Source organism: Sturnus vulgaris, chromosome 11 (genome assembly GCF_052056855.1).
Source record: "Sturnus vulgaris isolate bStuVul1 chromosome 11, bStuVul1.hap1, whole genome shotgun sequence".
Taxonomy (NCBI): domain Eukaryota; kingdom Metazoa; phylum Chordata; class Aves; order Passeriformes; family Sturnidae; genus Sturnus; species Sturnus vulgaris.
The window spans coordinates 10,837,105-11,047,171 of record NC_142253.1 but is presented as its reverse complement, the minus strand read 5'-3'; the positions used below and the strand labels follow the sequence as shown (position 1 = coordinate 11,047,171).

Here is a 210,067-nt window from a genome sequence, read left to right as displayed (position 1 = left end):
TGGAACATGTGGCAGGGCTCTCTCTGGACTATGAGCAGTTGCAATGAGAAAGGGTCTCAGTAATCCATTCAAAGGCAGGTGCCAAGAGGACGGTGCCAGACTTTTTTGGTGGTGCCCAGCTACAGGACGAGGAACAAAGGCCATAAACCGAAACATAAGAAATTCCACCTCAACATGAGGAAGAATTTCTTTATCTTGAGGGTAGCAGAACCCTGAAACAGCTGCCCAGGAAGGGCGGGGAGTCTCAGGAGATAGTCAAGCATCACCTGGATGTGTTCCTGTGTCACCTGCTCTGGGTGACCCTACCTTGACAGGGGGGCTGGGCTAGATGCTCTCCAGAGGTCCCTTCCAACCCTAATAATTCTGTGATTCTGTATGTGTTCCAGGTCTGGAGCAGGTGTGGGATGGTGGAGAGCTGTGTGGGACACAAGGCACAGGGCACACGGGCAGGGACTCTGCTGTGGAACAGAGGCTTGTGCTAAGGCACTCTAGCAGGAAAGGTGTCCTGGGCTGGTCCTGTGGGTACTGGAGGGATAGAGTACTCCATGGGGGAAGCCTGTTTCCACAGCCTGGGCGCCTGGCATGACTCAGGGCTTCCACAGACACCTGTGATGGGAGGATGAAGAAGTGCACTGTAGGGAAGGGGGGCCAGGCTGACAACCCCCATGCTGGCCAGCACTGCGTTACAAGATGCAGCAGATATGAATTCAGGCAGATCTAACCAAGCAAAGCCTGCACTCAGGTCAGTGTTCAGACACCCAGGAGGTGTGTTTTATTGCAAAGAAAACAAAACCACAACCCTGTTATTTCCAGGGCCAGACACAAGTGTTTCTAAGCGTTCTCCGGCAGCAATCCCGAGCAGTGGCCAGGGCTTGCAGTTTGTGTCCAGCAGGAATGAAGGTGTTGAGAACGGCTCAAAGCCTGGCTGTCAGCATAGATGAGCACATGAGGCTCTCATGAGCCAGCACAGATGAAGGTGCTTGTTATGTCCGACTGTTGGAGCTGTCCCAAACCTGCTGTGAAGGACAGATGTGCTCCTGCATGGCTGCAAAGGCAGACGGGAACAGATGCGTTACTGATGGCAGTGGCTGCAGTGAAACCCTGCTGCAATGCTCTAAGGTCATGCTGCAATAGTCCTTGGGATAATGTACTTTCATTTCACACCATATCCTCTGCCAGAGGGATCCTTAAAGTGTCTCTTGAACTGTATTCTCAAGCTGCATTACATCCTTCACAGCACAATTACTGGGTCACTCCTCATTGCTTCTTTCCACCCCACATACCCCAAGGCGGTGCAGAGGATGCAGAGTCCTAGGACATGTTAGACTCCATGTTACAGGCACAGTTCCAGATATCTGGGTGACACCTCGGAGTAATCTGCAGGGTGGCCATCCCAGATCGCATGTGGCCAGGAGCCCACACAGATGGAGAGCCACTCTGATCTTGGCTGTGCATCCAGACGATGCTCCCTCTGAAGAACCACCTCCATTTCAAGGCAGAGTCCCTGCATTCTAGCCGTGGTCCCAAGGAGCAGAGGGAGCAAGTGGCAGACAAAGCAGGAAGATGGAGCTGAGACTGTGTTGCTACCCAGGACCTCTATACTGGTGACTCCAGGGAATGTCCCATCTCACTCCTTTGCAGACAAGGACATCCTCACACAAACCACCCTTGACATGCCTGGTACAAGCCCCTCTGCTCACAGTCGAGTCCTGCAGCCCCTCGTGCATAAAGCAGATTATCCTAGGCATGTCGCAGGAAACAAACCCAAAAGTAAAGAGAAAAGTTCTCTTTTTTTTTTTTTTTTTTTTTTTTTTCGTTTCCAACTCCCAACCGCCACCAGGTGTCAGTGCGACCAAACATTTGGCAGATGGAATTATGGTGATATCCGAGTAGGTGGCAAAGTTTTCCAGGAATTGCTTTGTCTCCTGCATCTGCTCTGTTGTCTGGCACACTGCTCTGAGAAGTCCAGCTTTCACAGTTTTTATTAAAAAGAAGTTTAACTACATTAGGGTGATAGAAAAGCTTCCTGTTACAAATGCTAAGACAAAGGTTTTCTTCCTCTTTACGCCCTCCCTGTGCAGAGCTGGAAATGCAAGCACTGGACAGAGTAAAGTGGGCTACCAAAAGCCTCTCTACAGTGCTTCCCAGCCTGCAGGTCCCCGGAGATGTCTCTGCAGGGCTGGCAGGAGAGGGACAACAGTGCAATTGACTTGACAAGATCAGCCTAGTGCAAAAAATTATACAGAGAAAAAACAAACTGTAAAAGGATAAAAAGTACCACCAGACTAAAGTGAAATTCTATCAACCAGTAGATTTCTGAAGCTAAACTGGGATCATACAGCCAGGTGCACCCTGCCAGAGACAGCAGAAAAGTGTCCTCAGCCTCACAACAGCCACCCTTAAAGTGTCTCTCAGATCACCTGGATGCTCCAGACAGAGAAAAGCATCTCTGGAAAATCCTCCAGGCCCCGAGAGGCCAGAAAAGCAAATTAGAATTTGCTTGCTAGCAACTTGCTAGCTGATTATTAAGCCCACATAGCCCCCTTGGTTTCTTTAAAGTTTGAAGACTTTACACGAGATTGGGAGGTGCTAAGCCCAGCCAAAAGCATTGCTTTGTCAGTGCCTTGTTGTTTCTCTGAATTAGGATAGTGGAAAGAAAACAAGGCAGCAAAGCAGCTCTTAGCAGGGATATGCACCAAGGAAGCGATTTGTGGGTGAAATGATTCACATCTGATTGGTGGCATTATCTTTTTAACAGCCGTTGGGCATTAAAAACATATTTGATGAGGATTATTGGACTTGGAAAGATTTACACGGTGCAGCTGCCTAAAGGGCACGGACATACTAGGCCCCATTATGCTAAGTGCTATAAAAACTCAAATTTTAACTCCATGCTTTAATTTACTCACCATAACAACAATTTGCATTTAATCCTGTGAGCCCCAAAGTGCCTTCAACACAGCCAATGGACCTGAGCAGTTTTACTGCACAGATCCATCAGACTCAGGAGGAGCCATCAGTGAGGGGTGGTCAGAGAGGGCCATGTATGTACATGGACTGTCCCCCACTACCAGCTGCTGGGGCACGAGAAGGAACTCTGAGCATCTCTGCAACCCTACCAAGGTACAAAAGGAGCTGATGATCACTGTCTCCTACATAACACCAGGAAAGATATGGAGGCAGGCTAAAACCACTGAAAATTGGAATCTGGATAGGAAACCAAAGGTTATCACCTTTCTTGAATCCCTAACAAACTGGTATCAGAGTGGTCCTACATCGAGGTGATCTGTGATTCAGTTTGTATGCAAAGCGCTACACAAACTGCAACAACAGACTCTTGCACCTTGACTTCAGGCACTCACCCCAGGGAGGAACATGCTACAGGTCTCTATACATACAGTGATAGATTTACAGGCTCAGCATCAGGCTGCACATCTGGGGCCTCTGTATACAAAGGTCCCCTTCAAGACCAAGTGTGAAGCTGCATCTCACAGGAAGCAAGCATGCAGATCACCGCTAGGGAGAGAAGTACTGGTGCCTCTGACAGAAGCAAGTCCCTCAATCCCTCAATGACAGAAGAAACAAATGTTCTGGGATTTCAGGCTTGGCAGTAGGCAGGGCTCAGAGAACAATTACACATATTCACGTGCCTTTAGCACACATCTTCAGGGAGCTGGAGCCTCAAAGTTGCCTGAGGCATGCCTGAGAAACATTCATGGGAGAGTTCTTACATCCGATTCTCATCTCATCAGAACTGGCTCTTACACTCTTTAAATGCAGTGATTTTAAAGATGTTACCCTGATTTACACCTGTGGGATATTAAACACTTCCACCCTTCTCTCAGGGAAGGATGCTGAAATTGAAACAAAAGGATGAGAACATTACTTGTTTCCCTATTTAAAAAGTTTCACATAGTCTTCATATTTACTGCAAAATGACCAACTGAAACCATAATATCCTGAAAAACAGAACTGGAGTGGAAAAGGCCAGCCAGTTTAAAACTTACACTTAGACAAGGGATATTTTCCTGCTGATTTCCCAGGCTATTGTGAAAGAGGCATGTAAACATCATTTTTGAGCAACGCTCCAACCTAAAGCACATTTCCATCTAAAATGCTGCACCATGGCACTGAATTCTCTGCAATCAGTCAAGCAAGGGTAAAGTGCTCAAACTTTGCAAGCTCAGCTTGGAGTTGTGGAGCTGAAAAAAGGAGTGGGGCTGTTTGTGGTACTAGGGGTGAAATGAGATGACAGTAGGGAGTGGGTGGGAGGGGTGTTTTCCCCAAATGTAAACATCAGCTCTCATACAATTAGTAGCTGAATGCTAGAGCACTAGAAAACCTGTTTTCACATGGGGAATGCAAACTCTGCCCAGGAGATTGACGGAATCGTGGCTCCCCTCCATCCAGAATGCACAGGTTTTACTGCACCTGCATGGATTGAATGTGATCTCAAGGTCAGCATCTGGAAAGCGAATTTACTCCCCAAATCTGGATTCTCAGTGGCAGGCAGCCCCACCATCTTGTTTCTCCAATCCAGACAGTCTCAGCCACTACCACAGCCACTACCACTATACAGTAAGTGCATTTAAAGGTGATGAAAGCATTGGTGCTACTGATAGGAACACACACGGAGATCTATAAACCCACCCCTCCCGCTTCCCTCTGTTCCGTGATCCTCCTGGCTCCAAGCCTCAGATGCACGCTCAGGACTTCCATATGGAAAACTTGCCCAAAGACCTGTTCAAAGGTTTTAAGAAGTTCCTGAGAAGCCACCTGATCCCATGGTCCATCAGTCAAGATAGGAGAGAAACAAGTGTGTTTAAGAGGGTGGTTCCCTCCTTCCTTTTTCTAGAGATGCGTGTCTTCCTCAAACACATCCACATCCTCGCTCGCCTGCTTGTTGATCAGGACATCCCAGCTGTCAGGGCCATTGATGGTGTTTCCACCGTTGACACTCGGCTTCTTCTCCTGCATTTCTGACTGGCTGTCACTGGCCACGTCCAAGGTGGGGTTGTCATGGCAGCCGTTCTCAACAAAGCGCAGCTCCTCGCCGTGAGACTGCCAGGGACGAGAGGACACAAACGGAGACAAAGGGGGACAGGTGTTAATGCTGCTGAGAAGCACAATCACACCAGGCTATGAGGGTCACTGAGAACTTTGTGGAGTCGGTGGGAAGAGGTAGATTTATTCCCAGCCCAACCCTCACACTGGAAATGAGCTGTCCTAAGCACATTTGCATCTCTCTTATACCTGAATGAACTCCACTGCTGCTCCAGCAGTGTATCCAGAGATACACTAGATGTCCCATAATTGGGCAGGGGAAAACAACTGCCCTCTTAACTTTCCAATCTCCTTCATCCCAAGGGCTAAGAGTCTGGCTATCTTCTCCACCCACCCAGTGCTCACCATGTTCTTCATCTTGGGCAGGCGTCTCTGCCAGCAGTTGTAGATGAGCCCCAGCACGATGATGATGGCACAGATGGAGCCGATGATCACCAGCACCACAAAGAGCTTCCCATAATCACTGCGTGTCTGGTTAGGGTGCGACTGGCAGCTTGTGGTGGTCGAGTAGTTCTGGATACCAATCTGGAAGGAAGGAAGCAGTACACTAAAAGTCCTGACCTGCAGGCACACAGAGTCCTGTTCAGACTCTCCAGGGTCCAAGTACAGGACTATGAATGTGGGTAGAGGAACTAAAAGCCAAGGTTGGTAACTATACATAACACTATTTTCCATGAAAGCTGACACATCAGCAAATGACAGTAGGCACAATTTTATTTTGCTCACCTGCACAAGGATATCACACCTTTGTGTATGGCAAGGAGGCTTTCGTGGGCAAAACTGTCCAAAATTAAGTGTTCCCAAGACAAACTATGGACCACTGATTGGTGCTGAGGCTTTGGTAACTGCTTGGCAGAGAATGTAACCCTAATAAATAGGTTTCCATTAAAGCTTAAGACCTAAGAGGGTATAGTGGTCTTTACAAGGTCTTGAAAGTGCACAGCTGCCCACTGAGCCTAAAAGCTTAGGAATAGCTGCCCTAGAAACTGGCCCCCTGTGGCTATCAGCAACCAGCCCAGTGTTGGTCCCAGTGACTTGGCAGATTTGAAACAGGTTATGTATCAATTCAATAGTAAGTGTGGCAGGTGTAAAAGAATATTCTCCCTCCTCCTTGCAATCTCATGCTTGTGCAAGGGAATCACTCTGAGCAGAGTTTCGTTACTGACAAAGCCAGAGAGTCAGAGGCAGGGGGCAAGGAGGCTCTGGTAGGACTCACATTAACATGGGGCCACAGTTGCAAAGTCAAACCTTGCATCCACATAAATCCTTCTTTCTGGACAGTTCTAAGTGCTGATACTTCAGTCACACAATTTCTACAAGGGTTGGCTTTTTGCACTTTCTCTGGTGTAAGCCAATCAATACACCACTGAGCACTTAATTTGCTTTGTCTAACTGCACAAGTTTGTTAGGTCAGGGAAAAACCTGAGAGCAGACAGCCAGCAAGGCAGTGGCCCAACCCTGCTGCTAAAATCAGCAAAATTACTCCAGTGGTTGGGGTAAAAAATTCAAGCAGAATCAGGTCCTCAGTGCCTACACACCCTGTAGGACAAACAGGAAAAGACAGAGATCATTGGACTGATTTGTCCTGATCTCTATCCTCTTCCAAGCTGCCCAGGGTTAGAAGGGAGTATGTGTGGCCTAGAGGCAGCTGGGAGAGGAGTCTGGCATTCATTGACCCAGGTCCTCTGCTGCCCTTGTGGAGGGAGTTGTTTAAGGAGTGAAATGCAGATCCTGGAATTATGGAAGGTGTGTGAATGTGTCAAGAGAAGCCCATGTATGTAAAACAGCTGCAGGGCGAGCAGGGCCAAATGTGGGGGTCTGTAGCACCCACACTGCTTTTGACAATAGTATGGAAGGGGTGACACTGAGAATCCCAAAAAAAATGAATGTGTGAAAAGCAGTCTCACAACCAAGGCAGACAAGCAGGGAGGGAATAACCCATAGTTACTCTCCTAAAAGGAGCAGACATTTGATGGCCTGGCTACTACCAGGGAGGGGAAAAGGGAGTTTGCCAAGTGTCTGACTCATCTGTTTGCCTGCTGTGGGGTCAGCACTTGGTTAGACTGAGACATGCTCCCAGTTTTCAAGTTGCTTATTTTAATTGTATAACCGGTCTTAACAAACGGATGCAGGCAGACAGGCTCTTACCTCAGCTAAGCTCCTCTTAACATCCCCCAGTGCCATGAGAACATCTTTTGTAGGGATAACGCCTGTAAAGTAGAGGAAGAGATCAGTGCTGCTCTCAGCTCAGGTTACTCAGATGTATTCACAGTCTAAAATCCCCAGCAGGATGGAGGCAGGGAAACACACATTTTTGTTCCATTGGTGTTTTATATCAGGAGGCTGAAAGAACACAGGATCACAGACAAGGGTAACTCCAAATACTCTTTAAAGGAGTAAAAAATCCAGGGATGAACTGATATCAGAGCTTAGGTACCCTCTCCACCACCAGAGAAGCTCTTGGGATCTGTGTCTGCTCTGGGAGCAAGCAGCAGCACTCAGAAAGTCATGGAGACAGGTTCAAAAAGGTCACAGAGACCATAATGTCAACATTAGACATCTCTGTCACTAAGCAGGCAGCAGGAGCAGTACAGGAAAAGGACCCCTGTACTAAAACGGGAATAAAGAGGGTAAAATGTTCCAGTCCAGCACATGTTCACTGTCAGCTTTTGTTTCTTTGGGGATGAGGGAGGGCACTTTGAACCATCCTAGTTCAGACATGACTTAAGAATTGATAGTTTAGGAAGTGAACCAAGAGCAGGCTGTCATCTCCTACCATGGAGGGGAGCACATAAGCATCAGCAGAAAGCTGACAGATGCTCAGGGAAAGGCAATCCAGGGAGGCAGCAAAGCTGAAGGCAAAGTGCAGAAGATGGAGTTTTGTGCAAGTAGTGAGGGACAACACAGAAGGCAGATGTGAAGAAAGATGTCCTCAGTCCCTCTCCATCCCTCAAGTCCAGTGAACATTGAAAACTGGTGGAATTGAAATGGACTGGAAAGCAAAAGCTCCTTCCAACATGGCTGTGTACCTCCATTTGGGAGCCCCTTAAATACACTCCCCACCACAGAAAGCTCCTTCTGCCAGCACTTACCCTGTTCCCCTGCCAGCGTCATCAGCAAGTGCTTGTCATTCTCATTGGGTTTGCTCAGAGAGATGAGCCAGCGGTCCTGCAGCCCCTCTGCCTGCCTGGAGAAGGCATCCTCCACCAGTGCCAACAGCTGGGGACCCCTCTCCAACCGAAATTCCTCCTGCCACAGGAAAGGAACCTTGGTGAGTGCATGGTAGGGACAGGGCAGCTGTAGCACTGCAGGGCTGGTACAGCTGAGACCTCACAAGAGCCAGCAGTGTTAAACCTGGCACAACCAGGCTGGACCCACAAACATCTCCTGAGGCACCAACCTTCCTCCTCAGCTCCTGTGGCTGCCATATACCCCACACCAAGCCCAGCTCTGCTGGCACCCAGAGATCCTAAAGCAAACATTATGGTGTCAGGTGAGAAGGAAGGAGCCAGGCTCTTCCCCACAGCCAGCGCTGGGTCAGCAGGTGCTGCTCAGCCTGACGTGCTCCAGCCATCCCTCAGCAGGCTCCTTTGCTGCTTTCTCACTCCTGTGTTTCTATTCTCATCTCCAGTTGCCATGCCAACCTGAAGGCCACACAGATGATTAATAAAATGGAGAGTTCTTGTTGCCATGGCAATTTGAAGCGCTCAGGGCAGGCACAGGCCTGTGCCAAAAATGGCCTAATTGGAGAAGACATCGATGACTGGAGCCTGAATCACAAGAGCCTGGCAGTGCCTCCTCTCATCAAATTATGGGTGTTGGTATGGGGAGGCAGGAGGAGCTGAGTGAGGAAGCAGCACCGTGATGCAGCACCATGATGCTCAGCTCCAGCTCCAGCTCATGGTCTCACTGCCAGCCTGAGGCTCTCTTTTGGGGAGAGGAAAGGGGAGCAGAGGTTGCAGAGCACTGATCAATTCTCCACGATGGAGAGGAGGGAGCAGTGAAGGAGCCTGAATGCACCTGAGCCAAGGTGGAGGTCACCTGCCAATGCACAGCCAGGTACCACTGCTGGGTCACAGCCTGCAGTCCTCACTTGGGCGAACTTTCCAGGCAAGCTGAGTGGGAGATTTGCCCACAGAGAAACTGAAGTGATTCTCTTGCCTGGAGCCCACTGGGAAGACAAATGAGCTTCCAGCTTAACCCAGAAATACAGACATGGTCCTTGCAGCAGGTAAAAGCCTGGTGCCATGAAGTGTGTTGAAGGCCAAAGTGCAACCCTCTGGAAGGAGCTAAGCACCCTCCTCGTGGCTCAGCTTTTCAGTGGGACTCAATACACACCAGATCATTGCACCAAATCATTGAAATATGTGAGAAATACCCATTCACACTAATTTAAACTACAGCACTTACAACACAGGTTCCCCCTCAAAGCCTCGGAAACCCAAACACCACAGAGTTCAGATACAGAAACCAAAGACAAAAGGCACAGGCAGACAGTGGGTGAGGTGCTCAAATGGAGAAAATGACCAAAGGTAGGAAACAAACTGCATCAACATCAGTGGAAAGAAGAAGAGCTTGATTCCAGCTTCGCTCATGCAAAGTGGTAATGGGAGGAAGGAACGATGAGATGCTCATGTTAAATATGTATGTCGACAAATGTCCCTCTGAATAAGGGGTAGTACAGTACAAATCACTCACTGGGAAATATGTTTTGAAACATGAAATCAAGTAGAAAAACAGTTCAGTCCTGCCTATCCCAGGGCACCATCTTCCTCCAGCAAGGCAGAAACTGAGGATTCAACATAATTTGATCAAGAGACATCTGCACATCTGCTTTTCAGTTCTTCTCCTTACAGAGGTTTAAACAACACAAATGACCACAGAAAGGAACTTAGTACATATTACAAAATTAACCAGTGTTTAAAGTCAACAGGGATGGGAGAAAGAGTGATGGGGACATGAAGAAAACAGGGCAGGAGTCTGATTTTTAAGGACTCCTTTTCTGCATTACAGCTGTGAACTGTAGCAGAGCTACTTAAAACCCTCCACACTGGTTTGCCTAAATTAGGAGGAAAAAGACTGACTTTTCATCTATTCTTAGAGCAGTCGGCATGCTTTACTGTGTATAGGAATTTCCCCATTTTCCCTGTCCCCTAAAAGGTCACCTTTAATAAAAAAGAAAAAAAAGAAAAAAAAAACCCAAGAAGTCACCAATAGTGGCAAGAGGCAGTACCACAGAGCAATCCTGCAGTAACAGAACCAGCTGGCTCTGCCCACAGCAGGAGCCCCACAAAGCAGGAGTGCAGATGCACGAGGCCAGAACACAATTCCTCAGTGAGACATTTTGGTCTCAGGTTGTCAGGCTCATAATAATTTCTTAGAATTATGAAAGGCACCTTAACCCCAGGCCTTTCACAACTGGTTTTTAAGTGCTTGATAAAAAGCCTGGCAGAAGTGAACAAGCCCTTTTATCAGGGATCCACAAAGGACTCTGGGCTCATGAATTAACTGCAGCTTTATGAGGATGGATGGACAGGCATTGGATTAGCAGAGCATGGCTGGTTAACAGACACAGATAACACAGAAGATAATAGGGTGGGGAGAAGAGACCCTTAAGGAAGATTTAGTGATAGCTGCTTGATACTTATCCATGCATAGTGCAAATGGGAGTCCCTATTCCTCTGAGCCACCAGAGGATTGTTACTATATGCTGGAAGGAATGGAAGGAAAAGGAAGAGAAGGAAGGAGAACTGCATTCAATCCTGTGAGAGGTGCAATGTTAAAAGCTCTCATGTCTCATGACAATCCAGGTACTGACTGGCACAGTCTAGCAGCCAGAAGTTAGTAAAAAATCCAATATGGAACTGACATGTGCTAGACTTGGAGCAAAATCATCTCTCTCCACCCACTCTTTTTCCCTTTTGGAGAACAGGAATATTTCTGTCCTCCTCCCCTTCTCTTCACAACCTCTATAGGTTGAGATTGTTTTTAAAATGTTTTGTGGTGAAAACAGACAGCAAGAGCTATGCCTGCCTTCACTTTCCTAAACACCACTGCCCCCGTGCCATCAAATCCCTTTGGACTGACTTACACAGTCAATGTTATCTGACATATTCAGGATGATATAGTTCTTTCCCGCAAGGTTGCTCCAGTCTTTGCAGATCACCTGGAGAGACAAGACAAAGACAGCTGAGTTCAGGTGTGAATGTAACTCTGCTACTGAAAGGACAAGGTACACAAGGGACAGGAGCAAGGCGCTGTACCATACTCCCAGAAGCACTTTTCAAAGAATGTGACTGTCCTTTAATTCACTGTTCTAAGGAGGAATCACCATTTCATTGCTAACACAGAACAGGGACAAAGTTACTTTGCCAGCTTGTCACAGCTCAGACTGACCTTCCACCTCTCTCTAGACTCAAGGAGGACACAGATTCTCAGTGGAAAGCTCTCTAGCCTGCAGCCTTATCAGCACTTAACACAAAACCTAACCAGGAGCCTCTGTGGTCCTTAAACAAACTGGTGAGACAGGGCAGCACTTTGCAGGCAAGATAGGATGCACAGAGGGACTAAGTCACTTGCTCAGGCTCTTGAGTACCATGGGCAGAAAGCAAAATTAAAAGCTTTGCTTGGTACTTTCTCAGCTCCTGCTAAATATCTTCTCTTAACCAGCTGTCAGTTCGCTGGATTCAGGAACTGCAGTTCACCCCTCCTCTCCCACAGGCTCTCCTAGACCAGCATTCTCACACATTACTCTACTCTGCTCCACCTGCTCCGCATCTGGTCCCTGCAGGCAGCAGCAGCAAAACCAACACTTTCTTCTCACTCCCCTTTCAGAAATCCTCGGGGCCATGTTTGTCCTGACACTTCCAATAATGCAGGCTGAGGAAACAAGGAGCTGTTATCTCTGCACGCCCCAGAGGAAAGGTGTTCAGCTTCTGTTTATCAGAAGCAGGCTTTTGTGCAGCTACGAAGATGTGAGGGACCAAGGCTTTCACCAAAGATGATGGAAACCCTTAAGAACTTCTGTGAATAACTCCCTGAAAATTCAGTTTTGCATGGGTGAACAGAAAAAACTACATCCAGCAGCCAGACTTAGGGACAAGGTTAAACACTCCCCAGGAGTGAAGTACCCAAATATCCCCACCGCAACCTCCCACCCCAGCCCCTGCTCCAGTGCAACCTGTGCTGAGTCCCAGGGCAGCTCAGTTGGCAGCATGGCCAGGCGGGCATCCCCAGCCTGTGGTGACGAGCTCCTCTCTGCTGCCACAGCCTCAGTGGCTGACTCGGTGTCATTCCAAACAGGATCCAGTGCAGGCTCATCAGCTCTGTCCCACGGAGACATGGAAGGGGGGTGCTGCTCACTACCAGGAAGAGTCTGGGTGCCTGGGGAGCTGCTTGCAGGAGAGGGTGTCCCCATAGGCGTTTCCCCTGTCTGCTCCATTTCAGTCAGCACCGTGGGCTCCAGCATCTCCCACCCCACCGTGGGCTCTGAGACCTCCTCCCTGGCTGAATGCTCTTCCCCATCAGCCTCCACCGTGGTCTCTGCAAGCTCTGCTCCTGTTGTAGCCACAGTCAGCTCCAAATCTGCTCCCCCAACAGCCCAAGTGTCTCCAGTTGTCACCTCAAAGAGTTCTTCCGAATCACTGGGAGATCTTGCTGCAACAGTAGTAGAAAAAGTAGAGGGCACAGGTAGAAGACCTGGCCCCATGCTGCTCCCAAGATCTAAGCCTGGAGAAATAGAGTCTTCTTCTTGCCCTCCTATGGCTGCCTCAGTTACAACACCTGGCCTGGCAGAGGCTGTGGAAAACAGAAGGGAGAAGGAATCCTCTTGGTCCACTGGTTCAGAAGATGTAACCTCTGGTCCAGAGGCCTGGAGGCTCTCCATTCCTCCTCTTGAGTGGTCTATAGGGAGCAGCCCCTCCTCTTCCTCTAGTGTGGAGAAAGGTGTGTGTAAGTCAGGCTCCACAAACTCTGCCACTGGCTGGACAGTGGCCGTTTCCCAGTTGTCTACTTGCGTCCCATTTCGTTTCAGCAACGCCTTCTGAGATGAAGCAGGAAAGGTATAATCTAAAAAGAGATCCAGAAGATTTCATGTTACATCTGAACTAAGAACTCTGAGAGGCAGAGAATATGCATTATATGTGTCCAGCCACAGGTGGGGGGGTCAAATGGCAGAGACCCTCCAAGAGCAGGTAGCCTGCCACAGCAAAGAATCATCCCATCCAGTATGTGCACTTCTCCATCTACCCATCACATCTCATCCCATCCCAGTGAACCCATATTCCCAAGGGATAATTTCCACGTTTGTTCTCTCCACATCTGTTCTGTCCATAGGCACTTTCACAGACAATAATATATAACAGTTTTGATAGCTGGCATCTCTAAGTTGAGGTTATGAGTGCTAAGAATCGGCTAGAACCCAGAGATTCATTTCAGATGGGATTAAGAAAGATGGGGTCTCAGCAGCAATCAGCTACAAGCTAAATAGGAAATACTATAGAACAAAAACTAAAGCACAGAAAACCAAATCCTCCTTCCTGGCACACCCAAGTAATACCACGAAACCCTGAATCGACCTGGGCATATTTGAAATGCAGAATTTTAGTTTGTATAGCACTTCAGAGCAGAAGAGTCATCCCACAAACATCTGCATTAGTTTAGCTTTGCTACTAGCAAAAGTACTACTAGCAGCTGAATCTAACTCCCCTCTCTCCAACTACAGCCCCTGTTGTTGTGTGGTTCTGTGTTGTTGCTAGACAAATATAAAATCTGAAGGAGATGCAGCTCACGAATGTAAGGTCAGAGCAGGCTGGGGTTTCTTCTGGAAGCTAACAAGGAGCTGGGGACCCAAGAAAAGGAAAGTATCTGTAAGATCAGATATGTTTAGCTCAGGGTGGCAGGCACAAATCCAGCAAGCATAAATCAACCTTCATCTTTCTTGAGAAACTGCTCATACCCATGGAGTTCTGTTTCAGGAGTCTGCATCCCAATTAACTCCCTTTCTCCCCAAGCCAAGCACAGCACATTCTCAGTGAGAAGGGAAGGAAGACGATCCCTTCACAGCCAGAAATCAGCCCCCTGCTCTGTCTATGGTTATTAAGTAAATGACTGTCTGAAATTCCCAAGGCTCTCGTCTCCTCTCCTGCCTGCCAGAGCAGATGCTCCACTGAGCACAGTGGGCAGCAGCTGTCTGGATGCCTTACAGAGATCTGCACAAAAAAACTCCACGCATCCCTGACTCCAATCCATCGCTCGCTGCTGCCACAGCGGGTGCAAGCTCCCAGGCAGGGAGAGCCATGTCAGCAAACACACCCATTGCCCTGGGTATTCCCTGGCAATCAGGGCAATCATGCCACTCCTGCCCCACCCTCCCGAGTGGAAAACACACTGCTCCATCCTCCCCAAGCAGGAGGTGTAAAGATCCTCCTGTTCAGCTGGCAAGTGGCTTTCCTATCCCACAGCTCATTCCCTTTATGGTGGCAGCAGCTCCTCTCACATGTTGCCCACAGGTGAGTGTTTCCCAGCTGCTGACCTCCAGAGCTGTGCTGTAGAGACTGGCTCCCAGTTCTGTCTGCAGAAAGGCCACTGGGATTCACTGCCTAGGGCAGGCAGAAGTCAAGCTGCTTTGCTGCTGTGTCTCAATGGAGACCACCCTCCAACTGACACCCCCCAAAGGTCCTGGGGATTAAATGAGTTTTGCTTCCCAACAGCCAGCTGGTAATGCTTCCCCATAGGCCAAGGAGGCTGGTAAGAGCAATCAACAGCAGCACAGACCAAAAAAAATCCATCTCTCCTCCACTGCCTGGCACTGATCTTCCCAAAGGCCCATACCAACAGGTAACATCCCAATGTCTGCAGACATGGTCACTGCCTTGCTGGATGGATGGCAGGAACAGCCACAGGCCATGGGATTGAGTGCCCACGGGTGGGCACTTTTCTATCTGTCTTCAGACAGATTGAAAAGCTTAGTGCATCTTCCAGGGCTCTGTTACTCCTGCTGCTGCAGGGATAACTCAGGGTTTGCACCAAGAACCCTCTCTGCCCTGACATGCTGTGGGTGAAAAGTGAGGGTTTTGCCCTTTAAAACAAGGCTCTGTCAGATGAGATGTTATTTTCAAGGATCAATGATCCAATCTGCCATCTCCTTTGCCTAAAAACATTCTAAGATATTCTCAACTCCTTTCCACCTTCCTCTCTCCCATGCTCGTCTTTCCACCTGGAGCAGAGCACAAACTGGCAGGCAGATGGGCACAGCAAAAAAACAAACCACGAAAAAGCAGCGTGAGGTTTGTCCCATGGGACCGGAAATGCTCCCAGCCTGTCAGCTCTCCTTTGAAGTGACACACTCAACCTTTCCTTAAAGTGCTCTATCACAGATTGGTTGGCTCCCATGGGGGAAAGCCCCGCACGGTGCAGCTGTGCCGCGTTTCCACCAACAAGATCTAAAGATCTTGGAGGAGCTGCCGCCTCTGCCATCTCTCCTGGGCAAAGAAAGTTTGGGACCTATCCCACTCTCTCCTTCTATCTTACAAGGCAGCCAAAGATTGAAACCTGAGCTGCTTCTCTAGGCCAACAAATCAACAGGGTAGAAGCAGACACAGGAATCCTCACACTTGCTACTAACTGGGTTAACATTCCCACTTGTCATCAGTTTCCCCACTACCCTGCATGTTAAGCTGGGAACATCCTTCTGTCTGGTTCATAAGACCCCACTGATTAGAAACTTAGCTCCACTCAAATCCTGAGAGGGCTATTACTCAGATTCAAGTAGGGAACAGTGAAACTTGAGGCACAGGGGTGCTGGATTGTGCTCCTTAAAACAAGGATCTCTCCATATAACCCAGTTACCAAAGGGGTAATGATGAAGGTTGGAAGAGACCCTCAAGATCTAGTCCAACCATCAACCCAGCAGCACTAAAATCATCCCTAAACCATATCCCCAAGTGCCACATCCAGATGCCAACTACGATGAGTCAATCCTTCCCTCCAGACTCTTCAGCTAGACAGTTCCCATCTGGAATCAGCTCCTCCTGTCTCACTAACAAGGGCATCTGCCAACTTCTCAAGATCAGGTGTCTTTAAGGCATTCATGTTTTCTTATAGTTTACATCCCTCTTCTATGATTTGAAGGAACTTTTGCACCCTGTCCATCTCCCTGGTGTGATCTCAGCCCCCTAAGCTGGTCACAGCATATTCTTCCCAAGCCCCCATCCAGACAAGCTGGTCTATCACTCATCTGTGCAATGCAGAGCTAACAGCTTGCCCATTTGAAGAGTCTTCTCAGCATTTCCCTTGAGTCCTGTTTTCCCTAACCCTAAGAGAACTCAAAGGGATCTCCCATTTTTAGCATCTCTCCCAGCATTCAGGTAGCAGTTCCCCTTTAGCAAGTGGTTTACAACCCCCTTGGTCCACCTGGTTGTTCCCTGCCTTCAGCAGACCTGATACAGCAGGTTCCCATGCTCTGGGCATATGGCAGTGCACCCACAGACCTTCCCACCTCCCAGTGCCACTTCCCTTCTCACCACTTCTATGGGGAGAAACAGCAACCATGGGACTGTGAGACACAGCAGCCTGTGCTCCTGCTGCAGAAATAGAACAGAGTCTTCTGCTAAAGGAGACAGGTATTATGGAGCTGGCTGCAATGCCAGATTTGCCTGGCTCATTTATCAGCTCATCTAATTTCAGGGAGGAAGCAGAGCTCTGCCAAGCCCAAGGATGCCCAAGGAGGGAGGAGGTAGTAACTGTACACACCATCAGCTCCTTCCCTGACAGGGTCTGCTGTCTCCCACCAAGATCAGCAGTAGGCTGGAGCACAAGAGGAGCCACACCCAGACATGGCATGTGCCCCTTTCCTGCCACAAACAAGAGCAGCCAAGCCACAACGGAGCCAGTCTGATCACAGGGGGGGACAGCTCAGGAGAACCAAGCACTGGTTGGCAAACAGTCTAGCAGGGATGGACCAGAGGCAGACACAGCTCCACATCATGTACCCTCCCAGAGCTTCTCAGCCACACCATCCCCGTGGGAGTCTGGTTCACCGATATGAAATTACACACCTCTATCTCACCTCTTTGCCACCACATCCTTAGCTTCACCCCTTAATGCTTTCCATCAGTGGTGATATTATGCATATTGCAGCATCCAGCTGCCTCCCACAATCCCCCAGCTTTTCCCTTCCAAGCTCTCTTACAAAAACCCTCAGGCAGTATTTTTTAAAGAAACTATCTTTCACAGCCTTTCCAAGTTTTGCCCTTTCCATCTCCCAGCAGACCCAGGTCTGGGTCACACAGATCCATTTTCTTTGCCTGGGGAGATTATTTTCCCTGGGAGAGGTGAACATGAGCTTCAAACCTCTGCAAAAGCCACCATTCAAGCGATGTCCTGCTTCCTCCAAAATCAATACCAAAACTTCCCTGACACCAGATGGGCCAAGACATGGCACTGTGCCAGATTTCCCAGCCAGACATTTAATTCATTATATTTCTGCTTCTCCGTCATTCAGAAGAGCTGGTCTCAGTTACTGCCCTACAAGGTTTCCTACCCTGTGTTTGCTGTTAACTGTTTAAAGCATCTGTGACAACTCAGGGAGAGGGTGATCCTCATTGTTTTTAGCACACATAACCTGACCATAAGGTGTTTATTGGATTAAACTGGAAGATCATGTTAACCAGTGATTGAATTACTGATAACTAAAACGTACTGTAATAAAGACAAGACCATTCCCGGGCTCTAATCACAACACATAGCATCATTCACACTAAAACATCTGCCAGTTTTGGGAATCACAAGGTGCACTCTACTGCAAATGCAGCCAGGTCTGAAGCTTTATCTGCTCTCTTTTTTGCAGTACAGAACAGTAAGGCTTACTGCAAAAAAGTCATACTCCAGCTGATTGAAACCACAGAGGGATTTCAAAGAGGCAAATACAATTACTGGTGCTGGATTTGAGCCAGTTGGGGCTAATATACTAATCTTCCAGAAGAGCTAGGAGAGGTTATTATCTACAACTCCAAGACAAGTCCACACACACAAAAGAGATCACAGCCAAAAGAGAGACCCAAAGTAGCAAAGTGATTAGGTCTCATTATGGTTAAATTTGCTTGAGGTATAGACCTGGCACCAAGGACTACTGGCTGTTCCCAAATAACCTCATACCTTACTCCATCTCAACACATAGACTGCAATAAGGCAGAATAAGCCATCCTCACCCAAACACAGTCAGTCAAGGATAACTGCACCAGAGTAACACCCTGCCCAGAGAAACACCCTGTCACAGGTCAGCCTTTGGCAGCAGTGTGTCCTGACAGAGCTGGCTTGTCCCAAGATAGATCACCCATGTCCCTGTACTCTAAACCAGGGCACAAACAAGAGGCACCCCGGGAGCTGAGCGAGGGCAGGCGGCTGCTCAGCACTAAGCTGCTTATGGACACAGCCTTTACCAGGTGCTTCATTTCATTAATGCTTGGCTTGAAGATGGTATTAAGAACTGCAGATCTGCTGTCAGTCTGGATGAAGAGGCAGTAGATTCAGTAAGGCTGAGACATACCAGGATCTCTCTGGCCAGAGGCAAGTAACTCATCACAGAAGGAAATGAATCTCACTATCAGAGAAGATGGAAGTTATTTTATTCCATTAGCTGGTCAGAAAACTTACTTTTTCTTGAATATAGTCTTTCTAACTTGTCTGTCCCACTATCTCTCATCCTAATTCTCCTGGGAATCCCTTCTGCTAATTACTATGAATAATTAAAAGATTACAATTTCCTCCCCCATCCCACAAAGCACCACATGCTGTCCTAGGAAATCACCAATCTATAAAACTAGATTTGATAGCTCCCAGTACAGTCATCCCTTGGTCTTCAACCACCTTGGAGCTAAAAGAGCAGTCCCTAGCTCTAACGAAGTGAGCTTCATGCCAGCCCACTGGAAAACGGAATGATGCACTCCAATCCCTGAGTAGTCAGCTGTTGGGCAGGGGAGGAGAGGGACTGGGTGCCCTCATGGACTAGATATTCACAAGTCTTGTGTTAATTTTCAGGAGCCCACACTTCCCAGCAATTAACAATTAGGCTGCCTCAGACTCCAGCCTTCACTGGAAGAGAGGAACATGTGGGGCAGTGCGTCCTGACTGAGCCAAAAGAGAACACTGAGACCTGCAAACAAGGAGCACTCCAGCGTGGATACACCAACATGTAACTCTTTCATCAAAAACAAAGGATTCAAAGAGACATACAACCCTATTGACTCCCATCTTCTATCCCTAAAGCTGGATGAGATGTTCTATCTGTTGACAAGGACATCTGTGTAACAGCAGAAAACACAGGGGATTGGAAGCTTCCAGGTAAAACAAGATGGAGAAATGGGAAGAAAGGAAAGGAGGGTAGGAAGGGCCAGATGCAAGACCCTGCAGGTTCCACTCTCTCTTCAGAGCTGATCAGTGGCTCACACCAATTTGCTACCAAAGGTGAAGCAAAGCAGCCAAACCCAAACTACAACCAGAAGCTTCTGGGTTCCCTGGAAGCCTGAAGGGATGCAGAAGTAACAGGTCCACAGCTCCACAGACTCGCTTTTTGGCTGCAGTACAAATCACACACTGCTTCTTTCCACAAGGATATAGCATCCAAATTCCCACCAGACCTAATCCATGTCCTCCACGTGTGGCTCCACTGGGTAGCAGCTGTGCATGGGGTGACACACATGCAAGTGCACACTTCTGTGCACCCTCAGACAGAATGAGACAAATGTCAGGGCCTTTCCAAAGGCTGGTGCTCACTGATGTCAATACAGAATCACTGTTCCATAGCATAAATCAGCTAAAGGACATTATTCAGGAGAAACAGAGCCCCAGGCTGAGCTGTGCTCTGCCACTGGGAGTTTGTTCTCACTTTCTAATGGACTAACAGGTGGCCCTAGAAATGTTTTCTGGAAATATTTTTAAAGGATGTTTTTTGTGCGTTTAACAAAAAAAAACCCAGCAGCTGTAGATTGTTATTGCTTTTTAGCTCTTGCAGCCTTGAAGTCACACAAAGGCAGGGCAGTCTGCACAAACAGAGTTGAGATGGACATAAAAAAAGGAGAGATCGAGATAACTAATACAGCTTTTGAATAGCAGGAGATCTGGCCTATCTTCAAGACTCTCACCAGTTCAGGCCCAATATCTTTATACAAAGACAAAAAGAAGCACAGGTGTCCTTTCATAGCAAGTAATTTTCTCTCTCTAGGAGTACAATAATCCTGTTCTGTGCCTTGATTGATGAAGTGTTTCCAGTGTGTGCCTGGGACAGAGTTATGAACTATGCTGGGCTGCACTTCACTGAATGAAATCTCACATAAGGAAAACCTACACCATAAACTTTTCTTCCTTAAACAGCAGCTGTTTAAAACTGTTTAATGGGTTTATACATTGAAAATAGCCTAACAGATGTCATCACACAGTTCCACAACGTATCACATGGCATCTGTCACACATGCAGCATGTAAGTTCCATTGGTTGGGTGCATCTCTCATACAGACAGGAGAAGACTGCCCAATTTAGGGATGCTATTACAATATCCTTTATTGTAAAATGACACACGGCAGGTTTCTAATTAAATTTTAAGTAGAAATGTGCTCCCAGCTCTTGAATAATTCAAACTGTTCTATTAACCAAGGTTCTGAAATGCCATTGAGACATGAGCTCTGGACACAGCAACTGTCAGGGGAAGAAACAGCACTTGGAAGCAGAGCAGTGGTTAGCTGGGCAGCGGATAGGGCAGGGTATGCATAAAGGACAGCTGAAAGAGCACATCTGCTCCTGGAGGAAAGAACTGCAGGCGAGAACGGAAGGAGAGAGCAGCGTGTTCTGCATGCAAATGGAGCCAGGCACGTGCAGGAGGCAAGGCTGGGTTCAGTAGCCAGGCATCTCGCTCTCAATGCACAAGCACACGCTGTTCTCCAAGTCACGTCCAGATCTGTGAGGACACGCAGGTGCCTGCTGGCACACCAAGAAAAGCGGCGCTGAGCTGGGCCAGCGCGTGAGAGCGCCCGAGCCAGAGCGTGTCCCGGGAATGGGGCAGGAACAGCCCCATCCCACCCACCCCCAGCACCACTGCATGGCACAGCTGCCCCACAGCCAGGCCTGCCAGTGCCCCAGGGCAGCCAGAGCACAGCCACGCAGCACTGCCAGTGAGCAAAGGGCTCTGGAGACCTAAGCTGGGATGGCCCTCGCCCCACATGGCGTGCACTGTGCCCCAGTGGACAAGCCAAACTCTGTGGCAGCTCTCAGCCCCGTGTGAGCACAGGTAGTTTTTAAGGTCACAGAAATAGGAGTGGAGATAAAACAAGACTCCTGCTTTCTAATTGCAGACTCAGATCTGCTGAGAGCGATACTGCACAAGGGAGGAGGGATAAGGCTGAAGCCTGGCCCTTGGGTAACACGTAATACATGCCCCACATGACACTTAAGAGCAGGAGCATGTGAAATAATCTCCTAAGCTACTGGAAACCCTGCAATGCATCTCCTCCTTCCTCCCATCCCTCTGCCTGAGAGCATCTCCAAGCCAGTGAGGGGCTTGGGGACAGACTACTGAGGGGACTCGGTCTCAGAAAAACACTCCACAGAGGAAAGCAAACTCAAATGCCAATGAAACCCATTTTGGTCATGACCTCTCAGGAAGTAGTGGGACAGGGTAGGCAACAGGACTGCCCAAGGGACAAAACCTGCTGTTTCCTCTTGGACCAAGTCCCCACTGAAGTCACAGAGTGAGGAATCCAGAATTTGATCCAGGGAACTCAGCTCTAACTCAAATGCTAAGATGGCCTTGATCTCAGCTGGGCTCTTGAGACCTTAAAGTTGTACTTAATAGACAGCAAGAGAAAAAAGCAAGAGAGAAGAGAGCATAAAGGCAAGAAAGTGAAAGGAGGGCGTGAGGCAATGGGAAACTAGATGGAGGCAAAGCTTTTCCCAGCTCATAGTGGCTCAGGAATAAAAGCTCAGCTTGTAACTTGGTTTCTAAAGCCTATGCTTGCTCAGGGTTCACTGGGGACACATCAGGCACTGAGGTGAGAAAATAGAGCTGACATTTAATCTCAGGCCCTCTTAGCAAGAGTTGTGTCAAAGCAAGAAGATAGATCCTTGCATCCTTCCACTTCCCCAGAGCCCTTGCAGAGTGGGAGGAAGAATGGGGTAAAAATAACTTACCTGTTGCTGGTCCCAGGTCCAGGCTGGAGTCGTTGAGCTCTCCTCCATCTTCCCAGAAGTACTGTGGGGGCTGCAAGATCTTGGACTCCTCATTCTCCTCGCTGGCAAAGCCTGAGCCTGGAGCAGCATGCAGAGAGCCAGGGGCAAGATCTGGCTCTTCAGCCTCCGGGCTGTTTTGCTCGTGGGAATTCATAGCCTCCAGGTGGGACATCATAGCAAATTCCAGCAGGGAAGTTGATGTGAGGCCATCGGCAGTCGGGTCCTCCGAGGAGGCAAGGCAGAGGCACAAGGTCCCTGTATAATGACAGGAAACACACATCAGAGAGAGGAATGACACCCACTGGGCTTATCTTCCCCTTGAAGCCTATTCCTGCCAAGCCAACCTGCCCTGGAGATGGGCTGTGCTCTCAGCTGATGAGGAAAATTAGAGTATTTTGGGAAACATCCACAAGCATGCAGAGCAGCATTTATATCCAGGAGTCAGTGCCAAGTAATCATCCAGCCTGGGGCACCTCTTTCTGGGGTGATGATTCACCCTCTCTGAGGTGTTTTAGCCTCTGTTAAAGGATGAGGAGCCTTGTTAACCATCCATCCTGGAGAGGAGGTGGAATGTCTTGTACTCCAGCCATGAGACTCTGGCCTTGTGGAAACAATGACAGTTTCTATCAGACTGTCCCGATTTCCAGCTATTATATGCACAGAGACAGATTCAAACCAATATTATTTACAACCAGTTTTAATCATTTTTTTGAAACTGTAGGGTGAAAATCTAGTTTTTGGTTTGAACTTCAATGCACTCACATTGTCGGTTTTCATAATGAAGGGCTGACCATTACAGATAACAATTATATTGTGACAACAGCAAACATCTACCTAACACTAAGCAGAGAAGCAAGCTGCATTTTGCACTTTTCTTTCAACATTATACTCTTATTATTTCCATTTTAACTATTAGAAGGCTTGACTGACGCTTCTTGATTCCTAGATGAGACTTTAATTGTGATTTGTGTCAAGGTACATTCACATGCATATTGAACTTCAATCAAAATGCAAGAAAACGGCACCTGGGACTTGGCTTTATTCAGCTGCTAAATACCATTATAAATATGGAGGCATAAGGAAAAAATAAAATTACCAAAAGCTGTTTTACATTTAAAACAGTTTTGTTAAGCAAGCGAAGTAACTAATTTGGGTGAACTGTACCATTTGCTTTGCAGCCCTCTATTATTCAGCACATCAAAACTACAAGATCTCATCCTCTCACAGCTGATTTTTATTCATAGATTAGAAGAAAAAAAGGACAAGTTTTCTTGCTTTCTCAGCTCAGATTCAGTTTGTCAATTGTTAATGAACTAGTCACTGAACTGAACTAATTGAATAAGCTGAAATGAAGACTAATTTGGTATTTTTCTTTGATAACTGATTTTTTAGACAAGAGAAATGCAGCAGCTCTAATCCATCTGGACTTCAGTCAAATATCTGATACAGTGCCTCATGCACAATTACAAGAGACATAAGAAAAGACATCTATTAGCAGGAAAACTGTAAGGCACTGGCTATACAGAAAAATGACAGAGGCTTGTGCTGGAGGGAGGCTACTAGTGGAATACCTCAAGGTTTGTCCTTGGATCTGCTGTTCTATCACATTTTCCTAAGTGACCTTGGAAAAAAATGTAGGAAGGTGATAATGAAATTAGCCAAGCACACAAAGCGAGGAGACATCCTGCTGCACAGAAAACGTAGGTACAGCTAGGTGATCTTGAGAATGGGAATAACAGAAATATTATGAAAAGAAATAACATCAAGTGATAAGCCACCCTCTTGAGAACTAGCATAAAACATTTCTGATACAAGATGGGAAAACATCCATTAGAAATGTCTTAGGAGGAGAAACTCCCGCATTAGGAACAGCTCTGAGATATCACTGGAATGCAGATATGGAAATCCTTGCAGAGTTGTGAAGTATTAGAAACAGATTTTACAAAGCACTGCTGAGACATCACCTGGGTGCTGCACACAGATCTGGATACCTGTGGCCTGAAATGATTTAAGCAGAACTGAACTGCCTTCAGGCAAGGGCACAGATGAGGCAACCTTCTGATGTTGCTACCCACCACTGTGCCCTGCAACTCCAGAGGAACAAATTCAAATCATGGCAAGTGCTAAGATGAGCTATGGGGCAATGACAGATGGGTTGGTCCTGGTGTGCTCATTGAAAACACTGGCAAGTTGGCACAGAAGTTTGGCAGTCACTGCTCCCCTGACAAACTGATTACCAAATCTGCCCTGGGAATACTAGAAGCCAGAAATGCATTTCTTAAGTCTTCTGCCTGCTCTGACCCTCCCCACCTTCCTCCACAATTCTCTGAACTCAGCAAAATCCAATATTGGTTACCCTTTCCCATACACATTTGGGCCAGGCTTCAGCATTTCTCAGTCTTGTTTATTTTGCCCTATTGATCCAAGGCAAGATCAGCTGAGGCCTGAGCCACAACAAAAAGGGAATGGCAAAGAGGCAGTGTATCAGAGGGGAAGGAAGCTACTGCAGCATCACGGAGCCAACCAACACACCTCAGGGATGTGCCAACTCCTGAGCCATGCACGAACAGTGAAGTCCACAGCTGGAACCAAGAGCTTGAACATCCCTTGTGCATGAGCACGGACCCGGGAAGATCTGGCCAGGACAGCCCTGTGCTGGTTCAGGGGTGCCCAGCAGGCTCCAATGTGAGCTTCCCCAGCTGACAGATGACACCTGCATCACTGGAAGACCAGCCCACCAGAGAGAATACTTGTCTTGAGGAGCTTACAGCTTAAGCAAACATGACAGAGAGCAGCAAGGAGGAGAAAAGAAACATTATTCTCAAAGTTATCCAGCAAAGGAGAGCAGAAGGATAGGAAGAGACCGTGGCAGGTCCAAGGCTAAATGGAATATTTGGTTTATATGTGACTGCAACCAACTGCCTGGATCCTAAGCAAGCTCTTTATGCACCCCAATGCCTCAGTTTCCCCTGACTCCCATTAGCAGAGACATGGTTGATGTGGCACCTCAGATTTCCAACACTACAAAGCACATCCTGGGTCCCCCCAGCAGCAAGGCAAAGCCTCAAAATGTACCCCTGTGCCAGAATTTACCGTGCCTCAAACCTCTTTTGAATCAGCTACACTCTGTTTGGGCTGCCTACAGAGCTCAGCCAGAGCCCATCCCACCCCTTCTGCACCACACATCCCATGGCAGGTGAACCTGGTAATCCAGAGAGCTATTTCCATCCATGTGGGAAGCTCAGATGCTGGGAGTTTGTTTACCCTCCTTTAACTCTGAAGTGTTTACCCAGTTAAAACCCCCTAAGCTGCATTATCTGGTTTACTGGGATGCTGTGCTTTCCTCAGCCCAAGATAAAACGACACCACCTCATCCCTAAGAATGAGTCATGCACAGCCTGAGCAAGACAGGTGTCTCCTGGGGTGGATGTAACCCCTCGGGCTCTGATCTACAGGCACAGGATGCAGAGACTGGTCTGGGGGAATTCTCTGTGCCAGCACCGGCCTGAAAGCCCCAGGGGCTTTAAGAACCACCACCCCAGGGTACAAATCAGTACCTCCCCAGACACCATCCTGACACCACTTCATTCATGCCCTCTGCACTGGCAGGAAAAACCCAAAGGCTCGGGGTGCCAAAAAGCAGCCCGAAGATTTGCCATCTTCCCCCTCTCTTTCAAGCCTCTCATAAAGGAGCTCCACGCAGCTGTCAACTCCAAGGCAAAGAAAGAATCAAAGCATGAGCTGAGCTGGGAGGCAGGGGAGCACAGCTGAGAGAGGAAATCTAATGCCCCAAGACCTCAGTTGCAGGCCATTTTCCTCCTAGGACGGGTAACAGGGATTAGACAAACTTCTACCAGCCATCAGTCTCCCGATTTTGTATTCTAAAACGCAGATCAAGTGATAGGAATAAAGAAACAAATGAATAAAGACCTGCAACTGTAGATGGGAGGGAGCAGGGAATGGAGCCAGGGCTCACCAGCTGCTTCAATGGGGCGTTTGTCTCTCATTTCTATTTTTGCGGCACCTCTGCGTAACCTGGAGGAGATGAGGCTCTGCATGCTAAAAAGGGCAGCCAGCCTTCGGGGAAACAGCAGGGCTTCGAGCACGGGAGGAAAAACCCTCCCAGAGCAGACAGAGGAGGGGCAAGAAAGGAGAGAAAGTGGGAGAGGTAGATTGAGAGGAGAGAGGGAACAAAGGCGGAGAGCACCAAAAGCAGGACGGGAGCTCCCGCGCTGGCTGCGCGCTGTCCTGCTGCCAGCACCCACACAGGGGACATGTGGGGGCAATGCAAAAGATGTTTCACCTCTATAAGGAGCAGAATGGGTCGATTCCAACAGCAGGGAATAATGCTGCAGTGTTATCTTTCTGAGACCACTGATAAAAAGCCAGCCAGGAGGATACAGATGAAATGAGTTTGCTAGTGCTGACCCCGCTGACCCCTCAGAAAACAGTTCTAAGTCAAAGTGGCAAAGCTTACTCTGTTCAGCTCAGCAGAGGATTCAACAGAACAGCCCCAGACAAGGAGATGAGGGAATTTCGCTCAACAACAGAAAAAAAAATTGAAGAAAGACTATCTGCCATCTTTCTCACAAAGTGCTGTGAATAAGAGCAGTTTCACAATTCTAAATAATTCTAAAAGAACCCCAAAGTGTTTTCTACATCGGCTGACCAGGAATCACTTCATCCCTTTGCCTCAAAGCAAGTCACCTCTCCATGGGACAGGGCAGCTATTTAAAAGCTCCCAACTGGCCTATTGAACAGGACTAGAAATGAAAGAGGAAATAAGTCATTTTTGTGTCCAGCTGAAATGAGAAGAGGGAATTGGGGAGATGAAATGGAATCTGGCTGTGACTATGCCAAACAGCCTTTAAAATTTTTTTGCTTTTTAATTAGTAACAAGCAAATCTCAATTTCTCTCCAAGGAAACACAATCATCCCTGAAGATGTCATCACATTGGCTTGATCTGTAGAGGGGCTGGAGTACTCTTCACTTTACCCAACAGAATGTTGGTTTTACCTCTCCTTCCTGAGTGTAGTGGCTACACCACAGTGCCATGGAGGCAGGATCAGCCTGCTGAAGAGAAGAACATTTGCCTGGGACACACTCTGACTTACCTGTCTGTCACCACCAACTAGCAGAGCGTGCACACCGCACCCAAGCACACTTGCACAACGGGTACCAGGGAGCGAGGTCAGAGCATGGTGGTATTGCCAGCGAAGCAGCCACAAGAATGTCCATCTGGCCCTGCTTCTGTTGACCTTCCTTTCAAGCCCATCCCACACCCAGGAGCTACCCAACAATTATTTCCTAGGAGAGCTGGGTCAGGAATGGGTCATTTACTGATAATCAGTTAGGACAGAAACACAATGACCAGATGAGGGAAGCATCTGCCAGGGATATTCCCTCCCCCAGACCACTGTGCCTGGAAAGGCTGGGGAGCAAGGCCCAAGGGCAGAGAGGAGAGAGGCCCCAGGGCAGAACGGTCAATGGCACAACCCGCTTCCAGAACATAACAAAATGCAGGGTAATTTAAATAACAATAAAGGATCCCCACCATGGCCAGTGGAGGTAGAGACAGAAATTTTTTTGACTGAGAGATGTCCAAGTCGCCTGGAGCCTCTGCACTCCAAACCCTCAACAGCTTGCACAGAGCAGCATATGGGATGACTGTGTATCAAACCAAGTTCTTCTGATGCTCATTCAGAGTTACAGACCATACCTGTTCTGGGACACACCATCTAAGAGAACTCTCCCACACTGCACTAGACTACTTACACATCCAGCCACGGCCCTAATCTCAGAGATCATTTCCAATTAGGGCTTCAGAAAACAAGATCAGACTGCCATCCTCCTCTGGTACTGCCAGCAACCAGGTCCCTTACTGAGTTTCCCTCTAAAACCATCCACCTTCCTGTGTCTCCAGCATATTTTAGAAAGCAATAGGAAAAGCACTTGGTCTGCAGGGAGCACATACTTACCAACCTACACCAACAAGAGTGACAAAGCACAGCGGAAGAAGCCCTTGCAATGGGACAGCTCTTTAGAGGGATGTTGTGCCAGCATCTTTAAGCTTTTACAGCTCTTTACAGCAAGCATAATGAAAGCTCCAACACCCAGCTGCAGGGAGTGCGTGTCTGCACGTACTGGGTGGGCACTGCCTCACAAAGAACTGCCAACATCTGCTCCCTTGGCATTTCAGCAGAGACCATCCCCAGCATGCAGGCCCAGGTATATCCACGGGGAACAGCAAGGCACTGCCAGGGGATGCACCTGCTTTTGCAGATAATTGCAGATGTGCCCTTTGTCAGCACTGGGGCCTGGCGTCCAGGGGTGCTGAGATCCTCATCCCAAGACGTGTCAGGTGTCCTGTCCTTAGGATCTGTAACATCTGGACTGCTCTAAACACCTCCACCCATTTGCACACAAGAGACTCCACACAAGCAGGTCACAGACACTTCGACATGCCTGCCTGTCCTCCCTGCTCTGCTCAACCATTCATGCCGGGAGTCACAATCTCACTTGGTTTCAGTCTCCCAGACTGTTTGCCTTCACTCCCTCCCCAGATCGTCTCGTAGCCTTCACACCTCCCTCCTCTGCTGCTGCAACGTCTGCTCTCCTCCACGATTCCTGCTATTGACAATGGCAGCTCCCAGCTCGGGGCCAGGGGAGATGCAGCCCCTGGGAAAACAGCATTGGGTAGACAGTTCTACATAGTAGAAGTGAATTTTCTTTCCTCAGTTATCTTTCATAGGCCTCTTCAAACAGCCCATAGGCCCCAGGGGTTAACAGACTACGGGATGAAAGCCACTGATCTAAGAGAAAAACCACAGCCTACAGACTTCTTTGCCCTCTCACCGGCCCAAAGCATCATCTGTCTCTCCAGGCCTGTGCTTCCTCTTCTCAGTCTGTCCCAGCCTGGACTATGTACCCCACAGTGCTCACTCTGATTTCCAGCACACCAAATAAAGGCTCATGCCTGCTGCAAAGCCTCCCTGCCCAGGCAGAGCAAGCAATACCTCAGGTGCCTGAAGTACTTCCCTTGAGACCTGGCCACCTGTCAAAATGCAACTGAAACTTTTTACAACCCAAAAAGTCTTTAAATCCCCCAGCACGACAATGAGCACAAAATGGTTTCACTCCACTCCAGCCCCTGCAACAGAGTAATGACAGTCACCCTGCCACACGCTGCACCCCCAAGAGGCTCCACTATCCAAATAACCTCATGTATCCTAGGCAAAAAAAAGCTCATGCAAAGGTTTGGTGGTCCCAGGGCACATGCATGGGTTCTGACTACCTTCACAACACCAGGCAGGACAAGAAGAGCCATGGTTGCAGTCAGAATATAGAGGGAGGGCTGCAAAGGTGGTTTCCCAGCACTAACCAATTGACCCCAACCAAGAATGTGCACCCAAAGCCTGGTAACCACAACAGGGCTTCACGAGGCACAGGGACAGTCAGGGACTGATCTGAGCCCTAGCAGGATGTACCTTCCTTGCCAGCATCCCTGGCCCTCTGAACAAACCAACACACGTGTTTTCTTGGCCTCAGTGCAGGCTGTGCTCGTGTGGCTGACAAATAGGCTCGCTCCATTCTTCTGGGATTACGTGTTTCAGTAGTGCCCTGGTTTCAACAAACAGCCAGCAAGAATGAGGAGCCAGTTCACCCAAGCACCAGCTGCGAGCCGTGATGCACCTTCCTCCAGCCCCTCAGCGAGGCTGTCAGTGCTGCTGCTCACCCAGGTACCCACAAAATGCCACAGCTTCTTCCCATGCAGAGTAAGTGCAAAAACTTCTGTGCACTCTGATCTGCAGCTCGTCGCTGGCAGTTTCCCCTTGAGGGCTTAATGTGGTTATTTCTACCCCTGATGCCTGTAATTAAATGAACATTTCCTTATGGTAACGAGGCGGCCAAGGAAAAACTGACTAAAGGGAATTTTCATTCATCCTGATCTATACTCCCTCATCTCTGGCTTGTTCACACAACACTAACAAGACATATTCTAAGCAGGCAGAAAGAAAGAAAAAAAAGCCCTTAAACAGCCCACATGCAGACAACCACCTGGGGAGACAAAAAGAGGAAGGAGACCAATTCCCTCCTTCTCCCTCTGCATCATTTTTCTACTTGCAAAATCAAAGGGGCCAGTTATCCCTCAGATACCCTAGAGCCTGGAGAGATGTTTCCACGCTCTGCCAACACACTAATGCGGCCCAGCAGTTTGATGGGACCCTGATGAGTGACATGTCCCATTTCAGCACATCCTGCAGATCTATGGAGGCTCCCAGCCCAGGGAAACATGTGGAGAACCACACACAGTCAATCCAGCTCTCCCTCAGGTATTAACTGCTCCTGTCCTGTGGGACTGGAGAAGTGAGGCCAGATGCACTGAATTATTTCAGACTGGAACTGATCCTGAACCACTGAGCTAAGCTACTACCCAGAACAGAGCTTGATGTACAAATTCCCAGCAATCTGCATCTCCACCTCTGACCTGCCATCTAGGTGGGAGCCCAGCTGTCTGGAGACACCTGGCCAACTGAATCCAGTCCCACAGTGCTGCCACAGCCCACCAGGATTACAAATTTCACTAGATTAGGAACTGAGCTGTCCCTGGGAGCTGCTCCTCACCTCCCACCCCGTGCCTCTCCCTGCTAGGACAGCAGAGAGGATCACAGGGAAAGCCAAGAACCCAAATCCTCCGTATCACCACCAGCTGGACAACAGTACTAGAAAGTTTCTAGCGGCCTCAGCAGAATAGGAAGCGTATCCTCCTCTCAGTACCAGTGGTGGTCCTTTTGGCTGCCACATTTTAAAACCCCCGTGAGGTCCATCTCCTTCCTGTGCAGAGCAAACACAGCTTTCAAGCTATGGGGATGGGATCAACCTTCGTTGGCAGATTGGCAGGGTGGGATTGTGGCAGCTCCCCCCTCACATCTTACACTCTTCTCTGGAGGAGGCAGAGGTTTGACTGAATTTGGGGACAGGGGTTTCCTGCGAAACGCAGCTGAAGAACCTTTGCCAGATGTGCCCGAGGCTTTCCCTTAGTATGGACAACCTGCCTGGAGGAAGCCACAGAACTGGCTCCCTCCTCAGCTCTGGAAAGACTTATTGCTTCTGTGCCACAGAGTATTGGCACAAAACACCAACAGCTTTTCAGATCCATTTTGCTCTTTAAGCTCACTATTGTTTGCAAACCTAAAAGGCTTTATCTCTTCTCTTTACGGAGCCCCAGACAAGAGAGGCTCACAGCCCATGGACAGAGTGGCTCTACAGATGACACATTACCCCACGAATATTTTCAGGAGATTGGGGTAATAAGAGAGATGTGCCAGGGGACTGGATGTCACTGTATCACAGCTTGGTCGTGCTGGAAGACAGTGACTGGTTGGTAAATCAGCCCTTCCCTCCCTGTCAGAATGACTCAAGACAAAGACTCCCCCACACTTCAAATGTCCCCGTTCACAACTCCTGTTCCACACTAACCAGATTTCTGTACAAAGGGAAGGATTAGGGAGGAAGAGGACAATCTCAGCCTCATGGATCTTTGGGGCATCCCTTTGTTGGGAAATTTCCCCAGACTATTCAAAAATAGAAGCAGAGCCTTCATAACTATTCCGAGTACAATTATTCCTGCACTTAATTGCCTTTCCCTGACACCCTACCTCTCCTCCAAATTTCAAGAGAAGGCTCCTGGAGAATCGCGGAGCAATTTGTGGTTGCCCGTTCTTTGTATCAGTTTCGCGGTAGTTCGCAAAATCACCACGGCGCCAGACGAAGCCATCGCCAGCCCAGCGGGCGGTGTAGGGGCAGCGCTGCCGCAGCCGAGGCTGCCCCGGCCGGGCCGAGCCGTGACCACCCGGCCCCGGCTGCCGGTGCCCCACGGCGTGCGGGGTCCCCGCGGGTCCCGAGCCGGCTGTTCCATCTCCGGGGCAGGAGAGCCGGGAGAGCGACCCACGTGCATCCAGCCCGCCATGCCGGCAACGCGGGGGGACCCTGACAACCCCCGGGGGTCCCGGGGCAGACACCGGCTGCCCCAGAGGGCTCTGATGCTCGGCTGGGCGGCAGTGCCCGGCACACAGGGGAGAGCTCCGGGGTGGGACACGCAAGTCCCGGTACCCGCGGTCAGTGGGGTGATGGAGACCTGCCTGCAGAGGTCCCGGCGCCCCGGGGCATTGGAGCCATGGCGCACCGCTGTTCCCCGGGATGGGGGGTGAGCAGACCCGCCTCCCGCCGGGGGTCCACGGAGGGGATGGACACCCACCCGCCGCCCAGCCCCTAAGGATGGCAGCGGCTCCCGCCGCGCCAGCCTCACTCACCGGCGGCCAGAAGCAGCAGCAACGCCGGGGCCCGGTGCAAGGGCTGCATGGCGGCGGCCGCTGCCCTGCCGCACCGCCTCTTCACGGGGAGCGGGGCCGCCCCGCCGCCCGCCGGGCTCTGCCCCTCGTCGCCGCGCCCGCCCGCCGCCCGGCCCCGCACCGCATCCCGCCGCCCGGCGCCGCCTCCTCCCGCCGCCGCCGCCGCCGCTCCGGGGGCGGGGAACCGGCAGGGGGGTCCGCACTGCCCGCCGGCTGCGCGGACCGAGCGGCGGGGCAGGGACAGGGGCGGAGCGCAGCTTTGCTTTGCTCCGAATTTCTGGCTGCGGAGCCGCAGCCCCCTCCGGGCCGGCTCCCCCCCGGCCGCAGGTCCCCGCACGCCGCCCCCGGTGCCCACAATGAGTGCCGGCTGCTTGCGCCGGGCGCGGGTGATCAGCCCCCGCCGCGGGCAGCACGGATGCTCCGGGCCCCGCCGGCGGCAGGGACAGGGCCCCCGGAGAGCAGCTTCCCGGGAGAGCAGCTCCCGGTCAGCCGCAACACCGGGACAGGCAGCGACGGCCCCCAACCCGGAGACCCTCCGCATCCGCCTGCTGACCTTCCCTTAGCTGTCCATCGCTAACGGAGCCACCGCTTCTCCCTCACTCCTCAGCTCCCACTCATCACCTGGAAAAACTTCTCCCGCTGGGCAAATTCATTTTCGCACCTCTGGAAGCTCTGGTCCAAGCCCCTGTTCAGGAGGGTCACCTACAGCCAGTTTCTTAGGACCATGACCAGATGGCTTTTGAGTATTCCCGAGGCTGGAGACCCCACACCTCTGCTCACTGCTCACCCTCACACTAAAAATGTGTTTCCTCCGGTGTTTTGGAGGTTTTGTTTTATGCCCATTGCCTCACTGGACACCATTGGAAGGAAATGTGGCGCTGGATACCATCAGTATCTTTGTGGTAAAGGCACATCACTGACTCACATTTTATTTGGTGTCGCCACGACCTCCAGGTCCTTTCCTGCCAAGCTGGTTCCCAGCTGGGTGGCCCCAGCAAATACTGGTGCATGAGATTGTTCCTCCCCAGGTGCAGCCCTTAGAAAACTTTGCTGAACTGCAGGAGGTTCCTGTCAGCCCACTTCTCCAGCCTGTCGAGGTCCCTCTGGAAGCTAGAATCTCTGGTTTACCACCTAGATAAAGACATGCAGATATGCAGCTCTTCCTAGTTTTGTGTTGGGATCCTGAACTCCACCATCTCATGGTCACTGCAGCCAAGGCTGCCTTTCATCCTCACGCCCCAACGAGCCTCTCATTGTTGCTTAGTATGGGATCCAGCAGAGCATCTCTTCTTGCTGGTTCCTTTACCACTCACTACATCCTGAGGCTTGGGGTGTTGCATCTGTTTTCTGAAGCTGGGTCAGTGTTGGAGCCTCTGCCCTAGCAGGGACAGCTGCTTCAACACCTGCTGGGAAAACCATTCCGTGCTGTGTCACCACCATATCCCAGACTATCACATTGATACTAATTTAGCTGATGTCCCCTTTCTCATGCCCTTCTGTGCAAACTGCTGTGTCTATAAAAAAAAAAAAAGAAAAAACCTGTATTGCAGCAGTTTTTGGGTTTGTAGCTCTTGGAACAGTTCTGGTAGCACAGCAAAGGAGCATGCTGAGTATCCCACCAAAAATCATTATTACAGCTACAAGACCAACTGCTCCAATTACACTAAAATTCAAATTAAACACATCTTTAGCTGCCTCAGGGCACAACTTTACAATAAATGACGTAAGCAAGGGCTTTGTCAGACAGGTGCCCAAGAAATAAGGGTCAAGAGGTCCTGTAACACCACAGCAGTTGTGAGGGAACACGTGCCAGCTCCCTGCGCTTCAACCCGTTTTGCCAGCTGGATGGGCTACAGCGTGTGGCCCCTCAGAAAAGCCTCACAGCTCTTGCTTCGAGGCTGCAAATATGATATGACTCCAAACCAAAGGGCCTGAAAGCATATTGGTCCCTTCTCACCAGGCACTCAGCTCATGTTTTCAAGTTTTACTCAGCAGTGGCCAGGAACCTTTCTCTTTGGTTTCAAAACAACTTTCTCATCACACATTCTAGGAAGGCAGAGGATGCTAAAATCCAACATGGCAAGTTCTGACTGAGGAAAGAGCTGTACTGTCACAATCTCACCAAAATGTCTTTGTGCTTGCACGGTGTGCCCAGTACTCTGCCTCTCCCACACAACATGTCACTGAGACAGCAGGACATAGGTCTGAAAGTGATCAGGATTTTAAATTCAAGCATTCTTATTCCTCAAGTAAGTGTTCATTAAAAACACTCCAGAGTCTTTATTTCCCTGTAAAATTTTTGTTGTTGTTGTTGTTTGAAGAGTGAGTCTCCTGAAGGAAAAATTGATGGTAATTCTTTTTCTGGCATGAACTTGCTGTTTTTCAACAACTAGAGGAGGGTGTCAGTGTGCCATAACCTGCTGAACTCTGTAATGAATCAAACAGCCACCTGAGGGTACTCCATATTATTGATAGTGACCTTTACAGCTCCTCCCAGGCTGGCACTGGCACATGTCCCCTGTTTGTGCAATTGCCAGCCTCTTTTTTCCATCTCTTTCTTTCCATCATCTGTTCCGGGGCTGCAACTTCCCCCAGCATGGCCAGGGCAGGTAACAGACTGGCTGCACCCCTTCCCCAGCGTGGCAAGGCAAAGCTCACAGACTTGGACCAAAGTACTTGCTTTTGGCTTCTTTTAGACCACATCCATCCAGGGCTCTGAAAGTCCTTTTTATCCCAGAATCAATGCAGCCCCCAGCCCCCACCAAGCAGGAAATGCAGCAGGAACTACCGAGCTGTCGCTTACTCATTAGATGAGATAAAAACACTTTAGTGCACTCAGATTCTAGCCCAGGCATGGCATTTAATGAATGCTCTTGTCATTTTTCACTTTGTTGCTGGTAATTTGGCTGTCTTCGCATGCAGGTGGCTTACTACAAGTGGGTAACTAAAAGCCTTTCAGATCTCCTGACCCTGCCACATCCAACTCCCCAATCTCAGAAGCTCATGGCGCTCCCTGGATTTATTTTGACATTATACATCAATCTCAGACTGAGCAACAAAGGGGGAGTATGAAAGGAGAAGATACATCTTAGGCAAGGAAATTAAATAAAATTAGTGGCAACATCGATCAGCCAGGTCAGCGCTGCCAGTGGAGCAGAAAACAGCCAGCAGAGATGGGCAGCACCAGCTCTCTTTAAAAAGCACCACCAACTTCAACCCAGCACAGCCCCTGCATCTCCATTTCATACTCTGGAATAGGTGCAGCTGGCTTGGCTCTCTTCTGAAGCACTGACAGCTTTAAAGTCAAAGGCTTGTCATTTCTCATTGGATCTCCCTGCAGCCTCCCTACCTGGTGTACATTCTCATATGATGTTCAGAGCACTGGTAAAAGAGGCTTTACAATTGCACTAAATGCTTTTTTTATAGCTGCTTCAAAGCTGTTCAGAAATTTTTCTTGGTAATACCATTATCTGTGCTTTTCTGTTCTTCCCTAAAATTGTTCAATTTCACAGTTACGTCTGTTAGGCAGAATCAGAAAGCAAGTGTGTATTTTAGGCTGGCAAAACTGAAAATCCTTCTGCTGTCTCCCCCTGTGAGTTACTGTAACAGCTTTTGCCTTCAGGAAATTCAGCCAGCTTTCACATTTCAGTGTAAGGGTCACATTTTGTTCCAAGATGCCTGCAAACAAATACTACTGAGGTAGAGGAATGAGGTGATAGCTAAGGGAAAGAATTTGGTGCCTAAGACTTGTCAATTAAAAAGAGACTAACCACAAAGTCTAATCTCAAGAGAAATTTAACTTATTTTGAAACTCCATTTAAAAAAAAAAAGCAGCAACTCATTAACTTGAAATATGCTGGTGAGATATTTTATTCTCCTAAATACAGCAAAACTGAGTTCACCTACAGAGGTGAAAGTGATCTATTGCCTGTGCTCAGCAGAGCAAGAAAGTAAACAACAAGCAAAACAAATAAACAGTCAGATGTTAAGTTCTGGCAGTATTAGAAAATGCAAGATGTCACTAGTACCAGGGAAGACGTTTAACCCTTCTTTCTTTGCCTACTGACACTTGTCAGGGCAACAAAAGGTGATCTGCACCCATTCTTAGATTAGAAGGAAAAAATGGGCTGTTCCATCACCTTGACTGCCTGTTCTTTGGGACAGAGGCTGGGTGACACAGCAGGCTTGTGGCACATCATGCAATTTAACACACTCTTCTATCAAGCTGTACAGCCTTTTGGCATCTCACCCCTCCAGAAGAGGAAAATTCTCTGCCCTGTCCAGCCCCTCCTTCCTTAGGCACAAGGAAAGATTTAACCTCTCCGTTTTTCCAGAATATGTGAATTTACTTCAGAGCCTCCGACAAGCTTTGTATAAGCTCATTTGCTGACTTAGCCTTTTTAATTCTGGGACACCATGAAACATTTTGACTGTACCAAGCAGGGGCGGGTACCACTCTATTCCTGCATAGCCCAGGCATGCAGCCATTCTCTGGGCAAAACACACAGTTCCTGCTCTCATCCAAAATCCTGCTGGGGGAGATCTGTAATAAACATTTCAAGAGGAGTGACCTGGAGCAACTAATGCCTTCCAAGGTAGGCTGTAATTAGAAGGGAAGAGATTCTGCTGTTTAGAGCTCCAGTAAGATTTTCAGTATCAGTTTTACCCTTTCTTCATCACTGCATGAGCTTATTCCTCTTAAGGAACAGCAGACTGTCCACCTGGGACACAATGCTGCTACCAGCCCTGCTTCTTTCCCATCCCCCTGTTGTGAAGTGCAGGGGAAGAACAAGCACAAGTTGTGCTTTACTTTCCCCGTTTGCACATGTCCCTGCTGCCTCCCATCCCTGCAGGTTCGTGTTTCTGTCCTCACCAAAGCAGCACTGATTGCTGCATTAACAGCCACTCTGACAGCAAAGCTCAGCAGATTCCTAGAGGGCAGAGCAAAACAGAGCTATATATTGAATTTGATTAAGGGGCCAGAATAACCTCTAACAGAGTCACCTGGGGCAAAGAGGCAGGCAGCCCTCCAGCTGAAATCTCACACAGGTTTCCTCACAGCCCAGGGGACAGGGCTCCTCACTTGAGGGGAATGGCAACCAGGTCACATTGCTCTGTCACAGCTGGCGTGCAGAGGGATGGTCACAGCCCTCCATTTACACAAGTGGTGACTTCTGAGCCTCCAGCCAGGAAGGAGAAAGGAGTACATCAGTTTGGGGCCATCCACATCATTTAATCTGGGCCTCTGTACAGCTTAGAGATCCCCTTTATCTCTTATGTTGAGCTTATCAACTCAGACAGTAAGCAAATTGCTTTCTGGAAGGGACAAAAAATCTGCAGAAGTGAAGATGTCATGAGGGCAGCAAGCCTCAGATTTTCTAAAGCTTTTGACTAGGGCAGAAGGACAAGCATGATAAAGCCCAGTAAAGCCAAGGAGTTGATGACATGGCACAGGAGGTTTAGTCTTAGTTCTGCCTGTTTTAGAGATGACCAGAGCCTGAAGAAGTTGCTGTCAAACTCTCATTGTAGCAGGTTTGAGGAGCACACATCAGGGAGCTGAGCACAACAGGACAGGCTCCAGTACCCAAGACAGATGAGCAGCTCAGAGATGAACCTCGGATTCAACCAGAAGTCCAGATCCCCAGAGAAGCTCACAGGCCAACACCAAACCAGTCAATCCCTAGGTCAGAATCAAGGTCTGCTGATGTCAGCCATCAGCCAGGAATCACTTAGCAGTTCCATACTAGTACAAGATGACCAAAATCAGGAAGGCAGTCCATGGATCACAGCTCGAAGCAATAGGTACTTTGACCAAATACAGGGAGAGATAAACCAGTATTTCCCTCCTCAAAGCACATATAGGCCCCAGACTGAGCTTAAATAGAGCCCTGGGCCATAGGTGTGGATAGAGGCCCAGGAGAGCCTGGTCAGGGCAATTAAGGCTTATTAGTACCCTCAGAGCTCAGACAATATAAACCTCTCTCTTTGAACAGTGACTTAAGAAGGTGAGGGGGAGTTCCTACCTTTTAATGGGCAAAGTATTTTCACTGGGTAGAACCCAGTGTTGGTTTATAGCTTTTCTTTCTAAATTGAAAAGGCTAATGTCATCTTCAGAAAAAACTCTTGCTATTTTAATAGCTGACTAAGCTGGAATGTAGGTATGTATTTTCAGAGTGGAGGGATCAGCCTGTACCTGAAGAGGGCTTGTAACTCTTGACTCTGAGGAGAGCCAGTCACTGACTCATAGGCTCTATTAATACTCCTACATATATTTCTATGGGATTTGGTGGGACTGAAGTTCTTCAGCATCTTTTAGACAGGATGGTTATTGGCAGATTTACCTGAGCAGTAGATCACCTAGAGAAGAAACTTAGCACTTCCTCTGGGTTCCTCCAACAGCCTTACCTCTCCTTTAGAGAGAAGTGATTTGCAAAGTGAGCAGAAAGGAGCACAAGCCCTTCCAAGGTGCTTTTGCTGTAAAAATGCAGAGCTCAGCAGCCCCTTAAGGCTGCTCACAAATGTTTAGTAGAGGCTGAGGGGCATGCTGGATGGCTGGAATCCTTGGCAGACCAGTACTTCATGATAATGGAGACATTAAATCAGTGATGGCAGCAAGAACTGCATAATAGATGCAAAACACAGCCGAAGCCTGATCCAATTTTGGCTCTGCTTTGTTAAGTAGAAAAGTATTTCAGGAGATGGAAAAATACTAGGAAGTTCAGAGTGCACCCTTGCTGCAGCACAGTAGGAGATGTAGCTGTTTGCAGTGACTCACCTGTATCCGTGGATACACATCTGCTGTAAACATATTCCCATACTGTCTTCCCATGCTGGAATTCAGGTGAGTTGAAGTCAACAAGGGCAGAGCTGTAAGCACCTGAAACAGCCCTCCTGGCTGAACTGCAGCTGGCTGGACTGCACTAGGGTGGGCAGATGCCATTATCTAACACAACTGAGCACTGTTACACTGGGAAAGTTCTTGTCAACCAGTTTCCAGATAGCTCTTTAGTAAACACAGTGGAGATGGACAGAGAAGGTTCCAGCCAAAGTCTGGCATGGGAGAAAGCAAAATACTGCTGGTCCAGAAATGCTGAATATGTTAGTTTTTCCAAGAGGCTTTGGCATTAATTTGGGGGAAAAAACCACATTACTGAATGTAGAACTTCACCTCTTCAAGGGGCATCTGCCATTTGACATGCAAACTCAGAAACAACCACTGGCACAACGAATAAGCCCATGGCTTGCAAATGTAGTGTGTTGGTTTATGATTGCAATAAAGGCATAAGATAAACTCTGCTAGTACAAATGAAAAGTCCTTTTCTGTAAGCTCTAACTCTCCCTTTTTCCCAGCTCACACATGCTGATCAATTAGCCGGTATCTGCAGGCACTTGCTCATACCCCCCAAGCAGGTGCACTGTTTGTGTGTATTGTGTGTTTTCATTCCATGCTGAGCTAAAGTCAAACAGCTTATTAGGAGATGCAGAGAGCCCTGCTGCTCTCTCAGGAGTTTGCACGCAGCATGTTCAGATTAAACTGGATCAGGATCTGGCCTATCATGCCCTTTTCAAATTCAGATGATCTTTGAAACCAGACTGACTCAGCCCTTGCCAACAACCACAGTCCCAAGGGGAAGATGACCACAAGAAGGGACACCACTTGTCTCCATAGAGCCTTGTCTCCTTTAAAAGAAGCACCTTTATTATCTTCTGTGTGAGCTCAGGCATAGTCTGCTGTGAACAGACATCAGCTCCCCGACTCCTGCCTTTGCCCCTGGCTGCCAGGGGCACTGTGCAGTTTGAATCACAGCAGTGAGAAGCCAAGTGCACAAGCTTGGCTAAACTCAAGGTTGTCAGGGGAGCAACTCCTCATTCCATGTGTGGCTTGGCTTGCTGAGCTCGAGCCCTGGAGCAAAATCCTTGCTCTGTTCAGCGGGACCATGGCTCCTGGCAAGGCAGTTCCTGCTCAGAGCAGCATGTTTGCTGCACCCCTGTCCAGACCAGACACCTGATGCTGTCAACGGCCAAAGCTTGCTCCAGGGAACCTGAAAAGCTCAGTGGCCATGAGAGGAGGAACATGCCTTCAGACTGGCATTAACACTCCAGTGAGCAGCTGATGCCAGCATTAGAGAGGGCGCAGCTGCAAGAATTCATCGCGCTGCTGGATGCTGGCAACACAATGGTGGGAGGGCACAACTGCCTTTGTGTTAAAGATTTGGGAGGCAGAGTGAGCAAAATGACAAACAAGCGACTCCAACAATGGCATCTCTCTCTTGCCACTGCTCACTGCCTCTGCCAAGTGAGGTGGGACCAGAGCACAGGAGGCAGGAGAAAGCTGTGGGACAAAAGTGAATGGTGCCTATCAACAGACCTGTCCAGCAGCAGGGCAAGGAGCTGGGAAAATCGGGAGTCCTGCCCCCTTCCTGTGTATCTCTCATGGTTTGCAGTGACATACTTGGCCACCTATTTAACTGCAGGTCACGACAAGCATAGCAGAAGCTTCACAAGGTTGAAAGGATTTAGGAAACATTTTCTATTACTCCAGTATGACACAAAGCCTCTTTCTCCTCCGGCACCCAACATTCATTGACACAAATGCACCAGTTTGCTCGACAAGTTGTTTCATCGCTTGTTATTTCTGGTTTTGCTCTCTCAGGGCCAGGACCCTTCCCCAGCAAGGTATGTGGGTTCCCACAGAGCTAGGCACAGCGTGCAAGCACTTGCAGTTGCTGTCCCCAGGGACAGTCTCTGTGACCTCTGGCATGAGGAGGCAAGGTTTCCTGAGGAACCACAATGGACCTCACCAGGCAGTTGCAGGCACTCAGCAGCTTAGTCATCCCCAACACAGACCTGATCCAAGCCTATGTTCAGGGGCAAAGGCTTGCTCAGGCAGGGAAGGAATACCAGGAAGTGTCTCAATGGGCTGCCTGCAGAAAGTCCTGGTAGACAGAGACCCAGTAGGAAGGGAAAAAACAGCCAAAACAGTTAAACAAATACACAGGAGGGAGCTGGCAGACAGAGGAGGCAACACGCAGAGCCAGTTTCAGGCTGAGAGTCATGTGCTCAGCCCCCAGCAGGGCTCAAGCACTGCTGGCTCCAGGCTGGGAGGACACAAACACACACACACATCACTGTGACAAACCCCATGGTGACAGCGTCCACAGCCAGGGACACCTCTGCTTGGCCAGCACACAAGTGCAGCAGCCAGCTCACAAATTCTCCTGAGCTCAGGCAGGAGGCTGGAGATTTCCAGCCACGAAAAAGCACATTCACTGCAGAGCTCAGCTGCGTCCTGGAGGGGTTACTGCTTCTCCCAGCCTGCAATCCAAGTGGCAGCCAGAGCAAGGCTGTCTAACCCAAGTGAGTGTAAGGAAGGGAGGGGGAAAATACTGTGATGGGACAGCCTCAATGGGATACAAACATAAACAAGGCAAGAAATCACTGCAGGCAGGTCCTTGGTGGGAAGGGCAATATTCATGGCATGGTCCAGGGCAACTGTGTCCTGCTATCAGTCCAAAGATGTCTCAGCTAGAGCTGAGAGCTGGCACTGGCCCTTCCTACTAACCTGAAGAGCAAATATGAGATGTGATTGTACCCAAACCTAACCCCACAAACTGCTGAGCAGTTCATGCAGCATCCAGGCTGCTCACTTAAGCTCTTACTTCCACTCTTGGCAGGAGTTACCAAAACAAGAATCACAGAAGTATTGAGAAACAAATGTATTTAAAACACACACGCTAAGAAAATTGCATGTGAACACTGAGCCCATCCTGTCCCCCCTGAACACATCCAGCTTAGGCCTTCTCCACTGCCATGCCCAAAACCAGCACCATGGATATTTCACCCTCAACAACTAGGTGTGAGGGTGTTTAGGTGTCAAAGGTAGCACTTGGATTCAGCTGTAAATTCACACCTGCTGACAGCTACACAGAGATAACATCCACCAAGGCAAGGGAAGCCTCTCCACTCCAGCTTCTGGATATTCCCCAGCACGTACTGAAGGAGTCTTCAGTGCCCATATAGATCATCATAGAGCAGAAAGAGTTGTGTTTTGTTTCAGTTTTTATCTTCCTCTGCCTCCCTCCTCCTCCCCTGCAGAAACCAAGCACAAGGTCAACCCATGTGGGCACCTGGGGAAATGTCAAGTGTCAGGCACAAAGGCCTAGAGCAGAGAGGCTGGCTGGTTCATGGAGAGTTGAAAGCAGTTTCAATTATCACCCATCAGGCTGTACAGTCACCAGAGATGGGAACAGAGAATCCCTGAGGGTGCTTGCAATCCAAGGGGGATGGATAATGCTTTCCAAATGCTCCCACTTGGTCCCTCCTGCAGAGGAGCCCGTGACAACTAGTGACAAACAAACAGAAAACATGCCATGTATATGGCCAGCAATTCTCTCCCTGCTGTGCTTAGCTACAAGGCAAAATAGTGAACAAAGTTGCTAAACAGACTTGACAGGGCATTTAACTACTTAATTCTGTTCTATTTACAAGGTCTTCAGCAGCTCAGCACTCCCTTAATCCATAAGGCACAAAGCAAGCAGAAGGATGTGCAGCCTAGTCCCTCTGGCTCAGGATGTCTGTAGCATTCCTGGAGGGCTGGAAGATGGAGGCATGTGGCAGACTCTGCTGCCAGCTTCAGAACTGCTGGACAATCAGCTTCCGCTTCACATCCCGGCTGAACCTGTTCATCTTGAACACCTCACTGTCATAAAAGGCTGAGAGGTTGTGGATGTTGATCTGCCGAGCCTGCAAGAAGGAAGAAGGGAGAGGTAAATGTTTATTTAATCAAAGTAAGAATCATGTGGTTTTCCATAGCAGAGACTGCATAAAATTTGACAGTCAGCAATCTCTGCTCTGCTCAGCAGGAACCAGAACTGCAGAAGCCGGGGAGACTCGGGTCAGGAGGAAGGAGCATTGGCAGTGCTGAGCTGAGCCAAGAGAGAATGCTGGCTCAGCATCTGCCTGCTCTCAGCTCGTCCTTTTACTTCCACCAGAGCTAGAATGTAACTCCTATCCGAAAGCCCCCAAAACCTCATCCAGCGGGAGTTTTGCAAGGGAGACATCTGACTGGGGGTGCTCACCCTGGCAACACCAAGCTGTGGCTTTGGAAGTAGTTACACTGCACATCTGATGTAAAGAGCAGAAAAGCACTAATCCAGGAATCAAGCACTGCTTTAGTGCCAAGCAAGGTCAATATTTTACACAGAAAGGCCAAGTCAGAAGTGCAACCAAGATTGGGATGAAGATGCATTAAGGAGGAGGCAAGTGAGCCTCAGGAGGGATTGGAAAAGTTCATACACATAGATTTTTCTGCTTTTTGCTTCTTCAAATGCAGATGCCAGGGACAAATGCAGATGCCAGGGAACTTGAGTTCTCATTCGCCTGCATAAGCACCATACTGCAGGATTTACCATTCCAACCCCAAAGTTTATGGGGGTGTATGAGAACAGAGAGGGAAGAATACTGAACTTCCAAACAAGAGGAGCAGATACAGAAGAGACAATACTGATGCTGGGTTATACTAACACCAGTCTTTTTTATGTTATCATAAAGCAGGAAGGGAAGTTAGAAGTCTCAGAACGACTCTGGTTCTGAGGCTGCAGAGAGAGCATGAACCAGTCCCAGAGGCAGCTGGTTATAAGCCCATACCTTGTCCACCAGGTCCTTCTCTGGGACTTCGATGGTGTCCTGCTGGGCTCCGTAGCGGTTTCTCTGGTACATCACCTGCTCTGCCACCAGCTGCTTCAGGATGAACAGCAGCAACTCGTTGTTGTCTCGCTTGAACGAAAGGTAGCGGGAGAACGTCTGGGAGGGAGGATGGGATGAGCCATGAGGATCAGAAGAGTGATGCACTGCAGTGCCCAACACCAACCAACCCCTCCTCCCACGGAGCACACTGGGAACCAAATGACACTGCTGTCACCTGTGCCCTTAGTGTACCTCAAGTGACTATGTCCTTGCCAAGCTGCCACCTGCACATGCACTGGCAGCCCTCTGACAGCCACAACTCCTCTGCTGACTGCTTTTATTCCCATCTGGAATCTCTGTAGGGGTGCTGGTACCTCTTGGGAGCTAGCAGCACACTGCTGTGGAGTTGTGCTGCCCACAGGGACACAGCCAGGGGAGGGCTGGCCCTGGGCAAGCCACAGAGCAGTTTGTTTCCCTTAACCCAGGCTGCCCTGTGCCTCCCCAGCAGACGCTCCTACTTGGCTGGCTGTTTGAGACCAAAGAGAGAGGCCACGAGTCGTCCAGACAGAGGGCAGGCACTCAACAGTGGATAAATGCCAGCATGTGGCCAGCCAAGAGCTGTTTGGAGCCAGCCCCTGCAACTCAGAGAAAAGGGCAGACCGCACACTAACCCACAGTGAGTGCTACCCTGTGGTTAACTGTACCCTGAGAGCCCAATAAAAACGTGAAGAAACAAACTGCCTGCTTGGCTTGATCACCTGGCAGCAGCAGCAGGTGCCCTGTGCCAAAATAACAGGGAAGGTGTCAAAAAAGAACAGACATGGCAGTGTTTTTGACTCAGAGGCTCAAGATACGCTTTCTTCTCAGACCCTACAAAGACATTGCCTCACCACAGACTAATGGGGGGCAGTCACAGAATAGAGCTTCATTTGGGGTGCCTCCTCAAAGGCACCCAGCTTGAGCTGTTATTGCACAACGAGTAAATTATTTCAAGTATCCAGATGTTTGAGACTCTGCTATCTGGGGTCAAGCTGGTAAGGAAATCTTGTGTGACTCTGAGTGTGGTGTGTGTAGCTGTGAAGTGGCCTTGGTCTCGGCTCAGGTGGCATTAGTGTGATTGCCAGAGTGGCTCCTGCATGGTCAGACAAGGAACTTCCCTGACACTTCAGACCCACAGTACTGCACTACATAGGCTCAGCCTGGACAGGACCGAGCCCTGCAGAGCATGAAGTCTGCTCCCACAGCCAGGGCAGTGCAAGGCGGCTGCAGCCGAGCCCACGGCGCTGGGGTGCAGCCACAGCCCCCGGCCCAGCCGGTGCCCACCTTGCGCATGCTCCGCATGACGCTGAACTTCTGGGTGTCGATGAAGCTCTCCAGCATCACCCTGATGGCCATGTTGACGTCGTCCTCCACCACGTAATCGCGCAGGTGCATGCGGGCGTGCGCCTCGGCCATGCGGATCATGGACTCGATGTGCCGCACCGTGATGGGGATGCTGCCCGTCGCCTGCGGGAGGAGCAGCCACGTTACTGCAGGATACAACACGGGCGCCTTCTGGCCCAGGGTCCAGGTCCTGCCACACTAAAAGGAGCTCTCTGCACCTCTGAGGGTGACTCAGGATAAGAGGGCTCTGCCACCTGCTGGCACGGCCACACAGCCTGGCACAGCTTCCCTGTTCATCTGAGCTCAGCACAGTTTAAGGGGATGTTGTGGGGTCACTGTAGCACTGTTTAGGGTCTTTCCAAGATTAGCTATCCGGTTTCCTCCAGCAAATTTTAGGAGTTAAAGAAGCAAAAAGCCAGTCAAAAAATAGTTTTCTCAAGCTCCAAAACCCTCCCTCACAGCTCAAAAAATTCCTCTTTCACTTGGAGAGCATTAAATGAGTCTGAGACATCCCACAGACAAAAAAGAAGGGCATTTCTACAGATAATGGCTCCCTGTAACATACCAGGAGCATGTGGATCTGAGTGAATGTAAACATCTCCTGTGGGCCTACCAGACTGGGTGACAAGAAAAGGACTTTGCCATGGCAGGCACTGTACATGTGTCCAGTCCATCAGTCCACACATCACCAACAGGCGACACTCAGCACTTAAATGAAGAATCATCTGTTCAGCAGACACGGCAGGATCTGCCTGTCTCTCACAAAACAGTGGCACAGACTTTTGTGATGGGAATGGCAAGAATTTGTCAACACATGCTGGAGCAGTCTCAGGCTGATTTGCACCCTAGATACATACAGCTCTCCCCTCCTTTCCTCTATTCTCACCATAGACTCCTTCCTCAGGTCACTGTACATCCTGGCCACCTTGTCCTGGTCCATCTGGTTCAGTTTGGGGTGAACCTTCTCTTTGGCATAGATGATGTATTTCCTCAGGATCTCTTGAGGAATGGGTTCAACCCCATATGTGTTGGGAAGGATGACCTCGTTGGTGTCTCCATTCACTGCCTCCTTGCTGCTTGGGTGGTGCTTGACATGGCTGCCAACAACGAACCGGGCAAGCATTTCATCCTGCAAGAGAGCAGTGCACCAACAGACACTGAGCACACTCAGTGGACAGTAAAAACCCAGAGGCAGCTGCAGCTGAGCATCCCAAAAGCAGCACTGAAGCCCAGCACACGCTCAGATCCCTGGCACAGCCCCTACCTGCACTGAGTCCACCGTGTCTCTCACCACGCACAGGATATCGAATCGAGAGATGATGGGCTCTGTCAGGTCCACGTTGTCCGAGAATGTCAGTGACGGGTCATAGCGCCCACCTGGGTCACAGACACAACCCAGGTCAAACAGGCTCCATGGCTGGAGCTCTGGAGGAAGGACACACCTCCAGTATGCTGTTGGAGACGTTTCTGCACGCCTGATCTCTGCTCCAGACTTGAAGGAACCAGGCAGAGGGAGGGGAAGCCGTGACACAGCTCTCATGAGTGTGCACTTATGCTGAGAGCCTGAGATGGTCCTGTAGTCTCTCAGCACTCACCTATGGGATTAGCAGCAGCAACAATGGTGCAGCGAGCTTGCAAGGATGTGACAATGCCTGCTTTGGAGATGGAAATGCTTTGCTGTTCCATGGCTTCGTGGATGCTGGTCCTATCTTGATCATTCATCTACAGGAGAGCAAGAATGATTTAGAGTGAAACTATGCCTATACCCCACTGCCAAACACATCAAGGGGAATCAGCTCCAGATGCATTGAAAAAGCAGCAAACTGCACAATGGACCAACAAGGGCCTAAGCAAACTGCAGGTCACCTGGGAGATGTTACCATGAGCTACAGCGTGTCCTCAGAGGACAGAGGTTACAGCTGGCCACTTCACAGCTAATTCTTCCCAAAGAGATGAAGCTGGGCTCACCTTGTCAAATTCATCAATCAGGCAGACACCTCTGTCAGCCAGCACGAGGGCTCCTGCCTCCAAAGTCCACTCCTTGCTGACTGGGTGCCTCTGCACATAGGCTGTGAGGCCCACAGCAGAAGCCCCCTGGCCAGTGGTGAAAATTGCTCTGCTTGACACCTTCTCCACGTATTTAAGAAACTGTGATTTTGCAGTACCAGGGTCTCCACACAGAAGCACATTGATGTCACCACGAACTTTGTGTTTGCCACCTACAAAAGCAATGGGAAAATCATGTGGCAGCTGAGTGCATGGCTTGGCAGCAGCCCTGCCCTGAGCACCACAAAGCTGAAGAGAGGACAAGCCACAGGCATGGCAACCAGTTTACAGGAAAGTTGAGGGGGAAACAAAGTCAGTTTTGGATGCAGCCATCTTTGTAAAACAGACTTTCTTACCTTGCTGACACATCCTAACACATCCTTCTAAGGAGATGGTAACAAATCAGGGTGCCAGAAGGTCAAACCTCTGAAGGAGCATTAAATGTGACCTCCTCAAGGAGGGATAAAAACTTGCCCGTGCTTGCAGCAGGAGCTGTTTCCAGTCATAGCATTTCTACCGTCACACCAGAGTTTTCAGTGTGATAAAACAGCCAGTTCAATCACAGATATCCCTCTGTCTGTTACCAAGCCACACAGAAAACTCTAACTGCTCTTGTTGCAATGGCACAGACAAACCCCAGGCCCTTTGCCCTCCCCTGAGTGAGGCAGGACCAAAGGACACAAGTGACACTCACCTGGGTTTTTGGGCTCTCCGCCAAAGAGAGCTAAAGCCAAGCCCCTCTTGATATCTTCATGTCCATAAATAGATGGGGCAATGCTGGCAAAAATCTGAAAGGGAAACCAGAGGAGTTGTCCAGGGAATACCAGTTCCCATCCTGAACAGAATCTTGCATGAACATCAGCGAGGTGCCATATCTAAAGCTACTCTTAAGATACTGCTGTCTCCAAAGAGTATTTTATTATCCAGGGTGTGAGGGCCTTTTCAAAGGTAATGACCCACCCACTGTTGCCTAAAGGAGCTACACAAAAATGATGCTGTTGGGGCGTGGCAGATTATTTAGTCTGGTGCTGGAAGCTGCTGCCACTGCCTCCACAACCCTGTTGTACACAAGGCACACCACAGTGCCTGTTATCAGCTCTTATAAAGTTGGGGACCTTGATCAGAGGCTTACTCACTGCACATGACAGTACTTTAATGGGCTATGCTGCACGTGAATTGTCATCAGTCAAGTATTATGAACAACTGGCTTATTTTCTCAAGGGTATTCTGAAAATAACCTGATGCTGGAGACTACTCATGTTAAAACACTCTTGGCTCAACTGAAGCTCCTGCATCCACTGCAACAGCAGTCACTGTAACAACAGCACAGCCAAGACAATGGAGCAAAGTTCCCCCATTACAGAAATTAAATCTGACCCAAGTGAGGTTGAACATGCAGCAATCCAGGAGCTTTGCTCTTTAAGTATTGGATTCAGGTCTTAGCATATAGAGGAAGCAAAGCTAAAATCCCTACCACAACTTAAGCTATGCAATAATATCCCCTTTAAATGACTTGAGATGCAGTCACTGGCCTCATAGAACACTTCCTCACTTGGCTTTTAAAACACAGGGAGAGAAAACTGATCAGATATAAGTAGTGTCTGAGTGTCTCTCACCTGTCTTCTAGCCCTGCTGTGACACAGAAGCCTCAGAGAAAGAAGGGGAGAAACAGAAAATTTGACCTCCAAAAGTACAAGGGAGGTTCCTTATTTACTTCCTTCCTATAACCAACTCTCATCTATAGCTGTCTGAGAGCTACAGAAGACCATTCAGAGAGAATTGGGATTTCTGGGTTCCTTTAACCACTGTTTGGCCAGCAGACCCGTTACATCGCTTTCTGATCCAGCTGCCAGGTGATGGCAAGCTATCAACAGGAAAAGAAGGGATATCTGAGGCTGACCCACCTTCTCCCCAATTTGCTCATCCTTGGACAGACCCACAATCACTTTGACATCTTCATCAGTTAGCTCCCCAACAGCCAGCTTGTTATCCTTCTTGGCAATGTGGTTGGCCAGGATCACAGTTGCAAACACTGGGAACCCATTGGCAGTGTTCAAGGAGCCATCATAGTTGTTGTGGTAGATCCCTGTCAGCTCCTGGGAAGTGGGAAATGCTGTGTCAGTGCCTGCACGGTACAGAACAGCCCCCTCTCCACGCCAAGGCTCAAATGCATCTGAGGACAATCCCTCCCCACATCCCCACAGATGGTCCCGTGATGTCTCTGTCATAATGTACTCACAATCTCATCTCCTGGCTTGCAGCTGTCCACCAGATCAGCGAGCAGAATGGCATCCTTGGAGCGGGGCAGCCTGCCTGCAGCCACCTTCCCAGGGCTCTCTTGGATCTTGATGCGCTGATAGTTCTGATAGACTGTCTGCAGCAACAAAAACAAAGTCACCCAGCAGGCACCAGCATGGCTTTTCACAGGCACCTCAGAGAGAAGGGCCATTCCAAGACTTGCAGTACTTCAGTTAGACTATGGACATGGGAGGATGGAGGTTGTGAGGAGCAATTCCAGGGTGTGATAGACAATAGTGGGGACAGGAAAGCCTTTTGCTGCATCTCACACTGTGTTTCAGCCTCCACAGTGTTTGTCCACCCAAATACCAGACCAGCTCCTGGGAGAAGAATACTCCACTTGTGATGGTTAAAAGGTATCAAAGTAAAGAAGGAAAGTCAGAAGCTCCACGTCAACAATTTTGCTCTCTGGTTTCCTTAGCTGACAGATCAGAACAGCCTGACCTAACCTGAGAAAGAGATCTGGACAGTGTGTGTCTGCATTTCTAAAATAGGAATAAATAACTGTGTACCACAAAGATGATTGTGACAAAAAATTCAATCCAATTCCACACCTACAGTGTGGCAATAAATTACTTTTAGTTGATAAACTGAGCCATTCAGGTCAAGAGCTCAAACAAACCTATCTTCACAGCCCCCTGGATATAGCAGAAGACCCCTCTCCCCGCAGAAGCTGTTCAAAGGGGTGGGAGTCAAAGCAGGGCTGTGAGGAGCAGGCAGTGGAGCAGGATGAGCTGCCATTCCCATCCAGGCAAGCACACAATCTCTTACCTCTTCCATGTTGATTTCAAACGGGCCAAGAGACTGACACTCTGGACAGGAACCAGGTTTCACCTCCTGGTTTTGTGACTGGAAAAAGGGTCCCAGGATGAAGTTGCACTTGCTGCAGTTGTATTTGACCATGCTGAGCTGAGGCAGGACCCCTGTACAACTTGTCACCACTCCACTGGTCCGGATCAACTGATTCAAGTGCAGTTGCCTGAAGAAAGACAGAGCTATGCTGGATGCCTGCAGGACACAGAAGGCAAAACACCCTCCAGAAATACTCTTGCTGCAAGGCACAAGTTTACTTCAAGGATGCTGAAAGTTCATCCTTAGTATGATTTTTTTCCTGTGCTAAGCTCAGCTATCCTGTTACTTACCCAGAGCTTTATCTCACAGGTGAGTCCTGAGCACAGCAAAGCCTAATGCAAGCCCCAGAGCCACTGCTGGTAGTTCTGCTCTTACCTGAGTGACCGCAGCTCTTCCACCAGGGGGAGGTGGGAGATGCGGACATGGATCTCCTGAGCAATACGGTCATACTTGGGGTACATGGCCAGCACCACTTCCTTGGCTGCTTCATCAAAGATCTTCAGCATCTCTGCTGGGGCCTCAGGCAGAAAGTAGGCAAGGACATGCTCCTGGGCTGCCAGATCCTCGTAGTTCACCACCAGACTCTCTCTGTTCTCTTAAGAAAAAGATGGGGTGAATTGTAATTTCAGTCTGTTCACTCCTCAAAGAGTTTGCAAAGGATAGCCAAACCAGACAAGCCTGTATCCTGCAGGCTGCAGTTAGACCTCTGCACTTTCCCTGAAGTTTAGAGGTTAACAATTTGAAAATGGGTGAAAAACCCTTCTAAGTTTATTTCTCTGTAACAAACTCTTCATCAGTACCAAGCCTGCAATTGCTCCTCTCCAGTTCTGAACAGATACTTCCCAGGCTCAGTGTCCCTAAAATTCAAAAGCCTCAGCCCAATACACAATTCTCTCAGAGACCTCCAGGAAACAGAAGTTAATAGGAGAGACATTATGTGTGCTGAATGGCTGGCAAAAAACTCCTGTGTCTTATGTTCGTGGAAATGGATGAGACAAATGCTTTTTATTTCCTAGCTTTATAAAACTGATCCTGTTCCACTGCTCAAGCTTCTGCTCAATATAAAGAAGAAATACAACATGAGCTGTTCCTAGATGTGACAATTTCTGCTTTTAAAACTCATCAATGACAGCCTTAATGACCATTTCTCTGGCAGTGCCTAGTCAGAATACAAGGCTGCAACACTGACACAGTTTCCAAAGTCACAAGGTCTATTTGTGTCCCTTTGCTGGATAATCCAGTTTCCAGTGTGAGAAAGTAACTGGTGCAGACAGCAAGCAATTGTTGTCTCTTTCAGATCACAAACTTGCAGACCACTGTCTGCTGCCCCACATATTCTTCTGCTAGCATTTATACGAAATGAATATTAATGAGGAGCAGACGCCAAGGGCCTTCTAATTAGTCAGCCAGAATCAAAGAAGACAGTAGACATGTTTCCATTATTCATTTATCTCCATCAGCATCAGGCTTTCTTAAAATGCTGATTCAACGTCTGGAACAAAGAGGGCAGGCAGCAAAATGTCCACCTCTGTACTGGATCACCACCAAGTACCGTGACCCACATAAAAAAAGAGAGCCTCCAATGACCCAGCCCTACCTTTGCACATGTCACTGATCCTCTCCTTGAAGACATTGTGCCCGTGGTCATCCACATGGGTCTTCAGGAAGTTCTTGAAGCGGTGATAGATCTCAAGCCGGGGAGCTGCCATGGAAACCCACTCCCTCACTGAGTGCCCTTTCATGTCTTCCAGATTCTCAATGCTCTCAATCATGTCTTCATCCTCCTCTTCCATGCCTTCAGCAGCCCGCTCTGCCAGCCGCCTCTTCCGTGCAGGGCGGTCTTCATCTTCATCATCACTGTCTAAGGGGTGGGAGGAAAAACTGGTCAAGATCTGGGATTCCCATTCCCACTCTATAGCTTAGTCACAGCAAGACTGCATAGGATGTGGAAGTAAAGAGGTCACAGTCTAGGATAAAAACCAAGGGACATCTCAGGCCCAGCTTAAATCCAGTTCTAGACTTGCTCCGACATCTTCCACAACATAGCTAAGACTTTAAGGGTGTGAATTTGAAGACTTGTATGCAGAAGCATACATTCAAGTCCATTAATGCACTGACCAAGGAATGAGCTTAAAGTGTATCAAAGGCCCTTCCATCCAGCCCACAAAAGTCTGCACAGGAGCACCAGCACCAACAAACTCTACAGCATACACTTGGTAGAATCCCAACCCTTTGATACTGGTCCAGGATCATAACGTTGTTACAGGACACCAAAGGAAAGGGATCCTGCACCGGGGAATCCAGCCAAGCCCACAGTCAGTGATTTCACTAAGAGCCCAGACACATTGGAGCTCTAGAGACCTCCATACTAACCTGAGAGCAAAGAGCCTAGCTCCCCTCGAAGGGCTAGGTTATTTCCAAGCACACAGGGTGGCACAGCCCACTGCACCTACCGTAGAGCAGCCCTCTCCTCATGCGGCCCATGCCCTGCTCCAGCTCACGGTCCCGCTGCCTCATCACTCGCTCGGCGGCTTCCCGCTGGCTGGCAGTCAGCTCCTCCACATCTTCATCATCCAGGGCCAGCCCCTCTGCTTCATACACATCCAGCTCTGGGATGGGCCGGTAGTCCCTACACGCACACACAGAGCAGGGAATCAGGCCAGGACAGCAATTCTGCAGCCCTTCTCCTGCTGGGCAGGTGTCAGCACAGTGGTTCTGCAGCAGGACAGAACGGTATTGAGCAGAACGCACTTCCCAGTGGAAGATGCCCTGCAGAAAAGGGCTCCAGCAGCATGGTTAGGAATGCAAATGGCTCCTAACCATGGTTAGGAATGCCAGCATTCAAACCTCTGTGTTGTAAAGTTCACCTTGCCGGCAGGCCTTACTGAGTAAAACAACATCAAAATTCATGCCTGCAGAAGTAAAGAGATGGGCTGAATGCACATCACACACATCCAGGCAGATCCTGGCTTACCCACCCTGGACCACGATGGCACTTTGCTCAGTTCTCCCAGGACTCAGATGACACCATACCGACCTTTCTGCATTACCCAGCAGTTCTCCAGCCCCCAGCACAGCACAGGGATCCCACACGGCCTGAGCTCCCTCCAGGTCGCTGGCTGCACTGACACCCCCAGCACCGGACACAACCCCCCCGAACGATTTCCTTACCTTTCCATCCCTTCCCCAATGAGCTCTTCCCCTTCTTCCTCCTCTTCGGGGAGCCCCTCGGTCCCCAAGAGCCCTTCGGACTCATCCTCGAAGGGGGGCAGGTCCCGCCCGGGGCTGGACGTGAAGGCATCGCCGCGGCGGGAGCTGCGCACCGGGCTGGTCACCGCTGCCTGCGACTCGGAGGAGTCCTGCCAGGACAGGAGGGAGGGTGAGGGCAGGGGACCGCAGGGAGAGGGGGGCCCGTGCCTCTAGGGGCCTCTGGATGCGGGCCGTGGTCAGAAGGGGGGTATATGGATCACCGATGAGTTATAATAATTAGCACTCATCGCAAATAACAATTAAACAGATGGAGGGGGGAGACGGGGGTAAATCCATCCTCTGAACGCAGCGCAGCCGGAGCGCAGGAAAAGGGTCCGATCCTGCCAAGCCCGGCTCTCTCCTTTGCGGCGCCGGGCACGCGGTAAAAATTCCCTTGGCGTTTCGGGAGCACCCCCAATGTCCCCCGCACCCCAAAATCCTCTCTGGACCCCGCACGGCCGCAGCACCAAGTGTCCCACAGTAGGGAGGACCCGAGGCCCGCAGCCGCGGGGGCAGCACCCCAAAAAAACGGCTCCGCCAGCCCGGCACGGCCACTCACCGCCATCACCGCCGCTTCCTGCCCCGCCGGATTCCGCGCGAAAACGACCCACGTGGTCAGAAAAGCGCGCGAAACCTCATGAATAATGGATATGGGCTGGCCCCGCCCCTCATGAATATGCATGATGGGGGCGGGAGCCTGGAGCGGGCGGAACCCAGGGCACCCACCCCGGGCCAGCACTGGCAAACTTTGGCAAATATTGGCAAACATTTCTCTCTAGGCTCGAGGGGTCTCCTCCTCCCGGGAACCCGAGTCACGGGAGAGATCCCACTGTGAATTCCCGTGCTCACAGCTGCCTCTTTGGCAGCTAAAATCAAGCCTGGCTTGACCGGGTTTGCCACTGACCCAGTTCAAACATCTTTGTTCTGATTCTCGCTGAAACGACAAGAGGTGGAGAGGAGTTCTCGCATTTTGTGGTTGTTTTGGGGGGTCTTTTTGTGTGGTTTTATTTTTTTTTTCTTTATTATATTTTGTTTGTTTAGTTTTCTTAATCTTTAATCGTTTTAAAAATACTTTAATCTTTAATGTATGTGCTGAAAGTAACAGGGCGCTGATCAGAATCGTTCTGGAGAACAGACACGTCTGTCTCTCCAGCTGTTCAGTGCAGCAAGCAAATGCCATTTGTGAGAGGAACTGAAGAAGAGCGCCTGTCCCATAGAGGCTGGAAGAGGAATTTAGACAGACAAACAATCCATGGGCTGATGTTTGGCAAAGAGGTGGAATGCTTCCTTCCAGGCCACAGGGTCCTGCATAACAGCAGATGGTTTGGATTTTGGAGATCTGCATTCTCTGGAGGGTTTCTGACCACTATGTAGTATCAGGCTATTTCTACTCTTGGCTGGACTCGGGTATGAGATAATGACCCTGAAATAAGAGACACCAGAAGCAAAAGTGACTGAAGAGGCAGCTGACAATCTGAAATGGATCTTCCAGGAGCCCAGCTGGATGATTCAGGATGGTACTAATATAGCAAAGCAGGAGCATCATGATATAAATAGGAGAGTGGCTCAGCCTCTTCTCTGTGACACATGACAGGGAGCTGGCTGGTGCTCAGAGTGAAACAGAGACAGGGACACCCCCAAGATGCTCCCACTTGTAGGTTTTTAGAGACCACAGTGGGCTTGATGGTCTTAGAGGTCACAGAATCACATAACCATGAAGGTTGTAAAAGATCTTCAGTGTCATGGAGTCCAACTGTTAAGACAGCCCTGCCAAGTCCACCACTAAAAAATGTCTCTAAGCACCACATCTCCATGCTTTTGGAACACTTCCAGGGATGGTGAATCCACCACCTCCTTGGGAAGCCTGCTCAATGCTTGAGCACTCTTCCAATGAAGAATTCTTTCCTAATGTCCATTCTTTTCCAACCCAAATGATTCTGCAGCTTAAGGGAAGGCAGCCCAGGACCTGGCTAAGGTGGTGCTGTCTGACAAGGCCCAGATGCCACAGTGTGATGAGCCAATGTCACCACAGGGTGCCACTGTCTCTCCAGGCACTGGACAGCTGGATGAACAGACAGATTTTCTGCTTGTCCTTCCTGGAAGACCACACACCATGTCCATGTTTTCCCTGCTAACTTTGGGTGCAAACTACAAGTGGTCCTATGCTTGAGCTGGGTGCTCTGTCTCTTTGACAAGAGCTGAGCTTGGGCAGTTAAAATCACCTCTAAAAACCTCTCAGCTAAAATCAGGCTGCTGCCATGCATGGAACAGGGCTCCTTCTACTACACTGGAGACACCGACTGGGTATGTGAGAGGGCTGAGATGCAGACAGAGCCCAGGCTGCTCACTGGGGTGACCTCACCTGAGCACCAAGCTCCTGAATACCCAGCCATTCCACCAGGATTTTGTAGACTAGTGGCTTCTTGCAGCACAGGAGGAGCCCTAGGCACTGAATTTCCCTTGAAAAAAAGGGCAGAGACACAGGAGTGCAGTCCAGGTGGTATCCTATGGTGCAAATGTATGCCCAATACTAGAAATCAGTAGGTTGGTAGAACAGCTCTGAAACAAGACAGGCACATCTGTCCCTGCAGTTGCTCAGAACCTGAACAGCAAAGCAGTTTCAGATGAGAAGTAATATCCTGTTCAGTAGACTGATCTAATAAAAGCTGAAAGAGTATTTGAGAGAGATAAAATGTCCCAGAAGAGTGGAATTTGGTGATGATATGAAGATGTAATGCTGTCCTGGACACTGTGTCTCCATCTTCCACCTCTGACACCTGCAAGACAGGTGAGATTGCCACAGCACAGCAGGCTGCAGCAGGTACAGCAACAAGTGCCAGCTTTCCTTGTGGCCCTCAAGGTTGTATCAAGGCTGCTGAACATCACCTCTTGTCCTGCTTCAGCCCAGCAACACCAAGTGACACATCAAGGACAAAGGGAGTGAGCTGAGCCCTGCCATCTTTAAGCACCAGCTGGAAGAGATGATGCATAGAGCAGCAGTGCTCACTTGAAGGATGTGTGCAGTTAAGGACATGGAGCAGTCCTTGGAGATGGGAAGAGGAGAGTTATGTTTGTGCACACCATGTGGGGGGCTGATAGGCAAGGCTGGTTAATTCAAATAACAGTAAGTGTGAATGCCCCACCTCCTGTTTCACACAAGCAGCGAGGAAGGCAGGAGCTAAAGTGTCACGGTCCTTGCAGTGGCACCCAGCAGTCTTCTGACCATGAAACAGCTTTTGGATCTGGTGTCCCAAATACTGGGCTCTAGCCTCAAACTGAATCACATGGCAAGAGCAGGTGGATAGGAAAGCAAAATCTCCTTCTGACACAGTTATGTGGGAGGTAACACATTCAACTCGTTAGTGCCTGAGGCTACAAGTGAGAAGACATGGATTTTACTTGTCTGTTACCAAGGCACTTTTAAGGCAGAAACACTCCACCTCTCTTTAAACAGAAGTGTCCCTTCTGTAACTCAGAGATCTTGGTGTCAGCCAAGCCTTTGAGCTTAGATACACAAATGGAACACGTCAAAATATTGCAACATATCATTAACCTGAACGACAGGGTGAAATGAGACAAGCTAAGGACTGGCTCCTCCAGATGTCATTCCAAAGGCATGACACCAGCATGAAAACCTGTTTCAACCCAGTGGAAAATCAGAGGAATAGGGCTGAGGCAGGCAAGTCTCCATGTACAACCCCTTCATGAGGCTTGCTGAAGTGTAGTTGGAAAATTTGAGAAGAGGATCAAGCAGATTTAAGCCAAGGAAGCTCTATCTATGTGTGAGGAGGGCCTGGAACCCTCTGTGTATGGTGTTTGCTACAGCAGAACGTGCAAACTTGCCCAATGTAGGGATCTTCTGAAGAGATGTAGGCTCTGTACAGCAAACTTCAGCGTAGCAAAAGCCTTTCATCCCTACAGAAGCAAACCCTGCAGCCACAGGTGAACCACAGGTAGAAAACCACGCCAGAATGTATCCTCCAGTCCTTGCAGTGACTCAGATAACAAACATTCTCCTTGAAACTTCCCTGTCAGTCAGCTCTTACTGCTGAGAATAACGTGCTGGTTATTTCCTTTAATTTCCTAAATAAATCTTGGCTCATTTGTCACAGTTACTTCCTTGTTTACTATACTAAGCGTCTCTTTTGCCTGTCTGGTATGTGCACCTCCGGATCCTGCTAATTATCGATCGCATTTCCCTTTAGCAGCTGTTGTGCAAGCTACACCGAGTTTCTTCAGTCAGCTCTAAACTCTCCTTAAAAGCCAAACTCAGAGGTTGTTAATCATTATCCCCTCCAGGGACTTATTATGGGATGTCCCTCAATTATTAACTGCCCTGCCTTGCATCCAGAGGCTGTACAGAATTCCTGTTAGCCCGCCGGAGGTGTGTGACGGTGGGTGCAGGATGGCAGAGCGCTCGTTGCTGGGTGGGATGTTGGGCTGTACGGGCTGGCCCGGGCGTTGGGATCGGGCTGTAGGGCACAGAGCCTGCCCTGCACAGGCAGAACCGAGACCGCTGGACCCGCCCAGCACCACTCTCACCTCGCTCCCTGCTGCGCCGGCGACCCACAGGTGGGTGGGGGACGAGGCGCCTTTAAAGCGCGGCGGACCCGCCCCCTTAGTCCCGCCTCCCGCCCATTTCTATTGGCTCGCTCCGCTACTTCTTGTGGGCCCTTTGACAGGACCCGCTCTCTGATTGGCCCAGCTCGGATGTCTCGGGGACCGTCTCTCAATAGCGCCCCTGCGGTCAGCCGACAAGCCCCGGCTCTGGCGGCCGCGTCTCCGCTTGGCTTCGCGGCGCTACGCTCGGTCTTCTCTTCAGCGACGCTCCCCGGCTGAGGGGAGCGGTAGGGCCGGGGCTGGGATGGCGGGGCCGGGCGGCCGGGACTGAGCGGCAGCGGCGGCGGGAGCGGGGCTGGGTACGAGCGGAGCGGGGCAGGCGGGAGGGGGTATTGGGGAGGGGGGGGACACTGCGGCGCCTCAGAGCAGGACTGTGCTGCGCGGGGGCCGCGGGCCTCCGAGGGCCTCCTGGTGCAGCCCAGGCCCCCATGGCCAGAGCCCCCGGGACACCGCCGGCCAGCTGCAGGGTGCGGTGGAGCTGCCGCGGGGCTCCCTCCAGCTGGGCTGCTTTAGCACAGTGAAACGGGCGTCCTCGTCAGCCTAGAGCCGAGTGACCACGCACTGCTACTTTCCTTGCGTGTTGTGAACTCGCCTTCTACAGGAATCAAAACTGAAACAGAAAAAAACCCGGGATATGCATTTCTGAAATCCACTTCTGCGCCATGGTTCTGTCTCTGAGGGTTTGGGCTTCTTGTTGATACTTCTGCTTTCGGTATTTTTCATCGTTTGTTTTTTGTTTTTTTTCTCTTTGCAGTTTCTTTCTTTTTAAGCTTAGTTCAGAACAAGATGCAAGATGAAACTGGAAGGGAGCACCTCAATCACTGAGGGAAAATCCCTGTCTTAAATTCTATGGGTGAATTGAAAAATGCAGCTGTTGTGACCAAAAGAGAGGGTTGAAGAGGCTTCTTAAAAGGGAATAGAGAAAAAAATACAATAAGGTGGGGTTTTTTTTGTGTTGGTAAGGAATTTTTTGTTTGTTTCTTTACTTTTGGTGTACTGAGGTATTTTTTACCGTTTAAGCTACTGAAGTAACAGTTACATTTGGGCAGGGATCTGGTCGGTGAAGATTTTATTGCACAAGTAGAGTATTGTAAGAAGCAGTCTTAATCCTATCGTTATCTGTACTTAAGAGACTTTGATGCTGTTTGCAGAAAGACAGAAAAGTTTTGATTTTCTTTCATTACAGCTGCAACTTGTGCAGTTTGTAATTCACCTTTCTGTAGATGGGCTTTGAAAGAACAAAGGATTACCAGTGACGTGACCTCTGAATTTGACAGCTGTGATATTGTTACAGTGCCATGATTCATGGACCAATATGCATTGGTGAGATAGCATTTCCCTGAAAGTGTAGCAGAGCCTTTCCCAGTGCTGTCACTGCAGCCCAGGAGTCATGCCTATGTTCTAAGTCCAAATGCACCTTGTCCAGGGCCTGGACTGAGGAATTGGCCTTGACCAAGTCAGCCTGACTTCATCTGGAGTGTAGAAAAACGTGTTATTTTGTTTTCTGGTGTACAGGTCTGCCTTCTGGATGAAAAAGGGAGACCAGGACAGCAGCACTGTTTTTTTTTTTCTTGTGACTCCGGGGTGATTTTACACCCCCATGGACTGGGCTGGCTGAAGCAGACAGTCCCATGTTTGCTGGGTGTGGTGAGTGAGCTCTTGGATAGGCTCAGCTGACTGGACTTATTTAGGACTAGACAGGGCAAGGACAGAGTGCTGAAAGGAGCAGTGGGATGACAATCCCTAGCTGGATTCTTTCCATCAATTCCTGGTCCTGTTGCTGTGGGATTTTTGCTGTTGATTTGGACAGGAGTGGGCCAGTTCTCCACATCCTTGCTGTAAGCCTTAGCTATTAGAAAAGTATGACCACAGTGCTGTCTGTCTGAGGGCCTTGGCTGCCCTCTCTTATCACACTGGATGTTCTGTTGCTCTGCTGTGTGTACATTTCATCTGGGGAGGAAGAAAGCAAGTACCAGGCTGTAGCCTGGCTGAGAGGTGAGCTCGATTCTGCTTTGCCCTTTGAAACCTCGTGACTGGAGTTCAGTTACATGTAGCCAACTCCTCTCCTTATCAGCAGCTGCTGTTGCATGATAGTGGTGGCTTCTGGGGAAAATAATAGAGCTTGTTTGCTCTTTTCATAAGAAGTTGTTTTTCTAATGTAAATCTCTCTCAGCCTTATACTTGAGCTCTTTTCAGTGTGCCAGGCAGTTGGAATTCTTTGTCCCAGAAGAGCTACTAGGAGGTTGTGATGGTTCACAGTTCATAGTGTTATTCTGCCTGTGATCTGTGAGGTTCTTCTCTACTTTTCTGTAGAGAAAATATCATGTAGAAATTTTTCTGTGTTGGCGAATGCGACCGTTCTTGGCATCACCTCTACTGATATAGTGGTGTTACAAAGGAAGAGAATGGAGCAAAATTGTTGAAAGAAAATCCTACTCTTAACAATTCAGAGAAGTAAGTAGCTGGAGGGAAGAAAGGACACTTCCAGAGATAAGTTTGGAATGTGAAGGTTGTTTGCTGGAACCTCTACTTAGAAGTAGAATTTTTTGGCCAAGACTTTGCCATCTTGGCACAAAGCTACTCCTTCCAGGTCTGTGTTTATTTATTGTGGTGCCTCTCGTGCAGCACAGCATACGGCTGTCATGAAAGAAAATCCCAGCTCAGGGAGTATCTGTCAGCAAGGATGAATCAAAGGGAGGCTTTGTTGGCTGAGGACAGGATCATTCCCTTGCCCCTTAGAGAACCTGGGAAGAGTCTCAGCCTCTGAAGAGAAAGGAGAGCCTGTGACTGACAGTCTTAACCAATTTGTGAAGAAGGTGCTACTGAACTTTTTAAAGCTCAGCAGATGATACGGGGCTGTGCTGATGCTTTCCAGCTTGTGACTCATCCAGAACCTCTAAGGGAAAATACCTTCTGAGCCCTGTCATGGGGGCTGTCAGTTTTCACCACGCAAGTCAGAGCTGGAGTCAAACAGGGAGAATGTTTTTTTTTGAGATAAATCCTGGATTAGCTGTAACACACAGACTGCTCAAGTGCTTTCCCTGGCAATGTGCATCTTTAAGGTGTTGGCTATCAGAGATTTATCACTTTTGCATCTGTGGGTTGTCTATGATCTTTTTGGATATTGTCAGGAGGGGTGATTGGACCCTGTGTTTGTATTCAGCTTGTAGCTACTGAAGTACCTTAACAGTCAGGGTTCTACTTTAGAGTGGGAAGAGAGCTGGTCAAAAATAGAAATGTTCTGGTGTCTTGCAGAGGGTTAGAAAAAGAATGCTGAATCTTGGTTTTTGCCAGTGTTGGGTTTGGAAGGTAAAGACTGTACAGTCCCTTTAGGTGACTGTATGTGAGGCTCTCCCTGCTCTCAGACTTCAGAGTTGCTAACAGTAATGGGTCTTTGGGAGGGACCTTCATCTTTTCTTTGCAGTAGTTGAAATCAAGTTATTGACTGTCACTTCTTGATCTTGGGATCAAGAATGAGTGGTAAAGTAGATTTTTGTCTCTATCTGATGATGCCATGTATTGCTGTTGAGCCTTGATTTCTTCTAGGAATCTGCCAAAGCTCAAAGAATCACAAAATTTAATCTCACATAATATCATTTGAAGATGCTTGTCACTGTGATACCAGAGTGTGATTTTGTACTGCCCACCCTAATGGCTATGTGCAGACTTAGGGCAGGTGGCATTTCATTGTGTAATACAGTCTTTGACAAGATGATAATTGGCTGTACCAAGCAGGAAGCAATTGTGCAGGGGCTTAATGTCAAGGATGTGTTTTTTTAGCTGTGACTCACAACTGATTTAATATTGCTTTTTTCTCTGCTGTGGTTGTCTTGCTCTGTTTGACCTGGACCAGAAGGAGGACAGGATGTTCCAGTCCATGATGTCTGTGCTGACATTGTCTGTGGCTGACAACATCACACATTCGACTGCCCTGGTGACAGTGCTGGATAATGTGACAGCTCTCTCCCCAATGACAACGCACGTGATCAACGACACAAACATCACAGTGCCGCACAAGTGCCTCTTGCTGCTCTATGAAGACATTGGGAAGTCCCGGTGAGTTGGAGGAAATGGGACCACAGTCTGACCCTGGACCAAGGGAAAGAGCTTAGTTTGTTTCTCAGTTTGGTTGAGAAGAGACTGATGCCTTCCTTTCTGGAGGCTGAAGATCAGGGATAAAACCTGTTTTATTTACTTTTTGCAGAGTCCGCTACTGGGATCTTCTGCTCCTGGTTCCCAATGTGCTTTTCTTTATGTTTCTTCTCTGGAAGCTGCCCTCTGCCAGGGCCAAAATCCGGGTCACTTCCAGCCCAATCTTCACTACATTCTACATACTAGTGAGTACCACTGTGCCTTTGAACTGATGAGTGTAATTTTATTACCACTCATGAACAATATCACTGAACTACTGGAGAGAGCCTAGACCATCTCTTGCAGGGATAAAAGCTGCTTTCTGTTGAAGGTGTACTACAAGAAATATACTTTTTTTTTCACTGAATTCAGTTTTTAATGGGTTCTGGGGCCAGATCTGCTGGATTTTGTTCTCCTGTGGTGATTTCATTTTTTCCTTTTCCTTTTTTCTTCTTTTGTTGCTTTGATCTCTTGGAATCTAGTATCTTATGCTTTCTTTGCTCCTTGCAGTAAGTAGCATGGGACACAAACCCAGTGTTTCATTGAGGTAGTGAAAGGAGAATAAATTGTGTGAAGCTGTTGAAAAGCTTGGTCACCTGCTGAAGAAAACGATAGTGTGGCAGGGTTCTGGTTAGTCTGGGAAGGTGGAAATCCAACACTGTTAGTTTCTTTCACATCCTGTCAAAGTAGCCCTGACTTGATGTTCTTGATAGTTCTTAAGGTGGAAACAAAATATTCAGTACAGTTACAGTTCACAAACCTCTAAGATCTTGCTGTTTTCCTCTCACCAATCCTGTGATACCTTGTGATACTGCTTACAGGGCATCATAAATGCAGCCGAGGACCTACCTGAATTTGTTTAAAAATACCATTCAGAAGCTTTTTGATATCCTGGCTTGCCTCAGTATGTAACATAATATGATTGCTCTTCCTCAGTGAGATCAGTACAGGTTGTGGAACTGAATGTTTGTTTGAATTGGGTTAGATGGACACCTCTTTCCCTGATCTGTGTACAGGTACTGGCATGGCAAAACCCAAGAAGCTCAAAACCAAATCTGACCTAGTAGCCTCCCCTGAATCCTTGTTGGGAAGTCTTGTTAGCTTTTTCAGGCCAAGAATTGGGGTTCTGGGTTTCTGCACAGTTTTGGATAACCAGGTATACACACAAATGTTTCAACCTTTTGAAAATATTACCATTCCTTTCCAGTCTGGGTTTAAACCTTCCTACGTGTTTCCAGTAATGCACATGGTCAGTAGAGGTTTTTGCTAAAGGCTTTGTAAAACAAAACTCTTGGTAAACCAAAGGGAGAAAAGTGAACTGACTATGCTCTGGATGGCAACTCAGCCCCACACAGCTGCTCTCTGACTCCCCCTCACTGGAACAGGGGAAAGAATCACAAGAATAAAAGTGAGAAAATTTGTGGGTTGAGATAGACAGTTTAATAAGCCAAAGCAAAAGCTATGCACACAGAGAAAGTAAAGCAAGGCATTCATTTACCACTTTCCATGGGCAGGCAGGTTCAGCTGTTTCCAGGAACGCAGGGCTCCATCACATGTAATGGTTACTAGGGAAGACAAACACCATTAGTCTGAAAGTCTTTTGCTTCCTCCTTCTTCCTGTCTTTATGTGCTGAGCATGATGCCATATGGAATATTCCTTGGGCCAGCTGGGGTCAACTGTCCCAGCTGTCCCCTCTTAACTAGTGCACCTCTAGGCAACTTGTTGCTGGAGGGGGATGAGAGGCAAAAAATACCTTACATTCTAAGTGCAGTGCAGCAGCAATGAAAGCATTTGTGTTATCAACACAGTTTTCAGCACGAAAATCCCAAACACATCCCCGTACCAGCTACTGTGAAGGAAATTTTCTCTATTCCAAATCCAGCACACAGTCTTAGAGGAAAATGTGTTAACTCAGTTTCATACTCGTTTCTTGAATATGTTATTGGGAAATGAGGATGGAAGTGTGTTTAGTGAGGACTTCCTTTAAACTAGCTGTTTGTCATGTCCTAAAGGAATGCTTTCCTGTGGAGTTGGTGATTAATGTGGAGTTGACAGATTGAGAAGACTCTCTACCTGCTTAGAGAGGAAACAAAAAGATGTGTGTTCCTCTTCAGTGAGTTGTTGCAGCTCTAGAACACCATTATATTCAGTGAACCTTCTTTTTTTATCAGTGTTTTGTCAGGAAGTTTTCCACCCCAGGAGGGATTGTTGTATTCTTCTTTTGTGCCCATTGCTGTCCCTTTTTCCTCGAAGAAAGAGATAGTCATCTGTGGGTCACTTATTGGTCATTTCCATTCTGCAACCACATTAGAATCAGCTTGGACTCTTGGTTCTCTAATAGGTTTAGCTGTCTCCTACCTTCATCATTAGGATCAACCTGACATGTAGAGAATTTTATCTGGAAAAATCCACTTTCTTAGGGTGTGAGTCTGTACAGCGGAGTGTAGATACACCCAACGGAGCTCTTAATTGCATAGTATGGCTGTGACAGCACACAGAGCCTCGCTGAGCTGTCATGCCTTCAGTGGTGTATGAAGTGAGTTGGGCATCTCTATGTTGCACTGTGCAGCAGGGTAGGATGTTTTAAAGCTGGTGGCTGCAGGTGACTTTTCCTCTGCATTTCTGAGCATTGTCAGTATAGAGTGAGAGAACTTCAGGTTTAGTTTTGTTACAATTGTGTAGTGTGGTAGTTGGTATTGAGTGATTTCCATTGTCTGATGTGATTGGTTTATCAGACTTACTAACTGTTTGGTTTTATAATTCAGAGGGATATGATTTCTGTTATGTTTCTTCTTTTCCTCTCCTGCCCCAGTAGAATGAAGGGTGGGAAGACTATAAAGATACTGTTGTAAAGACTGGGTGAAGATCTCTTCAGAGCTTAATCTGACAGCTGAGGCAGTTGTTCCTTCCTAAATTCTAAGGCACTGCTCCTATCTAACAGCTTTGAGGAATCTTTTTGAGGAAATTAATTCTAGTCTGCTACAGGAAATTCTTAGTACACGTTATCAGGCTTGAAAGCTAGCCTGAAAATGATATTCCAGAAGGGTTTCTGATCACTACTGCATATGTGCCTTTTGACATGAGCTCACTTTTGCTCTTTTTTTCCAGGTATTTGTGGTGGCTTTAGTTGGCATTGCTCGAGCTGTTGTCTCCATGACTGTGAGCGCCTCTGATGCTGCCATGGTTGCTGACAAGGTAGGTGCAACACTGATGTTAGAGGCAGTGCTTTGTGTACTTCTGATCACAGCAATCTGCCCTGGCTTCCCTCTTACGTATGTGCAAGAAAAATGTGCTTTTTTTTGCAGTACTCTTAGCTATGTGTACTATGGAATCCTGTTTTGATAGCTGGATCTAAATCATCACAACATCCAGGATGGTAAAACAATGGATTTCCTAAAATAGACACACAAATAGTGGCAGCAAAAATTTCCTGTTACAAGGATGAAATGGTTCTCTTTTGCAGGAGATAAACATTCAGATACCTTTAGTGGATAGACCAGACCTGGCCTTTGTTACTCTTGCAGCATTCCGGTGGCTCTTTGAAAATGTTGAAGTTTTTGTATTGAATGCAATTAAAACCAGCTTCCCCTTTGCGACTGACACCTGAACGTCCTTGCAACCACTCTGAGCACAGGGTGAACCTTTAGCAAACAGGAAATATCTTTGTATGTCCTGTTCTTTTGTAGTAATTTGACTTGTAGCAAAATATTACTTAAAACAAAAAGCTCTGCAGTTCTTGAGCTGTTAGAGGAGGCACCTACAGAGTGTACAAGTCTTTGGGCTTTATTCTCTGGGATCAGTGTGGTTTCCTTGCTTTTCCCTTTAATGTTACCATCAGAGCATTGTGATGAGCTGCTGTTGTGAGTGGCTGGATGTTTGTAGCATTTTTCATTCACCTCTGTCCAACAGATGTAGGTCCAGGACTTGAATAATGAAGAAGAGGTGGAAAGGTGTTTTTCTTCAGCTCTGGTGTTGCTGCTAAGTGCAGCAACTGGGAAATCATGTAGCAAGACAGATACTCTGAGAGGTTTTTTTGTAAACACATTCTATCGTGTCTATTATGTTTCTTTTGTATTCTCTTATATATATGCGCACACACACACACAGTATTTGCTGGGGTTAGAAGTCTTATACAATGCCTCTTAAAATACTACATATCTTCAATACAGTACCATTCAGCATTCAGAGGTAAAGGGTTAATAAGCCAGAATCTGGGTGCTTGTTCTATGTTTGGCACTGATTTATTGGATGACTCCCTGAAAAGTTGCCTCACCTGCTTTTTATTGGTCTTGTTTCACCAAATAAAACATGAGATTGCAAATGACAGGCTAGAACAGGGGATACTTTTTACTTGAATATGCCTTAGATTTACAGACTAGTAGCTTTGGAAGAGGGTAGAACACTGAGTTTCTTCAGGCATATCTGCTGCTTTAGGAACTGGCCTTGTTTAATATTTTATGTTTGAGGTCATCATGGACTTGTGCTCCCTGGGAGCACCACAGCAAGAACACATCTGAAATAAGTGACAGATCCTCAGCTGGGGAAAACCATGACCACTTCCTCTCTGTAGAGCTACTATTTGCTTGTTCCCAAACAACTGTTCTGTTCCACAGGCACGAGAAGGGCTGGGAACAAGCATGTGGTCAGTATTCCTACAAAGCATGAGAAGGGTTTGTGGAAATGACCAGCCATTCAGAGGCTGCCATCCCCTGGAGTTTTGCTTTAGTAACTTCAAACCGGTTCCTGGCTCCATCTAATCTGTTTGTCTGGTCTCTGTTATCCCTCAGATCCTGTGGGAGATCACAAGGTTCTTCCTTCTGGCGATTGAACTGAGTGTGGTGATTCTAGGCCTTGCCTTTGGTATGTGTCAGGAGGTTTTTGAGTGCTTTGAATGTTTCCTATTGTCTTTCCTTCCACAAAGGCTGCATTTGTAAGTTTATGGTGATGCTGATTCTATAAAGTGAAGAGGCTATAGAATAAATGCAAAGGGAAAATTGTGGAGATATAGTTAGAAGTGGTTGAAGGCCTCATTATTCTTACAGATCTATGGTTTGTGTGATTTAAGGGTTTATATGTGCTTAGTTTGTCCTGCACTCATATGGTGGAGTGTACAGCTTAGGTAAGATTTTGTGCCAAGATCAACAGTCTGATCATTCCTTGAAGCCCATTTTATTTAAGATGGTCCCTTTGGGGGCCCTTCTGTCCCCTTCACCCCATTCTTAATTGGTTTGATCCATCCTGGCTGCATTCAAATCTTTATCTGTACCTGCAATTGTAATTCTACTTTTTTCAGTTATGCATGTGAAAATGCCTCTCCCTGTGGGTCAGAGGTAGAGGAGAGGGTGGGTGTCACTGTTGACGTGTCAGTGGGACACGTGGGCAGTATGTTTTTCATCTTTTGAGGACTCATAGAATAACTAAGATTGGAAGGAGCTTCTGGAAATTGCTTACTGCAGTATATTCCGGTACAGATTTCTCTACTCCAGCCTCCCATCAACTCTTTTCCCTGAGAAGCAGCTTTATAACATCTCAGTGTACTTGATGCTGGAGTAATTATTTTTTTTTTCTTTCCTGTAACCCCCAGCAGTTAGTTGTTTTCTCTAAGTGTGGACAGGAGGAAAGCAAGATAAAATCAGTTGTTATGCAAGTAGGATTTTTGCCTGTGAAAGGCTCAACTCTCCAAGCAGGGTTTAGTGAGTTTTAACCTTCCCTTGAAGGCCTCTGGGAATACAAGTGTTTTCCTTTACTGGTTCTGAAAAGAACTGTTTTTAACCAGTGCTGGGATTACATCCTGAGTCACTTCCATACCCCGTAATTACAGGTCACCTGGAGAGCAAGTCGAGTGTGAAACGTGTGCTGGCAATCACCACTGTACTGTCTCTGGCATATTCTGTCACCCAGGTGAGTACATTGAAGTGGAAGAATTTGCAAAAGAAGGAACTTTGCTTGAAGTTAAGCAGTTAAGTATCTGAAAGTGGCAGCTTTGCTCATTAGATGAGGTTTTGGAGGAAGACTGAATACTTGCGGCAGTGTATAAGCAAATAGTATTTGCTTGTCTTCTTTATTGCATAAATGACTCAGATAAGGTGAAGAAATGAGGTTTGGATGGATTGCCTTGTTTAATGAATCTGGGAACAAGAGTGAGGTTTTCCACACCTGAGCCACAAGTTCTGGATCTGGCCTCAAGGGCCATGAAAACCATGTACTTGCCCAGTAAGGGCACTGCAGTGCCCTTGTCTGCTGAGTCTTTGAGAGATGAGAGCTCTTGCTTCTCTTCAGACTAGCAGCTGGCTTGCTGGCTCAGTTTATTAGGCATGTCTTCATGTCCCTGAACAATGCAATCTGTGTCTGGGTTTATTCTCCTCCTCAGCATGTCAGTGGTCAGCTCATGTCTCTGTACTTAGGGCAGCATCAGAATAACACACAGAGCTTTGTTCTGGGACCAGGCTCTTGTCTGCAGAGGCAGGGAGCTGATCATTACCACATGATAAAGCTGGAGGAGCCTCATAAAATATCAAGTGTTGGAGCTATATCTAGGTTCAGTAGTGCTTACAAGCACTTTTCTCTCCATTGTCTATATGGGTAGTTCCTAAACAAGACAGTGTCCTTTCCCAAACTGACTATATTCTGGATGTTTCAGCAGAAAGGTCTACTTTAAGGATGGAAATTGAGCTCTTGGTCTGTTTTAGACAGATAAGTGCTTGCATCCCCTGTCCACCTCAGTCTGTCTTCTGTAGTTTTGTTGATGCCAGTTTCCTTCAGATGCAGTTTCCTCCCACTCTTTTTCTCCTCGTTTCTTGGCTTCAGTTTTTTCCTCATCTGTTTTTTAACTGTAACTTGGTTTAAACAGGGCAGGGGGCATGCCAGCTGTTCTCTGAACTTCTTTAAGCATAGTGTCCCTTGTCCAAATATGAATTTTGGTGAGGATATTGCTTGTAACAGAATCATGTTGGTGCCACTTCTCTCCTAGGGCACCCTGGAAATCCTGTACCCTGATGCCCACCTCTCAGCAGAAGACTTCAATATCTATGGCCATGGAGGGAGACACTTTTGGCTTGCCAGCTCCTGTTTCTTCTTCCTGGTAAGTACTGGAATATGTTCTGCACTCTGATAGCTTTTTTGTTTTTTCTAACTGGAGCAAGGAGGATGCTTTGAGTACAATAATGCCCTAATCCCCCTCCTGCCTCCTACAGTGTGGCACTGATGCTTCTCATAAGGTGGAGAAGCTGCAGCAATAAAGGTGCAGTGGGAGTGGTGTAAGCTGAGGCAGCTGTATTCCAGCTGAACTCAGATGTTCTTCCCTCTCGTGTTTCTCAGCTGCTAAATGCTGATGGGGGTGAGTTGTAGGGCCTTCACATCTGTACTGTGTTTAATGTTAAGGGTTTGTGCCTCTGCCCTGAGACATGTAGGGAGTGCATAATACCACACACCATTCCTGCAAAGGTTGTTGAGTTCAGTTGCCAAGCAGCCATGGAACTGTTAGTTCTTTGTCTCAACAGGTCTATTCCTTGGTGGTGATTCTTCCAAAAACTCCTCTGAAAGACCGGATTTCTTTGCCTTGTAGGTAACTGTAGTGTTTTCCATAGTATAGATGGGTACAGCATCAGGATAAAGCATAGGTGGGAGTAAAAGGTTCCCATATGTGTTTTTGCTGCAGATGCATTCCATGTCTCAGAGTTTAGATAACATGGCAAAGGACTGGTGACTTATTCCTAGAAAAGTTAGTATGTTGTGTCTTTTGGAGAGCAGAGTAAGAGCAGTTATGCTGCTACTTTAGTAGCTAAACAATTACATTAAGAGAACAAGACCTGCTGCTCTGTTAATGATACAGGTATAATGAAAATATATAATCTTCTGAGAGCCTTAAGGAATGGCTTCTTAATAACAGCTTCCTTTGAAATGCACACATGATGTTCAAGTGTGCATGCTAGTCATCCCCTGGGAAAGGAAGGCTGAATGGGAGCTGTTCAACAATTTTTATCTGGGCTTTTACTTTATCAAGATACTTATGTTTGTTTGATTTTTGTTGTTGCGAAATACCTCCAGCTCTTGAATAGAGAGAAGCTGTTACTAAAGTGTTTGTACGGAGCTCTTCTCTCTCTAATTAGTGTTGACATCCCTGTGTGGGTATCCTGAGGGAGGGAATATGTATGTCACATGTCACAGGCACAGGTCCTGGGCCTGATCTGCCTGGAGTCCAGCATACCCTTCTGCTCCTGTTGGGGTCTCATGAGAAGTTTTATTAGTGCTGTGCATTGGAAGGGCACAGCTTCTGGTTCAGCTGGGTTGTTTTTTTTCTTCTTCTATTCAGTTATGTGACTGACACTGTTTCCAGATGCTTGCATGTCGAATCTTTGCATGTGTTGCTGTAACTTTGTTTTCAAAACCCATGTGTGCATATACACATTCAGGAGGGTATGGTTTAGTCCATTATACCACCATCAATCCTGCCAGCATGAGACAGGAAAATGCAGTCTTAATTGTTCAGCAGTTCTTAGAGGCAAGGTGGTGAGAAGCTTCTGTTGGATTTGGCATCTCCATCAAACATATTTCCGTGGGCCTGGTGTTTGAGGTTGAGCTTCACGTGTGTCTATGTCTTTCCCACAGCCAGGAAGAGTTTTTATATTTATGCTGGCATTCTGGCACTGCTGAACCTGGTACAGGGCCTGGGCAGTGCCCTCCTCTGTGTGGATATCATAGAAGGATTGTGGTAGGTACACTGGGGGAAGAGGTCTGTAGCCCTGGGTCTTGTGTTGTATTTGAGTGTTCTTCAACACTGCCTCTCCCAAGAACACAAACCTATGCTGTGTTCCTAAGAAGGAATAAACCTGTTGGTTCTGTTTTGTGCCAAAAGACCTCTAAGTAATCAGGAAACTCCTCAGTGGAGAGGCTGTGGAGCTGCGTGTGCTGCAGTTGTCTTGAGGTGGTGAGTGAGAGTAATAGTGTGAATCCACTGATGTCTGGTCATTGTTAGGTAATAAGACAGGAAATAGTTTGCTGGAGATATGGAGACGCCCTTACACCTGGGGTCTCATTCTGCAGGGGTCAGTGTCAGATCTGTGAGGCAAAATTGGGAGCACTGAGACTGCTCTTGCTCAGACCTTGGGTTTTGGCATGTTTCCCCTGAGTGTCTAGAAGCAGTGACACACGTTGATGACAATGGCTGTTACTTTGCATCAGTTTAAATTCGTTTGGTATGATTTTTTTCTTGATCTGTGGATACTTTGGACAGATATTGGATTATTTGGGAGGATGTGAGTGGTATTATCCAGCTGTATTGTGCTTGAGTGCTAAAGCCCTTCTTGTTCCCTTTTGCTGTTGACAGCTGTGTTGATGCTACCACGTTCCTTTACTTCAGCTTCTTTGCACCTCTCATCTATGTGGCATTCCTGAAAGGTTTCTTTGGGTGAGTATCCAGGAACAGGAGTTTAGACGGGTGTATATTGTCATTTAAGTATTTTTCACTCAGGTTCTCTCAATCTGTACAATAAAGACAGCAACTAGAATGCCGGTTAGAGAACCAATCTTAATTTCTGCCCTTGAAGAATTTCTGTGGCCCGAGGCTGCTCACTTCTATGCAGAGCAGAGCTGATGGCTGTATTCCTCACACATTTCAGAGGATCACTTCTTCAGCATCAGCATCCTGTGTAGAACAAAGTTTTTCTGCTGAAGTTCATAGCTAAATGCTTAATGAGGAATTGAGTCCTGGGAGCTTAAACGGTCTTCTGGGTGGGTTTTGGGATAAATTTGTAGAAAGTATGTTGGAGTTTAGTAACTCTTCGGGCGAGGACTACCGTGAACTCAAAAATCGCCAGTGAAAAGCCCTGGGAAGGTCGATTCTCAGGCCGGGGTCGCCGCCGTGTGGCCACTCACAGGAAATGCACCTTCGTGGGAAAATGGTTTAGTGTAGGCTTTAGTATTTGTTGGTCATTAGCGAGAAACAGCAGGCTTTAAAATAACCAAGAAGATGAAGTACTTTTAAAATATAAAAATGTACCTCTGTATCCCTTTGAAGTTAAAGGGAACACTGTCTGGAGTTAAAGATGAAAACTGCTGATCCACAAGTGTTTGCATTTTGGTTTTCTTGATGTACACAGGTAGAACTTGAAGTGTTCTTCAAGTGAACTCCTGTTCTGACTCATTCTGGTGTCAGTAGCAGGCTGCTGTGGGGTTCAGTAGTGTTTGGGTGCTGTTTTTCTCAGTAATTCAAAGCTCCTGAAGATGAGAACTCTTTTCCCACGGTGGAGTAAGGATTCTGCCATTTGTATTCCTCTTAAGTGACTGCATCCAAATCTTAATTTAGCATTGTTTTATGGAAGTTACTCTGCCACAGATTTCTAGACGAAAAGCTCATTTAAAGAGTGTTTGAGGTCTGAATGCACAATTTCTTCACACTGATGAGTTTCAATTAAGGATAGGTGGCTGTGATACCACACTGATTAAACATGCATTTTAATCTTTCGTCACTCCAGGTCAGAACCGAAGATCCTTTTCTCCTACAAATGTCAGGTGGATGAACCTGAGGATGTGGATGTGCACCTACCCCACCCTTATGCTGTTGCCAAGAAGGAAGGAATGGATTCTGGGTTCTACTCGAGCACTCAGATTGACACCACAGCCTACCTGGACGATGTGGCCTCTATGCCGTACCACGTGGGCAGCATCAACAGCATAGACAGTGACCGCTGGAAATCCATCAATGCCTGAGGCAGGGCACCTCAATCACATGATGCCTCGTTCCTGTCCTTCCAAACTCCCTGATACTACAGCTGTTAGGATGTCCACTGGCAATCTGTCCTTGGCTACCTGCCATGGCTTTCCTCTTGTCCATGGGATTTCCAAAACCTGTCGTGGAACTAAGTTGGCAGCCCAAACCCTTTTGGAAAGAACACTTTGTTTCTACCTGAGAACATTGTGGAGCAGTTTTGTTCATAAACCTTTAAACACTGAACTTTCCTGATCCTCCACGTCCCAGATGTGAATATGACTCAGAAGATAGCCCTGGCTGGCACATCTTCCTTTTCAGTGACTGAAAGCACTTGTCTCTCACTTAGAGGAATGGTGTTTAGGAATGAGGGTGCTGATTTGACTGCTGTATTGTACATATATAGAAAGTTTTTGGTGATTGAAACCAAAGATGGTCTTCCTGGGCTTTTTCAAGCAGCATGGCTGCCTGCATCTTGCCATAATGCAACAGCACAGGTGGTGATAGTGTCTGACGGGGGAAGCTGGTCACTGGGGCTCACCTCTGGTTTCAGCTAACACTGGTGAAAATTGTGAATTGGAGTTGCTAGTGGCTAAAAGAAATGTTCTCAGTGTATGGGGAAAAAGGTATGAAGAGGAGTGAACTGTTCTCTGTTCCCAGGGAACCTTTGGGGAAGGCTGGTGGCTCACAGCATGGATGTGAAGTGGCTAAACAGTAGGGAGACAGAAGGACAGACAGTGCTGCTGTCTAGGTGAGCTGAAGGAGCTGTGAACCAGTGTGTGGAGGCTGTAGTGCTGTGCATTTGAGCTCACAGGAAAATCTAAGTAACAACACTGAATCAGGGCTGAGTTTCTAGAGTAAAACCTGTGAGGTAGGTGCATTTTCCATCTGCACCCTGCTTCGTGGATTTGGCAGGGGCTTGGAGAGTGCTGTGAAGGAGGAAGTGACTCTGCAGATGAAGGCTCCAGAGCATTCAGGTGCTTGAGGCAGAGCAGAGCCCTATGATGAGTCTGAGCTGTCAGAATTTAGTGACTGGAAACTAAAACACCTTAGCTGTGCTAGAATCAAACTGGTTGGTGTGCTGCAGTGGGAGAGGAGTGGGAGGTGGATGTGTATCTCTGGCAGTGTCCTTCCCTTACACTGCAGTTCAGATCCCCAGACTGCTGCTGGTCTGAGTAAGTTTTATGGCTCAATATGTTGAAAATACTTACATGCATGTGGGGAGTGGTCCTTTTAAAATCTTTCTGGAACTTATTAACATCTTCCATGCTGGAAGAAGGACTCCTGTTGTCTGAGCTGTCTGGCATGCAGTTTCAAGACATGGTGTTCCAATCCAGCGACTGTTCATATAAAGGCTGCATCAGTCTGGTTCCTGGGATATCCTGTGCTTTCCAAGGATAAAGACATGTATTCCTCTAGATTTCGGGATGCTTTCCTACCTGAGTCCTCCAGGTAGGTGGAGATGTGCTGTAAGCAGCTTTCCACTAGGGATGGTAGAAAGAGGGAATTTGCAATGTTTGAGGACTGTGTGAATCTCTTGCCCCAACTTACTGCCATTGTTGAAGAATACTGAGGTAAGAGTTAACAAGGTATTGGTGTGGATCATTAGCAGATAGAGGATGGTGTTTGCTACCAGGTGTTCCCACCACAGGGAAGGAAAACCTGGGTAAGAACATGAAGTTCATATCAGTTGCCAAAACTATGCAGGCCTTTGCTTATCTTTTTCTGTTAATGAGCAATGCAGTTTCTCTGTCTGCCTGGGTACTTTGCCCTGCAGGCCTCTAAGTAGCACTGGCACCTTGAAAACAAACAATGCCCCTACTCACCCACACCCCCCTCCTTTTGTTTTATTTTTATTTTATTTGCTTTTGGGGAAAAGAGGTTTCCATCTGTCTGTGTGCTAGAGTTGAGTAGTTTCTTGTAGGTCACAGCCTTTCACATTTCCATTTCATGCAATGACTGCAAGGGCTTGCCAAGTCAGCCCTTGCCAGGTTAGAGAAGTGTTCCATGCTCTTCTGTCACTGCTGTCAGTCAGCCTGAGCCATGCTGGGCTGCTTGCTGTAAAAGGGATGGATGATGTGATGCCTGAATTGCTGTGCTGCTGCTCCAGATGCTGCTTACAACACTGATCCAGAGCTGCTGTTGAAGGGTGGGGGAACCTGCAAAACTTCCCTGAGCCTTGGACAAGTCAAGAGAGATGACTATTTCAAAGCAGTTGAGAACTAAAGGAGCAAACGGTTTTCCATCCCAAGGAGTATTTGTTGACTTTATACACCCTGACTGAAAAGACTCACCTGCCCTCCTAGGTGATGTGAAGAACCTGTTACGAATTTGCCTTTGCTACCACCTGAATTCAGTGCTGAAGGATCACCTATGCAGGTTGTCAACACATCCATCCTGTCCTTTGCTGGTGGGACTCCAGTATTTCTGGAATGTCCCATGTTCTACTGCTGAAGAGCTTCTGCACTAGGTCATGGACTGACCCTCCTGCTGTGTATTTATGTATATATAATGCTTTGAGCCATCTTTAAAGTGGTTCTTGAGCAAAGTGTGTTATGTGGGGGGGTGTGGTAAAAAGAGAGAAAATATAGAATAAATGTATATTTTTGTTTGTAAAATAAATAAAATTAAGTTTGGCATAAATAGTCATGCTTTATTTCTCAAATGAGACGTTGGGGAGGAAAAGTAACTTGAAGATTAAAAAAAAAAAAAAACCGCTTGCGGGAAGGCATGGACACAGGTGTGATACAGTTTTGTTTGGCTTTGCCAGCTCTCCTTCCTGGATCTTTGCAGGTGATGTCTGCCACCTGGCTGGGAGTGCACACCTGGAAAAGGCCTAGGGAAGGATGACAGGAATAATCACAGTTTATGGAAAGACTTCTGGAGGAGTAATTATATGGTTGAGAACTCGCCAGCCTGGAAGAGCAATGGTGCAGGCCTGTGAAACCCTCAGGGAAGACAGAAGAGGTGAATAAGGAGTTCGTGGACTTTGAGTACAAAAATTGATTGCTGTCAAATGAAGAGCAGGTGGCAGATAAGAAACGAGCAGGAGGCAGGTGAGTGTGTTCTGGGAGGGAGCTCCAGCCACCCCTGTGCTCTTGCCTGGCTGGGTGCAGTGTTTCTGGGGTGCAGGCAGCCCATGGTGCACAGTGCAGTGCCACTGTCTTGAGAGTTCAAGCAATGGGCTAGCTCTGCAGCATTCAAGGCTAAAAATATTCCCTGCTTTTGGGAATGTGCTCTAGAATAGTCCTGCATCTCCATGAGGGGTTTGGGTGGTGTAGAGTCCTAGGTACTCCCTTAATGCTGGCCTAAGTCTCTGAGGCAAAGCTCTGGCTGCCACATTAACTGCAGTGTGGAATAGCATTGAACAGTTAAAAACTGCTCCTGTGCACTACTGAGGAGTAGAGTGTGCTGAGTAGATAAAGTAGCACATAGATACCAACTGACCTGTATTTCTGGGAATGCAGAAAGCTTGTTGGAAAAAGATTCTCCAAAGCTGTTATTTTTTGGTCCAGCTGCCTCTGTGTGGCATTATCTCATTCCTTTGGTTTGGGCTGTGGATCAGCCATGCCTGGCAACGGGGACTGTATCAGCCATGGCCTGCCCCATGCAGGACCCACCCGTGTGTGTCAGGGCAGGTCATCCTTCCTCAGCTTGGGAAAACCCCGCGAGTTGGACGTGTAGCAGTGGAAGTTGTACGGACAATTTTGATGCCGCGTTCATTGACAGGGCGGTGTAGAGGGCCGGCTCACCGGGACAGGAGCGGGACTCTCCGCTATCCCGGAGGCGCTTCCCCGGCGCCGGGCACAAACTACAGCCCCCAGCATGCATCGCACCCAGCCGCTAGCACTGCGCCTCGCTATTGGCCGTCCCGCTGCCGCCGCCAATGGGGAGCGGGTATATTGGCAGGTGCTGCGAGAGCAGAAGCGCTGCTGGCAGCCGGTGCAGAAGACGGGTGCGGGGAGGATAGGCGACCCCGGCCGGCATGGGCAGCAGCGCGAGCAGCCACGGCGGCAGGAGGGTGTCCTTCGGCCTGGATGAGCGGGACCAAGTCCGGGTGCTGCAGGGCATCAGGGTGAGGCGGCCCGGGGGTGTCGTGGGGCCGGGCGTTGGAGGCTGCGAGGGCCGGGGGCGGGAGGAGCTGGACTGGGGAAGGGTCTGGCCGGGAGGTCAGGGGAACGAGGTGCAGGGCTGGAAGGGACGAGTGGGAGAAGCAAGGATGGGAGGGAGACTTGGAAAGCTGAAGGAATAGGGGGTTGGAGAAGTGATGGAGCGACTGGTGAGTGGTGGGAAAGGGGGCTGGGGGCCTGGGCATGGCTGTTGTGTAGGAGGGGCACACCTGCTCTTTATTTTCACTGCCAAACTCTGCTCTGAACCCCCTTTCCCTCTTCGCTGCTTAACGACTCGGCTTGCCCCTGCCTTGTGCTTTGCAAGCCGTTTGCTGCTCTGGGGGCACGCAGAGGAGCCAGCTGTGCCCTTGTGCGCGGTGCCAGGAGCCCGGGCAGAGCACCGCGCTGCGAACGGGCGGGCACAGAAAAGCGGGTGAAAATAGACGGGCTGCCTGCGGGGCACAGCGGGAAACTGCTTCGTGACCTTCGGTCGGAAATTGACAAGAGCGTGTTGTGGAAACAAACCCTGGAGAGTGGTGGTGCTGATTAAGGAGTATTTTTTTTTCGCCGTTAATATTTTTCTTTGGGTTTTTTTTGCATGTTAGTTTTGGGGTTTTTTATTACTACCATTATTTGCATTGCTCTTGCTTCTTGATACTTTTATGTGATTTCCCCCTAGAATCTGTCAGAAATTAACTTACAGTGTGTGTTTTGCCGTGGCTACTTATTTTTCATCCTGTTTTGGCTAATTGTTTGACAAAAGTTAGCTAAGATCATGCCTATCTCCTTGTTAAAGTTTCATGTTTGGTGGAGGTAAAGTTGTCTTTGTCTAATTTCTCTTTACAGGATATAGACAAAGATTTGTGCCTTTAAAATCAGGAATTGGGCACGACAACAATGTAAAATGAAGGTATTAAAAATGCTGTTAAGTTGGCTAGTAGTGGTATAGCTGAAAATATGTCTTCTACTGTGGCAAGTCTAGGTGGGGAACAGCTTCATTTTGTTTTGTTCTGCAGCCAGACCCTCTGACCTTGGCAGGTGGAAGGGGTCAATTTTAACAGTGCTGTGAGAAGCTTTTTGGACTGAATTGCCAGTAAACTTCAAGTTAACTTTTCTTTCTTTTTCATGGGTTTGAACCTATGTCAGGGAGTGAAAATGAAGTTGAGATGGCATACATGTTTGCGGCCTTATGTGAGTGGGAGGTCTGCATGGCTGTTCTCTGTCATATGGCTTGCAACACGTCTGCCGTGCTGAGCTGGCTTAGCTAGCGTGGAGCAAGAAGAGGAAAAGATGGAATTAAAACCTGCTTAATTCCTTTCCTTCCGCTTCTGGTAAATTTGTCCCTATACAAAGGATTGACTTGTTTAGGGTTGCTCTCCACCTTTGTTTGTGTAAGATTGTCTAGTGAAGTTTTTAGGGTCAGGCAGTAGATTGGAGGTTTTGTCACTTTTTGATAGGATTTTAAAAATGTCAAGTCAACATACAAGTGCTGACCACCTGGACTGGAGGGACATTGCAGTGGGTTACTGGCAATACTTCTGTAGCATCATGGAAAGTAACAAACGGGGAGGTTCACAGTGAAATACACATCAGAAACTGACTTGGCTCATGTCTTCCCTGGTTCTGTGTTTCAGATCACTGAAGATGTGGTGAACAGAATGAAACGCTCCTCTATAAGTATAACGGACATCCAGAGGTCTCCCCGTGCATCCAATGGCACAGCTCCATCCTCACTGGCTGCAGGAGTGAAGCCCCAGCCTACAGGTACTGTCGGGGTGGTGCTGCCCCTGCAGGTTACAGAGGATGCTGGTATTTTTCAGTGCTGCCTCATTGTGAGAGGAGCTCTTTGGTTAGCTTGTATCACTTTGTGAACATTTCTAGCATTTCAGATATGCAATAAACAAGGCAGAAATATTTTGGTTTTGTTTCCGGCAGACTGCCTTGTTGTCTGCTTTACATATGCAGGGTGTGTATTATGCATGGGTGAGGGAAATACTGCTTTTTACTCAAAGCTCATAGGGAGGGATAACCTGTCTAAGCACTGCTGGCTAAGTGGATGATAAAAATTTGGTTTCTCAACTTGTCTTTCTTTTCAGGTCATTAAACTATTTGATTTCTATTGGTTCTTAAATAGGCTTTGTTGATATATATCAGCAGTGTGGATTTGTTTAAGGCATCCAGACTAAAATGAAGTTGGGGAACTAGGCCTTTGCTTTTTGGGGATTTGTTTGGTGTGAGCCTGTGTCTTTCCTGAATGTAGATTTAGCTTTATGGATGGCCTGAACTCCATCAAATAATTTAATCTTCACTTGTGGAATCCCTTATAATTACAAGGAGAGAAGGAAGTCAAGAGGAAGACTTACTAGAACTAGAGGAAGGAAGTGGAAAGTAGGTCTACAACCATGCTCATGTTTCAGTATATATAAGGGTTTGAGGAGTTAGTATCCTCACACAGAAGTTTTCTGTAGCGTGGTTTATTCAGTGTACCTGGTTGAAAATGATGCTGTTGATGTCTCTGTTTCATAAATTCAGTCTCTGTCTATCAAACTTAAATTTTCTTGACTTTTTTTTTCTCTTGATGAATAATATGAAATTCTCCTAAAATAATTTATGTTATGATGAAGAATATTTGTAGTACTATTAGTTGTCACAGATTTCTCTTCTCCTTCCTAGGAATTCAGCCACCAAAGGCAAATGACTCTGCTGCAGAGCATGAACTCTACAGGAGGTGAGGTGTGAAGTTCTTGAAAAAGACAGTAGTTTAGCTCATTTGGGAATATATGTATGTATACATATGTCTGAGTTTTACTTCAGTCTGAGCATAATGAGTGTGTTTGACAGTGGCTGAACACGAGCCAGCGTGTGCCCAGGTGGCCAAGAAGGCCAGTGGCATGCTGGCTGTATCAGCAATAGTGTGGCCAGCAGGACCAGGGCAGGGATTGTCCCCCTGTACTGGGCACTGTTGAGGCCACAGCTCCAATCCTGGGCTCAGTTTTGGGCCCCTCACTACACAAAATCATTGAGGGGCTGCAGTGTGTCCAGAGAAGGGAAACAGAGCTGGGGAAGGGGCTGGGGCACAAGGCTCCTTGGGAGTGGCTTCGGGTGTTTAGGCTGGAAAAAAGGAGGCTCAGGGGGGACCTTATGGCTCTACAACACCTGAAAGGAGATTGTAGCCAGGTGAGGGTTGGGCTCTTCTCACAGGTGTAACAAGTGACAGGACAAGAGAAAGTTGTGCCAGAGGAGGTTTAGGCTGGGTATGTGGGAAAATTTCTTCACTGAAAAGGTGGTCAGGCGTTGGAACAGGCTGCCCAAGGAAGTGGTGTAATCACCATTCCTGGAAGTATTCAAAAGGCTTGTGGATGTGGCACCTGGGGACATGGTTTAGTGGTGAACCTGGTGGCGTTGGGTTAATGGTTGGACTTGATCTTTTCCAACCTTAACAATTCTGTGATTCTATTCTCTGATTATGTTTTAATGCCTGAGAATCCCCTTTGAAGCCTTTTTCAGTTAAGGGCTGCTTCTCTTAGTGCTATTGCTGCATGCATTTTGTGTGATTTTTCTTTCCTGTGTAACAGCCAAAGAGCAGCATTGTCAGCCAGGCTGACTCCTTTTATTGTTGTATGTCCCTTGATCTTTTCCAAAGCAGTGTCTATTTCTCTGGCTAACTGCTTCCTATTTTCACTGCTTTCAGGTGATAATTAAGTACTTAATGGAGCTAAATATAACTGAAATATACATTTGTGTGGTGCTATGTCTGCTGCTGTTGCCAAAGTTGTACCTCACTGAAATTGCAGGTCATATTTAAAGTTGGGCTTTTGAATTCCTGCTGATAATGGGATTGTGAGCAGATTTTGTGTCAGATTCTGGATTTGTGTTTTGGCTCTAAGCAGGGGTACTCCATGACAAGCCATGAAGTTGCCAGAAGTCTGCTGATGACCTTCTCTCTGCTTTTGATGCTCCTACAGGTATGTGGAAGAGCAGGCACTGGTCCAGGAGGAGTTGCTTTGGCTAGCCAAAAGAGAAAGGGAAGCAGCCAGTGAGGCCAAAGCAAGGAACAGCATTACTGAGGAAAGGCAGAAAGCAGCCCAGCTGGTGAGTAACAACCCCTCCACTGTGTCCAACCTGGACAGGCTAAAATGGCTCTGCTTGAGGGGATTCATTTAATGTCACTTGTGTGATGAACTTAGAAACTTGGGTTTAGGCTGAAACGCTCCTCACCTCACTCATCACTTTACATTTGGCTCACAGTGCAGCTGCAAGCTGCACTTGCAGCATGCCACTCCATGCTTCCAAGACATGCTGTGCTGGGGACAGCTTTACAATGGCAGGGAGTATGGTGTATGTGATCCATGTCTAGCTACAGAGGGCTCTTTTGAACTGTCAAGTGTATGAAATAAATGTTTCAATATATGCATGATCACATTCTGCTGACCTGATGTATCCTGAGACTTTGCTCTGTTTTTTTCTAAAGTATAATTGTGCATGTACACAAATTAATAAAAAGTAATAGTATCTTCATTTGTTTGAGTCTTTTATAAATCTGGTAACAGAAGAACTGATATAAAACTGGTAAGTATTGTAACTTTTTGAAGAAGGTCTAGGATTGATTTTTAGGGACCAGGAAGCATAAACCCTTTTTTGGACACACCACTGATGCCCAAACCAACTTGTTCTTGCCCAGCAGGCAGACTTACTTTTGGGGACTTGTTGCTGCAGCTTTTACATTAGTCAGGCACGTTGGTGTTGTCAGGATGACCCATTGGGTTGCTGCCATGCAGTGCTGGAGGCAGAAGTACAGTGAGATGAGGCTGAGTAGAGCAAAAGGTTTGTATCAATCACTGCAGTACACTGAGATTGTCATTGGTGCTTAATATGCACATGATACTGTTTTATATTGGTTTTTTTGCATACTGCCATCCCTATAGGGTGCTGTCTGTAATCAGTCTGGAGCCTTACTGGAGCTGCCACTTTTTCCTGACCTGCAGTGGTCAGAATCTGACAGCAAGGTGGGGCCATGTTTGCCATAGTGAGATCAAACTGCCCATATTTCAACTGTGCTGTTAAAACTTTGAGAGAACTAGACCAAGAGAATTCTCCTTGCCTGGTGCATGCTGAAAGGATGGTTTAGGGAAAGGACAGACTGGAGTATGGATAGCCTTTTTTGTGGTTCTTTCATCCTACTAATCTGTAGCTTAACCAATGTATGCTTAATTTAAGTGAAGAATCCTATGAGGTTTGGGGTTTTTTTTCTATATGTTGAGTGCTAACAGGCCTGGCTTACCCAGGCAAAATGAGCAATTAGCATTTATGGTTATATTATAAGATATTTTTGGGGACTGAATAAATAAAATTTATATAAGAATGGTGACAGTGGTTCAAAGAAAAGGTCTTTATAGCTGTGGTCTATATCTGACAGTGAACTCTAGCAGCTGCTAATGGAGAGCAGGTGTATAACCTATACCCTTGCAAATTCTGTTGTTCTAGGACTTAGAGGCTTAGAAAGCAAGAGGCTGTATTTTCACTTTGGTGATTAACAGTCTTTAAGGCAATTCTCTTCTGTGAATTGGTCTGTTTGTGGTTTTGGACCCAACTGTACTTTGTCTCCATGATAAAATTTGTATATGATTGGACTGGTAAGTGTCTGAGATTGCTCTCCTAGATAGATATAGCTTGTGAATGGCTGCTGTGTTGCAGGAAATTTCCTCTTGGCAGATTGTATCCTGAGGTGTTGGATCATTGCTGAGCTTCAGAGCCGTGATGTCTGAGGCAGGTGACTGTTGCTCCTCAGCAAAAGACATCTGGGTCAGCAGGTGCAGTATTAACTCTCTTTTTCACTAGAAAGAGAATATTCTCTTTATGAATGCAATTAACTGGTTTCTGTGAGAGCAAGGGGAAGAAGTTGGTGGATTTGTTGTCCAATCTAAAGATGTGACTTTGCTCAAAGTAGAGCCCTGCCTTCCTGCAATGAGGTGGAGGGTAATCCTGAAGAAATGTGGCTAGTAGAGTCATGCAATATTTGTGAAATGCAAAGAGGACACCTCGAAAATGAGTTGGGACCTGACTGCTCACATACAAAAGCTGTTCTATTATCTGAATTAGCTTTTAAGCCTGTAGTGTTGCATACCCAGATGTTATGTTCTTGATGCTCTGTAAAAATGTGATTAGGGTCCCCTTGTGATAAATAGTGACTGTGGTGTGTTAGCCCAGAATGTGGTACAGGAATGAGAAACTGTTAAATTTCATTACTCTTTAACTATATCTTGATCAGTCATAAATTTAGGATCCTTAAAAAATGGGATAATCTAGTCCTTGCAAAGATGAGGGCAGAGCTATTGTTTGTCACCTTCTAGATGTCATGCTAAACAGGAACTGTTTTGGCCAGACTTAAATTATGGGGATCCCTATCAGACTTGCTTTATCTCAGCTACAATTTCCTTTTGGGCATGGTTTCCTTGTTGTGTTGACTCAATCCTACTCAAGCCATGTCTGTCCTTTATTTTCTAGTATTATCCTCCTTTTTATGAATCGGGGTTGAGTGTTTTTGCTCTTCTGTTTTTTAGCCCCAGCAAATGGGGAAAATACTGGATATGAGCTGCTCGTCCATGTCTTGTGTCAATCTTCTCTTTCAGGTAGAAAATAGTAGTGGAACTCAAGGTACCTAGTGGTAATCCAGGTGCAGATAGCAATGGAAATGGTCTGCTTACATTTATAAGGGAGAAACTTCCAGGCTTGTTTTTGTTGTTGTTGTGACCTATAAGGGAAGTGAGATTAAAAGTGGGGCAACTCCCATGAGAGAAATAATGCATAATTTGCTTCTTAAGCAACACTTAATTTGGTAAAAACTGAAAACCATGCCACATATAATTAGAAAGTTTTATCAATTTTTTTAATATTTACATTAAGATCTTGAGCTGCCCTGTGCCCTTAACATATCAATAGTTAAGTGATTAGTTGCCCTTTCTTGTACTGTTGTCTGTAGCAGTGCTGGATCATTCTCCTGTAACCATACCACTTGTACAAATCCAAGTACCATAGCTGTATTTTGAAGTGATTTCATTGTGATTGTGCTGAACGTTACTTTCATTTAATCTGTTCTTTATGGCTTTTGCTCACTGACTTTTATTATTGGAAATATTGCTCTAAGCACTTCAGTGTTATTATATAGTGCACACAAAGAGAGGGTGGACTAGAATTAACCTTTGATATGGAACTTGCTGTCAGCTTCTGGGGCCAGTTACTTGATTGTTTATGGGGCAGAGTGCAGATTAAAACTTACCGTTATTTTATAGTGGTTTGTATGTTTTGTTTTGCTAATTTTTTTTTCTCCTTGAAGTGTACTGGTTTCAAAAGAGATTTAGAGTTAAGTACCTGGGTCCTGTTCTACATTTTTGTCTTGATCTTTCATTTTCTTTTAATGACTTTGAAGAAGGTACTTAGCTTCTAGATACCTTAGGTTTTGAGTAAAACTCTTTACAGCTTTAGTTGAAGAAGCAAAACAGCTCTTTAAGTAATAATGTAGCATTCACTTTTCTCTTTGAGTGAATATAGCTTCTTGATTAACCTTGGGGACTGGCTCAAATGGAAGTAGTCTGCTAAGCTGCTGTAGAAGAACTCTGCCTAATTTGTCTTAGAGATGTTTTGTTTGTTCGTGCAACACTGCAGGATCATGGTGCTGAGTGGACTCTTTGAATAATTTAATGCTGTGGGTACTTGCAACACAACAAGGATTATACATGCAGTATTTCAGAGCAAGGCCTAGGGTGTTTAACTAATGCTGGTGCCATGCCATAAGTCTCATGTGAAATACCCAAGAATTAACACAGCTATCTTTAAATCCTTTTCTATTTCTAGCATGAGGAACTTGCAAAGTTGTCAGTCAAGATATTTAATTGCTTGACTATGCTGAGAATAGTCTCACTATTCCTCTATGTGAGAAGTCTTTCCTTTTTCATTTCCAATTAATCAAAATGTCTTCTTCTCAGTTCTTTCAGGTTTATTTTTTTTCTCCTTCCTACCAGTAAAGGAAACTTTGCAAACAAAGCTGCTCCTTTTCCTCCTTTTTGCTTTTGTAGTCTCTGAAGGTTGAGCAGCATGTGCAGCATATGCATCAGGAGCCTCTTGGAGCCAGTGACTCTCTGCCTGATGGTTTCCACTGAAACCTTTAAGACAAATCAATGTGGAATGGGAATGGATAAAAGCAGAAGCTGGGGGGGAATAAACGCGATTAAGCGAAGACATCTCATTACTACTCTAGAAAGGGAGGATTATAACTTATAAAATAGAAGGATCTCATTTAGAGGCCATGTGCACTTGTGTTATCAGAAACACAGGGAGAGAAAATAGAATAAATGAAATTAATACTTTGAAAAGAAGCATTACCCGGATTTGAGCATTGAACTAATATGATTTGTGCAAAGCCCTGAAGTTCTTATCTCCCAATTTAATACCCCAAGGAAAATGGCTTTGTCAGAGTTATTGACCAAAAGTTGTCTTTCTTCTCACTTTGAAAGAATGAGTTCAGAAATGGGGTGATGGGAGGACGGACTTTGCACTATGACCAGCTGTTTCAGGCAAGACTGATGGGCACTGGTTGCTGCATGAAAACAGACTGGGCAGAGAATTTGTAATTGCTGGAAAGTTTATCCAGCTGTCCATGATGGATGACTTGCTACTCCCAGTGTTTCTGATCATGCCTGCTAACTGGCTTGCTGGATGGCAACCTTTACTTTCTGGTGGTTCCAGCATTGGACTAGCGTGGCTCAAATGGGTGTGAAAGGAAATACAAGGATATGGGTTTGTTTCAGGGTGCTCCAGTAGCTGATTAAAAGTGGCCATAGGCTGTTGAATTCTTTCAGATGATTTCTTGCTCAGATATAATCTCTTTGTTTTTCAGAGCCTCTCATCTCCTCCTCTTGATTCAGGAAAGATGGTATGAAGGAAGAATGCGTGACTGGGAATGCCTTAGATCAAGCAGTGGGTTTTGATAAGTGTCACTTTGTGAATGTGGCATTCTGGACTCTTGGGCTATGCTGTGGCATACTTTGGATACTTTCACCCTTGATTCAGTGTATCTTGGGCTATTGACATTTTAACTGGTATGGTTTTTTTTCTCCATTTCAAAGAACGTGGAGGTAAAACTGCTTAAAATTGCTGAAAACAGCATAAACAGCCAGTTCATAGATTGGTACAATGGAGGAGAATTTTGGTGTTAGGGAGTGATCAGATATTTTCTTTTTCACTTTGTAGGGATGGAGGAATGATCCAATCAGTGTATTTGTGGAAAGTCTCCTTTATATTTCTGGCAATTGATGAAGCTCTAAGTGAATCTTGTGGGGTTTTTTTTGCTGTGAATTGCCCACTGTTGTTGATCAGTGCCAGCTGTAGATGCAGCTGAGCTGGCACTGAAGATTGTTTGAGAAACTGTGCTGAACATGATTTAGTTTGTTAAGGCTTTCATTTACTTTGTGATAAGCTGGGGATCAGCTTCATCCTGGCTGATTAGCCATAGGTAAGCATTCCTAGATTAACTGGGGTTTTGCTGTGTGTAATCTCCTACCATTGTGACAAGCTGTAGTGACCGGATGAGGCCCAGCAGTGGCGTGGTGTTTGTTGGCACTGTGACAGCATGGAGCCAGCAGTGAAGTGACACTGCTGGTTTCGAGGTCAGGTCTCTATTGTCAAAACTTGTCCTCTTTTTTTCCTCCCTGTTTGAGTTGATATAATGAAAGGTATTTTCTCCATGAGCTTTGCATTATGGTTTGGAAACTGCTCACCTCAGGGACAGTTTATTTGGTCCTGCTGGCTATATAGCTAAAACATAGCACACTGAGCTGAACTTTTTCCTTTCTAAAGTTGTAAACCTGTGTGTAGAAAACATTGCTAACACATGAGATTTGGTGTTTCCTGGCTTTTTATTTTCTGTAAATACTTCTTGATTGAGGTTTTTTATGGGTGAGGCAGAAAATATAAATTGAAATCTGAAAGTATGGAGGCTTTAAATAATAGTGAAAAACGAGGAAAAAGCTCATTCAGTTTGATTTTTCATTGATGTTGCAGTTGTTAGTGACAGGTATCTATATGTGTTTATATACTTTTTTTTTTAGATTATTTTTAATGTTTTCTTTAGAAAATAAGCAGTTCATTCAGTTATTAGAATCTTCATTCCTACGTACAGTGTGGGTGACACCAGTTGTGGGGGCAGCACCTCCTCATGAACATAGTTTGTTGTGGTTTGGCTCTTTGCAGAATATTCACAGGCTGTATGTCAAACACCCAGACTTGCCCTCAGTGCCTGTAGAACCAGGTAGGGTCCTAACTGGGTTAGAAAGAGTGGCAGTGTCTTGGACTGGAAGCTGCAATGCAGTTGTTTTTGATTGCACTCACTAATTGACAGCTAATTCTTTCACTAATTGAATAAAGCTGCCTTTTAAATATGTTCATACAAATCGAAAGATCTATTTTTGGGTTTGAGATTTAATGTTTTATTACCAAATGTTGCAAACTATTCACAGGGGAATTTAAATAGCTTCAGTCTTTGTGCCTTGTATCCCACTCATTCTTGCTATGTGAGCTTGAGACACTCTTCCAGACTTTCTCCTGAAGAAAATATATTGGTATGTGGAGACTTTAAATTTAGTGGTCTGTTATTCTAAAGTCTCAGGCCAGAACATTGTAGACTTTTCCCTGCAATTGGGCTCCTCTTTGTCTGCTACCCTCTACTATAAAAGTAGGTATATTTCTCCAGTGGAAGAATTACTTAGTGAAACCATTAAAATATTAAACATTTAAGGGATCCCTATAGAAAGTAATCTTGAAGTATTAAATTATGGACATGGGAAAGGTTTGCATTAAATTTAAGCTTGGCATGGTGAGGATCTGTCTACATGTCTTCTACCTCTAGCAAGCTAATAACTTCTGTTCTCTGGAGGATCAGTGGGGCCTATATTTAACTAAAGCAATTTTGGAGAACTTGCACTACAATAAAGGCAGAAAGTAAAAACAGCCAATGCAAAAAAGAACCTCCTCTTCTCTGGAGGGAAGGAGAAGGTGTTACCTGGCTAAGGATAAGATTCTACCTGTGTACTGCTTATTTTCCTGCTACTGCTGCTCTGATTTTTCAGACTTTTATAGCATTTTTTAACAACTTCCAATTTCTGCAGCTAGTCTTTTATCTCCTGACTGAAGGTTAATTTGTGTTTGGAGTGTTTTTGCAAATTTCAGCATCTGATGGTCGTTTGAGCGTCTCATTTTTGTAGTCCCTTGAGCTAAGAAACCTTATCACAAGGTTGGCCTTTTTAAAAATCCAACAGCTGCAACAAATTGAAGTTGTCTGTGGTGCTGCCCGCTTCCCCTGTCTTGCCTTCAATTTTCCATGCTCCTATTTCACACTTTTTTTTTTTTTGTCTACCAACTTTACATACTCTACAGAAACTTCTTCAAGATTCCTTTGTTCTAACTTAGGGTTACTGTAAAGCCATTTCATCATTTAAGAAGTAAAAGATAAGATTAGCCTTCGTTTTCCCCTATGTAGAACTACAAAATATCTAATTCATAAAGAAATAGGAGAATAACATCTTGATATTTTTCCGTGCAAAACTAGTACTGAGTCTTCTTATTCTACTGTCAGACTACTGTGGAGTAGTAGAATTCTGCTCTAATTTACAGTTCATTGAGAGAGGCATAAGCAGCACAAGACAGGCTCAAAGGCCATTCTCTATCTTAATTGTTCATGGATCACCACCCCCTCCATGCACTGTGATGTCCCAGTCGGAATCACTACATTCCACCCCTTCATCCACATACAGTTTACTTTTCTCAAGCATAGGTAAGTTACAGATTAGATTAGCAAACTGTTCAGCTAATGGGAAGATTGCTGATGGGCTGGAATGTATCTGTGTGATAGCACCTGTCAGTGCACAGCACAAACGGCATGGCTATTCCAGTGGGCTCCCATACAGCAGCTGCTCATGGTCACACATGGGCTTCTCAAGCTGCAGGAGCCAGGCCCAGCAGAGCAGCTGTGTCCCCTCAAATACAGTGTCTTCCACAAATCCCAGAACAAATGGCTTTGTTGGTTGATACTAGTAGATCAAACTGAGTCTAAATGGTATGGTCTGAGTAATCAAAATAAGTACTTATGTAACTTTTTCCTCACCTTTAAGAAAAGTCAAAGTGAGCTGATACAAAACCTAAGTTTTACTGAGATTTTTTTTCTCATTTATTCCTCTGCAACAGTTGAGCATCCTCTAACCCACCCCAATTTGCTGATGTTTATTTTAATTCTTGCTTGCTTCCTTCTTTCTCTCCATCTTTTTACTTCCCAGAGCTGCAGGACGGTTTGCTCCTGCTGCCTCTCCTCGTTGTTGGTGTTATCAGGCACGTGTGCAGCGGCTGAGATTGCAAATGCCGCTGTTCTCCGGGATTCTAAGCATCAGACAATGTTTTACACGGCGTCCCATTCTCTAGCTGGCTGGTTGGACATGATGTTGGTACCTTATCTTCACGCTGACACACACTGGACATTAATAGAAATACATTGCTGAGGCACATGTGTGGAATTTCAAGCAGCCTTTCTAGCTGTGCTTTAGATAGTCTATTGTGTGCTTAACCTCTTGGAAGAGGTTTTGATGAGAAATGCCTGATGTTAACTCTTGGGTAGCTGGGTGGACTCTCTGAGTTCCTTGTTATAGTCAGCATAATATCCTCCTAATTGAATGCTGCTTATCTGTTTTGGAGTTTCAGCAGGTTTAAACCCATCTTTCTATGACCAATATTTCTCCTTCCTAATGCAGATTTTTAGGGAAGAAATAGCTGTGTTTTGCACATGAGGATGAGGTAGGAAATGTGTTGCTGCAGGAAATGAGTTGCCAATACCCTTGTGTAGCTTTGTCTAAAGTCTGTCCCTGTATTATTTTTGGCTCTCTGATTGCTATACATCAACTAAAAAAATGACCTGAATGCAGCTGCTTCTATTTTCCAGGAATTCTTTCTGCTTTTGGAGCACATCAGAATTTTTATTGTTTCCTTTGTACTGTATCTGTGTACTTTCTCTGCTTGTTTGCTATGACCATCTGCAATTATCTATATTATTTATGAGTGCTGAGTAAAACATGATGGAAAATAGCTTCTTAAAAGGGACTGTGCTAAGGGAAAGGAAATGAGCTGATGACTTTGATTTTTAGACAATGAAAATAGAACACCTGCAAGCTTGTGAGAAAGGGAAGGAATTAGAGTTAGTTGTATTTCTTTTTCCTGTCTGTGCAGTACATAGGGGGTTTAGGGCCCTTTTAGCCTTGAAGACTTTGTGATAATGGGCAGACTTGAAGGATGGTACAGTAGGAATCGAGTAAAAATTGATCAAACAGACCAAGCAGGGCTATGTATAATTACTGTCTAAAAGAAAAAAAGCTTAAAAAAAGTTTAATATTTACTTGAATAGAACATTAGACTAGGGATACATTTGTTAAATAACCGTTACTCTTCCAATTAGGACTGAGAGCTTGCCATTTACATTCACTGCATCTTCACCTAATGCTTTTGCTGTGGAAAAAGTGGTTCACTGTCTAGTAGATAATTTCAAGCACCTTTATTTTTTTCAAAGATACAGGTTCATGTCTCTTCTTTTCTCTCCATCCTCTGAGCAGAATGGATTTGTTCCTTGGTTCATCTTGCTGTAGCTGTAATTGGCACTGTCAAGCTGAGACTCTGGCTGCCCCCTCGGCTTCTGAACTTCCAATACACAAAAGGTTCCTTACAAAAGCGGTTCCCTTACCAGCTGAAGACCTGAGTAGTCACTCATTTTTGTATTTTCATATGGTTTTCTCTCCTAGTTTAACAACTAAATGTGGAAAAAGGGAGATTGGAAATAAAGATGTGTTGAAAAATGCCAAACCCTCAAAAACTACAAACCACACAAAGCAGCACCCTGAAAAAAGACCCAAATCAGAAAAACTCCCCCCAAAGCAACAGCAGTAACAACAATCACTATATCAGCTGAAAATAAGCTTGCATGTTTCTTAATTTTCCTAATTTTTTCAGTGTATAAGATTTTTGTTTCAAGTGCAAAACTCAAAAAAGCGTGAGAGCTTTAACCTGCAAAGCCAGCTACAATTTTAAAGATAATGAACATCAGTCCAGCCTGTAGTTTTCTGTCATTTAAAAAGTTGTCTTCCCATCTGCTGTGCTGTTTCCTGTTCAAGACTCAGCATTTTGCAGTGTAATTTTTCAGAGCTTTGTGTTACTGAAGGTTATCATGGAGTTCTGTTAAAAGGCTGCTTGCCTGTGATTTCCTATTAAACAGTGATCTGCAAAAAGAGGTGGTTCCATGGTCAAGTAAGATTTTGATACTGTTCCTTTCCTGGGAACGGAAGTGGGATGCATCAACACCCTTTCTTTCCCATCTGATGGCTGTTCAGAAGCTGCCTCTCAGGTCACTGCCCTTGTTCCAAATCATGCTAGATGTCTAAATACAACCTTGAAGCTGTTGCCAACTACTTACATTTTCTTTTTCTAGGACTAGTTTAGAAGTAGTCTATCAAATTCCGTGCATCTGGAGTAAAAATAAGAGTTTTCATTGTAATTAGTCTGGGTGGAGTGTCAGTCTGTGCCCTGATTAAGTGGGGACCATTACCTGTGCTTATGCTCCAATGTCATCCTGCCATAGCAGGCTTTTTTTCTGAGCTTAATAAGGAATATGGTAAGGTACCTGGAGGGAGAGGAGCACTAATGGTCTTAGCTGCCATTCTCCTCTGTGTGGATAGGACTAATGTGGTTGATAAATACTTCCCTGCCTCAGGCCTTGCAAGTGCAGGCTGCTCTCTAAGCAAAGAGAGTAGCTCCAGGCATACCATGAGTGTTTTCAGGTGTAATTGAACCAGCTAGACAGCAGAGATTTTCTCCAGCATAGAGAAATTTTAATCCTGCTTAGTTTCAGTGTTTTTCTGTGAAGTATCTTGCTGAGCAGATAATGGTAGATGATAGGTTTTTCTAACCACATGCACGCACAGGCTTAGGAAAAATTTTACCTTGTTTTTGTATCTCTTTAGAAGTTACATCTGCGTTTTGTACCAGAAATGTATCTTACTGCGCGTTCTAAAACTCTGGGAAAAGTTCACATGTTTATGAGAAGGAGTAACAAACTTTGGTGTAATCAGACTAATTTCCTCTAGTTGCTTGTTGCCCAGCAGATGTTGCTGTTGAGCTTGGTTAGGCGTTGCTGTGCAGCTCATGGAGGCGTCTGCCTGTTGTAAGTGCTGTGATGCAGAGTGATCGGGAGCTAAGTTTCCTCCTTGAAAATTCATGTCATCTACTGCTAAGTCAATACACTGTCCAGAAGCTTAAGGTATATGTTGTGCAGGTGTGCGTGTAAATAAAAAAAAAAATTAGAATGTCTTTTTTGACCCATGCATTATGTTTTTCACTTCATCACGGACTCTGTGAATTCTTATGAAACTTTCCGCTTTCATTAGCGAAGCAGTTTTGATAGCTTGGTTTTTATAATGATTTTTGGGAGTGTTTTTTTGACTTTTCAAGTGAGTCTTTAAGGTGTGGTGGTGCAAGGAGAGTCTGATAGTTCATAAGCAGCATATCCTCATCAATATCCCTTTGAATGTAGGATCTGGGAAAATCTATCGCCTGCCTCATGCAGAATCTGGGAGATGAATTACGTTTCTTGTTTGGGGTCAAACCCACTGCTCAGTGCAGCAGCTGCTCTGTGTATTGATCTTGCAACAACAAGCACATCTGTGCTCTGCTTCACAGTTCTTTGGGATGTGGTTCTCCCTGTAATACCTTTATTTTGGAACTGAAATATTTTTAATGTGCACCTCAGCTGCCTGCCAGCGATGGTGCCTTCGCTGAGTTCATACAATTTTCCAGCAGTGTCGAGAGCACTTGGAAAGTTGCAGTGAGTATTTCCTGAAGATGGCACTAAAGGGACACCCATGAAGTCTCCTTTCCAGGGGTGGAGTGGGAACTGCTGAGCCCTCAAATTGCTTGCATACCAATGAAATGTCTCAAAGTTTTTGTTTATTTGTTTTCATTCTGACTCTAGGTTCTCTAGGAGTTACCATAATATTTTTCAGGATGAGTTTACACTGAGTTTTTGAAGTTCATTGCTTCCTACAGAAATTGTGGAATCACAGAACGGTTTGGACTGGAAAGGACCCTAAGGATTATGTAATTCTAGCTGTCCTGCCATGGACAGGGATGTCATTCTCTAGATCAGGCTGCTCAGGGCCCCATCCAACCTGGCCTCGAATGCTGCCAAGGATAGGGCATCCACAGCTTCTCTGGACAACCTGTTGCAGTGTTTCATCAACCTTCAAGTAATGAATTTCTCCCGAACATCGCTCTGAACTTGCCCTTTTTCAATTTAAAAACATTGCCCCTTGTTTGTCATCATTTGGAGTTTTGAGGCCATCGTGTAGTGACATAATTTACAAACTCCTTCTGTGGTTTATTTTCTGACCATGTTGCCTGGACTTCTGTTACCTGCTTAATGCACAGATCTAGAACTTGTGACATTGCATGCTCAGGCTACAGAGGGGAGGACAAAGTTGTTGTGAAGACAGTGCAGGTTTTCACACAAATGGTGTGGTATGTTCTCAGCCACCTCTGATTTCTCTTTATTCTTCACCTCTCCAGTTGGTTTCTAGTAGTGTTTCTTGGAGGGGAAGATAACAGCTATTAAGAGTAAGTTTGGTTTTGGAAGTGGTGGAAGAGAGTGGCAGATTCTGTCCTAATGACATCTCATGTTTGCTATCAAAATGGAGATTGCTGCCTCCATTCCTCAGATCCTCTTTAGAATTCCCTGATTTGACCTACACGCTGGCCTTCTAATGAGATCCTCTCCAAAGCCTGCTCTGTAAAAATTTCCTATTTCATCTGTGTCTCTTTGGCTCTGACTATCTGCAGTCAGATTCTGTAGACTGAGAAGGTCAATAGTGAAGAAAAATGGAGTTTCAGCAGAAGTTTGAAATGTATCTGCAGTGCTTTTGTAAAGGTAGTATTTCAGGTCAGTCTTCACTGATATGGTAAGTTTCTGACTGATTTGAGTAATTTGGAGCTCAAAAACTTAAAGATGATCTAGCTGGTCTTGGCTGAAGTGAATTATTACTTTTAGCACAGAATCTTCTTTTGAGAGGGAAGCTGGTGGTTGACTGGAATTCCTGCAGATTCTGAGGCAGGAGATTAGTATCTTTTCATCTGTTTTCAAGACGGAGAAACAAGTTATAAAAACCACTTAAAGGTTCAGTTAAGATTTATTCTGCCTGCATAACTGCCTCCCATAATAACTTTAATATGCATCATCCTGAAACTCCTAATTGGCCCTGGTGCTGGCAGGGCTTTCAGACCCAGCAGAATCTCCAGTGTTCAGCATCTTTTAGGAAGGAATGTAGCCAGAGAGGCACAAAAGATGAAATGGTTGCCTTATAAATTCTGACTGACTTTGAGAGACCTTGTTCTAACAAGCAGGAGGATGCTGTTGAAGGCATCTAGATGAGACCAGTGGTGGGAGTTGTGTAGGTGAGCAATTGGTGAGGCAAGAGGAAGGGATGGGGAAAGGCCTTGTGGTTCTGGTGGGAGGAGATGGTTTCATTGTGAGCCATGTACCTGCTTACCCTCTTGTTTCTGTTGTTGGTTGGAGTCTTGTCTGTACTGACACTGATTAATTTTTTTTTTCTTATGGGTGCATGTGGGATTGGGCTGTGGTTTGAACTACTGATCCAAAGAGCTGGTTTATTTTTTTAGGATATGACCCTAGTCAGTTGTTCCTCTCTGCTTAGTGACTGCCTGGTCCCTGTGTGGGTGCTCATCAGACAGATCAGAGCCTGACTGACTGGGAAGGGTGGAATTTTCCTTAGTTTCTCCCCTGCTCTCCTTTTACCTGGGTGGAGGTGGAAGCCTGCCAGGCTGTGCTGGGGTTGTGTGGTTTCTGTGAATGATGGAGGACTGTCGTTCTTGCTCTCCTGAGCTGTCAGTTGGACACCTCTTGCAGACCCTAAATTCTCTTTAAAACAAAGCATTTGGCTTAGATTATTTAATTCCATTAAGTAATTTCACTGCTAATGCATAATTATCTACAGCAGTGACACTCGTCTATGCTTTAATTATCACAAAGCTGCACAACTCCCCCTCCCCCCTGCCTGGAAGTTGTCACTTGTGCAGGGTGGTTTTGCAGAGATAAGTGTGTAATACATGGCAGTGCTTTGGGTCTCACAATACTCAGACAGTTGCTGATTGCTAAATGTAGGCAATAGAAGAGGCAAGGATTTTGGTCTCAGTCTTCTATTAGTGGTTTTTATCCATGTGGAGTGAGAGACGTTGGGAAGGAAAAAGCTTATCAAAACTTCGTAATACTGGCTTGAAGATAAAGATGTGAGCAAGTGCTGATTGGAGGCATTAAGCTTACAGGAGATGGGAAAATTTGGACGCATAAGTATTTGTTTTTCTTTAGAAGAAATGCAAGAAATGAAGCATCAGTGATCCTGGGCAGCAGCCCACGAACCCTATTTGTGTTTAAGGAAGATTCCTTGTATTTATCTTTTTTTTTTTTCTCCACCCCCCTGCTTTGTTACTGACTCTTTTGAGTAAACACCTCTCAGAGTGCAGAAGAGTCCAGTAAAAATTATTGATCCAGCCAGTCATTGTGAGGAAACAGAGATTCAGGGTATTTACTCTTGAATTGAGAGAAGATGCATACTTGAGTGAAATACCTGCTGTTTCTTAACACCATACACTTGTTTGTTAAGGAGTGATTTTGTTAAAGGAGAGGACAAGGTCAGCCTCATCTGAGTAGAGGTTATGTGGGCAATATGATACTTGTCATTGAAAGGGTAAAGGTCTGTTTGGGAATAAAGTGATCTGTAAAAGATTTCTAAACCCTTGCAAAATGAAGGCAGAAAAATCCGGAGGGGGCTCATAATTGTACTTCTCTAGTTTCACAAAGCTGAGAGGACTGGGCTGGAGGCACTTCATTTAACTTGCAATGATGCGCTGAGGTTTGTGGATGAAGAGCACCTGGAGCCTGTGTCAAAAAGAGAGCAAATCTTGAGAGGGACTTGATAGAAATGAGGATAGTATGAAGAAGCAAAACCTGTGTGTTATCTTATAATAGATGGAAATGAGGCCATTTGTTGGTGTTATCTGCTGGCAGAGATGTTCTGCCAACTACCTTTGTTTGGAACTCTGGCCAAGAAGCGCAGTATGTAATTGTGTTCCAGCTTCTATCCTGACTGAATTCTTAGGATTGAAATTACATTTTTTCACATACAAAAGCACTGAATTTTTTTCCTTTGTATTGTCATGATGAAGGCAATTTTTGATTGCTGACTGTCAGGAATGAGGAAGGGAAGACTATACAGCTTATGTTACAACATACATTCTCAGTCTCTACTGCACCTGGCTGGCAGCAGTGGCACCTGTTTGAGCAAGATTCCTTTGGACTAAAAGTATGTTATATATTTTCTTTGGCCCAAGGATATAATGTTAAGTATGTTGAAGACCTCGCAGCTTGCTAAGCTCTAAATTTTACCATCAATCTCATACTTGTTTTTCCTGGTATTTACCCTTGTAGTGGTTTATGTACTTCCCAGATAAGTAGACTGGCATAATATGGTGGTCAGTTTGGCTTTCTTCCTCTCAGGAAGAGTTATACTTCCTAAAGAGTAGTACTTGTAAGTACTTACTTCTTACAGGAAGTATTTATACCCTACAGTAATTTCATCTTGGACCTTTCTTTCTGTGAACCTGAACATGACTGACAAATTTCCAAATGTCTCTTCTCTAAATGCTGTTGGTTGAAACACCTTTCATACCAGGCAGTAGATGCTCCCGTAGAAAGAATTTAAAGTGACAGAACTGATACCTGGAACAGTTGTTGGATTTTTTGGTTTTATTTACAATTTGCCTGAAAACCTTCCCATAGGAGCGCAGAAGTAGACACTGACTTAAGTGGCTTTTCTGACTCATCTGATAAAATCTATTTGCCAGGTTTGATGTTTCCATCATCTGCCTATGTTGTCTGATTCTCTGGAGCTCTGCTCTCACCTTTGTGAGAGCACACCTTCAAATTCACTTTTCAAATAAGACTGGGATTGAGATGTCACTCTTAAAAATAAATTTAGTTTATGCAAAGATACAGAGGAAAACACGGAGATGAGGAGAACTTCATGATGGAGGTGATGGAGTTCCATTGCCTGACATGAGTGAGATGCAATGTGGAAAAAACTTTCCTTATACACATAAGGTTGGTCATTATAAGGGGACTGCTGCAGAAATGGGTGTGTGGCTTATCCCAGTGGGCCAGGCATGGGAGAAAAAAATAGTAACAAACCCCATAAGCCTGGGGTTGGGGTAAGAGGGAGAATGGCACTTCCTGGCTTTGTGCACGTGTGCTGCTTTTGCCTCCTGTGAGTTTGTTGGCAGGTGTGGAGAGAAAAGATCCTAGCCTGGCAAGTCAGCCACCAGTGTAGCTGATGATTAATTGCCCTTTTTAAATTGCAATTATGTCAGTCACAGAACCCGTGAATATTAATTCCGGATTTGCTGCTTGAAAAAGTGAGCGCTGATGAGACAGGTCCATTTTACTGATATCTCAAAAGTGGGATAAGTGCTGCAGCCAGTAGTTATTACTGAAAAGAAAGGCTGCTGTGACTCTTAGCTTTGCTTTGTGTCTGTCTTGTATCTTCTTCTCCAGAGTTCCTATTCCCTTCTTTCAGAATCCTTCCAGTGCTTACACTGAATTTTCCACACTGACAGTAGAAGGTGGCAGGCTGACACCCAGAGTGAGTTAATCACTGCAGGCAATATGAGTTACCTGGATTTGGTGGATGGCTCTCCACCATTCCTGCTGCTTTTTGAATCCCTTAGAGAGTTCAGAATGAAATAGGAATTGCTTTTTTGCTGCTCCAGCTCTTTGCCTTCATCTCAAATGAGTGTAACCATTCGTTCCGTTATACTTGGATCTTTTGAGATAATTTTCTGATTGTGCCCTGTTGGAAGGATATTAACAGGCAAGCATCAGTACACCATGACTGTTTTCCTTTTGGTAATCTGCTTGAATACTTGGATGATGAAAATCTTGGTTTCTTCTGTGGTTTGGGTCTCTTATCAGTCCTGATCCTGTCTAGTATTTTCTGCATGAATCAGGACAAATCGTTGCATCTTGCTTGTGCTTTAGTTTTCTTGGAAGAGTAGTTATCTCAAAAAGTCTTGTCATGTGTTGATTTTCACTGACATCTTTGAAGGTGAATAGTGTGGTATGCTTTTAGCAAACAAAACAAAGCCCCTCAGAACCCTCTAGTGTTTTTTTTATGCTTTTTGTTTTTTAAAGATTTGTCTTTCATTTAAAGCTTTTCCAAGTTTTCAGTTATAAGTGACTTTAAATACCTAGTTATCTCATTGTTTGCTTGTGGGGCTGGTATAGACTGAGTTATCAAAATGATTAATGGTTTGTAAGAAACAGAATTAGATGGTGGAAGTTGCACAAGTTATCTCCCCTGTTTGTTCTTCTTTTAGTTCTACATTTTGTGTTTTGTATAAGTTGATTGTTTTCTGAAAAATTTTCAGAATGGAGCCATTAAAGATCTGAAAGTGTTGGGCATGTGAATGTCAACTAACTAGTTGATGACTGTAGTCCTACTGAATTAAAGGCACTGTATGATAACCCCTTCAAATGGAAGAGTTGTGACTTGCAGACTGCCAATGAAAGGCTAGAGGAGAATTAGATGCAGCAGAGAACAGAAAAAATATTTTCAGTTTTTGCTTGGTGTGGTCCTTTCTTGGAAGGCCTCTAGGAGGCAGTTAAGTATATTTTGGTAAAGACTTTTTACCAGCCTGGGCCAGCATCAAGAGCTGGCCTAGAACAGCACGTTCAGTGCATAATTCTGGTTTTTCTGTTTTCCTCATTATTCAGCTTTTATAATTGAATGGTAAATCACTTGTTTTCCTCTGACCCTTTCATTTTGGAAGGCTTCAAGCAGTCTTGTATGGCTACTGTTGCCCTTTGAGGTAAAAATGAAGCATTTTGTTTTATGAAACAAGCATGTCTAATAATGCTGTAACAACCAAGTTAGCTTTCGGTCACTAGTTCTTGTGGGTGTTATTTTTATTGTTCTTCTCCTTGCTGTTTCCTTGGTGCACTGTGTCTTTACCCTGGTGTAGTAACTGCTTTGCCCAGTGCTGAGTTGATGGCATGTGAGCATGGTTGTCACATGAGGAAGTGTTCATTTTCATGGCTGCTCTGAAGAGGTATCAGAGCTGCCAGCACCTCTGCCTTCCCAAACTGCCATTTATTGGTATGGGGTCAGCACTTAGAAACCTGTTGGCAAAATGCAGAGTTTTCAGTAATGCCTGGCTGATACAGAAGTTTCCATTGCATTGTAGGACTAGAGAAATCAAAAGCTTCAGGCTCTGTTTCTGTTTGGGTCGTGTTGGTTTTTTTGAAAGCTTTGTTTTGTTATCAGAAAGTGAGCTTTAGTTTCATGTCACATGTCCTTAGGATAATATTCCTTAGCTGACTGGGGACTCTGAACACTGATTTTAATTAATTGAAGTAGTTTTGAAACGTGTATTTTTGTACTTAAATTGTTTCAGTAGGATTTGTTTCTGCAGGACTGTAGCAGCACACATTGCAAACTCTCCCTAGATGACATTGCCAAGACACTCCCTGTTTTAGGTGGCACCCGACAGACAAGTCCATAGCCTGCTGCTCAATGGTGTGAGGTGTGTACACTCCTCCTGTTGACACAAGGTGCAAATATCAACTCTGCATCAAGAAATGCCAAAGAAAAGTCATGTTTAAAGACTATGCAATATTAGAGGTGATTTCTGTCTTTAACAACATGTCTAATTATCCCTCACAGGGGAATGGTATGATACTCCAGTGATTTGTCTTGAAAAAGAGGTTAAGGGTATCAGGTCAGCACCTAGAAGCTTGCATTCAGAAAGTTGAGGTGTTTTGGAACAGAATATGCTGATCATCACCATCCTGTCAGTAGTTTTAATTTTCAGGAGCTGAGAATGGAAGCTAAAACTTGCAATGGCTCTTTGTCTTGTTGTAAGAAATTGGCTGTAACTTGTAACGTGACTTGAGAAAACAGCCAGTGTTGTGGAAAGCTTGGAAGGAGAAGGGAGTCTGCTTTTGTGTGTTGGTTCCCCAACGTCATGTTAGTAGACCTTGTCCTTTTTATGTGGCAATTCCAAAGCTTGTGAGTTCAAGACAGGCTTTTCTTCCTTTGGGGGCTGTGGTCTGAAAAGGGTCCTGCATTTACAGCTTGATCTCTGTGACCAGCATGAGGAGGAAGGTGGGGATGGAGGAAGGTCAGTTCGTCTGCTGCTTGTCTCCTTTCTGTCAGTGTAAAGAGCTTTACAGAGACAAGTAATATTTTGCAATTGAGTTTCTCTTTTAAAGACACTCTGATGCTAATGTTGATTTAATAAGGTTCTCTCGTTCTCTCTCCTTGCTTAATTTGAAACGTCTAATTTTGTGCTTCACAGTTCTGAACACAGAATTAGTGAGGGAAGAGGAGCCGGAGGCAGGAGGAGCAGAGTGCCACACCAGAAGTTGCCAGGGGAGATTGATTCAATAGAGTGAAAAGGTGCAAAAGGTTATATGTCCACAGTTCAGAGCAACGTGATGGTGGTACTAATGAGAAGGAAAGCTTGATCCTTTAAAATGTTTTAAGATCTCTGTGGGTGTATAACAAACATTAAATGAAAAAGGGAGCATTAGAGTGTTGGTTTCTTTGAGTGGATTTTTCTTTTGATTTTATATGGATGTAATATATATGACAGGCAGGAAGGATAATATTCTGAGATAAATAGACATTTTAAGGCTTTTATTTTAAAGGTTGTTTTGTTAAGTGTGGCATTTATTTTCAGAAATGTTGAGAGGTTATGAGAGATTGTGAATTTGATCTGGCTAATTTATTTTGACTGAACTTGAATGTGAGTTTTTCCTGCTAGAATTTTATGCTTGTGGAAGAACCTATTGACATCCATGAACATTAAATTCCTTTGTCCTGGGGATAAATGTAAAGTCCCCAAAACCACAGTGCCGAAAGATTATTTAAAATATTGCACGAGTAAGAGTGGTAGTGAAAGCTTTTTCTTTGCCCTCCTGCTTTGTTAGTGTGCCTTTCCTCTTCCTTATAGGAAACCACTCCTATGCAGTGGAGTTAAAGCCTAATTTGCCTCTTGCTTGAGTTGCATGACAGTTCTTCACACAACTGAGCGGACAGTGTAGAAGGAGCACAAGATGTGTTCAGCTTAGTTTTATGATAAGCTGCCAACATGTTTCTTTGAAAACCTCATTAAATCGCAATTAAATCCACAAGAAAAAAAAAATAGGCCATCTCAGTGAATACTTGATAGATGAGTTTGTGGTTTTCAATGCTGGCCAGGGGCATGATCTGCTTCTTGCAGTTGGAACTCAGTGAAAGCTTTGGTGCAGTCTGACCACAAAATCACCAAAAAACAGCTGCCAGCACTGGAAGCTGTGAAAGATGATCCTCTGCCTGAGTTTCTTTCATGCCCTTGGTCAGAGAGAAGTATCTGTTTCCTGATTAAAACTATGTGTAAGACCTTCAACCCCCATTCTTCTCACATTGTTTCTGGTAATAGGACCTGCACTTTTACCAATTGCTTCTGCTGAATGTGATAGCTAACACTGGATTCTGCACAGCTATGTCAAACATTTGGCTGGGGAGTGCACTTGACCAAGCAGGCCTGCATAAGGAATGAAGCTTTAGACCCAACTGTTAATATAGATTCTAAAAGAAGCCTGATCCTGCCTTCGAGGGTTTCATTTCTGCTGACTTTCAGTGCTTGTGGTGACTAGTCTCCAGGAATATTTATCAGATCACTTGCCTGTCTGGTTATTTCCAGTCTATTGCATTGGCCAACTTATTTGATCAATAAATCAATCAATCAACAGGTTCTTAAAATTACTTCCATTGACTTTGGAGGTGTAACACAGAAAAGGAGTGTACAGAAAAAAAATGATTGTATGTGTCCCAACTATAATTACAGAGCAAACAGAGTGGAGATATGTTTGTAACTAGCATCTACTACAGTAAATATAGCAATCTGTCTTTAGGGTTCTGTGATGCTATGTTGTATTGACTCTTTAAATTTGCAAACTCATGGAGCATGAATCTTGGCTCTCTCAGGTCATCTGACTGCTTTATTTAGAGCATCCCCTATTTTAAAGCTAAATTTCAAGTTTCTTGCTTTTGATTGAAAGGTCCAGAAATAAATACTTCTGTTTCCTTAGCATGTGACATAATTTTTGAGCTTCAGAATGTTCAGAAAACAGCAGAATGTTTTTTTTTCCTGAGGAAAGTTTCTCAAACTGCTTAAGTCTTCCTGCTGCAGCTGGTCTGTGCCACCTTCTTCTTGACAATAGCAAGACCTGGTTCGTGATCCTTGTTGATAGACTTCCAGGTACTGCTCCTTCACAGAGAAAATGCTCTCCTCCTACCCTGAATTTTCCAAGCCATCTGCCTTAAGCAAGAGTGTGTTGCATTGGCCAGTAAATGGTCATTGAATCAGCTTGGAATTCTTGTAGTTCTTAGAAACATTAAGCATTTGCACGATGGGAAAACTGCTCTTTGCAAATTGTCCCATCAAATGGAAATCAAAATTTTGCTGGCAGTGACACAGATTTGTAAGTTGCTGTTGATACAATCATGCCCTGGAGATTGCAATGTAAAAATAAAGAATGTGGTTTTACAATAACCTGAAATCCTTGTTGTTGCTGAATCTACACTCTTCTTTTTGCAGATGATTTCATTTTGATATACTTGGACTTCATTAAAAGATGCAACCTCGCAGCGTTTTCTCTTATCACAGCCTTGAGAGGAGCTGAGAGTATGTGTGTTTGAGAGCCTCTGTATTCTCTTCCTACAACACACAGTGGGTTGCAAGTGCTTTGGAAGCAAGAGTCAGAGTCTCTAGTGGACATTTTGTCTGTAGCTCAAAACCACAACTTAATTCACAGCCTTTCATAAACACTGACTGTGGCCTAGGATGTAGGAGAATGCTGCAGGTGAACATGGAGGTACCTTTTCAGAATTGGTTGTAGGGAAATTTACTGCTGACTGCCTGTGTGTCTGAAGTGATTGGAGAAATCAGGGAGATTGAGAGCAAGTTCCTTACTTCTATGCTTTTAATTTCCTGGGTAGTCTCTGATTATACTTTCCATGTGTTTTTACTCCATAGGTAACACCTTACTACAAGCGTGATTATGTATGTGAACTACCCCAGACCATTTATTTTGAGTCCCCCTATGCTTTATGTGGTCCTTCCAGTAAGGCTTTGGAATCCACATGATTTATACTAAATGTTAATTACTGTATGCCTTTACCACATGCACCTTGGCAAGCTGGTAGCTTGGAATCTGCTCCCAGAATGAGACTGACCCTGTAAAGTTCTGTAAAGTATGCTTTGTGTATGTCTAGGATGAAAGAGCAGGGAAAAGAGGAAAATATACCTGACTGTCAAAGGGGTAAAAACAAGCTGTGTTGTTTGAAAGTGCCCCTGATTCTCCACCTGCCGAAGAATTCGGAGATAGACAGAGGATGCACGACCATGGCTGAAGGCTTTCAAGAATTTTCTTACTTAAGTATGTAATTATGGCAGTCTATCTGTATTAAAAAGCAGCTCCAAAGTCAACTGCATTTCTTTTAAACTGTATAGTGTTTGGGATAATAACTTTTAAATTAAAAAAAAAAAAGATTTCTAATCTGGTGTATTCATTTTCCTATGCTAGCCTGTATCCATTGGCTGGTGCCTATAAACATCTGTTTTGTTCAGGGGCAGGTAAAAATTGTGTGTAGTGTCTGAGAGCAAATGTAGAAAGGGAATTCCTTCTGGACACACAGGGTTCATAATATTTACTGCTTGGAGGCACATGGGTTGATTATTAATGCCATCTTGATTTTTTTCAAAACAGTGGTTGTGTGTGAGGTACTATGTTTGACTCAAAAGCTAATATATTTGGTATTTAGGAATCTGGCAAGAGAGAGCTCTGTCCCCATATGCAGGCACAGCAATGAGATTGGGATGTAGGCATGCATAACTGTTATTTCCCCCCGTCTGTCCTACCCCCAGAAAGCCATATGCCACCCTTAGGCTACTGTAATGGTAGTCTGCATTAATGATTATGAGCTAGAAATAATCCAAGAAGAGTTGAGTGGCCTTCGTTTCTAGCTTTATGAGAAATACCTCATTGACTCAGTCTGAAATATATTCTGGGATAGAAAGTCATAATTAATATAGAATTTCATTATGCCCTTCCTTGAAGTTTTGGTTGTCGGTTTGTTTTTCTTGTTCTAAATTGGTCAGGGACTTGGAGATTCTTAAATTTAATAGGCAGAGTAGGAATTTAAGCAAGAAGGTAAAAATTTAGAGTGAGTTGTTGACTCACCTACAATCAGAAATAAGCATCTTGAGCATACATCTCTAGAGAACCTATGCTCTGCAAGATTTCTAAAACCACTGAATGCCTTGTCTGTTGGCAGCCTGCAGAATGAAAACTATGTATGTATGTATAGAAATGGTGATGGGAAAAGGAGAATGTGGAAATGGGCTGGAGTATTAAAGCAAGCAGTGAAAGCAGATGGTTTACATTAGATTTTTTAAAATAGGTTTCTCTTAATTTTGTTGTAAATGAAAACCATGAATGGTCACCATTGCAAACCTATTTGTATCTGTGCCATAAGTATTAGGATGCAGTTGTCCCTGAATCGCAAAAGGGCCAAACTTTTTTTGGCTGCTTCCCATCTTCATGTTTATAGAATTGTGTATGGTCTGTATGCACTGGAGTTAAGAAATTTCATCACAGCCTTTCCTCAAAATTGATTGCTGTTCAGTGACTCTTCCTTCACCCTCTCTATTGTCAGTTAGTTACATCTCAGACTCTCATTACATTTAATATTGATACTGCTTCAATTTTTCACTAAACTGGAAGAGTTGAAGAGTCTGGAGTGGCTACTGAATGTCTAGATTTATTCTTTAAATACTTGAATTTCTGTCATTGTGGACCATGATAAATTTAGAGCTGGATTATTGCTTTAAGAAGAAATGACTGTTTGCTCATTCAGTGATGAAGTCTGGCCATCAAGATGTTGGAATATGTGCTGCAGAGTTCTTCAGATACTGACATGAGTGCAAGAGTTGTTGCCAACAGCTGTCTTGGGTTTTGGGCACCTGCTGCCTCTCATTTCTCGCATCTCCCACTCTATCTTCCGCTCCCAAAGCTGGCAGTGCCCCTAAAAATACTTTGTGTCGAGTTCTTAAGTAGGAGATCTCTACCAAGCTGGTAGTCTGGATTCCTGAGTCATTGGTCACACTGCAGTGAAATCTGTTCTTTGACAGAGTTATTGACTATGGCAAAGAAATGGACTTTGGGGGAAGCTGGTTCCAATCAGGTAACAGAGGCATTGTCCTTCCAAAGGCCGATGACCTGTGCTGATCCTTCCTCCCTCCATGCCAATCATAGAACTGTGTTTTGATTGCTCACTGCCATTTGTACATTTCCCCAGAGTGTGACAGACTTGTGTGGTGTGCACCATGTGTAAGGACGATGCAGTGTAGTGAGTCTGGGAAGAGTTGCTGGGAATTGCCCATATGAGTGAAATAGGATTTTGGTGCTGCTTACTTGATTCCATTGAAAGTTGGACTGATGATACATATATGGGAAGGCATAATCAGTGCTCAAATGTGAAATATTCAAAAAAACAGATGTAGTACTTGCATAGTTCCCATATCCAGCCAATGTCTTCTCCAAGTGTCCGTACAAATCCCTAGGACAGAGGCTGCTGGTTTGGCCTGAGATCCTGTTTCAGTAAACTTTTGCTTGTGATAGACTTAGGACTGATATCTTGGCTGGGTTTTGACCTCAAACAATTAAGTCCAGTATTTATTCTGGTTCCTGCTGTCCATTGGGTTAGCTGGAAGAGAAAAAAACCCTTTTCAGCAGAAGAGTTCAGAAGTATTGACCAAGGGTGTTGAAAGATGACTTGTATCCCAGGGCTGGAATTATAAACCTCATAAGCTGCCATCTGGGAGCTGGAAGTGAAGCTCACTTAGAAAGCAAGGAAACCAGATATTGCTCATTTCTTAAATGGATTGCTTAAATTTCAGAAATATTGATGGAATGGCTGTGTCTCTTGTCAAAACTGGTAAATGCAGGACTGCAAAGAGATCTTGGCACGTGCTTAGAAGTTAGCAAAGCTTAAACCAGTTGCCCTCTTGACTTTTCCTTCTTGTATTATTTTATTAGTGTATTTTATTTAGTCAGAGGTTTGTTTTTTTCCAATGCAGCAATATGTACTACTACACGTTCTAATTTTCCTGTTTCCATTCAGTGGAGTGTATCTATTCCTATTCTTAGAGTAATAATTTTCCCTCTCCTGAAGATTGACAGAATTAGAGGCCTTGGCAGTACCTGCAGAAGAGATGCTCTGTGATTAGTGACAGTGTTATATTCTCTAAAACCCTAATTTTGCTGCTGTGCATTGTATCTTACAGGGCACATAGATCATAAGGCTTCTCCTTGCTCTCACTTCTAGCCCCTCTGCAGTGCCACTGAGTCAGTACCTTTTGTTTCTTCTGTCATGCAAGTGTTTGTTCACCAGGAATACGTCAGTCCATGGCTCAGGCACCCAGGGATTACAGATGTACATCCAGTAAAGAGTTAGTGGTGTGCATGACCTACCTGCTGAAATAATAGCAGGCACCATGAAGAGTGCTGTGTTCCTCCTATCCATCTGCTGAGGATGGACAAACTTGCAACTCCTAAAATGTGAAAACAAAATTAAGCCCATCTATCCTGACTGTAAAAATCATCAGGAAGAAAAATGTTATTCAAATCAAACTTCTGTCAAAATTGGTCAGTGATTGCCAGTAAACACCTGTTGTGTATTGGTTTGTTTGGCCAGGAACTTGATGCTGCTATATCAAACCTGTCTGCAGAAAGGGGGGAACTGGCTTCCCTCAGCTGAAATGTAGATGTTCAGTTCCAACCCTCTGAGCTGATGCAAAGGATGAGGATGGACGACACACATATCTGATAACACATCATCCCTCAGTTACCTGAAGTATTCATTCTGTGCCATTAAAATGATGACAGATCCCATAAAAATATTACCCTCCACCGTCTGCTCCCACTGGCAGTGAACTATGACCAAGAGGAAAGTTCTTTGTGCCCTGTCAACTCCCCTCAAATAAATAATCATAATGAAAAAAGGCCAGCTATTCTGAAGTTCCTGCTTAGCCAATGTGCTGCTGATTGAAGGTAGCCCTGAGAGGCAGGGAAGGCTTGCAGCCCTTTACAGCAAATGAGAGCTGTGCCTGCCTCATAAATGCCTTGGCTTCAAAAGGAGGTGGTTATGGGCATGAAATGTTTATCATCTTGTACTTGCTTTGCTGCTGCTGCGTTAGTGTGTAAGTAAAAAGTAGTAACAAATAAAGAAGAGGCAGTACTTCAGCCTGCTTTATCTGCTTGTCTGTGCACTTAAATAGGCTCATGGACAAAAGAAGGAGCAGGTGGAGGCAGCTTGGTTTTGACAGAGGTTTGGACTGTGCACTCAAGAGGTTTTCAGTTGCCTGTGAAGGGGAACGTGGTTGGAAGGCTGATCAGTAAACTGACTTTCTGTTAGGAATCACTCTTTGAAATGAAGAAGATGACTTGCTACATAGGTCAGCTTGTGCATTCAAAAATGCCCTTTAAAAGATTACTTGCTCTTTGCACATGATGGAAGCAGCAGAGTTGTTGACCACCTCCTTTTGAGTGTGCCCAGCACTGCCACGTTCTGTGGCACAGGTTGTGTGTCAGTGTCTCTAACACTGTGCAGCACCTTGCATGCTCCCTGCAACTGCCTGTTTCCCAGCTGCCTTTGCTTAGCTCCCACCCTAAATGGGGATCCTGCAGCAGCCTGTGGGGACTTTTACTGTGGTTTTGGTTTAGGGGGTGCATGTGCTTTTGTTTTGCTTGAACAGCATAATTCCCAACACGGGACAGCACTACATTGCTTAAGATGCTTGTCATTTTAAAGGAACTTTTCTAAACTTGTCCTCCTAAAAGCAATATTGCACAGCAGCAGGCAGCCTCCAAAAATCACTGATTTTCCTTTTTCTTCTCTTTCCCTTCCTTTCTCTCTTGTGCTCTCTTTATTCCAAGCCTGTGGATTTGGACGCCTGGGTAAGCTCTATTTTTTTTTCTGGATCTTGCTTATTCCAAGTGTCATATTGTTACTGTGTGTGTACAGATTGTTATTGCTGAGCACAGATGCAGGATTTTATTTTCTGTCATTACATTTTAAAAGGTGTTCAGCTAGAAAATTGCATATTATTTCCTCCATAAAGATTTTCACTGTTTCCTTGTGTGTAGCTTACAGCTGCTGAAACCAAACTTGATCTGGTGATGTGTATTGTTGGCTAAGAGAGTAGCAGAAACAGGAGGAAATGAAGGTTATACCAGCATTGCTTTTTAAGGCCATGAGTTGCATGTGGTTTCTAAAATAGAACCTGGTCACCTGCTTTCAACAGAATGAAAGGTAGGACAAAAAGCCCATGATTTTGTAGGCCTCTTGTCTGGAACAGCGATTGCAGACAGCTCCACAGTAATGGTGATATTTCTGCTGATGCCAGTGGAGGTTGAGTCAAGGCTCCCCTGTGGCTACTTGCTTGGTACAAGCCTTCCTGTAAAGTTCTGCTATTCAGTCTTGGGCATGAAGTACACAAATTGCCTCTTACTATTTCAGTGTTGCCCTTTCAGCTCTGCCATTCCCTTTAGACTTGGCCAGAAACATGCCAGCTAGCTAATTTTGGAGTTAGCTCTGTTCTTTAGTGAATTGCTGTCAATTCCTTCTTCCCATCTTGGAGTCCTTAATAGCGTTTGTTTTTCTCCCCTGTCACCTGGACTGCTACCAGGACTGGAAGAGACTAGGGAAAGCACCAAGTATTAGAATTTGCAGTTGTGAAATGTGGCAAGCTGAGGTGCCCAGCCAAAACATCTCTGCTGTGCTGCTGCAGAGCTGTACCTGCATACCTTTGGGGGAAACTGATAACTCCTCTCAGCAAAGACAGGATGATGTAGAAACTAGGCATTTGATAGACTTGAGATCCTTTCCTTTATCCTTGTAGCTTATTTCCCTGCGTTGCTTCTGACTGATTATCTAGGCATCGTCTTGCTAGTTTGTCTGTGAGTGGTGGAAGTGCTTTGCCAAGAAGATAAATATTTTTGCAGTAATCTTGCCAAGTGCTGTGACTTGCCTTTTAGGAAGTACTTTATAGGCTGAGGTTTGGACCTTTCCTTCTAGTTTGAGTTGCCCTTTGCAGAGAGAGTTTTTGGGTATTTTGTCCTCCAGTAGAGTCTTCTGCATATCCTCTCCCCAAATCTCAGAACCCAAACAGTACTGCAGAGAGATAGTAGCTGTCAGCTGTGGGCTGTGCTAACACTGCACTTTATTCCTGGGTGCCACATTCCTTACTATCATCTGACCCTGCCAATAAGCCCTTTTTTTTTTTTTTTCCCCAAGCAGATTTCTGCCCTAGTTTTCATGTTTAACAAGGTGATGAGGTGGGACTGTGATTAAAAATAATAAAAATCTGGTGATATTTTGGAGTGTGACAAAGCCAAAGCTAATCTGGGAATGGTTATAGCTAGAGTGAAGCCCAGCTCTAGATCAGTTGCACAGTCTGATGTGTGGCATGTTGGTGTCAGTTCAGGACAAGGCTAAGAGTGTCTGGTTTTGTTCATAGAGAATGAACCAATAATATTTCATTACCTCAATTAGGAGCTTGTAAAATATTTCTTTTGGCCTGTCTTTCAGCTAGCAGGCCAGTGCTTGAATCCTTTAGTTGAGCCAGTTTATAATATATAGCTTTAGAAATGTGCTTGCACTGTTTGTTTCTAAATGGGTTACTTGATAAAGGGAGAGAAAGAGGCAGAGAATCACATAACTCTGCCCTGGCTCTTTGTCACTGTTCAAGGCAGCACTGAGATAACCTGAAAAACCTTGGGCTGCAGAAAAAATGTGAAGATAAAGGAAAAATTTGGAAGAGCACCCAACTAGTCCACGGATCCATGCCCATGGGAGCTGTAGCAGCACATTAGTAGTATGCCTTCATTTTAAGAATGTAGTATTCCTTTTGTGAGAATGCAATCCTTGTAAATTCTGACACAATCACAGGGGATTCTTGAGTATTTCTTGAATACGTCTTATACCTAGCTTTTGTACAGAGGGCAATGGCCAATTGCATACATGGTCTTTTATAAATACATCCCCTTTTCCAAGTTTTGGGTGCATTGCTGTGTTCTATAGCTGAGCATGCTCTTTCTTCCATGTCTGTTTTGTTTCTGTGTTCATACTTCTTGGACATCACACTCTGTTCTACACATCTTAGGTGTCATCTCTGGGCTTTGGTCACCTCTTGCACAATATGTTCAAGCCTCCAGTGTAGTTGTGCAGCTTGGAAGTGAAATGCAGCTTTCTGATACCTGATTTTCAAATCAGTGTTATCATATGCATGTTTTTCCTTCTCCTTCGTTTTTTAGTTCTAAAGGCCTTTTTTCAAAAAGCATATTGATGCTTTGTTTGGCACTTGGAATCTCAATCCCCTGTGAAATTGTAATCATCTTCATAGCAGCCAGTTCTGTCTGGGACATCACAAGCTTCTGACTTCAGGTAGGGAATAAGCAGCAGGACTGGAGGAACTCTTAATAAATATCCTATATTCGTTCAAAATGTCCCTAGTTGCCTAACCCAGTTTGGAACAGTGGATATTTCAGATGACACATGCTCTACTATACAGTTTGTACTTCAAACATCATCATAAAGTGTACTAAAGTTTTCAGTAATAACAGCTGGGGATAGAGGGAAACAGAAAGCAACTTTGAAGCAGATCTGTCACAAATAGAGTGTTTCTTTGCATACTTCAATGCGCTGAAACAGCAGCAGCTCTTGAAAACAAGTGAGGCATTGAAAATATGTTTGTGTTGCAAGTACAAGGTTTCTCTGTAACCCCTGGTTCATCATACATTATGGGTGATAACTGGGACAATGGGGGATAATATGGGAGAAATTACTTAGGGGGAAGAATGGGGTTATAGTCTGAGGTTATAGTCTGCAGTTGGGAGATCCAGTTTTTGTTCCTTGACCTCAGTTTTGCAAGAGCCTGGGGAAGTGACTAACAGAATGTTAGTGCAGGGTGCATGGGTGTGGAGGCATTATTCACTGCCAGCTCCAGTGAGGTCAGCTCGCAGTCTAGGGGTTGTCATTGTGGAGAGCAGCACACCCCTAATGTGTCTGCATCTCGGCACCCTACTTGAGAGATTAAGTTTGGGGATTGTGTTCCCTTCCAGAGGGGTTGTAAGGATCAATGTGCTGGATTTCTTGGTGAATGATGTCACACAAACTCACAGGTTGGAAAGGTGTCTGAGTGTGTGGGTTTGTGATCCATGTCTTGCCAGAAACAGAATAAAGCCTCTTGCACACTAGTATTGTTACATTTGATTTGTTACATTGATTTTGTACTTCCAGAATATCCACTATCCCAGGAGACTAGCAATGATACATAATTATTTAGATTAAACAGAAATTTTCTTGAGTTATTGAAAGAATTTATTATTTCACTCTCTTTTCTTTTTTTCCTCCATCATATGAGGCACTTTCCATCTGAATCATGCAAAGGGACCAGTACTGTCTTACTCTTCTTTCTCTTTCTTACTTATTTTCCCCTTAAAGAAATGCAAGTAACCTGCAGAATATTCTGATTTTTATGGGTGTTATGCAGAAAACCTGCAGGAGAATTGGGGTCCTTTGATCATCCACTAGACAATCCCACCTTTTTTAATCTGTTTCATTTAATTTGAAATTTCTTAGTCCTTTTCTATTTAGAAGATCAGTTCAGAGGAATAGCTATGGTTCCCTTACCAGGAAATGGTTATAGTTCTGGCACTTACATAGTACCCATCGGTGCCCCTATTGTTGCTGTGCTTTCTCTTTTGTCAGGCTGCATGTATGGGGTAGCTCATTCTCATCCCTGTTCCCATCTTATTCCAGCTGGTTTCCAGGTAGTACGGCAGCTATAGGTTAAAACAAGGCCAGAGATTTTGCTTTTGATCAAGTGCCTTTGAGAGAGAGAAGATTTAGATATGAGTCTCTACTGCTTGTGTTTTATCCTGGTCCTGTTTTCTGGGATAGCAAATATAGAAACAAAAATATTTATTTTTCTTTAAAAACAAAGAAACCCAGTTCACCACCACACCCCTACAAACTTCCTATTTCATATAATCCTTTTCTTGCCTGCTTATCAACCACCCTCACTGCCTAGATTGAAATCTCTTCTAAGCCCTATTATACCACTGTATTTCCATCAGCAGAGGAGCAGAAAGAAGGACATGCACAGCAACTTGCTTTCAGATGTAATTTTTCTCGTTAGCAATGGCTTTTGGCCGTAAAATGACAGGTCTGAGCCCACGGGGATATTTCTGTCCCAGCTGCTTAATCATGTTGGACCAGCACTTTCTGTGGTCATACCATCATTAGAAGTTAAGAGAATGTTGCTGGGATGCTGTGGACTGGCAGGGTTTGTGTCCATGTTAAGCAGGCTAATCATTCTGGTTTTGAAAGGTCTTCTGCCTGCTGTTAACTTCCATGGCCCCAGAGATTTTGAGGTGGGATGGGGGATGAAGAACAGCCGCCATCTTTTCTTGCTATTGTTTCTTGTTATTTTTAAACTTCAAAAGTTAGATTCAGTTCCATCAATGTCATGTTTTCTTAATTCTGGTTCAGTTTAGGGATGGGAATATAATGAAGTGGTGCTGGCTGTAAGGAGCTAGAAGGCTACAGCTGTTGCTGTGCCCACACAGACTTTTTAGTTGAGCACTGTTTAGCTGATGAATACCAGATATACTGTTTTGAAAGTGTTGTGCTTATAATTTGGAAGATAGAAGAGAAATTCTCTGACAGCCATCTCTCCTCTGAGTCTGCAGCACCAGCCAGAGGAACTGTGAGGGTGCTGATGGGGAATGCACAGAGAGAGCACTTAATTATCTGGATATCCTATGTATGTCTGTTGTAGAGAAGTATTTAATCCTTAGAAGCTTTTGGACACTCCAAGGGGCAAGGGTTTATAAAGAGGAGGATTTGAGGGGATTTGGTGGGGTTTTTTTTCAGGTAAGGTGAAGAACATTTGAGTAATGACTTTCATGATGCGTGGAAAAACAGACATGGATAAGATGGAGTTCTGAAAAAGGGAATGGGAAGGTGTCAGCTTTCTATGATTATATATTTTCATTTTATAAGAAGTGTAAAACCAAGGGTTTGAGTTCAAGTATGATGCTAATAAGAGCATTTCGAATGTCGGGGGATAACCCAAAATGAGCTGCAATTCTTAAGGTTTGTAGTTCCACTGAGGGGATCCCATGCAGGAGTCCTGAGCAGTGATTTATTTTTAGTTCCTTCCAGTCTGTATCACATGTACTTTCCTTGCACTATATTGTTCATTTTTAATTTCTTCTTCTACTGATGCTGTTTTGTTATCCTTCCCAGGCTATGGAGCTGGAACGCAGGGAGGCAGAGTTGAAGCTACAAGAGAACTTCTATAAAGAGCAGTTTTCCCGCATTGAGAAGAAGGTAAGGCTGAGCTGTGTTTATTTCTGGCCCCTGCAGGGGTAGGACATGAATCTGTGTGGATCCAAAAGACAGAGAACCAAGAGGTGTTGTCCTGCAACGTGAACTGTCAGCTGACAGTATCTTTTCTGCCCCCCACCCCTTACGTAAGTGATGAAAAAGCTGCACAAATCTTTTGAGCAATTTGCCTTTGAAAGATAAAGGGTTTTTTAACTGGATGATTTTTAAAAAATGATTTATAGTACTTCAAACTATTATCCTTTTCACCATGGGATTTAGGTGAAAGCTGAATTGAAAAAAACAAACAAGTGCCCTGTTTTTTATTCCTTTTGTTAAAAATCCTTTCCTTAATAAAAAAAAAATCAACCACCACAGAATAAATTTTGCTATAAATATGAATTAAAGTTGTATTATTAATTTTTCTCTGGGGAGCCAAACAGTTCAAAGAGTGGTGCTGCAGTACACTGCCTGCTTCTTGCTGGATAAGCCTTTGAAATGAACATGATTTAAAGAGACACTGTCAAGCATCTTTTAAGCCTGAAATGACCTTTGAAAATCCATTTAGGGATTTGAATCTCTCCCCTAAACGTGGGATTTGCTTCTCTGTTTAATTGTTTACCATGATGAGTTTTTAAAAATTGATGCCATAAAAATAGGAGCAGCCATGCTGTTCCTTATGAACTAATGTGTTCCTCACTTCCTGGCAAAATGAAATAATGTTATAAGTAGTCTTTATTTTTTAATAAATGTGGAGCATAATCTTCTCCAATTTGAAGCAATTAGACCTCCTGACAGGGAGTTGCATACATTCGACTTGTAGTTGTGTTATGTGACTAAAAAGAAGTGCAAACAATGAAAAGGGTGGATTGTAAAGAGACAGAGAAATCAATCAGTTTTACTACCACCATGTAGCAGGATGGTGAGTACGGACCATGGGAAAATTGTAGATTATAGGAACGGTAGGAAGCTGTTGGCATATCTATTCCTCTTTTCATTCCCTCCTACTGTATGACTGTCCATGCTGCATTTTTTTGAGCCATCAGTGGTAAAACATGCCTGTGAGCAAATTCACATGATACAATTTTACAACACTTTAATCCGTACAATTCATTAAAAATAAACTATTAAAACTACCACTCAGTGTTGCATTCGTATTTTAAATTCTATTTCTAGATAATGGGGATTGTTCAGTGAAATTGCAAACAATCTAGCAGCTATCACTCTAATTATCACAGTTGTCCATATGTTCATACGCAAAGGGAATTTTTGCAATTTCTTGGTCCCATGCTGTTTGCTTCTATTATGTTCTTCTCTCCGGATCTGGTTTCATGAAGCGGAAATTGCAAGGCAAACCTGTGTGTCTGTCCTTTATGGACAGTGGAGTGGGGAGAAGTTTGTGTCCAGGCTTCATTGTCCTCTTTTTGAAATCTTTTGTTGTCATTTGTGTTTTCGAGTCCATGTCCCTTGCTACAGGGACACCTTTATAAACGATGTGATGGATATTTTAGTGTGGGATCTTCTTGGGGGAGTAAGGTGGGCTGCCCATAGTCCTATTCAAACTGCAGAGCTACAGAGAAACTGTCTGCTAGTTGTTATGTGTACAAAAGCAAATAGATAAAAAGAACAGGTTTTCTTTCCTCTCTTGAAACACTGCGTAGTTTCTGACCCTTAAAGACTAGCATTTTGCTGGTAATAAAATAGAAGAATGCCTCCAACTGTTAGTCTGGATTGGAGTGGGAGGTGGTGGGGGCTAGAAGGGAAAAGAGAGAAATGTACTTGAAACAGTGTAATAAAGCTTAATTGTATTAGTTTTGAAAAAGGTTTTTGATCTTCTCTGAGGATAATTTTATTCCTATAATGGTTGGAAAGATGGAAAATGCAGCACAGAACAATCTTTTTTATTAGCTGTTGCTTTTATATAATTCTGCTTTTATTTGTTGAATACACGCAGACCTTGACATTTATTTATTTATTTTTCCTTCCACTGTGCTAAAGCTTTCTAACTCAGGCTTAGATATATTTTTATATATCTGTGTATGTGTGTGTCAATATTAGAAAAAAAACTCTCAGTAAGGGGGTGGTAGGGGAGAGCTCTGAAATAGAATTTTGATTTCTCTGCTGTTTTAAGAGGGGATGGTCACTTGAGTGTGGTCACTGATAGTTCAGAGGTGTTTGGCTGCGAGTGAATGAATATGGCTCAGTGTGGAGGTAGCAAACTGAAATTTCTCCTTCTAAGGATCAGGCTATCAGGAATTCCCCTCTCTCCCCCACTGCTGTGCCCAGGTTGGTTTTGTCCCCACTTCTGCCTGGTAACAGAATTCAGCAGTAGGAGACTTAGAGATTTGTTTTTGAAGGATGTTTTGAACTATTGATGTTAAAAATCCAGTACCTTCCCAGTAGGATGCTAAGAGTAATTGTGTTACATACTCCTTACAACATAAGAGCTGCTTGGTGAATCAAACACAGAGACTATCTTGTTTCCTCTGACAGTGGTCAGTTTGCAAAGGCTTTGAAGGAAGAAGAAAAAAACCATCAACAAAACAAAGCCACAAAGAAAACTTTTGGAGAGCAGCTTTGAGAAGAGTCTTCCTAAATGTTGTCAGTTGGAGGCAGACACGTGCCCTGCTGCACGAGAGTTTATTTTCATTCAGTATTTTTATTCACTGAAAGTTGGATTGGTGCCATTGTTCTTCTATGCGTCTCAGGCATTTTTCCTGGAGCCCTGTTTAGCTCTGTGCCTCCAACATTATATGTTGCCACAGGTTAACTTAGGTACTCTGTAAATTCTCTGTTACTAGTTTCAAAATATTTTTTTGCATTCAATATCCTTTATATGAAAGAAATAAAATAAATTCTCCTCATCTGTAGAATTCTGTTCCCTCTTTTACCTTTCCATTAAACTGAGCAGTCCTTGCCTTTTCAGTCTCCACTTCTGTGAATGATTTTTTTCCAGGTTTCTCATTCTACTTGTTTGTCTTTTGGCACTTTCCCCCTAGCAGCTCTGTCTTTGAGATGTATTGACCAGAATTGAACTCGGTAGTTCCCTTGAATGTAGCAGATTGTGTGAATACATTATCCTTTTATTTTGTAATCTTTAAAAGAGTACTGTAATCTACTGGACAGAGCACAGAATTGGAAGGAAAAACCTGCTCATTTTCTAATAGCCGTTTCACTTTTGGGAGTTTGAAACAATTATTTAGTCTATCTATCTCAGTTATTCCATCTATATGATGGAATAGCTTATAATGGGAGGCCAAAGTGTTGTGAAACAGTAAAGCTATAAAAATGCTAAAAAGGCTTTGCCTTTAGTTTTGCATGAGGTGAACTACGGGTGTACCTTATTTCAAACAGATCTTGAGAAACTCAGTTTCTCCAGACAGTCTTATTACCATTTTCACAGGAAAAGGTATGTATGAAAAAAATAATTGCAGTATTTCAGCTTTTGGGGTTTTCCTTGCATCTTCTACTAAAGCACTGGAAGAAATGAGTACAGCAGTTCTGTGTCACAGTGAGAATCTATCTAGTTCAGTATGCTGGTCCTGGCTGTGACTGAAAGTTGAATGTCCAGGGATAACTGTAGGAACTGAACTGGTGGGAGAAGAGGTTGTGGTGTCTCCTTGACTGGAGACAGTCCAGGAGCATCTGGACACAATCCTGTGCCTTGTGCTCTGGGATGACCCTGCTTGAGCAGGGAGGTGGGACAGTTGACCCACTGGGGTCCCTTCCAACCTGATCAAAGCAGGGTTATGGGGTGCTTGCCCCAAATGCTTTGACCATCCTGGCTAGTCATTTTTGGAATTTCTCATGTATTTAATCCTCGGAGGGTTGTGAGCCAGGACTGTGTGCACAGTGCTGGGGATACGGGGGGACTGTGAACATGTGTGGCAGCTGTGTCAGAATCACAGAATCACTGTTTGGTTCTCTGTTTCTTTGTAGTGCCTGACACTTGATTTGCACTTCTGACTTGTGTTGAGCAAATGCCACACACTGCTGCTGCTGGCAGCATTTCGGTGTTTTGAGTGCAGATTTGAATATATACAGTGGGTGTACTGGGATTAAACCAATGCTGGGATTAGTGGCTGGGAATATTCTTCCCACTGCACCCTTCATTGTCAGATTGTCAGGGGTTGTGTATGTGGGAAGGGATGGTGGGCTTCATTCTGCCTGCAGTGTTGTGCATGCTTCTTAGGGATTTTTTTAAAATCAAATTTTATTGAACAAATTCCTTGCTGAGGATCATGACACTGGTAAAACCCTTAATCTTCATCACTTTAACTCGATAGTTTGTTGTAGTTGTGTGTTTCTGTCTCTTGGGTCACTTGTATGTTTTTGTTTTGGAGGGCCTGAAATATTTTGGTAATCAGGAAAATGAGAGGGAAAAGCTCCTTTGAATTGACTGTTTCTTAGATGAGTGTGTGTGATTGCAGGGTTGGAGCTGGTGATACAGACATTCCATTCCACACCTGTGTTTCAAATGTGACTGTCTAATCTCCAATAAGTAATCCAGTAGTGAGACCTGACTAATTTGTTATAAGTGGTTAAACTTCTAACTCTGACTTGTTTCAGTCATTTTATATCTCATCCATGTAATTTGAATTATTTTGTAAATTGTGTCTTCTCTCAACTGTTTTGAACAAAGTTTTGTACTGTAGTGTTCTTCTGGCTAGGACAGAGTGAGAGTTAGGCTAATAACCTGTAGGGAGAACCTTAGACAAACTCAACTTGAGAAGCTCAAGATGATGTTTTTTCATGCATTTATTTGTTACTGAGAAGCAGGGAGGGAGATGGAGGAGCTTATTGTTAATAGTTAACATATATACTGCTCAGAACTGGGATTTTTATTAGGGATTCTGTGTGTATGCTTTGTCCTGCTTTCTCCAAGCAGTAGAAACATCCTTTAAAAAGTATAATAAGAAAGAAGTGCAGTCTCTCCTGGAACCCTTCAGATGCCAGGAGATTTCACTTAGCATATTAGTTGTATATTTTCTCCCAAGTAAATATTTGTTTGACTTCTTTTGCTGTTTGGCCTCTTGCTGAGTTTAACCTGACAAAAGCTAAGGGCAGTGCTACACTACATCAAAAAACGGGCAGTGCTTTGGAGTAGTGTAAAACAGCAGAGAGAGGCTGAAGGTAATCTTGGAAGATAAAGTTAAACTCCTTGCTGTAGATGATGCCTCTTCTTTGTTTGGATTTTCCTAAGCTCTGGCTCCCACGTTATCTCTTGTTAGGCGGCTGTGGACTACTGTGAGCAGTGGGTGCATTAATATGCAACGTTTTTCTGCTTGTACTTTTTCAGAGCAGTAAGTAGCACAAGAGGTATTCATAAACTGTAGAGTATTTGTGCAAGTGGGAAAGGAATGCATTGAATACATACCTTTTTTATTAATAAGGTTGACTGCACCTTTTTCTCTGCTTGACTTCACAAATCTAGTAATTTTGTGTGTGGTATTCATCTTGTTTGGTTTGTTTAAATTAATCTTTTTGCCCTTGTACTTCCCATTTAATTCATGTTTGTAAAGCATTTAGGATGTGTAAAGAATGGGAGCGAAGTTATTTTTGTTTGTTATTCTTATTGGCCTTGATCCTTCTTCTTGGAGCTGTCTCCCATTTTGGTGTGCCAAGGTCACCTCTACATGCAAGTCTACTGTTATTTCTGGTTTATAGCTGGTAACATGTCTCAATAAAAAATTCTGCAGAAAAAAAGTGATAGAAGCCTGAAAAAAAAGCCTTCCAGAACAATACATTCATGTTGGATCTTCATCATCAATTTAAAGCAGATTCTGTGGGGCTGTACCAACTGATGTCACCTGCTGAAAGTAGGAGAGGATTTCTATTGAAGGGGATGAGAAATCCATTCCTTGAGTTGGGATGCCAGGCTTGTCTGTATCCTTGAGACCTAGGGATCACTTGCCTACCTTTGAAAAAACAATCTGTGTTGAAGTATTATCTCCAACCAAACCCTCTGCCCTCTCAGTGGGAGTTAAAGATCCAGTGCCCTTTGATAAATGAGTTGATATGTCCTGGCAGGTGTCACTGACACCATTTGCTTTCTCCTCTAATGTCTTGGGGCTGTGTGTGAGCTCTTGCCATGTGTGTAAGGGCTGCTTTGTTTGCCTCCAGTCTCAGCCTTGCCAGCCACCAGCTTACTGCTCTAGCCAGTGCTGTGGGTACCTGGAGGAAGAACAGCTAGTGTGAAATGAACTTCTGGTCTTAAAAAATGTGTTTTCCTTTCAGAAGAATTTCTTGTCCCCATCTTCATAATTGAACCTTAAAATATTCTTTACAATTTCATTTTCATTTCTTATCTAGTTTGTTCAGTTCTCTATTCATCCCCAGCCCTTCCTGCAAGCCCTTCCTCTCACAAACTCACCAATGCTTTCTTTGAACTTACAACATCTATGATCCAAAAAATCAGTTTGCCTTTCAAGCCAGCAGAGCAGTACAGCTAAGCACCCAGTTCATCAAACTGTTGATTTAATCTTCTGAACATAAGAATAATCCCCAGTGTAGTTTTCTGAAATAGGTTGACAAGATCCATCCTAATCATTCAGATCACTTCCAGTTGCTCAGGTTGCCTGTCTGGATGCTGTTCTCAGGTGGCAGTGGCTGTATCAGTCTCCCAGGGCACAGCCTTTGATATTTAGAGGATGGAAGATCCTGTCTCTTGTGTGAATTAAATTTCTGAATGGGAACAAACTGAAAAGGGAACAAACCTGAAATCATCATCTGAACCGGTTCCAACATTCTATCCTCTTTTCCTTTTCAGTTTTTCTTAGGCTTTAAATGTCATGCTGGGGTAAGAACACAACAGGGAGGGCAGCATCCCTGATTTCTGCTTTCTGTGGACATCCATTAGGGCTGAACAGCATCTTTAGAGGAGGCTGATGCTCCTGCTAGTCTCTCTGTCTGCAGGGAGAGGTTCTTTCCTTGTTGTTGGTGGCCAACACACAAACTGACATCCAGTACCTTGTGCTCAATTCACCCATTTAATGGCTTTTTTTTTGTGGGAAGCCTGTGAAGTTTAGTAGTTAATATACCTCAGTACACAGCTTTTAGAGATCAGATAAATTGATTGGTAATTTGATAAACTCCAAGAACATCTATAATAGGGTAACTAAAACGTGTTAGATGTCAGCACAGTCTCTGCCTTCTCTGCAGTGTGTATGTTCTCTCTTCAATATGTGTTGACTGCTGTACAGTACATTACATCAAATTACAAGCAGCCTCTATGCAAACAGCAGCTAAGTGTTTGCTTCCTCTTCAGCGTGCACGATTAGTGCAGAGATGCGTTTGCAGTCTGTGTGCTGAAGGGTGAACTGTCAGAGCCTTACGGTGATTTTGTTTCCCTGGCATTTAGAGTATCTTTGCAGAGGGAGAGAATGATGCTTATGGGCTGCTTCATCTTGGAGGAATCCATCCTCAGGCTCGACTTGTGAAATAAATGTGGCAACGTGTGGTTTGAACTTAGTGTCTTAACACTGAATTTAGCAGCTGAATTTAGATAACAATCTGGTATCTGGTCTCATCAGTGTATCACTATGAAGACTTGTTAAAGGCAGAACAAAAAGACCTAGAATGTGATCTTGTCTCTTTGTTAGAACTTAACACTGGAGCATTTGTCAAGTCTAGTCCAAAATGAGCAAAACAAGAGGTTCTTTTGTCTTACTTCTGAGAGCTTTCCCATTATCTAATGTTTCTGATACCCTTCCTTGGCATTTTTTATTCAACCCAATTTTCCCTTAATTTAATTCATTTTCTCATTGCCTAATAGTTTAAATTTCTGATTCCTCCCTTTTTGTGTCATTTGAATGCTTGTTTATTAGCAGGATTGATATTTATAAATGTGTCTATCTATATTTACATAGATAACACTGTTACCAGTAAAACCAATGCTACTCTTCTAATGGAAAGCAGCACTGCACACCTCCCCAGGTGTGAACACACGCACTGTCTGTCTCTCACCTGTTTTTACTGAGGTGCAGTTGTACCTCAACAGCAACTACATCACCCTGCTGCAATAAATACCAGTACTGCCTGTTACTTCCCTGTAATTCACCAACCAGTGTACAATTAATTTCTGGCCCTGTTATTGCACTATTGGCTATTTTATGAGGCTGTAGAGAGTTAGCACAGTGAATTGATTAAATATGTTGCAGACCTTAGGCTGGATTCTGTGTGTCTGCTGGGATTTCGATGATTGAAGCTTATGCTTCTCTTGGGATATTCCAGATTTAGACTTAGTCTTGGAAATTGGTTCAGGTAGACAAAACTTCCCTATGTGTGGTATTCTTGCATAAGAGCCTGACTTTGGGGAATCTGAGATTTCTATTTCAGCTCACAGTGGTCCTTCCACATATGGCATGAAAAAGGCATTACTATTAGGACTTAAAAATAAAGCCAACACCGGGATTCGTTTTGAAAAGGTCTTAAAATTATGGTTCTGCCCTTACAGAATATGCTGTCATCATGTTAATGGAAAATATGGCTAATAATTACTCTATAAATTGACTCCCCAGAACATCTCAAATTTGTGCTGAATTAAGTAGTCCAAAGATCAGACTTTAAAAAGGAACTACTCCATATTTACAGCGACTGTACCTTCTGAAGTGTTTAGTAGTTTACTGTGGGTGTGTTAAATACATGTTTCATGACAGCCTGGGGCCACTTCTCTGAAGGTTTTTTCCCCATCTGCCAGTCATTTTAAAGAAACATAAATAAAAGAGCTACTCCAATTTCTTGAACATATAATGCACATTCCCCAGAGACCAGGGTGACTCAGAAGTAGCTTGTAAATAACATGTTCAATGTTTTTAAATAGATGTGTACCATCAGGCTTGCAGTGAGGTCTTCAGCCACTGCAGACTTGCTTTGCCTGTCACAAAATCTCCTGATTTCATGATGAGGAGTGGATTTGTGCTTGGTTGTTTGGTTTTGGGGTTAATTGGTGGTTAGCCCATACATTCTGCTGTTTTGGGGTTGATAGGTGGTTTTGGGGTTAATTGGTGGTTGGCCCATACATTCTGCTGCCCCAAGGATGCCACAGTTTGCCATTAAACACCTTGGCTCAAATGAAAGTTTCCTGGCTCACCCATTTGCATTTTAGCCCCATTGTAAATAAATATGAAATAATGGCTAATTTTGGTTTGTTTTTTTTAGTTAAAAATAGTAAATATACATCTCATATGCAGTAGAACCATCTGGGAGTTGAACACTGACAAGTGTGGAGAGGAGGTTGCCCTGATAGGTGTTCAGCAGTGGAGTGGCCAGCAGGTAAAAGATGTTGCCCTGCACAGGGGACAGCAACAGTGAGGAATGGCCCCAGAGCCAGGATATTCTGAGAGGCTGCTGAATCTGTGCCCATCTCCAAGAGGCCACAGAGGAGCAAGAGATGGGAGAAGAAAATGTGGGAGCTAAGATAAAGCTCTAAGCCTCTGGTTTGAGAAGACTTGTAATTAATAGGTAATTTTATGAGAAGAGCTAGCTTTTATTTTCCTTCCCAGTTACTGCATTTCAGGTCTTTTAATAAGAAAACCAGCTTAATTCCTTCTCCTTTCTTTTCCCTCCCCATTCTTCTGAACAGAAGCCAATTTTTTTCTTTCATAATTTCAAGCTGCAAGGTTGCTTTGGGCTTGCATGCCTAGGTCAATTGAGGAGTGCCTGAGTTGTGGATTTTTTTTTTTCCCCTAGAGATGGCTCATGATATACTGGATGGTACACAGAAATGATCTAATTTGCCCTGACATGCAGCAAGCTTTGAACTGGCTGGACTGTGGCTCTTGATGAGAGAAGCCGACTCATATGGGCGTGTTGCACTGTGCTGCCTGTCTGAGCGTGTATATGCATTTTTTTAACCTCATTTTTCATAGTAGTTATGTATACCACAGAATTTCCTTTGGCTGTTTAGGGAATTAAATGTAGTGTATGAGACCTTTCACCTTTAGGTCATTTGTTGAGATGCAGCTTCCGTTCGCAGCAACAAAAAGCCATTACTGCCTGATGGCTAATCACTCATTTGTGTGGCATTGAGACAACTCTTCCTTCAGCTAGAGACAAGAGTTTGCTGCAGGAAGAACAAAAAAAGGCCCCCAAAATAGTGTCCTAACTGTCAGTTTCTGTGATAGGCACAGGGCGTCCCAGGGAGGAGCACAGCATTAGTCCATGCTGGCTGCAAACAGAACAGTGCTGGGTTTTAAGTTTGTGTGTTCATTTTTTCTGTGGAGAGAGGATTTACTTCCAGGTCTGAAGTGTATGTGGTGTTTGCTGTTATTCCCTCCTGTTGTTCCCCAGCAAAAGCATAGTTCTGTACCTTCTTTGTATTCCTGTTGTCTGAGCTCACACCGTCTCCACTTGAAGAGCTTGAATTTTTTGCTTGGTGTTGTCCAGATATAGGTGGAATACTGATACTTTTCTTTTTCATGAGCCTGAAAAAAAATCCATTTATAAAAAACACTGTTTCCCAAGCCTCCTTTTCTTTATCAGCTATAGCAACAAGCCCCTGATAATTAGGATGCTTATATCAAAATGTTTCTTCTGGAACGTTAAGCCTACCTATATTTCCTTTTCATTTAATGCCAAGTTCAAGGCATTTGTTGTTGCTTGTATGCAATAATCCTTACTGTCAGACTGTGTCTGGAGATTAAATTCTGAGTAGATTTAGCTTGCATCTATGGGTGTGTGGTACACTGTGCATGTGGCATTCTTCCATTTATGTTCCTGAGAAGTCTTGGCAGCAAGACGTTGTGAGATCTTTTCAGGCTTAATAAGTAATTATTCCTATTATTGTTGTTTAATGGGCTAAAAGTGAGACCTGCCTTTGTTGCCTTTCCTCTACCTGGATTCTGTAATGAAAGGACCATAACTAAGCTGGTGGTGCCTGAAAGGTGTGTAAGGCCACGGGTGACATCCTGCTCCAGGGGTGTGTCCTGAGTGGTCTCTGTGGAGTACAGGAATGAAGGAGTTGTGTGGCTGCTCCTGCTCTCTTTGGGTGTTTGATTTTCATGTTAATATCTACAGCTTAATAGCCCTGCTGTGAAAATGCCTCTCTCCATTGACTGGAGGTCTGTGGTCCTTCTGGGCAGCTCTTTGGAGCCTTCCCTCTTTGCCAGCTGCAGAGGTGTCTCCTCAGTGCCCTTATAGAGGAGGCAAAACAGCTGCATTAAAAAACAGCCGAAAGAGAAGATTGCTAAAAGCAGAGAGAATGAGACTGTCAAATGATGGAAAGGAAATTGCTTACAAATATTTTATATTTCTTTCTTATCCTTTCTGCCATCCTTTCTCTTTTGTCCTCCTTGTGGTTTATTTTTATCTTAGGATCAACATCGTATTTATTATCTGTTTGCTGTGTGGCGAATTTCAATCTTTTGAGTACAAAATACATATAAAATACAAAAATATAATACATATAAATATATATAAAAAGATACTAGTATTCCTTTCTCTGGAATAACTGATGCTTTGCAGGGCAAACTAGAGGTTATGCGACAGTGGTATTGTAAAGGCAGGCCAAAGGAATCTGTGTTAATCCATCTTCTTTTTCTGTTATCAATGTTTTGTTTTATATTTTACTTTCCTTTCTAAATAGTAATCAATATCTCTTTGTAGAAATAGCTTAATAACTTTTTTTTGCCACCTGTAAAATACATTGTTGCTTTATCATGTGTGTCCAACTATCACTAATAAGGGAGAATGACATAAAGTTATCCTTTGTAATACTGTTTTTGAACTGTATCTGAGAACTTTTTCCAGGTATTCATTAACTGAGGTTTCTGTCTCACTGGAAGATAAGTGAACATTGTCCCCATTTTAGAAGTGAGACCTTAATGCTTAAGGTTAGTATTTGCTATAATAGCTTTTGTCTCTTCACTTTTTGGTTATCTGGGTATGGTGTATTTCTTCAGATGTGCTGATTACCCATAAGTTGAGCTTGAAGTTTTGAATAATGAGCTCCTGAGCATCTCCAGACAGAGCCACGAGCCAGCAGGCACCTCTGAAAGTGCAGATCTGTCTGTGTCATTAACCGTGTACAGTGACCTGTGAAGTCCTAGCGGTCTTTTGGGCTGTAATCATTAAACCAGTCTCTCCTACTGGATAAAATGGGCAAAGAGCCTGCAAGCACAGTGAGAGAACCTTGGCTGAAAATACAAATATCTTCAGAAAATGCTCTGGGAGTAATAGTAATAAAGAAAAAGTACAGTGGCAAAATAAATTGCTGCTGATACAATTTTTCTTCCTCTCTCAAGTTTGCCTCTAGTATGGCAGTTTTTCTCCCTTCAATAAATAAATGCAAAGATAGGAATTGCTGCCAAAAACTGTCACATTTCTGGAACTTTCAGCCCCTGATTATTCACATTAAGCCTCTCCCCCCCCAGCAGTACAGTATTCTGAATATGTACACCCACCATTCTGTCAGATCTGTGCAGTCTGTGTCTGGTTCATCTTCTGTGTCTTTGATGTGCTCCATAACGTAGGCAAAGAGAGGTCTGATAGTCTCTCTAAAAACCTGACAGTTTGTGTGACAATCTGTCCACGAATCCACAGGCTCCTTGTCAACCAAATGAGCCTTTGAATATCAGAGGTTTCAGAACAGCGCTTGCAGTATTGCATATGCACCAAGGGGAGAGTACAACAGGCTTGCTTGTAACCTGAGAGATGTCTGCGTTTTCCTTAATCATTCCAGGGACATCTCATCATTGCTTGTTGGCTGGTTCTCAGCCCCGCACATGTCGGGGTTATTTAGCAAAGCTTGATTTACTGGAAACTGCACATGGAGAATAATTTGTAGTTGGGGGTAGAGGAAAAACCCTGAGAGGGGGTGGAACTTCCAGGCTTTGCCTTACTTCTGTTTTTCAGTGTTTTTTTGTTTGTTTCTTATAGTAACTCCCTTCCCTTCAGTTCCTTTACGCATGCAAGTGTATGGATGTGATGCATTTTCTTTAGTGTTCTCCAGTTCTCTTGCACATCCTGTTGCCTTGGGTTCCTCTGTTCTGCCTTCCCCTGGGAGCCCAGTGTAATTGCATTCCTTAGCTACCTGTTGTGTAAAAGGATGGGGTCATGAATTTAACTTAGCTTTTTTTTTGCAATTGGAACAGGAAGTGTTAACTGGGCCAGCTGCTGCAGTTTATAAATGGGACTTAGGGATATTCTCAGCAGAGAAAGATGGAAGTTTTAGCTGCAGCATAACTGTCCGAGGTGGTGGGAGTTTTGTTGGAGGCTCTGTCAAATACCAGCTTTGGCATGACGGCATTAAACCTTAGTTAAAATGTTCCTTCCTTTTTTCCCAAAATAAGCTCCTGTGACAGGCCTGACAGGGGAATGTGTTTTGTATCTTTTTTATTGTATGACAAGTATTTGATGGCTGCCAATTTTGTTTGATGGGTTTTTTTCCCTCTTTATTCCCCCTTGAAAGTGCTGGTCAGCCTTTGAGTGAAACTTCCACCTGCATTTCTTAGCACTCTTGATATTCTGGCAATTTCCTTCTATATTCTCCGTTTCCCTTAGCATCGATTTTCTGCATTCCTGTCACTCTCTTATGGACAATACCCAGTTGTTTGAGGCAGCATCCTGTGATCTCAGAGTTCATCCTGACTGTGGTGGATGTGCTGGTAGGACCCAGGTAGCCCTGCAGGATCAGATGTGCAGCTGCCCAGCACAGGTGCTGTGCCCTTAATGCCATTGGCACCACGTTATCCACACAGGTCAGCCATGTGCAGGACTTCTCTGAAGCAGATGCTGAAAGCTCTTGATGTTTAATCAATGCCTGGGAAGCCAGTTTACCTGCACTTGTCAGGTGTAATTGATTTGGGCATTTATTGTGAATTCCTCACCTTCACTAAACTTCCAGCTGGGAGGAGAGCAGGGTGATATTCTCCTACAGCAGTACTGGCATTAATCTGGGCCTTTCACAATGCTGTTGCTGTCCTTTTCAGAAAGCCTGAGTTACCTGCTGGAATTTTATGGCCTTTCTCTTTGAAGCTGCTTTTACTTTCCAGAGTTTGTTTAAAGAATTGGCAGTGCTTTGTTTGTAGTCTTTCAGAAGAGTGTGCTTTAAAGCAACCTCATATAAACACAGTGTTTCTTTCTCTTTTCTCCTTCCTCCCCTTTTAATTGCTTCTGTAGTAATAATTTCTTTTTTGCTGGTTGCCTTTCTGACTTGAAGATAACATGAGGCTTTTCTGCATATTTCCAGTGAGGCACTGGAAGCTTTTGGAAGTTCCTAATACCATTTTGCTGTGGGGTACCTGTTTTTAATTAGACTCTTCCCAGGGTACCTTCATAGACAGTCTGACTCCATGTGCTTTGGGGGCTGTAGCTTAACCTTTTTGTACCTAATTTGCCATCCACAGGATGATCCCAGCCATGTTTCTTCTCCCCTGCTCTGCCTCCCTCAAGCTTTGTGTGGAGATAGGTGTTCTTTGGGGGATTTTATCTTTGAGAAGCTTTCTAAATATGCTACAGAATTAATATTTTGCTTTCAACTCAGGATAATATTGCAGACATGAGAAGATCTGTTCAAAGAGGAATGTACTTCTGTTCCTGACTAGTTTAACTTGCCTGTGTTCTTACTGTGGACACTACTCTCTTTATGCTTTCTCTGAATCTTAATCCAAAATTTATGATCTCACAGCTTATTGCTGAAGGAAAGAATAGAATGGAACAAATTCAATGCTCTCATTTCATTATTGGTCTCAGCGGGAGGAGTGGATGAACCCACACATGAACAGCAAACAACAGAGCTGTGTTTAGAAGTTGGCTTTGGCTGAAAAAAAATCTTTTTTTTCCATATCAGCAAGCTGTTTGTAGTTCCTTGCATCTTTTCTCTGTTACCTTTTAAGAAAAAAAGCTTATAAATTTTCAAAAAAGCAGTTTAACCCTTAACTTCTGTGCTCCAGTGAATATGCTCTATAGGCATGTTTCTCTTCCTTGTTAATTGGCTTTTATTTTTATGTGCATTTGATGGGAAGGAGGAAATGTGAATGAGCTAACTGCTTGCTGATACCAGCAAATGGGCTGAGCAGAAACGCCAGAGGAGTGAGCTCAGGAGGTGAAGAGATTGTTTCTTGCAGCGTATTCTGAAATTCCCAAACTCCCTGTTTTGGACCAAAGCTGATAGCAGTGATTGATTGTGTGGGTTGATTTCAGCACATCCATAGGGTCATCCAGTGAACAGATTGGTTCGGCTCATCTGCCTCTGTACCTGTGGGAGGGATGCAGGTACATGGGGTAATTTTTCAAATCTGTTAGGAGCTGTTTGCATGAGACTTCTGAGTGGTGAGGATGAACAGCCTGATCTACAGTGCGTGTGAACCAGCAACCTGCTGAGCTGTGGGGAGCCTGGGTGTGCCTTTGCTTCCCTGAGGCACTGCTGGGAGCAAAGGGGGCTCCCAAAGCTGGCACTGACTGATGTTTCTCTGCAGCTTCCTGGAGTTCCTCATGGCAGCAGCTGCATCCTGGGGATGTGTGTGTTGCCTGTCCCCAGGAGTGTGCAGGCAGGCCACAGTTGTGCTGCTTCTCAGGATCTGAGATGCGAGGTCTTATTTCTGGCTTCAGTAGCAGCTGGAAGCAGGAATTTGAATGTCTTCCAGCTGACATTTGATATGTAAGAAGTAATCTTTGCTTTCCTTACCTGTTTGTCCTAGAAATTTGCAGCGCCCTTGTGGGGCACACCGTGTATTGCCCCACTCACAGCACTGCCTCTTGTGCTCTTTTGGGTTTGAGAGGGGCTTGCAAAGGGCACTTGGCTGCAAGCTGGTGAGCGTGGATGTCAGGAGAAGGGATCGAAGCAACACGTCTGTCAGGTGCGAGGCAGATTGCACCATCTAATCTCCCGGCTGTCGTCTGCAGCATTTGTCAAAGCCCCCACTGCCCTGCTCCGTTTCATCACAGCTATCACTGGCATCCATCTAGGCTGGCAGCATTTCAACAGCTGTTAATCCTCTTTGTATCTCTAAACACCGTGACCACTGACAAGCTTCTATACTCTGAGGTGTCAAAATATCTCAAGATATCTGAGGTGATGGTGGTTGGGTTTGTTGGTTTTAAATCAAGACACCTTCCAATCTATTGACCCGAACTAAACCTGATGGAGAAATCTTTGTCCCAGTGTCAAGTTTTTAATGCTGCTGCTTACTGTTCACAAATAATTTCACCTGAAATCTGATTGGTTTTGATTTCCTCATGCTTGTTTTGCTCAGTTTTCTATTTTACATGTTACTGCAAGTAGCACGTTTCACTGAAGTTGTAAGGAATGTGGTTTAATGTCAGTGTGAGAATGAGCTGGCAGGGTTTTCTCTTTGTGTTTCAATTACTTTCCCTCCTGAAACAACCCTGAGAACTCAGTCTTCTGCTATTATGTTTTCTTACTTTCTTTGCTATATGTTCTGGAAAGGGCCTGGGCAGTGTAGTGAGGTGTAGTAGTGAGTGTTGGAGTTTCTCTGCATGTTTGCAGCCAAGGAGGAATGCTGAATTAAAATTACTCCAAATTTAGCTCTAAGTTTTAAAATTGATTCCCTTTGGAAGGGAATTTTTAGCACAAGGGTGTTTTGGGAGAGTGAAGAGCAAGGGCATAGCAGCAAATCTGTTGTAGAAAAACAGCAGGGTAAAGGAAAGTGGTTCTGTTGCACTTTAGGCTCTGGTTATGTATTTTTACAACTTCTTGGTGTTTTTATTATTTGTTACGAACCATCATTTAATAGCAAGGAAAAATCTTTCAAACTAACATTGCTTTGCTCTGCTTTGTTTGTTTGTCCTCTCTGGAGAGCTCTCTCCCCATATGACAAAGCTCTAATGTTCTGAAGTTGACTCCCCTAAGGCTCAGCTTTATTGAGAGAAGTGAAACATTTTAGGTGGTTCATTCATTCTTTCTGTGTCTTTTGTTATTTGAGCCTTTACGGTGTCCTTTGGTCCTGTTTTTAAACTTATTTCTGCAACTAAGACTGTCAGGAGCTTTATTTAATAATAGTTGAGGTCTCGTGTTCAACTTTTTCTTTGTGAGCTGCCATTTTATCTCAAGCATCAAATATTGTGAAAGTAAATTAAAAGCAGTGTTCGTGTCTTGTAATTTCGTGTGGAATTTTCTCTCTTTTACTGTACCACTGAATATCGTTTTATGAAGATAAAGGACTTCACTAAGACTACAGACAGCTCAGACTTTGTTTCAAGTGCAAATAGCACACGTTGATCCTGCTGAATAACCCTTGTGTGGAGGCGACCCTGCTGAAGTTGGGGGAAGTGCTCAGGTGGTTCCTGCCTTAGCTCCTCATTTGCAACTGTATTATAAAGCCCTCGAAAGTTCTAGGCCACTGAAACGTTCTCTCCTGCCATAGCATGGTGGTAAACTGCTGAAAATGAAGCAGATCTTGTGTCTGAAGTAGTATAGATGAGAATACTTGGAAAATTACTCTCTGTTAGTAGAAGGCCCAGATCACAGAACCTGCTGTGTCTGTGCCCACGCTGAAAGGCCCTTCTCTTGCCCATTTAGCCCTTTTGGTGCTCATTTAATGTTTAGGACAAAAGGGAATGTGACTTTCCCAAGGTTAGAAAGGGTCTAAAGGCCAAGGAAAATGTATTTTAAAAATCTGCTTGTTGAACAAACTCAGATTTAAATGGTAGCCTCCTGTTTTTATTACTTGGAGAAGGATTTAAAGGTACTGATTCATACTATTAGAAATATTCATTGGGGTTTAGAGTTTTTGAAGGGGAGAGGTCTGAATCAACAGCAAGAGACCCAGGTGGATCACAGGGAAAGACGTTTCCTTTTCATTTTTAAAACTCAACAGCTTTATCTGTAGGTTGAAGGTGTTCTGTGCCCCTCCTCAATCTTTGCATGATGCCTGGTGGTTGCTTTGAGACCAAATTTTCCTCCTTCCCCTCACTGAGATTCTTGCCTCTGTTCAGGCTCTCACTTGCCTGCTTTTAGCAGCTGCAGAATTCAGAACCATAGCATGGGTTCCTTTCCCAGCTATTTTTGTCCATGTCCGTAGCTGATGTTGTTGAAGATGATCCTGACCGAAGTGCTGGGCAGTTGAACTCTCTCTAATAAACTTGGTAAGGCTGTGCCACAAGCACTTTAATCGACAGTGCATCCAGCAAATTATTCTGTTGGCTATCCTTACTTTCTTTAGGTGAGTTAAACGCGACCTCATGCTGGGTCTCACGTACAACAGATTTGTTCCTGTTTTCCTCTCCTGCTGCTGTTCCACTGCAGAGTGCTGCAGGCTAATAGTATCTGACGGGACTGCTTCCTATTGCCTGAAAAATGTTTAAATTTGCTACCTTGCTTTCTCTTTTTCCCAGTTTCTCTCATTCTGATCTCTCAGATCCAATCCCTTTGAGAAATCAGACAGTATGAAATATGGAAATTGCTTGGGTAGTAATTGGAGGAACGGTGAGACCTTTGAAGCCCAATGGAGATAACGCTTACATCTACTTATTCACATTATTTAATTTTTAATGGCAAATTTAATTAATGAAGCACAGGTCTTGTGGTTTCATGTGTGAATAAGTAACAGCAGGGAGCTATAAGTCATGAGGTCTGTTTACAGGCCAGAGAAAAAGGCACCATTAAAAGCTGAACTTTTCAATATAGGAAGGAGAAAAATGGATTTAATAGCATTGAAGTTTGACCACTCTGTAACAAGTAAGTAAACAAAAACATTAATGATAATTTGCCGGTAAAATGCATTTTGAAGTGGTTAGTCCTTCATGATTTCTCAGCTTAAATCTGTCTCCTAGGTCAAAGTTTGAAAAAGAAAAATCTGTTCTGTGTTTCTTTGGTATGTAACATAAATTCAGGCATCAGAGATAAAACGCTTAAATATAGTACCTTGAAGCCCAGGTTCTGAAAATCTTTATAAACCTTCCAATTAGCTGAGCTTCACACAACTTCAGAGATACAGGCAGCTGTTATCCCTCACTTGCAGATGGAAAATAGTGACTTGCCCAAGATTGCACAAGTGGCAGAACCACTAATAGAACTTGAGTTATATCTGTCCTTTCCTTTTTCCAACCACTGAACAGTATGTGTCGGCTCATCATGCGCAGGACCACGGCTGCATTTATGGGAAAATAAATGAAGAAGGGCAAGAATAGTATTCTATATAAAATGACCAAATTCGGGGAGAGACGAGATAGCAGCTCCAACTGGCCCTAAACGAATAGCTGTCCTCGCTTTCAATACCATTTTGTCACTTTTTTTTTTTGATTGATTATTGCATATTTTCTGCTTGTGCCTTTTCAGAGTAGGAGCCTTGCAGATGAGCTTCGGGCGAGGCAGTGGCCAGTGGAGTCCAGTGGCTCTGCCTAAAGCAGCTTTATCAGCGGTTTAGTGACATGAGACCTTGTAGTGCAGTCGCTGGGGGAGTGCAGCCATTCTCTCCTGCTGATTGTGCCTGGGAGGCTCCTCAGTGCAGCCCACAGGAGGAATTCATCCTCCACATTTAGCCACTGAACAGTTGTGAGCTAAAACTCTTTCTGTGCAAGTTCAGGAGAATTTAATGCAAACCTCTTAAGCCCTGCAGCAAGACACTCAAGACCCTGTTTGGCAGCACCTTAACTGAGACCTGATACGCCTCCCTATGTTGTTAGAAGGGAAACAGGCTGCATAATTTTCCTTTAAAGAATAAGTAACATAAGTAGAAGCACTGAAATGTAAAATGGATTTTCCAGTGCTAGCAGCCAATTTTGATACTTGCATGTCAGTAACTTACAAGATCCTTCACAGCAATTAATGAAAGAAGAGAACAAAATATGACCAAACTCAAAATAAGTCTGTGCTGGAAACGCCTTGTTTTTATGGTTACATGGAATAACCAAAGCTCATGGTTGGTTGGTAGTGACCTTTCCCCTCTCTTTCCCTTCCTTGGAATGAAGGATGTGTTGTGGCCTTGATGCATTTTGCTGAAAATAAAATCGACTCTTAAGTATTTCTGGTGTTCTTTGAACTGAATATTCTGTTTGTTGTTGGAAATTGTTATTAATTATAGAAGATGACTTTGTGACAAGATAAGATCTGAGACGCCTTTAATTTTTAGAGCTGAGCATTCTATTCTTTGTTTCAGAATGCAGAGATCTACAAGCTGACAACCGAGCAGTATCAGGAGGCAGCCACCAAGGCAGAGGAACGGATAAAGTGAGGAGCCATTTTTATTCTTTTCAGCAGTTCCAGTTGCATTTCATAACATTTTGTGTGTATCTTCTGCATGTTCCTGTAAACAGTGTGAAGTTACCTCCTGTCAGGTACTGAGGGGGCTGAGGAGGTGCAAGCTAGCATTCTCTCTGTGTCAAGCTTGACAGAGTTTAGTATAAAGTTGATAGATATTGCAAGGAAGGATGAGGGAGAAGAGAAGGACTTTAAAAATTAAGATTAAATAGAAATATTTACTCGGGTTTTCAAAATAGCAATGGAACGTGTTTAATCTGTTCCAACTTGGACCCATTGTATTTAACCTACACACTGCAGCATTGGGCTGGGTGTAGGAAGAATGGCACCACTTCTAAAGTTTTCATTGTCCAGGGGAAAAAACAGGCAAACAGTCTAAATCTTATCCCTGTTGGTTTCAAACTAGAGTTGTAATTTTCATTAATGCTTTTTTAGAATTATTGCAATCATTTTTCTGGTCTTTTTTATTGGTCTTTGCACAATAAGTGGGCCTTTAATGTTGCCTTTTTACCGTGAGCATGTATAGTATTTAAATTATATTTGTATTTGCCAGTAGAGTTATATAACTTATTGTTCCACATGCACTAACAGCTGCCCAAGAAAAAATATTTTCTATAATTCTTTAATATTAATGAGGCTAAAGCAATTACGCTGTCAAGAGCAGCACTCGGATCTCAGTTGGGTAAACAGTTGGCCAACATGCAATAAACTGGAGTAGCAGCATATGTAGTCCAGTTGGGTCCAATCCAGACTCTACAATACTTAATTGCATAAATAGATAATATAGTAATGATGAATATGTTAGTGGGGTGTGCAGTATATTGTGTTGTCTTTATTTAAAATTATGTTTGACTGCCAAAGCGTCACATAACCTGTTGTAATTTCACATTTTTGTTTGGACAGTCAGGCAATAAATTGCTAAAGAAGCCAAAACAAAGCAGCTAACACATTGCTTGCATTTCCATCCCATTTTCCATAGCAGAATTCTAAATTATCTTTTAAAATAAAATTTAAAAAACTGATAGAACAAAACGTTCTTATAGTCTTTGATCAATGGAATCTTTTCTTGGATTTGCTTCTGCAAATGTGTGATCAATTGTCATGATCTTGTGTAGTGGTGATTTATCCTCGTGGCTTGGTAAAGGAAGTGACTGGGACCTTGGGATTATGTTCTTCACTTACTGTTGCAGACTATAACTACCTTATGTTTTATAGGTAGTCTGAAGGTTGGTTCCTGATGTTTCTGTTTCCTTTGGTTTGTTCTGTTTCTTGTGGAAACGAAGACTGGTAATGTAGGAAACTCAGGAATGCAACCATTTCTTGCAAAGGTTAGTGGTAGAGACCAGCACAAATGCTAATGAATTCTTTCTTTCAAGACTCAGAGAGTGTGTGATCTCTTAAGGGTTTCTTCCCCTTTTCTTTGAGCCTTTATCATCTAACAGTCCCTGGCTTCTGGCCTTATTGTACAGTGCTCTTCTATTTGATGGCAATATGAACTTGAGCCATTATAACGAGACAGATTCCTTGGGCTGTCTTCTTTGCAGCAAAAAGAGACATGTGCCCTAATGTGATTTTTGTGTGAAGAAATCATGTGTCTGGGGGTGTCTTGAAAAGGGACAAGATGAGTGGCACGAGTGAAACTGAGGATGAAGACGAATATCATGCATTCTAGTTCTTTACAGCAGAAATAGCCAGGGTTGTGCTGAGCTGAGCATTGGAGTTTCTTAATCTGGGACTGATAATGCCCTTTGATAATTGTACATGTAGGAAGAAGCATTGCTTTCCCCCATCAGCCTGCAGTGTGTCACTTCCATCAGCATGCAGTGACCCTTTTCATATTCTTGCTTTGTGTACAACACACTGCACAAATACTCCTAAAGTGTTCTTGTGCCTCACACCTGGGTTGTGATACGGCTGGACAGCATCAGGGGAAGGTTCCTTCCTACACTGGCATCCATGCTCAATTGGTAGGACTTGAAGTCTGTGTGTTGTGAGGTTCTCTTGCTAGGCATCCTACATTCAGGTCTTTCTGCAGCTTGTTTATGGTAATAACCTACAAAATCCTGTGACTTCAGTGGAAAGAATAGTTTGATCATCCTGATTTGCACTTTCACATTAAACATACAAGGACAGTAGGTGCTAAGATAGGTTAGACTGATCTATGCAGATCTCGTTCTTTGGTTTGCAGGAATAAACTGCCACTCCCGCAAAATTATGTGAAATGGAATATTAGCCAAAGTATGAAGTACAGGTCTGCCTGTTTCCAGTGCTGGACTATGGTATCTCCTTAAGGAAAGGAATCCAGGAGTAGCACTTTGTCCACCTGCAGAGAGTCCATATCCTTCACCATTGTGTCTCTTCCTGAGCTTCTGTTATCCCTGTTACACAGTGAACACCTGCCCCTGGCACTTGAGCCTTGTATTTGTTCTCTTCTGCCACTTGTATCAGCAGAGCTGATGGAGGAAAAGGGAAATAGGGCCGGGGCTCTTTCCACAGTGACTACCCTGTTTTTCAAAGTTCATGTCAAAGCAAAAAGAAGAAATATCTGAAACAAAATCCCAGTGTTTTCTTGGCATTTAATGACTTTTGTAATTCTTTTATCAACGCTTACAGCTCTGCACAAGTGGTCAAGCATTGCATGGACTGTTTCCACTCCTTAGTGATTTTCAAGCATTGCAGGATTTAGGAATATTGTACACCTTTCCACCAGTGTCCCTTCACAGCATGCCTGCAAAGTAGGCAAGTGAACCTTCCTATCTCCCTTTGTATATAAACAGAAGTGAAGTACTTAGTGCTGAGCTTCATATTAAATCAATGACACAGTCATTAGCTCTTGCTTTCCACTTCAAGGTATGATGCCTGCATGGCCTGACTTGTGCAATGGACTTTGTTCCTCATCTCTTCACCTGAAGCCAGCCTGCTCTCATCTGCACATATCTCCTATCAGAGTGTCTCCTTCTCCTTTGTTCTGGGCTCTGTCCAACCTGTTTTATTTCCTCCCAGGAAAAAAATCCTAGCAACAAGATACCACTGAGCACAGCTTTCAGCACCTTAAGCAACTTGCCCTTGTTGCTTGCATGCTGTGGTGATTTGGACAGTTGCCACGGACATATTGTCTCAACTATGTTGTTATAATTGGTGCATTATTATTTTTCTCATTTGTTAACCAACAGAATTAAAGTCAGGGGACCTAGAACTTCCCCCTGCCTTCTTTCCCTGTTTAGCAAACTGTGCACATCAGTAACCACCCACAAAGGAAGCAGCGTGTAAATAAAAAGCCAGTGCTCCCCACCCTTCCCTTCGTTCCACATCCTTTTCTCAGTGCTCATAGAGCCATGACTCAGACTGGGTTTAGAGAAGACAACTTGCTAATCCCCTCCCTGCTACAGAGAATAAAATGGCATTTCATTCCAAGCTCTATTAATGCACTCGCTCCAGGGATAAAGCAGCACTCCCAAAAGGCAGTGGCCAAATTTTCTTTCTGTTGCGTTGTCTTTGTCTTCTTTTGAGTGTTACATTTAGATTAGCTTCTGAGGATTAAATGTTATTACAGTCCCTGAATCTGTTAAGGGGACAGAAAAAAACATCAGTAAAGAGGTTATGGCTTAGTGCAGCACTCTAGATTTATCCTCAAAATGCCGGTTTGGTTTTTTTGTTGTTGTTGTTTTGAGGGGTTTTTTTGTGATCTATTTTCTTTTGTGAGTGTTGACTTATCACTTTTAAAAAAAAAATATTTATTTTTGTAGTTGTTGCTTTTGGATGCAAGAATTAGTCTGGGTGGGGATATGACTCCAAAAGGTAAAGCTGCAGGAGTTGGGTGAGGGGATTAAGAAGCTGTTAAAAGATAAAATTATTCTGAAGCTGAGTTTCCCTCTGAGATCTCCCTATAGTTTTCAGAACTGTTTTTGAAGCTGCTTACTGATGTCTCTGTTGCTTTGCATATTATTCTGAGAGGACTGCATATACTTTGTGTTGTTATCAAGGAGTGCATAAAGAATGGCAGTATCTTATTCTGGTGGAGATCAGCCGTGAATCCAAGGCAGCTTTCCAATGGAGAAACTGCCAAAGAGATTTACTCCATATAGGATTTACTATGTAAGACTTTCATTTAATGGTCCTAAGATCTTTAAACTTTATGGACATGAGTATTTAAGGTGGTTATGTTAGAGAAACTAGCAAGTAGTATCCTCCTGGCTGAATGTGGAGTAGGAAACCACACTGACCCAGTGAGGGTAGGAGAAGAAAGTTCATAGATGGATTGTCTGCTGGAAACAGGGAATGTATGGCTTGCTTTTGGTATTCATGGAAATGAAGATTTTATTGAATTGCACAAGATTTTATGAGGCTGATGGCCCCTCAGTTAAAATGGCAAGATTAACTGGCACCTTTTTTTGTTTCTATGTGTAGATCTGGAAAGTTTATGAAATGGTTATGTGGTGATACTTCAGTTTGTTAATCTTGAAGTCTACTATGAGGCCTTGGATATTTCAACAGAAGACTGTGCCCAGGAGACAAGGTCTGAAACAGTGATTATATGGACAGTTGTGAAGCCAAAGGAGAAGGGTAAAGACATCATAGTTTTCAAACAAAATTGCTCTGAGATTTTTCCTATCATTAGATTAGATAAATGATTAATTTAGTGTTGAAATTAAGAGCCTCTCCAACAGAGGTTTAAGAGTTTTCAGGTATAAGAGATTGATTCTTTCTGAAAGCTCATCCATAGCCTTACCTCAGCATAGTGCTTTTGTGCCCTGCGATGATAATATCTTCACCAAAACTATTTGACATTGTCCCAGTCCTTTTCTTCCCTTGGTGCTTGGTTGGTGCTAGTTGTTCCTTCTGTCTGCACTGAGTCTGTTTCATAATCTTTAAATAAAGAGATGGGTTATTAGTCAAAGCTTTTCTGTTTCTCACTTTTATAAAGTTGCTCTTAGTAGGAAATTAAAATATTCTCTAAGAGATTATAATGCATGAGTTTTCTCAAATTTATTTCAGAAGAGGGTAAAGGTATATGGGTGAATTTTGTGTCATTTTACATGGATGGTGTGCATTTTACTGAAAGAAAAAGTTTATGATCATTTTCACTTCTGCTTCACAAAGTTATTCATTCATTACCTTAGCATGTAAACATTTTCCTTATGAATTCTGGAAGGCCTATTGTTAAGCAACTACTTGTACCAGTGCATTGATTTCCTAGCAATATATATTCCCCTACTGCTTTAGGAATATGGTATGTGGAAACAGAAGTTGAATATGTGCAGTGAATTTCCATAAATTTTCCAATTGGGCCAGATTATTCTTTTTTTGAACCAAATTTTAAATCTTGAAAATTTATTAGATTGTGTGCTTTGCATTGTCTTTCTGAAGTTCAGTTCTTGGGGATTACTAAGATGCTGCTTCTAAATAAGATTTTTATTTTGGCCAGTTAATAAAGTGAATAACATTTAATCTGATGTTCACAGTATGGTGTTTCCTCTCATGCGTGATGAGAGATGAGTCCAATGACCTGAGACTGCAGTTCTGTTAGTGCTGAAAAACTGGTGTCTCTTCAAAATTGCAGGAACATTTCTTCACTGCTATGTTGGTAGAACTTGGGCATTTATAAAATAAGATCTGAATAGCAAGGACTCGACTGGAAAAGGAAGAGGTGCCAAAAACTCCATGTAGTCTGTTAGGGATGTTTCTGTTGCTATCGATTTTTACACGAAAAGCACTTGTTTTCTGTAGTAATGTTGCCTTTATAAAGCCCTTAGATCAGGGTTTGTTGGCAGGCCAAATCCAGATTGTTTTCAAAAGCACAGATATTTGTGCAGCTGTTAAAACAAACCTCAGTCATACTTTGTGCATCAGAAGACATGAAATATTTCAGTTCACAGCTCTTTATTGTGGAGAATGCAGTGAAAATAAAATCAGATCTCTGCCCTCACATTGGGAATTGCATATTCCAACGTGTATCATGGTAAAAGCAAGGTTTCTCCAGATTTCATAGTATCTTATTGTGTATTTATAAATAATGGCAAATCCACACCAAAATCCAGAACTTTTTGTCCCTTTGGTCTTCCCCTTCCCTTGGCTTGAGTTAGGAAAGGTGTCATGAATATAAATGAATGACCCAGCTTAGCCTATTCCTGCTGTGCTTTTCTGCCTCCGTCTTCAGTGTGTGTGTGGCATAATGTGCTGGTGGTAATGGCATGGGGCTGATCTGTGAGGACTGAGGTTAAAGTTGTCTGGGGAAGCTTTCCAGAAAGAGTGGTGAATTAAAGATGTCAGAAGCAATAATGCCTGAGAAACCACTTGTTACCAGCGATTTAATGACTTGTTTGCTAATTAGCAGCCTGAGGCAAAGTTGAGGTAACACTCTTAACAATCTGGTCATTAATTCAGTTGCAACTGATTTCAAGGGCAATGTTGCTATTTTGAACAGTAATTGTATTCCTGATTCTGGATTATACACGCTGTGTCCTTAGTGTTGAGTCAGTCTCCTCCTGAAGTCTTGGAGGGGTGGTAGAAGACACCAGAGGCAAGTACCAGCAGGGGAAATGTGAGGAAATAGTTTGTAATGTAGGTCAGAACTTCTATATTTTTGTCTTCTGAGGAAATAAGGACTGTGGCAGGACTGCTGTGGACACCTTGCATCATGGTGATGCATCTGCACAGGGGAGGTTGGTGGTGTTTAATGCTGATGACTGTTTGAAGTCCTTTTCTCCCTTATAGAAGAGAAAATCTCTGCCATAAAATCGGGCTTCAGTAACTTTAATTTATTATTTATTTGTTTGTGTGATTTTGATCATTCATGAAGTTACTCTGATAAAATGGTTTTCTAGGCTAGGGGATACTCAACCTATTATGAGAGAACCCTGCTGGGTTTGATTCTTTCTATACTTGTATTTTTCTTGTTAATCCTGGCAGTGTCTCTTAGTTGCATGTCTGGCACATACATACATATATATATATATATATATATATATATATATATATATATATATATATATATATATACACACCATACCAACTACAATTCAAACTATTTGACCCAAAACCCTGGTATTTGGAAGGCAGAAGCACTTGTTCAGGGATGAATATTGTTTCCTTGGAGAGAGCTGGTCAGTGTTGTGCTGACTGCAAGGGCCACCAGCAGCACACTGGAGCAGCATCAGGAGCCACAGGCTCACTTGCCCGAGATAATTCAGGTGCTCTTCTCCAGACTTGGTACCATGTTATCTAAATTGTTTTCTATAAAGTTTTTTCCTGAGGACTTATTGAGTTTGCAATATTTACTTAAAAACAAAAACAAAGAAAACCCCCCAACCTCCCCCCAAAAACGGACTTTCAAAACTTTTTATGTATGCCTGCTTTGAAAGCACCATTATTGATGTTCTCTGAGGGATGAGTAGCTGCTTAATGGGGATCTTTGCTGAGTCAGTATTCAGAATTGCACAGCTGGGTAAAAGGGGGCACTGTGGTTTTAAAGATTAGAAAATATGGGCAGAAGCAAGGGGATTTTTTTAAGAAGGTGTGTGTTTAGCTTCAGATCCCACCTGAACTTTAGCACCAGCAGCTTCAATCTCCTCTCTAAATTTGTTTTGGTATCTTTAGCAGGATATACCACTGGGTCAGTGCAGAATATATGAATGGACTAAAATTTTTGTCCATCTCTCTGTGTAGCATGAAGTAAACTATAGGAGCCTAGTGCAGTGCTCAGTGGCATTTTGGAAAAGTAACTGCTGTTCAAATGGGTAGTCAGGGTTTTCTTTTAAAAAAAGAACATTTCATTTGCAGAGTGACATTATTATAAGATCATCTCACATAGGAGAAATTTACTGAGCCTTCTGTCCCTCATTTAGAAAACTTTCTGGGAAGGTATTTAATAGACCAACAGTTCCCCAACTAATTCCCAAACAGTATAGCACTGTCACAACCCGTATATTCTTAGGGCTTGTGCTGTGCATCTTCCACAGACTGCATGCCTTCCCTTCCTGACCCGAGATCTTAACCAGTTTTTAGATGATGTTTTTATCTGGAGAAAGAAAATCCCTATTCGGGTCACTTGTTGGGCTGTGTGTTGTTTTCAGATTCAGTTATTGCTTGCTATATTGCTTTTCTGCCTTGTGGGAGCTGAGCCAGCTTCCTTTCTGATTCAGAGAACTCCTTCCAGCAACAAGATTCTGACTCATTCTTGCTTGGCTTCCAGAGACTGTTTTGCTGCTAACTTTAGGCTCTTCATCTTTGCTAGTCAACTTTTAGTAGCTTGGCATCTTTGGGAAAAAATGGTGCATGGCTTTGTGGGCAGGAGATTCAGTTCTCTTAACTTCTGTATCTCTTGGCAAGTGAAGGAAGAGGCAGTAGTTTTCCTTTTATCTTCCAAACTGACAGTTTCTCATAGCTCAGTATTCTACCATCATAATCAGTAAAGAATTTACATCCAAATGTATGTTGGAATTATCCACTTGTGGGGAAAAGTCTCTCATTATTCTAAACCACTTGCCATCTGCCATGCAGAATGCTAATCGGGGTGATTAGTTATTGCATTTGCAGGTTCAGTAGGATGAGAATTTTATTTTATATGGTTTAGTACAGTTTTTTGCTTATTGCTACCCTTCTGCTCCCCCAGAGACCCAGTGCCCACAGCCCCAGTGCCTGCAGCTTATGGATTCTAAGGAAGCCAGTTAAATCTGGTTGAAACTGCACTTGGCAAAACACAATGAAGTATGAGTCAAAGTCTTTCAGGATGACCCATTGATCAAATGGGAAATGACCACTTGTGTGTGAGGATAAACCATGTGGGAGGACAGGGGAGTTTGTGGTACACTGGAGTAAGTCACATAGAGAGCTGGAGCAAGCATAGCATGGGTCACACAATCTATTTGCTTCAATTTCATGACTGAAATGAAGTTGTTGTTGATTCCCAAAATTAGATGTTGTTACAGAAAGCTGCTAGATTTTAGTCACTTTCGACATCAATCTGTGTGTTTTAGAGTTTGGTTTTTTTGAGGTTTTTTTTTCATTTGATGAATGAAATGTGGTTGGGGCAGGCTGTTTCTACTGAATGCAGTACAGTGACACAGCAAGTGGCTGACACTTGAGACTTGGACTTTTGTGGCAACTTTTGTTCTCAGTGATAGAATCTAATTACTTACACAGAAGAAGATTTCAGAACAGCTTCTGTGTATCTGTGATCAGAAGGAAAGGAGGTATCTGTCCTGGGAAGAACAAGGGTGCAGTGAGTGCATGAACTCCAGTGGGGAATTTGGTGGCAGTTTCAAACAAGCTGTCAAAACAGGAATTGAGATTGGGAAGTACTTGAGTGACAAATTTTGTAGGATCACAGAGTCACCCAGAAACTCACAGTACTTTGAAATAGTCAGTAATTTGGCACTCCATGAACAATGTATGGAAAAATAAAATCAGGTGACCTGTTATTGAAATGCAGCTGTCAAGGGGGAGAAAGAGAGGAAATACTGCAGGTGTGCAGGAGTGTGCTGCTGACAGTGTGACAAGGCATGTGAGAAGGATTTAGACAGGAATACAGTGGCTTCAGCTGAAATTTGGAGGTAGCACCCCTGTTCTTCTGAAAATTGTCATGAGGTTTCACCTTTTCTTTTAGTCTGTCCTATCTTGCTTTGAAGTGTGTTACTTCTGCAAGCTTTCTATTTCACCTGGATCAGTGGCAAAGCCTGATGAGCAGTGTTTTGAATACTTGAGGCTGATCAGAAATACTTCCTTCCTGATCATATTAGTTTAGCCTCATGAAACATGCAGTTTGTTTACACTGTGCTAGGTTATGTAGCTTAAACATTACTGATTTTTAGTAGACATTTGGATAATCTATTAATCTTCTTTCATCTCTTATTCCCCTTGCCACGCAGCTGCAGCACAGCTCTTACCTCTTCCATTCAAACTCGTCATCAAGCTGATGTGCAGGACCAGGGAATCCCATGGCTTGTAGTGAGGGCACAGTGTTTGCTTTGTGATAGTGCAGCATCCTGCAGTCTATGCTGAAAGTTAGCTTGCCTGGCTGTTTGTTCTGTGCTGATGAGTTTGTTATATGTGAATGAAATGCTTCAATTGTGTTTAATTTTCTGCTGTAAATGTCAAGGATTCAATAATGAGATAGAATGAAACCTTTCTATGTGCTGTGTGTTGCATCTGTCTGGAGTAATTTTTTCTGACATGTTAGAGAAACCATCAGAGCCAATTGCTACCCAAGGGAAGATGCAGTTTTACAGGTCAGTTAACCACCTATTGGGTTTTATGTACGTACAGTGCAGCCTGGCAGCACACCACATTTATGTGACCAAAGCATCACTGAGCTTAGTCTGAAAGATGTGTAATGGACCCTGGATATAGAAACATACTAAGCAGCTATACCACGTGTCTGATTCTTTCCCAACATGCAGAAACTGCTGCTGTGTGCCCTGGGATTTACTGGCAGTGCTGCCAGTGCATCTCATTGCTGGTGTCTAGGACTGTCTGTGCTGTAGTGACACTGGTGACTAATGTGGTTTGCTCAAGTTGGCTCAGACACTGGTCTTAGTCAAATAATGCAGCAGAAAGCAGCTAACCCAGTCACTGGATTTTGTAGCCCACCAGAAATTCCAGGTTGCTGGCCCATTTGGGTTGCTGCTTGCAGCTGTGTGCTGGAACCATCTACTTTTAAGTTTGCTTATATGAGGGACCCTGTGTGCCTTTGTTTATCAGTTTCTGAGCAAAGGTGTCCAAGTGTCTGAGTTTAGAAACCATCAGCCTCTGTCTTGAGTTTTTTGTTCAGCTCGAATGGTTTCCCAGAGCAAAACCTAAAAAGAAGATCTTGCTCTTAATTCCATCTGGAATTGCTGTTCTTCCCAGTAAAGCTAAGTGATGGTGTGTTACTCACTGTGGAGTTACTGGTTTTGCACTAGGTAAAGAGTTCCAATTCCTGAAGCATTTAAGTTGTATCTTTGCTTGGGTAGTCTGATCTTCAGCTGGGTGGAAGGACCAGCAAATGCATAGACCTCTTCCAGCTTTCCCTTGCTTTCCAATACTGAGTCTGTAATTCTTTCAAAAAGGGAACCTGTCAGCAGCACCTAAGTAGTAGCTGTAGTGCTGTTTGAAACCTTCTGTCTCTGAGCCTGTATCCTGATGATACATCCTTAATTGCTTTTTGCAGTGAGTTTGGGTGTTTGTCTTCAGAAACTGTGTTGCTTCTTGATTAACTGATGGACATCTAGACCAGCACTTTTCTTACTAGTGCAGTGCTTATGATAGAAATTCTCAAAGAAACTTGCTTTAACCTCCCAGACACTTCATACTTCTTCATGGGGTTTATATCCATGTAGGAATGAATTTGCCAAGATAAATGAATGCAGTGATTGACTGAAGCAGCTGTTACCTGCTGCTATTGAACAGTTAGGAGAGGGTTAAGAAGAAAACCTCTTCTGAGCCACTAGATTGGCCCTGACTAAGATGAATGTCTAATTCACTCCCAGCGTCCTTACTGCTGCCAGTAATAAAAAGCTTGCTTCACATATTCACCCCACTGCAGACGTTTCTCTTAAATTAAATATCAAGAGGACATATAATAGCACGATTCCATGCCAAGCCAATATTATCAGATTGATGTCAGCAGTGATAATAGAAGAAGGATAAGTTGATGAGATTTCATTTATTAAATAAAGTAAAGGGAATATGCAGTGATAGAAAGGATTTGGTAACTCTCGGTGTCAAAATGCAGCAAGATTGTGCTCATTCTGTCTTACCTCAAGGGATAGTAGGGAGAAGAATGCCCTTTGTTTCATTTTAAGAAAACCTCTCCCTTCTTTTCCAGACAAAGATTTAAATCCCTCCATGGGAGAGGGAGAGAAAGTTCTGAAATCATGTATTTCATGTGTATGTAGCCTTCCTGCCCATTGCACAGTGGCAAGGCAAAGGTTTCTTTCCTCTCTGTTATAGGGGAGGCACTGCTAATGAATCTTATTTCTAAATCCATCTTTTCCTTTTTCCAACCTGTCATCCTTTCTCCTTTTCTCCTCCTTTAAACAGATGACTGTATGTTACTGATTTAATCTTTCATATTCTGTATGTCCTGCATGTATTTATTTCCAAGGTATTGTCAGAGCTTGTCTTCTGTACTTCCTTCTGCAGATATTGTACTATCACTTCCCAGCCCAGCCTTTCTCTCCTGCCTTTTTCCAGCTGCTGTAAATGTGCCTCTTACACCTGTTTTGATAATAGTTATAACAGTTGCAACATACTTTATTTTAGGCAGAGGCCAACTGTCTATCTCATTTGGTGGTGACATGTGCTTAAAACTTTCACCCACTTTTGGAGAAAGGTCAAAGCACAAAAGTCTTCTGCTAGCTGTATATACAAACCTCATCACTTTTCCACCTTTTCCTTCTCTCTCATATGAGAAATAATAGCAAAAACCCTCATGACACATGAGGAGCAGTGTGGTCGGGTATCCAGAAGACAAATTTTTCTAAAGATTAGTTAATGCCAACAGCCTTGAGCTAGGCTAAGAGTGAAGGGAGATATCTGAGGAAAGTCCACCTCCTTTGGAACTCAACGCACAATGTCATTGCATTCTACAGATGTGTTTGTATTTGGATGCTGCTGCTTTAGTTCCTTTTTGTCTCAGATATGTACAAGGAAAGCCAGACACCCGTAAGGTGCAGCTGTTGTATGTGTATAGGGCTGCAGTTCCCCCAGTGTGGAAATGTTGCAGCCTGAAGCTGAGACAATGTGAGCAGGAGAGTGGCACCCCCTTGATTCAGACTGGGCAGGCATTGTGATTGCTGTGCAGGGAGGAAAACATCTCAGGCAGCTCTTCACCAGAGCACTTCAGGTGCCTCTTTCCAGTCCAGATGGGTACCAGAACTAATCTGCTGGATGTGGATAACTTGTGTACTCCCAGATTCCACAGTAACTTGTATTGATAATTACCTAAGCCAGCTTTGATTAGCGTCTCTAAATCTGTTTTGGGAAGCTGGTGCAATTGATGCATAACCACAGCTTGAGGTTTTATTTTGAAGAAATAAAGGAGAATAATCTTGTTATGATTTTGGGTACACAGTACCAAATAAATCCTCCCTGTGTTGTGGGAAGTGGTGTGTAGGAATGCTGGTTTAAATACTTGCTGGGCAATGCATACTGGTCTGTGCTGATTGATCCTCTGCCTCTGGTAGGCTTTAGCCAACAATACTCTTTTTTGTGGCTTCTTGCTCACCACTGTGTGGCTTTTAAATAGCCCTGTGTGCTGAGCACCAAGGGGTCTGTTAAGGAAGAGGGCCACCGACTTTGCAGCACTGTCTGAGCCCACAGGTGGGTCCTAACTTCATATTTATTCTAGGCAGTGAAGACTGATGCAATAGGAAGGACAGTGATATAAAGCAAAACACAATTTCTGTAGCTCTACCTGCTGACAATGACAACCCTTAAATATCTCTGTGATGTTTGTACCATATTGTTCAGTTCAGATGAATACAAACTGGTTTGTGGTATGCTGTACCTTTTAGCTCTTCCAGGTTTCTATATGAAAATTACAAAATGCCCTTCAGTTTAACATCACTGAGTTTAAAAAAACTAATTTTAAAAGTCTTAACTTTTTCAATGAATTGAGGGATTTGGTGGTATTTCCTGACCTGGTATTGTTTGGTATCATTTCTACAGTCTCACTGATTTGATTAGAGTGATATTAAAGTTAGTGACAAAGCAAAATGCCAACATTATGAGTTTCTGAAGCTCTCTCTAGGTTCTTTTCTATCCCAAAATTTGAAGATTTTTTTAGAATATGGATTTTAGAGGCTTTAAAGGTGATTTGCTATATAACATAGAAATTAGAAATGAACACTAGTCCTTAGGGACTGTGCATGGAATAAGTTTCTTCTAAAAGCTGTAAGATTAGTGAAGAGGTAGAAAAAGAAGTCTGTATAGTATCTTTGTTGGTTTCTGATCCAAATCTCAGTGTTGTAGAGTGTGGCTGTCATACTGATAAATTCCTACTCTGTCAATGTATGTTGACATTAAGACTGAGGACTGAAGAAGTATCAGTTAGAGTATATCTCAACCAAATTATTGTGAGAGTGCACCCAGGTTGCTGATATAGAAAAGACAAAATTGTTCTTTTGGTCCTTCCACTTCTTTCCTGAGCACCTTACACAGATGTGCATGATTTGGAAACTCGTATCTGAGCTCTCCAAACGCTTTTAGAAGATCTTGCTTTAAGATTTCCTGTTTCTTAGAAATCTGCTTCATCTGAGACACTGTGACATGCCCAGAGACAGGTCATGTTTTCCCTCTCTCTGGCTTGCTATGAAGCCCTTTTGCTGAATGAATGCCTGTTGTTACTGTGGAAATGAATACATCATAGCATGGTATTAATATCTGCCTGTAGCATCAAGTGCTTTGGAATGAAGAGGTGTGTTTGATATTTGGGCACAGATCTCGAAGCATATTGGGGCAGGAAATGCAAGGAATTAAATGGATTTATGGTTTAGGAGATGACATCTGAGGATTGCTACACCTAAGCATATGTTCTCTTATTCTCTGATAAAACATACCATGGCCATGGTGCTGTGAATGCCTGCAATTTGTGTCTGCCTGTCTGTGCAGCTGATGTCACTGTTGTTACTGTGTTTGTGCCATTGTTTCTGGGATTGTTTTACAACGACCTTCCCCTTTATTGGTACTGTTGCTGATGATGTGCCATATGTACACATGCACATTAGAGTAAAAGAACATCATCCTTAATTGTTCTTGGGTAGCTGTCAATGCCATTTACAGAGTATGAGTACTAATTTATGCAGAAATACAAAGAAACAGATATCTGGTCTTGCTATTATTCTGGGTTTTTTCTAGTAACTAGGAGAATTGCAGTGCTTCCAACCATGCTGGATTTCTTTTAGTGTTTAAATAGATGAGAATTCAATAGATGGAGGTGGCTTATTCAACAAGTCTGTTCAGTTCCTTGTCAGACTGTTACAGATCTAGTGCAGGCCCAGCCAGGATTCTTGAGTTCTGCCAAAGATTCCCAGTGTGAGTTGAGAAAATCATTGAAACTCTTGGACTTGGGGAATTTTTTCCTCCTGACTGCAGAGGAGAGATGATGTTTTATGTAAGGGTGAAAGAGCCTTCTACACCAGCTAAGAAAAATGATGTTACTTCTTTCTGCTAAGTACCCTGGATTTTTCAACTGAAAGACACTGTTGGTCATTTGACCCACTTTGGTGATTGCTGCTCCCACCAGTTTCTCTATTAGTACTACATGACTCCAGCATAAAATTAATATCTGTATTGCTAGCCAAGTGGTAGTAAGTGGTTGAAAACTCCTCTTCACATATCATTCTGTGCTTGTTTTCCCTGCAGGAGGAGGAACGCTGATCCTATCTGTGCAAACCTGCAGTCTGAAATTCTGAAGTGCTTCCGAGAAAACAAACATGAAGTGCTCAATTGCTCGGAGCTGGCGAAGGAATATCAGCGCTGTGTTAGTGCAGCTCAGAAGGTAACAAAAGCTTCTCTGTTGTACTGGCTGGCCTTGCTGTCTTGTTTTGCATGGTGCTTTCTTCTGAGAAGTGTTTTTGAGAGCTGTGGTATCTGTTAGTCAAATTGCAATCTTCATAGGAGACAAATCTTCCTTGGGATTAATTTTCCCACATTCATTCCACCTTTCCCAGTCACACTGTGGTATGTCCCACCTTCACTCCTGTCTGTGGGTCCTATTGTACTGAGCTGCCACCAAAACAGTAGAACCAATGCTCCCAGGCTTCAAAGTCAGTCAATGATTTTCCCTAGTTTTACCTGCAAACAGTATGTAAATCCATTTTGGCAATGTTTGTCACATTTTCAACAGGCTCTAAACATCTCCTGTTTTAGGACTCTTCAGTTGGAGGTTTTGCTTCTTTTCATTCTAGCATGGGGAAAGGTTCTGTGCTGGGCAAAACTGCTGTCTGTTAAGAAAATTCCACACTCCTAAAACTCTTCATCTTGTGTGGGAGGCCAGGAAGCCTTATGGCTCTTCCTTCTGAGATGCAGAGTCCCAATAGGTTCTGTTGATGCCTTAGGACAGTGGCTGCTCAATACCTTGGAAGAATTTCTGACTATTGAAATAAGTGAAGGGGAAAAGAAAATGAAGTATTTGGACATTGCAACTAGGATATGGTCCTGGGCCATGCGAGAATTCGGTGGGTCAGGTGTCCCCCAAGGGCAGACTTTTCTGTTTTGTTTTTTTGGGGTTTTTTTGTTGGTAGAAAATTCTCCAAAAGGTGCTAAGAATATAGTAAAGAGGATGTATGGAAAAGGATGGTAATAGAAAATTGAGACTTCTCTCATGGGATTGCTTAAGCAAAGGGTGGGGGAGAGGTGGATATTTCATGGAAGCAGGCTTTCTCTGCATTAGCATTGTGAGAGGAAGCTGTATGCCTGATTTAAGTATAACATGAAACAAGCTGCCAGCCGGCTCCCAGAAGAAGCCCGACAGAAGGAGATGGGAAAATTGTCAGGATATATTAGACCAAATGTTGTTGCTAGTCCTAGTGGAATTTTTTTCCTTCCTGTTTACAAAGAAGGTCTTTGTATGTCTGCAAATCAGCAAGGTTAAAGCTGCCAGGGAAAGGGCTTTTCTCTGATATCTCTAAAGTCCCCAGTTCCCAAAACATGCGGTTGCTTTTTCTTCCTCAGCTTTAAAGTGGTGCCTGTGCTGCTGCTGCACAATCCGTGCCCCTGGTTGCTGTTAGCAGAGCATTGGTGCATCTATTGCCAGCCTCTGTTATCCTCCTTGCCTCCTCTAAATCAGGCTTGTAGCCTTTTCAGTGGAGTATATCTTTAGCAAATGCATTTACCAATACATCTTTATTGCATGCAGTGCGGGTGGAATGTGATTACCAAAGAAGACAGATTGCATTAAACTTCAGCATATTTGCAAGCTGCGGCTCCAACCCGCCTGAGAAAGGGGCTGGGATGCTGCCAGCCCTGAGCCCCAGTCCAGCATTATTAAAGAGAAAATTGGAAGCTAAATGAGTGGTAACAGCAGAGGGCAGTGAAAGATACTAGTAACTTGGGTCTTTTTTTGGAGTTGGTGGAGGTTTTTGTAGGTTTTCTTTATAAACCAAAAACTAAAGGTTATCTGATTGTTTTCGTTCCCAGAGTCTTCAATGAACTTCAGGATTTTTTTCCCAACTATTATTAGAAACTACCTGGAAGGAGAAATGCATAGGACATGAATTTGTTGTGGGTGATGACAATGTGGCAGAAAATCTTGCTACGTTTTAATATGTAGTTTGAGAGACTAAGGAATAGGTAACTAACACCTTGCAGCTAGAGATAGACACTAGAGGTACTTTGTACTTCTGCAAGTACAAATTCAAATACAACTTTTGTAAGGCAATATGTCTTCTGTAGTTTCCTTTTGTCCCAGGAGAGCTCAAGCCCTGACAATTTGCCTCACTGCTCTTACTGACTCTTCTGACTCCTGAGATACATGTAGCAATCACAAGCTGTTGTTTTATCTTGTAGAATTAAAACTCCCTCCTCCCTTCCCCTTTTTAAGCTGTTATTTTTCTCTAAGTTTAAATTAGCATCTTATACCAAATGGCTTTGTCTCACGCATTCCTCTTTCAGGAAATTCAGGTTGGAGGAATGTGGGAAAGAAAGGCCAGTGTCCCTTAATTTCTTGGGTATTTTTTTACCCTTTTTTTTAAAACACAATTTGTTTTCCAGTGCAGGAGGAAATGTAATCAAAGCTGTATGTGTGACTTCTGCTCACTTGCATGGTGGTGATTTGTTCTTCTGCTTTTTACTAAAGATTTTATAAGGCTTGCTGCATATTCTTTAATGAAGCATCTGGTTCTCTGCAAGTTCCTTTTGATGGCTGGTAAAAATGTCTCCAGGGCATGGTATACATTAGATTCAGAGAAAGCAAGATCTAGATTTCTAGACTGAAAATTACAGCTTCCAATGGATGAGAATAATTCTTTGTGTCTTCCCCCTTACTGTGTTTGTTTGAGTCCATTCCTTTGGACACCCATTTCCCTTTGCCTGTTTTGGACATTTCTGGGCTGGGAGCTGAGATACACCCTCAGTTTTTTCTGCCCTATGAACAAATATATCAGGTAATCATTCAATGGGTTTTAAATTTTTTTTTTTTCTACTGGTTTCCTGTACAGCCCCTCTTCCTGGAACAGGTTGCTTTATTGTGGTGCATGGTAGAGATGTAGCTATTGTTACCTGTTTTGTATATTTTCTGACTATTAGGCCATCTCTTGTAGTCAACAGAGAGAAATTGGCATATGTAGGGTATGATGCATCTGATTCTAAAAAGTCATCTGAAACAGGCCAGCTGAATTGCCAGCCAGAGATGAGTATTTGCCTCTGCCTCTTGGGAGGCACATCCAGAGTATACACTACAAAGTTGGTGCCTGTTCTGGGATGCTCATGGTTATGGGAGCAGGATCCTGCTCTGGTTGTCTGCCTTTGTAGCCAATATGCTTTCAAGTTGCCCTGTCTAACCTGCTCATGAGCTCTTCCATTTCTGCCATCCTGAATGTTGAGTTTTGGGCACGTCTCCACTGACTCAGTGCAACAGCATCAGCCCCTTAAGGCACTGGGTTCCTTGCTGCATCCCATGCTTTGCTTATGTGGAAGTTCTCTGACTTTAGAGGGTGTTACTGTGATGGCTCCTGTTTAATTTAGGAGTGTTTTATCTTTTTTGGTGGTCTGTTTCCATGGCTCTGCAGAACTTGAGCTACAGCATAAAAATCGCTGGCTTTAAATCTAATAAAAGCTGGGATAATGGGACAGCTGTAGGAGGGGCAGTTCCCATTGTGTCTTTCAAAATTGCCTGTAGTTTATTGACCGCAAGTTTCACCAAGAACTACTGCTGCCGTTAGATAATGAGAATTGAAAATTGCTGCTGCTGTTTCCCCAAGGTTTTATCTTGTGCCAGTGAGAAGGGGGTGTGGAAGGAAAAAGAGAGTGGGCAGTGGAAATCTGCGTAATTTCTTAGTTTGGGTCCAGATGGAAGTGGAAAACAAATTATTTTGTTTTTAAGGGTCTGAGTCCTATTAGTGAATTGTTCCCTCCCCTATGTAAATATGCACTCACATGCAAGCTATTCAGAGTGATTGTGACCCATTCTGCTGCCCTTGCGTTGCCTGAATTGAAGGCAAATTTTAGTTGGTTACTTTGTTACGTAATTGGTGGTTGTACCAGGGAATCTCCAACCAGCTGCCACGTGGAAAATGAGGCCTCAGGTGACCATATATTAATATGATTTGAGATTTCAAACAGAACCTGCTTCCTGCAACTGTGTGCAGAAAAATGTCTGTTAGTGAAGAGCATGTATCCCTTCTTTTCAGGGCTTTTCTTACTGTCTCTAGGTGCCTGTCTTTCACAGAAGGACCAAGGTGCAGTTTTTGTGCACTAGCTCCTGGCCAAACCAAGCTATCAGGGGCCATGTACTCAGACATGTGTTTTCCCCTGTCAACAGGAGCTGTATACACTGAACTAGGAGCCATTCATAATCCTGCTCTCTCCCTCCCTGTTCCGTGTCCAGCTTCTCACAAATCTGCTATTCATAGCAGACAAAGGTAAACCTACTACTGTCAAGGCTTTAGGGCTTGTCTACATAAGGAAATTACGATGCAGTAAGCTGGTGAGTTTCTCTCTATATGAACGTTCAGGGTTTGTAATGAAAGTGCAGGGAAAATTCACACACATTTACTGTGAGTCACTCTGCTGTGTGCAAACAAGCCCTTGCTAAATACTGATTGACTGAATTCCAGTGAAGGGAGACTTTTAACATAACCTTGAGTCGTCTGTATTCTGCTTTGCCCTTGACTGTAATAAAAAGGAATGTGGTCAATTTATTGCGTTTACGTTTCCAAGTGATCTCTGTGAAAGCCCAGTTCCCTTTTGGCACACAAAGCAAAGCATTACAACTCTGCTGGAAGTTTGTCTCTAATCTGTAGGCAGGGACTTAGCTTGCTGAGAGGATGCTGCAGGTATTTCTGCAGTGTCCTGTCCTGATGGGGCAGTTTTGCTCAAGCACTCTTGATCCTGCTGAAGCGTGGCCTGCTGGGAGCTTTCATTTCTGCAGCCTGGATCTCTCTCTGTTTAAGAGAAACAGAGTTGGATTCCATGGGCTGCACTGCAGGTATCTGATCATTCTGGATTATCAGGCTTTTGCTAAAGTGATGTTTCCATTCTGGTGGACTTCAGAGTACTTTATAGATAGGTTGTGTACTTAGTGGGATAGAGAGGAGCAGTCAGTGTGTGTGGCTGGAGAAAGGAAGTTTGGACCAGGTATAGAAAGGTCTGTATCTGTACTGTAGAAATGGCAAGATTTCCCCTCTGCCTGGGATTCTGCAGAGGTAGATCTTGGCTGTTGCAGCCTCCTTGAGGAGATCTATCACATGGTATGCTGCTTGAAATACAATATATCTAACTTGAAAGGGTTGTTTGAGCTTTCTGGAATTCAGGTTTGTAGTTTCAGATAAATCTGTGTGTTTCCTGTCTGGAGGATGCTGTGTCCAGCCATCCTCAGCCAGGTATGTGGCTGTCCTGCCTCCCCTTTGTCAGTCGGTCCTTGCTCAAAGAGAACATATCTGTAAAGGGTTTGTCTTCCCTTTTCTATAAAGGAAATTCTCTTTTTTTAAATCTTTCTCTCTTTCAACCTTTATTTGTGCAAATGCTGTGGTGATAACGCTATCAGAGGAGTTTATGACTCAATAAGTGGCCCCCACAAGGGAGTTGGGAGAGAGCTGCAAGCTGCAGGCAGCTGCTGTTTGTTTAGTTGTAAACACAGAGGGGCAGTGGATTAACTGTACCCAGGCTTGTCCTGACCTGGTATTTGCAAAGGTGAAGAGGATCCATATTTCGCTTCTAATTATGAAGGATGGAAACAGTTATTGTTTTGATTTTCAAGGCAGCCAGTTGTAGGTTCTGGTGACTCTTAGGTCTATACAGAACACTTCATATCCTCAGGAGTTCACTGGTGGATAAATAAAAAATATAGAGCTGCCTGAAAGGACATAAACCACCATCTTAATCTATGAGGCATGTTCCAGAGTAAATGCTGGCCTACTTAAAATGGAAATGTCTGCTGCCTGTACCTGGTATTTATGAAACTGGAGGCATAAGTTCTTTATTTACTCTGTGTCTCAGAACTTCATGAAGCTCTGGTGTTCCCCACAGCCTGGTGTGTTGTGAGCGTTTATTAACCCACAAGAACAAATTATTTTCCCTGTCTGCTCTTTGTGGTCCTTATAAAGTCCAAACCTCAAGTTTATAATTTTTGAAGAAAATGAGCAGAAATAAGTTTAAAACTCAATTGGCTGTGCATTAAGGCTCCTCTTTCAGTGATACATAACCCATATGCTACATTATCTTTACCTCTGAAGTTCTTGCATCCATTGCCTAATCTGGAAGGAGGACTTCTGACTGCATTTCTCTTCTCATAAACAGTCTGTTTTCTAACATTTCAACACCCAGTCCCCATGCATTTATTTTTTATTTATCGATTTTTGTTTGTTTGGGGGTTTTGACATTGTTACAGTGACACATAATTGCTTTTTAGTCCAATTTCTTGCTTGATCGTTCTGATTTCAGATGTATTTACTGGTAAAGTTAAGATAAATATATGTATGTTGATGATTTTGAAAGCAACTTCTGTAAAAGAGGGCAAGAAGTCAGTATGAGATTACAATTTCTGAAGTTGAATTATTTGGCATTTTGTTACTTCTAAAATGTGGTCTTGTTGCAGTTCTTATTTTAAAACTTAGTTTTGCCTGAAAGAGTTTAAAAACAGTCTAAATTTTTTTTTTGCAATAAAATACTGTAAGACTTAGCTGGCGAGGAATGAGACATCTTAGCTGACCTGATGCTCTAATGAAACCTTTGAGTGGGTGTATCTGAAAAGCCTCATTAGACTTTGCTATCAAAATTTCACTCTTTGTATTCTCTTTCTTTCTTCTCAAAAATTATTTTTCTTTAGGCTTAAATCAGTGGGACTACATGGATCAAACATTTCTTTAGTTCTGTGCTCTCTATATGGTGTGTTAGGCAGCATTTTCCTGAGAACTGTAGCCTGTATTCAGTCAGAATTATCTAGTATGGAAAATAGTTGCTTGGGGGTGAGAGACTGTAGTGATACATATGGCTGTTTTAATGCCAGATTCTTTCACAAAAGATTTGTAGCACTGTTGGCAAGTGGGAAGTGGAAATTCTTACTCAGATTAATTCCAGGAGACTGATGACCAAGCAGTCTTGGACAGAAAGAAGTTTATTTCCAATTTTTAAACTATGTGTTTTGCTGCTGAAGTTAGATTGAAACAGATCCACAAAAATTGCTGTCGATAGCAGCTGCTGGTTAGAAGCACAAGGTCAGTGGTCAAGTGCTTTCAGACTCCCAGGAAGTTCCAAAGTAGCCCTGACTTCCATAACTTCTGTACTAATGTTAGATCCATTCTCTGACAACTTGGCTATAACTTGGGAAATTTTATCAGTGATGCCAAAGCCTTCATGACAAACTGGGGAAACCAAAGATTTGTTATGCTCTTTGTTGATCATAGCCTGCACAGGATAGTTTCCTGCTGTGTGCAGTTTGCAGTCACCACACACCATCTATCAGGTATTTTTGTTGTAGGTTTTGGGGCTGAATACTTTGAGGACTAGTGGGATTTAAAGCCTTCACCACTCAGCTGAATGTGTCTGTGTGGGCAAGGTGCAGGGGTTATTGTGGTGGCAGTGGTCCCTTTCAACTGGAAGAGTTGCTCCCAAGCAAGCAAGACTGCTCCAAGTAGCCCTTCTTGGGAAGTCAGTGAATGATGAATGAGCCCTCCTATTAGTGGGAAACCAAGCCTTTTCTCTTCAGATCTGTGGCACTCTGGAGGAAGGAGATTTGCAGATGTTGCCCTGATGTTGCTAGTTGTTTGTTCTCTCCACAGAGCCTCCTCATTCAAGGCTGTGGAGCATTCATCTGTTAAAAAATCCAAACTTGGAGGGAAAGTTTCTTTCTGCATCATGCCTGCAGTAATTGTTTGTGATTTTCACCCCTCTGTGACACTGTCTGTCTGCCCAACAGGCCTCCTTGTCTGGAGATATTTCCTGACATACTTGTGATGCTTCCAAAACAATTTAAAGCTCTCAGTCTTAGCTAAACCTTTGCAAGCCAATTGAAAAAACCTTTCTGGATACCAGTGCTTCAAATACAGGAACAAGACATCTTGAAGATAGTGTGTTACAGTGATTTGAATACAGTGTTAGAGTTAGCTCTGCTGCTGATACTTCCATCTCTGGCAAGAAACATTCTTCTGGTTATAACATCTTTTTTGGTTAGAGGCCTTTCCTGGGGGTCTGTAAGAGGTGGTGAAAGGCTCTTAAAGACCTCTGCAGTCACAGAAGCTGTCCAGAAAGACAACACTTGTTATAATTGAAGTTTGTTACCTTTATAATGCGAGGGGAGCACGAAGAGAAGCCTTGAGTTAGGCTGGTGCTGCAATGTCTGGTGTACCTTGTTTCTGAAGCTGAAGGAGTGCTGCTCTATTGTGTTGAGCCAGAGTGTGCATGCAGAAATGCACACAAAATTATTTTGACAATGTGTTTGCTCCTTGTCCCTGCTGAATGCCTGTTTGTCCTGTATAAATGGATTTCAGGATCAGCCAACCTCCAGCTCTGAATTAGTCTAATAAGGCATGGTATGTAGGGTTTAAAGGTCATTTTACAAGCAGCTGGCTTCCTGCATATATTAGGGGGAATGATTTTTTAAATAATGGTATTGGAAAGCTGTTGATTTAACTTTTAAAATACCTGTATGCTGTAAAATTTCAGCTCTTCTGCCTCTGTCCTTCAAGCATTCTGCTTGCCCTCTGCCTGCTCATCTTTCTGTCATTTCTGATTACCTCTACCCATCTGCCTCTGCATTCTCTCCCCTTAGGTTTATCAGTCCATGTTTGCTGCCCACAAAGACTTGGCTTGTATTTCTGAGGAGCTCATCTCTTGGGTTGCTTCTCTGAGCTGTGGAACAGAGAGCTCAGGGTTCTTAGGTTTGGGCTGTTAATAAAACACTATTACACTGTTCTCTTATTGGGGCACTGAGAGCTCTCAACAATCACCACATCACTGGCAGCATTTTTGTGTCCTAGCAGGTACCTAGTTCCCTCCTCAGGTTGAATTTAACATTGGTGAAAAATAATATTTTAATTTTACTTTTTTTTAAACTCCTGAACTGATTGAGTCATGCACATTGATTATTCCAGTTTCCTCTCTGTGGAGTGCGTTCTTCAATCCCAACTTGATCCAAGTGTTTCATATGAAAATAGAGGATGTTTTTATTCATTTGCTTGTTCCCTGGATTCCTCTTTGAGTTTGCCAATGAGGGTGATTTGAAATGTTCCAATGACTTTTTAAGTAGGGACGCTGTCCTAAAACCTGAAGGGAGCACCCACGTGTTTGGGTCACACAAGCCTTTGGCAGGTGGCAGTGTCCTTCTGCCAGGTGTGAGATGGTACATTACAGTTACTTGTGCATGTACAGACTCCTGAATCTTCAGATGTTCCTTCTGCTTGTTTGAAGTTTTGTTCACAATGTATATCCTCAGGAAGTCAGATAATTGGACAAAAAGCAAGCTTAAAATTTAGGGAGATGATAGCAACCGCAACATTTTTTCTTCTTGCATTCAGATAAACTGCTGTGAAACTTTTACATTTCTCTTATTTTGTGAAGGATGTTTCCTACTCATGACTTGCAGTTGTTCTGAGTTTATTCTCCTTTTAATACCATGCAGTGCCCTGATACAGTTACTGAAGCAGTTCAATTTTTGTCTAGGACACACCTTTGTTCTTTAGATGTTGTATTAAAAGCATCTCCTTTCTGTTCTTGAAGTTTTTACTCTGTAGCACTTTCCTGACTATTGTGGAGAGTGTTACAGGACTGAACTGGTTTGTGGGTTCTCTCTGGCTGCCTGTAAGGGCTCAGACAAGCAGTGCCCATGTATGTGATGGGTCCCTGCTCAACTGCTGTTTAAAAAATACTCTTATGTTTGAGTCTTTTTGCTAATAGAACTGTAAACCTTGCAATTTAGAATAGTATATTGGCATAAGATTAAAAAAAAATCCCCAAGTTTCTAAATTTCAAAGAATTGAGGCTTTTTTCTTCTGTGTGAGGCAGTAGGGCAAGTAGTACACTGTGTTTGGTATCAAGTGCCTACTTGATAGCTTTATAAAATAAGTTATTTGACAGAATAGGAGAGTTTCTCGTTATAGATACAATATAGAGACTTGTTGATCTCTCCAAAGGGTTTGAAAAGGAGACTGAATTATTATTTGTTTGTCTCATCTCAATGCCGTGTTAATTCGATGTTTGAGAACTTCTGCTGATTCCTTTTCATGGGTGGAAGAAGGAAGGAAATGTATCTTTCTTTTGAGGCATTGCCTGCAGCTAAACATAGTGTGCTGGGAAGTTACATGGATATTTCTAATGATTCTCTGGGCTCTCTAACACTGTCTCTTCATGGATTCAGGTGTATACCAATTGGTGACTTTCAACACAAGAGTTTCAGTCAGGCCATCTTAGCAGGAATTGTTGAAAACTTTTGTCTTCAGTAGTGCTAAATGCAGCCTACTTGGGATTACCATCATTTAACAAGCTCTGTAGTATTTCTGGGCCCCTGGGGTATTGTCAGTACTGTTTAACTTCCTGTGGCACATCAAGGTTGTATTTTATCTTTTGGTACCAAACCTAAGTACATCATTTAGGATTATTCTGAGGCTCAGGAAATCTCAAATCTTGTAAAAGTAGACAGCCACTGAAAAATGTATTGGATGCTGTGATCCAGGTAGGAGTGTTCCGAGCTGTGTGTACCTTGAGCTGACAGGATGAAGGCATTGAGATAGAATTGGAGTGCACTAGAGAAATTTTTGTGGAGAGCTTGTATGGCACCAGTGATCACTTTTGTGTATTGTTCTGCAAAAGCCAACCTTAAAGTTCTAAAGCTTGTATAGACTCCAGATTGGCCTCTGGAGCAGAAGCAGGTTCACTGCTGAGGGTAGACTGGGTATAATGTTCTAATACATTCCTCTCTTTCCAGTCTTTATTAAATATCTTGAGGCACATGGGCTGCCACTTGGTTCAAAAACAGCAAGCATTTTAATGTCACAATTGAAAGTGAAAGTCATACCTTGTTCTTGCAGCTGCTGATGGGTGGCTTTTGTGTACACAAAGATATGTTGTGAACGTGAGACAACAGAATGCTCTCAAGGTCCTTGTTTAATGCGCTATCATATCAGTTCTGGTTGGGAAAGAACCCAGGATGTGTGAGACACTTCTTCGTGCCTTCTTGTTTTGACGAGCCGTGACATTTGCTACAATAAAACCCCAGAAAATGCAGGGAGGTCTCTCTCCAATCAGGTGAGTGTATTAGCAGGCTTCTTGCACTGATGGATTAGAGCCAGGCTGTGTTCAGTAAATGTGGCTAAATAATAAAAGGTGAGATTGTGTGCAGTGATCCCAGGTCTCCTTTCTCCAGCTGCTGCCTCCTGTCTGTTTGCTGGGAACCTTTGCACAGGCAAACAGCTTTGCTTGAGAGAACAGGCTATGCACTATTTTCTGACACAGCCAAAGGTGGCTGACACAAAGCCAAAGGAGAGCTTCTCTCTGAGGGACTGAAATGTCAACAAAGATGTTGTACTGCCTTGCAGAGCCCTGACTTGCTTTGTATAAAAACTGAACAGATGTTGGTAGGTCAGGAGCTTTGCCATATACAGAGCAGACCCTGGAGAGCAGGGCAGAGCCTGCTCAGGTGACACGAGTGACACTGTCCTGGCTTCAGTGTGCCAGCACTCCCCCTTCGTGTGGGATTCCTCCCAAGCCATGTCTGGAGCTTTACCCTTCTTAAAGAAGTGGGACTCATGTAACCACGTTGTGCATCCATGAACCTGGTTTATGTCCCACTCTCTGCTTACTCTAAACCTGCTGGTGAGTTGCAGTGGTGTTCCTCAGAAGCACAAAGGCTCTGAAGTAATAAGTTCCTGTATACCTTGTGAAAACAGGCAATTAGGTGGAGGCAGGGGACCTCAGTGGTGCTTGTGCAGGGGGGAAGGATATTGACTCACTCTTTATTAGACGTGAGTTTGGTCACAGAGAAACTTAACTTTGAGACATGAATCTGGAGAAATCCAAAAGGCTGCTCTTGAACACCCTATTTCCACTTGAGGACTCTGGCTTGCATGAATGTTTAAAGGGCTGACATCTGCCTACCATTGTGATCACCTTCATTGGAGAGACTCAACAGGAATGGCACTGCAGCAACTAAGAAGATTGTCCTTTGGCATATGCCTTCTCTATCTGAGTATTGATTTCCTTCTTTGCTTTTGAGAAATGGAAACAAACTCCTTGCTGTAAGAGAGGGCTACAGAAAGCTTTCAAAAGTTTATAGCTTGATCCTCTAAGGCCTGTTCTTTTAAATTAGGATGTGATAAAAGAGTATTAGGTGTGAGCAGCCTAGAAAAAGAAAAGGGCTTGTGGATTAAGGTAGCCTGTGGTCTTACTTCCTGCACCTCTTTTTATGTTATTCAGGGAAATGTTTCATGCTCAGAAAATTTGAGCTCTGGGGATCAGAGCAACTGATCCTTACTGGCCTCAGCACTTTTTGCTGCTGATGAGCAGTCAGCTCCTCAGTAGCTTGGTTTTGCTGCTGTGTGTTGAGGCAGGACAGCAGCTGAGACGAGGAAAGAGGAAATGATGCACTGTTGTGGTCCTGTGTCCAAGGACTCGTGTGACAGACAACTGTGTGTGAGTGAGGTCTGCCAGCTCACTGATGGGTGCTCAGTGGGTTGTTGTTTGTGGTGTGGCTGTGCTGGCACAGCTTGCTCACATGTTGGTCACAGGGTCAATGACTTTTAACTGGGTTTTTTGCAGTCCCCACTGGTCGTCCTTGTCCATCTATTATTAAGCCCACTTTGGCCTGGCTGGCAGGAGCTTATTCCAAAGCCTGATGGAAGCAAAGTGTAGTAGTTGTGGAGTGTGGCCATTGAGGAATTGGTTGTGTCAGCAGGTCTGCAGGTGGGTTTTGGACAGGATAGCAGGGGTTCGTATTTATAAAGTTTTCATAGGCCCCTTGAGTACAGTGATAGGCTTTGAAGCATGGTTTCCTCTGAGCTCTGCTTTCCCACAAAATCTTCAAGCATGATCCATCAAGGAGTGTGAAATATATTCAAAATCCCACTGCTGCCTTTTTCTCTGTCAGCAGGGTTGTGCTTTCTTCTCCGGTCTGGAGTTGTTTTCTGTTGAGAATAAGCAGTCTCTTTTCTTGTGATTCCTTACCTCTCTTTGGGACATGATGCCATCAAGAAAACCAGCTGTTCCAATCTGAGAGCTGCCTCTGCCTTTATGCTCTCTTGTTGATTTTGTTGATTCAATGAAGTGCTGCAATACTGTAGAGAAAAGGGGGGGAAACAAAGAGGGAGATCACACAGAAGGAATATACAGAAGAGGATTCATATCCTGTCACATGGTTCACTGTGGCTGTGTCTGGAACTAGATCTGCTATAATAATAGAAATTCCCTCATGGAAACTGGAATCCCAGGTCCAAATCCTTGTCTCACTGAGCTGTGGGGTCTGAGAGTTCCCTCATGGAGAAGTGAGCTAGCTGATCTCAGCATCTAGGGAGACCTGACAAGTCCTGACTGTTCCTGCTGAGAAGGTGGTGGCTTTGATAAGTGTTATGGGAAAAAAGTATCTAAAGGAAAGAAGTAAGGGAGATAATTTCTGGATGCCAGCTGTAGAAGAAGGATAAAGTTCAAAATATTCCTCTTGAAAATCCTGCAAGTTGCAATTCCAACTCCCTTCAACTCTTGAACCACTGTCTCAAACCTTTGTCAATACAGACTTTTTTCCTGTGAAGCTCAGCTTCAATGGCATCTCTGTTCAGCCAAGAAAACTGCCAGGTTGTGCTTTGACTTTGGTTCCAGCTGTTCAGTGCAAAAAGCTTTCATTGCTGCTATGAAAAGCTTTTCTTAAGGGACACTATAAAGCAGGAATGTTGTGGTGCTTGAAGGATGAAGTAGGCATCTTCCCTTGAGAAGAGTCTTCTAAAGCACAGATGTCTGGTACACTGTCATGTGGATAAAAGGTTATAAGGATTATGTGTTAATCTGTAGCTGTTAATCTTCCCAGCAGATTTGGATCCAACTGATGTTTGGACCCACCTGCCAGGTATGCAAGAGAATTTCTTCAGTGGCTCTGAACTGCTTCACAAACCTCTAGGCTGTAACTGCTCATCTGGGTCCTGCCTGCTCTTCCTTGTGAACCTTGGTTCTTGCTTTGCTCTCTCTGTTGGTGCTTTCCTTGGCTTCATGAATTTTGATTAGTGCATACCATGGTACCTGGTCCATCCTGACAGCAGGATGGTAAGTTCACACCATACTGTGTGTTTTACCTCAGGCAAGCTTGTGTTCTTCCAGATAATTGCTTCACAATCAACAGTTGGAAGCATTTCTTGATCTTGGCGTGAATTTCTCAAGTACCACTGAAGTTCCAATGAAGTTTCTGGAAGTGCATGTTGTAGAGCTGTGAAAACTTGCCCTCCTGATTCCCGACTTGGCATTTCTTATTTGCAAGTGTACATCTAGGTATGCACTTGATTATCTGTTTATTTGTTTTTTTCAATAAACCAACTATATCATTTTATAGTTTTTAAACCTGTTTCCCTGAGGTTGCTGCTTGGAATCCTTCTCTTAAGCATAAAAATACTAGCAGTTGCCAACCCTCTTGGGCAGGATGTGGAAGGTTCCAGGAATCCCCATTTTGTCTCACTGGCACCAGAGTCAAATGCTGTATAGCACTGCCAAGTTATTTTCTCCATTGTATTTTTTTTTTGTTTGTTTGTTTTGTTTTGTTTTGTTTTGTTTTTTTGTGCTGAATCCCAGATTCTTGCCGTGCCATGCTAGGACTGGGGTTGGTCCCCATGATGTCAGGAGAGTGTACCTTTAGAAGCAAAGGTAAATTATTCTAAAACTCTTCTGTGATGTTCTGTGATTAAAACTCAGACTATAGGTATTTTACATCTATTTTGTGTGGCTCACTGATCTCCTCACCACTTAGCACAAACAGTTCTAGCCATGTGTAGGTTTTGTCTTGTAGTCTGAACAAGCAAGCTAGAGATATTCTATTGCCTGGGTTTGCTACCTACTCTTCCTCCTGCTCCTTCCATCTCTTTTACTCATCTATTTCTAGCCTGGGCTCAGAATTTCCTTTCCCCTGTTTTCATTTTTTCACCTGCTTCCTTCCAGTGTCTCTGCACTGTCTTCCTCCCTCCTCTCCTCTCTTCTGTCCCCTTCGTTTGTATTCCTTTCATTTCAAAACTTATATTGGAGCTGACACCAGGCTGCCTGTTCCCTGCAGCACTGAACTGGCGGTTTGGAAAGAGGAGGCTGCAATTCCCTCAAGGGGCAAGACAGAGTTCAATGTCTGTCTTATTTTTAAATATGCATCTGAACATGGCTGATCAGAGGAGCAAAAGAAACCTTTGGGTTCTGAGTGCTGGAAGCTCATAAGGACATCGTGTAATCCTCTGCATCTCTCTGCTCCTCCTGCACTCTTCACTGAACATGAAAGCTGCTTGGCACAGGGGACTTTGACTGCAGGAAAGATGGGTAAGAATCAGAGACCCCATGGAAGGAGGATAGAAAGGGATGGGTGCTTTGAAAGCCTCACATCTTTTTCTGCTTCGAATTCTTTTCATTGTGTCAGGTTTATGCCCTCTTTTGAACCCTGAAGGACCCCAGAGTACATTACCCAGCTATACACAGCTTTGCAGGATGCTGTTTAACCTTGGGCAAGTAAAAGACTCATGACTGGTCATCATGCTGGTAGAGTGAGGGCGCAAGCTGAGATATTCCAGTTCTATGTTCTTGTCACAACCAGTGCTGTGGCAAGGTACCAGAGATGGATGTGCAGGTTTCCCAGTAGGAGTAGGAGCTCTGCTAAGGCAGTTTTTGTACCCAGCTGGTGAATTTCCTAAATGGTTTTGCTGTGCAGCTCTAGCTGCTGGCATCTGTTCAGGCAGCACAGTGATGAAGTCACCTAAAGGGCAAAAAAAAGGCAGGTGCTTACTGGTTCAACAGCTCCTGCCAGCAGATTAGGATCAGAAGTGAAGGAGAGCATATTGAATTAAAGCTGTAATCGTAATTTCAGTTTAGACAAAATGGATGTAGCTTGGCAGAATACCAGGGCCCTGACTCTTGTAAAAATGTGTCACAGTGTCCTTTGGGACCTTAAGAAGATCAAGACCTTTATTGAAGACCTTCTGTCAGCTGTTACTTTCTCTGGCACAGGCTACTTTGGTTTGGCACAAACACTACTACTATTTTCTGCAACATGTTGGACACTTCTGATCCTGAAAGTGGTCAAACGTGGTGTAAGTAGCTAAGAGTTCAAGGTCATTGCAGCATGTTATATGGGGGAGGCTGCAGGCTCATCCTCTTCATGTTTCCTTTTAGTGTCCTTGCCTAGTGAGCAGCCTAACCCATCAGAGGATATACCTGACAGCATCAGGACTCGATACCAGATGATTGTCAACTGAGGTATGTTGACAGTGTTCAGGGTAGAGTGAAGTAGGCTCTGCTCTGAAGAGAGAAGGCTAAGGAGGCTCTATCTTAGTCCTTCAGAAATGCCAAATCTTCCTCGAGAAAGAAATGCTTTTGATTGGAGAAAAAGTCTTCTTACAGGAGGATCTCAGTGTTTATGCTGTCTAATTTCTTTCTTTAGAAAGAACAGATAGAAAAAAAGTAAGAGTTAAGACTTTCCAGTTGCAGACTGGTGAAATAATATGTGTGAGTGATAGAAGAGTTGACTGCTGGGGTGGATAGATTTGGCCTTCTGTTCTGATTCTGCCTTTTTTTGCCAAAGGATCCATGTTTTTGGACTCTGATGAGGTGTGTTCAGTTGCTGTCCATTTAACAATTTGCACAGTGTTTATGTGGAAGAGGTTGTATGTTTGCAGTGGGTGAGGAATAGAAACAAGAGCTGGCACTGTACAGCTGATTTCTTCTCTACAGTGCTGCATATTCAGTTGTCAGTTTTTCTCTACTTGCTGAAAATTTTTGGTTTCTTGTTTTAAAATAGATAGTAGAGAGATCCATTGCCTACAGGGATAGCTGGAGCCAAGTGGCACATAAACCTTCCTTGGCTGTGTTCTTTCAGCTCCTCCCTGCCCTGGGGATGGCTCTGCTGGAGTTGTGGGTCCCCTGGATGTGTCTCTCTGTGTACCCAGTCCTGATGAGCAGCATTGTGTATGCCGTGGCTTACACACTACAATCCCATCTGGCATTATTCTTCCAGTTAGACCTTTCTTGAATAGCAAAGATACTTGTTACAGACTTTTTTCCTGAAAAATCACATATCACAGCATTCTTGCCAGAGCAAGGTTATGTATATGGGGGAGCCCTAGATAACAGCAGTTGAACTACCTGAACTGGCTGCTCTGATTGCCCCATTTGCTGGAGTCATTGGGGCTGGAAGAATTCCTTGGGAAAGGAAACAAACTGCTACGATTCCAGAGTGCTCCTGTGACCTTGCTTTTGCTACAGTGGGGAACAGTTTCCAAAAAAACGTAAAAAGAATATGCCCGAAGTCACTTTCATGTGTAACTTAAAGTATCCAGGATTTTACCCTAGGTCCCTCAAGGTAAAAAGGCTGCTGTGTTAACCCCAGCTCTTCATCTCTTGCCAAGTCTGGAAATCCGGATTCTTAAGAGGAGCTGTTATTTGTATGACCTTCATGCGTGAAACAGTTTCTCTTTTAAAATGTGTTTTCCCCTTTATCAGTTATTCATTGAAGAGTCTCTTTGCATCTGTAGAATTTTGAAGGGTAGCTATTATTTTACCATTTTAATTTTCCCAGCTGTTCAAATAATTGTTTTAACCTCTCAGTGCCTGGAAGTGCTTTGCACATCCTGATAGCTTTGCATTGTATTTCTTTGGTTTCATGGTTTAAATTACCAACAGTTTTCTCCCTATTCCAAATGATTACTCTGTGACTTTCTTCTCTATAGCTTTCAAGTCTGCACTGTTCTGAGCACCACTGACAGCAAGGCACTTATGAAATTCCACGCTGGGATACCAGGCTCTCACATCCTGTTTTGGGGTTTGGGCTTTTTTGTTGCTCTCCACACACACACCCTGAAAAAGAAAGAACTTCAGTACTTAAAGATCCCATTAAAACCAGAACAAACTGGTTATTCTGAAAGGTCTTGCCAGTGGCCCCTCTGGAGTTGCATTTCGCTGTATATAGGGAAGGGGCTCTGACAGAGACAACGAAGCCAGCACAGAATACATTGTCTTTGTGTAGTTTTACAGGGGGTAAAGTCAAAGCATTTAATTTGACAGTGGTTTCTCTAGTCCTTACACAAGGCTGTGACAGCTGAGGACAAGGCAAAGCTTCCTGCTGGTCTGGCAGAGGATGTGGCTGATTGAACTGAGCACTCAGTTCCAGGGTGGTGTTCCCAGCCCAGGGTGATGCTTGAAGGAGGAGGGATGCATCTTCTGCCCCACCTGGGGAAAAACACTTCCATGTGGGAGTACCTCCAGACCAGCAGTGCCTCATTTCATAGCTTCACTTTTCATATTGATATTTATTTTCAATGGGCGTTGCATCTCTTGAGTATGTCTTTAATGGCCTTGCCATAGGGACAGAGGTAAAATTTGAAAATAAGTAATTACATTGTGATATTCTGGACATACTTTCATAGTTTCTCTTATGTGTTCTTCTCACATGTTCTGAAAGTTGCGAAAGGTGATTTATAATTCATCAAACTAAGCATAAAACATCTGACTGCAAAGCCTATCAATCTGATCCCATCTCTTTCCAGCCCTTTAATTAGGGAAGCCTTGCTGAAAAATGTACCCATCAGCTACTGAGAAATAGTGCATTCCTGGACCCTCAGTATAGATCTTGAGTTATCCAGGTGCCAAAATGCTGTCAGAACTGACAGATCTTAGAAAATACACCCACAGGCAGAACATTATCCATTATACCAGCACTGAGCAGTGGGCAGTAAGGAAAAATCAGCAGAGAATGTGTCTTTATCAACTTTAATTGGCTTTTCCCGTTGCTAAAAATCAGTGTATCCGGCAAGGAAGAGAACCTATCTAGCGGTTTGATTTTTCCATCCCAGAGCTGAAGGGTGCAGTCCATCTTCACTGACGTGTGATGTGGACTTGTCTCAGCACAGCTCCTGGCAGTGCAGTGGAATCCACAGCCCGCAGAGAAGGCTGCCAGCCTGTCCTCGGTGAGTGACCGTGCTTAAACAAGTGTGAAGAATGAATTACTCTGGATAAGTTGGATTTCATCTGTGCTCCACTTGCTTAAAATTTGCTTCAGACAGAGCCAAACTTAGTTAAAGTTTTCTTTGGGTGCTGGCTGCTAACTGCTCCTGGAATACAAGTAGCTGGGGTGTGGAATCAAGGATCTGGGCAATGGATATGCTGATCAGAAAGGAGACAACAGCCAAAGGAAGCAGGAACTTTGCCAAAGCTACAGGAAATGCAGTGATTTGGGGGACAGAACAAGCTTCTTTTGAGTTGTTTGGCACTGCAGGTTTACATGTAGCTTTACATCAAAGGCAAAGGAAACAGCAACTGTGTGGATTTCTCCTGGGAAGGCTGTTTTGACACTTTGTTGCAGCATCTTACATTTACTGTACTGTGTAAAATGTTTCGGTTCTTCTTTGGTGCCTGTGTCTATTCCCATTAGATTTGTGACAGTTTTATTAAATAATCTCTTCAAGATCATTGCAAATCTATTATTATGCTTTTTTCCCTAATTGATTAATGAAAACTACTGATCTCTTTATGTGTTATGTATCACTTCTCTTACTAAATTCCACAAAATTTCTGAGAGCAGCTTTATTTTAACTTTCTATTCAGCTAAGTCAAGCTCCTCTATCTCATTTCTGTAAATGCTAGAAAAGTATGTTCACTCACAAACGGCAATTCAGTAAGTGAACTTCATTAGAAATGTTTCTTTTTCACAGTCCTTGGTGGTCTTAAAAACAAACTGTAAGACTATCACAGGTTTGCAGTCATATACGTGTCAGTTTAACCCTTGTGTTTAATAAAACTTATATTGTAAAGGTTTATTGTTATGACAAATGAAAGAGCAGTCCTTTATCCAAAGCCTGCTCCATAGGGAACGATTCTGCCATTGGCACAGATCACTGTGATGGTTTGGAATGGGTCTGCTGAGCTGTGGCAGACCAGATCAGTGTTCTGGAAATCTTGTCACCTCATGGAGTGGGCAGTGTTGAGAAGTGAGGGTGTAGCAGCAGGGCAGGAAACACACGGGGCTCTTTGCTCGGGCATGGCTTTGTCCGCACTCCGGCTGCAGCCTGAGCCTCCAGTCACCAGCAGCCTCTGCCCTTGCTGGGGTTGGTCCCAGGCCTGGCACAGAAAGTTCCCTGTCAGGATAAACTCTGGAGCCTGCCCTGTACAAGCTGTAAGAATATGATGGACCTTATGGAAAAATAAGTGTTGATTGTGTATTTTTTAATTTTTTTTTTCTGCTTATCATATGGCCGTGAGAGATACAGCAACTTCTTGTGTTTGGAAGGTTTCTTTAGAAATTTGAAGCAAGTGGGAGGAAGGGATAACAAAGTCTATTCTGTTCCTCTAATTCAATCTCCCTATTTACAAGCCCAACTTGTCAAGTATGTTGTCACTGTTCTTTGCAGCAAGAGGAGGACGGAAGCCTTAGAACACTTCTGGAGAATATCTACAAATCCATATGAATAGCCTAAAACATCATAATCCGTGTGGTTTCCATGGATGCCGGCCGTGCTGCAGTTAGGGCAGTTCTGGTGTGTAGCTCCAAATGCCACAACAATTTTACCAGGATGCAGTATTCTTGCCTGATTGTCCTAGACTCTGGTGGTATTTCTGCCTGCTGTTAAATAGCTGTCTTGTGCCTGTGTGAAAGAAGGGATTCCTGCATATGCAGCTTGAGGAGGTGGTAAAGAGTTTTAAGTTTTATTATGTACTATAAAATAATAATTCCTGATGAAATGAAACTGCATAAAAATATCAGGATTTTGACATCTGGTTTTGAGATCGTAAAATGCTTCTTTGGCCTAGAGTTACTAAAGGTGTTGCTATCCTAGATTCTCAGTTTGCCAGTGCACAGTGTAAATGTGGATGGACAGTGCCTGGCTCTGGCTCTGTCAGTCATTGCCTAAATGCCTGTTGGCACCTGAGTGACCAGCTCCTCCTGTTTAAAAGCAAGGCTGCATGATTCTTGTATTTTTCTAAACCATTTGCTCTCTTTAATTGAGCACTGGGAGCCATTGTGTGTGTGGTGCTGCAGAATCCTTGTCGTGTAAGGGCATTGATAAATATGTATTGTGTTGTCAAGTGTTTGTAGCTACTCTGCAGGTAGTGGTGGAGGAGTGAGCTGCATGCAGTTAAGAGTCCTTGTGTCTCCGGGGTCAATAAAAACAAGATGGCAAAGGGAATTGTGGGAAATGAAGCCAGGATAGCTGCCTTCAGCATCACCTGCTAATAAACCAGCTATTTATAGAGCAGCTGAGGCTTTGTCAACCAGATTGTTAAATTAGTATTTACATACTGGCCTCATTGTCTTTCACAGAAAATGTCATTTGCATTAGTGCTTGGACATTAGTGCAGCTTCCTGTGCTCCACATACACGAGTGTGTTTCGTCACAGTCTGTGACTTGCAATGTGTGTGTGAAACCATTCCTGATAGATTCTTGCCTTGCAAATAAATCCTCTTCTCCCTGTAGCATCATTTTCCCATCTTTCTGTGCCTCTCATTTCTTGCAGAAAAGCTCACCTTTGTTCCCAAATGTCCGCAACTCATCATGAGGCTGATCTCAATAGAGAGAGAGATGAGCAGCATTTCTGCATAGCAATTCCTAGTTAATCTCTGCCTCTGAGAGAGAGACTTGAATTGTTGATGGCTTGTGGGTAATTTAATAACTAGCAAACAAATAAGATGTGTAGATTGTAGCAACTTAGCCCAGATGCAAAATCCCCACACCTATTTGCATCTGTTTGAAAGAATCGGTTTGCTTTTTTACATTTTAGCACCGGTGGAACAGCATTGAGAAGTGTTGCTGCTCAGTGAAGCTGTGTTGATCACAGCAGGCTCCACACCTGGCTAAGCAGTTTCAATCCCCTGTGTGTGTGTGTGTGTGTGTCTGTGTGCTGTTCAAAAGGGAAGAGTAATCTACTTGCTAGACGTGTCTCTCTCTTAGTCCTTGGACGACCTTGAACAGTCATTTAACTTGTGTTTATTTGCCCATCTCTACCTGGGCAGATATTACTTCTGTGGTTTGGAGTGTGGAGGTTGAATGGATGTCTCGGATTCGTTATGGATGAAAAGTGTTACTGAAATGTAAGGTATTCGTACTGTCTCTTCAGACAGCTGATCAGAGTTCAGATTCACCTTCCTGTCTTGCTGCTTCTTGCTTCAAAGCCATTTGGACACTTGGATTGTGCGGGAAGTCGGAAGGCAGTAATAGCAGGGCTGTGATGTAGACAGGTGTCACAGCCTTCGCTCAGATTCACTTCTTAGCACTCACAGGGCTGTTGATAAGGTGCTGTTATGCTGGTATTGTGTTATTCTTAATCTGTCTTTGGCCTGCAAAGGGTCCATCAGCATCAGTTTCTCTGACACCTCGGCAGGCTCTCTGGGCACCTCATTACTCTTTTCAGGAGGAGAGCATTGCAATCCCGTTACTGCGTCCGCAGAGAGCGGAGCTCACCTGCCTGTGCCAGCCCAGTTACTGTGAGGTGAGAGCTCAGAGCGAGGGTTGCAGTTTCTCTCACCAGGTACCTGAAGCACATAATACCAAAACAGTAATGCAATATTTCCTGAAACCATTCACCTTTTATTTCTTCCGGTTAAAACAGCAAAGCCTTGGTTTCCTCCCCTTCAAATTCTCTCTTCTCTTGGCCTACAGGAGAGGGAGTGGGACAGGCCAGCTGTGGCCATGGATTTGAGAAACCTGGAAGTTGGTTCCTTGGTAACATCAATTCCAGTGACTCTGCTGTACTTATTTCACCACTACCTCTTCCATTTTAACTTTAATCCTTGCCGAAGGCAGCACCTGATTCTTACATTTTCAGATCTACCAGGTTTTTTTTGCTGCCTTCTGCTGCTATTCAGGGGAGATGGGGGTTGGGATGTGGTATTCTGCAAAATGTCAAGGTCTCTTCCTGGAGAGCTGACAGCATAGGTGTTTTATATGTACACGGGCTATCAGGATGAGACATTCCTACTCAGAAACATTGGCTGAGACAGACAGACATTCCTCCTGCCACAGAGAGACAGGCAGGCTCACTGTTGCCAAGCCTTGAAATATTTGGCATGTTTTCTGTTGCCCTAGTTTTGTGGAGTTGTACCTGAAGTTTTAGAAGTACATGAGAATTTTAGTTCTATGTTTTTACTGAAAAAAGAAAAAGCAAGGAATAAATACAATGAGCTAACCCTCCTGCCTAGACAGAAGTGGTATGAGAATGTGACTCAATTGCTTAAAACCAGAAGACAAATGAAATAACCCTAGTGTATTTCTAAACAGTTTCACAAGTAAACCTTGTGGTTTTGTGGGAGTTTCTGACTTTCCTCTTAGGCTTTCAACTTGTGAGGAGTCTGCAGCAGGGCTTGCTTTCTTGAGTGAAGGGGTATTTGCAGCTTTGTAAGAGTTCACCCATCTGCCGTGTCCCCTGCAAGCAATAATGAGCTGACCAAAACAGTCTCCCTGAATTAGAAGAGCCCTGCATTTTTCAAATTTTCTTTGCATTCTAATTTGTGCTTTTTCAGTAATTCCAGCTTTCAAGCCTTTCTTGCAAACAGCAGGATCTTTAATTTCAAGTGGAAGCCAAGATTTCTTGTAAGAATGTGGTTCGGGGTAGCGGTGTTTTGACATTTTCACAGTTATGTCATATATCATCACACCTCCCTGTGAGCTGGCAACACCGTTTACACGGAGATGAACGTAATTATTCACAGAGGGGCCCTGTTAGAGCTTCGGACTTCCTGGCTGATCTAGAGGAGACCAAATGGCTCTGCAGGTCTGTGTCTGTCTCTCATGGGCTCACAGCAACGTGCAGCTGCCTGTGCACTTCCACATTGGCTCCATAGGCTGGCCAAGGCACGTGCTCCTGAAATCACTGATGAATTCAGAGGCACCCACTCGCACCTCTGTGTCGCCTGAGCAGAGGGACACATGCAGCCAGGCTCCCACAACAGAAAGGTTTCCAATAAAGCTGAAACACAGAGTTATTGTTTGTCCAACCACTGGCAAATGCACAGAGCCATTGTGTGGGTCCTGAAAGCCTGGGCGCTTTATTCTCTGCAGACTGAATGGCAGCCGCGGGTAATAATAACACAAGATTAAAAAAGCCAACATTATAGGGGCATTTACAACCCGCTGAGAGAATGAAATCTCAGCAAGGCTGAGCTGTGTCTCTAGTGATCCTACATTTTTACTGCTTGCTAAGGAAATGATGGGCAGCTCTGGAGAAATGGCCACCACAGAGCAGATGAACAGGGAGCAGGTTGACTGTTTGAACGCTGCAGTAAATAATGGAAAAGCTGTCTGCAAATCGAGTGAACAGCCTGTCCTTCCCTATGCTGGCTGAGCTGGGGTGTGTGTGTAAACACACTGTTTACTTCCCAAGCAGGTATCAGTGAGACCAGGATTGGTTTGCATAGTTCAGAGCATTGTGCTTGGAGGTCTTTGGTCAGCATCATCCAGGCTGGTGCTTTGGTAGCTGTTAGCAGGTCCACTCAGGAGGATTTACATGTGAGAATGAGAGTGACTGTGGAAAAGAGATGGTGGAAATAGCTTTCTGCCTGTGGAAGCAGACACTCTTTCTGTCAACTTAAATTTAGGGAGACAATAAATATTGAGCTTCCTGAAAGCAAGTTCCAGTTCTAAGTTGCAGTAATGACAACTACCTTACACAATTTGAGCTCATCTGACACCATCTTACATGTGGAATTTTTTTATTTTCAAAACAAAGAAACGCTTCTCCACCAAAAAAAAGATGATTTTTAAGGAGAAACTTCTTGTCTTAAAAATCACGTGTTTAATTCAGTGCTGGTTTTAACAATTCTTTAACACAAATGTCTTCTAAAGTTCTTTGTGTACATGTAACTGCCTAAACAGCTTTGTAAGACCCACTTTACCCATGCACACATGGAAACTGTACTTGGTAAGTCAGAGACAGAGTACCAGCCTGTAGCAAGATTCTCTCAGGATATGCCCAGGCTGCAGAATAATGATGGCAGATCAAACCAGCACTAACCTTGCTAGCCTTGAGTATTACCAGCAGGCTAACCCTGACAGTGCTGAGCCACAGGAATTTGTACCCACCTGTTCAGACAGGTTGTGCAGTTCTCTGCTACTCAGCAGGTTTCTGAGAAAGGCAGCATCCTACAGATGTGACCTTGGTCTCTGGCATTAATGATGCATTGAGTGAAATGATGGGAAGTATTTCAAAGTAACAAAACATGGAGTTTGCTACATGGCTAGGGCAGGTGTGGTTTAATAACTGTACTTTTTCTTTCTGAAAACATTCTCATCTATTCGAATGTCTTGCTTCAAGTGTTGTGCCAGGCAACATGGCATGGAAATTTCTGGGCCCTGGGTGCCGTTTCTAGTGTGAGATATTATGGGGATTCAGAAATTCAGACTACTTCATGGATTCATTTACTTGGATTAATGAATCTGTCTCTGCCTCTGTTTCCCCAAGAGTAATGTGAAGTTACTTACGTCAAAGGGATTTATGAGCTTTTTTCTATATTGGCCATTTTGCAGAGAGTGAAATTCAGCTCACAGGCTCTGCAGAAGGACAAAGTATTTGAGTTTGTTCTCTTATAATCCTGGTTACAGCAAATTGGCAAGTTCCTGTTTAAAGTCTCTTTAAACACAAGGTATAAGTACTCTTTGATTTTTTTGTCCTCTGTCTTCCTTTTTTTTTCCTCTCTCTCTCCTTCTTTTATGTGTTTTGTTTTTATTTTAAATGTTCCTTTAAACTGCAAACTGTTCAGGTTGTGACCTGAAGGCTCCTCTGTGCTGGCACAGATTTGCAGAAGGCAGCTGAGGGCTTGCTTTGTTTTCACAGGTTGCAAGTGTGAAATTAAATGTATGTTAGTGGTAAGGTCTTCGTGGGAAGAGAGTGTAAAGAGGTGTTGAGTGACAGTAGAAAAGAATGGTCTAGGAGGGGGGAAGAGAGGATGTAGCTAAAACTAAATATGATGCTTGCTTTTTTCCAGAACCTTTACAAGAGAAGCATGAATGTGTTCCCAGTCCACAACTCCCTTGTCTCCTCCTCCCCTGCCCCCCTCTGGTTTTTTGCTCTCAGCCTCTGGGGCTGCTGGTTTAGGATGAGTTGGTTCCAAATAGACAATACTTTCCAAGCAGATAAACGGACACCTAAAGCAGCTGCACTGGTATCTATCATGAACAGACATGCTGCACAGTGAAGAAAATTACAAGATGGGACTGGCATCATTTGTCATATTATAAAAAAATACAAAGCTCCCCGTCCACTTGAGCAGAGTCCACAAGACAATTGAACAGCACACTTAAAAACTATCACTTTCCTTTCCAGTTTCTGAATACATTTTCAAATGCTAGCATTAAACATTCCACCTTCAGGTCCTCAGTAAAGAATGTGTTTTAGACAGATGGAAGCAGGTCTCTGTCTTGACACAGATGCAGGACTATAAATTTGCAGAGGAGGCGATAGGAGATAATTATTTAGAAGGCTTTTGTGGCTTATTCTGGCATCTGGTATTCTGTCGGGGTGTCCTCTGAAGAGGGATAGGGACAGGATGGAGCTAGAGAAATGCTGGGCTTGTTTTTCACTTGGTAAAGATTTTTAATCTTGAAAAGAAAGATTTGGAATTTACACAGGAGGAGACACTGAGAAATCAAGATGCATCTCCCAGCATTCACTATTTTCCCTCCATGGTCCTGGTTGTAGGGCATTTTATCTGCTGGTCTCTCAGGTGCAGTGGTTGAGCTGGGTGCCAGTGGGCAGCTGCTCAGAGCAGATCCCTGTTGCCCAGGGACTGCCTGTGGCAGTGCCATGCTCAGGTCAGCTGAGCTTGCAGCTTCCCACAGGTGCTGCCAGGGTGTGCCTGTGGTTGGGCATCTCCATCTAATCTCATAACCCAACGTCTCCGTGGCTTCCCAATCTCTTCGAGCCTCTCCTCCCGAGCCGTGCGTCATGCCCGGCGGGAACACCCAGTGCTCTCCAAGCACTGCACATCCCCTCCCCAGAGCTTCCCTGCTCCTTGATCTTGTCAAACGGGAGTGGCACGGTGAAATGTTTAGTGTTTCTTGACTTCTGAAACCTCTGTCCAAGAGGTGTGGCTCAGTCATTTGACTGTCTCGGTTGAAGTCATTAGCATTTCAAAAAGGGCTGTTAATTCTCTGTCTGGTTGCCTGAACTTGGTAGGAGATTGTCTAATTGGGGCTCGGTAAGGGCCAGCCAACCAGACTTTTCTTCCTTGACATCTGATCAGATCTTGCAGCTCCTGGGACCAGATATTTCAAGATACTTGAAGATTGGCAAGAGTTAGATGTATAATTAATTCTTTACAATCTGATACTCAAATACTGTAAATGCCCAGTCAGCAATAAGCTTCTGGTGCAGGAGAGTTCAGTGCTGAGTCAAACAGGCTGATTCTGCTGAAATAATTTCAATTTCTGGAAGGGTAGTCTTCCAAAATAATTTTTTTCCTCTTTTTCATTTTACCTGTAGGTGCCCCTAGTCTTTGGGAGGTATTTCACAAAAGCAGGTAGAAGTCATATATCACATCTATCTGCAAGCATTCCCAGTTTTCTCTTGACTCTATCGTTGCTGATTTTGCCTCTTCAGCCAGAAGAAAAGGAGAATGACATCTACACCCATGTGGGTGAGATGAATACAGCTATCACACAAATAAAATTACTGGCTGCCGAGTAGCAACAGCTTAATGAAAATGTGAAGTGTTAAACAAATAAAGCCAGTCAAGCTCATACTACTTCTGTGTGGAATTTCGCTGTATCACTGAACAAAAATAGAATTAGACGTAGAAAAAAGGATATCTGGGGAAGTCTCTGCCTGCCTCTGTTCTTGGTGTATGAAGAAGGACTAGACAGGATTGAGCCATACTTTAAATGTGGACACAATACCCTGACCCAAAGAGGAATTCTCTTTATCCAGAGCAGGAGCCTGTTAAAGCAAGACCGAGAGAAACAAGATAAAGCACCAGATTTCCTCTGAAGCCTAAATGCAAATTGTACAGAGGAATGGATCCCTTGGGAGCTGAATTTTTGCATTTCTTTAGCATCTTCTCTTGGTGAATAATTATCATATCTCTGTGTGGTTGGTAAGTGGCATTACTCTTAGGTACAGAAAGGGAAACTGAGATGGGGATTTATTTCAGCTGCTGGAAGAAGTTGGGAGGTGACTGACAGTAGAGCCTAGGACTGGCTTATGCACTCCAGGCAGTGCTCACCCTCCTGGAGTGCAGGGGAAAACTGCGGAGTTTGGTAACACTGGCAAGCACCTGGTGACATCCCCAGTATGAGAATTTAACGACCACTGTTGAGGTGCCATCTCGGAGGCACAGTGCCATACCTGAGGTGAAGTGTTTTCAGCTGTTCTTTGCACTCTCCCCGAGGACTGGACTTTCCTGTGCTTCCATCTTCATGAAAATTTCTGGAGTTAAAGACATGCTCATTAGAACTAGTGCAGGTTAGTAATACATCCTGGGGTGAGTTCTGGAAAAGGAAAATGCACTATATAAATCTGGAATCAGCTTATGAAGAAGCCCTGCAGCCAAGGAGCTGCTGTATTTGCCTCCAAACAGAATTACATCCTCTTTCTCTGGCTTCTCCCATCTGTCTGTGTGGAGCTATGAACAGTCAGTGAATGGGATGGGATGGGATGATCCCTAGGATGTGGGGAGACAACTGGGATTGCTCCTTCTGTCTCCTGTCCCTCTCTTCCTCCACCTGCTCCCTGATGGCAGTTCTCCACAAATAAAGCACATCTCAGCTAGGCTTGGTCTCAGATTATGTGGAGTCGCAGGTGTATTGAAGATTTTCTGTCTGGATCATGTGGAGCTTTAATGCACTGAGGAATTAGAAATGTTATAGGAGTTTAAATTCTAAGTGCCTTTATTTTTCTGGGTGACCTTGTGAGATTTCCTTGCACCAGACCTGTATCTTGCTGTCCTGCTGCCTTTATCTAATTTGTTTTCTTGTGTATGTTGCTGACATCCAGTGAAGTGTAATTTGTTTGAGAAGTGGCACTTATAACAAGGATCCTGCTAGTAATCCCTGCATTGAATCCCTATATACACAATGTTCCAGGAATAATTAAAGTCACAAACTTCAATCTGGAGGGATGCACAGGGGAAACCTGTCCTGAAATGAGGCTTGCCATATTTGACTTTTCTACTTCCAGTGCTTTTTAGCACTGTAGGATTTGCTATTTTTGTTCCAGGACTGAAGTAAATTTAAGAGGAAGTCTGACATCCTGAATTTACACCTCCTAACAACAGTGTTCATCAGTCAGTCTCCTTACTGTGTCTTGTCTCTACCCCTTCTCTCTATTAATTTTCCTCAATAGTCTGCAGGGATCATTTGGCAGCCTGATTCAAATTCCTGCACTTCCCTGGCATCTTGTTTTATAACATCTTGCATCATGTACTTTCCATTTCTGTAATCCATTTAATCCAAGATACTGAGATGGCTTTGCAGGTATTTATTGCATTTCTTTCTTCCTTGTGTAAGGAGGTAACAGGTCATTTATACAACTTAATCCAAAATCTCTTGGCTTCTGGGTTATTTTTTGTTTTCCCACTGATTATTCTGGAGGCTGGTAGCAAGAGCAAGAAAGACAGCATGGAGAAGTTGCCAATACTTGTGTCTATTGTTTCATTAGGTTGTGTCCAGAGCATGGTTTGGCAGTTCAGCAGTTAAACCCCTGCAGCCAATGTCCCCCAGCAAATAATGTTACTGTTGCCTCTCCTTAATTTTTGGAAGTGCTGGGCTTAGGGTTTGAAATAATGAAATACTGTTGCATCAGTAAGTGGTTTTCCATTCCTTTTGGCTCTGGAAGCGGATATTCACAGTTGGATGAAGTTCATTTTAATCCTCACAAAACCAGAGCTGGATTTGTACAAGTTGTCACTGTTCTGCTTTAGAAACACTCTGTGCCTTCTGGATCCCTTTATCCCTCCCAGGGGCTAATCCACAAGTTTGCAAAACACTCAGGGTGACTCTGGTTGCCGGATAGAGGAGTGTCCAGTGTTATCTCCTTTCTCTCCTGCATTGCCTTCTACCACTCAGTCCAGAAAGGCACAGTAGTGTTTGGAGTGTGCAGTTTCTGATGTGTACAGATAGTGGGATGTAATTACCTTCCTCTGAGATACAGTCATTACACTGGCTGTAAAGAGAGAGGGTCACAGTCCTAATGGGAAATGATTTTAAAGCAATCTTGACCAAATCTAGTGGAGCCATTTCAGAGCACTTAAAACTCAGCCAGTCCTTCATGGCACTTGTGATATGTCCACTTCATGCAGCGAGAGGCATTGGGATTAACACTTGTTGAGGGATAAAGAAAATCCATGATAAACTGCAAGCATTGGCTTTGGGCAAGCATTGTGTGCTGCCACGGGGGAAAGGCGCCGACAGAGCCTGGGCTTGATTATTATTGTTCTTGATACTGATTTGGAAAAACGCAAGGCTCTCACAGAAGCAATAAGCCAGTAGTCATGAAATCTGCCACCTTGGGCTTCCTGTGCTACAAGAGCTGCTCCTCTGTCCCCGGGCTTGATTCCTGCAGAGGTAAGAGGATTGTTCCCATTTCCCAAGCAGGTAGCTGGGCAGATAAAGTCACAGTCTCCTGATCAGAGCCAGATCACTGGTGGATGCACTGTTGGTTTACCTGGAAAGTTCAGGCTTCAAAAATGTTCTGTCTTACAAGGCAAATTTGGTCAGAGGTTGTTAAATAGCAAATACTAGTTTGTGTTATGTTGGAGAAAGACAGGCTTCAGCATGCTTTGGTGCATGCTGGGGTTGTGCTCAGTAACAAGGTGAGGAGAAAGATTTCAGCAGAGCTGATGGAAGGTGGCAGTCAGCAGTTGCAGGTCATATTGAGGGGCTCTGGCAGGTCTGTTGGGATCAGCCCTGGACTAAAAAGCAAACACCACTTCACATAAGCGATTTTCTGTATTTCAGGCCTTTACAGAAGTGCAATAGCTCAAGCTGTGCAGGTTAGCAAAGCTCTAAGCTGGTACCCGGGAGAGCAAGAATGACTAGTAGTGAAATGCTCTATGTCTGATTTTCATCTTTTGAGCTCCTCTGTAATGTTATTGGAAAACAAAAATTGTTTAAATAATGGAACAGACCCGATGAAATTGTGCAGTGATGCAGAAGGGGTTGAGGAAGGGTTATTCTTTTCTTTCCATTACTTTTCTCCTCCTGCCTTGCCTTCCAAACGTGGGTGGAATCTACATGTCAGGCGCTAGCGACATCAGCCTGGCCCGGTGGCTTTTCTTAATGGCAAGGATGAGATTAAATGCAATTAACATCGATTGAGCAAAAACTGCCCTCGGTTTGTATGTGGATTAATTAACAGTCATCCTTTCAGCAGCAGCCCTTTGCAGAGCTGTGTTTGTTCCTCCTAGCCCTGCTTTTTTCTAGCACATGTCCAAAATCAAAAGCACTGAGCCTGTTCCCTACTGCGACGTCTGGGGTTACCAGCTCAGCAGGGAGATGCAGCCCCCCAACCAGGATGATTTTTTGTGCAGTCTGCTGACTGCAGAGCTGCTCAGTCAGTGGCAAAATATTTCCTGTTAAGCAAGGCTAATGACGGGAGCTCTCTGCGAGTTAGAACAATGATCAGAACAATTGTCTGGAGGAAATCAATGTTATAATGCATGAACAAACAGGTGAGTCTCAAAACAGCTGGAGATTAGTTGTGCTGGTAAATAACTTTGTATTCGGGTGATGCAGAGCAATGGGGAGGTGTCAAGGCAGAGCAAAGCAAGCAGTGTGTAGGCTCTTGTGAGCCGAAGGAGAGGGAGGAGGAAACCATAAAGACTCTTTCTGTTCCTAGCACTCTGTTGGTGGGGTATGTAGACCAGGAGACTTCCATGTGAAAGCACTTTCCGGGGTGTTCTGACAATGCATCTGGTGAGTTTTTTGAAAAGGGTTCTTTCTGCTGTCAAGCCAACTTTGAAGACACCATCTGGGGAAGTAGCCAAGAAGTCATTGGGTGAACTTCCCTGCTTTGCAAAACTATTAACACCAGTACAGAGAAGAGGGAAAACAAAACTCTCTTCATAGCTTTTTGAATTAATGTTTTTTGTTGCTGCCAGGCATGCTCCTGGCCCTCCTTATTCCAGTCCCAAGGACAGCAACTGTTGGACTCCTGAAGGATGAGAGAGACAGAGAAGCTTTTCTGTGCAATAACTATATGGCACAGAAGTGCTGTGATCCATTAGTCAGCACAGCTGCTCCACAAAATAGCCAATACTCTGAGTGTAACAGAACAAATTGCACATAACCAAAAAATACCTACAGCATACATCAAACCAAAGTGACTCAAATGTCCCTTGCAGCGCTTTGGGGTGCTAATAGCCCTGCAACAAATGCCTCATCCAGTGTAAAGGCCTTGAACACCCATCTTAGGGCAGGTCAGGATTTTTGTGTTTTGTTTGTGCCTCTTTCCACACTAACTGAGATGAAAAAGTTGTGTGGTCACGTTGCTGAGGTCTGCTGTGTGCCAACAGGTATTCTGATGTTTCGAGCTGCCTGCACACAGCAGGGAACTAGGAACTATGGAGATTAATTTCTACTTTGTCACTGACACTCCAAATGCACCAAGTCATTTATCATGGGGATCTGCTTTCTGATTTCTTCATAGCTACACAGTGCCCATATGTGTGAGCGCTGTGGTGCGACTGCTCAAAGGGATGTTAAAACAAAGGCAAGGCACGTGGTGGAGGAAACTTGCAGGGTTTACCCTGTGAGACTAACGGCTGCTTAAATAAATATGTCTTAACACAGCTGAGGCTTGGCAAACAGTGTCTCTGGCAAACGCTGAGGGAGGAAGTTCTTCAGGGTCTGGCTTTTCAAGGAGGGAGATTCCTCTGCTGGCTGAGAGCCTCCAGCAAGGCCAAGAGCCGAGGCACAGAGCTGGCCAGTGACTGGGGGAGGTGGAGAGAATGCTGCAGATTCACCAGGCAGCCCCGGGCTTCTGCACTGGGATGCAAACGGAGAAGGAAGGAAAAGGACAGAAGAACCAGGTGCATTAGAAAATCCTGCTGAAACTTGCTCGCCCCGGTGCTGGGTACCAAGGCCTCAGCTCCGTTAGAGGACAAGGACTGTGCTGGGCATTGACTGGACTCCCTTCTCAGCAGGGGTGAGATTTGTGGAGCAGATCTACTTTCTACTTAGAGAGCTCAGCCCTTTCTCCTCACTCAACTGGAACCAGAAGTGGAAAGCTACTGGCTTTTCCACAGAGGCTGCAAAGTGGCAGGCTGTGTCAGCTGAGCAGCCCATTTTGACTGCAGTTAGCTCCTGAGCAGGGTGCCACAGTGGTGGAAGAACATGAGTTAGTGGCTCAAAGGTCCCATTTGCTGTGAGAGGCATGGAAGAAAACAAGTGCTGTATGCCCTCCAGCTGGACTTGCTGTCAGGAGTGAACAGACTGCCATTCCTGTTTGTGCTGATGAGGAATTTGCCTTTGTATGGATACTATTTTTATATGTAGAGGCACTGGGCTGGAGCTCATCAAGACTGGAACTTGGTCTCTACTTTGATTGCATTGGCAGTGTTATTAAAAATAACCTGCCCTGCCTATGCAAGAAGGGCACTGTTCCCTCCTGTCAGACTGTGAGTGTGGTGCACTCTCCAAGGCTACTCATCTCTTGACTTCTTGTTCTGCTAAGACTGCAGCAGAGACCAGCTAATGCCAACTGTGGGGCAGTCATTTTATGAGGAGGCACCAAAATCTTTCAGTCTGAGCCTCAACTCCATTAATCGGGAGTATCCTGTCATGTGAGAACAGTGATTGCCAACTGCCTGGACTTGTTGCATATCCACCTTGTCTGGTGCATATGCAATGATAAGGGCAGGGAGAAGAGGTAAAGCTTCTCCTTCCCTTTACTGGCTCCTTCTGCTCAAGGTAAGTGCTGTAACAACCTGGTAGCATCTTGCAGAGAGGATTCCAGGTTGGAAGAAAATGGAGGGGTGCCGAGTCTGCATTGACATGGCTGCAGTGCTAGGTGGAATTAAAATGTGGGCATAGAGTGAGTTTAGTCTCAGAAATATGGTGTCCCTCAGCCCATCCATTCTGGGTCCAGGCTTACTGTGCAAAAGATTTTGAGGAGGTTTAGTCATCCAGAGTGAGATGGAACCTGATGTTTTTGCACAAGGAATGTTTATGAGCCTCCAGCTCATTGCATACCTGGTATGTGGGTAGGTTAGGCTGGAAAGAATTCATGGAGGTTAAGACCTATCTGTTTTCATTTTCTCCTAAAATGAGTAAAAATGTCATAGAATCATATAACGGTTTCATCTGGAAGGGACCTTAAAGATCATCTACTTCCAGCTCCCTTGCCATAGGTAGAGACAGCTACAACTAGATGAGGTTGAAATATGTAGTTATGATGTTGAACATGCAATTACGTAACCGTGATATTCTTCAAAAGTGTTTTAGAAACAGAAGTTTTACCGTCTTCAGAAGGGTTAACCGCAGAGTAGCCACAAAAGTGATTTTGTTGTTTGGTTTTTTTTCACAAAATGTAGCATTCCTGGACACTTTACTGAAGTGTTACAATGTGAATGCAGCAAATTACTTCATTGCAAAATTGATCATGAGTTGTTACTGCTTCATTCATTGCAATTTCAGTGAGTGCTATTGAAGTTTTTAAAATATATTGCTCTGTGCATAACTTTTAAGTCACTAATGATGAGAAAAATTACCTGGGAAATTAGAGTCAGTGGAGTATTATTGATGGTTCATTTGTCAGATTTCTGCATAACCTTTGTCTAAATAATTTGGTGAACAATTTTCTCTTTATTCTTGAGTCTTTTGAAGCTTTACCATTTCATTGTTGTCAGAGATGGGGCTGTCCTTGGAGATTCAAGGCCAGCATATTCAGTCTACATTGACCATGTATCAGCCAATATCAGCCTGCTGTGCAGAAGCAGCCTAAATGACATCTTCACCTTCTGACAAACAGTGCCAAGTGTGCTAGCATCTTTATTTTGTGATGTTTTCCATTCTGATTCACACTGAAGAAAGCACAGCTCCTCTCCTCAGAAAGGCAAATATCGGGAGAGTAGCTGAAATACAGCCCTAATAAAAATGGGCAATGAGACTGTATGCAGTGAAGTGTTCAGTTGTCTTTCTCCAGTTGGCTTTAGCTCTTGGATCAATACTATCTGCTCTGCAGAAGGGACCTGCAGGTATCCAGAGCATGAGAAAAAAGTAGCCTGTTGATGGCTTACCCTTTGTGATTCTGCTGTTCCTGCAGCACTGACAGAATGATGCCATTGCTGCTGCAGGAGAGCTGATTGCCCATGTTGTGAAGTGAGATCCAGCACTGATTTCTAAGCTCCTCAGAGGGACAGATGTTAGAGCTGGTGTCATGTGTGTTCTTATCCACTGCTTATGGTATTGTTGGTTTGATTTCTTTGACTTTATAGATGTGATAAGATAAAAATAGGAAGAGACCACAGCAGACTTTGCAATCTCCATCCTAAAAATTTTGGAAGCTTTCTGTCTTATAATAACCCTCAGGAGTTCACCGCTCATATGCAGATACCTGCAGGATCTGAGAAGGTACCATTTAGTAAAATTCTATGGGGACAAAGCAGATGTGATTTTGCTTTGAATTTTTGAGGGCTTGGGCCTTAATAGGATAAGGGTTGTCAGATGTGTCAGGAGTTAGGGTGCTCTCTGGGTCCCCATCTTTATTCTTCACTTCTCTGGTGCTCTTATATTGATCCTGTTCCAGGATGAGAGAGTGAGGGGAGTGTGTGTGTGTGTCTGTGTGTGCATGTGTTTGATGGCAGCTAATCAAAGTGCTCCTGTGTCCTGCTGAGGCAGGACTTAGTGTGGGGCTGCACTTATTCTTGTGACCTCACTGCTGCAAGGCTTACCTGGAGCCACAGCTATCTCCCACTGCAGGCCAATGGATTTACAATCCTGATCATTGCAACTGACTCTATGTACTTGATCACAGAATCAGCCTTACCTTTGGTATCATGAACTGGTTTCTTGCTCCCACAGTCCTCTACCCTTGAATATCTCGTGTTTTACAGTTGGTGAAACCTGTTGATTTTTCTGTGGGATTTTTGCCCTGCCAATGCTACTCTTTCATTTCTGATGGCAACACTCCCATGTCAACAGCTGCATAACTAGCTTGCTGCCTTTTTCTTTTGTCTCCTTTTTTCTCCAGGAGCTGTTAGTTAATTCTGGATAAGCATCATCCACCAAAGAGCAGAGGACAGGGACCACAGACGCCCTGGAAGCCCGAGCATCCTTCTGGACAGACACTGACCAAAACCAGTGCCTTCTGCCCTCCCTGACCAAGACAATACAACATGATTCCTCTTCTAACTGCCTGCATGTATCAGTCTCGGTGAACGTTCCTGGAGTTGGGAGAAGGGTCCCAGGAGCAGGGGATGCTATAGTTTCTTTTCATTGTTTTGCAATGTAAAGAATTGTGTTGACCCCAGGTGCTTCCAGCACAGCTTGTAGCTTGGGGTTTTGCCCCAACATAAGCCTGGTTCATGCAGTTCTAACTTTGGTTTCACCAACCTACATATGAGTTTCAAGAGCTGTTGCTTCTGTTTGTTTGCTCTGGAGAAAAGTATTTGGAAGTAACCCTGAGTAGCTTGTTAGGATTAACTGTTCCTAGCATGCTGCCATTGGTTACACCAGCAGGCATATTCCTTCCCTTCCAAGGTTCCCTCCTAAACAATAAAGTATTTAATGGTGACTGTGTGCTGTGAGATACTTTCAGTCCCATGAGTTTGTAAACTGCTGTTTTCTGCCTATTGCCGATGCCAACAAAAACTCCAAATGAGTGTGAGGAAAGCAGTATTTCAAGGCGCAGTTTATAAATCACAAAACTTGTTCATTTTGGTCCCAGGGTGACTGGCTTATTTGAAAGTACTTGGTTGCAAAGTCCTGGCTGAAGGGAACTGGTGGTGGGGAATCATACTGGAAAAACCTTTGCCTGCTGGCTGCAGAGCCCAAGTTATCTTTCTTTTCATGAGCTCTTGTGTGCAGTTCCTGCTGTGTCTGCCATAAAGCACCATCCCTTTCATCTTTGTGCTCTATGTTGAGCCCTCTCCTTGCTGCCTGAGGAATGGAGGAAGCTGGGTGCATCTGGAATCTTATTCTCCTAGAGGTAGGTGTAGCAGAATTGCAGAAGACCTGTCAGCAAACCTGGGGAGTAGGTCCAGTTTGGTAACCTAATTCCTTTTCTCTGGCTAGAGCTTCTCTGTCTGGCAGCATTAGTTTCCTCTGTCCTCTCTGACTGTATCTGACAGTTTTTGAAGAATGTGAACATGGATTTTTGGAGGTCGTGTCAGAGTTTAATGCAGTGTTTATGAAAATAGATGAGGGGGGCTGAGAATTGTTTTCTGTGTTATATTCTGCTTTGTCTCTTTTTTCTTTAGACAGCAACTTAGTGCTTTACATCTTCATTAAAGCAACAAAATGCCTTTCCTTCTTATTGAGAGCTGATGCCACAACACTTTTCATTCTCAGGAGTGATGTTTGCTTACGCATGGCTTATCTTTGTTAGTCTCAGATCTTGCAAAAATTCCAGCTCTGCATCTTTGTGTAGGTCAAACTTGCTGTCCCCAAGGGAGGAAGACCAAGTTTTCCAAAACAAAGTAGGACAATTAGTGCCCTCAGATCTATTGGATCAGGACTGGGTGGGTTTTTGCTGCTGCTGCCATGCCAACTTTTGAATCTGCTTGGGATAGCCACAGAACATCTGACTGTGCAGGCAGAGATTTAGAGCAGCAAGGTCTGTCCCTGACTAGGTTTGAAATGATTGTTGGTCTGAAGAGAAAAGTATGTATTTTGTCTCTTCCTCATTTTCCTCTTGCCCCTATCCAGCATTGCCTTGGCATGAGTAATTTGCATGTTATTATTTCAGCTGCCCTAAATTGGGGGGGGGACTATGATGCCAGGGCTGATTATTTGGCGGCGCTGGGCAATTTTCTCTGTTAGGCAACTGTAATACATTTTCATGTTCTTTTATAATGAGCTTTATTTACCAAATTGGCAATTCCTCTGTTGAGAAATAACTGATTACAGCATTCAGGGAGTTGCTGTCATCTCAAGATATGCAGGTGTCTGTGGAACATAAACAGATGTGATCATTCAGACAGTGAACTTGATAGAGGGTAGGGGGGAAAATCAGCCATAAAATCATAAATGTAACAGCTACAGCTAATGCTGGCCAGGTGCATTGCGGCTGTTTGCAGCCCAGCAAGGACAAAGTGGCACTCAAAGGCCATCCAGTACCTCCAGATGAGGGACTGCTTGATTGTTAGTTGAAAATACACCTCTTACCTGTCACTGCTCTTCAATACTGGCTTGCCTGACTCTGTCTCCCAAAGTTTCTGAGGACAGACATTCATTTGTGGTGCAGCCTTGAAGTGAGAAACTCCTCTGTCCTGCTGTGTTTGGTTTGATTTTAGCTTACTCTATGCTGAATGTCTACAAACTTCTTAGTGATCATGTCCATGGGGACTGTGGTTCCATCTGCCTTTCAGGCAGTCCCTTTCCTTTGGTGTTTCCTAGTGGCCAGGAGCAGTTTTGTTGCTGCTGTTGCCCTAATCACCAGCTCAGACACCTGAGCCTGCAGGAAAATATGATCACCAGGGATGTCAATAGGAAACTGCTGAAGATGAAGTTCAGTTGCAGAGTCTCAGCTGCTATCCAAGTAAAAAATGTACAGGTAACACAGCTTCTTGAGAGACTGTTTTCTCTTCCCCCTCATCTTTTCTGCTCCTGTAGTACCAAGGCCCTTCTAAAGAAGGAAGAAGCCCTGCACCTTCTCCTAGGCTCCCTCTCCTTATGTTTCTCCTTGACTACTTGTTGGATATTCAGAGCAATTTTTTTTCTGTGCAAGATTGTGACAGCAGGTGTCAGTTATGCTCCAGAGTGGCAGAGATCATTATTCCTGGAGCCTGGTGTCCAGTGTTGAATAGATGTCCTTTCCACACCGCTACCACCACAGCTGGCATTAAATGGACAACTAGGACAGCAGGATAAACAAGTTCTGAATCTATTGTGGAAGCTGAATTAGAGGCAGTTTCCTCCAAAGGTAACTTCGAGGTGGGGTAGAGGCAGCCAGCCACGCTGTTGTCTGTGCTGCATGAGCTGGATAAAAAGCAGCTGTTTTGTGACTAGAAATATCTGTGACCAACTAAAACGAAACCTGTCCTTGGCCAGGTGCAGCTTGGGCACAGTGCTCCTTCCAGCTGAGCAGTGCATGTCCATTTTGCTTGCCTAGTTACTGCAGTTCTCTGCAAACTGGGTAATTTTGCGTACAAATGCATCCGGTGATTCGGATGCAGTGTGCACAATTGTGGTAATTTCATGTGAAAATACAGCTTGCAGAGTGCCTGCTTTAAGGGTATGAATTGTTTTAAAACTTGCCAGATGAATGGAAAGAACAACCTTTTTATTCATGCATAATTTCTTAGCATTGCAGGAAGGGAAAAGAACAAAACCAGAGAAGTTAGAGAAGATACAGGAAATAACAGAAGTGATAAAAATTTTTCAGTAGGCCTCAATAGCTTTGTAAATGAAACATTCAACAAACAGCACTTTGAGATTCCAGTGTGCGAGAACATCACCTGTGCTCGAAGCACCAAATTTGTGATCTTGCATAAAAACTCAACCCGGTGCCTCCTGTTGTTAATATTTCACACTTGGCTTTGCAAGATGCTTTATCTAATATCCTCTCTGCATTTAGGCAGCTACCTTCTCTGCCTTGTCCATAACAGGAGAGGCTGGAGGAGGAAGGCAATTGCCAAGTGTGTCTGTAATCTATGTAGGAGGGTTTTGTGTAGCTGTAGGGGGAGAAGAGTAAGTCTCATTTCCTATTTTATAGTCTGCTGAGTCCTGTGATCTCATGCTGTGTGCTCCTTTTCCAAGCAGAATTTTTCAATTTGTCTTTCAAGTTGTTGTTATTTTTTATTTCCAAACTGGTTAAAAGTGTTTGTCTGTGACTTGTTGATGAATTGTTTCTGTCTGACTCCCTCAGGTGCTTCAGTGCCAGTCTTGTATGTGTCTCCAGACCACCTTTTTCTTCTCTTGTCCTGTGCCCCCCCCAGTGGGCTGTTGCATCCAGCACTGAAGTGTTACCACATTTTTGGAAGCCATGGGAGCCTGAAGGGCTGTTCAGTGTCCTGTGACATGTAACCCCACACCTGCTCCCTTTCATGGGGGTTTTATCCTTGTCCAGAGCTGGATGTGATGTTCCTGAACTGCCTCACCTGCCTTGTCAGCCCTATCACTCTGCTCTTGGGGTGTGTTGGATTCTCTTCACTTTCTCTGTTCTCGATTCCTTGGGGGAGTGAAGGCTGATGTGGGCTGAAGTGATTTGGCTGTATCACCTTTGAGCTGAGGCTCTTCAGGTCGGTAATGCTGCCCCTCCATCTCCCACTCTGGTGTGTAATTGTGCTGGCAGAGTGGTAGTTTTGCAGCCTAGGGCAAAGCCAGAGGAAGCAAATGGAGCAGCCACTGGTCTCAGGAGAGCTCCTTGTCAAAAGTGTGTCTTGAATTTAATGACACGTGTGCTCTTTCAGACTTTTTATAGAGGTCAGAGCATGGCAGGAAACTTTCCTCTGTCTTCCTAGGGAGAGCAGCACACAAACTTTTCTTTCCAAGTTGAAATCAATTGTTCCCTCAGGGCAATGTAACAGACTCCTCCTGTAGCTGATTTCCCTTTGTGAATGGCCTAAATTAGATGCTCTCCCTGGTTGCCCTCATTGGAATGGCTTGTTCTTTATCCAGCCATTTCATTTGTGCCATTTGCTCCAAGATGTTGATAGCACTTGTCTGGTTCCTGCTGTCCTGTGTTGTTCTGTATGGGAGCTGTTGCATGGCAGGCCTGCTGTCCCAGGGAGTTTAGGAGAAGAGGCAGCAGGGACCTGGAATCTCATTTTAATTCCTACTTTCCACCCTCCTTTGTTTTCAGAAAGTGTGTTTAAAAATAATTTCTGGTATCTTTGGAGCAGGTTTGCTAATTGACATGAGTTGAAACAAAGCCCTTTGGCTCACTTGGATCTTTTTGAGGAGTTAGAATCTGTTCGCCTCCTTATGGATCCCTGAAAGCTTAGTTTCAGAATTCTTTTTGAATACTGAGTTGATATTGGGATGACAGCTGCAGGGTGAATCGTCTTCATTCCCATTTAGTGCTAACATTTTTGGCAAACTGGTGTGTGCAGTTCAGTCCTGTACACTTTCTACGGCCTGCTCTACAGAATTAAAAAAAAAAAAAAAAGAAGTTACCTTCAGTGTTTAGGACCAAAAAACAGTTTGGAGTCACCCAGACATTCCAGCTGTGCCTTCTGCATGTGTATTATGCATGAGCAGCTCTGCTGGAGTCTCTGGATGGGCATCTCCTCCTTGCCAGTGGGGCAGAGGTTTTGTGTTATTTAGTCCTTGAACTGTCTGAGTTAATATCTCTAATGGCCAACAGTGGAGGACATGAGTGACACTCCCTCAGGAGGAATGAAAAGGATGTTATTTTTTCCCCTCCTGTGACCTCTTGAACATCCCACTGTACCCATTTTCTTGGTGGTGGAGTCCATCGTTGTAGTGAGTTTGATTTTTATTTTCTGTGAATGGGGAGTGCCACTGTAAGTCAGGATTAGCTAAACATAACATTAAAAATAAAGCACGGCTATTAATTTAATGGGTTCCTCGTTACAACCATCATAAAACAAGTAAACAGGAACTCTGCCAGTGCTGCCTGCAGTCCTCCTCCAAGTGGCTGAACCAAGGGAGAGATTTGAACTCTTGCCATTTGATAAAGCCATGTGCGAGCATGGCTTTTTAAAAATTAATTCTTTACTTTTCCTTTAGTAGCCTTTCAACTGCTGAAGAAGTCTGGCCAGTGACTGCAGTGGAGCTTTGTGGCTCTTAATGAGACAGAGGGGAAATGCCAGTTCAGGACTTAGCTTAAATCATATCAGCCAGAATAAAAGATTACAAAAGGCAGAGAAATTGTTCTTTGTGGACTGCCTTGCTGAAACAGCCTTTGTAGTCCCTTTAATCCTTACCTATTTATTTTTCTTTTGCAAAGGAAAATAAGTAAATTTTGTGATGGTACCTTTTCCCCTCTACTGTTTACCTTCCAGAGTGCTCTTGTCAGCTATTGGCAACTCCTTGGATTGGAATTTACTGGATTAAATGGATCACACTGTGGATCTATGGTGGCCACATAGACTGGGTGCCTGCTCCCAAGGACAGTTCTATCACTGCATCTCAGTGGGAAATGTGCAGTGGGAGGACACACAGAGGTGTTCAAACAGAGTGTAAGCTGAAAGTAGTAGAATTACCTGTGTGCTGGGCTTCTTCCAGACTTAAATCAGGTGCTTGTGCAGTGCTGTGGGGTCTTTAAGTTAAAGAGGTTACAAAAAGAGAAAATACTCATCCATTCGTTTGAAGACTCCATTCTAGTTATTTTTATATTGTACCTTCTGGTATCTTGAAGTTTACATTCCCAAACTGGAGGGTGGTTTACAAAATGGAATATCCACGGTAATGTATTTAATATCCAGCTGTAAAGCCTCAGTGCCAGCTGTTGGTTCCACCCAGCTCCTGGTTGGGCCCATTCACCTGTGCTAGGAAAGAGGAACTTTGCTGTCTGAAGGTAAGGGTTGCCATTTAGTCTGTGACCAAACAGATAAAGAAGAGGGTCAGAGTCTAAGCTGATTATCTTTGTGAAAGTGCCCTCAGCCAGCAGAGTCTGGCTCCTCAGCTTCTCAGAAGACAAAGCAGATGTACTCTTCTGAGGCTGCAGGTGGTCTTGTATTGCTGACTGCTGATCCGAAGCTCAAGGGGTTTTATTTGAGGCTACTTTGAGGCATGAATGTGATTAGATCTCTCTAGGTTTTAGGAATCCCATGCTGAGGTGACAGTATCCAATGTAGCATCAGGAGAAAGAGATACATTTACTTCTTTGTGGCCGATGGGCTGATGTTTCAAAGTGTGGTTCTTCTGCTGGGTAAAAAATTTCATTCAACGCTGCAAGGAATTGCACAGAAAAATGAGACCCGAGTGCACACCATAAATTTAAGGTAATCCATATCATTCTTCTGACTGTGAACTTGGTCACTACCAACCAGAGCTTACCTTGTAGGATTGGAGGTGTTTACCTCGTGGGGTTGGAGGTCCAAACTCAGCTCTCTGGAAAAACCAAGCACGCCCATTACAGGGAGGTTTTATTCAGTTGTACTGAAGAGAATTGTGCTCCAGATCTTTTTGCAGTCACCCCGAGACTGGGAGCTCTAACACTGCTACAGACCTTGCAGCACTCCTGAGCATGCAGATGACAACATAGTCACAGCTGTTCTCAGGAGGGCAGAATTCTGCCATTCTCAGCTTGAAAGAAAATTGGATTTTAATGAGGAGTACAAGGTGAAAACTTCTGAAACTTGGACCTTTCACCATCTTTGAGAATGTGGACCATGGAGCAAAAAGCATGAAAAGTGGCTGAGCCCTGCTCCTGCCCACAGGACTGCCCTGGGAGCAAGGCTCCCTGGGGAGAGCTCCTGGCTCTCCATGCTCTTCTTGCTCCATCTGGTCCACAAGAATTTGATCCCTTCCACGCAGCCTTAGATTTTAGGGTTAACTAATTTATAAACCGGTCTGCAATATTTCTTCTTGTTTCTGTATATCCCTACATATTCTCCCAGAAGTCCTTTCCTGCTTTTTGAAGTTCTATCAAATCTCTACCTGCTGACTGTAGGAGAAGCACCTTTCCTCTCATGGTGTCTGTATGTCCAAAGAGGCCTGGCCTGGCCCAAGGTTTTCCTTCCTGTGTTGAACCCTGGGGATTGAATAGTTTATGGGAGTGAAGAGGAAGTGCTCAGGGAATAGGAGTGGTCGAAAATGTACCTTTGACTCTTAACTTGGGAACTTAACTAATGGCCTTGATTCAGATTTTCAAAAGATTGTCCAAGCCCTGAAAATTTGTGTTACTGAGTATGGCAGGTGAATCTCAGAGCTGTACAATAAATTAATGGATTTTTCCATGGACCTGAGCTCAGTGTATCAAGTAGTATAATGGTGTCCTTAGTCCAAACTTCTTAATGCAAAGTCATCTGTGATTTTGTAGTCCCTTACTGTTAACAGAGGTACTTTCTACCCCAGGAGCGAGATGGGACTTCTGGAGAAGCCTTAGGTATTTTCTGCCTTCCCTAAAGCACTTTGCAGGGCACTGACTGTGGGCACATCTGTGCAAACTGAAAAGCAAACTGATCCTGCTGACTCTGCCTCATTTTACTTCCCCTGACAAGTAATTGAGTGGTTGCACTTTATTAATGCTAATGACTTTCTAGTTTGAGCTGTTAGTGTACAGTTTGATATTTATATTTATTTATTTGTAACATCCAGACTTTGTACTGTCTGGAATAATCGTCGAGCTAATCTGATGCTGAGCCATTATTGTGACAATTGAGTCACAATACAATTTGACATTCATGCTGTACCTGGTGTAGCTAATTTATATAACTCAATTTATAAATTACATAAATAGGTTACATAATTTACCACATACCTTGTACACTTCACAGTAATATTCCCAGCTTGCAATTTAAACAATCTTTATACTGAGAATAATTTACACTGAAGACTCTTGAATAATTTTGCAATCTATTCCTGGACAGATAAGGAGTTGTGTTTGTTAAATAAACACTTTCTAGTGTTGATTTTAACTTCCTAATCACCCTGTCCTGCTTCCCAGGTAATCTGTAGCCTGTCCTGGATGATGCTCTGCTCTACAGAAGTCCATATCTTCAACTTCTGCTTTTCAGGAGCTGCTTGCCTGGGAATGATGAATTTTCCCTCTGTCATCCAACTGAAACTTCAATATAGCTGGTCTTTGCTGGAAAACCAGCTCTGCTGGCTGCAGCCTTGTCCAGGAGTGCAGAACCCTGGCTTGTCCATCACCCACCCAAGCACATGGGCGATGAGTGGTGGTGTGACCATGGTGAGGTGGAGCTGGAGGTGAGGAGGGGGCTTTGCACTGATCTGGGACAGTTGTGATGCAGGGGTAGAGGACACCTCCAAAGATGTTGTATGTGACAAGTCCTTGGGAAGTTTCTGCCTCATCCAACTGGTGTTAGAGTGAGACAGGTCCTACTCCAGACCTTGTGGCACCAAGGTGTCAAAAGGAAGCAGTGCAAGGCATCATGCAACCTGTTCATGGCAGTGCCTCCAGGCATCTTGCAGGAAGCACCTTGGCCCAAAACTCTGTGCTTTCCTCCAGGAGCAGCTCCTGGCAAGCAGCCCCAGCACTGAGACCCAGAGGAGGAGGGTGGTGCTGTTCATCACCCCTTGTTTGAGAGGCCTGTGGGCCCATTTCCATCGTTCCTGGTCCCTGGGGTTGTGTGAGTGGCCATTGTGTGACTGGCAGGTGTAAGCCTGCGTGTCTGGCAGTGCCCAGAGGCAATGCTGCTCCTTACAGATGGGCAGTGTTGACCTTCTGGTAGTGTTTCCAGAGGTCCTATTCTCCAAATCTGCCACTTCCCATCTTTTGGAGTCCAGGCTGTGGCCAAACAGCTCCCACATGCCAGCAGCAGAGAAGAGAGACACTGGAGCAAGGACCTGGAGGCAGGTGCTCATGCAAACATCAGCATCGCCTTTCCTTTCCTTGTCCTGTCACTTTTCATCCTGCTGCCACTGCCTGGATCCTCCACTTTCCCCAGGAGGGGCCAGTGGTGACAAAGACCATTAATTTTGCGACAGCTGCTTCAAAACCCCATCAGACCCCCAAGCTGTCACCCTGTGACTGATGCCTCTGAGCACCACAGATACCAAACCTGCAAACAAAATATTTAGGAGTGTAGGGATGGAGGCTGTCTCGCAGTCCTGGCAGCCACCATGGCCACTAGGTACCTCCCACTGATGCTCAACACTCACCCGTTCCCTGTGTCCTGCTGGAAGAAGATGTCCCCTCCTTGAGCTCCCTGGTATCTGGGGGACCACTGCTCTCCCCAGGTCTGTCTTTGCACGTCCCAATCTATGTCCCAATCACATAACAAATGAGCTGTTATGTGCACACAATCCCAGGACATGCACGAGCCAGACCCATGCACCCCAAACCTGTGTGGGCACACCCTGACCTGGCCGGCTCCTGTAATTATCTCCTGCAAGGCAAAACAATTAGGAGTTTCTGCTCTCCTCTCCCTTCCTTCCTCCTTCCTCTTCATTGTTCTTGGCAAAAAAAGGTTAATTAAACTCAGAAAATATCCCTTTTCTCTCCCCTCCTAAGCATGAGACTTAATTTTCTCTTTATATTTGTATTTAATTAATTCCTGCAAAGGCTCTGACTATATTTTTTTGGTATAATTTCTTTCTTTGTCTCTCTCATTGTTAATCCTTGCATATTCAGTTTTTCTCCTCCCTTTTCCCCTAGATTTGAAATTCTATTACCATTTCAGAAGGCAGGCGTTTGAAGAGAAAATTGAATACCCGTCCAGTCTTGATAAGAAGGGACATTTGGTACTAACGGTAATTTGTGAAGCAGATTTCCTCACACCCCGTGGTTGGTCCCCACCTTTCTCTCCATGTTTGCTGTGGATGATGTGCGTGTGCCATAGGGGCGTGGGGATGTCACAGCATTTTGCAGCCTTTATATCCCTGGATTGCTGCATCAGGGCTATAATGCCCTGGCAGCCGCGGGTGGGGATGGGGTGACATGGTGACATTCTGTGTCTGACACCTCCCAGGCGCCTTCACACCCCCCAGGAGCCGACCCTGCACCCCCACTTTTTTTTTTTTTTTGCTCAGGGGTGATGCCTGTCGTATTGTCCCCGTGGTTTTAGGGGAAGCTGTGTTGTTTTTAGGAGAGCTCCTGTTCCCAGCTCCAGGAATATCCTCGGTGCCAGCGGGAGTGGAAGCAGCTGCCCTCAGCCTCCCTGTGCGGAGCAAGAAGGGTCATTCTCCGGCTGTGGCTGCTGGGATGCGCTGGCCTGGATAACGTATCCACACCGGGATGTCGCATCCACACCGGGATGTCGGGGCTGTGGACCCGGGGTCCTCCTCCGTCTCAACCGTGCCCCTTGTGCCCTCCCCACCTTGCCCTCGCACCTAGTATGGGGTGCATGGTGCTGAGGTTCGGGCATCTGCTGACATTAGGAAAACAGGTCTGGGGATTTATGGTGGCTTTTCTCCCCGCTCTGGGCTCCCTGTCACCTCCTGTCGCCTGTCCGTTCGGGGCATCCCGCTCCGGTCCCCAGCACCCCGCGCTGCCGAGGGATGCGGAGCGCCCCGAGCGCCCGTGGGGCCGATCCCGCAGCGCGGCCCGAGGTCCGAGGGTCCCTCGGTCAGTACCCTCGGTCCGTCCCTCGGTCCGTCCCTCGGTGCCAGCAGCAGCAGCAGCAGGTGGCACTGTCGGTCTGCGCTGCTGCCGCTGCCGCTCCATCCGCCCGGGGCTGGGGCTGGGGCACATCTCGGTGAGGGTCCCGGCCGAGCCGGGCGCTGCCTGCCTAATGCAGGACTAGCAGCGGCCCCTCGAGTGTGCCGAGGGGATGGAACAGGCTTCCGACATTGTCTGAGTGATGCCTATGACGGCTTGGACTGAGCTGAAGTGAAATATTCCCTGTTTCCTTCCCCGAGAGAGACTCCCTGGGTAGCCTATTCCAATGCTTGACAGCCCTTTCAGTGAAAAATTTCCCCTCATATCCAATCTAAACCTCCCCTGGCACAAGTGATTCTGTTTCCTCTTGTTCTGTCACTTGTTACCTGGGAGAAGAGACTGATCCCCACCTGGCTACAAGCTCCTTTCAGGTAGGTGTAGAGAGGGAAAAGGTCCTGGCATTGCTGCCCCAGAAGTGCCCAACCTGAACTGGACAGTCACCACTGTGGCCACTGGCGTGTCTGTGGCTCCAGAGAAACCCTGCACAGGGCTGAGTGTTGGGTCCTGTTTGGTGTCATGCTGGGGCTGGAGGGTCCTGGGTCCCAGCAGGGCAGGACTATGATGTCCATGGACCTGGAATTTCCAACAGGAGCTCCAGGGAGAGCTCCCCATCCTGGCACAGCAGTGCCCCTGAAGTGGAATAGGTGTGACATGATGGGGAGCTGAGGTGGGATATTAGTTTTTTCTGGAGAAATCTTTTAAGTCCAGGGGCAGCAGCCTGGGGGTGGAGAGCATAGGGGCGACTGCTGAAGCTGTAGAGCTCTCAGGGAGCAGCATTCTCCCCACCTCCCTCGCTGCTGGGTAAATCATGACGGCTTGGACTGAGCTGAAGTGAAATATTCTCTGTTTCCTTGCCCAAATCTGTAGTTTCCTTCTGGCTCTGAGGCTCTGGGCCATATTGCACATTTGAATTTAAAAGCAGACTTGTGCTTGGGCTTGTTATTTATTTATTTATTCTAGAATTGTTATTTTCTTTAAAATCAGGGTCCTTTTTTGCTGCAGCTTTGTGGTTCCTCTTGGAGCAATGACTGATGGACCTGGGTGCAGAGGGCTGGGGACACGAGTCAGAAGTTGGTCCCTGGCTGTGTGGGGTGTCCTTGGGGATGTCTGGAGCTGGCAGGAAGAGAGTGGTGGAGGGGAGAGCCTGGGAGCCTGGTGCTGGCTCCCAGCCCTGAAAAGGGAGATGCAGAGTTAAGGCGATAGCTGGGGGTGCTAATGGGCACCCCTCTTCCCCTCCCTGCTGTAGGATTTGCCATCTGCTGTGTGAGAAGCGGCATTTGCTTGCTTCAGGGATGTCACACCGGGGATGACACGTCCCTTCTCAGCATTGCTGGGCTGTCCTGCCTGGGCTGCACTCTGCCCATGCCCAGCGAGCCTCGTGTCCCCGCGGGCTGGGCTGCAGCAGTGTGGGTCTGGGTCCTGAGGGTGGCCTTGTGCTTTGTCACGGGTTTCTCTTACTCCCTGGAAGGCCGGGAAGTTGGTCCCTGAGACTGTGGCACAGGATGCTCAAGTCCCAGTCGCCATTGCACGGGCTCTTGAGCATCTGCTGGGAGCCGTGGCAGGCAGGGACCAGGCTCACCCCAGCTTTGGGGATGGGAGCAGTGCCACGGAGCAACTTTGGAGTGAAATGCTGGCGGGGGGAAAGGGTGGAGAGGGACAGGAGGAAACAAGGATAACTAGAAGAGACAGGAGAGAGGAGGAGGTGGGACAGGCGAAGGAGGAGTTGTGCAGAGAGGAGGACGCTGGGGAAGGAGTGGTACAAAGGGGAGAGAGCCCTGCTGGAGGAGCAGCCACCCCGTGCCGCACGCCCAGCAAGCCCATCTCCCTGTCAAGCTGCTAACGAGGATTAATCGCCTGTTCCGGGCTCCTGTGCGGGGCTGCAGCCGCTGCCGCCTGCCCTCCGGTGCGGGTCCCCAATGGCTCCGTGGGTAATTTATGGCCACATCGGTGCAGGCAGCTGTTCTCAGGTTGGCAGCGGCACCGATGGGAGCCTGTGCCTGGTTTGAGGCTCTAAATAACCCCATCGGCTCTGCAAACCATCCTGGCCAGGCTACCCAGCCAGGCTGCAGGGAGGAGAGGGTGGGAGTCAGAAATCACTGGTCCATCCCCTACAGGCATCAGGGTCCCCAGGCCGGGGGAGAGCAGATGGCTGCAGCCAGCTCATGGCAGCCTTGTCACAATGGGGTCCCTTAAATACCGATAGCACAATTAATTGGGACTCACTGATCACTGCTGAATCTTGCTGCCTCGCTGCACATGGGGCAGCCGGTGCCTTGCCCAGCGGAGGCTGGAAGCGCTGCTGGCATCTCTCTCCGTGCCCTGGGATATGTGTGGAGACATATGCTTCCCCAATCTGCTCGAGCCTTGGTGTGTTTTGACCATTCCTTGCAAATGGCCTCAGAGGGTTTTAGTGGGGAAGGAGGTGCCAGGGACACTGAGGCAGTGAGATGGTGGCTGCCCCACAGCCCCATCGTGTCCTGATGGAAAAGGCTGGAAGGGGCAGGAATAATTTGAGAGTGCAAGAAATAATTTGGGAGTGCCCTGGGGCCACGTGCTGGGTATTTTTGGGAACGTTGGCTCTTCTAGAGCTGGATCTCTGTCCTAGGGTGATCCAAGTCACCCTGAACCTAGGCCAGCACAGCCAGAAGTATGAGCCAATCTGTTATCCTTTCCCTTCAAGGATTTAGTGTTTCTTAGACCTTGTCCTGGCTCAAAACAACTGGAAAAGAAAAGTAGAGCTACCAACCACCTTCTCAGAGTCCCCTGGCTGCTGTGAGCACTTCCAACATCATCTCACTGGTTTGCAAGTCAGGAGGATGTGACCTGACCTGGTGCTGTCAGTTAGCATCACTTCCCCAGGTGAGGTGGCCACTGGGGCACAGGGGGGCACAAGGGTTCTCCCAGCTGCACCTAGGGCAAGCCAGGGGGCCGTGCTGGCTGCTGGCTTGGCCATTGGCATTTTGGGGTCCCTGGGGGAGCACCTCACTTGCAGCGTGCCCTGGGACTGGCTGCCATGGCTCTGTACTCCAGCACTTTTGACAGAGCACAGAGCTGATGTGCTGCTTCCCACAAGCAGTAATTTTGCATTCTAAGGGATTGCCTCTGTATTCCTGAGTCTGCTTCCCCATTTGCCACATGTGGCAACACATGCTTTTCCCTGCTCTCTTCCTCAGGCACTTCTGCCATCAGACAAATCCAAGTCCCTGGCATGTCGGCTGAGGTTCATGGGGAGAGCAGGAGCCCAAAGGATGGGGAAGAGGAATCCGGGGGTCCTGCCAGGGTTGAGCTCACGGGGCTGCAGGGATCTTGAGAAGTGACAGCAAAGCCCCTGCCAAGGGCCAGGGAGGTGCACGGGCTCTAGACGTGGTTCATGTCTGCAGGATGGGGCTTTCCTTGCTAATGGAGTGGGAGCCTGGAGCCCAGTGGGATTGCAGCAGGCACAGTGCCGTGCTGGGGTTTATTAGGAGCCGGTTAATAACTCTGCACTGGACGGTTCGTTAAAGGAGTTAATTTACCCTGGGCTGTTCTTTAATGTGGGCTACAAGGCTCAGCTGTGGCTGTGTCAGGCTGAGCCTCTGCTGCCTCACTGCCCCAAGATTTTGCCCTTCAGCACCACTCCCAGCAGAAGGGCTTGTGGGGTGGGGAGGTACCAGCGAGGATTGGCTGGACTCCCACAGGGTTTCTGCTGGCATCCCCTTCTTTGTGACCCCCCCCCCCCCCCCCCAAGCTGGGACATGCAGCATCCCCTCCCCACCTGTGTGTCCCCACTCCTGCAGTGAGGCACCAGCAAAGCCCCGTGGCTTGGCTTAGCTCAGGGGCCTGCCCTCCCTGGTCACCCCCAGGTGGCTGAGCTTCCTCATGGCACCACGTTGGGAAGTGGCTTTAGGAATACATATTGACATTAAAAAAGGCCCCTTTGTACCTATTAATTGAAGTCATTAAATTTAATAGGATGGTTATTGCATGTTAAATAAATACTGGCTAATTATGAAAAACATATTTGCCAAGGCTTAACTATAGAAAAGATGCCTCAATTACATGGTTATTAAACCTAAAAAATATACACTTTTAATAATGAAGTGACATTTAAATAACATACATTAACTGTCTTATTAAATGTTGATTCTTTTCATATTTGAGGACTTTAATTTAGAATGTTTTCCTTGGCACTAACTATACGATGCATCATTAGCTGTCTTTCACTCATCATTTTGTAAACTTTTTTTAATAAATAGGCTGAAGTGTTTGTATTTGCTTTTGTTTTCCTAGCTTCCATCTCTCTCTTCAGGCAGCAAGGATGTGCCAGGGGAGTGTGCAGGCAGAGCAGGAACTTCCAGGCAGCTTCTTCAAATCACTAAACCCTTCCTAAAGATGGTAAACTCCTTCCTAAATCTGTCATCTTAAAATAGGCAGGCAGCCAAGCACTTCAGGATTTTTGACACATCCTTATGGAAAGGACCACTCTGCCTCGCTCTTGGTTTTCCAGATCAAATTGGTTTGCAAGAAGTACCCAGGAGATGGAGAGCAGAGTAAGAGCAGGAGCTCAAGGCTGCAGTGGAAGCACCATCCTGGTACAGCATTCTGTCTCTGCTGCCAAACCATGGCATTAATCCTTGGAAAAGTCAGTGTTTGGGGATGCCTGCATTCTTCCCAGGTGTAGGGGAACCTGCTTGGAGAGGGATGCTCTGTGGGACACATGCCCAGGTGCTGCAGCAGCCAGCCCTGCTGCTCACAGGGATTCCTCTGTGGCCAGAGGGGCAGGGAGCAGGGTCCGGGCTGTGGGAATGGTGAGGAGCAGCACAACCCAGGGCATGCAGGCTCCTTCCTTAATGCATTTATCGATTGCAGTGTACACGTCAGGATGTAATTTAGAAATCACTCTCCCAGAATCAATTAAAGACCTTACTGGCAACACAGGCATCTCTTCTAGTTAAAGCCTTCATCCTTCCCTCAAATGTACACCCCAGCATTCCCGCTCAGCTTTTGGGGAGCTCTTGTCTCCCTCCCAGCCATCTGGAAATGTGGGTGCTGGGATCACCCTCTGGCAGACCTGCTGCTTTTCTGAGAGCTGGTGTTGCCTCAGCTGCCTCCCAAAGCAGCCATCAGTTAGGGGCTGTCAGGGAGCCAAGACCTCTCATCTTCCGGACACATTCTTCATGTTCCCTGCGTTCGCAGCGAGGTGAGTAATCTGTGCTCGGGAGGCCCACTGGGCAGCACAGAGGCACTTAAATTAATTATGGAGGAGTTAAGTCCCAGGGGGGGCTCATGGGGGAGTGGGGCTCCGGCTGGGCTCGGAGGCAGTCAGCTGTGCTGACTGCTTTGGGCAGGGGCTGGAAGGTCCCTCGCCTGCCCTGTGGCTGCTCCATCACTGTGAGGAGCTGCCCCAGCATTAGACAACAGCTGGGGTCAGGAGGAGGGGGCTCCTTAAAGGCAATAAATGGGGATGGCATTGTGGCCAAGGGGATGTGCCCAGGCTTTCAGGCCAAATGGGTATAACCACTGTGGGACAGTGATGTGCCAGCTGGTCCAGGCTGTCTCTTCAGGGCTGGTTGTGGTGCCTGTGCACCATCCATGATGGCTTTTTCTGGGGCACAGCCAGGGCTGCCTGGTACATGGGGATGGTGTTGGAGGTCTCCCAAGCCCATCAGCTCAATCCATTTCCCTACCCTCCTGTGGTGCCAGTTAGTGTTGGCAGGGAAAGTGGGGTGCAGCTCCCAGGCGAGTGGGTCTGTGACGAGCTGATGGTGACCCCAGGTCTCCTAACACAGAGAGGCATCAAGGTGGGCATGGCTGAACCCACGTGAGTCCAGCTGGAGGTGCAGGTCCAGCAGGCTCACAGCAGTGTGGGCTCAGCAAAGCAGAGTCCGGCCTTGTTTGTTTGGGTGGAGAACCTGAGATTCTAAAATGCATCTTGGAGGGGGATGATAAAATTATTACTCAGGATTCCTGTGCTGCAAGATAGGAGGCAGTGAGAGTGGACTGCTGTGCTAAGCATCAGGCTTTGTATTCTGATTTTGACTTGGTTAATGATATAGGGTTTGTTCACAAAAGGGAACTGAAAAATCCTTTTACAATGGTAATCTTTCTTCTAAGACGTGGACCTTTGACCGTGTCTAAAAGAATTTCCCTTTTTTCCTTCTCCTCCTGCCCCCTTTTCTTACTGTGGTGATGAACTTTCATCAAAACAGTTGCAAGTTGGGTTTCAATTCTGTAAGAACTACTTTAGTCAATAATAATTTTTCCATGGGAGGCTGGGATTTGGGTCCTCTCTTTGTGCCCTCTCTCCTACTGACTGTTACAGGTGCTCAGACTGAAGTCAGAGCCTGTTCCATCTCAGCACCATTATGCTCATAGTGGTGATGCCAGGAATCCTGTGGCAGTGATGTGAGGAACAAACCCAGCTCAGCTCTTCCTCTGGCTGCCTTGGGGGTACCAGGCTCTCCAGTTCCTCCCACCCCGGAAACAGAAGGAGCACAATGAATTACACACCCACCTCAGGAGCCTTCATAGCCAGGAAGCTCAAGCCAGGAGACCACAGGTGCCCTCTGGCTGCAGTGTCCTGCTGCCCAGGGATGAGGCTTATAGTGCTTGGTATTTCACAGGCCTGAACATTTCTTCCTCACCAAGGTTCATGATTCTCCTCAAGGGATCTCTGTGCTGCTGTATAACATCCCTGTACAGAGAAATTGTCTTAAGTAATGGTTTCTGCAGATTTTTTTAAGGTATATTTATCCTATCTTTTATTGGAATAGAATTAAAGCAAAATTAGAAACTAAAATAACTTTAATTACGAATTTCATGATTCGGCATGTTGTAAATCTTTCAGCGTAATATTGTGCCATAAAAATGCTATTTTGTGATAATTATTATTATTATAATTAATGTTCCTTAATTGCTGATGTCGCAGGCACATGTTATCTCCCAGGTTTTCCTGCAGTGTCTCTGGAGGAGCTTTTCCATGGCAGGGAGAGGCAGAGGATCCTGCCCGGGCAGGCGCTGGCTGTGTGCACATGGGTGGGTGTCTGGGTGATGCTGCCAGCTTATCCCACCCTGTGAGTTGCTTCCAGTACTTCCCAGCCAAGGAGGGTGCTACAAGCTGTGAATAATGCCTCTGCCCCAGGCTTGGCTGTGGTCATGCACACACTGGTGGTTGCTCTGACAGGGAGATGGGCTGAGTGGGTTTGATGGCTCTGCCTTTGGTCTGGAGAGAGCACCCCAGGGTGCCCCTCTGTCCTTTCAGGGGTAGGTGCAGATACTTGTGAGGAGGAGATGCAGGGTACAAGCAAGGGGAATATGTGGTGGAGAACTAAAACTGAAGGAGAATGTGTGATGAAGAACTGGCCAGAGAGAAGTAGGGACAAGGCAGTGGGATGGAAAAGTGTGGGATGGATGCAGTGGCCAGACCAGGGCTTAGCAGTTCTCATCAGCATCCTTTATCAGCTCAGAGGATGCTGCTGGGGTCTGGGAGGCAGTGGCACAGAGTGGGTCTTTGGACCCAGGTGCGAGGGAGGAGCAGGAGCACAGGGATGGAAAACGCCTGATGCCAAGTGCGTGAATTTTTCATGTGACCCAGAGGCCTCACTTCTAACAGCGTGGGGCTGCCCAGGCCCAGCTGAGAGAGGGAAGGCATGAAAATAGCCACTGAACCACCTGCTTCACAGTGGTGAGTGTATATGGGGTGAAGCTGAAACCAGGATGCATTTTTAATGACTCAAGCAGGGCTGGGTTTCTTTAAATAAGACTAGACAATGAATATGTTCTCCCGAAGCTGTGTAGTGCACCACGAATGCATTATTTACAGCAGCTTCTTCCTTGTCCATTTTAATTTTACATGGGTACTCGGGAAAGGGAAGGGACTCCTTGGTGTCTAATGGCCACCCACTTGTTCCATGTGACAGAGGTGAATTTTTGAGCCACCAAAGGATTTGGTGTTGATCTTTCCACTGACTTGAGTCATGGGGAAAGCAGTCATCTTAGAAATGGAGCCTGGCACCTAGGAGTGGAGGGAGCTATGGCCTGAAGTTTTGTCTGACTGATACATCATCCAGTCCTGATAGTGCCATTTTCTGCCTTCTCCCCACGGATGAAATACAGGGGGGATGTTCTTGGGCCACTGCAGCCTTCCCTTGGGCCTACACATGCTCAGCACAGAATCTCTGCTCCCTGCACTGGTGGAGGAGCAGAAAGCCTTTGGGAAGTGGACAGTGACACATGATCCTAAGAGTGAGGGAGAAGGTGAATCTGCTCCATGGAAATGGTCCTCAGCTGACCCTGGCAGGGGAGGGTATGGAGCAGGTGGCAATAAACAGCAGGACAGCGGGCTGTGGCAGAGCAGGAGCAAGGAGTGCTCTAAAGGACACAAGGTTTCCCTGCCTCTTCTAGTGGCTGTTGCCCTGACTTCCCTGTGGGATGGATGTCCCTGCCCCATGCGGCAGTGATGCCACACCCACGGTAGTGCATCTTGGAGACTTCGTGGGCCTGGGGAATGGGGCAGTGGCTTTTTCCCTATCTTCAGCATTGCCCTGACTCAAGGTCTGTGCCCGGTGCGCCTTGTGCGGGGGTGTTGGGCTGCCAGGGGAAGCACAAAGGGGTTCCAGCACTCCTGAGTGGCTGCTGAGGTGGGATCAAAGTCTAGGAGCTGATGGACAGGAGGCTGCTTTCCCCAGCACTGCCAGGCCTGGGAGGGTTGAGATGGCAGCTTGACGGCTTGGAAAATAGGCTGAGATGAAGGAATATCAATACGAGAGCGAGCTGCTCCTGCCGAACAGCCCCGGGGCAGCTAACGTGAAATGCTGGTTGTCTCGGAGGAGTTGACAGGTGTCTGCATCAGGCATCCTGCTAATTAAGCACCGTCATGAGTCACAGGGCTGGGGGATGAAGAGCTGGGAAGGAGCTCAGCCGGAGCAGGTATGGCCGGAGGGGATCTCTGCAGGACCTCCCTGCCCCCCGGGAATGGGCTGGTGCATACATAATTTGTCGGCTGGTGGGTACACAGTCATCAGGGCGGGCCGGTCTTTTGGGAGCTGGGGATCAGCTTTGAGAAGAGCAGAGTGAGCCATCCCACTGGGTGTCTGTCTTCCCCCATTGTGGCTGTGTGTCCTTTCCTGGCTCCTATGTGCTGGCAGTGATGTCCAGACCGATCTCCGGTCACAGACCTGGCAGGGACCCCCAAAGCCTCTCCCATACCCACAGATCTCAGCACTGATCCCATCAAACCTCTTCCCAAATCAAGGTGTGTATCACTGCCAGTGTGACAGCCTAAGAAAATAAGGATATTCCCAGACTTATCTCTCTCCTGATCCCCTTCAAGAAGTTCCTCTTCTTACTGAAATGGACAGTGGTGCTGCCAGCCCAGCGAGGCTTCTGCCAAAAAATTCCCAGGAACAGGAGCATAATAGGGTGGAGAAGGGGCTGCTTGTCTCTTTGTGGATGCCGGGGATGTGGAGGGGATCTGTAGCAGCAGGCACAGGATGAAAGCCATTCTGACAGACAGCAAAGTGCCTTCCTTTCTGGGCAGAACCAGCAGTGAAGGAATGCTGCCACCCTGGTGACAGCCCCTGTGCCACCCTGTGTCCCTTCCTCGTGTGCCTCTCCAGCACCTTTTGCCCTTCATGCCTCTGCCGCTGTGATCTCCTGAAAAATGGCTCTATTCATTACCCATTTTAATTCCACCCTGGATCCCCAGAGCTCTGCAGACACAGTTTGTTATCTTGGCTGTCAAGAAGCTTAAAGAGCTGCTGATGCCTCCTGGAAAACTTTGACAAACCCTCTGGTCAGACCCAGTGCTGCTCCCCAGCCTGGCTGCTCAGCCTTTCTGTTCCCGAGGCTGGATTAGCAAAGAGGTCTGTGAGGGTGGGAGGAGGGAAAAAAACCCATTGCTGCCATCTGGGCAGAGTGGATCCCTCCTGGTGCCCATGCCCATCGGGGGGATAACCTGGGACCATCTGGGCAGAGCAGAGCTGCAGAGTTTGGCTGTGAAGGTCCCCAAAGCCCACATTTGGATTCCAGACTGTTCTCTAGGCCAGTCAGATTTCACAGCCTAAAAGCTTTTGGGCTGAGGCCACGGGGTTTCATCCCTGTGTTTTCAGTGCAGGGGGTTTAAACTGGGGTTGCAGATTCTTGGGGTTCATTTCCTGAAAATTTTTACACCTGTGGGTGATAACCAAGGGAAATGACATGGTCTTGACTCCTGCACTGTGCGGAGCTCTGCCTTTTGGCAGAATTTTTTAGCAAACAAAAACTGCAAACAGTAGAAAAATAGTGAATTTTTCTAACTATTTTTGCTCCCTCGCCACTCACAGTGGGAGAGCAGAGTAGAAGTGCCTCCCCATCTCTTTGGGCTCTCTCCAGTGACCTAATCCTCTCCCAGTTAGTTTCTGATTTTGACAAAGTCCTTGTCAGGCTGCTTTGAGAGAACAAGATGCTGCTCAGTCTCTCTGGTAACATAGGCAGAGTGCCCCAGACACCCCAAGAACAGTTTGTGTCTCGTAATTTTGGTCGAAGTTGGGAAAGAAGCACCGAGTCAGCGTTTAGCGCAATGAGAAGGAGCCGGGTGAACCCCTCACCCCTCACTGCTGGGATTTGGGTCCAGCTGCCTCCGGAGCCATCCTCAGCATCCTCCAGCCCTCCCTCCCAGCACCCTGCGGAGCTCGGAGCGCCTTTGAGATGCCACTCAAGCGGCTGTCCTGGGGGCACAGCCAGGCTGTCAGCCCGCGGGGTCTGCGGGAGGGGGAGCAGGGAGCTTGTGGATGAACAGAGCAGCCCCCTGGGAGGCAGCATGAAAGGCCAAGCTTCCTGAGATAACGAGAGTCTCTGCGGGGGTGAGGTGCCCAGACGTGGGGGAAGCCATGTGAGTGACAAGCGTGTCCCAGTGCCCGCTGGCCGTGGTGGCGAGTGAGCCACGGGACCAGCGACGCCAGCTCTGCTGGTCGCTGTGAGCCCGAGGCTGTTCCCCACCCAAAACAAACCCGGCATCTCCCCTACCAGCTCCCTCCTGACCCTTGCTGGGCACGGGTGGTTCTTGGATTTTCTTCCTGTCTTCTTTTATTCCCTTTTCTCAGGGCTGGGCTCTCCTTGGTGAAGCAGGAAGGGGCTGGTGATGCATTCTCAGCCAGGTGCTCGTTCTTTTCTCAGCTCCACCACCTCGGTTCCCCTTGTCACTAGATGTATGTGGACAAATAGATCTTCCAACAAAAATAAATCGCTCCAGTTTCCTATCCCAGGGGCACACGGGAATGGTAGCACTGGCCCAGGGGCCGGTATGCTGCGTCACTCAGTCCTGCTCTGGGGAGGGAAAATTCGTCCCTCTCTTTTTCCCTCTGTGGCAGGAGGTGACAGCCATGGGACTGAGGTGCCCTGGCACCAGCCCTGGAGAGAGTGGATTTAAAAGCAGTAGTGGGAGATTGCCTGAATATCTCTCCCTTCTTTTTTATTCGTTTAAGAGGTTTTGCTGTCTCGGTAACTCCCCTGAGAGACAGGAGCAGCAGCCTCTTTGGATGTGAATACCTGACAAGTTTTTAATGTGAAAGGAATTCACTAAATTTAGTCTCTTGGAGGAAGGGGAAAAAAAAAAAAAAAAGAGAAGTGTTTCTTTCAGTCTGGGGGAAGCGATCCAAATCCCAGCCACTTCCCTGCCGGCAGAGCTTGCTGATGTCTTCTCTGTCTCGAATGCTTTTAAGTCTGGGCCCCATGTGTGTCCCTGCCCAAACAAGAGGTGGGAGAATGGCAGTCAGTGATGCTGTGCCCTGGGGGAACGGGCCTGTTCTCAGCTCCCCCGGCCTCCTGGAAATGGATGCTGGTGAGGGCTGGATGAGGAGATAAACGAGAAGAAAACCTTGTTGTCAAAGTTGCAGGGACATCATCTCTGCTCGGGGGGCTCTGAGTGAGGTGTGAGCATTGAGATGCTGAGGGTGCTGAGGAGAGTGCAGTTCTGCTGTTGAACTCAACCCAATCGTCCTTTTTTCTCCTCCATTTTCCTCCCTACTCTCACTAGAGCCTCTGAAGGTCCACTTTTCTCTGTTCTGGTACTTGAGGCTCACCTGTGCATTGTGCTCTCCTTTCATGTCCTCTCCCAAAGTGCCACGTGCTGCTCTCCACAGCTTTGGAATTCAGTTCCTCCTAGGGGTTTGTAGACACACACACCTGCTGGGATCTTGCAGGGGAGGTCTGCATGTGTGCCTGCACAAGGTGAGCACGCACCTTTCTTCACAGACGGGGCAGCTCCCAGACTCCCACGGTGTGTAAAGGACAAAGAGTCTAAAGGACAAAGTGTCCCCGTGTTGAGAGCTGGTGGGGCTAAAGGTCTGGCTGGCTGGCGCTCAGAAAACCTGGCTGAACAAGCAACCTTGCACCGATTGCAAGTTCCCAGTGAACCAGAACCATTTACAGCTCCATCTCCTAATGGGGAGGTCTGGAGAGATCCATTCCCTGTCATTTCCTCCCCAAAAGTCTCTTCTGAAATCTGTGGAGATCCCGATGACAAACACTCTATTTATTCCTGCTGATTTTTACAAATCCTGCTGATTTTCCCTCCCTGATAGACAGATGATGGAGCATTTCATTAGGGCCTGACCAAACACAGGACAGGGGAGAGGTGCCACGGAGGAACTGCTGTCTCTGGGAAGGGACTCTGTGGCTGGCACAGTGAGAGGGAAAAGTAGGGGAAGGTTACAAGAGTGGATAATACTGAGCGTGCTTAGAAAATACAAACAACCACTTCACAGCTGTAACTGGTATCTTTTAATGTTTTTTATTATTCCCCCCCCACCCCGTTTTGTAATTTTAATTTTAGACGGAGTGGATGCCATGCCAGTGGGAAGATGCTGAATGGACAGCCCGAGGACACGAAGTCCTGCCGTGGCGTGCAGGAGA

At 45.0% G+C, this 210,067-nt stretch overlaps 4 protein-coding genes across 10 annotated transcripts; 2 read left to right on the top strand and 2 right to left on the bottom strand.

The window, feature by feature from the left end:
- Positions 1-1,783: 1,783 nt before the first annotated feature.
- Positions 1,784-32,721, bottom strand: PODXL2 (podocalyxin like 2). Its single transcript, XM_014871873.2, has 8 exons — positions 32,596-32,721; positions 22,243-22,536; positions 12,245-13,131; positions 11,156-11,230; positions 8,157-8,313; positions 7,213-7,274; positions 5,410-5,589; positions 1,784-5,061 (listed from the first exon to the last, which is right to left on the bottom strand). Exons 1-8 carry the CDS (start codon positions 32,642-32,644, stop codon positions 4,852-4,854), a joined length of 1,914 nt encoding a protein of 637 aa, XP_014727359.2. The 5' UTR covers positions 32,645-32,721; the 3' UTR covers positions 1,784-4,851.
- Positions 32,722-42,335: 9,614 nt separating this feature from the next.
- MCM2 (minichromosome maintenance complex component 2) lies at positions 42,336-54,751 on the bottom strand. The gene is made up of 16 exons (XM_014871388.2): positions 54,707-54,751; positions 54,070-54,257; positions 53,352-53,527; positions 52,496-52,759; positions 51,274-51,493; positions 50,818-51,025; positions 49,988-50,122; positions 49,653-49,844; positions 48,443-48,536; positions 47,671-47,921; positions 47,298-47,424; positions 46,967-47,079; positions 46,589-46,831; positions 45,643-45,825; positions 44,281-44,436; positions 42,336-43,377 (listed from the first exon to the last, which is right to left on the bottom strand). The coding sequence occupies exons 1-16, from the start codon at positions 54,710-54,712 to the stop codon at positions 43,267-43,269; spliced, it is 2,667 nt and encodes an 888-aa protein (XP_014726874.1). The 5' UTR covers positions 54,713-54,751; the 3' UTR covers positions 42,336-43,266.
- Positions 54,752-58,933: 4,182 nt separating this feature from the next.
- TPRA1 (transmembrane protein adipocyte associated 1) lies at positions 58,934-76,247 on the top strand. 2 transcript variants are annotated; one of them, XM_014871937.2, is made up of 11 exons: positions 58,934-59,066; positions 62,621-62,823; positions 62,972-63,104; positions 66,008-66,094; positions 67,687-67,759; positions 68,721-68,800; positions 69,870-69,980; positions 70,399-70,459; positions 71,507-71,609; positions 72,225-72,305; positions 73,372-76,247. In XM_014871937.2, the coding sequence occupies exons 2-11, from the start codon at positions 62,633-62,635 to the stop codon at positions 73,604-73,606; spliced, it is 1,155 nt and encodes a 384-aa protein (XP_014727423.1). In that variant the 5' UTR covers positions 58,934-59,066; positions 62,621-62,632; the 3' UTR covers positions 73,607-76,247. The 2 variants fall into 2 exon arrangements, with proteins under 2 accessions (XP_014727423.1, XP_014727432.1); XM_014871946.2 differs by lacking the exon at positions 58,934-59,066 and adding an exon at positions 59,460-59,479.
- A 1,250-nt stretch (positions 76,248-77,497) lies between these two features.
- CHCHD6 (coiled-coil-helix-coiled-coil-helix domain containing 6) lies at positions 77,498-186,517 on the top strand. 6 transcript variants are annotated; one of them, XR_015806048.1, is made up of 11 exons: positions 77,509-77,679; positions 79,348-79,477; positions 80,387-80,441; positions 81,679-81,805; positions 86,607-86,642; positions 108,900-108,920; positions 114,277-114,360; positions 134,412-134,482; positions 149,855-149,990; positions 185,220-185,355; positions 185,975-186,517. XR_015806048.1 is itself a non-coding variant. In XM_088171443.1 (10 exons), the coding sequence occupies exons 1-10, from the start codon at positions 77,590-77,592 to the stop codon at positions 185,996-185,998; spliced, it is 774 nt and encodes a 257-aa protein (XP_088027569.1). In that variant the 5' UTR covers positions 77,509-77,589; the 3' UTR covers positions 185,999-186,517. The 6 variants fall into 6 exon arrangements, 3 of the variants coding, with proteins under 3 accessions (XP_014727443.1, XP_088027570.1, XP_088027569.1); XR_015806049.1 differs by lacking the exon at positions 86,607-86,642; XM_088171443.1 differs by lacking the exon at positions 185,220-185,355.
- Positions 186,518-210,067: the final 23,550 nt, after the last annotated feature.

Coding starts and splice junctions, on each gene's coding strand:
- PODXL2 (XM_014871873.2), bottom strand. CDS start 32,644: ATGCAGCCCTTGCACCGGGCCCCGGCGTTGCTGCTGCTTCTGGCCGCC. Junction 11,231..12,244: donor TGCCCTGGGACTCAGCACAG/GTTGCACTGGAG, acceptor TTGTCTCTCCAG/GTGATCTGCAAAGACTGGAG. Junction 5,062..5,409: donor TGCCCAAGATGAAGAACATG/GTGAGCACTGGG, acceptor CGTCCCTGGCAG/TCTCACGGCGAGGAGCTGCG.
- MCM2 (XM_014871388.2), bottom strand. Junction 52,760..53,351: donor GAGGAGAGGGCTGCTCTACG/GTAGGTGCAGTG, acceptor CCCACCCCTTAG/ACAGTGATGATGAAGATGAA. Junction 49,845..49,987: donor GCAAGCCAGGAGATGAGATT/GTGAGTACATTA, acceptor CCCACTTCCCAG/GAGCTGACAGGGATCTACCA.
- TPRA1 (XM_014871937.2), top strand. CDS start 62,633: ATGTTCCAGTCCATGATGTCTGTGCTGACATTGTCTGTGGCTGACAAC. Junction 68,801..69,869: donor TGGCATATTCTGTCACCCAG/GTGAGTACATTG, acceptor CTTCTCTCCTAG/GGCACCCTGGAAATCCTGTA. Junction 70,460..71,506: donor AGACCGGATTTCTTTGCCTT/GTAGGTAACTGT, acceptor TCTTTCCCACAG/CCAGGAAGAGTTTTTATATT.
- CHCHD6 (XM_088171443.1), top strand. CDS start 77,590: ATGGGCAGCAGCGCGAGCAGCCACGGCGGCAGGAGGGTGTCCTTCGGC. Junction 80,442..81,678: donor GAGCATGAACTCTACAGGAG/GTGAGGTGTGAA, acceptor ATGCTCCTACAG/GTATGTGGAAGAGCAGGCAC. Junction 81,806..86,606: donor GGCAGAAAGCAGCCCAGCTG/GTGAGTAACAAC, acceptor TTTGTTTTTCAG/AGCCTCTCATCTCCTCCTCT.